This window comes from Mesocricetus auratus, unplaced genomic scaffold (genome assembly GCF_017639785.1).
Source record: "Mesocricetus auratus isolate SY011 unplaced genomic scaffold, BCM_Maur_2.0 Super-Scaffold_4256, whole genome shotgun sequence".
Taxonomy (NCBI): domain Eukaryota; kingdom Metazoa; phylum Chordata; class Mammalia; order Rodentia; family Cricetidae; genus Mesocricetus; species Mesocricetus auratus.
This window is the reverse complement of record NW_024429182.1, coordinates 15,191,052-15,470,623: the sequence shown is the minus strand read 5'-3', so window position 1 is coordinate 15,470,623 and position 279,572 is coordinate 15,191,052. Positions and strand designations below refer to the sequence as shown.

The following is a 279,572-nucleotide window of genomic DNA, read 5'->3' as shown; positions in this document are numbered from 1 at the left end:
AGGCTGTCTTGGAACTCACTGTGTAAACCAGGCTGGTCTAGAACTCATAGAGTTCCGCCTGCCTCTGAGTGTTGGGATTAAAGGCGTGCACCACCGCCACCTGACCCATTCAGCCCCCCCCCAGGATTTCTCTGTACTGTTTTGGAGGCTGTCCTGGAATTTGCTCTGTAGACCAGGCTGGCCTTGAACTCACAGAGATCCGACTGCCTTTGCTTCCTGAGTGCTGGGATTAAAGGCGTGCACACTGCCACCAGCACCTGGCCCCATTCAGCTTTTTTTTTTTTTTTTTGTTTTTTTGAGACAGGGTTTCTCTGTGGCTTTGGAGGTTGTCCTGGAACTCGCTTGGTAGTCCAGGCTGGCCTCGAACTCACAGAGATCCGCCTGCCTCTGCCTCCCGAGTGCTGGGATTAAAGGCGTGCGCCACCAACGCCCGGCTCCCATTCAGCTTTAAAAATTTTTTTTTATTATGTATACAGTGTTCTGTTGGCATGTATGCCTGCAGGCCAGAAGAGGGCACCAGATCTCCTTACAGACGTCTCTGAGCCACCTTGTGGTTGCTGGGAATTGAACTCAGTACCTCTGGAAGAGCAGTAAGTGCTCTTGACCACTGAGTTGTCTCTACAGCCCCCATTCAGCTTTTTATTAAGCTAATTAGAATGCCACTTCTTCACAGTGTGCAACAATATTACTCTACAACTCAGCTTGGCCAGTGAGCCCCATGAATCCTGTCTCCACCACCTTACCTGGCCGTTTGCATTTTCATGATGTTCTCAGGATTCACACTCACCTTGTTTTAGATACCGAAGCACACATATCCTTTATTATTTGTAGTGCTCAGGTTGAGTCCAGGACGTTTTTCATGGGGAAGCAAGAGCTGGAATTGGTTTTGTAAGCCTTTGATCCCAGCACTCAGGAGTCAGAGGCAGGTGGATCTCTGTGAGTTCGGGGCCAGTCTGGTCTACAGAGTGAGTTCCAGGACAGCCAGAGTGTTTCAGAGAAACCCTATCTCAGAAAAAAGAAAATTGTGTGTGTGTGTGTGTGTATGTACATGTACATATATATGTTAATGTGTGGAGGTGTGAACATGTTTATGGAGGCCAGAGATTGATGTCAATTATCTTGCTTTCCACCTGCTTTGTTTTAATATTTTATTTGAGACAGCTTCTTGCTATGTAGCTTTTCTGATTCTCGATATGTAGACCAGGCTGGCCTTGAGCTCACAGAAATCTGCTTATTCCTGCTGAGATTAAATATGAGTGTCACCAAACTCATTTTAAGATTCTCTTTAGGGGGTGGTGGTAAAACACACCTTTAATCAGGAGGCAGAGCCAGGCAATTTCTGGTCTAGAGTGAGTTTCAGGACAGCCAGAGAAACCTTGTCTCTTGAACCCCCCCCAAAAAAATTTTGCTTTGAAACTGTCTCATCCTGTGTTTTGAATATGTACATGTACCTGTTAGTACTACAGAGGCCAGAAGAAGGTGTGGGGTCCCCTAGAACTGTGGGATCCCCTAGAACTGTGGGGTCCCCTAGAACTGGACTCCCAGGTGGTTGTGAGCTGCCTGATCCAAATGCAGCCTCTGAAAAAGCAGTAAATCCTTCTAACAATTGAGCAATCTCTCCAGCCCGATCACCAGTTTTTTGTTTTGTTTTTTGAGACAGGGTTTCTCTGTGGCTTTTGGAGCCTATCCTGGAACTCGCTCTGTAGACCAGGCTGTTAGGAACTCACAGAGATCTGCCTGCATCTGCCTCCCGAGTGCTGGGATTAAAGGTGTGCACCACCAACACCCGACTCCTAACCATATTTTTGAGACAAGATCTCTTACTTAATGTAGTGTAGTCAGTTGGCTCTAGACTCATCTGTATACCAGCCCTGGGGCTGATATACCAGTGCCAAGCATCAAGCAACTCAGGTTCAAGCTTTCTCTGTTCACTTACACACTGAGCCATCTATCTAGTCCCTTTCTAAGTTTTGTAGAGTTGCTCAGGCTGGACTGAAACCTCCAGTTCCCCAGCCTACTCTCTTGTGTAGCCATTACAGTTGAGAACTACTTGTCCTGTGCTTAGAGATCTTTTTATAACATAGACTCTGACTTCTGGAATGGAGATTTAGCATTTCAAATCTGGGGAGAAGTGGTCTCTAAGACAGGGTTTCTCTGTGTTAAACCAATCTGGCCTCAAATGCTTTCCCAGCCCTGGGTGTAAAGGCATTTGTAATATATGAGCAACTCTTGAAAACAAAGGTTTTCTAAACTGGGGCTTGTGTCAGTTGAGTTCCACTGAAGACCAGTTTAGCTTTGTCCCAGTGCATGTGCTTGAAAGATTTGGTTTGGAACTCTCTCTTTAGACCAGGCTGGCCTTGAACTCCCAGAGATCCACCTGCCTCTGCCTCTTGAGTGCTGGGATTAAAGGTGGGTGTGACCTTGCCTGGTGGATTTTTTAAAATGCTTATATATGGATAGAACCATGTCTGGGAAAGAGGGAGATAACAGTTCTCTTTAAGAGAAAGGCATGCCTGTTTTGAGGGAAGTAAAGGAAGGGTGTCCACAGGAAGTGGATCTGTATTACTTCCTGAGGGATGACTAATATAACAACAACAACAAAAGAAACGCCTGACACTAGAGCTGTGACAATTCAGTGTGACTCTGATTTAGGGAGAGTTATTTTTAGCACTAATAGTGTATTGCTGTTTGATTCAAGTTTTATACATGATCCCTTTCTCCTAGGGGAGGTGTAATTGTCTTGTAACCTAAGTATGATTGAAAGGCAGTTTGGGGAACTAACACCATTATCAACCACAATAAGCAACTTTTAAGGATTCTCTTATGATTTGAGCCTGGGGCTGGGTGGTATCACTGGGAGCGAAGGTGGAAGAATGGGAGAGAAGCCATAGTCAGTGGAAATGTGAGCAGTAGGCGACATCTAGTGAAAGAGACTGGAGTGCTGCAGTACATTCATTGTTGTGGGGTCTGACTATCAGCCGGGGACGGGAAAACTACGGTTAAAAAAAAAATCCCGTAAAGATAACGCGCGGGAAATCGCAACTTTTCCCGCCAAAGACAGGCGCGTGATCTCTGACGCAAAAGCTCCGCCTTGGCAATGGGTGGCCCTTGGGCTCCGCCCTTAGCAGGATGGCAAAGCACGTGAGACCGGAAGGAGTTTATGGACGTCACCTGCATCCTGCCTCCGAGGCGGAGCCCCACGCTTCCGCTACGCGCCGCGCGACGTGATGACGACACTGAACCCGCCCCCTGCCCTGATCCGTGCTTCGGAGTTCATAAGTCGTGCAGCGTGCGCGACGGTAGGGACGCGTTTTACCGGGAGTATGGCGGATACCGGCTTGCGCCGCGTGGTTCCAAGCGACCTTTATCCCCTCGTGCTCGGTTTTCTGCGTGATAACCAACTCTCGGAGGTGGCCAGTAAATTTGCAAAAGCGACAGGCGCTGTGAGTCGTGGGTTTGGTCCGCGGACCGGGGTGGGTCGGCTCTCCAAGAGCCTAGGCCTTGACGTACTTAGAAGTCAAGGAGGAAAGGTCTGGGGTCTGTCAACTCAGTGTCCGCGAGGCCTTTCTGGCTACCTGTGCAAGCTTGAGGCCCGATCATGTCTGACTAGTGAGTCTTAGTGCTTTTACTTGCTGACTTTTGCAGCGGCGGCAGGCGTGGGTCCCGCGTGGCCCGGGTCATGTGGCTGACAACGTAAGATGAGCTAGATCCCACAGGTAGTTTTGGATTGGCGGTGCCTGATTAATCTGGTGTACTTTTTTGTAAGCCTTACCCTTGGTCGCAATTTAGCCTGAGACTCTGAAGATAAATTGTTCAGCAATGAAGGCTAGGGTTTTATTTATTTTTACCAAAGAAAAAAATGAATGAGTGTAGAGGAAGGTTGCTTTCGGTATACTGTAGGAGGAGCGAGCATCCAGCCCTGCCAATTTTCACTGAGCCTGGGGCTCTAGGTACTGAAATAAAACAAGCATAGGCTTTGACCAGGCTCTGCGAGTTTCTACATGTGTGACCCCGGCAGCCGTCTTTTGTTTGAGACAGGGTCTTTATGTATCCCTTGTGTAGTAGCGGATGGCTTTGAACTTCTGTTCCTCTTGCTCATCTTCCTAATGCAGAGATACAGGTATGCATTAATATCCCTGACCATACCAGGATATCATTTAATTTACATAAATTTGTCTTTTCTTGTTTTTCGAGACTGGGTTTCTCTGTGTAGTTTTGGAGGCTGTCCTGGCACTCTCTCTGTAGACCATGCTGGCCTCGAACTCACAGAGATCCACCTGCCTCTGCCTCCGGATTGCTGGGATCAAAGGCGTGGGCCACCACCGCCCTTCGTCTTTTTTTTATTATTATTATTTTTTTGTTGTTGTTGTTTTGTTTTTTGTTTTTTCGAGACAGGGTTTCCCTGTGGCTTTGGAGGCTGTCCTGGAACCCGCTCTGTAGACCAGGCTGGCCTCGAACTCACAGAGATCCGCCTGCCTCTGCCTCCCGAGTGCTGGGATTAAAGGCGTGTGCCACCAACGCCCGGCTTATTTTTTTATTTTTTAAAGACAGTGGTTTCTCTGTAACCTGGCTACTCTGGAACTCTGTAGACCAGGCTGTTCTCGAACTCATACCATCTGTTTGTGCTTCCCAAGTACTTTCAATTTAGGGACATCAGACTCCTCTGCCTCCTGAGTGCTGGGATTAAAGGCATGTGCCACTACACCTAGTACCTTTTAAAAAGTCAATTTATTAAGCCTGCAATAGTAGACATTAGTGCAGGTGCCTGCAGAGGCCAGAGTTGTCAGAAACCCTGTATCTGGAGTTGACATGTGATTGTGAGTCTCCTGGTGGGTGCTGGGAAATTAGCTTAGGTCCTCTGGAAGAGTAATATGTTCTCTTAATCACTTAGCCATCTCTCTAGCCCCTCAATTAATATTCTTTGTCGATATTTTAATTGCTGAAGTCTTTCTAAGGCTTTGAAAAATATGGAAAGGCTTAGGAATAGCCAAACAGTATCAGAGGTAGCCCATTTTTTTTATACTCAAAGCTAGGCAATATGTAAGTAGAATATTTTTCTCCTAATTTATGTAAGTAGAAAAACTCTTATGAAGATCTAACATCCATTTCAAATTGAGTAGGTAAGTAACAGATAACTCTTTTCTCTTTTGAGACAGGGCCTTCTACGTAGCCCTGACTGTTGTATAACTCCATGTTTAGACAGATCTCCCTACCTCTGCCTTGTAGGTTCTGGGACAGTTGTTTGCGGACAGATTATATTTGATGAAAGAGTAACAGAATCTGACCTAGAGAATCGTAACATTTCTTTAACTCAGCCTCTTTTCTTGCAGACACAGCAGGATGCCAATGCCTCTTCCCTCTTGGACATCTATAGCTTCTGGCTCAAGTAAGCTTTCCTTGTTATACGTGGGCTATTTTCTCCCCCTAGGTGGGCTGGGCTGTCTTCCTTGGTTTGAGAAGGTTCCCATCCCTCAGAAGTCAGCCTAACCTACATCAGCAGGTCCACCAAAGCCCCAAAGCGGAAATTACAGTCAAATGGACCAGTGACCAAGAAGGCAAAGAAGGAGACTTCCTCCAGTGACAGCAGCGAGGACAGCAGTGAGGAAGAGGAAAAAGCCCAAGGACTTCCAGCGAAGAAGGCTGGTAAGGCAGAGCCAGGGGTGGGGTCAGTGGGGGGGGTGCAGTGCTTCGGGAAGAGCGTCTGACTCCTGCCTGGACAGTATGGTGATCCTTGTGGGTCTCTATCCTTCTATTAAGCTGTGCCTGTCAAGCGAACCAGTTTGCCTCAGCATGCTGGGAAGGCAGTAGCCAAAGCGTCAGAGAGCAGCAGCAGCGAAGAATCCAGTGATGAGGAGGAGGAGGAAGAGGACAACAAAAAGAAAAAGCCTGTCCAGGTTTGCAGCTTTGGTTGTAAAGAGGGCTGCTAAAGAACTTGGAAATGAAACCTAAACTGGACATCTGGCTTATGGTTGGTGATGGAAACTGTTCGGTGTGGGATAAATTCTGGGATTTTTGAAGGAGATGATAAAGCTGAGGTCCAGAATTATGGGATCCAAATAGACAGAAATCACCTCCTTGGGGCCATGTGTTCTTCAGGGGTATGTGTAGGCCCTGAAAATACAGGGTTTTTTTTTTTTTTTGTGGGGGATCCCAAGGGAGGGTTTCTCTGTGGCTTTGGAGGCTGGCCTTGTAGCTCTTGTAGACCAGGCTGGTCTCGAACTCATAGATCCCCTTCCGAGTGCTGGGATTAAAGGCGTGCCCACCACCGCCTGCATGGCTTACTTTTTTTCTTGCCGTTTCAGTAGGCATCTTGGGTGCCCTTTGCATGCCTAGGAGCCATTGCTGATTGTCCTCATGTCTGATTTGTTTTGTGGGTTTTTGTTTGCGATGGGGTCTCTGTGTATCCCTGGCGATCCTGGAACTTTCTGTGTTGCTCAGGTTGTCCTTGAACTCAGAGACCCACCTGTCTTGGCCTCCTGCATGTTGAAATTAAGGCAATTTACCCCCGTCTGTTTTAGCAAAAGGCAGTTAAGCCCCAAGCCAAGGCAGTCAAAGCTCCTCCTAAGAAAGCCAAGAGCTCTGAATCCGAGTCTGACTCAAGCTCAGAAGATGAAGCACCACAGACCCCGAAGCTAAAGACAGCCACGGCAGCCAAAGCTCAACCTAAAGCCGCAGCTAAGCCAGGTACTTCTGTCGGGGGTGGGAGGTCGGTGTGGGGTTGGCTGGGACCAGTATAAAATGTATGGTTGCTGAATTACAGGTGTCCATCACTTCTCTTTACCCAGCCATGGCTGTCAAGGTCTATAATCTCACCTACCCAGAAAAGTGAAGCAGGGGGATTGGAAGCGTAAGACATGCTCCAAAGTTTACCTAGACCGCCGGGCAGTGGTGGTGCACGCCTTTAATACCAGCACTCAGGAGGCAGAGGCAGGCGGATCTCTGTGAATTCGAGGCTAGGCTGGACCAACAGCCTCCGAAACAATACAGAGAAACCCTGTCTCGTTTAAAAAAAAAAAGTTTACTGAGACCTTGTCTCAGAATTTTAGGGGGAGATAGAAGGCTGGAGATTAGCAAGACTGAGGTAGAGTACTTGCCTCCAGTATGTGATGCCCTGAGTATAGTCCTCAGCCATGTACACCTGTAATCCATGCAGGCAAGGTAGGGTTGCTGTAACTTCAAGGCCAGTTAACTTACCAAGTTCTGGGCCATCCATAGAATGAGAAAGAAACCAAAAACATTATACAGTAAATTTTTATAGCCGGGTGGTGGTTGCACGCCTTTAATCCCAGCAGGTAGAGGCAGGTGGATCTCTGAGTTCCAGACCAGCCTGGTCTATAAGAGCTAGTTCCAGGACAGGTTCCAAAGCCACAGAGAAACCCTGTCTCGAAACCCCCCATCCCCACCCCCCCCAAAAAATAGCAAGGGAAACTTTTGTAGTTCGTTGTTTTGGACAGGATTTCTCTGTAACAGTCCTGGTTGTCCTGAACTTTGTAGCCCAGGCTGGCCTGTACCTCCCAGGCTCTGGGATTAAAGGCATGCGTCACTACCACTAGGCAAGAAAAACTTTTTGCCAGGCGTTGGTGGCACACGCCTTTAATCCCAGCACTTGGGAGGCAAAGGCAGGCGGATCTCTGTGAGTTCGAGGCCAGCCTGGTCTACAAGAGCAAGTTCCAGGACAGCCTCCAAAGCCACAGAGAAACCCTGTCTCGAAAAAAAAAAAACTTTTTAAAAATTTTCTGTTAAGCAATTCAAGCAGTGGTTGAATTGATTGGTCTAGCCTCTCTTGATGGCTAGAATTACATATATAGTCATCATGCCTAGGGGCAAAGATTCACTAAAAAATCTTTTAGCCTGGTGTAGTAGAGCACGACTTTAATTTCTGTACTTGGGAGGTAGAGGCAGAACTTTTAAGTTATTTTTTTTTTTAGATTTTATTTATTTATTATGTATATAGTGTTTGTATGCCTGAATGCCAGAAGAAGACACAAGATCTCATTGTAGATGGTCGTGAGTCACCATGTGGTTGCTGGGAATTGAACTCAGGACCTCTGAAAGAGCAGTCAGTACTCTTAACTTCTGAGCCATCTCTCCAGCTCCAGAACTTTTAAGTTCTAAGACAGCCAGAGCTATGTAATGAAACGCCGTCTTAAAAAAGAAAAGAAAATAGTTTTTTAAAAAAGTGTTTGTGTGTGTGTGAGACCAGGCTTTGTTGGCGCACGCCTTTAATTCCAGTGCTTGGGAGGCAAAGGCAGGTGGATCTCTGTGAGTTTGAGGCCAGCCTGGTCTACAGAGTGTTCTAGGACAGCCACGGGGTTACACAAAGAAGCCCTGTCTTGCAAAACAAAGAGAAAAAAGTATGTATATACTCAAGCATGTTCGTGCCCATATGCATGCAGGTGACTCCACAGGCCAAAAGAGGGCATCAAATGTAGAGGGAGAGTTATAGTGTAGGCTGTTGACCTGCTTGATGTGGGCACTAGAAGAGCAGTAAATGTTCTTCTGAGACATTTTTCTAGTCCCTTAATTGTTATTTTTGATTGAAAGGAAGTCTAAAGACCCAGGCTGGCCTTGAACTCAATCCTCCTGCCTCTGCTTCCAAGTGCTAAGGGCGGGAGGGAGGGAGGAAGGGAGAGAAAGAGAGATTGAGAGATTATTAGGCATTATATGGGATTATTAGGCATTCCTTAGCTCAGCATAGTGCTTGGTGCACACCTAATCTCAGCCTGGAGTTCGGCCCTCAAGCACAGGAGAACCCTAGGCTTTGTGTGTGATAAGTCCTTCATTATCTCTGAGCAACAGCGCAGCCTGTGTGCTCTTTGCTTTTTTTTTTTTTTTTTTTTTATACGAGACAGGGTTTCTCTGTATTGTTTTGGAGGCTGTCGGTCCAGCCCGGCCTCAAACTCTTTGCTGTTTTTACTCCACAACAAACGAGTCATTTCTTCCTTATGAGAGCTGGCTTGTGATTTGCAAGACCTGTTAGCAGAGGTTGAAGAGAAAGACTTGAAAGTGATGTGTAATTGGTTTATTGTATATGTCGGTGCATCTGTGTACATATCACAGCATTCACTTGGAGCATAAGAGGAAGGAGAACTTGCAAGAGTTGGTTTTCTGCTTTTACCATGTAACTGCAAGTTCGGGTCATGAAGCTTGGTGAGAAGCACCTTTATCCAATGAGCCATTTCACTAGCCTTAAGTCCTGTGTTAACAGAACATTTGTTCAAGTCTGCTTATTTTGTCTTTTTTTGCTTGTTTATTTTTTTTGTTTTTCGAGACAGAGTTTCTCTGTACAGCCTTGGCTGTACTGGAACTCTATTTACTAGGCTAGCCTTGAACTCACAGAGATCCGCCTGCCTCTGCTTTCCAAGTGCTGGGATTAAAGACGTGCGCCACCACTGCCTGGCTCACCAATTTGTCTTAATATCACTTTGTTTCTCAGGTACACCGGCTAAAGCACAACCTAAAGTAACCAATGGCAAAGCAGGCAGCAGCAGCAGCAGCAGCAGCAGCAGCAGCGATGACTCTGAAGAGGAGGAGAAGCCAACTGCACCCCCCAAGAAGGTTAGGGTTGTAACTATCCAGGATGAGGTAAAGGGACTGAGAATGTCTCTCCTAGTAGATTGGTGGTTTGTTTTCCTGAGTCAGGCTTTCTGTGTGTCAGCCTTGGCTGTCCTGGAACCAGCTACGCAGACCTGGCTGGCCTCAAACTCACAAGGGTCTGTCTCTGCCTCCTGAGTGCTGGGGTCAGAGTCCTAAACCACCACTACTGCCAGCCTGATAGAATTGTCTTGGAAGGTATTTTCCTCTAATGTAAATTTTTCTCTCAGATGCAGACTGTACCTAAAAAACAAGTTGTGGCCAAGGCACCAGTGAAGGTGGCTGCCACCCCTACTCAAAAGAGTTCTAGCAGTGAGGAGTCTTCTAGTGATGAGGAAGAGCAGAAAAAACCCATGAAGAAAAAACCAGGTGATTAGACATGAGCCATCAAGCTGTATGACCTATCTGTGAAAAGTCCTCATGGCACAGCAACTAACTTCTTCCAGAAGAGATCAAAAAGGGAGGGGGGCAAGGGATTCCACAATGCCTTAGAAGTGACACAGTTTGAAATGACTTATGAATCCCAACCCACATTCTGCAGTAGAGGGTAAGCCCGTTTCTGGATAGAGGGAATACAAGAATTTAAGTACTTAATTTTGTGGCGCTAGAGATTAAACCCAGGGCAGGTTTATGCGTGCTAGGCAGGTTCTGTACTTAGAAGATACATCCTCACTGGGTGTTGGTGGCACACGTGTTTAGTCCCAGTACTCTGGAGGCAGAGACTGGTGGATCTCTGTGACTTTAAGGCCAGCCTGGTCTACAGAGTAGTTTCAGGACAGGCTCCAAAGCTACAGAGAAACCCTGTCTTGAAAAGAAGATACATCCTTAGTCCTGTGTACATACTTTATTTTTTCTGTTATCTATTTACTTATTTGCTTGCTCCGAGACAGGGTCTTACTATGTAGATCAGACTGTCCTATCCTGGAACTCACTATGTAGACTAGGCTGGCCTGGAACTTATAAAAATAGAGAGATGGCTTAGTGGTTAACAGCACTGACTACTCTTCCAGAGGACCTGGGTTCAGTTCCCAGCACCCACATGGCACTCAACTGTCTGTAATTTGGACAAGCATGCACTGTCCAAATAATGAAAACCGCTTTAAAAAAGAAAGAAATCTGTCTCCTGAGTGCTGGGATTAAAAGTGTGCAACACCCCCAGACCTGTTTTATTTTGTTGTTTGAGTTTTTCCTCTGTAGCCCAGACTTAGCCTTATAAATGTCAGGATTGCAGGCATGAGCCACCGTGCCTGGCAAATGCGTATTTCAAAACTATTCTACCTTTTAAATAGGTCCCTACAGTTCAGTCCCACCGCCTTCTGTTCCTTTGCCAAAGAAGTCCTTGGGAACCCAGTCTCCAAAGAAAGCTGCCGTGCAGAAAAAGCCTGCAGATAGCAGTGAGGACAGCAGTGATGAGTCTGGTGAGTCGTGGGTGTAGTGAGACTCTACAAGGAAGAGGATTACTCTCTACCTGCTAAGGGATGGTGTACATTGTTACATTTCTACTGCACTCCTGGTTGACCTGCAATTCTGGACCCATGTTAATGTCGCAAATCCTCCCCAGATTCGAGCTCTGAGGAAGAAGAGAAGAAAGCCCCTGCTAAAGCGGTCCTCTCCAAGACACCCACCACACCAGCTCCTGCCAAACCAGCTCCTGCCAAACCAGCTCCTGCCAAACCAGCTCCAGCAAAGAAGAAAGAGAGCTCTTCAGACAGCTCAGGTAATGCTGCTCAGGCCCTCGGGTGGGCCACTGGGATGCTCATTGATTTGGGTCGATGTTACAGGGTTCTCCTGAGTTTGATACATTCTGTCCCCTCTTAATCTAGATTCTGACAGTTCTGAGGACGAAGCTCCTGCCAAGCCAGTCAGCACCCCCAAGAATCCTGTGAGCAAGGCAGCTGTCACTCCCAAGCCATCTGTGGCTAAGACAGCTGTCACTCCTAAGCAACCAGCAGGCAGTGGCCAGAAACCTCAGACCAGAAAGGCTGACAGCAGCTCCAGTGAGGAGGAGAGCAGCTCCAGTGAGGAGGAGACAGCAAAGAAAACTGTGACAACCCCCAAGCCCAAGGTGTCTGCTAAAGCAGCACCATCCCTGCCTGCCAAAAAGGCGCCTCAGGCTGCGGCAGACAGCAGCTCCGACTCAGACAGTTCCAGCAGTGACGAAGAGGAGAAGACACCTAAGCCCCCAGCTAAGACAAAGGCAGTGGGAGGCAAAGCCCCTTCCAAAGCAGCCTCTGGGAAGAAGGCAGCAGCTGAGAGCAGCAGCTCCTCTGAAAGTTCCAGTGCCGAGGAGGAGAAGCCCAAGGGCAAGGGCAGTGCTGGACCCCAGGCCAGCAAGGCCAACGGCACTCCCGCGCCTCAGAACGGACAAGCAGGCAAGCAAAGTGAGGGAGAGGAGGAGGAGGAGGAGGAAGAGACGAAAAGGGCAGTTTCCAAGCCAGGTCTGTATGTGTAGAGCCACCCCTGGGTCTGTCCTCCATCCCTGGAATGTACTCAGAGAGGGAGCCAGGCAGGGGAGACGCCTGCTCCTGACTGCATGGCAGATTTCCATCACACGTGACTTCTGAGTCTGCCTTTTTGTTTTGTAGGTTCAGGAAAGAAACAAAAGCAGAATGACACAGCAGAGGAAGCAGAGACACCTCAAGCTAAGAAAGTTAAGCTCCAGACTCCCAACACTTTTCCCAAAAGGAAGAAAGTACGTTGTTCCATAGTATTCTCAGAACCCAGCCTTTAAACCAGAATGCCCTGGGGCCACCTTGACAATCTGGCTGATACCACAGCCTGTGAGGAGAGCTGTTAAATCACCAGCTGGGCGTTGGTGGCGCATGCCTTTAATCCCAGCATTCGGGAGGCAAAGGCAGGCGGATCTCTGTGATTTCGGGCCAGCCTGGTCTACAGAGTAGTTCCAGGGCAGCCTCTAAAACAATACAGAGAAACCCTGTCTCGAAAAGCCAAAATAAATAAATAAATAAATGAATGAATAAATAAATATAAAAGATATAAAATAAATAAATCTCATTTCCTGCTTCATTCTCTAGGCAGATAAAAGGGCATCTTCCCCATTCCGAAGGGTCAGGGAGGAGGAGATTGAGGTGGATTCACGAGTAGCAGACAATTCCTTTGATGCCAAGGTGAGGCTTTAGTATTGTCTTCTTTTTACTTTTTTTGTTGTTGTTTTTTGAGCCAGGGTTTCCCTGTGTAGCTTTGGAGCCTGTCCTAGAACTCACTGAGATCCCTCTGCCCCCCAAGTGCTGGAATTAAAGGCGTGGGGCACCACTGCCCGGCTTGTTAATGTCTTCTGTGCACTAACTTTATTATTTACCAGCGAGGTGCAGCTGGAGACTGGGGTGAGCGAGCCAATCAGGTTCTGAAGTTCACCAAAGGCAAGTCCTTCCGCCATGAAAAAACGAAGAAGAAGAGGGGCAGCTACCGGGGCGGCTCCATCTCTGTGCAGGTCAATTCCGTCAAGTTTGACAGCGAGTGACCTGTGGTCATCTTAGCAGAGGACGGTGGTGATGGAGGGCTGGCCCGTCACCACCAATGGACCCAGAGACTCAGTGCCGTCAGGAGAGGGTCCTGAGACTCATCAGTCTCCAGTCCTTCCATGTTCCTCCTTTTGTACGGGTTTGCTTGTCGTCATTGCCTTCCTGTTCTGTGGGTCTGCATATGGAGAAGTTTGTATGTTTTATATTAAATGATTTCGTATAGATTGTTATGATTTTCAGAGATGAGTTCCACAGAATGTCAGAATGTCACGTGGTCAGAGTTGGAGAACTCTTGTCGTGTGAGTGCACATCCACATTCTACCCCACTTGCACCCGACCATGGTGGGGTTATTGGTTGTGGAATTTGTCTTGTAAGTGTGCTCTGTGTTCATCCAAAGCTTTCAGAAACCAGCATGATCTACCAACTTTTGGGGATAAAAGTGCTGCTCTTGGAATATAACAGCCTATAAAATTGACAGGCATTAGCTGGGCGGTGATGGCTCACGCCTTTAATCCCAGCACAGCAGAGGCAGGCGGATCTCTGGGTTCCTGGACAGCCAGGGCTACACAGACAGAAACCCTATGTTGGGGGTAAAATGACAGGCAGAATTCTCTGTGGTGTGAATGTAACTGTCTTGAGTATTTTGTTTCTAGTAATTGTTACTATTACATGTTTACAATACACCTTAGTTTTAATTTCTAAGCAGGCTTTTCTGACATTGAAAAGCATTTTCAACAACTTGACCCTTACTACTGTGTATACTAAATTCATATGTATACTAAATTCATGCCTGTATTTGTTTTTAACGTCATCAACAACTGAACAATGCTTAATTACTTCTGTCTTGGTAACAGTGGCGACACAAAATTGGTGTGATTAATTCCTGCATGGTTGAAAATCACCTGACAAGGAAATGATGAATTAAAACCTCAGCCCTCAATGTGAAGTAGGTTACAGTGGGTACATGACAGGAAACCTGTGGGGAGGAACGGAAAGAATGTTACGTTGTAGAGACAGACAGGCTTGCGAACAGCAAGGTTGGAGGATCTGAACACAGGATCGTTTTGTCTTGATTGGTACATGGGGGTGATTGTGTCTTGTTTAAGACGGTCCTCTGTACTAATTGTTAGTGATTTCAGCACGCTGGGAAAGCGCATCTAGGGAACAGTGCTTGCCTAGCATTCATGTCCCTAGTTTGATCCCTAGCACTTCAATAAATAGGTAAATAAATAAACGAGCAGAGCTTCGTGGGCCAGCGGAGTCGTTGGGATGTGACAGAGCTCAGCCAGAGGGAGGGGAGAGGAGAGCACTGGGCTGACCTGCTGAGAACAGACACCAGGCTCCACGGATGAAATACCTGATGACTTGTTAGAAGCTGGCGCTCTGTGGCAGCTCCTCAAGGAAGAAAATGTGCGGATCTCTACATGGTCAGAGCTCTGCGTCTTACCAGAGCAATAAACTGGATGGTGTATAATGTGTTGAGAGTTTTATTTGTGAGTGTAAGGTCTCATAGCTCTGTATGCAGCAGAACAAGTAGGGACTGGGTGTAGCAGTGTGGATCTTGAGTCCCAGCTGAGGCAGACAGCTCTGAGTCCAAGGCTCAGCCTGGTTTACCTAGAAAGTTCCAGGCCAGACAGTACTGTCCCATCCCTTTAATCCCAACACTCAGGGGACAGAAGGAGTTCAAGGCCAACCTGGTCTACAGAGTGACCATGACAGCCAGTTATACAGTGAAGCCTTGTCTTGGAATAAAAAGGCTGGGTGGTGGTGGGGCCCGCCTCAGCCCAGCACTACAGAGCCAATTCCAGGATGTGCTCCAAAACTACAGAGAAACCTTGTCTTGATAAACAATGAAAAGGAACAACTTCAAATCTTTTAAATGTAATTTTTATTTTTCCATTTGTATACATTAGTATTTTGCCTGCTTCTATTTCAGATCCACTGGAAAGAGTTACAACTAATTTTGTAAGCTACCATGTGGGTGCTGGGAGTTGGACCCAGGTCCTCTGGAAGAACAGCCAGTGCTCTGGACTACTGAGCCATCTCTCCAGCCCCTATAAAACCAGAGGGCTGGCTTTCAATTCCTAGCACCTACATTACATTGTGGGTGGTTCATAATCATAACTCCAGTTCCAGAGGCTCCAGATCTTCTGACCTTAGGCACCAGGCATGAATGTGACACATACATGCAATCAAACAGTCACAAAATGAACAAGGTTGATTTCTGTTAGGGTTTTTCAAGACAGGGTTTCTCTGTCTTCTGTCCTGGAACTCGATTTGTAGCCTTGAACTCTGAGATCCACCTGCCTCTGCCTCCTGAGTACTGGGATTAAAGGAGGTGTGCGCCACCACCGCCTAGTACAAACTTAATTTTAAAAAAGTATTTGTGTGGGGGGGGGGCACCACCATAGTGCACATGTGGTCAGACAAACTATTGGAGTCAGTTTTCTCCACCATATGAGTCCTGGTAATTACACTCAGGTCCTCAAGCTCAGTGACTGTCTTTAACCACATTTTTTTACCCATGAGACAGGGTTTCTCTGTATTGTTTTGGAGGCTGTCCTGGAACTTGTTCTGAAGACCAGACTGGCCTCGAACTCACAGAGATCCATCTGCCTCTGCCTCCCGAGTGTTGGGATTAAAGGTGTGTGCCACTACCACTCGGTTTAACCACACATACTGGATGTTGTGGTGCACACCTTTAAATTTCAGCACTCACGACCTATCTTGTTTTGTGGTGCTGGAAATCAAAGCTGAGGCCTCAAGAGTAGTAGGTTAGCACTCCACCAACTGAGTCATCTTCTCAGTCCCACTGTAATACTCTCAACCCAAACACAGCTGCCAGTTTTCCCAATTCCAACTTTAAAGAATTTGCTTTAGGTTCTGCAGTTACTGAAGAGGCCAGTAGGCGGGGCTCTTGCTCTCTGCATAGGAAGCCTGTTTCTGCTGTGAGTTTCTAAATACAGAGATGAATAAGACTGTTGTGGCTCACCGGTTGTGGAGAGTATTAAAAGGCAACCTCTTTGACCTACGTGGTCATCTGTTACCTGAAAGTCATACAAGCAACATGGCTTGTAGAAGTCAAGACTCTTGTGGAATCCTGCAACCTACCCGAGTGAAGCAATAAAGAGGGGAAACCCTTACAAAGAGTATAAAGATAGTTATAGCCAAGTGCTGGTGGTGCACGCCTTTAATCCCAGCACTCAGAAGGCAGAGGCAGGCAGATCTCTGAGTTGGGGCCAGCCTGGTCTACAAAGAGTTCCATGACAGTCACAGAAACTGTCTCCAAATTTAAAAAGTATAAGATAGGTCTAGAGGGAATGTTGGTTGCCTTTAGTGGATGGGTAAGAGTTGCCTTTAGGAAGTGAGAAAAGCAGCTTTCAGGATATGAGCAATGTACTCTATCCTGAATGGAGCCGTGATTTCAAATATACAATGTTTTTTGGAACTGGTATTTTTCATCCAATTTTTCAAAGATTTATGTATATGAGTGCTCTATCTGCATATACACCTTTATGCCAGAAGAGGGCATCAGATCCCACTACCGATGGTTGTGAGCCACTAAGTAGTTGCTGGTTGTTGAACTCACGACCTTTGGAGGAACAGCCAGTGCTGCAGCCCTCACCCCTTCATCTTACCTTTGGTGACGTGCTTGCAGAAGAACATAAGTTAATTCAGTGACTGCCTGCCATTCAGCGCTCAGCGTCGGAAGCTGCAGCTGGCTGGCTGTTTTCAGAAGGGACTGGATTCCATAGGCACAGATGTGGCCCACATGCCTCTGAATCCCCTCCTACCTCAGACTAAGCAGCAGTGAACTCAGGAGCCGGCTTGGTTCATTCACCTTGAAATTCCTCCTGGGTATAGCTCTGCCACTGTTGCTGTTTCTCCTGGCGGACTCTAATAATCAGTGTCCTCACCCTTCCTAATGCTGTGACCCTGTAATACAGTCCCTCATGTGGTGGTGACCCCCAGCCATAAAGTTGTTATTATTATTTTATTTTTTGTTTTTTGAGACAGGGTTTCTCTGTATTGTTTTGGAGACTGTCCTGGAACTCACTCTGTAGACCAGGCTGGCCTCGAACTCACAGAGATCCGACTGCCTCTGCCTCCTGAGTGCTGGGATTAAAAGTATGTGCCACCAATGCCTGGTCATAAAGTTATTTTGTTGCTAGATCATAACTATAATTTCGCTACTATCATGAATCATATTGTAAATATCTGAGATGTGGTTCTTGTTAGGGACCTGACCCACAGGTTGAGAACCACTGCTGTACAGGAACCACGCATGACCTATGGATATTCATTCACACGGATGGCTTTGTGTATGCATAGAACTTTGGGGGCCAGCTTCCACCACATCAGACCCAAGATGGCATTGTCCACGCACCCATGGTGGCCGTCAGCACATGGATGTGAGACGATTCTGTGAGACGCTGGAAGCCAGCACCAGAAGATGCAGCTTCTTGGGTCTGGTGTATGAAGGTCCCATGAGTCAGACTGGCCCCAGGGACTGGTATTCCTGGAGGAGAAGACAGTGACACCAGCAGGGGTCTCAGTGGCAACAATGGCGAAGCTGTGGACAGAAGCTTCCCGGGTCCTCTTCAGGGTTTTGATGGAGGTGCCATCATTTTATCTTTTGTAGATATGCTCCTCTACCAGGAAATGAAGATGCTGCCAGCTGGGGGATTCCTACAGGCATACATGCAGACAACACTGTATAATTAATATATAAATAAACCTTAAAAAGAGAGATGTCTGGACAGGTCTTTGAGGACTTTTCTAGAAAGGATTTACTGGGAGAAATACAGCCTTCTGCAGAGTAGGGGCGAGAGATCCTCAGAGTGGATAGCATCTTAAAGCCCAGACAGCCGGGCGTTGGTGGCGCACGCCTTTAATCCCAGCACTCGGGAGGCAGAGGCAGGCGGATCTCTGTGAGTTCGAGGCCAGCCTGGTCTACAAAGTGAGTTCCAGGACAGCCTCCAAAGCCACAGAGAGACCCTGTCTCGAAAAACCAAAAAAAAAAAAAAAAAAAAAGCCCAGACAGCTTTCCAAGGAGTCTGACTCCCTGACTCCCTGACTCCCTGCCTTCCTCCCTGCCCCCCTGCCTCCCTGCCTCCCTCCCTGCCTCCCTGCCTCCCTCCCTGCCTCCCTGCCTCCCTCCCTGCCCCCCCTGCCTGCCTGCCCACCAGCCTTGGTTTCACTGCTGAGTGTGTGTGTCTCTGCTGGTACTGCTATTGTGGCTGCCATTCTTTGTGACATGAGACTCCAGATGCTTGGTCTTCCAACAAGGACTGAACCGTGTAAGCTTGAAGCACCAGATGGGACCCCCTGAGGTATTTAGTTTATGAATTGAGGAGTGACAGGGCTCTTGGCCTCTCCAGCATCATGCACAGCCTTTATTGGACTACCCAGATCTTATCTGGTAAGCCATTCTAGTCAGTTCCTTTAGAGATTTGTTATTTATCGCCTGTGTCTGTGTCTATGGCACGGACAAAAGAGGCTGTTACATCTCTTGAACTGGAGGAGCTGTGGGCTTCCGAAACCCAAGTCTGGTCCTCTGTAGAAAGAGCAAGCCCACTGGACTGCCAAGACATCTCTTGAGCCCCCGAGTTTATAATATACATGTAATCTATCAGTTCTGCTCCGCCATAGAACCTGTCCTAACGCAGGAAGAGTGTGGAGGAAGTGAAGTTCATGGCGAAATGTGTGACGGTCAGAGGACGCTTTTGTCACTTTTACTTGCGTTCCAAGGATCACATTCATGTCTGAAGCCTTGCATCATCTGACAGCAAATTCGTTCACTCACTGAGCCATCTTTCCAGCTCTCCATTTTCTCTTCCTAATACCTTGGGGGTGTTCTTAACGAATTGAAAAAAAAAAGTTGAAAAGCTAACAAAAAGCCAGGCAGTGGTGGTGCACACCTTTAATCCCTGCACTCAGGAAGCAGAGGCAGGAGGATCTCTGTGAGCTTAAGGCCAGCCAGGTTTACAGGACAGCCAGAGATGTTAGACTGAGAAACCCTGTCTCAAAATCTAAAACACAAAACAAAACAAACAAAAACACCAAAAGCAGCCAAACAAGAAAAGGACATTCTGGAGCTAAGAATAACACACAGTTGTCAGGAGGAGCAAAGGTAGATAGTAGACTAAGCAGAGTCAGCGAAACTGGGATAATGGGAATCAAGGAGTCTGAGGGACAGAAACTGGGATAATGGGAATCAAGGAGTCTGAGGGACAGAAACTGGGATAATGGGAATCAAGGAGTCTGAGGGACAGAAAGAAGAAAGATTGAAAAGGACGAAGGAAGGAGGGACTGGGAAGATATTTGGGGAACTGATAATTAAACCATAAGGTTCAGTGAACTCCAGGCACAGTGGCTTCAGACACCCACACTGAGTCAAACAAACTCCTTGAATGAACAAATAGAAGACAAAGGGGAGCCAGGTTTTTTCACAGTATAATTATATTTTTCATAAAAGTATAAGAAAGCTGTGCTTGTGTTTATAGATGCACATTAGAGTCTGGAAGGATAATAGGAAATTGCTGCTGACTATCTTCTTTTATACAGTTTTTATAGATTTATTTATTTTACTCTCTGAGTATGCATCTTTTGCCTGCATGCAGGTATGTGCACTACACGAGTGTCTGTTGAATTCCATGGAACTTGGGTTATGGATGCTTGTGAGCCACCATGTGGGTGCTGGGAATTTAACCTGGGTCTTCTGCTAGAGCAAGTGCTTTCAATGGCTGAGCCATCTCTCTAGCGCTGGCTGTCTTTGAATGGGAATTGAAGGCAAGAAAAACAATATGCCTTCACATATCCTACATTGTAGTTTTTAAATGTTTTTATTTTTCCTTTAACGTGTGTGTGTGTGTGTGTGTGTGTGTGTGTGTGTGTGTGTGTGTGTGTATAAATTAGTACTGGCATCCTCAGAAGCATCATATCCTTCTAGAATTGGAGTGAATTATAGACAGTTGTGGGCCACTTCATGGCTCTTTTTGTTTTTTTTAAATATTTTTTTAATATTTTATTTATTTGTTATGTATTCAGTATTCTGCCTACATGTATCCCTGCAGGCCAGAAGAGGGCAGCAGATCTCATTACAGATGGTTGTGAGCCACCATGTAGTTGCTGGGAATTGAACTCAAGACCTCTGGAAGAGCAGTCAGTGCTCTTAACCTCTGAGCCATCTCTCCAGCCCCCACAACAAGCACTCGTAACCACTGAGCCATTTCACTAATCTCTTATTTTGTTTTTGTTCCAAAGAAGACTTTGGAAAAGTTAGAAGGCTTTGGAAAAGGTTTAGAAAAGATGTTTGTAAAACAACTGTGAAGCTGGTTGTTGGTGGTGCACGCCTTTAATCCCAGCACTCAGGAGGCACAGGCAAGTGGATCTCTGTGAGTTCGAGGCCAGTCTCGTCTACAAAAAGCTACACAGAGAAACCCTGTCTCAAAAGAACACCCCCCCAAAAAAGCCCCAAAACTTTGGAGCTCAGTTGGTAGAGTACTTGCTTAGCACGCTCTTGAAGCTTGGCTTTAGTCCCCAGCGTCACATACATTGGAATTTGGTGGCACATGGCTATAGGCTCAGTGCTTGAGTGAAATCAGAAAGATCAAGAGTTCAAAGTCACAGCCTCCAAAACAATACGGAGAAACCCTGTCTTGAAAAACAAAACAAAACAAAAAAAGAGTTCAAAGTCACACTTGACTACAAAATAAGTTTGAAACCAGCCTAGGATACACAAGACCCAAAAATGAACAAATAGAAAAGCCTAAGCTCTGGGAGTTGGCTTAGTCAGGGTTAGGAGGATTGGAGTTTGATGTAAATGCCCAGGTATTCATTCTGTGTATGTCTATAATGCTAGGTCTGCTGAGGCAGGGACATGAGGGCTGCTTGGGATTGCTGACCATCCAATCTAGCTGAATCCTTGAGCCCTAGATTCAGTGAGAGTCCCTGTCTCCAAAAATTGAAGTAGAGAGCAATTGAGGAAGATTCCTTAATGACAGCCTCTAGTTTCCATACACACATGCACATATATGTGATTGTACATCTATACACAAGACCACACACACACACACACACACACACACACACACACTCACACACAGATAGACACACCAAACAGGCAAAAAACTGTGAAGTTGGGCATGGTGACATTCACCTTTAATTCTAGCACGTGCAAAGTAGGGGCAGGTGGATTTCTGTGAGTTTGAAACCCGGTCTGTATAACAAGCTTTGGGACAGCCTAGTCTACAGAGAGTTCCAGGACAGCCAGAACTGCACAAAGAAAAAGAAAAAAGAAAAACAAACAGAATAATGGTAATTACAGAAAGGCCAGGAAACAGTTGATATCCCAGAATTTGAGATCATAAAAATAAAAAAGGGCTGGGCAGTGGTAGTACATGCCTTTAATACCAGCATTTAGGAGGCAGAGACAGGCAGATCTCTGTAAGTTTGAGGCCAGCCTGGTCTACTGAAGGAGTTCCAGGACAGGCTCCAAAGCAATACAGAGAAACCCTGTCTCAAAAAACCCAAAATAAATAAATAAATAAAAGGGTAATCTACAGCTATTACATTGTGAAATCAACACACAATTACTAAAGTAGGATATGGGAAATCTCCAGGTATAGAGAACATATCAATCCTACATTAAGTTTAACTTAGTTTGATTATAACATAATTGAAAATTTTGAGGGATACAGAATAAATGAATACAGGTTAAAGTTTTTTTTGTAGTATCCTTATAGTGGATTCATTGTATAACACACCAAAAACCTTTAATTTATTTACAATGCCGGGCGTTGGTGGTGGTAATCCCAGCACTCGGGAGGCAGAGGCAGAGGCAGGCGGATCTCTGTGAGTTCGAGGCCAGCCTGGTCTACAGAGCGAGTTCCAGGACAGCCTCCAAAGCAAAACAGAGAAACCCTATCTCAAAAAAAACAAAACAAAACAAAAAAACTTCAAACTCTCAATCATTATAGATGGGGAAAACAAGATATTCTATGACAAAACCAGAGTTACACAATATGTATCCACAAATCCAGCCCTACAGAAAGTTCTAGAAGGAAAACTCCAACCCAAGGAAGTTAACTACACTCACAATAACATGGACAATAGATAATCTTACTTTACCAGAAGTCAGAAATAGGGGAAAAACTCACATAGAATAGCACCACCAAAAACGGATCCAAAGCAAACAAGAATCAACAATCAATGGTCATTAATATCCCAATATCAATGGTCTTAACTCACCTATAAAAAGACACAGGCTAGCAGAATGGATACAAAGACAGAACCCATCCTTCTGCTGCATACAAGAAACACACCTCAATTTCAAAGACAGGCGTTACCTCAAGGTTCAGGGTTGGGAAAAGATTTTCCAATCAAATGGACGTAAGAAGCAAGCGGGTGTAGCTATCCTAATATCTAACAAAATAGACTTCAAACTGAAATTAATCAAAAGAGATGAAGAATGTCATTTCATATTCATCATAGGAGAAATCCATCAGGATGAGGTCTCAATTCGGAACATCTATGCCCCAAATACAAAGGCACCCACATCCATAAAAGAAACATTACTAGAACTCAAACCACACATTAAACCCCACACACTTATTTATAGTGGGAGACTTCAACACCACATTCTCACCACAGGACAGGTCCATGGACCATGCCAGCAGGGGACAATCAACACTGATTGGGGACATCTAGGAGAAAATGAAGGACAGGGGGTGCAGAAATGGACGGCAAGAAGAGATTCTGATGAAGCCGACAACCTTTATTCAGCCCAAAGGGATTTATGTAAGACTGTAGGAGGGAAGTGAGGAGGGGAGGGAATGGGGTGTTCACTGCAGCTGCCATGAGCCTGGCAGAGCAGAGGTCACTGCAAGAGTTAGGTCATCCTGTGTCACCTGGTGACCTCACTGCAGGTTCTAACTTTATCTTTCACAGTCTACCCTCTATTGCTCAAGCCTATGCCCGAGTGGCTTGATAATTTTCACTAGGCTGATAAGCCACAGGTCTGTTTTCTCGGAACTTGCTTCCTATCTTAAGAGGTGGTATTTCTGCAGTGTGGCCTGGAGTCACGTCTTCTCTATGAAGGAGGGTGTGACAGTGCCACGGCTGGATTATGGTGTAGGTCCCTGGCATCTCCCCCTTTTTGGTTAAGCAAAGAGACGCAGCCAGAATGTAAGTTACCGGGAAAACCACAAGGATTGATGGAGCCTGTCTCTGGATCTCTTTGCCAGCCTTCAAAGCTCCTGTCTTAGGGGGTGAAGCATCAGAAAGATGCCCGTCATCAGCGAGCCATCAATAATGGTGGTCATTTGTTTCGTGGGTAGAGGGGCCTGTTAAGGTCCCTGCCTGGGGCTGTGTAGGCCATGAGCAGATTATGTGCCCCGGGGGTGTTTGTCTCCTTTTTGCTATGTGGAGATTGGGAATGTTAGGCGAAGTTTGCCTTCCTCCTGGCTATCACTTTCATCAGCCTTCTGATAAGGGCCACTCTCCTTTATGGCCAGCCTCTGATAATGGACCTGAATAGGCCTTGCGGCAAGATTATCTATTTGCTGTTTAATAAAGTCTGTCAGACGCCTAAGGGCCCATGGGCCAAAAGAACCAAGCAATATAAAGCCCAAAAAGGGGCCTAAAATGCTAAGCAATAAGGTGGATAGACAGGGGGAGGTAGAGAACCAATTTTTATACCAACTCTCCTGTTGTTCTCACTCTCTTTTCTCTTTCTTTCTTTTTTTTTGGGTTTTTGAGACAGGGTTTCTCTGTATTGTTTTGGAAGTTGTCCTGGAACTCCTTCTGTAGACCAGGCTGGCCTTTAACTCACAGAAATCTGCCTGCCTCTGCCTCCCGAGTGCTGGGATCAAAGGCATGCGCCACCAATGCCCGGCCTCTCTTTTTCTTTTTTAAGTGGAGTTAATATCAGGGAAGAGAATGAGGTTGCAGAGGTGAGAATGGGTTGAGGGAATTTGGAAACTGGGCAGGGGAGGGGACTATGCAGAGTTAGGAACACTGGTTTAGCATTCTTCACTGGAACTGGTTTGGGCAGCTTTCTATGGTTTTAGGTCTGGATTTTCTCTGCTCCATACATCATACCAAATGTTCTGGCAGCCACTGAGCTTTGTTCTTTTCCTGTAAGAAAACACAAACATTCCCTCCATCCCAAATTGGGGCTTTTGCACTGCCTAGTATATGGATGTTTTTATCTGACCAGAGCAAAAGCCACTCGAGCTCCATCATGCCAGAATCTGTCTGTAGCAGATTGTTTACTGGCATCCATATTTAAGAATTTTAAAATGAAGAATTCATGATTTAATGCATCATGTGGTGACAAAGGCTACTCCCATGCTTGCTGAGCCAGTGACTAAGGTCCCCGATACTCCAAGTCTCTCTAACAGGGGGATGAATTAGATGGCTCTCTTATGTCTAGGAATAAGGTAATCTATGCTAGGTATTGAATGGGCTCACTTCCTGGAATAAACTAAATCGGGGGAGGGGTGCCTAATACACATAACCTCGTCCAATTTGTAGACAGCATAGAGTAAGCCATTCCATTTTCACATATATAGAAGTTTAGAAGTTGTATTTTTAAGGAGCTATGAGCACGTTCCACAATTCCTTGAGGATTATAAGGAATACCTGTTGTGATTGTTTATTCAGTACAAAATAGCTGAATGTCTTATTAGAATATCCAGACCTATTGTCTGTTCTTTATCACTTTTGGAACTCCCATGTAAGCAAAACATTTTAAACAGTGACTTATCACATGCTTGGTGACTTTTTCAGTTTGTGTGGTGGCCATCAAAAAGCCTGAATACCTATCAACTGCCATGCTTGTTAAATTCTGTAACGTGAGTAACATCCATTTGCCATAGATGATTAGGAAGTAGGCCTCTAGGGTTCACTCTTCAATTAGAGATAAATATTGTGGGCACACCTCATTCTTTGACAATTTTGACAAGCAGTCTCTCTAGTTAAACCAAATTGCTCTCCTAGACTTCTTCTATTTTGATGATGAAAATTATGAGACTGCAGAGCTCTCTCTACCAGAGACAAAGCGACCACTTTTGTTAATCTATCTATTGACTCATTTTCTCTAGGCAATGGGCTGGGAAGGTTTGAATGAGCTCTTATGTTAACCACAAAACATGACAATTGCATTTTGAATTTGTTTAAATAATATTTTAACCTGATCATTCTTAGTTTCAATGCACTGAACTGTCTTTATTATTTGAAGAGCTTTAAAAACATGATTGTCAGTATATGATTAAATGAATCATTTACTAGAAGTTGAAAAATCATTGTGAAAGCTCATAACTCGACTATCTAAGCTGAAGCCAGAGTTATTTGCTTTACATATTTCTTACTATCTATAACATAAGCTGCTTTTCCATTAGAATAACCATTAGTAAAAAGTAGCACAACATTTTTTTTTTTGGTTTTTCGAGACAGGGTTTCTCTGTATTGTTTTTTTGGAGACTAGCACAACTTTTTTTTTTTTTTTCTACGAGACAGGGTTTCTCTGTATTGTTTTGGAGGCTGTCAGTCCAGCCTGGCCTCGAACTCACAGAGATCCACCTGCCTCTGCCTCCCGAGTGCTGGGATTAAAGGCGTGCGCCACCACTGCCTTGCTAATGTTTTGTTCTGTTCATGCTGCTACAGGAGTTTTTTGGCAAGAGAGTCCCATTCTTTGGGTTCTTTCTCGAGCCTCCCTGACTAAATCAGTGGTGTTCTATCCCTAAGCTATAGTTGCACTCCTATTTAAAGCACAAAAGGTTGCCTTACAAACCTTTGGCAAGGAGCCAGATGAGGTTGTTACACCTTTGTCCCGTCAACAAATAGAGTGGCCACAAAATAATAACTGTGATTGGGCCATTTTTCTCTCTGCTACCCAGAGTTATTTTGATAATCATTGTCCATCCAATAATTTGGCTTCCTTTTTTAAAATGCATCATTTGATTTTCCCAAAAATTGTAGTCTCTCAGCCTATTTCTAAGGGGAGAATGGTTTGCTCAGATGGTTCCTTTAAAGGTACAGCTGTAGTATCTTACCCCTTCATTAAGACAGCCAGAATTCCTACAACTTCTGCCCAAATGGCCGAACTTTCAGCCCTGGCCTTGGCACTACAACTCTTCCCCATGGAAGCATTAAACATTTATACTGATAGTCAATATGTTGCTCACATTATCCAACCCTTGGAGACTTCTGCCTATGTCGCTCCCATCTCTAGGATACAAGAGAGTTTATTACAGGTACAAGGTCTTCTACGGCAACGGAGCAAACCTATATTTGTGGGACATCTTAGGGCCCACACCCCTATGCCAGGGCCCCTCAGTGAAGGAAATCGCCTGGCTGACAGGTATGCTCAAATCGGTGTGGCTTTACAAGGGCTCACTAAAGCACAAACCCTACATAAGCACTTTCATCTCAGTGCAGGGATGAATAAAGGTTGTCCGCTTGATCAGAATCTCATCTTGCCGTCTGTTTCTGTACCCCCGTCCTTCATTTTCTCCTAGGTGTCCCCAGTCCATGTTGACTGTCCCACGCCAGCACGGCCAAGTGGCGCCCCAACATGGCCAGAAGCCTATGGAGAAAACTCTGCTCTCAGAATGAAGGGCCCTTCGAGAGTGTCCCCCGTGGACGACACGACCCACGCAAGCGAGAAAGTCCAATCAGTTGGTGACGAGACGGCGAGATCATACTGTGAGGTAAATGAGGGGACAGGAAGTCTCTTTCCCAGCTTAGGGAAGCCCTTCGGGTACAAGGTACATGAGTTAAAAAGAAAGATTTAAAAAGGTTTCTAGATTATATTAGAGATGTTTGTCCCTGGAGGGGACAATAGATACAAAGAAATAAAATAAAATAAAATGAAAAAGGGGTGGCAACTGCCTTCAAGATTATTATGGAAATGTGTATGACTGGAGAGATGAGATAAAATTATTGGTCAGATGATTGTATGTTTATTTGTGTATATTTTAATAGCTAGGAGAGCTGAAATAAATCAAAACTAAGTTCAGAAAATGTTAGAGTTTAAAGGTTTTAAAAGGATCTTTCCCTCTAGCAAAAGCCACCAATACAGCTGTATCAGAGCTCTTGGGAAAATAAAGATTCAACCACGCATATGCAAGGGACAGCAAAAAAATATCCACCCCTAAACCAGTGAGCAGTGTGATAGAGACACCTCCTGAGGAGTGGCTAGATGAGAAACAACATACAGGACAGAGAGAGATTGGAAACGAGAAATACAGAGAGGCAGAAACCTAGTGGTAAAATTCAGCATAAGCTAAGAGACTCGAAAGATTTAGTGGAATCACTCTCATAGGAGATAAGAACTTTTCAAGTTTCTTCAGATCAGAGAGGTTTTCCTTTGTCTAAGGCAGCAGCAAGCATAGATCAGCCTAGGGTACAAGAGCCCCTCAAGTCATGGCTGGCAGCCGCAGCAGATCAGATGTCTCCAGTGCACGTTAGTGCTAGAGAAGAAGCAGAAAAAAAAGAGCCCAAATCCTTCTCTGTAGGCTCCAAAGGACGCTGTAACGATAAGCGACACACAATTACTGAAAGTAAAACTAAGTATTTATTGTAGAAATTACTCACAAGATACCAAACAAGTAACCCAGATGAGCCAAGCAGTTTTCCACTGCCGAACCGGAAGCCGAACTCCAGGAAAAGAGACCGAGACTTCCTGTGTGCTGTCTTTTATGCCTTCCCCCGTAACGCCCCCTAGCCATGCCCAAAAGTGGGCCTGGCTAGTGACGTAGTTCCGCCTACGTACGTATACGTCTTTAGTCCTGCCTAAAGTGGGTGTGGTTAGCGGTGTGGTAAACCGCCCTTTTATTACCTCATCTGTATGCGCCTCTAATAAGTCACATGTTTAATGGCGGCATACAGACTTCCTCCTACAATTCCCCTTTTAGTCTAAAAAAGGACAACTAACTTGTGTCCATGAACAAAATGTATCAAACATCTATTCTATCTAAACCTAAACTTATCTGAAAGAAACACCCAAATATGAACACCTCCTTCCAATCCCAACTCAAATAATTGAAAACTAACACTAACAGGTGTAAACTATCTTATAATATCAATAGTAGGGAGAGGGGGCGTGGAATTCTCAAAACTACTTCCTGCTGAGATGGGACGATGATAATCTCATGGGGACCTGTGAGAAGAAAAATGTTAGTATAACAAAATCTCCGTAGATCAGACAGTCTCTGTATGGCAGGAGATGCTTGATTGAAGTTCCTGACTGGGGTTCTAGTGTTGATTGAAGCTCTCATCTGAAGCTCTGGCTAGATTGTAGAAGATGTGCTGTTTCAGTTTCTTGGTCCGGAGTTGTGTAGAGTGATGTAGTTTCAAGCCAGTTTCAGGATAGTGCTTGTCAGGTGGAGTCAATGATGTGGGGCAGTTCAGATGCCTCCAGTCGAATCAGGTGAAGTCAAGGAAGTGGATCCTCATTCTCTTTCTGAAGCAGTTGAAGATTGCTGTCAGGAAATCCCTTGTTCTCTGGAAAACTCAAACGTTAATGTTAACAAAGAAATATTTTAACTTTTATATGTATGCATACAGAAGAGGTGACAATAGGGAAGATGGAAAACCTGGAGGAAATTAGACTGTTCAGAAAAAGAAATCCACAGATAACAGTCCCTCATTTTATTTCTTCTGTCTTATATCAATGGCTCTTTGATATAATACAGAAATTCTGAATCGTATTTAAATAATATGCTTGAGTTTAGAGTAGGAGAGCCAATCCAACTCCAAAGCCAGCTTTAGTTAAATGAATGGGGACTGAGGTATGTGAAGAAATAAAGATAAAAGGGTACTATGAAAAAACAATATAGAGAGATTTAGACTTTGATACCACACAGTGAGTTACTGTTTGTTTGATGGTCCTCAGGGTAGCTATTCATTCTTCTACAGGAATCCATATGTCCAGAATTCTTTGCTGAGTTTACCTGTGAAGATAAAAAACAAAACACTTCTCTTTCCTTTTAGGAGGTCACTTTACCCATGGTGGAATATGAATTTGTAGATGGGCTGTTATCTTCCTCCTCCTGAGATGTTTTCTGTTCTGATCGAATTTTAATTAATTTTGATGGAACCCAAACCTTTTCTTCTCCTGTGGAAACAAAAGCATAACCCCTTCCCCAATGTAACACATATCCTGGTTTCCAGACTGAGGTCATAACATCCTTAAAATACACCGGTTGGTTCAGTTCAGAAGTCTTCTCTTTAGTCCAGTGTCTTTCTGCTGCAGTTTGTCCTTTTTCATCAGTATTAAGAAAATTCAACGTTAGTAAAGCATTGTGTAACCTATGTTTAGGTGTCTTTGTTTTCCCTGGCTGTTTATGAAGCATCTCTTTTAAGGTTCGGTTAGATCTTTCAATTATTGCTTGTCCTGTGGGATTGTAAGGTATACCAGTTACATGCTTTATATTATAGTATTTGAAGAATTGTTCCAATTTACTGGAGACATATGCTGGAGCATTGTCAGTTTTTATTGTTTTAGGTATACCCATAACAGCCATCACCTCTAAGAGGTGTGTAATAACAGAATCAGCTTTTTCAGAGCTGAGGGCAGTAGCCCATTGGAAGCCTGAGAACGTGTCTATGGTATGGTGTACATATTTCAAACTGCCAAATTCTGGGAAGTAAAATACATCCATTTGCAAAAGTTCATTTCTGTGAATACCCTTAGGATTACAACCTGCTGGTAATGGAGTCTGATTGTAGAATGAGCAACTGGGACAATTTCTTACTATTTCTTTGGCTTGTTGCCAGGTGATAGAAAAATCCTTCTTTAAACCTTTGCTGTTAACATGGTGTTTCTTATGAAATTCTGAAGCTTCCAACACATTACCTACTAATAAACGATCAATTTCATCATTGCCTTGTGCCAGAGGACCTGGCAGACCTGTATGGGATCTGATGTGTGTTATATATATAGGATGAGTCCTGTTTCTGATGATTTCCTGCAATTGTAAAAACAATGAGGTTAATTCTGTATTATCAGGAACAAATTCTGCAGTCTCAATGTTCTTATGAGGTGTGTAGCAAGCTGTTGTTCACAGTTCCGGTGTTTCGGGGCTACAACACTTCACAACGATCCAAGTGAGGCCTAAGGATGTAAATGAAGACAAAAACAGTGGCTCATTCTTGCAGGTAGAATGGCATTTATTTTTACAAGAGAGAGTCTTATATACCAATAGCAAGCATGGGGGAAAACCACCAAGGTCAGAAGCCTGAATTCCCAGGGCCTTTTGGCAAAGGAGATACCCAAAACAGGAATTAGCATTTAGACAATGAGGATGGGCAGACAACAGGAACTTGCATGCAGGCCTTACTGGGAGGAGGGGACAAGAAGTGTTTTGCTAGAAGCTCCTAGTCACAAGCTGGTCAGCAGACCCCCATGGGGGAAGGGTGCAACAGACTCTCAGTAAAATTCCTGACAATCCCGACCTCAGCAGATCAATCGAGGGCTGGAGCCTAAGTCTGTACCCCTAACTTGGTACCCCTATCCAAATACACCCTCCTACCTTATTTGTTGACCAGCATACGAGTGTAACCCTTCAGCAATTTCCCTTCTTTCCCCACCTCCATAGGACCTCCATTTGTAGAGAATGGTACGGGCTACAACACTTCTCAAGGATTTGGGCGAGGGCCTGAGGATTTAAACGAAGACAGTGGCTCATTCTTGCAAGGAGAATAGTATTTATTGTAACAAGAGCGGAGCACTATATACCAGTAAGTAGGCATGGTAGAAAACTACTGAGGTCAGGAGCTCACATTCCCAGGGCCCTCCGGCAAAGGATGGGCGGACAACAAGAACTTGAATTTAGACAATAAGGATGGACAGAATACAGGAACTTGCCTACAGGTCTAATTGGAAGGAGGGGAAACTGGTCAGCAGTCCCTTTGGTGGAAGGGTGCAACAAGAACGATGAGAGATACCACAATAGAGGGAGCCATTATAGGTTGGAGGAGAGATCTGGCACTAGTAAGATTTTCAGAGATCTACAGGAATGACACCACCTGGCTACCTTAAATGCCCTCCCCTGATAATGAGATTGATGACTACCTTATATGCCATCCTAGAACTCTTATCCAGAGGCTGATGGAAGCAGAGGCAGACACCCACAGCTAAAAATCAAACTGAACGCCTGGAACCCACTTGCAAAGAGGAGTGATCAGCAAAGGAATCAAGACCCGGCTGGTGAAAGCCACAGAGGCAGCTAACCTAAACAAGGGGGAATGCACAGACTCCAGAATGATGACTAAGAGGCCAGCATGGGACTGATCCAGACCCCTCCTGAGCCTGGGCGTCAGAGAAGAGGCCTTGGCAATCTACAGGACCTTGGATAGTAGATCAGTATTAATTCTTGGCATACAAATGAACTTTGAGAGCCTATTCCACATGGAGGGATGCTCTCTCAGCCTGGACACATGGGGGAGGGTCTAGACCCTGCCAGAGATGATATGACAGACTCTGAAAATCCCTCATGGAAGGCCTTACCCTCCCTGAGTTGTGAAGAGGGGATGGAGTCGGGGGTTGGGGAGATTGGGGGTTGGGGGAGGAGGGGAGGGAGAGGGAACTGGGAATAATATGTGTAAAAAGTTAAATAAAAAATTATTATAAAAAATAAAATAAAATAGACATACTCCCCCAAAAAAACTTTGCCCTCAAAATGTCATCACCAAGGATAGTAACACATGAATAGTATACATACACACTTGCACATGAAAAATACACATAAAATAAAGTGAGATAAATGAGGAGAGAGATATATGTTTAAGAATTACTAATTTTGATCTCTGTGAGTTTGAGGCTAGCCTGGTCTGCAAGAGCTAGTTCCAGGACAGCCTCCAAAGTCATAGGAGGGGCTGGAGAGATGGCTCAGCCGTTAAAGGCTAGGCTCACAACCAAAAATATAAGAGTTCGGTTCCCAGCACCCACGGGGGGAATAAAAAAAAACAAAGTCATAGAGAAACCCTGTCTCAACTCCCAAAAAAGAATTACTAATGTTGGGGGTCAATAAGATAGCTCAGTGGGAAAAGACACTTGCTAGTAAGTCTGACAACCTGAGTTTGATCCTAGGGACACACAGGAAACGTTGTCTGAAAGGTGTCAAGGTGTCCCCTGACCTCCACACAAGTTGTGCCCTATGTGCACTAAAACTGTCTCTATCTCTCTCTGGATTTTCGAGACAGGGCTTCTCTGTGCAGCTTTGGAGCCTGTCCTGGAACTCACAGAGATCGCCTGCCTCTGCCTCCCAAGTGCTGTGCTTAAAGGCATGCGCCACTACCACCCAGCTCGCTCCTTTCTCTTAATAAACATGTAATAGTTAAAAACTTTTTATGTGTGGGTGTGCTGGATTGTAAGTTATGTGCTCTATGTGCCTGCACATGTGTGCAGAAGCCAGGAGAGGACAGTGGACCACCTGAGCTAGAGTTACTGGCACTGAGGTACCATATATAGGTTCAGGGAATTGAACGATGATCCTCTGAGGACACCATTGACCACACCTATTCATTTATTTTGAGATGGGGTCTTGTAGGCAGATTTTTCCGTACTGCCAGCCACTCTCCAAATAAGCACACAGAGAATTTTTATTAATTACGAAAGCTCAGCCAATAGCTTATGCTTGTTACAAGTTAGCTCTTACAACTTAAATAACTAGCGCATATTTCCTATCTACCCTCTGCCATGTGGTGGTACCTTCTTTCAGCATGGCGTGTTCATCTGCTTCATCTGTGTCTCGCCTGGACTCTCTTGACGCTCTGACTCTCCCTTTCTTCTTCCCAACATCCTCATAGTCTGGTTCTCCCACCTAACCTTATCCTGCTTACTTATAGGACAGTCAGCTTCTTTACCACCCCAGTCGCACTGGTATACATCCATGTGGTGGGAGGGACTACTCCACAGGATCTTGCCAGCCACTCATGGACTGCAAGTGTGAGTGCTGCTGGACCACTTTGTTTTTTTTTGAGTATGAGGTTTTCTTGTTGAGTATGTTGCCCTGAGCAGATCTTTTAACTCACGGGCTCAAGTGATCCTCCTGCCTCAACCTCACTAATAATTGTGACCATTGGAATGTATCTCATTTTAGAAGTAGTCAATGGTGCCGGGCGGTGGTGGCGCACGCCTTTAATCCCAGCACTCAGGAGGCAGAGGCAGGCGGATCTCTGTGAGTTCGAGGCCAGGCTGGATCGACAGCCTCCAAAACAGAGAAACCCTGTCTCGTAAAAACCAAAAAAAAAAAAAAAAAAAAAAAAAAAAGAAGTAGTCAATGTTGAGAATTTATCAAATCTACATTTTGCTTCTGTTTTGATTATAAATTCTCTCTTCAATTCATTGGTTTTGTACTTTTTTTTCATAAACAATCAAGAGAAGTTGCCTGCCATCCTTAACACTTTGGGAGATTTCTTCCTCAATATTATGTTAATGAATTACAAGTTCTGCCTTCCAGAAACTACCAGGACACTGAGCTGGCATGGTGGTTCAAAAGTGAAGGCACTTGTTAGCAAGTGAGGAGAGACGTTTGATCACTAGAGCTCACATGGTGGAACGGGAGAACTAACTAGTGAAGGCACTTGTTAGCAAGTGAGGAGAGACGTTTGATCACTAGAACTCACATGGTGGAACGGGAGAACTAACTCCTACCGGTTGGTTTCTGACCTCCTCTTCCACGATGGTGCATGAGCCTGCCACAGTGCACACACCTCCTCCCACCCCAGTAAATAAGTGTATAAAATGAAGAAAAATACAAATATACAGATACCATGCCACTCTACAATAAGGTCAATCCTTCATCCACTCTAATGCATCCTTCCATTGTAAGACTCTCCAGAATGCACTTTGTTGTCCATATTTCAGCCACTAATCTGATGGTGACACTTAATTTATCTCAGAACACTGAAACTCACCCTTGGCCAGGGGAGTGCCTGTCTACAGTGCTGGGGAGTTAGTGCAGAGACTCATAACCGGTCACCATCTATTTATTACTCATCTCTGAATGGCACACCTCTACCAACGTCTGCTCACAAGGTTCAAAGAATATCATGGAAGAGGGACAGAGAAAAGGGACCTGGGGGATAGGGAGCAGTGCTGTGGAATGCTGTGTTTAGGATATGGCATAGCCATCGTGCCTACGAGCTCACTATGGCTATGGTTACCTGTACAGCATCAAGTCAACCAAATCAGTCAACACTCGAACAGGAGGCACTCATTGGGCTCAGTAGGCTGTTACTAATAATGAAAAGTGGAGGATGCAGCCAAGTGGTATAGTATATATTTTTAATCCCAGCACTTGAGAGGCAGAGGAGGCTGGTCTCCGGGAGTTCAAGGCCAGACTGGAATACAAAGTGAGTTCCAGCATAGCCAAGGATGTTACATAAATAAACCCTGTCTTGGGGAGCAGGAAAGAATGGAAGAAAGAAAAGGGGAGGATTATGAAACAGGGTGGTGGAATGTTGGAAGTATCTGTGGAGAGTGAGAGGGAGTTGGGGTGTATTTGATTAAAATGACCCATTTACATGTATGGAATTATCAAAGAATAAATAAAAGATATTCTATTTTTATAAAAGAAGAAAATTGTTGAGGTTATTATATAGCTGTTCTCTTGTGAGACCTTACCACTCCTTTTTGTCTGTTTTAAGAAAGGGTTTCTCTGTGTAGACCTGTTTGTCCTAGAACTTGTTCTGTAGATCAGACTGGCCTCAAACTCACAGTGATCTACCTGCCTCTGCCTCATGAGTGTTATGGAATAGTCTTTTTGCACACTGTGAAGATGTGTTGCTCTCACTGGTTTAATAAAGAGCTAATGACCAATAGCGAGGCAGGAAGAGGTTAGGCAGGACTTGCAGACAGGGAAAAAAGAGCACAGGGATGAAGAAGGGTGGAGTTGCCAGTGGATGCAGAGAAGGAAAACAAACATGCCCTGTTAAGGAAAGGCACCAAGCTCCCTGGTAGAATGTACATAAGAAATATGTGGGTTAATTTAAGTTATAAGAGCTAGTTATTAACATGCCTAAGCTATTGACTGAGCATTTATAAATAGGTTTCTGTATCATTTACTGGAGAGCCAGTGGTCATGACAAAAATCTCCATCTACACCTGCATGCTGAGATTAAAGGTGTGCTTCCCCAACACTTAGCTTACTGGACCACTGCTGTGCCCGCTGCGCAGCCTGCGTCCGAGAATGTGTGGAGGGTGTCGGGATTGATGACACAGAGACCAGTTGGTGGTGAGAGAAGGCTTCAAGAAAGCTTCCAGAAAACTTCAAGAAGCCCCTCAAGAAAGCCCCCTTTTATTCTTATCCTGGCTGCTTATATGCCTTGACACCAGAGGCGGCGGTGGGGGGTCAGGAAGAGGCGGTTAGTCATTGGAAAAGATCAAGATGAGGGTGTTCCCGTGGGCGAGCCCTTATCAGGAACTTATTGCTCCGGTAAACATTTCTTACAGGCACCATATTGTTTTTAGTAAACATGTCTTCTCTGTGGTCAGTTACAGCTGTCTGCTCCCAGGCTGAAGGGGAAGTGGACCTCCAGCCAAGGTCTGTTGTTCCCACAATTCCCCCTTTTTTATTTTCTAATGAGGCAGTCCTGTCTTAGGTCAAGTAGGGTCACCCTCCCTTATCCGTCTTTTGGGGACCTGGCAACCCCTGTCTTAGGCGGGAGGTCTCTTCCCCACAGGTTTCCCGTCATCAGAGAACTTCATCCTTGAATCATCTGTAACCAGACTTCATGGCTACCAGAATTGCCATAGGCTAAGCTGAGCAATACTTGGTGATGGATCTGTTGCCTATGGAACAAGGAACGTTTGAACTCTGCATAAAGCCAAAATGCCTATCGCCACTGCCACCACTCCCAGGACCCCTATTGACATAGTGCCTCTCCACTGCCATACCCATCCCCCGATGGGCCATAGCATTCTACCAGCCTTCCTCTGTTACAAGGGTAACCCGCATGTGAGTTACACTTACAATTTGATAGTCAAAACAGTGATAAAGTTTACAATCATTCCAAGATCCACCCAGGAAAGCATTTAGAAAGTGCACTTGCACAGATACATTAGGTATACTCATTGATGTTACACATGTAGCATGATAAAAAATATGAACGAGAGGCTTGTTGCACTATGCACAGAGCACCAATTTGTTCCTGTAGTGATGCAGTTCATTGATTTAGTGTCACCAGCCTCAGATGAATATGTGAATTGAGCGCATTCTGGGTGGACAGAGCTTCACTAACTCTACCAGCAAGGCTGTTAACAGTCTCTGCTTTGGTGGAAGATTGGGCAACTGCAATTCTTTTCTTTGTTTTGTTTTGATTTTTGAGACAGGGTTTCTCTGTATTGTTTTGGAGGCTGTCCTGGAACTCCCTCTGTAGACCAGGCTGGCCTTTAACTCACAGAGATCTGCCTGCCTCTGCCTCCCGAGTGCTGGGATTAAAGGCGTGCACCACCAACACTCGGCAACTTTACTACTCTTATAGTTCATTAATAGCAATATACACCTTTTCTAGAATATTCTTCTGAGTTCTGATAGCTTTTAACCATAGTCCGATTCCAAAGCTTCTGTATTTTAGGCAGCTGTTATAAACAAACTCCTCCCCCACCTTTTTAAAGACAGGGTCTCATTATGTAACCCCTGGCCTCTAAACCAAGATGTGTCTGCTTCTGCCTTCTGAGTGCTAGGGCTAAAGGCATGCACCTCCATATCCAGCAGTACCCTTTTCTTGGTATTTTTGTATCAGTCCATTCAGGCTGCTATAAACAAAAGAGTTTTTTTCATTGTGTAGTTTATAATAAGAGAAATTCATTTGTCACAGTTCTGAATCTTAAATCCAAGTTCAAAACACCAGCATACTTAAGGTCATAAACCATTTTACTGCACTTTCCATTGGTGGAAGGGGCTAAAGGGACAAAAAAAGACATCCTGACACCTTTTAATAAATGCACCTGTCCCTTAATGAAGGTGGAGTCTTGAAATCTATTCACTTCCAAGGTTGAATGTCTCAATACTATTACATAGCAGATTGTTATTCTCTAGATGTAAAGTCTTGGAGTTGTGGAATAGTCTTTTTGTACACTGTGAAGACGTGTCACTCTGATTGGTTCAATAAAAACTGGAACCGCAATAGCTAGGCAGGATTTCCAGGTATAGAGGGCAGTAGGCAGACTTTTCTTTCCCGCCTGCCAGTTTCCAAATAACTGACACAGAGGCTTAATATTAATTATAAATGCTCTGCTGATAGCTCAGGCTTATTACTAATTAGCTCTTACAATTTCAATTAACCTATTAATATTAATCTACATTCTGCCACATGGCTTTTACTTCTATCCCAGTTAGTATGCCTAACTCATTCTTGTCTGGCTGGTGACTCCTCTGACTCTGCCTTTCTCCATTCCAGCATCCTTAGTTTGGTTGTCCCACATATACTTCCTGCCTGGCTACCAGCCAATCAGCTTTTTAGTAAACCAATCCAAGTGGCAAATCTTCACATTGTACAAAAGTGTCATTCCACAGCATTTCTCCCTTTTTGTCTAACTGAAAAGGAAGGTTTTATCTTTAACATAGTAAGATTATATACCACAAAAGCAATTATTAAGTAATAATACAGTTACAATATCCAGTCCAATTGTATCTGGCAAATTTAGAGAAAATATTCTATTGTCTATTTTATCTTTGTGACTCTAATGTGTTATAGCTAATTTATCTTTTATCATAACTAAGAAAAACTTTAACTATGACTATTTAGTTTCAGCTCCGTAAAAGACCCCAGAAAGGTGAAATGTTAGGTAATGAGAGTGACATCTGGTTGCCTGGACAGTCACCCTAAGTTCTTCTGTAATGTTGGGGTATCTATCTTTGGCCTACAGGCCTAGAATATCTGACAGACTTTTCTGAGAAGCAGGTAATTTTGAAGGACTGTCTTACCTTGTCTTGACAAAGCTTGGCAGCTGTTTCTTTTGTATTGGGTTGGTCCGGTTTAGACAGTATGTGTGGGGACACCAGACCTTGAGCAGAAACCCACTTCCCCTTCGGCCTGGGAGCAGGCATCTATGTAATGTTTACTGAAAACAATTCAGTGCTTTAAAGCTTGATAGGGCTCAGATAAGGGCTGGCTCACTGAAATACCATGCCTTCCACACCTCCTATGGCTAGATGCCTCTTCCTGCCCCCTGTGGTGTCTCCCCCGATTCTGGGGCCGGAGATTAAACCACCAGCCAGGAGGGTGAGAAGTAGTGGAACATAATGTTGAAACATTTAACCAAAAAAAACTGTTCCATGTTTGATGATTTCACTAGCAAACTACAAAGACTGGAACATAAGATTGAAATGCTAACAGAAAAGAATTGTTCCATGTCTGAGAGCAATGACAAACTAACTGATAGAATATTATTTGTGGAAGGCAGTTTACATGCCATTGAGGTACTTTCTAAGGATGAGAATATTAAGTATTTGGAATCACGTGTAAATGATGAATGCAAAAAAATGAAAGATTCTATGACGTCCTTAGAAAATTATTTGTCCCAAGAACTTCAAGAGCTCAGAGAAACAATGATGAATAGACTGCAGGTTTTAGAAGACGTTCAATCTGATACTTCAGAATCAGACATACAGGCAACAGGCCAGGACAGGAGTTTCCCAACACCTCTCAAATGCCGGAAAGATCTCCCTAAGGTTGTTATGTGTTCACCTATGGTTTTCCCAGTACCTGTAACAGAAAAACCAGCAACAACAACAAAAAAAAACAATCAAATGGTCCCATTGCTTATCAATGGGAACCTATACAGATGAAAGATCTAAAGGGAATAAAGGAGGCCATTGTTTCATATGGTCTTCATTCTCCTTTTGTCAGAGAGCTCCTAACCTCATGGGCCACTGTAAATAAAGTAACCCCAAAAAACTGGGCCCAATTAGCCTCCGCAGTGCTCGAAAATTCTTGTCAAATTCAATGGAGAGCTTTATGGAGGCAAGAAGTGAAAGCCTTAGAGATTCAGGAATTAACGAACGGTCATGAAGTACCCCAAGACAAGATTATTGGGGAGGGTCCTTACGCTGACACGCAGATTCAATCTGCATATGACGAGCACATGTTGTCTTTATGCCGTACAGATGCTTTAAATGCCTTGGATAAGGTTTGTAAAACAGGAGAGATAATGCAACCCCATACCAAGGTATTACAGGGCCCAAGGGAAAGGTTCACTGAATTTTTAGAGAGATTATCCAGAGCAGTAGAAGTACAGGTAGCGAATCCAGAATCCAGGTGACTCCTTATAGAATCTTTGGCATATGAAACGCGAATTCTCAATGCAGGAAGGTAATTTGCCCATTAAAAATAAGATCAGCACCATTGGAGGAATGGGTCCTACATACAGCGAACCTGGACTGTAAAAGTCAGGATACGGGAGCTTGGGTAGGTGAAGCTATTTCTACAGGCTTGAGGAGGCACCAGGATGCCAAATACCCTAACTGTGATGATATAGAGGCCTGGGTAGGGAAGGCAATCTCCAAGAATTTTAACAGGCATAAAGATGCAACATGCTTTAACTGTGGTAGAATAGGACATCTTAGAAGGAACTGTAGACAACGCATTCCTAGAAATAATACTTTTACCAGGAATGCATCAAACAGAAGGCCTCAGCCTCCTGGTCTCTGCAGGAGGTGTGGAAAGGGCCGACATTGGACTGACGAATGCTGGTCCACAAGAGATAGACAAGGTAGATCTTTAAAGCTGGGAAACGGGGATCAGGGGCTCAAGCGAGCCCCCAGAAAGAAAGATTATCCGGTCATTCCCAGTGACAGTGGAGGACAGCCTCTCCCAGGACAATTAGAAGATCCACTGCCCATTGTAAATAATACGGCACTGGATAATACATTAGCTCCAGAGGATGACTCAATTATATCAGTAGGAGATATAAAACACATATTTTGGCAAACTTCTATACAATATCATAGACCCAAGTTATCAATTAAGGTAAATAATATGGTGATTAATGGCATTTTAGACACCGGACATGACATCACTATCATTAATCAGAAGTCCTGGCCCCCCAATTGGACTTTAAAAGAGGTTAATGTTCAATTCTTAGGGATTGGAACCCTATCTGAAGTTAAACAGAGCGTTAGATGGATTGACTTTATTGGGCCAGAAGGACAGAGAGGAAGGTTAAAGCCATATGTTGCAGATATTGCTATAAACCTCTGGGGTCGTGATCTACTCCAGCAATGGAATACGCAGATTAACATTCCTCCTGTATCAGCTAGGAATTATAGACAAGCTCTTAGTGGTAGAAAGAATATAGTAAGACAGTACAGAAAACAGATGCCAAATGTACAGGCTGTACAGAAGCAAGATGCTAGTGCCTAACCTACAGAGCAACCAAAAGCTCTACCCTTAAAATGGCTGACAGATGAACCCGTCTGGGTGGGTCAATGGCCTATGACATCTGAGAAGTTAGAGGCTTTGGAGAAGTTAGTTCAGGAACAGCTAGATGCTGGACATATTGAGGAATCAACTAGTGCATGGAATTCACCTGTTTTTGTTGTCAAGAAGAAGTCTGGTAAGTGGAGAATGGTCACTGATCTTAGAGCCATCAACAAGGTAATTCAGCCTATGGGGTCTCTACAACCTGGGATGCCGTTACCTTCTCTAATTGCTAAGGATTGGCCAATTATAGTTATAGACTTAAAAGATTGCTTCTTCACCATACCATTACGAGAAAACAACAGGGAAAAGTTCGCCTTCACGGTACCTACCTATAATAATTCCCGTCTGGTACAGAGATTCCAGTGGAAGGTACTACCTCAAGGTATGTTAAACAGCCCAACTTTGTGTCAATATTTTGTGAATAAACCTCTAGAAATAATTCGTAAAAAAAATTTCCACATTCGTTAATATATCATTATATGGATGACATATTACTGTCTGATTCAAATAATGATACTTTGGAAAAAATGTTTGAAGCAGTAAAGGAAACTTTGCCTCGCTGGGGATTACAAATTGTCCCAGAAAAAAAAATACAAAGAGGAGATTATATTAACTATTTAGATTATAAAATAGATGCTCAGAAAATTAGACCGCATCAAGTACAGATCAGAAGAGATCGTTACCGGACTCTTAATGATCTTCAAAAATTATTAGGAGAAATCTCTCAATTACAGACAATTATCGGTGTAGAAGGGCATGATTTAAAACACCTGAAAATGGCTTTTAAAGGCGATAAAGACCTAAACAGCCCACGAGTACTATCAGCTGAGGCTGAAAAAGAATTAGAATGGGTAGAAAAGAGAATATTAGAAGCACATGTGGACCGTGTGGATCCAAATCTGGACTGTATTCTGGTTATTTTACCATCTAGAGAATACCCCTCAGGAATATTAATGCTGAGGGAAGACATCATTCTAGAATGGGTATTTCTGCCACATAAACAGAATACAAAATTGAAAACATATATAGAAAAAATCTCCGATTTGATATTAAAAGGTAAGTTAAGGCTTCGTCAACTCACTGGGAAAGACCCAGCTGAAATTATTGTACCTTTAACAAATAAGGAAATTTCCTCCTTATGGAAGGATAATGAGTATTGGCAATAGCTTGCAGTGACTTTTTGGGAAGTATTAGTAATAACTATCCCAAAACAGAGAGAATCAAATTCATAAAGAAAACAATTTGGATTCTTCCGCGTATCATGAGGCAAACACCTATTTCTGGAGTTCTTACCTTCTACACGGATGCAAACAAATTAATTGTTCAACATTTATTTGTGTGTGTGCATGCACATCAATGTGCACACGTGTGCATGTGTGGCACAGCAAGCACGCAGAGGTCAGAGGGCAACTTTAGGGAGTCAGCTCTCTCCCTCCACCCATGGGTCCCCAGGGTACAATTCAGGGTGTCAGGCTTGACAGCAGGTGCCTTTCCCAACTGAGACATTTCGGTGCATAAAAAGAAAGTTTGTGGTAGCATATGCCTGTAATCCCAGGAGGTAGCGGCAGGCAGGCAGATCTCTACAAGTTCAAGGGTAGGCTGGTCTGCTTATGGTGAGTTTCAGGCTAGCCAAGGCTATACAGTGGGACTCTGTCTCAAAACAAAAGGAGGAAGGCAGGAGGGGGAAGAAAGCAGGCATATGTACCAGCACGGGTCTCTTGGAGCTCATTTTTCTTTGAGTTCATTGAGACTCTTGAATGTTTATATTCAAGTTTTTCATCAAGTTTGGGAAGGTTTTTTTTAAAGATTTATTTATTACACATGCAGTGTTCTGCCAAAAGAGAGCACCAGATTGAATTGTAGATGGTTGTGAGCCACCAAGTGGTTGCTGGGAACCTCTGGAAGAGTAGTCAGTGCTCTTAACCTCTGAGCCTTCTCTCCAGCTCCCAAGTTTGGGAAGTTTTTCAGCATCTTCTCTTCAAATACATTCTTGGGTCCTCTCTGTCTCTCTCCTTAAATCCTTCTTCTTACCGGGCAGTGGTGGTGCAGGCCTTTAATCCCAGCACTTGGGATTCAGAGGCAGGCAGGTCTCTGTGAGTTCCAGGACAGTCAGGTTTGTTACACAGTGAAATCCTGTCTTGAAAAACCAAAACCAAAAGCAAAAACTTTCTTCTTTTCTATTCCACAGATTCAATAATTTCCATTGTCCTACTTTTTAAAAGATTTATTTCAGCCTCCAAAACAATACAGAGAAACCCTGTCTCGAAAAACCAAAAACAAACAAAAAAGATTTATTTATGCATTTTATGTATATGGGTAGTTTGTCTGAAGATGGCACCAGACAGTTGTGAGCTGCCATGGGGGTGCTGGGATCTGAACTCAGGACCTTTGGAAGAGAAGTAAGTGCTCATAATCCCTGAACCATCTCTTCAGCCCCAATCATTTCCTGCTACAAGACCAGTGCCTCTTCTGTTCACCTAACCTGCTTTTTTATTCCTCTAGTGGTTTTTTTATTTCAGTTATTGCTCTTTTCTGCTCTAGAACTTGTGTGTGTGTGTGTGTGTGTGTGTCTGCGACTGTATGAGTGTGCATGTGTGTGTATGTGTGAGAGAGAGAGAGAGAGAGACAGACAGACAGACAGACAGACTTGCTTTGAACTCACAAACCTCCTGTAATTCTGGAGTTAAGGTTTGAGCCTCCATGCCCTGCTATGAATAGTCCTTTCCTTATCTGGGTGGCCGGTCAGTAGTACTTGGGCGGATGAGGATGCAAGATTTTCACCTTGTTTGTACCTACACTCTTGTTTTCCTTTAAATCTGCTGTTCTCAACTTGTGGATCACAACCTCTTTGGGATTCCCATAAAAGATATCCTCCTGTATATCACATAGTTATGTTCTGATTCGTATCAGTGGCAAAATTATAGTTATGAAAGATCAACAAAATAGTTTTATGGCTGGGGACCACCACATGTGAGGAACTGTATTAAAGGGACACAGCATTAGGAAGGTTGAGAACCACTGCTCTAAATAATGCTAGGTTTTTTTTTCTTTCTCTTCTTGGTGTACAGTTAGGTTATTTGGAATTACATAGATCCTCTTGGCTTATATTTAAGCTTTGTTTTGGTATCTAGCAAAGCCTTTAATCTAGCAATAATTGATCTCTGTGACTAGACGCCAATTGGGGATTCTATGTACTCAGCGCCTAGTATATTGCAGGGCCTGTCCATCCCAGCAGTAGGAACATGGACCACTTCCACACTGCTTATGCTGCATTGTTATCTAAAATGCCATACACGTTCACATACATCTAACTTGAGAAACATTGCTTTGTCCTAACTTCTTCAGGACAGATTAGTTGCAAAAGGTGTACGTGGGTAATACAATGAGCCGTTCCCATGTGTAACTGTTTGTTTGTTTGTTTTGTGGGACAGTGTCTTGTAGCCCAGGGTGGCCTCAGAGTCAAAGCCATGTCCCTGCCTCAGACCCCTCCCTCGAGTGATGGGATTACAGGGAGGAGCTGCCACTCCTAAATGAAAGCCTCCAGGCTTTCCCTCAGAGGGGTGAACAAAGGTCTTTGGGGAGGTCACCGGCATTGGTGCTGCTTAGCTTAGTAGGTAATGAGGAGCCTGTGAAAGTCTTGGACAGGAAGGGACCTGAGCTGTGAGCTACAGCAGGAAACACGAAGTTTCAGAAGCGCTGCAGGCAGGAGGGGCTGCAGGCGCAAAGCCGTGTGGTGGTTTTGGTGGTGCGCCCCGCCCGCCCGCTGCTGTTGAACAGCTGGGCAGACAGCACACAGCCTGGTGGAAAGGGAGAGCAGCTGGAGGAGGGAAGCGCCAGGTGTCTTAGGGTCGCGTTTCCTCCCCATCGCTCGGGGTAAACCAGGGCCTTGAGTATCGCCAGGCTTTCCTCTGTTCGTGTTTTAAAATGTATCTTCTGTGTATGGTGGGTGCTTTGTCTGCATGTATGTCTGTGCACCATCTGCATGCCTGGGGCCCCTGGAGGCCAGAAGAGGGCGTCAGATGCCCTGAACTGGAGTTAAGTTGTGAATTGCTGTGTGGGTGCTAGGAACTGAGACACGTTCCTCTGGAAGAACGGTCAGTGCACTTAACTGCCAAGCAAGCGTTCTAGCCCCCAGATGCTTTTTTTTCTTTCCTTTATGGTTTTTGAGTCATGGTTTGTAGACAGACTTTCTTTTCTGGCACCAGTCCCAACTAATGATACAGAGACTTCTTATTAATTATGAAAGCTTGGCCTTTAGGCTTATCTCAACTAGCTCTTATAATTTAAATTAACCTATTTATAGAAATCTATGTCCTATTACGTGGCATCACCTCTCTTTAGTCTGACACCTCCTGTTTCCTCTCAGTGTTTCCTAGCAGCTCCCTTCATGCCTCAATTCCTCCTCCTTTCTCTCCCAGGAAATCCCACCTATACCTCCTGCCGAGCTCCTAACTCTTCACCAATCACAGCAACACATTTCCACACAGTGTCCAAATATCCCACAACAAACACTTCTCTGTGTATCCCTGGCTGTTCTGGAACTCACCCTGTAGACCAGGCTGGCCTCGAACTCACAGAGATTAGCCTGCCTCTGTCTCCCGAGTGCTGGGATTAAAGGTGTGTGCCACAACTGCCTGGCCCCAGATGCATTCTTAACTTATTTGAAAGTCTGAGTTACTATGTAGCATGGGAATAGAGCCCAGGGCTTCATTGCATGCTGGGCAAGCACTCTACCAACTGAGCTGTGTTTGCTTTGTTTTTGAGACAGGAACTCATGTAGGCTGGCCTCACTGTGGTATGAGGTTAGCCTTGAACCCCTAATCTCCCACCTTTTCAGTGGAATTATAAGCAGATACCACCCCAGCCAGATGCCTTTAGTATTTTTTTTATTGTGTTTTATTTGTACTGCTGACTGACAAGAATTCTTTATTTTCGCAGTTCGGTGGTGGCGCATTCCTTTAATCCCAGCACTCGGGAGGCAGAGGCAGTCGGATCTCTGTGAGTTAGAACCCAGCTTGCTCTACAGAGCTAGTTCCAGGACAGGCTCCACGGGCCACAGAGAAACCCTGCCTCGAAAAAACAAAACAACAACAACAACAAAAAACCCAAATAAACAAACAAAAAAAGAATTCTTTAATTTCTTTGGTGAGGGGAAATTATGGTTTTAAGACAGGATCTCTCCCTGTAGTTCAGACTAGCCTCAAACTCACAGCAATCCACAGATTGCTAAAGAGGAGACAGGAGTAGCTAGAAGTCCAGGCCAGCTTTGGCCATACATCTTAGCTTAGTAATGCAAGTCCTCCACAGACATGCATACCTACAAAACACTCACACACATAAATAAATAAACTTCTTTTAAAAAAAGAAAAATATAGCTGGGTGTTGTGGCACATGCCTTTAATCCCAAAACTCAGGAGGCAAGGCAGGTGGATCTCTGAGTTCAAAGCCAGCCTGGCCTACAGAGTGAGTTCCAGGACAGCCAGGACTGCTATACAGAGAAACCCTGTCTCCAACAACAATGAGAGAGAGAGAGAGAGAGAGAGAGAGAGAGAGAGAGAGAGAGAGAGAGAGAGAGATGATGATGATGATGATGATGATTGTACTTCCAATAAAAATCTAAAATAGGAAAATTTTTAGGGCCACAAATGCAGTAGTGCATGCCTGAATTCTCAGGACTTCAGCAGCTGGAGCAAAAGGATTGGTGTGAAGGCAAGTCTAGCCTGAGCTACATGATGAGTTCCAGACTACATACTAAGACGCTTTCCCACAAAACAACCAAACCAAACCAAACCAAACCAAAATCCCAACAAAGTCTCTCTTCTCGTGAAATAAGCAGAGAGGCAGAGAGGAAATGGGTGAGAAGTTGTGGGGAGCTGCAGGGAAGGGATCAGGCGCTTTGTTGCTTAATGAGTGCAGAGGTTTTGTGGCAGAGAGGAAAGATTTGCAAAGAGCCAGCATGTTTGCAAAATACTGGGAATGTGGGCTGTGATGGAGCATTTACATATAGCTCTGCTCTCTACAAAGGGTCAGTCGGAGCTTGAGCTCCAGCACTACCAAACAAAAAAGCCATTGTGAATATAATTACTACCACTGAATTGAGTTCTTAAAAAAGATTCAGATGAGCCTGGTGGTGGTGGTGGTGGCGGCGGTGGCGGCGGCGGCGGCGGCGGCGGCTCTGTACTCAGGCAGAGGCACGCAGATCTCTGAGATGGAGGCCAGCTTAATCTATACTGTGAGTTCCATGACAGCCAGGGCTACATAGAGAAACCCTGTCTCATAAAACAAAAGAAACAAAAAAGGTTTAAGGGACTCAGGGGTTAAGAGCACCCACATGGCAGCCCACCCCCTCTGCTGGCTCCTGAGGCAGCAGACATGCATTTAATGCATACACATTTGTGGGGTCAAATACAAACACATCATATAAAAATTATATTCTATATTCTTTTCAAAAAAGATTAAAATGGAGCCAGTGACTCGGCAGGTAAAGGTGCTGGCTGCCAGATCTGACAACCTGAGTTCAATCCCTGGGACCCAACGGTAGAAGGAGAGAACTGATTCCTGCAAGACATTCTCTGACCTCCACACTCGCCCATGCGCTCCCCCAATATATTATTGTAAAAAACGCTTTTAAGTGATTAAGATAAGGCTAGAGATATAGTTCAGCTGGTAGTGATTTCCTGCAATGTATGAAGCCCTGGTTTGGATCCTAAGCAAAACATTAACTCCGTGCAGCGGCCCGAGCGCTGGAGCAGAGTCACAGTTCAAGGTTATTTTTGCTACACAGCAAATTCAAGGCCAGCCTGGACTGCAAAAGTTAGGACTCTTTAAAAAAGAAAAAAGGAGCTGGGGGTGAGAGAAAGCTGGGTGTGGTGTTACACATCTGAAATCCCAAGGGAGACTGAAGCAGGAGGATTGCCTCAAGTTGGAGCCTTGGGCTACATAGGGAGTTCTACAGCATGGATTACAGTGTGAGGTTGGTGTGTGGGGAGGGTGGTGTTGACAGAGGGTAGCAGGTAATACAACGTAGGCGAAGATTTGCAGGATGGGCAAGACAGGCACTGTTGTGACACAACCCTATCATTCCCGTACTCCAGAGGCTGAGGCAGGAGGATCAAGAGTTTTAGGTCAGGTTGCGCTACACGGTAAGCCTCTAACTCAGAAAACAAGAGGCTTCGGTCTGCCTTCGAGGTGCAATTCATGCTCTGTCCTGCGCTCTGCTCCTGCTGACGTCTGCTGAGTAGCTTTTGGTCTAATTTAGCCAGTGTGGCAAACAATGAGTGACACAGAAGAGGGAAGTAGGATGTCCTGGCTTCCAGGCTTCAGGTTGTGTATGTGCAATGCGTGTGTCCCTAGTGGCCCCAGAGGTCGTTGGATCTCCTGGCACTCAAGTTCCAGATGGTTGTGAGCTGCCAGGTGGGTACTGGACACTGAACCCAGGTTCTCTGCAAGGGCAACAAGTGCTCTTAACCACTGAGCCATCTCTCCAGCCTATTCCCCCCATAACATATGGTTATTTTAATTTGTTTTGGGGACATTGAACTGCACACCTCACTTTGGTAAACTGCTGAGCAGGGGGATGGTAAGATTGACAAAGAGAAGCCGGAGATGTTGGAATTGCACCAGCTAGTCACTTAAAGGGGGAACCTCTCCTTACATTTCTCAGAGGGGGCTCTAGCTAGTCCACCACCCCCTATAAAAAACTCTGTGCCCTCCCAGTTCCACAACCAGGAGACTCTTTAAACCAGCGGTTCTCAACTTTCCTCATGTTGTGGTGACTTCAACCATAAAGTTATTTTCATTTACTACTACATAACTATACTTTTGTTACTGTTCTGCTCTGAAATGGAAGTATTGCTGGAGATAGAGGTTTGCCAAAGGGCCATGACCCACATGTTGAGAACCTCTGTTCTAAGCACAAGACCCAGAAGCTCAAACGTGGAGATCACAGCTAAGAACTTGGGGAGGGGGCAGACATCAGGTTGGAAACAAAGGATTTACAGCAAGTGGTGCTTTACATCCCACTGAAGAAAAGGGTGGCTTGCGTGCGACCCAGCCGCTGAAGGAAAACTCTCCAGGTTGTGGGGGTAAGGTGGGGTACCTGCCACTCTGGCTTCCCTGAAGACAGGCAGGGTGGGAAACAAGCTGTTACTTATTTTTTTTTTGAGACAGTGTCTCATATAAATGAGCTCATTGACCTTGAACTCAAATTTGTTATAGATTATATGACCTTCAATTCCTGACTACCTTGGCTTCAGCTCCAGGCCCTGGGATTATAGACATGCATTACTATTCTCAGCCAGGGTGTTGTGCGTCTTGCCACAATCTTAGCTCTGGTGAGGCAACCCTCTCTGCCAGACTCATTTTGTCTCTGTCTTTTGATAATAGCTGCCTTCTTCTACTTCTTGGCAAGCAAACTCCTTGAAAAATAAGTTTACTTTTCACTGTCCTAGGCTATAACAGCTAAGATTTTGCTTGAATGGCCTCATTTGGGTAGTCTCTAAATTGTGCCTTAAACAATGGTATGATTAGTGGAGAAGGAAATGGTATTTCTTTGGAGGTAAATTCCTGAGGGTTTGATAGATTGGTGGTGTGGCAGACAAGACTTTGACTCTCAGAAAAGTTCTTACAAACTGGGTGACAAGACACATGGCCTGGAAAAAACCCACAAGATTCAGATACAATTTAGAGAACTAATGATTTGGATTCACAGTAACTAATCGAACTCAAGTCCAGCTACAGATTCAAGCCTAGAAATAATGGGAAGCAGGTATAAACTGGTATACTTCTCCATCCTGGGGATTGTATGGACTCTTGTTCGAGCTCTTAGATATGCAGGAGGGAAGTTTAAGGAAAGTGATAGAAATTGAAAGGGTAAACTAACCTCAACGGCTTCACTTCTAATAATTTAGAAATGAAAGGACCAGACCCTCACTCAGCCCCTGCTTTAGCAGCCATGACAGGCTACAGAAAAGACACATAGGCCTCTGACACAAGGAAACTCCAGATCCTCTGGCCTTCCAGAGCCTAGGACCAAAACTGGTGTCTATGTACAACAGGCCACCTGCAAGTAACAAGACAATGCCATAGAAACCACAGAATGTTCCCTCTCAGCACTGACCAATGAGAGTAATTGGTACACAGGTATTTCATATGAAAATATGACTTTGAGAAATTCTCCTAATTGTTCTCAAATATCAACCAGGCAGAAAACAACCGGTACCTACTGATGTAATCCTGTAACTTTGTCTTTAAAACCTAGCAGTAGACAGGGAACTTCACTCCCTCTGGAGGCTGCTGCGACAACTGGTCAGACGGGTTCCTGTCATGGTTGGATGAACAATCAATACAATTACAACCTTGCTCTTACAATTTGGTGGGTCTGTCTTTCTTGTGGTCTCTGGGGATCTTTTCAACTTGGGCACAACATTTGGGGGCTCATCCGTGATCCCCAGGATCCTAGACCCCTAAAGGTTTAAGTCTCCAACCAGACAGTTAAATGTTCTATATTTGTGAGTTCTGTGGCAGGTTTGTGATTTTACATTTTTGTGATTTTTATGTTCCTGATTTTGGTTTGCTGGCAGACAATCTGAAACTGTAAGAAACAGATCAAGATGACCTTGGCAAACATGCTATATGGTCAGATCTAGAGGAGCTGAGAGACGTCTTAGCTTCTTGGTTTCTTGTCTGGGCAGGGATCCCGTCATCTGGATCTAAATTTGGGTAAAAATCTGGCTAATCAATGCACCATCTGAATCTGAATAACTACTGGGGAGTTTGCCTCCCAACTGTAAATTTGAAACTTGCAAGTTTTGAGATGGGCCCCCTTCTTTTGTCTAAGTGCTGTGTTTGTTTGTCTGTCTTGTCTTGACGGTACTGACAGTACAGACCTGACTAGGAGGCAACCTAGCCTGGGACAGACACCGTCCTCCTCTCTAGATCTGACCCGTTAAAGTGACATAAAGCAGAAAATCTGGGATTGTGACTAAAAGTATTGGGAAAAAATTTTCTTTCAGCCTGGCAGCCAAGGACACTCTGTGTTCACCCGCACTGCTCTTTGTCCCTCCTTCCCAATTGAGCAGTCTATGCACTTGGGGAAGCTTTGACTTTAAAATAAAAGACAAAGATACATTATGTTTAGAAAAAATTGCTTTTACTTCCACAGGAAAAAATATATATGGGTTAATAGTCATCTATGGTGGCTGCACACAGTGGCTGCCATAAAAGATGGACCCCCCAGCTGTTGGCCGAAGGCCGGTACTCCCCTGATGCCTGGCCACAGTCTTTCTGCGCTGCACCTCGCCTCGGGCAGCTAGCAGCCGACTCAAGCAGAATGGCCAAGGTACAGGTTTTAATGGGTTAATGTGATGTTGCCATCCATACGTCTTGGTAATAAAATGTCTGTTCATGGATTTTGCCCATTTTCTACTTGGATCATTTGCTTATATCACTGTTGAGTTTTATATAGGTTCTCTATCAGATGTGTGGTTGCTTAAACTTTTTCACATAACTTGTACCAGAAAAAAGTAAGTACGTTTTACCAGCCCTTCATGCGTGGCCAATCACTGACAAAGAGATGTGGGGCTGGGAGTGTACGTCAGTTGGTAGAGCAAGAGACTCCTATTTCTGACTTGTGCCTTCCCCCTTTTAAGGAGCAATAAAATCTACTCTGTTCATGATGGTTTTCTGTTCTAAAAAATTATGTAAACTTTGTAATTTAACAGTCACCCAGGTGATAATGGTTTTAAGGATGTAAGGGTATTTTATTTTTGCTACGAGCTACCCCCTTCCCTCAGCCTAGACAGAGGGACAATCTAGTCAGCTTCTGCTAACAAACTTTGCTGCCGGACATAATTCATTTACCTTTTTACCTTTTATTTTGGTCACTGACGGTTTTCTTCTTTCACTGGTTCTGTTATATATGGCTTGTTTGCAGAATGTTGTGCCTTTCCAGGGCCCAGTAGGATATACACGCAAAAATTCTGCCTGTTCCATCTGCAGCAGATCTACATTCTTTTTTTTTTGTCCTTTTTTTATTACTTTAATTTTAAATAGCTTGCTTCACATGTCAAGCCCAGTTCCCTCTCCCTCTCCTCCTCCTGCATCCCCCCACCTTCCCCAATCTCCCACCCTATCGCCACTTCCTTCCACATAGGGGATATCTAGAGTCTGTCATTTCGCTCAGGGCAGGGTCCAGGCACTCCCCTAAGAGTCCAGGCTGAGAGAGCATCCCTCTTTGTGTTATGGACACAGGAAGTCCGTTTGTGTGCCAGGGATAAACACTGATCCACTGCCCAGGGCCCCATAGGTTGCCCAGGCCTCCTCACTGACTTTCACACTCAGGGGGTCTGGATCAGTCCCATGCTGGCCTCCCAGCTGTTGGTCTGGGGTCTAAGAGCTCCCCCTTGTTCAGATCAGCTGTTTCTGCTGGTTTTGCCAGCCCATTCTTTGCCAATTTGCTCATCGCTCCTCTCTCTCTGTCACTGGGTTTCATGGGTTCAGTTCAGTGTTTAACTGTGGGTGTTTGCCTCTGCTTCCATCAGTCACTGGATGAAGGTTCTAGGATGGTTATAGACATCAAGTTCATTATCAGGAATGGGCATTCAATGTGGTCTCTCCACTATTGCTTAGCTTGCCAGTTGGTGTCATCCCTTTAGATCACTAGAGGTCTCACTGGTGCCAGATCTGTCTTCTAACCTATGACTCCCTCTTCCCCCTATTCTACCCCCTACTCAACCTTCCTGTTCCCCCATGACCTACTCTCTCTTCCTCTTCTCCCCCTCTCTTCTTCCCAGCCCCCCCCCACCATGTTCCCAATCTGTTCAGAAGATCTTGCCTCATTTCTCTTCTCTGGGGTACCATGCATATCTCTTAGTTTCTTTCCTGTTTCCCAGACTCTCTATCAGTGGAAGTGCAGACTGGCAATATCCTGATCCATGTCTAAAACCCATATATGAGTGAGTACATATCATGTTTGTCTTTTTGTGACTGGGTTACCTCACTGAGGATGATTTCTTCTAGTGCCATCCATTTACCTGTGAATTTCAAGATTCCATTTTTTTTCCTGCTGAGTACTACTCCATTGTGCAAATGTACAACATTTTCTCTATCCACTCTTCAGTTGAGGGGCATCTAGGTTGCTTCCAGGTTCTGGCTATTCCAAATAATGCTGCTATGAACATAGTAGAGCAGATGTCCTTGTTGTATGAATTTGCATCTTTTGGATATATGCCTAAGAGTGGAATTGCTGGGTCTGGTGGTAGATTGATTCCCATTTTCCTGAGGAATCTCCATACTGATTTCCAAAGTGGGTCTACAAGCTGGCACTCCCACCAGCAGTGGAGGAGTGTTCCCCTCTCTCCACTCCTCTCCAGCATAAATTGTCTTCGGTGTTTTAGATTTTAGCCATTCTGAAAGGTGTACGATGGTATCTCAAAGTTGTTTTGATTTGCATTTCCCTGACGGCTAAGGATGTTGAGAATTTTCTTAAGTGTCTCTTGGCCATTTTAGCCTCCTCTGTTGAGAATTCTCTATTTAGTTCTGTACCCCACCTTTTAATTGGATCCTTTGGTGTTTTGGAGACTTGCTTCTTGAGTTCTTTGTAAATTTTGGAGATCAGCCCTCTGTCAGATGTGGGGTTAGTGAATATCTTTTCCCATTCTGTGGACTGCCTTTTTGTCTTGTTGACTGTGTCCTTTGCCTTACAGAAGCTTCTTAGTTTCAGGAGGTCCCATTTGTTAATTGTCGATCTCAGTGTCTGTGCTGCTGGTGTTATGTTCAGGAAGCAGTCTCCTGTACCAACTCGTTGAAGAGTATCTCCCACTTACTCTTCTAAGAGTTTCAGTGTGGTTGGATTTATGTTGAGGCCTTTGATCTATTTGGACTTAAGTTTTGTGTAAGGCGATAGACATGGATCTATCTGCAGTCTTCTGTATGCCAATACCCAGTTATGCCAGCACCATTTGTTGAAGATGCTTTCTTTTTTCCATTGTATAGTTATAGCTTCTTTTTCAAATATCAAGTGTTCACAGGTATGTGGGTTAAAATCAGGGTTTTCAATTCGGTTCCATTGGTCTACCTGTCTATTTTTTGTGGCAATACCAAGCTGTTTTCAGGACTATAGCTCTATAATAGAGCTTGAAGTCAGGTATGGTGATGCCTCCTGAAGTTTCTTTATTGTATAGGGTTGTTTTGGCTATCCTGGGCCTTTTGTTTTCCCATATAAAGTTGATTATTGTTCTTTCAAGGTCTGTGAAGAATTGTGCTGGAATTTTGATAGGGATTGCATTGAATCTATAGACTGCTTTTGGCAAGATTGCCATTTTTATTATGTTGATCCTATCAATCCAAGAGCATGGGAGATCTTTCCATTTTCTGGTATCCTCTTTGATTTCTTTCTTTAAAGACTCAAAGTTCTTGATATACAGGTCTTTCACTTCTTTGGTTAACATTATCCCCAGATATTTGATGCTGTTTATGGCTATTGTAAAGGGTGATGTTTCTCTGATTTCTTTCTCAGTCACTTTATCATCTGTATATAATAGGGCCACTGATTTTTTTGAATTAACCTTGTATCCTGTCACTTTGCTGAAGGTGTTTATCAGCTCTAGGAGTTCCCTTGCAGAGTTTTTTGGGTCACTTGTCTATTTTGTTAATTTTCTCAAAGAACCAACTCTTTGTTTCATTGATTCTTTACAATGTTTTCCTGCTTTCTACTTGATTGATTTCAGCCCTCAATTTGATTATTTCCTGGCGTCTGCTCCTCCTGGGTAAGTTTTCTTCTTTTTGTTCTAGAGCATTCAGCTGTGCTATTAATTCTCTAGTGTGACTGTTCTCCAGTTTCTTCATGTGGGTGGTTAGTGCTATGAACTTTCCTCTTAGCACTGCTTTCAGAGTGTCCCATAAGTTTGGGTATGTTGTGTCTTCATTCTCATTGAATTCCAGGATGTCTTTAATTTCTTTTTTTATTTCTTCCTTTACCTAGGGATGGTGCAATTGTGCATTGTTCAATTTCCATGAGTTTGTGGGGTTTCTGTGATTTGTGCTATTGTTGAATTCTAATTTTAATGCATGGTAGTTTGATAAGTTACAGAGGGTTATTCCAATTTTTTTTTTGTATCTGTGGAGGTTTGCTATGTTTCCTATTATGTGGTCAATTTTAGAGTGAAAGACCTCGGCATCAAAGCGCCAGGCACTGAACCGAACCCTCTGCCCAAGAACTGGGGCCAGACCACTGGATGCAAATGCAAGAGGTGATTTATTGAGTACACAGGCGCCTGCGGATGCTACTGCAACTCGGGTGCAGAGCATACCGGGCTTGCAGGGAGCACAATATTTATAGAGTTTTAATGGTTACATAAGTATCAGCATAGCAATAGGCATTTTATTGGCTCATCTTGGGGGCAGGGGTAGTTCCCACAGACTAAGTTTCCTGGTATTACCTCCTGAAAGACCCAGGCACACTTTAGCAATTATTATCCGGGTCCCATGACTGCTCTGGTGACCACAGATCCTGTTTGACATCCTGCCAGCTGGGCGAGGCACCTGGTCTGAGTTTTTTCATTAGGCAACGGCCTGGCCTTGTTTTTCTTTTCCTAGGGGGTCCTGGGTAGGGGTCTTTCAAGAGAAGGTTCCATGTGGTGCCGAGAAGAAGGCATATCCCTTTGTGTTTGGGTAGAATGTTCTATAGATGTCTGTTAAAACCAGTTGGGTCATAACTTCTATTAGTTCTTTTGTTTCTTTGTTAAGTTTCTGTCTGGAGGTCCTGTCTAGCGGTGAGAGTGGAGTGTTGAAGTCTCCTACTACTAGTATTTGAGATTTTATGTGTGATTTGAACTTTAGTAATGTTTCTCTCACGAATGTGGGTGCCTTTGTATTTGGGGCATAGATGTTCAAAATTGAGACTTCATCTTGATGGACTTTTCCTTTGATGAATATGAAATGTCCTTCTTCATCTCTTTTGATTGATTTTAATTTGAAGTCTAGTTTGTTAGATATTAGGATTGCTATACCCGTTTGTTTCTTGGGTCTGTTTGATTGGAAAATCTTTTCCCAGCCCTTTACTCTTAGGTAACGTCTGTCTTTAAGGTTGAGATGTGTTTCTTGTATACAGCAGAAGGATGGGTTCTGTCTTCATATCCATTCTGCTAGTCTGTGTCTTTTTATAGGCAAGTTGAGACCTTTGACATTGAGGGTTATTAATGACCATTGATTGATGATTCTTGTTTGTGCTTGATTTATTGGTAGTGGAGTTATTGTGTGTAGGTTCTCCTCCCTTTTTCTTTTGGTATTTGGTAAAGTGGGATTATCTATTGCGTGTGTCTTTGTGAGTGTAGTTATCTTCGTTGGGTCTAAGTTTCCTTCCAGCACTTTCTGTAGAGCTGGATTCATAGATACGTATTGTTTAAATATGGCTTTGTTACGGAATATTTTGTTTTCTCCATCTATGGTAATTGAAAGCTTTGCTGGATATAGTAGTCTGGGCTGACATCCTTGTTCCCTTAGCATTTGTAGCACATCTGTCCAGGATCTTCTGGCTTTCATAGTTTCCATTGAGAAGTCAGGTGTAATTCGGATAGGTCTGCCTTTTTATGTTACTTGGTCTGTTTCTTTAGCTGCTCTTAATATTTTCTCTTTATTCTGTAGGTTTGATGTTTTGATTATTACATGGCGAGGTGACTTCTTTTTCTGGTCCAGCCTATTTGGTGTTCTGTAAGATTCTTGTATTTTCATAGGCATAGCCTTCGTTAGGTTAGGGAAGTTTTCTTCTATGATTTTGTTGAATATGTTTTCTGTGCCTTTGAGGTGTATTTGTTTGCCTTCTTCTATACCTATTTTTCTCAGGTTTGGCTTCTTCACGGTGTCCCATATTTCCTGGATATTTTGTGTTAGGGATTTTTTTTGAGATTTTCTTTGGTTGACAACTGTATATCCTCTAATGAGTCTTCAACACCTGAGATTCTCTCTTCTATCTCTTGTATTCTATTGGTGATACTTGCATCTGTAGTTCCTGATCATTTACCCAGCTTTTCTATTTCCAGCATCCCCTCGTTCTGTGTTTTCTTTCTTGTTTCTATTTCAGCTTTCAATCCTTCAACTGTTTGAGTTGTTTCCTTCATTTATTTTTTTAAAGATTTATTTATTATGTATACAGTATTTTGCCTGCATACATGCCTGCAGGCCAGAAGAGGGTGTCAGATCTCATTACATATGGTTGTGAGCCGCCATGTGGTTGCTGGGAATGGAACTTGGGTCCTTTGGAAGAGTAGTCAGTGCTTTTAACCTCTGGGCCATCTCTCCAGCCCTGTTTCCTTCATTTGTTTGTTTGGTTGTTTTATCTTGGTACTCTTTAGATTCTTTGAGAGATTTGTTTATTTCTTGAATTTCTTGGTTTGCCTTTTCCCCCATTTCATGGATTTTTTGTTTGTTTTTTCTTCTATTTCTTTAAGGGATTTCCTCGTTTCCTCCTTGAGGGTCTCTATCATCTTCATAAAATAATTTTAAGGTCTGTCTCTTCTGCTTTGTCTATGTAGTGCTTTTCAGGTCTTGCTGGCATTGGGTCTCTAGATTCTGGTTGGTCTTTCTATTGCTGAGTGAGCTCTTATTCTGCCTTCTTCCCACTCTTCTTCCAGTGGGTGCAGGTGGGGTCTTTCTGTCTCCACTGGTCTCCTTCTTTCCTGAAGCTGGTGTTGCTGGAGGTTGGGGCCTGGAAGGGTTGATGCCTTTCCTGTGTGGGCGGGTCCTCTGGATCACGGATCTACATTCTCATCACTGAGAGTTTTAAGTTACTCTGTCTCTTGTCTGTTTGTTAAGGTAAAACCAGTTACAATCAGAGTGGAGGGCTCTGAATAAAACATCCCTCTACAGCCTCTCAGCTTAAATTCAGTTCTCCAGACAGATCCTACACTGTCATTGTAGTCATCTTAAGCACAAAAAAATTTTATAGCAGGGGTAAACCTTACTTAGTCCCCTGTGTATGTTTTCAAAGGTTAAGCTTAAAACAAATAACTGAAAACAAAGTTGTCTATCCATCCAGATTTACCTAGACAACACTCTTAATGCTTCCGGAGATTTGCAGAATATGGCGTTTAAAATGTTAACTAAAAAACTTATAATATCAGAGACCCAAAATCTCCAAAGAAGATTATAGGACACCTCGATGTCTAAACAATGCTGACCAAGGGGCAGGATGCCTTGATACTTACCTGCATGCGGACTTGGCCCAGACTGTGGACAAGCAACAGGACATTGGAGAACCGATTGTACCCCTTTTGCCTAGACAAAATAAGGTCAGTCTTTTCCATGTCCCTCTTCCACAGAGAGAAAAAAAAAACCTCTCACCTTGTAGGCCTGGTGAAGATTGATGCTGTTCTTTAATATTTCTACCTGCTAATGGAAACTTGGGTATGATTGTCTGTATATGGACTGGACCCTGTCATTTTTTATTTTTACTTATTTTTTATATCCAAGACCCTGTCATTTTTTAATAGATTCAGAAACTGTATAAAATTTTTTCCTTCTCAGATCTCTGATAGTATTAATGATTAAATTATAGCCAGTTTAATAGCTCATTTAATAAATTTCTGCTAGATATAAACTAAAAGGGCTTTTCATCAGGTCAAAGGCACCTCTGTTTAATCTATACCTGGCTCACTGGACAGAAGAAAATTGTACAAGCTTCTCACTCAAACCTATAGTTTTTGCTAGGACTCAAAGGTATAAGTCTGTTCCTGCTGTTTTACAGTACCTGATCTCTGCTTTTTCTACAATGTGGATTTCAGTACAGATTAGTAATGCTAATATGTCTAAAACTTTTATGTCCTTTTACATAATAAAGTTCATATAGGCTTCAGAGGATCAAAAGTCATACAGCTTGGATCCACTTCTCACAGGTCAAAAGGACTCCAGATAAGTACAGCTTTTGTTATCCCACCTGTCTGTTCCTAAGAACGGGATTTTCTCCCCATTGTCTTGGGAATCCTGCCTTTCCTGATCACCAAAACTAAGTATATAAATTTTAACTTCTGTTCCCAATTTAAACATGTCGCTAACAGGTTTCTGCTTCTGGTTTTCACTTTTGGCAGATGCATCCAAGCATTGACTACAGCCTGCCCCTAAAGACTGCAAGCTCTAGATTTGCTATGGATGGGAATCAGTCCAGCCAATGTTTTTTCAAAGGAGTCTGCCAACCAGATGCTTCTGACAAATTCTCCATTGCCTAAATTCCCTCTTTGCTTTTGACTAGCATTTCAGCCTGCTTGGGCCCCTAAGTATGGCACCCCAAAGTCGGCAGGAAGTAGCAGAAAAGAATATGCTGCCCCTTTTCCCTGGTTGAGCTGCTAAGTCAAAAAGAAAACCCCCTTACATAAGGGACAAGATGACAATAAAAATTGTCCACTAGTAACCCAGGATTGGGTTACCTAAAAGAAGAGGAGGGAATGAAAGGGGTAAACAAACTCAAAGGCTTCACTTCTAATAATTTAGAAATAAAGGGACAAGACCCTCGCTCAGCCCCCTGCTTTAGTAGCCATGACAGGCTATAAAAAAGACATGTAGGCCTCTGACACAAGGAAACTCCAGATCCTCTGGCCTCCTGGAGCCTAGGGCCAAAACTGAACACAAATAAACTCCAGAACTCCCCCCTCCCAGCCTCCTAGGTGCTTGGTTTCTTGGAACTGTTTGGCCACAAAAGAAACTCCAGGGGGGACAAACACCTACCCTGTAGTATCCAGGATATAGTTCTGAAAGCTAGTGGTGTCTATGTACAACGGGTCACCTACAAGTAACAAGACAATGCCACAGAAACCACAGAATGTTCCCTCTCAGCACTGACCAATGAGAATAATTGGTACACAGGTATTTCATATGAAAATATGACTTTGAGAAATTCTCCTAATTGTTCCCAAATGTCAACCAGGCAGAAAACAACCGGTACCTACTGATGTAATCCTGTAACTTTTGTCTTTAAAACCTAGCATTAGACAGGGAACTTCACTCCCTCTGGAGGCTGCTACGACAACTGGTCAGACGGGTCCCTGTCATGGTTGGATGAACAATCAATACAATTAAAACCTTGCTCTTACAATTTGGTGGGTCTGTCTTTCTTGTGGTCTCTGAGGATATTTGCAACTTGGGCACAACAGAAATAATCTCAGACAACAGTTGCAAACAAGTCAGGTGAAGTATTAAGATTACCCTAATTTACAGAGGATCAGTCTCCCAATCAGACCATCTGATCTGGAGATAAATGAAAAGAGCAAGTGATGGAGACAGTCACACCTTGGGTTTGTGAAGTAAGAGGGTCCTAGTCTGTCAGTAGCTGTCCTGCACCTATCCCCTTCCACAAGCATTCACAGAACAAAAACGGAGACTTCTCCAGCATAGACCTCACTTCACCCATATCACGGCAACATTTTCCCGTTTGTGCCTTTTCCCTCAAGGCCGTCTCCCAGCTGCAGGGAGCTTCTCTTTGACGTTACCTCTTTGAGGCGGCACGTCAGAAGTAGAAGTGTTAGCACATGATCAAGGTTTCCTGGGTTACACTGAACTCCTGACAGCCTACTTGGCTTATTCCCTTTTGATTGAACCCCAAAGTCTCTTTCGAGGGTGTAACCTGCACAGCAGTTTTCCCCAAGGTTCTTCGCATGACTGGTAGCATGGTCCATGCTCTTCCAGGGGCACTCATTTGCTTCAAGTTCTTTTCTTCAGGGTTACAAGGCTCCGGGCACCCTGAGAAAGGTCATATTTATAGCTTTTGGCCAGCCGTGTGATCTAGGCCTGGTAGCTTATTTTATATTCTTCAACTTGTTATTAAGGTCTTAGCCAATGCCTGGCAAACAGCCAAACAGCAAATCTTAGCTATTATTATCATGGCTACTAGATTTTTTTGTTTGTTTTTCAGACAGGGTCTCACTATGTTGTCTTGGCTAGCCTGGAACAAGATATATAAGACAGGCTGGCCTGGAATTCATAGAGATCTTCCTGCTTTGGCCTCTATGTCCAACTCATTGTTTCTGGATTTTGTGTGTATGTGTCTACACAATGTGTTCACATATGGTTCTGGAGATCAACCCCAGGACGTCATACGTGCCATCTAAGTGTTCCGCCACCAAGCTAGTTATCCTCCGAACTCCACACATGCACTGTGGCATGTGCCCTGTCCCCATCTGTATTGATACATAACACAATTTTTACAAAGAAATTCAAAGTCATCACTTTTTGGCTTTTGACTAATATTGAATATCCAAGCTCAAAGTCATTCTTGGCCTTAGTTAGCTTATGGTGGGTTTGAGGCCAGCCCTAATCCGACTTTTCCCTCTAGTGGGTCCTGAGTTTGATCTGACAGGAATGTCTTTGATCCATTTTGGGATAGATTCTTGTTCTAACCAAGAGATAGGATCTAGCTTCGTTTGTTTACCTATGGCTATACAACTTCTCCAACACCATTTGTTAAAGATACCGTCTTTTCTCCAATGTATATTTTTTTGTCATCTTTGTAAAAAATTAGGTGACTGTTTCTATGTGGATATATATATATATCTGGGTCTTCCCCTGCCTTTTTTTTTTTTTAAGACAGGGTTTCTCTATGTAGTCTTAGCTGTCCTGGAACTCTGTAGACCAGGCTGTCCTGGAACTCACAGAGATCCTTCTGCCTCTGCCTCCCGAGTGTTGGATTAAAGGTGTGCACCACTACACTTGGCTTTATCTGGGTCTTCCATTCAATGTCATTGATCTGTGTGTCTGTTTTTTTGTACCAGTACCATATTGTTTTTGTTACCTTGATTCTGGTGTAACTTGAAGCCAAGCAAGGGTGGTGCTGACATCATTATTCTTTTAGCTCAAGATTATTTTGGCTGTCAGGGTCTTTTTCCATTGTGTGTGAATTTTAAGACCAATTTTCTATTTTTCTTATTAAAATTTTATTTTTATGTATATGAGTGTCTACATGTATGTCTGTGCAACATTAGCATGCCTAATATCCACAGTGGCCAGAAGAGGGTATCCCAGTCTTTGGAACTGGAGTTACAGATGGTTTCGGGGTGGGAATTGAACCTGGGTCCTTTGCAGGAGGCACAAAGATGACCGATTTCAGGAGTCAACTTTCTCTTTCCTCCTTGTTTCCAGCAGGGATTTTCTTGCTCTTTGTACCACTGCACTGCATCTGTGAACTTCTGGCTGATTGAATATTCTATAGAGGTTTCTTAGGTCCATTTAACTGTGATAGCATTGATCTCGTCAGATGTTTTTGCTTATTTATTTATTTATTTATTTTTGGTTTTACGAGACAGGGTTTCTCTGTATTGTTTTGGAGGCTGTCGGTCCAGCCTGGCCTCGAACTCACAGAGATCTGCCTGTCTCTGCCTCCTGAGTGCTGGGATTAAAGGTGTGCGCCACCACTGCCCGGCTTTGCTTATTTTTTGGGGGGTGACCCATATATAGGGGAGAGTGAGATATTGAAGTCATCTACTGTTATTGTATTGTGGGTTTGGGTTTTTAATATTAATTTATTTATTTATTATGTATACAGTGTTCTAGAGGCACCAATTCTCATTACAGATGGTTGTGAGCCACCATATGGTTGCTGGGAATTGAACTCAGGACCTTTGGAAGAGCAGTCAGTGCTCTTAACCTCTGAGCCACCTCTCCAGCCCAAAGATTTATTTATTATGTATACAGTGTTCTGGCATGCCCACGTGCCAGAAGAGGGCACCAGATCTCATTCTAGATGGTTGTGAACCACCATGTGATTTCTGGGAATTGAACTCAGAACCTCTGGAAGAGCAACCAGTGCTATTAACCACTGAGCCATCTCTCCAGCCTCAGGTTTGGGGCTTTTGTTCTGTTGAGCTGGGGTCTCATTATGTAGTCCTGCTGTCCTGGAACTTTCTATGTAAAGTAAACTGGCCTAGAACTCACAGAGAGTCACCTGCCTCTGTCTTCCAAATTCTGGCATGATGTGCTGTATTCAATGTATAACTTTACACAGCCAACTATTTGTTTTGTGAAATTGAGTACAAATTGCAGCATCCCCTTGATGAATTTTTCCCTTTATCAACGGAAGGGACTATTATTAAAATCTCTTCTGGGAGGCTGGAGAGATGGCTCAGCAGTTAAGAGCACTGGCTGCTCTCCCAGAGGATTCTGGTTCAATTCCTAGCACCACATGGCAGCTTACAACTGTCTGTAACTCCAGTTCCAGGGTATCTGACACTCTCACATAGACATACATGTAGGCAAAACACCAATGGACATGAAATAAGAATAAATAAATCATCTAAAAATGTTAATAAAACTCTCTCCTGTCAGTTTTGTGTTTACAGTCTGTTTTGTCAGGTATCAGGACAGCTACGCCTGCTTACTTCCTACTGCTATTTATGTTACTCTTTTACCCCTCAGCAGCTGTCTGTGTTGGTGAGGTGTAATTCTTTTTTTCCCCCTTTTGGATTTACCAGACAGGGTTTCTATGTGTAACAATCCTGGCTGTCCAGGAACTCGCTTTGTAGACCAGGATGGCCTCGAACTCACTGAGCTCCTTCAGCCACTACCTCCCAAATGCTGGCATTAAAGGCATGTGCCACCACCACCAGACATACTCTCCATTTTTTTCTTTTTGGGTTTTGAGACAGGGTTTGTCTGTGGCTTTGAAGGCTGTCCTGGAACTAGGCTGCCTCTGTCTCCGGAGTGCTGGGATTAAAGGTGTGAGTCACCAATGCCCGGCTTTGTCTCTTTTTTTTTAATGGTTTACTATTTGTATTTCATGTACATTGGTATTTTACCTGCATGTACTTGTATAAGGGGATCAGATTCTCTGAAACTGGAGCCAGAGATGGTTATGAGACACCATGCGGTTGCTGGAAATTGAACCTGGGTCCTCTGGAGGAACAGACAGTGCTCTCTCTTAACCACTGAGACACCTCTCCAGCCCTAAGAGAGACTCTGTCTTAAACAAACAAACAAACAAACCCATCACCACCAACAACAAAAATTAGTTGGCTCTTGTTGCAAATTGCCTGTTCTTGTTTTTAGATGGGCTATGAAATTGACCCGGTGAGGAGCTGCGGGACTGGGACACAGGAGGGAAGGGACCAGGGCTGTGCTCACTGAGGCTGCTCAGAAGGACACCATCTGCTCCTGCTGGCCTGCCCATGACTGCGGAGGAGGCAGAGGCTCAGGTCATCTCCTGCGGCCAGACGATTGCATCTTTCATTCTTGCTCCTTGAAAAGTTCTCTTTTCCATGTTCAAGTCTGACACTGCTCAGTCAGTCCTGCTCACCTGTGAGTTAAAAGCCCTGGATGGAGAAGAGAGGGGAGACAATAGCAGAGAATCAAGGGTCTGTTATTCAGGGACATGGATGTCAAATTCCCAACAGAGGGATGGCGATGTCTAGACTGTGCTCAGAGGACATTGTACATGGCTGTGATGTTAGAGAGTCACAACAGTCTAGTTAGTCTTTGTGGTACTGGCGCAGCATGATTTGAATCCTAGCTCTTTGGATGCTGACACAAGAGTATATGCTTGTTTATGTGATGGATTACACTGATGGAATTTCATATGTCGAGCCATCCCTGCATCTCTGGAATGAAGCCTACTTGGTCATGGTGGATGATTTTTCTGATGTGTTCTTGGATTCAGTTTGCCAGTACTTTATTGAGTATTTTTGTATCAATGTTCATGAGGGAGATAGGTTTGTAATTCTCTATTATAGTTGTGTCTTTGAGTGGTTTGGGTATCAGGGTAACTGTAGTCTTGTAAAAAGAGTTCAGCAATGTTCATTCTGTTTCTATTGTGTGGAATAACTTGAGGAGTATTAGTATTAGCTTGTTTTTGAAATCCCAAAATAATGCTGAATATGTTAACTTTTAGTAAGCAAATCTTCACTCACTATTTTTCCCTCTGAGATGTTTGTTTTCTGGGATATAATTACAGCATTGAAAAAATGTGTTCATAACTGGGCATTGGTGGTACATACCTTTAATCCCAGCATTAGGGAGGCAGAGGCTGGTGGATCTCTGTGAGTTTGAGGCCAGCATGGTCTACAGAGAGAGTTCCAGGACAGCCTCCAAAACAATACAGAGAAACCCTGTCTCGAAAAAAAAACCAAAAAACCAAACCAAACCAAAACAAAACAAAAGAAAGAAAAAGAAAAAAAGAAAAAGAAAAATGTGTTCGTATGGGAAAGTCTTAATTTTATACCATAGATTGTTGATAAGCACCATATATTTTCAGTGAAAGTATATCAGACAACACTATATTTGCAGCTAGAAAACACTCCACAGAGTGGGACAATATTGGGAAGCATTTCTAAAATAATTTTGATCACTGAGATGTATTAAATTGGCTCTTTGTCTGTTGTATCCATTGTCCAACAAAACACACTTCCCTTAGATGTATGGCACAATTGTCTTGGTGCTGTTTGCTTTTAGCTTTGTTTCGTTGAATAAATATTTCAGTTTGTTGTCAAAAAAGAAAAGAAAAGAAAAAATAAAATTGACCTGAGTATCAGTCAGGTGTGAATAGCTCTGTTTCCTAATGCTCTGGCCAGCGTCAGATATTTTTGCTTGGTTTAATAGCCGCTAATCAGAACGATATTATACATAACCTTTAATTTTCACTTCCTCAATTACTAAGGAAGTTGAGTCTTAAAAATTTGTGTTTATTGTTTATGTTTTCTTAGTTGCATACTCAATTCAAGGCCACAGACATTTTGTACATCCACCATGTAACTAGGTGTTCTCAAGAGCAAGTGACCTAATGAAGATAACCATTTGGGAGAGCTAGGATAGTACAGAAAATTCATGACTAACTATATGCTATAGGTGGAGGCATAGTATTCCTATGCAGTTTGGACAAAGGCCTCTGGGTAAAAACAAGGATGAGGTTGATCCTATCTGAAAACTAGTTTTGTTGTTGTTGTTATTGTAAGACAGGGTCTTTCTTCTGGCCCAGGCTGGTCTCAGGCTAGTTCTGAAGCTGCAGATGTTTTTGAACTTTTGATCCCCCAGCCTCCAAGATTTAGGATTAATGGCATGTGGCACCGTATTTGGCTTTGACTAGTCTCTCAAAAACCAGGTGACTTTGGGGCCAAACAGTAGATAAAAATGTGTTCAGGATGGAAAATAACGTACTCAAAAAGGTGGAGAGAAAGGGGATGTGTATGGAGTTGTAAGACTTGTATTATGGCTAAAATATGACCAAACTATGGCTGAGGGATGCTGAGACATTGGCCGGAAGTCATTGATCCAGGTTAAACTAAGGAATCTGATATTTGTCCTGAGGACTTTATTGTCATCCCTAAAGAGGACTGACTTGGGAGCTGGGCAATGGCTCAGTTCAGATCCCATCGCCCATGTGAAAAGCTAGGCACATGTCTACAGTCCCAGCATTGGGAGAAGTAGGCATGAGAAGATAAGCAACCCAGAGCTCACCGGTCAGCCAGTCTAGCCAAACCAACGCTTCAAGTTTAGTAAAAGACAATGACTCAAAAAAGTCACATGGGGATAATGGAGACTGACACTCCTGTAAACTTCTGGTCTCTATGCGCATGTGCACACACATGCAAAAATGTTGCACTTGCTCCTGTAGACACACATGCGAGCATCTACATGAGCGCCTCCATGTGTTCACCCACATGAACACTACACGTGTCACACACACCTACACAGACACATACAAAAAGGAATAACAATGAGCTAATTGACATGTGCTTTCTTGTTTCTGAAATCCATTCTTGCTATGAAGTCCAGGCTGTTCCTCTGACCTCTGCCTCTCAAGTGCGCAGGATTACAGGCATGTCTGAGGTGTTTTAGAAAGACCTTTCTGGATAGGCAAGACTGATGGTGCATGCCTGTGGTCCCAGCATTCAGGAGGCTGAGGCAGGAGGAGCATGGCCAAGAATAACATGAACCATATAGTAAGATCTTGTCTAACAACACATCCAAAGAGGAAGAGGGGGACTTGGAAGGGCCAGAACATGTGAAATGGTGTTCATAGCCATACACCAGAAGTTGTTGATAGAGCTATGAATATGGTGTTTGTTTTGTTTTGTTGTTTTTTGAGACAGGGCTTCTCTGTAGCTTTGGAACCAGTCCTGGAGCTCACTATGTAGATGACTGACCTCAGACTCACAGAGATCTGCTCGCTCTGCCTCCTGAGTGCTGGGATTAAAGGTGTGTGTCACCACTGCCTGGCATGAATATGTTCTTTATGTGTTATGCATAGTCATTGTTCATTTGCTGTACTTAAAACTCTATGTCCATTTCATGACTCTCCCTTAAAGTTTTTAAATTGTGATAACATTTGCTGTCTTCATCATTTTTAAGTATATAATTCAGTGTTGCTAAACCTATCAGAAGATTCTAAACACATTCTCCAATCACAACTTTCCTTTTAGAAAAACACCTCAGGCTGGAGAGGTAGCTCAGTGACTAAGAACACTAGCTGCTTTTCCAGAGGACTTGGGTTCAAATCCCAGCACCCACACTGTCTGTAACTCCATTTCCCTGGGATCTGACACCTTCATACCAGTGCACATAAAATAAAGTTAAATAAATTATTTTTAAAAGCATAAGCTGCTACCCCCAGCTGTGTAATGCTCTTTAACACAGGGTTTCACATGATCTTCTGAAGAGGATATTATTTCCATTTTACAGATGTGACAGAACTTTCTTCTGGATGACTGGACAGGTTATCTAAGGAAATGTCTAGGGTTGGGGCTCATGAGCCTGGTGAACAGCCAGGTTTCGGAACGGCTTTTCTGATTTCAGTGCAACAAAGAAAGAGATATACTGTGCTAAAGAAGGCTGTAGTAACCAGTTAATGTGTCCTCAGCAGTGGGCAGCAGCACTAACCAGGCGAGAGGTCATGTAGATGGAAGCGGTGAATCTCCCCACTTCCTCCTCTCGTAAGAGAGCCCCATATAGTTTATTTATTATTGTTATATTTGTTTTTTGAGACAGGGTTTCTCTGTGTAATAGCCTGGGCTGTCCTGGAACTCTCTGTAGACCAGTCTGGCCTCAAACTCAGAGATCTGTCTGCCTCTGCCTCTGCCTCTGGAGTGCTGGGATTTAAGGTGTGCACTGCCACCACCCCGCTGGATATTTTGTTTTTAAAGACTGCTTTGCCAGAGAGAGTACCAGGACAGGCTCCAAAGCAATACAGAGAATCCCTGTCTCGAAAAACCAAAAACCAAACCAAACCAAATCAACCAACAAAACAAACAAAAACCCAAACTGCTTTGGGGGCTGGAGGGATGGTTCAGTGGCTAAGAGCACTGCCTGCTCTTCCAGAGGACTGGCGTTCAATTCCCAGCATCCGTGATGGGCAGTTCATTGTAGCCAGGAAGTGTAGCTGGCCTGGAAGGGCACCTGTGCATACATTTAACACAGAAATATACACATAAATGCAAATAAACGTCTTTAATTAACATTTTATTCATTTTTATGTGGTGTTTTACCTGCATGTATGTTTGTGTAAGGGTGTCAGATCTCTTGGAACTGCCAGTTGAGAGCTGCCATGTGGATGCTGGGAATTGAACCCATGTCTTTCTGGAAGAGCAAACAGTAAGTACTGTTAACCATTGAGCCATCTCTCTAGACCAGTAAAAAAAATACATACATACATACATACATACGTACATATTCGGTTTTTCCAGACAGGGTTTTTCTGTGTAGCCCTGGCTGTCCATCAGACTGGTCCCGAACTCACAGAGATCGCCTGCCTCTGCCTCCCAAGTGCTGGGATTAAAAGTGTGCACTACCACTACCTGGCTTGAATATTTTTTAAAAATGAAATTTCTGTGTGTGTGTGTGAGTGAACGTGGTGTATAAAAGTGTAGGAGTTATTCCTTTGAGGCCCACTTTTGTGATACTTTGCTAGGCTGGCAGCCAGCAAGTCCAGCAATCCTTTTTATCTCTGTCCCCACAACCTGGGGTTACAGGTGGGCAGGACAGGACACTGACTTGTTATGTGGTATTAGGATCTGAACTCAGGTTCTCATGGTTGCACAAATGCTCTTAATGGAATCATCTCTCCAGACCCTTAAATATTTCTCTTTCCCTGTTTCTTTCTTCCTTCCTTCCTTTCTTTCTCCCTTTCTTTCCTTCTTTCTTTTTTTCTTTCCTCCCTCCCTCCCTCCTCCTCCTCCTTCCCTTCCTTTCCCTCTCTCTCTCCTTCTTCCATTCTTTTCAAGACAGGGTTTCTCTTGTGTGACAGCCTGGATTGTCCTGGAACTAGCTCTATGGACCAGGTTGGCCTCGAACTCACAGAGATCCACCTGCCTCTGCCTCCCCAGATTAAAAGCGTGTGCCACCACCGCCCGGCTTCATATTTCTTTTTCTTTGCACTTTGGGAGATTGCTGTCTCCTTACAAAGTATTCTCAAGTCTTCTAGTTTTTCCCTCCCTTTCATAAAGCCAGGAGTGAAACAAGATACAGCCACTGTCTTACAAGTTTCAAAGCATTTTGCTCACAGGGACGTATACATCGGTGTAGGAGTAGATTCCATTAGACAAGTTCAGACTTAAGATGTTCATTGGGTCACCCTTGGGAGCGTCTCCTGTACCTGAAGACAGAGCCCAGAGGGTGACCTCATTTTTCTCTCCAAAGTTTTTACTGGGCGTCAGAGTAGACAGTTCAGGAAACTATAAAGAAACCCTAACAGCTTGAGTGCCGCCTCCTCAAATATTAGCATTAACAACTCCACAGTAAAATTCATTAAATTCATCTCCTTCCTCCTGCAAGCATAGATTCAAAGCTGGGAGACAGAAGTGACCTGAGACATTCTTCATGACCTAGCTTGCTTGTCCTTATCTCAGGCTGGGTTTCACAAGGAAATTGACCCCCAGTCTCTGGAAGTGGGCACCAGTGACCGAGAGTACCCTGCTTTATCTTCACTGCCAAGTAGGTGAATATAAAAACAAAATGAGGCAATGTCCACGGCTGCTTGTGCCAGAGGACTGGTCTGCCTGGGTGTTCAGTGAAATCAAGGATTGGAGCAGGGGGTGTTTATGAGTCAACCTGGAGCAGCTGATGGAACTAAAAAAAAAGAAAAAGAAAAAGAAAAGAGAAAGGAGGGAGGAATTGGGAGGAGTGAGGGACTACTGCTGGATTTGGGGCATGCTTGGTTCATGGGGGGAGGTGCCCTTGAGGAGGCTCAGTCAGAGAGGAGGATGCGGATGAGACCCAGAGGGCGGGACAGAGACGATTCTTGGCTATGATTGGATAGCTGCTGAGGGCGGGAGTTGGTCTTGCACAGCCTTGGTCCCCCAGTTAGTAATTGGCTATATATTCAGCCAGCCGCCGCAACCCCAGCGCGAGCGGGCTGGTCAGCAGCGCACGTGCCAGGCTCTGGGGTCCTTCTTCCTGCGCACAAGTCCTTTCTTCGTCCGGTCCTGAAACCCACTCCATCTTCGGCTCTCTTGGCTGGAACTCAGCCCCCACCCCAAGCTCTGAACCTCGTCCTCTGCAAAACCGAAATGGCCACATCCATGAATTTCTCGCATGGTTTGAAAGCGGAGCTGGTCCAACCTTATAACTTCGAGATGTCTCAGAACTTACGGCCCTTTTTGGAGGAGTACTGGTGAGACCCGGTGAGGGGGAAGGACCGGCTCGCTGCTTTGAGGGGAGTGGAAACAGGGAGTGAAAGCTACGGTACTGGCTCCTACCCTCCACTCCCACCCCTTGACCCCCGCTCTGTCCTTCAAGGTACATTTCAAAGAGATTAGAGCTGGAAGAAAGGATCCAGAAGTGAGAAGATGGGGAGAGGGATGTGGGCGGAGACGAAAGGGAAAAATGACAACTACAGCTGTGGAATGAGGTTAACCTGAATGAGCGCATTTAGATGCTCTCAGAGAGAAAGGACCTGCCTGTGCAGGTGCCTGGGGTCAGCCTGTCCTACACAATTATCAGGTTCCCCAAATGTCCCATCTTTACTGCTGTGAAGATTGCTACAAAGTTGGGAACCCTTTCCAAGATTTCCCAAGGTTCTCTGTATTACCCCCAAACCTCCCCAGGCACGTTCTGTGGGCTGTTTTTTGTTGTTCAATCAATTTGCCATTAGCCAAACGGGCAGAAGGTGTTGCTACACTCCCTTACATCACAGCCTGGACGGAGTAGTTATTGGCTGGGGGCAGACAGCTGTCATCTGCCCCCATCTCCACTGAGAAACCCTGCATATAGCTCCTACCTACCCTGTGCTAGGTACTTCATACCTGTGAATACTGCTAATGTATCTCCCAACCCCGTGTCCTCACACAAACAAGGAAGCCAAAACGCCGCACTGATGGGACTCTGGTCTGGAGGAGTCCCTTGAGGGAGGTGAGTGGCCTTTCCACTAAGCAGGGCCCACTAGTGAGTCGCTCCTCTCTGCCCTCCAGGGTCAGCTCTTTCCTCATAGTTGTCGTCTATCTGTTGCTCATCATTGTGGGCCAGAGCTACATGAGAACACGGAAGGGCTTCAGCTTGCAGGGGCCTCTCGTGCTCTGGTCCTTCTGTCTAGCCATGTTCAGGTAAGGCACTGCCCCGCCCCACGCCCTGCCCGCTCTCCAGCGCCTGCACCTGTTTCTTTCATCCCTGATCTAAAACCCTCAGCTGCACTGACTTCTGTTCCACACTGCTTTGCGTTCCTCCTTTCTTGGGCTCAAGGTGGCAGCCTCTGTTCTGTACCTGTTTATTTATTTAGGTTTTTCCAGACAGGGTTTCACTATATAACAAAAACTTTTGGCTATCCTGGAGCTAGCTCTGTAGACCAGGCTGGCCTGGAACTCACAGAGATCCGCCTGCCTCTGCCTCCTGAGTGCTGGGATTAAAGTCGTGTGCCACCACCGCCCGCCCGGCTAACAATGCTTGCTTTTACAGACAGCCTCTCCAGCTGCATCCAAAACTGCTCTAATTGCCACTCTGGAACCCAGGCTGGCCTCAAACTCACTGCAACTGTCCTTCCACGGCCTGGGAATACAGATGCTAGGCTCTACTCCATTCCTCTCTTATTCATGAAATCGATACATCCAACGAGTTTCTCTAGCCTTAAATGTCTTAGTTCCTGAATTCCTCTTCAAAGACCAGCAGTAATCCCCCAGCCCCTGCTTCCCATGTCCTTCCTGTCCTGCCTCTCTTTTCTTCTGGCTCTCACCCCAACTCAAGAACCCCGTTCTTGACTTGGTCTCACCTCTCCCCCCTGTTGATTGGCTTTTTCTCAACTCTTATCTCCCTGAGAATAGTTGTTAGAGCTATCAGATTGGCCCCAGGATCTCAAAAGCTGGAACCACCCACTTTGGAAGGGTAAGGAGGTGACGGAGCTTAGAGAGCTGGTCCAGATGAGACTGAGTTGGGGGTGGGCTCACTCTGGGGATGGGCCTTATACCCTTGTGTTCTATCTCACTCCAGTATCCTGGGTACAGTGAGGATTTGGAAGTATATGGGAACACTGCTATTTACACGGGGCCTCAAGCAAACTGTGTGCTTTTCCGCCTACACTGATGATACCATAGTCAAATTCTGGTCCTGTCTCTTTGTTCTCAGCAAGATTGTTGAACTCGGTGAGTATGGAGGCTTTGTCTCTGGTGCCCAGTGACTTGCGTTCCTCCTCAGAGCCCTCCTTTTACCCATCACGTGGAGAGTCTCCTCCCTACCCCTAGGTCCCAACAATATATTCCCTCCCCCACCCCGAGAATTCCTGATGTGTTCCCACACCCAGGGTACGGGAGGGTCCCAGCACTGCGAGGTATGCCAGCTGACTCCCCGTCTCCTAGGAGACACGGCCTTCATCATCCTGCGAAAGCGCCCACTCATCTTAGTGCACTGGTACCACCACAGCACAGTGCTGCTATTCACAAGCTTTGGATTCAAGAACAGAGTGCCTTCGGGCGGCTGGTTCATGACCATGAACCTGGGTGTACATTCCATCATGTACACCTACTACACTCTGAAAGCTGCCAAAGTGAAACACCCCAGCATGCTCCCCATGGTCATCACCAGCTTGCAGATCCTGCAGATGGTCATGGGAACCATCTTTGGCATCCTGAATTACATCTGGAGGCAGGAAAAAGGGTGCCACATGACAATGGAACACTTTTTCTGGTCCTTCGTGTTGTACGGGACCTATTTCATCCTGTTTGCTCACTTCTTCCAGCAAGCCTACCTCAGGCCCAAGGGCAAAGCCAGGCCCAAGAGCCAATAGGGCTGGAAAGAAAGATGCAGCCTCAGACTCTCCTCCATGGCACTAAGGGTTAGGTGTGGGAGAATGACTAGGGTGCCCTCCCTGTATGACTTTCCCCATGGGACATGTACCCCCAAAGTGGCAGGGAGCTATGACCACCAAGAGATGTCACCCTTGGAATAGGGTGTGCTTTGAACTTTCCACCTTTAGTGTCAAGGCCAACCAAACCCTAGGAAGGGATAGGACTGAGGCCCTTCAAACTGAGTTATTTATATTTATATTTAGGACTCTTTCTTTTCTTGCTCTGTTTTTTTAAATTAAAGAGGTCAACATCATTTTGAGGGTTTGTGGTTCCAGAGGGGATAAGTGGACTCTGTGGTGGGGGAAGGCTGCTGATGGTGACCTGCCTGTGGGAAACCTGAGGGCGTGTGGATGGAGAGGCACACAGACACTCAATAAGAATCCTAGGCCTGGTCGGCGCTCAGTAAATGTCTGTCACAGACTAGAATTTTATTGCCGTTAGAGGTCCAAGCCTCTGAAAGGAACAGTGAGAAACAAGTGCTAAAATCATAGACTTCTAAATTTTTGAAAAATAGATCCCTGAAAGAAAGCATCGGGAGACCAGACCTACCAGCTGTCCTCCCTGAGACCACGAGGTGGCGTCGCAGCACCAGCATAGGACGATTTCCGTCAACTAGCTGGTCACCCAAGCTTCACTATCCCTCTACTCCAGGAATCCCTGCTTCCCCATCCTGGACGAAAGGAGTGAGAGCGGAGCCTGAGAAGCCTGGAGGCTCGCTCCGGTCCTTTTGGACAATGGGAAGGATGAAGGGAAGGAGGGCTCAACCGCAAGTCTGAATCATCAGGCCGTTGACAGTCCGCGCACGTTTATTTCATTGATCTTTGAAAACGGGATAGGGGAAGTCTCGAGAAGGCGGGATGGGCCAAGGATGAATTGGCCCTGGGGGAGCTAGCTGGTCCCTGTTCCTGGCCTTAGTCCCGGGGGCGCGGTCTCCGTTTAGGGGCCAGACCAGCCCTCGGGGCTGTGAGGGGAAAGGCCCTCTTCAGAGCCTGCCGCCCCTCCCCGGGTGCCCACGCACCCCTCTCAGACCCTGGGACGAGGGCAAGCCAGTTTAGGCGACCCCTGTCCGGGGAGGCTGTGAATTACCGCCCCGCCCTCGGGGATGATCACAGACCTGCGGCTCACACCGGCCGTTCCACCGCGTACTGGCAGGGGCTGAGGTTGGCGGCCGGAGGCGGCCCGGGCACGGCGGGGTAGCTGAAAGAGGCGTGCTGTTTGGCTTTGAGCCGCAGGCTAGCCAGGCTCGAGTTACACGGGTCCCGGTACACGTAGGGGGAGGAGGCGGCCGCAGCGGCGGCCGCGGCTGCCGAGGCGTAAGGGCAGGACACTGCCCCGGAGGACACGGCGGCTGGAGCCAGGCCCGGGGGTGCCCCGCCCAGGCCCTGCAAGGCTCCGGGGCCCGGTACGGTGCCCGGAGCAGCGGCGGCCGAGGGCACCATGGAGGCGGCGATGGAGCTGGGTGGTGAGAATACAGGCTGCGAAGCCAGAGGCCCCACGTTGACCGAGTTGAAAGCGAACGGGAAGGTCTTGGCGGCGAGCGGCGGGGCGAGCGCCTTGGGCGGCCAGTTGCCGTACGAGTAGCCCGGGTACACCTCCTCGTAGGGTGGAACCAGGCCCCCGAGCGGGGCTGCGAAGCCACCCTTGCACAGCTCCGCCTGCTGGCTGCGCTCCCGCTTCCGCCACTTGGCGCGTCGGTTCTTGAACCACACCTGCGGGCGTCGGAGAAATCGGCTGTCAGGGCACGCGGCCGGCTGCGGAGTGGGCCACCCAGAGTGGGATCGAGTCCGGGCGGGGAAGATCAGAGGGGGATGCAGGCTAGCAGGGAGGGGCGCACAGAGCCAGGGGCCCCGAGAAGAGAAGCCGGAGGCCGCAGGGCCTGGCGGGGGAGAGGGGGGCGCAGCTCCGGATCAAAGAGACCCAAGGAGAAGGTGAGCCCTGGTCCCGGCGAGGAATCGCTTGATAGGGAGTGGCAGGCAAGGCACCTGGAAGGTAGGGATCCCCGGGCAGGAACTGGACCCGACGTGGGGCCCGCACCCCAGAGCTGCCAGCTACTTGGGGGCCCCGGCGAGAGCGAGGTGCTTGCAAGTGAGGGCTGCGGGTCAGGCGGAGGCATACCCGCACGCGGGCCTCGGTGAGGTTGGTCCACACGGCGATCTCTTCGCGAGTGCTCATGTCGGGGTAGCGATTCCTCTGGAAGGTGGCCTCCAGCTCCTGCAGCTGCTGGCTGGTGAAGTGCGTGCGCTGTCGCCGCTGCTTCTTCTTCAGCGAGCCGTCCTCGGGGGAGCCCCCCGGCAGTGAGGCCGAGGCCTTCTCCGAGTCTGGGGCGCAGAATGAGACAGGTCACAGGGAGCTAGGGTCTGTGCGGATCCTCTGGCTCTGGGACCTCAAGGAATTCCTCCAACTCTGGCTGGCTCCCACCCAGATGGGCCACTCTGGATCCCACACACCCATCCAGGCTAAACTGTTTTCTCCTCCACCCCCAGAAGGGGGCGCGCTCACCACTGTGCTCCTGGCCCTTGCAGCCATGTTCCGGGAGAGGAGGGTGTGGAGTGCCTGCATCTGACAGAGACAGTGCAGGGCTCCGAGCCTCTGCCTCACTGAGCAGCCCGAACTCCATGGAGGGAGGACTCTAGAGGAATGAAAAGACACAGATCAAGTTAATAGAGGCAAACACCAGGGACTCATGGCCACCCTGACGTGGTGGGATCCTAGTAGTCAAGAGGCAGAAGCAGGAAGATCGCCCTCAAGTTCGAGCCTAGCGTACCCTACATTGTGAGCACCAGGCCAGCCAAGAATACACAGCAAGACCCTGTCTCAAACAAAACAAATAACAACAAAACCATGGGGTTATCAGACTCCTGATGGGGTTTCCCCACAACGTTCTTGCCTCTTCTCTCATCCACTGACAGAGCCATCTCGAACGGTGCGCTCTAGCATAGTGTGGAGAGATGGCTCCGCGCCCACAAGACTGGCAGCTCACGACCTTCTGCCCTCCCCAGGGGCTAGGCACTCGGGTGCAGACATACACGCAGGAAAGTCACCCGTACACTGAAAATAAATCTAAAAGCAACGAAGAGTCGAGAAAGTGAAGCCAAATGAGAAGGTGCACGTGAGGTTTTATGCGCACATAGAGACAACAGACGCATTACTGTTGGGCCCATGTTTAGTGCCACAGCTATTCCATTTTGTAGCTCAGGCTAGCCCTAGTCTGTGATCTTCCTGCCTTTACCTTTGAATGCTGAAATTACAGGCCTGTGTTACCATGCCCAGCTAAGTTTCAGTTTTACTTATTTTCCAGTTTGTTTTCGGACAGAGTTTCTCTGTGTAGCCCTAGGCTGTCCTGGAATGTCTGCTCACGACCAGGCTGGCCTCAGACTCATAGAGATCAGCCTTCCTGGGCCTCCCAAGTGCTGGGATTAAAGGCATGCAACACCACCACTGCCCGACTTTAAAGGTTTTTTTCTTTTTTCAATTTTATTTTTAAAAATGTATTTGTTTAGAGCCTGGTGTGTAATGTTAGATCTACAGTGCCAGAAGGTAGAGAGAGGGTCTGGACTCTAAGGCCAGTCGTGGTTACTTGAGACCCTGTCTCAAAACACAAGGGGTGACTCACTTGGTACAGTACCTGTGACACAAGCATGAGGAACTGAACTTGATTTCTTAGCACCCACGTAGCACCACCCTGTAGCCCCAGCCCTGGGGAGACAGAAACAGGAGGGCCCAGAATTTTGCTTGCCAGCCAGTCAAGCTGACTTGGCCAGCTCAGAGTTCAAGGAGAAACTCAAGAAGATGCCGTGGAATGATGAGGAAGAGACAATGCTGATCTCATATGCTTTCACATGTATGTGCGTGCTCACCTTCATACACACAAACATGTGTGCGCCTTCATATACACAAACACGTACACATGTCCACAAAAAATTTCTAGTAGAGCATCTCCAATCCAAAAGCTCTGAAACTGCAGGCTGGGGAAATGGCTCGCTAATTCAGAGCATTGCTTGCCCTTCCAGAGGTCCTGAGTTCAATTCCCAGCACCCACATGGTGGCCCACCATCAGCTAGAATTGTAGTTCCATGGGATCCGATGCCCTCTTCTGGTGTGTACGCATACATGCAGATAAAATACCCATACACATAAACAAAATAAAATTAAAAAAATAAGCTTGTAACTGGAAATGTACCTCCAAACTTGGGATTCAGAGAAATCCAGGGTTCAGACACCGACACCGAGATTAAGGATGATCCACCTGGCTCAGTCGTTTCATAGGTGGAACCTAAGAACCAAAGTAACTCAACTAAGTCACTGAGCCTATGACTTGTACATTTAGGACCTGAACTAGATCTGTGGACTCTGGAAGAGGCTTTTTCAAATTGTGTTCCTTGGAGCCCTCTGCAGAAGCGCCGTGGGACTTTCACTAGAACTCCATCTTGAATCCCCTTAGGTCTGCTTTAGCAGTAGGGCAATTCTGCATGTTTGGGTTATTTATGTTTTATGAAAGGATTTTGTTTGAATAAAATGTTTCATGTCAAAACAAAGTTTGAAAACCACGTTTGTGTTGGGACTGGAGAGATGGCTCAGTGACCAAAAGCACTTGCTCTTGACAAGGATCTGGTTCGATTCCCAGCATCTACGTGACAGCTCATAACCATCTGTAGCTCTGGTTCCAGGGGATCCAGTACCCTTGCCTTGTCTCCATGCAGGTAAAACAGTCACACAAAGTAAACACAAATAGATAATATCTAAAACTTGTTTAAAAAAGGAAAAATAGAAAACCACTTAGGCCCCTTCTGCTCCTTTGCTTGTCTAAGACATCCATCTCCCACTGGTCATTCCTGTGCCTCATGCCCAGCCTCTCTCCTCTCACCATTCCAGGCAGTATATATGGATTCCTTCACACACACACACACACACACACACACACACACACACACACACACACACACGCTTATACTTCCTGCTAGTATTCCTATCCAAAACCTAGCCTGACCTTGTCAAGGAGGCTGCCTGGGTCCCTGTGGAGGGTTCCCCTGCAGTCCTCCTCCTGGTGATCTCTCCCAAGACGTTTCCTGAGAGAAGGAAAGGAAAGGAAAGGGATAGTACTGGTGCTCTTGATTCCAGGAGCCTCTAGGGCAGAAAACAGAAACCAGGATAGGATAGGAGGAGAGAGCTAGGTATGTGTGTGGGATCTCTGTCTCCAACACCTTCTCCCCATCATCAGGCACATAGTGCAGGCTACACGGGGAGGCATTAATGTGATGGATTATCCCAGATCGAGATGAGCATCACTTGGCTGATCTGAATTTATTAAGAGCCTTTCTCAAGGGTGTACAGATGGACAATGGCCAGTGTTTGTACATGGTAATGCCCCCTTCAGCCAGCTCTGAGAGCACAGCTGTGCCCCACCCCAAGCCAGGGTGACAGTAGGACAGAGGTCAAGCAGAAGCTGAAAACAATCCTGGCTCTTCTGCTGGCATAAGAGTCGTGATCTTGGACTTTCTGCTGGGGTAAGAGAGGTGAGCAAGACTAGAGGGAACCCAGGAAGGAGGGAAGAAGTCGGGCCAGCGGTGTAAGTGTTCTTAGTTTACCTTCCTTCCCAGGTCTCAGAGCAGGGGCCAGAGGCCTGGAAATGGAGAGTTTAGACCCGACAGCTCTCCACTGGAATGGAGATGGCCTTGCAGGGACCTGTGACAGTCTGACTAGCACCTCTTCACAACTTTCTGGAAAGACTTGGGAGGAGCTTAGAGCTGGAAACCGAGGTGCCCTGCAGCCTGCCCTTCCTTCAGATTCATTTGACCTTGAAATTCAAACCACGCTGTTTCCTTTTCCAGAAGCCACAGAAGCAGCACAGAACTGGGAGAAAGGGACAGTGAGGTCTGCCTGCAGGGAGAGCTACATCCCTCTGCTGCCATTCATCCTTCCAGTCTGTTTGGGCAGCAGACTCCTAGTTTTCCAAGCCCCCCCTTCCCCTGGCATTCCATACCCGGGTCTTGATTTCATCCTCTATTTCAGTAGAAGGAGGCCAGGGGAAGAGGACAGCAGCCAGAGCAACAGACAGGGCTGGGTTCAAGCTGTGTGTTCTCAGAGACAGGCAGACACAAGTGCAGACACACACAGGCCTGGCTTAGACACAATGAGCACTTGGACTTGAAGCTAGAGGCCCAGAAACACGCGCTCTCCCACACATGCTCTCCCACATCCAGGCAGACAGACACACACCGTCACACAGTCTCCTCTCTCTCTCTGACAGGGACAGCTGCCTGGGCTGTTTTGGAGTTAGCCATCCCCCTCCCCCCTCCCTTCCCCTCCCTGGCCCCTCTGAACCTCAGCTCTCTCAGTCCCAGGAGTTCAGAACTCTGTGTGGGGGAGGAGGAGGCCAAGGGACCAGGGAATGATGTTCTTCACTTAGTGGCTATTAGAGAGAAGCAGCTTGGCTGAGTAAGAAGGCATGAGAATGCTGGGGGATCAGGTAGGGAGGTAATCTGTTATGGGCCTAAGGAATTAGGTTTGGAGTCAGAAGATCTAGGTTCATGTCCTGCTAACCCCTAACTTACTATGTATCCTTGGCAAGTAATTCATCATCTCTAAGAGGGAGATCATGATCCCCTCTCTGCTTGCCTTCATTTTTTTTTCTTTCACCTCCAGATGGGGTATTGCTATGTAGCACAGGTTGGCCTCAAACTTGTGATCTTCCTACCAGGTGCTAGGATTTACAGGTGTGTGCCCATGATGCTGCCTTCATTATTAGATTATGTATGTATGTATGTATGTATGTATCTATCTATCTATCTATCTGTCTATCTATCTGTTTTTTGAGATAGAGTCTCATGTGGCCCAGGATGGCCTTTGGCTCACTTACAGGCTAGAATGACCTTGAACTTCTGGTCCTGCTGTTTCTACCTCCTAAGTGCTGGGATTAAAGGTATATGCCACCACCATACCCAGTTTATGTGGTGCAGGGAATCAAACCCAGGACTTCATTCATTTCAGGCAAGCACTCTGCCAATTGACCTACATCCCTAGCTCCAAAGTATAGCTTGGGCTTCCTCCTGTCTCATGATCCTCCTGTCTTACCTCTCCAGCGTTTGCCCACTGACAGGCACCACACCGATTGACCACCACCAGAAGCAATTGTTATAAGTTTCAAATAACATATAATGTACATTAAAATACCATTCACAATATTTTTCTAGTTCCTTCAGAAGCTGAGCACTGAATTAGTCTCCCTTGCTTGGGTGGCTCACCTCCACAGACTCTGTCTCAATGACAAAGTCATCCTGTGAATACTAGGGAGACACTGCACGTCAGTGAGGGACACAGGGCTCAGTCCTAAAGAAACACCAAAACGGCTAAGGAATGCAAGGGGGAGCCTCAGTCGTCAGGGACTGGTAAAGGAAGGATGAAGCTGTCTGGGACTTGACTGAGTCCACAGCTACGGTGAGAGGGACTGGGAGGCACTCTGCGACACTGCAGAGAGAAGGCGTGCGCACAAACGCCAGGGTAGGAAGGGCTGAAAACGGGAGCACAGAACTCAGGCAGGCAGCCTCATGTCCGGGTGGGCCGGTCAGGCAAAGGCTGGGGGCGCCAAGTTGTTATCTGAGTTGGAGACAGGCTGACTAAGGATTAAGCTCCCCCAAACTGCTAGAGGTCAGGAAGCTGGGGAGCTGGGCCAGGGGCCAGGGACTTGGTCTCCCTCGGTGGGAAGGGAGAGGCATGCAGTGGTGTGGAAGCTTCATGACTGGTTGATGCTGGCAGGGACAAACATAGATAGCCGTGGAGAGGAATCTAGCTCCAAGAGGGCTTGGCCGTCTACTCCCACTCTTTTGGAGCACACTTTGCTGGAGATGCAAGGCCTGGACTTCACTGGCATCATGGTGACTAGCCCAGGCCTAGAGAAAATAGAAGTGCTGGTGTCTTTTGATTCCAAAGTACTGTAAGTCTGTAATGGACGAGCAACAACAGAATATCCAGGAGATATTAAGGCAAAGGCCAGATCATAGGTCCCTGTGGTTACCAATGGACACAGCCCATAGTAAGAAGGAAACTATCATGGAACCTTCTTATAGCCCAAAAGCCAGGAGTAAAGCAAGGCCACTGGGAAAACCCAAGATAAGTTGAAATAGCAATCACTGAAGTAGGAGTACAGCATGGAAGGCGTGGTAGAAAATCCTCATCTTACAGGGCGTGGATGAGGGAGGAGAGAAACAGAGATGGGTTGTGGTCTATGACTCTACTCAGCAAATAGTAACCTGGGAACAGGTGAAAACCAAGGTCCTAAACTAGTACCGTGCTGTGCCGTAACTAGAGCTGAAGCGGAACCCTGGAATGGAGATAGCCTTCTAGTCTCCTGGGGTACACAGCACCCAGACTCTGGTCTGCTAAATCCCAGCATGCAAAGGGGAGCAGACGCCTCTTGATCTGCTCACAGCTTCGAGGTGAAGCCCAGCGGCTCAGGGGAGGCAGGGATAACTTGATGGACTAAAGTCATCAACGCAGAGAATCAGAGGTCAGAGAAACAACCACGCACGCATCTCAGTGTCCATCCCTCGCTCCTTCTTTTATCAAGCACCACATGTGTGCAAAGAGGGCCAAGCACTGCGGTCCTCAAACTTTAACTTGCTTACAGTGGGGGGGGGTGGGCAAACAGAACATATGATGGGAGAATGGAGTCTGTGGGTCTAACCCTTAGGTGGTGGAGATCAGATATGGGAGTCCATATAAAGAGGTATCAAGGGTTAGAGTGATGTGGAGGAAGAGAAGGGATAGGGGCCTTCTAAAATAACTGTTGGGAGTGTTTAAAGGGTGATATAGAACCTCATTTGATCAAAGGCTTAATGTGGGACATGAGGAACCAGTAGGAAAAAGGGCTTAGACTGAGGAGGCCCCTGATGGGAGGCAAGTGCTGGTTCAGACTTGACACAGTCAAAGCTGGAGTGTTCTTGGCCTCTCTGTGGGAAAAAGATCCTAAATTCAGGGTGTGGTCACACATGCCTGCAATCCCAGCACTGGGAAGGCTGAGGCAGGAAGATCAAGGGCTCAAATCCTCCCCAGTGTGGGCTATATAGGGAGACCATACAGAGGCAGGGTGTGAAATGGTAGCAACTTATATGAAATTTCTTGAGATCTCCGTCTTTATCTTACTTACTTTTCCTATGTTCAGGCCTGAACCAGGCCCCTTGTACGTGCTAGGCAAACACTCTGCCTCCACTAAGCTACTTGTCCCTAGCCCCTCTGGCTTCATTTTGAGACTTCAAGTTGATTTCGTACCCGTTTTCACAAGGCATATGCACATTTACAACCCCAGTCTTAAAGTAGCATCGCCACATAGGGAAGGTGGGCCACAAGCAACCTGTCACTCTTCTGTTCCTGCACAGCATTCACAGCCTCGGCTCCAAGCATCACTGCAAACTACGAGCCACTGGTAAGTTTAAGGCTTGCCAGTAGCAAGTGACATACAGAAGTAGCATCTTTGTGACTTTGATTTGCAGTGGTAACTAGAATGGGTCGGGCTGGGGAGAGACAGGAAAGGGGAAACAGATTTATAAGGAAGGGGCTGAGGCAGGAAGTTTCCAGATCAAGGCCAACCTGGGCTACATAAGGAGACTCTGTTACAGACAAACACAAAATTAAAGGTGGTCTTGAAGAAGGAAAATGGGAAAGGAGATGTGGGGAGAGGCTTGCAAATCATTTATGTCTCTCTTTCCAGAGCTCTCTTAACTTCTGCCCTCTTTTCTTTTTCCTCCCTGTCACTCTTACAGGCCATTGTCAATAACTGCACACACTGTAGGTCCTCTGAAGCTCAGGACCTAGTAGGTCCTTTTGGCTGGCTGTCTTCTCCCTCTCCCATACTGTAGCAAGCATCAGTTAAAATGATTGGGGAAGAAAAGCTCTGATGGCTCCCATCCCTCACTCACTGCAGTTCAGCTTTAGTCATTTCGCCTTGAGGACGTGGGTCCTCAGCTCTCACCGACATTCTTAAGTAGCAGACAGGCAGAGTTCAGATCAGGCTAGAGAGGTTAAGACATATGGGGAATCCTCATGTTCCCAGAGAGGGACGGGGGTGATGGCTGACACAGGAACTCCAGAGAAGGTGTTCCATCTACCCTTACGAACCTGGCTGTGGCTGAATCAAGGACATGATCAGGCTACTCCAAGGCAGAAGACCCTGCCTCCTGAAGAAAGATGTTATGGTCATGGGGATTGCAGTTTGGGCAGAATAATAGCAAGTCTTCTTCTGGTGTTTCTCCATTTACAAGAAGCTTTCTTCTGTCATGATTGATAAGTTTCATTTAACTCTCACAGGTCCCTGAGTGGCAGGAATGTCCATCCCTGCTTATCTCCAAGAAGGCAGGAAATTGTCCTAGGTTGTACAGAACCAAGAGGTTTGAACCGCGTTCTGCTCTTTTTCTTGTCTGTCCTCCATACTGCAACCATTAGTGACTGACATGAGCTGATCCTCTGGAGCCCTGAAAGATTCTGTTTCTGCCTCTGCTGCTTCTCTGAAAATGAACCCTGGAAGTTAGCTGTCCACTGTACCAGAGCACATTTTCCTACTTACCCCAAGCTTGTAATTCTCCAGTTCTAAAGCCCCCACCCCCATCATCTCCGGTTTCAGAATCTCAGCAAGTTCTCTGCTCGTTTAGGTCTTTCATTGTGCTATAGGTTTTCTTCCTAGTTCACCCGAACTGTCGATTACTCTTTCCTAGCAGCTCTCCCGGTTCGGTTCCCTCTCTCCCTGTCCCTCTCTTTGGAGCCCAGGACCTTGGGTATGCTATGCAAGTACTCTCCCAATAAGCCATACTCCCAGATCTGTTCTCTGACTTCTCTAGGCCCATAGCATCCTCCCTAAGAGCTACTTACTGATCAGCCTTGCACTCAGCTACATGGTTTCATGCCAGGGTAGAAAAAAGTTCTGTTTTTGCTCCCCCCCAATCACCTTTATTATGATGCTTTTTTTTTGTCTTTTTGATGAAAGCTGAAGCTTGGATTTTCAAATAACCATAATGCCCTCTTTATTTCTTCCCTGACATGGAGTCCGTCATTTTCTGCATAGTCTCAGTGATTTTTTTCAAAAGCAATGGGAACACAAGCCCCTAAAATGTATATGAGAACATGACGGAAGTAGCTGCAGCATGAGGCTATATTTATCAAGGAGAGCAAGAGACAAATAAAAGAAGAGAAACACGGTCTTAGCCAGTACCTAAGTAAACTTGAGCTCTGAGGAGCGGAGGCAGGAGCCTGAGAAGTAAGAACTATACTTCACTGACGGGTAGAGGATGAGAAGAGTGGACTTTCTAAGGCTACTCACTGCTAACAGTGCTTTGCACTTATCCTCCCGAATTCTCACTCCCCAGCTGAGTTGTCTTGTTCACAGGCATGGATTCGGGGTTCCCTTCTGCTCAACTGGACTCTAGTTAGAGTTGGAGGCTCTGGAGGGTGATCATTGTACTGACCCAGAGGAGTCAGGACTCTCCCTCAGTCAGAAAGAAGCAGACGGGACATTGAGATAGGACAGGAGAAGGATCCTGACGAGACTGAGAGGATGCTGCTGGTATCATGTGGGGCCACAGAGCGGATTCATCTTCCTCCTTTTCCCTTTCCCTTCTCTCGGGAAGGCAGGGTTTGCTTTATGAAATGACTACAATTTTCTTATTTGGTAGGTTTTTGTCGGTCAAGGAGTCTTGAGTGGGTTAACAACCAGACCAGGAGTATGAGGGCATCTGGTCGGCTGTACTGGAATTTGGGTTAGAAGGGGGTTGGGGCAGGGGAGAAGATGTAACGGTTGACTCGGAGAGTCTGTGGGGGAACTGAGACTCTCAGGGGCTCGTGGGTGAAGAATGGTCACCGATCCGCTGCTGAGGCACCTATGGCTTTTTCTTTCCTTTGTTGGTCTCGATTCTTTCCTCAAATTTGGATTGTGGAAGTCTATTGATTCCCTGGTCTGTGTGAACTAGAGCCGGGTTGTCTCGCAGAGGCGCCCTGCCCCAAGGCCAGGCTGCATCTTTTACTCCCCCTGCTCCCTTCAGGTCCAATAGGCAGGGAGGACAGAAGTTTGCAAACTGGGAACTGGGATTTCAGGAGACCCCCCTGAGCCGACCCCATTGCACAAACTGCAGCTGGGCAAGCACCGCCGGATAGGTGAACATGCCAGTCGGCCAGGGACATTCTGTCCACCACTACTGGACACATTGTCTGTTCTGGAGAGACCCATTTTGCCACCCCAGACATTCTGTCCGCTCCAGACCCCACGTGCCGCTGACATTCTGTCGGATTCTGGGGCGGCTCCAGATCTGGACCCGTTCAGATCCCGACACCCCACGACAGGCCCGTCAGTTTTGTCGCGTTGATCTGGCAGTCTCGGCCCTATGTAGCTCTCAGCGGCCATCTGACCCAGTAGCTACTCTTGCAATACAGCTCCTATTCCAACTGCGGAGCAGCTGGGAAGAGAAGCATGAGCTACTATGAGCACCCCTACTTCCAGCCTCTAGAGTATGTCTGAGCCCGGGCGGTGGGGCGCTGGGCGCCGCCTGTTGCCATTACGCTGGACGACCGTCACGCTGCCCTCGCCTAAGCTGGCCACGGCCTCTGCTACCCCTATCACCTTTTGGCCGCTTGCCTCCTTCCCCTAGATACCAGGGTGCTTTCTGGTAAAGGTTTCTAGACTCTGCTCTGCGATCCGTGCAGTTCTTCGGCTTCTCTCCGGGTCCCTTAATCTTCCCGGTCCCCCAGGTCCTTACCCGGAGTTTCCCTTCTCCCATGTCCCAGCCCGGGGGCTGCAGTACACCTTTCCAGTCTTGACCGGTTCCCCAAACACCAGAGTTTAACCGCCCCAGATTCCCTTTTCGGAGTCCCGGGACCAGTCTTGGCTCTCCGGTCCCCAGAGCTCCTGTCCCCCGCATGGTCAAGCACTCACAGTGCGTCCCGCAGCAGGCAGACTCTCGGTGGTGGCGGCGGCGGCGGCGACTGCGTTCTGGAGCGCAGGCAGGGGCCAGGGGCCAGGCACCCTGCCGGGTGGGGGCCGCCCCCCTGCTCCCGGGCGGCCGCTCCGCTAGGCGCTCCCAGGCTAGCGGAGCAGGGAGTGAGCCTCACGGTGCAGTGCCACCCCCCGCCGGCGCCCATTCACTTTATGGCAGCCCAGGGCGCCCCCAGCCCGCCGCGGCTCCAGGCGCGCCCTAGGCCCCGCCCCTTTCCAGCTGCGCCGTCCTGGCTCCTCCCTTTCCAGCTGTGAACCCTCAGGTCCCGCCTTAGTGGGGAGGGGTCCTGCCGGCGGGCAGCCAAGAACCCCGCCCTCTGACCAATCACAAGCGTCTGCCAGCAACAGAACAACGCCCCCTCCCCACGTGGCCGGGATCGCGCTGCAGCTGGGACGCTCCAGTTCAAAGTTACAGTGGTCGGCGTAGCGGCCGGAGTCCACCCCGGTTGGTGGCGAATTGAGGGCTTGGGCTCTACTCGGAGCGACGTGAAGCAGTGCCTGGGGAGAGGGCTGCGGGAGCGCCATGTGGGACGGCGAACCCGGCCGCCGAGCCTCAGCGCTCACATTTTGTTGCCGCTTGTTTGGCCGATTTTCTCCACTTGTCGCTGTCCGTCTTTCCACTCTTTGTCTCCGTTCCAGACCTCGTCCGCCTCTCCACTTTCTTTCTGACCATCGCTTTGCTCCCTACTCTGCCACTTTGGAAGGGTAATTTCTCTTTTCAATATGCCCCCGCCCCCATCACATCTTTTTCTTTTTCCCCTAACGAAGATAACTTGGAGAAAACAGGGTTTGGAACGAGAAAAATCAAAATAGTATACAGCACCTTCTTTTCCTCAGTGACCTTGGACAAGTAACAACGATGCCAATTCCCACCCTTGCCAAAATAAAAGGGATCTTCCAGTGGCTCTCTGGCCTTAGGCTGGGTGCTCTTCAAAGATGTGGGCGCTCGGATTCACACTCTGCACTATCAGTTTTCCGGGGCTGTGCTCTCCCAGCTTCAGCAATTCTGTTTTCCCCCAACACCAGATTCAGTTCCGTGGGTAAGGAGTAGCCTTCGCGCTTTGGAGTTAGGTATTTGCAAGGGACGGACAGATGTTCAAGGAATATGATAGGCTTGGGTTACTTGGTGCCCCTGAGAATCCTAAGCCCTGTGCGCAATATACTCCTAATATGAATCTGAGCATACATATCAACGCTTAAAACACATGAGTTGTCTTTATAGCCCTCAGGAGAAAGGACAAGCTTCCTAGGGTGGCACACTAGACCTTCAGGATTTGAACTCGCCCATCTCTCTTCTGATAGGGTCTTGCCTCTGTAGCTCTGTGGGTTTGGCTAAACTTTTAACTATTATCCTACCTCTGCCTGTACTGAATACAGTGTTTACAGGTGTGGGACACGACACTGAACACTGCCTTCTCATGTTGTCGTCAGTTTCGTTTGTCCTGAACACCTCTAGTCTTTCCTGACAGTAACCAATCATATCGCTGATACTGACTCCTGAGTTCCACTTAGGTCCTGTTTTATCTGAGAAGCCTTCCCTGAACAGCCAGATAAGTTGATGTGTATGTAGCCTCTTGCTCCCATGACCCGTCATTCCATCGTCCATATTGAAGGGATCAGCTGATGTGTTTTCTTCTATAAAATAAAACTTAGGAGCACAAGAACCATTTCTTCTTTACTCTTCCATGTGCAGGCATACAGAAACTCAGTAAGTGCTGTACTGAAATCTACAAAGAAGGCATTTTACCTGTTAAATGATATGTAATGCTTGTGAAGGATGGTTGTATCTCTATTTTTATATCTATCTGCCTGTCTATGTGTATGTCTGTCCATCTATCTTATCTATCTTTATATCTACCTGCCTGTCTATGTATCTATCTATCCATCTATCTTTATATCTATCTGCCTGTCTATCTGTATGTCTGTCTATCTGTCTGTCTGTCTATCTCTTCATCTTTAATTCACCACCACATGCTTTTAAGATGTCTATCGTCTGGGGCATGTGTAGATAGGAATGGGAGAGTAGGGAGTTTCAGTTCACTTACAGGGCTTTCCAGTCGCCTCTCCAACATGAGACAGGCCCACAAGTCCACGCCCTAATTTTCAAACGAAGAGAAACAAGGGCCAGAAGTACCATAGAGTGAGGTGCTTTGGTGATGTGTCATCTTCACCTGATTTCCTTTAGGTTCTTAGCTGGATCAAGACCACAGTGACACTGGGGTGATTCTTCATGTCGGACTTCAGTTCTGATGGGTTCTGTAAGTTAGAGGACCAATCCATGGATGCCTTTGGATGCCTGTTTCAAGACCACAGTGCTATGACCTTAGATATGGAACTTCCCTGGACTGGAGTTGTCCATAAACGGGAGGAAGTGGAGAGAGTTGCTTTTTCAGTGCTTTTCAGCAATGTTGGGTTCTATCAGCAGATCGACTGGGAATTTCAACCATTTTTCTGCAAGCAGAAAACCCCTTCTTGCCCTCTTTTCACAATTCCCACTTCTAGATACTTTTTTAATCTTAGCAATCTCTATAATCTGAAAGGAGAGGCTTGTCAGCATTTCTTTTAAAAAATGATCTGTTTTGTGGGGTGTGCACATCTTAAACTCCAACACTCGGGAGGCAGAGACAGGCAGATAGATCTCTCTGAGTTTGAAGCCAGCCTAGTGTACAGGGTGACTTCAAGGACAGAGAAACCTTGTCTCAACAGCAACAACAAATTACATGTGTGAGTATGTGCCCAAAGTGTTGGATCCCTCTAGAGCTGGAGTAACAGTAGGTAATGAGATGTGTAGATGCTGGGAACTGAACCCAGGTCTTCTGGGAGAGCAGTAAGCGCTCTTAACTGCTAAGCTGTTTCTCTAGTCTTACCTGCCAGCATTGCTAGGGGAAGCAGGAAATTTTCACTTTCCTCTCAATGATGTGGACTAATGAATAGTGTGAGATTAGGTCCTCAAGCACCATCCACCCAATCGTTTGTTAAGGCTTGTTCAGGCTTAATAGAAAGGGCTTAATAAATGAGAGTTATAGACCTGTGGGATAGCTATAAGAACTGTCAAGGGGGGCTGGAGAGATGGTTCAGTGGTTAAGAGCATTGCCTGTGCCTTCAGAACACCAGGGTTTAATTCCCAGCACTCCCATGGCAGCTCACAGTAGTTTCAGGAGCTCCAAATAGGCACTGCACATGTAGGCAAAACATCCATACACATAAAATAAGCAAATTATTATTTTTTTTAAAAAGACGTATTAGAGATTTTTTTCTCCCCTGAACTGGTTGGGTAGGTGGATTAGCACACTTGGATCTGTTGTTCTCTGTTATGCACTGAGCCAGCTTTCCTCCGTAGAACTTTCGCCAGTTCTGAAAAATGAGGATACTTCAATTAGATATCCAAGATTTCTGTTCCTTTTTTTTTTTTTTCTATTTCTGGGTGGTAGGAATGGAGTAGAAAGCGCAAAAGCAGAGTTGGAATGAGGCAGGCACACCCACCTATGATAAGCCAAAATGGGGGAGCCAGGAGGACCTGGGAAAGATTACCTGGGGTCGGGCTTAGGAAGGAGCAGCCTCAGACCTGCCTGGAAAGGGAGTGATCCCTAAAGTAGCAGCGTCCGGATAACTTTAATAGGATGTAGTTAGAGGAGTAGGGTCGCCCGCTCAAGCTCTCAAAACGGACCCCGCCCCTTTTCCAGCAAATCATAGCCTTCCTGCCCAGGATGCCCAGCGGCCACTGCTAAACAGTGCGCTGCAACCGAACACTGTCTAACCCCACCTCCCTAACCGCCCAGCACAATTTCTCATTTTTTATTGGCTTCTATAACTGTCAGTCAAGAGAATCCTCGTATCCGTTGGCTGTCCCCTACCTACTCTCCGTTCCCTTGTAATGCGGTCTGGGCTCTTAGGGCACTACACGCCTCCCGGAGCGGATTTCCTTTTTTGGATTGGGTAGCTCGAATGCCACTCTTCGGGGTGCCCCACTCTGATTGGCCGAGCGCGGCCGGACTCTCTCAGTTACCAGGCAGCGGGCTAGACTGAGGCTAGTTACCACGTCAGTGAGCTGACAGGGAAGGGAGCCGGCTCCACCGAGCGTCCCGGCCCAGTTATCTCGGCCTGGAGTGAGGTCTCACCCTGAAGTTAGGATCGACTTCCAGAAAACAAGCCCCCTCCCTCCTCTCGCTCGCCTCCAGCGCCGGGAACGCGGCCGGGAGACGCCTCCGGGGCCAGGCTGGACATGAGCGGCGGCTGCCGGTACTGGGACTAGGCCCCGCCATTTTGGATCCGCTGACAGGTCAGCGAAGTCTCTTCCTAGAGTTCCAGCGTCGCGGAGACCGCCTGGCGATGGCCCAGGGAATAAGGAGGAAGGGTCCTTCAGCCGGGCGAAGCGGGCTGGGTGAAGGGCTTAGGGGGAAGAAATAAACGCAAAGGATTGAGAGCTGGGAGGTGTGCAGGGGCCAAAGGTCAGGCTCTTGCTCCCAAAGGGGTGTTTTCAGCCCCACCTGTGGCGCTGTGGGTGCCGGAATAATCTCTGGCTTTCCAGGCTCCATCTAGCCCCCAACTCTTCCTTTTCAGAGCTTTCTGCACTCGGAAGAATGCCGCTCTAAAAACTGAGTGCAAAGCTAAGGATGGGTTTTCAGGCTTTTAGATGGTGAATCTTTCCGAATTCTGTAAACTGTCACTTCTGGGTAATTAGTCCTAAAGAAGTGCTCCATGAATTCTGAAAGACAAGCCAGTGCAGTCTGGATTAGGTAGTTTGAATGCGTAGAAGAGTTGAGGCCAGCAGCCTGGGGAACTGCCTGTTAAGATTTTTCTTAAACGGGACAGCCCAGCTGTTACCGTGGGTCTGTATGTAAGCACCATTTTTTGTTTGTTTGTTGTTTGTTTTGAGACAGGGTCTCTGACTGCCCTGGAACTCTCTGTGTAGACCAGGCTGGCCTTGAACTCACAAAGATCTGCCTGTTTCTGCCTCCCGCGTGCTGGAGGTAAATGCATGTGCCACTACCACCCGGCTGTAAACACTTTTCTTTTGGTGTGTGTTTTGGGGAGGCATTTACACGCTGTGACTAAGGTTTAACCACGAGGAAGCCACTCTGTTGTGATACGTTTGGTTGAGAGCTGAGAGGATTTGAATACTGAAGAAGTTTGGCGCTGGTGGTCTGTTTATTTTTAATAGGTTAAAACATGAAAAGAGCTGAAGCTGTAGCTCAGCTGGTTGAGAGCTAGCCTAGCCTGCGTGAAGTCTTGAGTTCATTTCTCAGCCCTTCACAAACTGGGCCTGTTGGCACACACACCTGCCGTTTCAGGAGGTAAAACAAGAGCGTCAGATGTTCAAGGTCATCTTCTGCTACTTCTCGAGCTGGAGGCCAGCCTGGGCTAAACGAGACACTCTCAAACAGACAAGTCCTGAGAGATGGTCACTCCGTGTGGTAGAGTCAGGAAAGCAGAGTGAGTGACGGGGCACAACCCCAGAGAGGGTAGCTCATGGCCCAGTGATGACCTTTGGTGCTGCTGTTATAGAGTGGTGGCACCCCATCCAAGGTAGAGTTCCTTAGAGATGAGAGACAGGGCAGTGCTCTTAGTGCAGGGACTCAGACGCCTCTCTTTCAGGAGTGCTAGGCACTAGTGTAGGCCTTGTGGGAGATACAAATGCAAGAATCTGCTTTGTGACTTCTCAGCGTACACATGGCTTTGCAATAATGGGGATGGGACCCTCAGGTCTTACATATTATGGTAGGTAGCCTAGCAGTCAACCACTGAGTCATAGCGATATCTTGCTGTAGTTGTTTATTTTGAGACATGGTCTTTCTTAAGTTGTCCTGGCTAGCCTGGAAACTTGCACTGTAGCCCTTGAACTCCTGCTGTTTCCCTGGTTGCTTTGTTTACAGGCTTGCACCACTAGGTCTGCTATATACTTCTGGAAAGTAGTGACAGACACTTATAATCTCAATGCTTTTGGGATTAAGGAAGAACATTTTGAGTTTAGGATCAGTCTGATCTACACAATGAGATCCTGTCTCCAAAAAAAAAAAAAAAAGTAGCAAAGTTAGTTAGAAGTAGAATCTGCCTAATCCCTTTCAGCAGATGCCAGGCCCCACAAAATATCATGCATCCCTGGAATTAGCTTAATATGTGGTTAGGCTTTGTGGCTTGGCCAGGCCCTGGCAGTCAGTCGTACAGTAGAAACAAGGTGGAGTGCTGTCTCTGGGTATTGGAAGGCAAATTATCTAGGATGATACAATCCTTGAACCAAGTTTCTCTTACTACTTCTCTCTGCCCTTCTGAAAGTGGGTGTGTTAGAGTAGGTATGCATGTGTGTTAGGAAGAGAAGGAATGGTGCTTATGATATGTATGGATGTAAAGCAAATGGTATGGGAATGGTACAGGATACTGCTTTTTATGAGATGCAGACTTTTCCAAAATGGATGTATCTCAGTGATAAAGCATTTACCTAGCATGTGAGGGAGGCTTTGGATTTGATCTGGAGCAGAATGTACTTTTCTATGTAGGAATAATTCCATGAACATAAATTTTCTTTACAGTTATTCTCAAATTTTAAACTTCTTTTTTTTGTTTTTTTGTGACAGGGTTTCTCTGTATTGTTTTGGAGGCTGCTCTATAGACCAGGCTGGCCTCGAAATCACAGAGATCCTCCTGCCTCTGCCTCTGAAGTGCTGGGATTAAAGGCTTGCACTACCACTGCTTAGTTGAGGACAAATCTTATAAACAAGGGTTATAAATTTGAATGTATGTCAGGCAGATAATGTTAGTGTCTGAAGTAAGTCAGGTGGAAAGTTCATAGAAAGTAACAGAACCTGTAATATGCATGCCCATCCCTAATTTTATTTTTCCAAGACAGGGTTTCTCTGTGTAGTTGGAGCCTATCCTGGAACTCGTTCTGTAGACCAGGCTGGCCTCGAACTCACAGAGATCCAACTGCCTCCCAAGTGCTGGGATTAAAGGCATGTGCTACTACTGTGCCTAGCTTGATTGTTTTCATGACTTTCATTTCCTGCAGATCCAATCTCTATAGAACATGCAAATTTAGCTACTAATTTGAAGAAGGCAGTTGCTTCTTATTCATCAGGTGGCTACTGTTTGGAGACTTGAGCATAGTGTGACTAGCCTTTCTACTTTTTAGTACATAATGATTGTTCAAAGAGAAGACAGGCAGGCTGCATGGGACTATCACTGCTGCTCCCGATGCACCATCACTCAAGCTGATTTTCTTTGTTCCACTCCACCACCGGTCACCCTTATACCTTGTATGTTCTGTGTGGTTGAAGATGAGGGATAGAGAGGAGCTTTGTTTAATTTTCATATCTAAGATGGGCTGTTCTGGACAGGTCAGTGGCTTCCACTTCTTATGGTTCTGGAGATAGTCTCAGAATCTCCACAGAAGGAGGAGATGGCTTGCAGAGAGAGCGAAGGTACACTGGACACCTGACTAGCAGGTTTGAGAGGATTTTCCGGCTGTGCCTGGTCACATCAGAGTGCCAGTTTTTTCCTGGTTCGACTTTCTGTTACTCCTACTAATTTTCTTGTTCAGTAAATTTTTTGTGTGTGCCCCTCTCTTCCATGCTCAGTAGTGTGTTTTGCTTGCATGTGCCATGTGTGTGCCTGAAACAGGAGTTAGAAACGTTGGTGAACCACAGTGTGGGTGCTGGGAATTAAACCCAGGTCCTCTTAGGAGCAACAAGTGCTCTTAATCACTGCCATCTCCAACCACCCCACCCCCACCCCTGGTTTGTTTTGGGGGAGAAGAAGGTCTCACTTCGCAGCCCAGACTGGCCTTGAGCTTGTGATCTTCCTTCCTTAGTCTCCCATTGCTGGGATTACAGGTGGTCATCAATGTTGAGGTTTGTTTAAAAAGAGCTGTGTGCACAGCGTTGTGGACTGACAAAACAGATGTGCTTATATGTCTAGGAGGATCAGTTAGTTGAGGAAGACTTCATGAGCAAACACAGAGTGTTTAGTGGTTGTTGACAACATTCAGTGCCATGCTTGGTGCCTCACAACAAACCCAAGGCAAAATGGCTTCACTTTGCAATGGAGAATTGTAGTTCTTTTTGTTTTTGTGTTTAGCCCAGGCTAGCCCTGAACACTTAATCCTTCTGTTGATTACTACATATAGTAGCTACTGTGGAAAACTGTAGACAAAGGCTTGGGTAAGGGTTATAGTTTTCATCTAGCCTGCATGTAGCCCTCGGTTCAGTCTCCAACACTGGTTGTGAGAGGGGAAAAAAGAAACAAAAAAGAAAAAGAAAAAAGTCTTGCCTTTAGGTCTAAGCAGTCAGGACTGGAACCCAGGTTTTTCTTGACTCTGAAGACTCTTCTTAAAACTGAAATCATATTGTAACTTGACTATTGACTTGTTTTGTCATTTGTTTTTTGAGAAAGGGTTTCTCTGTGCAATAGTCTTGGCTGTCCTGGAACTCTTTGTAGACCAGGCTAGCCTTGAGCTCACAGAGATCAGCCTGCTTCTGCTCCCAAGTGCTGGGATTAAAGGCTTGAATCACCACGCCCAGCTTGATTATTGAATTTTTTAAAAAAAGATTTATTTATTATGTATACAGTGTTCTGTCTGCATGTCTGCCTGCAAAACAGAAGAGAGCACCAGATCTTATTACAGTTGGTTGTGAGCCATCATGTGGTTGCTGGGAATTGAACTCAGAACCTCTGGAAGACCAGCTTGTATTCTTGACCACTGAGCCATCTCTCCAGCCCCCTGACTTTTGAATTTTAATGTGAATTGAGGAAGAGTTTATAAAAAGGACAAAAGGAGAAAACATTCTGAAAAGAAGGGAGTAGCTTTTGCAAAGGCAAAGAGGGAGGAAACCCTGCCTCAAAAAAGAAGACTGGGCTTGGTGTGTTGGCATGCCTATGAGTCCTGTCACATAAGAGACTTGAGCTCCAGGTCACCTGGGTTATATAGCAAGGTCCTCATCAAAAACAAGCAAAACAACCAGCCAGCCAATCAATCAACCAACCAAAACAACCCAGACCATAACCAAAAGAGAATTTGCATTTACCCATGCTCTGCCCTGCTAGTCTCTCCACACCTACTCCTTGACAGAATTTTTTTTATTTCTCTGAGATCTAGACCTAAAAGTGGAATTGTTGAAATAAAGGATATAAGGTTCTTTAACTTGCTTGATGATCCTGAATCGTTATTCAAACAGATTGTATCAGTTTAGATATTCTCTAACCATTTGGTGTTTACTAAGGTATTGTCAGATTTATTGTGTTTTTGAGATAGTATTGTATTCTTTAGTTAGTCTAGTGTGGTTTATAACTCAGTATGTGGCCCAAGCTGACCTTGAACCCCTGATGTCCCTCTTGCCTCTGCCTCCTGAGTTTTGGGACAAAAAGTGTGCCCACCATTGCCTGGCTTAATAATTTTTTTGTATTAATTTGTTATTTGTATTTTCTACTTTGTAAAATGCTTGTCCTACTCTTATTTCTTGCCAACTTTTTACATTTTCATGTGTATATGGTGTGTGTGTACATTTTTGCATGTTTATGTATGTGCACATGTGTGTATTTGGAATCCCAAGGTTGATGTCCATAATTATCCCCAATCTTCCATCTTGTCACTAAGGCAGGGTCGCTTGTTCACTTCTAGAGTTTGCCTATAGTCTTGCTAGCCAGCTTGCTCCAAGGATTCTGTTTCTGTCTTCTGAAGCTGGAATTACAACAGATAGGCTACTATGCCCACTTGGCATTTATATGAATTCAGGGGATCTGAACTCTGCTCCTCACACTTGCTTGGCAAGTCTTTAAGTACTTAGACATCTCCCTAGAGTCCTCTCTAATGAGAACAAATTACATTTATTTATTTTGGTTAGTGGGTCTTGGGGATCATACTTTTCAGGCTTGGTAGCAAGTGCTTTACCCATTGAGCCATCTCTGGGACGAATCCTTTGAAAATTTTTATGTGTTTGCCTGCATTCATGCCTGCGTACCACATGTGTGCAGTGCCCACAGATGCCAGAAGAGGGTGCTAGCTCTCATGGATGGTTGTCAGTCACCATGTGAATGCTGGGAATTGAAGCCAGGTCCCCTGGAAGAGCAGCCATTCTCTCTCCTGTGCCCTTCCTTTTGTTTTTGTGAGACAGGGTTTCACCATGTAGCCTAGACTGACTTAAGGATTCTCCTGCTTCTGCTTTATGTCTTGATTGGTGGAATTACAGATGTGCACTACCATACCTGGCTTTAGTAGTATCATTTAAAAAATATTTAAAAAGATGTACTTGTGTATTGTTTATTGAACATATCTGCCCACATATCCACTTGCTGTCCCCTTTCTTGTTGCTTTTTTCTTCCCATTGGTCCCTGTTGTCCCCCAGACAGTATTGCTGCTACTTTAATGTGCACATACATGGTTTTATGTCTTCCTGAGATTGGCTTAATTTAGTTAGTGTGATGATCTCCAGTAGGATATAAAATCCTGCGGATAATACTACTCTGTTCTTTATGACTGAGAAAATCCCAGTGTGTATGTTTATAGACCACGTTTTCCTCCTCCTTTCCTCTGTTGTCAGTCACCTAGGTTGGCTCCATATTGCATCTATTGAGAGGAGGACTGTAGTAAACATTGATATTCCAGTATCTCTGTGTTATGTTGTCTTGAAGTACTCCTTAGGGTTAGATACTCAGGAGTGATACAGCAGGTCATATGAATGACCACTTTTTAGTGTTTTCAGAGCCTCCATATTGACTTCCAAGTGGCTGGACTAGTTTACATTCCACCAGCAATATGTAAGGAATATAAGGAATAATTTTTTTCCCCTGACCGTCTTGGAACTCACTCTGTAGATCTGGCTGGCCTCTAACTCAGAGATCTTCTGCCTCTGCGCCCAGCAGAGAACTGTGTTCATTTTACTAGCCTGTTTATTGATAGGATTGTTTGAAACCTTTTTTTCCTCCTCTTTGGTGAACATGTGTGTTGTACATGTCTGTATGTATATGTGAATATGTGTTCTTTGGAGGCTGAAGGTCAATATCAGGTGCCTTTTTCCATCTCCCTCCACCTTAATTTTTGAGATGAGGGTCTTTCATTGGACGTGCTCACCTATTTGGTTAGACTGGCTTGGCCAGCAAATTCCAGGGACCCTCTTGTTCCTACCCCACCCCCACCCTGGGGTACAGATGTCTGCTACCACGCTCTTTGTTTGGGCTCTGTGACTCTGAACTCAGGTTCCTGCTTTTCTGACTGTGACATCTCCCTGGCTCTGGGTTGTTTATTCCTCATATATTTTAGATGTTAGTCCTCTATCAGATGTATAGCTAGTTAAGATTTTCTTCTATTATGTAGCTTGTATCTTTTACTCAGCTGTTTCTTTTGCTGTTCAGAAGTTTTTCAGTTTCATGAGGTCTCATTTATCAATTGTTGGCCTTGTTTCTTGAGTGACTAGAGTCTCATTGGAAGTTCCTGCTTATCCTAAAGTGTTTTTTCTCTAACAGTTTCAGAGTTTGAGGCTTTGATCTGTTTGAAGTTTTTTTTTTTTTTTTTTTGGAAGATGAGAGACAGGGTTCTAGTTTCATTCTTCATTATATGGATATCTGGTTCTCTCTCTCTCTCTCTCTCTCTCTCTCTCTCTCTCTCTCTCTCTAATCTAAAAAAATCTGGGAGTTGGTGTGGCATAACTTTAATCGCAGCACTGGGGAGGCAGAGGTAGGTAGATCTCAGTGAGTTCGAGGCCAACCTGGTCTACAGAGTGAGTGTCAGGACAGGCTCCAAAGCAATACAGAGAGACCCTGTCTCAGAAAAAAAAAAGTTAATAAATGTCAGTTTTACAATAGTAGGAGTTGCCAGGCGTTGGTGGCGCACGCCTTTATTCCCAGCACTGGGGAGGCAGAGGCAGGCGGATCTCTGTGAGTTCGAGGCCAGCCTGGTCTATAGAGGAGTTGCAGGACAGCCTCCAAAGCCACAGAGAAACCCTGTCTTGAAAAACCAAAAAAAAAAAACAAAAAACAAAACAAAACAAAAAAACAATAGTAGGAGTCATGGGCAGAAGCAAGGAAGACAGGATTAGGAAGTACTCAGTCTTCCCGTACATCACTAGTCTGGACGCTGGTTGTTATAGAATCATACCTTTTTGTGTATTAAATATCACATTAAAAAAATAAAAATGTAGTGTGTTTTGCATTTTTTACATAAACAGTGGTAGAAAGTCATATACCACAATACTTTTTTTTAATTTGCAATTGTTTTGAACTCTTTCCTGTTTTTTTTTTTTTGTTTTGTTTTGTTTTTGTTTTTGAGACAGGGACTCACATCACAGATAAAGCTGGTTTCAAACTCACTCATGAATACCAGTGTTATTTGAACTCGCATCATACCAGACTCTGAGGACTTTTTATAGTGGGAAGTGGCAAATTTGTTATTACATATTCCTAGGATGTACTTTATGCCAAGAAAAAAAGTATTTTTTGGGAAAGAGTCTTATGAACCCAGGTTGGTTTTCAGTTTGCTATGTTATGAAAAATGACTTCTGTTTCCTGGGCTTTCTGCTTCTACCATGTGCTTAGATTTTAGATTACAGGTGTTCACAAAGTGCCTGGTTTATGTAAGTGGTGGTGGGTTGGACCTGGAGCTTTGTACATGCCAGGCAAGTGCATGCTCAACCAGCTAAACTGCATCCCTAGTCTTCCAAGAAGAAATTCTATTTTTCAGTATTTCCTGGGGGAAAGAAATAAATATCTTTTCTAAGTAGTATTCAGGGCAGCAGAGGCAATCCTATAGTAGTTCCTTTGGGAGCAGTTACAATACTCAATTAGCTTTCAGCTTTGTTTCAGAGATTCATAGAACATTAGCTCGGCAAAACATCTATTGTAGCCTTCTTGTGGACGTTTCCTGCAATAAGTAAGTGGATGTGAGGGTTTAGAACTTCTCGGAGATCATGCCAGTTTCCTGGAGCTGACTTGGCAGAATGGATGTAGTATTTAAGTTGATATTTAACTGATTCCAAAGCTAAGCCTTTTTTTTTTCTCTCTGAGACAAGGACTCACTATTTAGCCTTGGCTGGCCTGAAGTTTGCTGTGTAGCTTAACACTGGCCTTGAACTCACAGAGATCTGCCTGACTTAGTCTCTCATATGCTGGGATTAAAGGCATACACCACCACAGTGGAATAAAACTGTTTTTTATCAATCTTCATTCTTTTATTTCTTTAACTTATTTTAAGGAAATTTTTGTTCTTTTGTGGCATTCACCTTTAATCCCTGCACTCAGGAGACTGAGGCAATCAAATTTCTGTGACTTTAAGCCTGGTCTACATAGTGAGACTGTCTTAAAACAAGCAAACAAGTGAGCAAACAAGCAAGCAAACAAACAAACAAAACACAAAACAAGAAAGAGTTGTAGTATTTTGATTTTTTGAAACAATGTCACATGTACCCCAGAGTGGCCTGGAATTAATTCACTATAAGGACTGGGCTGGCTTTGAACATGCAGAGACCCACCTTCTTCTGTTTCCAGAGTGTTGGGATTAAAGATGCGCACCATCACACTCAGCTGCATTGTTGATTTGGAGTTGTATCTTGAGCTACTTGGGACTTTCAGAGACTTAGGGCAGTAGGTAGTTAGATCCATAACTTAAGATAGATTTAATCTTAGTATTATAGGTGGAAAGTCAAATGACATTTCTCACATTATTAGACTAATCTTGAGTATGCTTTAGGTGACCTAATTAATTAGTTAATTGGTAATACTGGGTTTCGAACCAAGTTCTTCATGAGCGATAGGCAAGTGTTCTATCACTAAGCTACATTCCCACTCCTTTTTACTATTTTTATTTTGAGATAAGGTCTTGATAAGTTGCCTAGCCAGGCCTTGCAATTTCAATGCCTCTGCCTCAGTCTTTCTAGTAGATGGGTTACAGGTTACAGGTATGTACCACCATACATGGCTAGCTATTTAAATAATCCCCTATCTTGGGGCTGAAAAGATTGCTCAGTGGTTAAGAGAACTGTTACACTTGTAGAGGACCCAGGTTCAATTCCCAGCACCTGCATGGTAGCTCATAACCATTTGCAACTGCAGTCCTAGGGAATTTGACACCTCTTTTGGTCTATGCTGGTACTGGGTATGCACACGGTGCACAGAAGTACAAGAAGGCCAAACATTCACATGCAGAAAAGGAAAGGGGAAAGTCAGCTGTTGTGGCTCGTGCCTTTAATTCCAGCACTTGGGAGGCAAAGGCAGGCAAATCTGTAAGTTCAAGCCAGCCTGGTCTCCAGATTGAGATCTAGGACAGCCAGGATTACACCGAGAAACCCTGTCTCAAAACAAAACCAAAAATTAAAAAAACAACTACCCCTAAAATCCCAATTAAACAAATAAAAAACCCTAAAGAGAAAAAATGCTAACCAGTCTTTTCTCTTCAACTGTTCTTGTAGGTTTGTCAGGATGGTGGATAAGAATATTTACATCATTCAAGGAGAAATTAACATTGTTGTTGGCGCCATCAAACGAAATGCTCGATGGAGCACCCATATACCACTGGTAAGTGGGGAATGGGTAGACAGTCTGGTCACTGAGTTACTGTAGGGATCTCATCTTTGATTAAAGCAACAGTCAACTAAGTGTGTCTGTGTGTGAGTGTGTGTGTGTGTGTGTCTGTGTGTGAGTGTGTATGTGTGTGTATGTGTGTCTGTGTGTGTGAGTGTGTATGTGTGTGTGTATGTGTGTCTGTGTGTGAGTGTATATGTGTGTGTGTCTGTGTGTGTGAGTGTGTATGTGTGTCTGTGTGTATGTGTGTATGTGTGTGTGTGTGTGTGTCTATGTGTGTGTGTGTGTGTCTGTGTGATGAAAGAAGGGGATGTAAAAGGGAAGGAATGGGTTCTCATGGAAGGAAGAAGAAGAAAAGAACAATAGACTGCATGAGACATGAAAGCAGAACAGGAGCTGGTAGGGTGTGGTGGCGTATTCCTATAATCCTAGCACTTGCGGGGGCAGATGAAAAAGGATCATAAGTTCAAGGCTACCTTTAGTTACATACCGAGTTCAAAAATAACCTGGGCTACCTGAGACCCTGTCTCAAAAAAAAAAAAAATGGGGGTAGGGCAGGACTGGGGGCTGGAGAAATGGTTCAGCAGCTAAGAATACTTGCTAATCTTCCAGTGGACCAAGTTTGGTTCACAGCACTCATGTAACCAACTCACAACTTTATCTCCAGTTCTAGTATCCTCTTCTCGCCTCCGTGGGTACCTGCATACATATACTATATACTCATGTAGACATACACACCTACACATGAATAAAAATAAATCTTAAAAGGGCAGGGGCTAAGGAGATGGTTCAGCAGAGCAAGAGGCCTAGAGTTTGGATCCCAAAACCCATATAAAGGATTAGTGGCTATCCAGAGCTGGTGAAGTGGCTGAGTGAGTAAGGCCTGTAATTCAAGCCTTGGAAGGCAGAGACAGGGATACTTGGAGCAAGCCAGCTAGTGAGAGTGGCTATATCAGTGAGTTCTGGGGTTGATTGAGAGCTCTGCCTCTGAGGATAAGGTGGAAAAGTGATGGAGGTAGATGCCCAGTATTAACCTCAGGCCTCCACATGTCTGTGAACACACATCCAAATGAAAATGAAGAAGGAAAAAAAATAACCATAAAACCAATGGCTGGTAAGATAGCTTAGTGGGTTACGTGTTTACTTCATTTAAAAATTTTTGTAATGATTTATCGTTTTTACTTAATATGCATTCGTGTTTTGTCTGCATGTATTTCTCTGAGAGAGTGCCAGGTCCCCAAGAACTGTGGTGATGTATTGTTTATGATCTAATAAAGCCACTAAAGATCAGTTTGCAAAGCCAGTCACTCTGTTAGCTATAGAAATTAGGCAGTGGTGGCACACACCTTTAATCCCAGGACTCAGGAGACCAGAAAAAGAATCTCTCTGGATTCAAGGCCAGAGTGAAAAGTAACAGAGTTCATGCCTTTGATCCCAGCACTTTGGATCACACACCTTCAATCCCAGCACTAGGGGATACAGGAGTGATATGACTGGGTGGAGAAAGAAATAAAAGGAGGAGACAGAAATTCAGAGCCCTTTGTCTCTGAGGATTCATGGGTACAGGATTGCCATTTCAGCTGGGTAGAGGTAAGATCTCCTGGCTTGGCTGCTTCTCTGATCTTCAGCTTAAAGCTTGAACCCCAGTATCTGTTACTTGGTCTTTTATTTATTGTGTTACATATTGGCGCCTAGTGTGGGGCATGAACCCACAACCCTGGGATTAAGATCATTGTGAGCTGTCATGTGGATACTGGAAATTGAACCTGGGTCCTCTGGAAGAGCAGCGAGTGCTCTTAACTGCTGAGCCATCTTTTCAATATTGCCACATATTTATTAATCTGTTTTTTATTTATGTATATGTGTGTGCGCACGTGTGTGTGTGTGTGTGTGTGTGTGTGTGAGAGAGAGAGAGAGAGAGAGAGAGAGAGAGAGGGAGAGGGAGAGGGAGGGGGAGAGGGAGAGGGAGAGCACATGCCTGCACAATCCCAGAAGGTGTCTATTCTTCGAGAGGGAGGGAGGGAGGGAGAGAGAGAGAGAGAGAGAGAGAGAGGGAGGGAGGGAGGGAGGAGGAGGGAGGGAGGGAGGGAGGGAGGGAGGGAGGAGGAGGGAGGGAGAGGGAGAGAGGGAGAGCACATGCCTGCACAATCCCAGAAGGTGTCAACTCTTCTAGAGCTGGAGTTACAGGTGGTTATAAGTGGCTAGGCGTGTGGGTTCTGGGAATTAAACTCAGCTGCTGTACTGTCTCTCTAGTCCCTTTTATAAAGTAAGTTGATATTTGCCTAGAAACATCAGAAAGACTTCTAATTTCCTAGGGTTATAATTAGTTATCAAATTCATTCAAATTAGTTATTGATGATACATAGAGTATGGCTGGGTGATAATTTGGGCAGTGTAGTCTGCAAGCTTCCACATACAGAGCAGGTCATCTCTTGCCAATCAGATGAATAAGAAAGTTCGTTTTTTACTGTTAGGTCTCAGGAAGTCCTTATATCCATAAATGGGCTTAAACTGACCTGTAGAAGGATTTCTGACTCGTAGATAAAAGCCAGTATTCTTCACTTGTGAAATGGTTTTGTCGTTGTTCCAAAAGGAACCCTCCTGCCAACTGCTGTTCCTCCCTATAGTCCACATGATGTGTCCGCTCCCTGCTCTCGAGCTCTGTTGTTCTCTCTTGCTGTCTCCACTGTTCTGTCCCATTCTCCAGCTACCCTAGCCCTGGCCATGTCTAGGCTGTTTCTCTTTTCTGACTGCTCTGGACTCTTCTCTCTCTTATCCATAATAAAAACCTCATGGAATGGTCATATTGACAGTTTCCTTACTGTGCCTCCTCACATATAGTTTTAAAGTTAGCTGCTTGTTGTTAATGTTGTGTGCATATGTATATGTATATAAATGTATGTATGTGTATTTGTAGAATTGTGTGAGCAAAATTTGGCACAATTACAAAAACAAGTTTAGTGCTTTCTAACTAGTATTTTACTTGCTAAGTTGTCTCTTTAGCCCCCCAATCAGTATTTTTGAATAAACATGAGAACATTCCAAACATACTAAGTATTTCTCTTACTGGAGAAAAGGGTCCAGACCTCTTACTCCTCTGGTGGCTACATGGTGTCTCCCTCTGCTTCTCTTTCTCAGAATCCTCCTCGACTCCTAGTCCCACCTATCTTGCTTCCCTGTTGGCCAACAGTGCTTTATTCAAACCAATCAGTGCTTTATTCAAACCAATCAGACACATTTTTACAAAATGACATCTCCCAACAAATTTATTCTTGCCAAGTAAGAAAGTTTTAATATATACCTGTATCATGTGTATATATGAAATAAAAGTAGAGACATGTGGGTTCCTATACATACACACTTACATAAATGATGTCAGCCCCTTTTTTCACTTTTGTTTCCTTTTTGTTTGAGAAATTTAAAAACACCCTGGGGTGTCTAGATATGTAAACTAGGCTTACAAATAAAACATTTACTGATAATAAATCATAAAGAAATTTATTTAACCAGGCAGTGGTGGCTCATACCTTTAATCCCAGCACATGACTGGCAGAGGCAGGTGGATCTCTGTGAGTTTGAGGCCAGCCTGGTCTACAGGGCTAGTTTCACGACAGTTAGGGCTGTTACACAGAGAATCCCTGTCTCAAAAAACCAAACCAAACAAACAAACAAAAAGGTCTTTAAAAATCACTCTGTGAATCACTGAGATGACTTAGAGGGTAGAGATGCTCGCCGCCAAGCCTGACGCGCTACGCTGGATCCCCAGAACATAGAGGAAGGAGAAAAACCACTCCTACACGCTGTCCTTGAACTTTCACTCTTAAGTCAGGCGTGTGTGTGCCTGTACATATGCACACACAATAAATGTTTTAAAAATTCTTCGATATACATACAGTCTTGCCATTTATTAAAGATGAAAGCAATTTACATACTAATGAGGTTCTTGTACTTCTACTTCCATAAAGTCATGACTGAGTACTGCAGTGTGTAGAACATTGTCCTTGTTTTCAGAGTTGATAGCTATTTGATTTGATTTTATAATTTTTGTCTTTTTGTTTTTCATGATAGGGTTTCTCTGTGAAGCCTTGACTGTCCTATAGCTCTCTCTCTAGACCAGACTGACCTCGAAGTCACAGAGATCTACCTGCCTCTGTCTCCTGAGTGCTGGGATTAAAGGCGTGCGCCACCACTGCCCAGCTGAATTTATATTTTTTAATGCCGACAAAGCTGTTTTACATAATATGTAGTACAAAATGGCAGGAGTATATTTAGGAACATTTCAGAAATTGTTAGAAATTCTTTTGTGGTCTTTTTTCAAAGAATCATTTCATGATTTTATTTTTATTTTTTTAAATTTGTTTATCACATATACAGTGTTCTGCCTACATGCCAGAATAGGGCACCAGATTGAATTGTAGATGGTTGTGAGCCACCATGTGGTTGCTGGGAATTGAACTCAGGACCCCTGAAAGAGCAATCAGTGCTCTTAACCTCTGAGCCATCTCTCCAGCCCCGATTTTTTTAATGACCCTTGTCAGTGCACAAACAGTAATTTTTAAAACCAAACGTTCTAACATAACACAGTACAAAGATGTACTAATTTGATACTTACATGCTGAGGAATGACAGTTGAAAAGTTTTGAAATCTTTTTTCTAAACTTGCATTATTTCTAGAGGAGCAGAAAACAGCAGAAGTACTGCCACTCATACCACACCAGTTTGAAATCTGAGCTGATGTGTTTCAGGCATGCTCAGTGTGATGCCAGGTGTGGCAAAGTGCATGTTGTGTGATTAGCACAATGACTGCCAGCAGAGAAGTAAGGAAATGCATCATGGGGCATACTGCCCGAAACACCTTGGATTCACTTTGGTTTGAATTAAATTTTGGTCAATCTGTATTCAGGAATATTTTGCTGTTGCCAAACTTTCAGGACACTTCCCCGCCTCCTTGATATGTGACTCCCGAATGGGCTGAGTGGGCAGTGAGATGGCTCAGTGGGCAGGCGCCTGCCAGCAGGCCTGATGACTAGAGTTTGATCCCCAGGACCACACGGTGGAAGGAGAGAACCAAATCCACAAGTGTCCTCTCACCATCACATGTGGAGCACGGCATGCACATGCACACAAAATAAATAAAATGTGGTGAAAATGTCAAAAAGAATAAAAGGAACTGGGCTATAGGTTAGCATTGAAGAACGTAGGTAAGATCGCAGTGTCTCTGAATAGGAGAGTGAGGATCCATGGCTAAGTTTCTTTTCCTCAGAAGGAAAACATACTGACTTTTCTGGTTGGATTCAGAGAAAAAGTTTTGATCTTGCATTTTCTTTGTCCTATTTTGGACTAGTCATTTTTTCTTGACCTGTGATTCTCTAGGATGAAGAACGGGATCCTCTGCTGCACAGTTTCAGTCATCTAAAGGAGGTCTTAAACAGCGCAACAGGTAAGGTCCACATGTAGACAGACTTGTTTGGCCTAGTAAGAAATACATGTATTTGGTTTACTGCAGGGATAGACAAAATTTTCATATAAAGGATCGTATAAGGCAAGTAAATGAAAATAAAAGACCGTCTGTGAGTACTTCAGGCTTTGTAGGCTGTATGCAGCTGTGTGGCTCTCAGCTCTGCCCATGGAGCTCACTAGTCATAGTAAGATGTCCATGAGGAGTATGCATTTTCCTTTTTAAGAAGTGTGCAGGTCAGATTTGCCTCATGGATAAAGCTTGCCAATTTCTATTTCACTGCTTTCAGTCTTCCTATGTTCTCAGAATCCTTTGTCCTTTTATTTTCCTAATCAAATTAACTTTTTACAGTATTCATATTTGGAATTTTCTAAGTCACTTCCATATTTATTTTCCTTGTTAACTTTTACAGAAATGTGTGAAAGAGGCATGCATAACATCCCCTTTTTATGAAAGAAATTGATGCCTCGAGGTTTAAAGTGACTTACTTACCTGAAGGCCTGGTGATGTAGGTCAGTTTGTAGGGTGGTTATCTCCCATGAATAAGGCCTAGATTCAATCCCTAACACCCATAGAACTGGGTGTGCTGGCATTTGCCTTGTCTGTGATCTCAGGTCTTGGGAGGAGGCTCTGAGGCTCAGAAATTCAGTGTCATCCATTGCTATCCACCAGTTCTAGGCCAGCCTGAGGCACATGAGACCCTATCTCAAATGAAAACCGAAAGCCAAGCATTGCACTTAAGGTGGTTAGCTAATTCTTACAAGTGGAATGGAGTAAACTTTAGACTTTTGATACCTGCTTTTGTACTCTTTCCCATGTTGAACATTGTTTGGGTACATTTAATTAGAGGGGACTATATATACAAAGTACCTTTTATTGTGTGTGGGAGAAGAGAGTAATGGAAGAAAAAAGTCAATACCTGTGTGGTTTCTGTTATTGTTATTTATTTTTATTTATCCTTTTGTTTTCTTAAGGCAGTATAGACTAAAAGGGAATGCCTCAGAACTGTGTTCCTATGTTGTTTCTAAAGGGCTCTTGGAGTGTAACCTTGGAATGCTGTTTGGTAGTGGGATATCTCAGACCATAACTGAACAGTATTTAGACTTCAGCAAATTAAATAAACAGTAAATGAAAAAGTTCATCATTTTATGAGAAACACACGAGAAAGTTTGGAGAACATTCCTTAATTTCCCAAACATGCACTGAAGTTATCTATAAAGGAACAAAGTTCATTTAATTAAAACGTTTTTAAAATTTTAGTTTATGAGCCAAGTATGTTGGCTTACACCTGTAATCCAAGCACTCAGGATGAGACAGAAGGAGTGCCATGAATTTGAGGCAGATGTGGGCCACATAGTAAATAACACCACATAGGTATGAGACTTTCTTCCTTTATGGTCCTCACATTCACTGGACAAGGTACTTTCTGTGTACATTGACTTCCAGGAGAGTGGGCTACACAAGAGATATCCTGTCTTAAACAAACAAGCAAGCAAACATACAACCTAGATAGAGTAGTACAGACTTGTAATCTTAATAGAGGAGCCTCAGGCAGGAAGATTGAAAGTTTGAGACTTGTCTAGGCTATGGGCAACTTACTGAGACCCTGTCTCAAAACAAAAAAATACACATGGATCAGTAATACAGCTCAATGGTAGTTTACTTGGGTTCCATCCCTAGTGGCAAACAAACAAACCAAAAAGAACTAGTTAGAAAAATCAATGTAAGCTCAGTGATTAACATGAGTTCTTCCAGTACTCACATTGGTCCAAGAACACATGTAACTCTTTCAGTGCTGACATTACAGGCATGTGCTACTAATCCTAACCCAAAAATTTCCTCCTTTTTTCTTTTTGTAAGCAGAGGAACTTTTACAAACATAAGTGCATACATACATTTCCTGTACAAGGAATTAAGAACCTTGTCTCCAGTGAGGCTGGCTAAGCTCATACCAGTTATTCTCACAGATATATATCTTTGAAAATATTTGTAGTCAGTATTTACACAAACTATGATGACTTCATTTCCTATAATCAAGAGTACAGAATTTGTATATTGTTACTTTGTCGAGAAAAGTATCAGTGAGGGGGACTTGATTGTTCTCCTCAGTCATCAGTGGCTCTTAGATCATTTCAGGGGTTCTTCTGGAGTTAAAACAGATGTATGGTTACTCTGAGGAGTTTCGTTGGGAGTGAAGAAAATGTTTTATGGTTGTTCAACTTGGAAAGTATATTAGAAACCCTGAGATATATGCTTTACAAGGATATATTTTATGGTATGTGAATTGTAGCTCAGAATGTGTTTTTCTTTAATGTAATTGGAGCTTTATTGTGCTGCCCGGGCTTGCCTTGAGTTTCTGGACTTGAGTGATGCGTTTGTTAACCTCCTGTGTAGCTGGCATGAGGGGTGTGCACCACTGCAGCTAGCTTTATAGTTCATTAAAAAAACCAAACGTAAGCTACAAAATCAGTGAATTCACATTTCTTAGGCCTCAGAGCTCTGGAGGGAAGACTTTGGGTGTAGTCATGGTGGAGCTTTGGACCCATTGCCCAGCAAAGGCAGCATAAGGTTCTGTTCAGCCTCTTAGCCACTTTGTCCTTCTGCGTCTCTCTCATTAACTCAGGGAAGCACATGGCTTTTATATTTAAATTTATTCAAGCTGTAATCTTTGACATTTGAGTTAGCTTTTAGTACAGTTTTGCATTTATAGTAATATATATTATGTATTTTCTCTATCCCCAAAGAATCCCTTTTAATCTTTTCCGGATGCAAATTTCAGGCTGTCTTGTCCCATCTCCCCTCTCTTGCTCTCTTTCCCCTCCCCCCACAGAGTGTGTTTGATCAGGTGTGGCAGGAATATCCACTGTCAAGCTGCGCCCTTTATATTAGTCAATATTATCCTTCTCCCCCCTCCCTGTCTGTCTGCTCCTTTGGGCTTTCCCAGTTGATTTATAATTTTGGAATTCTCATCGGAGTCTGTAATACAGTTTGTTCATTATTTAACCAAAACCTGTTTAATGAGCAGAGAGAGGCAATGTAAATGTTAGACATGTTGCAGTGATGTACCTTTGTGCTTCTCAGAACGGGTGGGTAGTTAACTCTGTGTTGCCTGCAGGGCTAGGGGTATCCTGGGCTTAGGGGCAAAAGGGCCACTGTGGGAGTAGGTAGTGGCCCTTTTGTCCCTAAGTGGCCTTTGTGTCTGCCCAAACCCTGCCATAGCTTTAGATTCCAATAATACATTTCCTTTCACCCTTGTAGTAATCTTATGGGACTCTGGCAAAACACTAGAGTTATGTTCAGCCTCATGGCTAGACCCTGTACAACATCTGTGGCATGGAATGAGGCATGAAAAGGAAGGTCAAATATCAGGGTCCTGATAAGTGCTCTTGGTTTTGGATTCAACGAGAGATGACAGTTGAGAAGAATGAGTCTAACTGACATGATCTGTGATCTTTGGTTAATTTTTTGCCAGACTAGGTAAGTCTTTGCAAGTCTTAGTACCCTTATCTAGTATAGTTTTATGGAATGAGCTTTATTCAGTTGTGATTTGTGGTATTTGTGTTTATTTTTATCAGATTTAGACTGCCCTTTTCCTTAGTCTTTAAGCACATCTCCCATATATGTGTATGTGTTCATGTATGTGCACGTATTTGTACAAAGGGATTCTTTGCTAGAAAAATCTTGGATTTACAGCAGAAAGAATTATTTTAAAAATGTCACAACAAAAGTTTCTTATAGGTTTTATCTGGGGGGAGTACTGGGGATTGTACCCATGCCCTTGTACATGGTAAGCAAGTACTCTACCACTGAGTGAGCTACATCCCAGCCTTGTTTTTATTTATTTGTTTGTTTATTTATTTAGACAAAGTCTTACTATATAACTCAGACTGACTTCAAACTCAGAATTCTCTTACCTCCACCTCCCAAGAGATGGGATTATAGGTGTTTGCTACCATGCCCATCTGGGACCATCTCTTAATGGCATTAAAGCCTTCAGGGCAAGGCTTGAGGAAGACTTCTTTTTTTCAGTTTTGTGTGGGCATTCTCACCCCCTCCCCGTGTGTGTGTGTGTGTGTGTGTGTGTGTGTGTGTGTGTTTGGAGTTAGTTCCAGACTTTTTTAGACTTATGTACTGTTTTGATTATCAGACAAGGGAGTCCAGTATACACACAATGGGACTATTCTTGTCTTCTGAACCTTTTCTTTTTCATTCTCTGAGATTTGGATTCTTTCTTTTCCTGAGTTATTGGATTGCTTCTTGCCATATTTCCTGAATACCTGCTATGAGCCTGGTGTTTTCCTTAGGCACTTAGGCATTGAGTCTATAGTAACTGAGAGAGCATGCAAGAGAGTGAGAACCACAGTGTGTGAGGAGAACCGAATATGTTACAAGACCAATGGCTCTGACCACTGTGAAGCTACTTGCGGTCTCTGTTCTATTGCGTGTGATCCTCACCAGGTATGGAGAGGATGACAGCGAATGAGAACAGTTTGCTGTCACCTTTCTCTATTCCCCCTCTCTCTTGATTTGCTATTACTGTTCAGCACGGGGTGGTCTTCCCAGTGCTGGGATTACAGGTTTGTGTTGCCATGTTCAGCTTGCTGCCATCTTTTCTTGTTTCTTTGAGTAACAAACAAGTCAAAGAGAATGAGCAAAAATTGTGTTTTTCAATTTGGCTTTTCATGTAAAGCTATTATGATTAAAACTTAGATGTTTCCAAAGGCATCAGTGGATTGCACAGAATACTTCTTAGGGATGGGATATTTCTTTACTGAGCTAACTGGGATAGCAGGAACTAACATACTTGAATATAAGAGGCAGAAGCAGGTGCCTGGAGAAAGTGAATGTGTTGGGCGTTTATTTAAATATAGTTTATCTTGGACAAACACACCTGTAGGGTACAGTCTGTCTCAAGCTTTTTGAATTCAGAATCTGAGCTAGGAGGTTTGGTACATCTACCCTCTAGAGGTTTCAGAGAACATTTAAACAGAGTCTGGAAGCCAACCAGGGAGGAACTATGACTTAACACCTGTCTGGCCTAGGCATCTTAGACATAGCTGCCTAGGTAGGAAAAAAAAACTATTTAAGAATGCTCATACCTCAGATTTTATTTGGAAGAGGAGAGAAAAGAGATTTTAGGAGTTATTGTCAGGAAAAAGATTTAATACATTATATGAAAAATTGCTAGATTTATTTTCTATATTGATGGAATGTGTACATTCATTTTTTTCTACAGGTATTTAATTGTTTGAGGAATAGCAGAATAAGTAATATATCATTAGCCAGCATATGAGGAGTGATAAATGAGTTGATGACTTTGTTTCACTTGGAATTGACATGAACTTTTTATTTTCATGTAGTATCTGGCTATGTAACCCTGGGTGATGGAATTCACTGTGTAGACCAGGCTAGCTTGGCACTCATAGATGTCTACCTACTTTTGTCTTCTGAGTGCTGAGATTAAAGGCATGTACTACTATGCCTGGCTAGAATTGAACTTTTGAATTGTCCAAGGTATAACAGAAAACTGCTTTTTTCTTTACAAGAAATTAAGGAGCCAAGTTTGGCAGATAAATTTATATAAAAGACTGAATATTCGAAGGGTCAAAGTTGGGCAAATGTATGTACTTTCTATACCCCCTTTTTACTTTGTTGGTTTGTAATAGAACATAAGACCATTTGTAATAGAACATCAGACCATATGTTTATGTACACACACACACTCACACTCACACTCACACACACACACACACACACACACACACACGCGCGCGCGCGCACGCACCCATAAGATTGATGAATATTTTGGAATATGGCTTGATAGCTTGGCAAAATGCCTATAGTTCCAGCTGTTTGGGAGGTAGAGGCAGGATTGCTGAAGCCCAGCAGTTCAAAGCATGATTGAATAACAAAATGAGACCTTGTTTAAAAAAAGGATATGAGACCCTGCTTAAAAATAAGGTGGAGGGGCTGGAGAGATGACTCAGAGGTTAAAAGCACTGACTGCAGTTCATGTAGGCAGAACAATGTATACATAATAGATAAACAAATCTTATAAAACAAATTGAAGATAGCCTGGCAGTAATGGAGCACACCTTTAATCTCAGCACTTGGGAGGCAGAAGCAGGCAAATCTCTGTTGAGTTTGAGGCCAGACTGCACATGTGACAGCCCTTCATAACTTGGCCTACATGGGCAGCAGTGTTAACAGGGTTTCACTGTGTTTTGTAGCCCTGGCTGTCTTGGATCTCACTCTGTAGACCAGCCATAATACCTGGATATACATAGCAGTCAGGATCAAGTCTGGTTGGTAGGAATTTATGTTGTTCTCTATGATACAGAGGTTTGTAACTAGTAGTAGTAGTAGTAGTAGTAGTAGTAATAATAATAATAATAATAATAATAACAGCAACACATTGTTAATATCTTAGTTCTCAAAAACAGAGGCAAAGGTACCTGAGTACTTTGTAGCATAGTTTGTAGACGTTGTAGCAGGATGGTCTGTGTTAGGTGTCACGGTCATGGGGGTTGCTTTCATTGCCTTTGTCCTCTTTAGCACATCTATCTCTTGAGGCCTGATATATCTCCCCCATATATGTACAACTTGCTGTGTCAGCAATCAGTTGAGTCAAAGCAGGGAAAGCCAGCTGTTCTTTTGTTTTTAACAAGGAGGCAGGCAGATTCCCTTTCTTCCACACCCACTCAAACTCAGGGCAAATGCCAGGAGGATTTCTGAGAAAGCCACATGTTTGAAGTCCAGTCAATATGTAGCTTTTAAGGAGGAAAGGTAGTGAAGAGTTTGTTTTAGCCTCCCCTGATTTTTGAAATAGTGTAGGGTATGTTTATGGAAAGAACGAATACTTTTTTTCTTCTCCTGATAGCCATTAGAATAGAGTTAGATATATAGCAAAATACAAATTAGAACCTTCAGCTCAGATCTCTGTGGAAGCTTGTAGTAGGTAGGGAGCTCTGACTACTTTATGTTCTCAGATTTGCCTCAGGAAGTCAACAGACAGCTATTACCCATTTTTGTTTGTTGTATAACCTTTTGGACTTAGATGGACAAGCTCCTGGATGCCTCTCCCTGCACATCTCTTCTGGAACACCAGGCTTCTGTTAACACTGCTGCCCCTGTAGGCCAAGTTATGAAGGGCTGTCACATGTGCAGAATACAATTCTTTGTTCCACGCTTATTGAGCAATTACTTGTCAGTTTGTGGAATTCACATTATTTCCTCAAGTTTCTGGCCTTGTGTACACTGTGGATATTTTGGAAGTAGCCTGATAGACTGTACATCAGAAGGCAATAAATCGGCATTGGATTGTGTGGAAAGGCAGGGCCAGATGTAGTGTAGGAGGAGGAGCCTTCTGTAGTCACCCATGCAGCTGCTTCCTCATATCCCATATTTCAGAAGGCAGCTTAAGAACTGGAGGATAAGGGTGGATGGCGACATTAAGTAAAGAGGTAAAGGATAAAAGGGCTTCAGTGTTGTTTAGGATTGGCTTTGATTAGGAAAAGTACTTAAAAGTAGGAGCAAATAAGATTTCCCTGATACTGGTAAGGATTTTTCTATTAGTTATTTTTGTTTTTAAGTAAAACAATTAATCAACAGAAAAAAAAACCTGGAAAAAAACTCATTCCACATGAAGGTTCATTTCTTTGTGTAAACAACAGATTTAAGGAAACTGGCCCCTGTAATGAGTCTTTCTCTGTCCTGCCAGCCCGCCCCCAAATACAGACATGGAAACTTCTTATAGTTATGAAAGCTCAGCCTATAGCTTAGGCTTGTTCCTAACTAGCTCCTATAACTTAAATAAATTAACTAAATGTTTATAACTACATTATAGGTAAAACAAATTAACTCACTTATATTAATCTATGGTCTATCATATGGTATAACCTCTCCTATCTTGTATCTCCTGTTTTCTCTCTGTGTCTCCTGGCTTTTCCTGTCCCTCTATTCTTCCTCTTCTTCCTTTCTCTCGCTGGAAATAGTTATTGGTCGTTCAGCTCTTTATTAAACCAATCACAGCAATATATCTTTACACAGTGTACAGATATCACACAACAGGCACCTGGGGCTGGAGAGGTATCTCAGTGGTTAGGAGTACTGGCTGTTCCTCTAGAATTTAATTCCCAATACCCACATGGCAGGTCACAATTTTCTGTAACTCTAGTTCCAGGGAATCCATGGCACTAGGCATGTACGTGGTGCTCATATATGCATGCAGACAAAATATACATACACATAAAAAATAAAAATAAGATGGGCAAAGGAGTTAAGAGTGGGCTGGTTTAACCCACAGAAACAGTTGACCTGAACAAGGGGGAGCTCTTGGACTCCAGATTGATGGCTGTGTGGAAAGCATGGGACTGACCCAGACCCCTTGAATAGGTAATCTATGGGGCCTTGGGTAGTATTTATCCCTGGTGTACAAATAAACTTTGAGTGCCCATGCCACAATATGGGAGGCTCTCTCAGCTGGGACTCTTGGGGGAGGGCCTAGGCCCTGCCTTGGATCAAATGACAGTTACTGGAGATCCACTATGGAGTGCCTCACCCTCCTTAGGGATTGGAGTGGAGATTGGGGACCTGGTTGGAAGGGGAGGGAGAGGGAGCTGGGATTGACATGTGAAACAAGATTGTTTCTAACCTAAATAAAAAATAATTAAAAAATAAAAATAAATCTTTTTTTTTCTCTTCTTCAAGACAGGGTTTCTCTGTGTAGCCCTGCTTTATAGACTTGCTTCCAGACTGGCCTGGAACTCACAGAGATCCACCTGCTTCTGCCTCCCAAGTTCTGGGGTTAAAGGCTTGTGCTACCACACCTAGCACAAATAAAAAGGAAGAAAAAAAAAAAGAAAAAAAAACTGGCACCAGATTGACTTAACAGAACAGGAACTGAGATGGTGTCATTACTGTCTTTCTAGAGCTAGAGTGATATTTTCAAAGTACTTCTCATTAATGAATTATGAGGTTGTATTAGTGGGGTGTGTAACATCTTATCTCTTCTCCAATTTTAATTAATTGATTATTTTTGTTATTATTTTGTGTGACTGTGGGTGTCAGAAGACAGCCTTGGTGGAGTCAATTTTCTTTTCACCTGTACCTGGGTCCCAGGGGCCAGACTCAGGTCACTAGTCTTTGCAGCAAGTACTTTGTACCTATGGATTCATCTTGCCAGCTCACCTTCTAATTATTATTATTATATTTCTTTTTATTATTTTAAATTTATTTATTTAATTTAGAAACATTCTTATTTTATATATCAATTTCAGTTCCCTCTCCCTCCCATTCTCTTATTCCCCCCACCAACACCCCCATCCCACTCCCCATTCACTCCCCAGGGAGGGTGAGGCCTTCCATGGGGGATCATCAAAGTCTGTCACATCATTTGTGGGAGGGCCTAGGCTGAGAGAGTAGCCCTCCATGGGGAATGGGCTCCCAAAGTCCATTTGTGTACTAGGGATAAATACTGGCTCCACTGTTAGAGGTCCCATAGACTGCCCAGGCCTTCTAACTGGCACCCACATTCAGAGAGCTTAGTTTGGTCCAATGCTGGTTCCCAAGCTTTACAACTGGGGTCTGTGTGCTGTCACTTGCTCAGGTCTGCTGCTTCTGTGGGTGTCTCCAGCAAGATCTTGACCCCTTTGCTCATCCCTCCTCCCTCTCTACAACTGGATTCCAGGAGTATGGCTCAGTGTTTAGCTGTGGGTGTCTGCTTCTGCTTCCACCAGCTATTGGATGAAGGCACTAGGATGGCATTTAAGGTATCTCATTATAGGGAAAGGACATTTAAGATAGCCTCTCCACTGTTGGGTAGATTCTTAGTTGGGGTCATCCTTGTGGATCTCTGGGCAGTTCCCTAGTGCCAGATTTCTCTTTAAACCTATAGTGGCTCCCTCTATTAAGGTATGTCTTTTCTTGCTGTCCTCTATTCTTCCCACAGATCCCTCATGTTCTCCTCCCTGCTCCTCTTCTCCCCTTCTGTTTTTTCTACCACCCTCTCCCCAGCTCCCAATTTGCTCAGGAGCTCTTGTCCCTTTCCCTTTCTTTGGGGGACCATGTGTGTCTCTCTTAGGGTCCTCCTTGTTTCCTAGCTTCTCTGCTGGTGTGGATTGTAGGCTAGTAATCCTTTGCTCTATGTGTAATATCCATATGTGAGTGAGTACATACCATGTTTGTCTTTCCATGACTGAGTTACCTCACTCAGGGTGGCTTCTTCCAGTTATTATTTTTTTATTTCATTAAATTAAAAAATTACTTTCATTTAGTGTGATTGCATGTACTTGTACAGGTGTGGGTATTATGGTGTGTGTGTCCTCTCAGTTTTTGTTTTTTCAAAATTAAAAAAATGATTCATGTATATGGTGATATTACCCTGGGACTGGACATTTAGTATGTGTTTCTTGCTTAATGTTGCTCTTGCTGGTCGTAGGTCTAAATTCGTGTATGTTTTTACCTTTCCTTTTCCTGCACTATGGTTGATATTTGTTATCATTGTATATAATTTTGTATTAGGCTTAAAACACTCTTATTTAGACAATAAGGGGAAATGTAGTGACATCTTGCTTTGCCAGTGAACTTGTGGTGGTGGCCATACCTTATGGGCATGGCTTCAGATGTGCAGACGAGACCCCTTATAAGGTAGAAGAGAGGCGGGCTCATGTTCTTGGGATATGGTGAGAGCATCTGAAGACCTTGGTGGTTATTTACTATTATTTGTGTAAGTGCTTCCCTAATAAATACCTATTTGTCATTTATCTTGGTACTGGTGGACTCTTTTAAATCCCATCTTCAGACATCTGTGTATCATGTGTGTGTGTGATGCCCACAGAGGCCAGATGAGGGCATTGGACCCCCCCCCAGAATTGGAGTTACAGATGGTTGTGAGCCGCCATGTGGGTTCTAGGACCTGAACCCAGGTCCTTTGTGAGAGCAGCAAGTGCTTTTAATCACTGGGCCATCTCTCCAGCTCCTGACTGTGACTTTTTGTAGAGAGCAAGCCATTTATCTGTAACTTGTTCTCTTACACATTTAAACTTTTTTGGCAAGAGATTTTCTTTGAGTCTTTTTGAGTCAGGGCCTCACTGTAGCTTAGGCAGGTTAGGATTTCACTGAAATCCTGCTTCAGCCCCTTGAGTGCCAGATTATCTGCTTGGCAAAAGTATTTTCATAGGTTACTTATATATTTCATATTGTATTACCACGGGAGACACACCGTGTAAGGTTGTCTGTTTTGCTGTTGGTTTTGTTTGTTTGAAACAGGGATTCATGTAGCTCAGGCTAGCTTTCACCTTGCTCTGTAATTGAGAATGACCTTGGATTTCTAATCCTGCCTCGTCCTCCTAAATGATGGGCTATAGGCATGTACCAGTGTATGGAATTGTTCTGCTATTACCGTTAAGCTTTATTGTTTGCTTCTGGTGCTCCTGCTATATCTCTTCATTGTAAGATGTTATTATTTCTCTTTGCAATTAGTAAGTAGCCATTAAGTGACAGTGTAACATCCCTTTCTCTAACATTCTTTTACCTAATGGTCATCCACTGAAGTCTCTCTCTGAATCATTCATCTCACTGTCATAGAGAGTTATAACTTTCTAATTCTATCACTCTTACGCTTTTACTAGTTGACATTCTCTGTGAACAACTGCACTCCTCTTTACTGAAGAATAAGCCAGCTTCCCCTAGAAAACCATGGTAAACACTTCATTCTTTGACTTTACGAATATTCAGAGTAGGAAGTGCATATTAATAATGACCAACCATTATTGATGTCAAATTTGGTTTTCTCCTATTTGGCTTATAAATATTTAACTAGTCAAAGTTTATAATTAATTAGTCATTACTAGTGTTTAAATTATTTGATATTCAAATGGTTACTTTTTCCTTTGACATGACTCCTTTGAGCATTTCTTGCTTTCTGATAAAGCAGGTAACATTGATGGGGAGATGGGTTATTAAAAGGGCAAATATTACTTTGTTTCATTGAGAGCATGTGGTATGGGGCTAAGGAAACACTCATTTGGTGAAGAGCTTGCGGTGGAAGTCTGAGGGCCTGAGCATGGATCCTCAGGACCCAGGTAAAAAACTAGGCAGAGTGGCATGACTGTAATCCCAGCTCTGGGGAGGGGAAAACAAGATTCTTGGGGTGTGATGTCCAGACAGTTTAGCCAGTTGGTGGACTTCAGGTTTAGCGTTTTAGAGACCTTGTCTCAAACAATAAAGAGGAGACCAAGGAAGATACCCAGTGTCAACTTTTGACTTCCACACATGTGCATCCTCCTACATGTACACATACACAAACATGCGCACAAAAAAGAAAGAGGGGTTATAGTATAAACTGTGTTTCTGTTGATAATAATCTAAAAAGTTTGGAAGCCTGGTAGAGAGGGTGATGTGATGCACCCTGTTCCAGCACCGTTTTAGATTTGCAGTGTTATTTCTTGGGCAAGATATCCAAGACAGTGCTGTCAGGATGCCCCTCCCACTGTTTGTTTATTTCTTTTCTTCTTGCTGGAAATAAAACCCAAAGCCTTGGACATGCTAGACAAGTGCTTACCACTGAAATGCACTTCCAGACTCTCATTTTCTTCCTATTTCTGTGAAGTGCCAGAGCCCCTTCAAGTTTGGGAACCAGGAGAATATTAAATCTGAATTTTTTCTCTATCAATTTACTTTCAGCAAAATAGTTCTATTTAGATGGTAGTTTCTGGATTGCTCAGTTTTTGCCAGGCAGGGATTAATTTGAACCCATTTAAATCATTGCAGTTTTAGAGAACGTGGAAATGAATGTTCTTCCTTGAGGAAATAAGGGTTGTAGATATAATTGATGAGTCACTTTATTCCTCTTTTATATGGTAAACTGGAAGTTAAACATACTGTATTTGACACGCCATCTTTTTCAGTCTTTAGTGGGTCAAGGAAAGAATCATTTGCGTTACAAGCTGCCGAATGTCATCTCTAGGAACTCTCAGCAGAAGTTTGTGTTTGTGTGTCTTGTCTTTCTGGTCAAGAAATATTTCTTGAGTTTCTGTGAGTCAGAAACTGAACTGACTAGTAGGGGCCTACTTTTCAAGAGGACTGGCAAGGTTTATGTTCTCATAAAGCTTACGGTCTGGTGAGCTGGTGACTTGAGAAGCTCTGGGTCTGTGGATAACTGGGCACTGGTTTGAAGTCTGTAAACTCTGATTTGCAGAAAGAAGTTCTTGTATGGTCAGAACAGTGGCATTTTCTGAACAGCAGTGGTCGTGGGATGCCATGGTGCCTGCCATTCCATCCCAGCCTTCCTCCCTTCTCAGCCCTTACTGTCCAGCAGTGACCACAGGCATGAATGGCGGTATGGAAGTTTCATTAACTGCTGTAGGACAGTGGCTGTTTTAGGTCCGAGTAGTCCATTTATGCTGTCCTTTGATTGGTCAGGCTGAGCTGACTATCATTGCATTAGAGGCTAACATTCATAGCAGATAACTTTCCCAATACAGCTTAGCTTTGCATTTGAGTCATCGAAGGCTTGGACTTCAAATTTAGGGCATGAAGCAAAGATTTAAGAGCTATTTAGTGGGGTTGCTAAAAGAATGAGGAAAGTCCTTTTGTCTAGTTTAGGCCTAATAGTTCTAGCTGAAAACTAACATGTGGTTCCAGGGCTACACAGAGAAACCCTGTTTTGAAAAACCAAAACCAAAACCAATAAAATGAAACTGACATGTGGTATTTTGTGTTTCTTTAGCCATGGATCTCATGTAGAATAGAAGCACCAAAACCCTTGTCATGTTGGGTGGGATTACTGATTACCATAATCAGTAATTCATCTCATCGTACATTTTTCTTTTGCATCCCAGAGAGAAAACACCTAGAAGTAGCCTTGTAAGTAGAACTTTCAAGATGTAGTGAAGCAGAAAAGCAGTTAAATTGTGATTAATATGTTTTCACAAAAAGACCTGTGGCATTGTAAGTGCCCTTATGAGAGAGGAGATGTTGTGGGCTGGGGATATAGCTCAGTTGTAGAGTGTTCTCCTAACATATGTGATGTTCTGGGTTCAGTACCTAACGTGGGGGTTTCTGGTAGAGAGTAAGGGATGGGGAGAGGGAGGAAAAGAGAGAGGAATGAGGGGGTTGAATATGTCCCTTTCTGTTTTCTTTCTTCTTCTTCTTTTTTTTTTTTTTTTTGGTTTTCGAGACAGGGTTTCTCTGTGGCTTTGGAGGCTGTCCTGGAACTAGCTCTTATAGACCAGGCTGGTCCCGAACTCACAGAGATCCACCTGCCTCTGCCTCCAGAGTGCTGGGATTAAAGGCATGTACCACCACCACCTGGCTAATATGTCCCTTTCTTAAGACTGCTAAAATGGACCCAAATGATCAAAATTAAACAATGGACTCAGAATTAAAATATCCCAAGAGTTCCATGCTAGGGGAAAGTAAAGGCTGAAAGTAATGGCAGCCTGAGGAGGAACTTACCTCCCAGGAAGAAATTGTACATAGTTCTCAAAGTTTATCAGGTAGTCACCTTGTAGAACAGACCAGAGCTAAGACAATGAAGGGCCAGTGTTGGGTGGGATCATACCATGACCAGGACTGCTTAACTATGTGTAACCGTTGCCCTCTGTATTGCTTTTATTTTGCTGAGATAAGATACCATGACCAGTGTAGCTTATAGGAAGGCTTATTTTTGCTTATAGATCCAAAGGTGTAGTAGCAAGTAGCAGGCGTGACAGCAGGAGCAGAAAGCTAAAGGTCACACCACCAGCTGCAAGCATGAAGCAGAGAGTGAACTAGGATTGGAATGAGTCCTTGAACTCTCAAAACTGCCTCCAGTTCCTGACTTCCTCCAGCATGGCTCAGCTCCTGAACATCCCAGACAGCACCACGTAATGAGAACCAAATCCAGTTGTTGGATCCTGTGGGGGACAGTTCTCATTTAAACCTCTATACCCTCTGTTTAAATCTAAACCTCCTGTCTGTACCCCCCAAAGACTGACTTAGGAGTCACTGGATTATTTTATTTGTTCCTTTCCCAAATGTGGCCATTTTCAATAAATCTCTTTTGTCTTCATTTTGACTTGTTTACTTAGGTGATATATTAGGTGGTGTATTAGGGTAGTTTGTTGGAGCTACCAGAGCCCAGTCCAGGGTTTTACCCTAAAAACTTTGGTAATAACCTGACATTTGCTTGGTAGTTTATTGTATTCTGAATTTAAATGGTAGTTCTTTCTCCCCTTTTCCCCTGTGATGTGATTCTATATCCAGATTCATTGTTAATACTCACTATAGATAAATACATTGTTTGTCGAGACAGGGTTTCTCTGTGTAGCCCTGGAACTCATAGAGCTAACCTCAAACTCACAGAGCTCTACCTACCTCTGCCTCCCAAGTACTGGGATTGAAGGTGTGCACCACTACTGCCTGGCATTGATAAACACGTTTTATGAGCAGGCCTGATGACTTTGGAGGATCCTAGTTCCTCTCTGCCCAGGAAGAGAAATCCTTGGTTCAGCTCACCTGGACAGAAGATAGTAGGGAAAAATTTGCTAAGCTGTGAGTGGGGAAATGGATTTATGTTGTGAGAACCCAAATAAGGCTCATTAATTCTCCCAGTTGAGCACAAGATTAGCGTCTTCATCAGTCTTATTTTAGAGTTTCTGTTTTCTAAGTTCCAGGAAAAAGAAGGTGAATAATGCCTGCTTTAGTGGAATTGTTATGTTTGTAGGGAATGGGAGATGCCAGGCTCCAGTAATAACATAAAACAAGGTTGTGTGTGTGGACTGAAGGAAAATAAAAGAATATCTGTTAGTATAATTTTTCTTCAATACCCAAAAGGTAAAGTTGGCTTGTTTCCACACCAGCTGTTATTTCACCCTCTTTTACCTAATTGTTAGGACATTTTTACCAGAACAATTGATAGTTTTTCGAAAGTCTGGTTTTGAAATATCTTTTGTTTTGTTTATTGAGGCAGGGTTTTGCTTTGTAGCCAGTGTTAGCCTGAAACTTACTCTGTAGTTCAGGTTGGCCTCAAACTCATAGCAGTTCTCCTGCCTTATTCTTCCCAGTGTTGAGATGACAGGCTTGTGCTACCATGTCTAGTCAATCATTTCAAATGTACAAATGTATGTCCTTTTGCTAGTTGATTCTATTGTTTTCTTTTCACTACACATGTGTGTATATAGTTATTTTTCTAAATTGAAAAATAAGTCATATACATCTTAATGCTGTGTTTCCTAAGAACAAAGGTATTTTTAGTTAATCTAAGTACAGTTATCAAGGTAAAGAAATTTAACTTTGATTCAATAATTTACCATTATCATTTGTCCTAGTTAAGGTTTCTATAACTGTGGTGAAACACCATGGCCAAAAGCAAAGAAAGGGTTTATTCCATCTTTCAGCTCTCGTGTTACACGCCATCATCGGTAGAGTCAGGGCAGGAACCTGGAGGCGAGCTGAAGCAGAGGCCATGAGGGAGTGATTCCTTACTGTCTTGTTCCTGGTGGCTTGTTCGTGACCACATGACCAGGGCTAGCATTGCCCGCAGTGGACTGGGCCCTCTCATACAACATTAATCAGAAAAAGGCCCTAGAGAATTGCCTCTAAGAAATCTTTTTTTCCCCCTCGAGACAGGGTTTCTCTGTGTAGCCCAGGCTGCCCTCAAACTCAGAGAGATCCACCTGCCTCTGCCTCCTGAGTGCTGGGATTAAAAGTGTGTGCCACCGGTACCACCACCAGGCTACCTCTGGGAAGTCTTATGGAGATATTTTCTCAATTAAGGCTTCCTCTTCCCAGATATGGCTAGGTTTGTGTCAAGTTGACAGAAACCAACCAGGACAACTGACCACTTAACACTATACCACATACCACTGTTAGCTATAACTTTTCTCATCTGTCTCTAAGATGTCTTACTTTTATTAAACAAGCACTTAATGTGTAAAGCATTTCAATTCTTAAAAGTTCCACAGTCTTTAAAAATTCACTATAGAATATTAGTCTCTTTAAAATATCTGAAATTTCTAGGCAGTGATGGTACTCGCCTTTAATCCCAACACTCAGGAGGCAGACCAGGTGGATCCCTTAGTTTGGGACCAGTCTGCTCTACACAGAGAGCTCTGCCAATGCTACGTAGAGAAACCCTGTCTCAAAAAAAATAGAATAAATAATAAATAAAAATAAGATATCCAAAGTCTCTCTAAAAGTTCCAAATCTCTCAAATGTGGGCTCCTGTAAAATCAGAAATAAGGTACATACTTTCTTACTTCAAGAATCAAAGTAAAATCCCAAATTCAGTAGTGTGGAAAATTCAGTGTTTGATGTTTGGTACCCACTCAAGATCTTTTGGGTTCTGTAGAGCCTTGGCAATTCTATTTCACTGACTCTGCCAACCACAGCACATGCAGCTTGACTCCTAGGCTCAGGGTGACTCTACTCCACAGTTGCTGCTGTCCCGAGCATTCATTCCATGGCACTGCATCTCCACATGCTGTCATCTCTGCTGCAACTATGCCATACCTCCTCCAAAAGCTGCTTCTGGGCTCTCTGCAGAGACTTAGACCCTGCCAGATGGTGCAAAGCCTGAGCTTCTCTCTATGACCACTTCATACCTGGGGCTTCTACTTCAACTGAGCCTGCACATTCAAAGTGCCAACTCTTACCTACTCTCCATGATTCATTCTTTTGTGCCTTCAAAACCGGTACCACCTGGGAAACTCTTACATATCACCAAGTTCAGCTGCCAGCATGAAGTACAGTCTTGGTCCCCTCTGGAACACACCTTCTGTACACTGATCCTGAAGAAACATTTCCTAAAGGTTTTACTTCAAAAATATGCTACTCTAATTGTCCCAGCAAAGCAAAGATTTCACTTTAGTTATTTTGTCTGGTCTCTTGTTAGTCACAGATAAACAAAATAGATTCTTAATTAAAAATATCAATTTCCCAAATGGAGTCTTAGTGTCTCAAACTTTCCATTGAAATTTCACAAGTCAGGCAGGCCTCCATTGTCTGCAGTCTTTAAAGTCTGGAATTATCTTTTTTTTTTTTAATTATAGACTGGGCTTGTACACCTATTGGCCATCTCGGTGTTACCTTAGTTTCCCATTAAACTCTGAGCATTCAGTGGCTTTTCTAGCCCAAAGTTCTAAACTCCTCCATAAACACCCCCAAAACAACATGCTCAGTTCTATCATATTGTGCCCTACTCCTGATACCAATTATGTATGTTAGTTTTCTGTTACTATGATAAAACACTGTGCCCAAAAGCAGCTTGAGAAGAAAAGGGTTTATTTCATCTTGCAGCTGTCACTGAGGGATGTCAGGGCAGAGTCCTGAAACAGGAGCTGTGGAGGAATGGATGCTTCTTATTGTCTGCTCAGCCAGGATGTTTCTTATGCCAGCCAGGACCACCTGCCTGCAGGGGCACCCTAAACAGTAGGTAGGCTGGCTTCAAATTCGTAGAGATCCACATTCCTTTGCATTCCAAGTATTGGGATTAAAGATGTGTGCCACAATGCCTAGCTATGGCGTTGACGTTTCTTATAATGATCATGTTCTCGCAGTTATTGCCCATCCACCTTAGTAGTTCCTCTCACTCTTTCCTTTTGATATTTCTCTTTTTTAATGTTTCTTCAAAAAATATTCAGGTTATGAGTATATGACATGAATCTACATGTCACTGCTAATACAGTGACCCTTTTAGGTTGTCATTCTCAAAGTTACCATTTATAAGTGATACTAGTTTTAATCATTTCATTGTTATTTGGATTCTTTATTATATAGATACTACTTGCTATTTGGAACTAATAATAAGCCATTTACAGAGTGAATTTTAGGTAGTCTTTTCTTCTTTTGGTGGGGGGTAGGGGATAGGTTCTCATATAGTACAGACTACCCTCAAATTCACTGTATCACTGAGGATTACCTTGAATCTCCTCTGTCTGCCTTCTGAGTGCTGGGATTACTGGAATGTACCACAATGTCTGATTTATATATTTCAGGATTGAACCTAGAACTTTGTGCAAACACTTTATCAACTGAGCTATGTCCTTTAGCTCTTTTCTTTTTTGTTTTTTCTTTTGGGAGATAGAGACTTACTGGTTTTGAACTCATGATCCTCCTACTTTGGTCTTTCAAGTGCTGGGATTATAGTAGTATGTCAACGTGCCCAGCTGTGATGTTCTTTTGTTAGAAAAAAAATTTAGTGACTGAGGGGCATGGAGAATCATACATGGGTCAACCCACCAATGGTTTTGTTTGTTTGTTTTTGTTTTTTTACCCACCAAGGTTTTACAGCTCTTTAAAACACTGATTTTACGACTGATAAGACAGTGTTATAAGCAGCCAACATAAACATAAATGAAGAATTCAAATCATAAAAGTGAGACTTCACTAGAGAAAATAGAACTGATGAAAAAGGCCCCAGTGTTAAACTATTACTCAGAATGTCTGTTAAACAAGTATTCACACTGCCCACTGTGCACTGAAGCTGGTCCCTGAGAAAGAGCTTCTTGTAGAATGTGCTGTACTGAGATGTGTCAGCTAAGAAGCAGTGTTGCTTTCTAGGTGAAGCCTGTCTTTGCACTTTCTGACTTTTACTGTGTAACATGGCAAGAGTTAGAAATGCAGATGCTTCTCTATGAACTAACATGTTGAAAATGAATGACAGGCCAAGAGCTGCATGACACCATACAGTGTTATGCTGTCCGTTTTCACTGATGACTCTTAAACAATGACTGCATGATTGGGAAGGTGGTACATTCTCCTCTCTTTTCCTTTGGTATGTGTTTTGGTCTTACAAAAGCTATTTTCCAATGAAGCACTTTACCAAATTGGTAACTTTTTATTCTACAGGAAATATAACTGCTAAATATAAAAATGCTACATTAAATTGATGTTTAGTTCCCAAAACATTAACCTGGTAAGAAACTTTAAGAAATTTAGTGACTACAAGATGTTTTGAAGCTGGACATAATGGCACATGTCTGTAATTCCAGCACTTGGGAATTGAATCATATCAAGGCTGCCCCAGCTACATAGCAAGTTTGAGGCTAGCCTGGCTATATGAGACTTTGTCTCAGAAAATAAAGCACTTGTAGTTTTGAGATTTCAACAAAGATTTGACTTGGGGCTTGGAAGATGACTTCCGTTACAAGCACTGTCTGCTCTTCCAGAAGATCCAGGATTGATTCCCTCACAAGCACTCTAACTTCAGTCATAGGGGGTCAAACACCTTCTGACCTCCACAGGCATGTTATACACATGTGCATAGATATGCAGGACATACATGCAAGTAAAACACCCACACATGAAAAACTAAGTGAAATAAAAATAAAGATTTGCTCAATGAGGCTTGACAGGGAATTTGATCATTTCCTAGGACTATGCTAGCTGGCATCCATCATCAATGCGTTTTTTCTCTACTCAGCCAAAAGTGCAAATGCTTATTTTTGAAGTCAGAATGACAACAGCCATATGATTCCCGTCTTTTTCTATTTGTTTACTTATTTTTGGTGGTAGTTGGATTAAACCTGGCAGTCTTGCCAAGTTGAAAGCATTCAAGTGTCCACCACTGAGATATATGTCCTCAGGTCTCCTTTTTTAATATGTGGAATTGGCTATAATTCATCCTCCTATTCCTATTTTTAATCTCAGAACTTTAAATGGTGTAGTTGAGTTCATTGAGATACTCTATGTAAGCTTTTAAAAATCTATAAGGTTTGGAAGTACCCTATCCCTTGAATGTGAAGAGAAATGATTTAAAAAGATCAGAAAATAATTTCCTATTCTTCTCCTGTCACCTTTACTTCCTTTTTTACATTTTCCCTTTACTTTCATATATTGCTTTTAAGGGTCTCTTTAATATACTGACCTGTGCCTCCTTAAAAAAGAGAGAGAGAAAGTATTGCTTTGGGTATTTTTGCTCCCAAAAGTAGGTTAAAGATATGACCATTACTTTTATAAACCTTATCAAGTATTGGTCATGTTTTGTTAAATGGTCTATTTAAAAGCAAAGAGAAGTAACTAAGGAAAGAAAAGCAGCTAGAAGGGCAGACAGTGAGGAAGAACAGGTAGAAAGAGGCAGAAGAACCTGGGCTAGGGAGCCTGAAGTGGGAGAGAAGCACAAGAATACAGAGCCACTAAAATAGGAAACAGTCTATTTGGGCTTCCCCTCTCAGAGCGCATTATAAAGAAGGATGAAGAGGGGTGAATGAAACACTCCCATGCTTTATTCATCCGGTCTGTCTAGTCAGAACTGAAGAGTTCCCCCTATTATTAGGTGACTTACAGATTGATCCTAGTGGGTTAAGGTGGAAGAAAATATTAAGTGATGTGTCTTGGCTGGGTAGCATCAACAAAGTTATTTTTAACTTCCTTTTTCAATTTTTTCATTGTTCATGCTCCCTCAGTAGCTACTATGAGAGCAGTCAAAATTAGCAACTATATAAAATGAAGTTCTTCTTGTCTCCCCAGTCACTTCCAAAATAAACAGGGAGTAAAACTGTCTGTCTTTTGTCTCACTTTACTCTGAAGGCTAGCAATAGAGGAAGCATGGATTAGTGTGTAGTGATTTCTAGGCTCTGCCTCTGGACAGATTCCCCTTTGAGAGCTCCAGCTGAGTGACAGGACCATGTGGCAGGAGTGCAGCTGGAAGTCTATCATGGGCAGATTTGGGCTGGGTAAATATAGCAGGAGCAGGATGTCAGTGTGGGAGATGGATTGTTCTGGGAAAGGAAGTGTTGTCTTTCCTCTGAGAAACAATTTCCTGGACTTCTGGGACTTTTGCTTTCTTCTTCTTTACCCCTGAGTACAGAAGAGGAGTTGGCATGGGTTGGGTACACTTGCTAAATTCTATCTCTGGATGTCTGTCTCTTTCTACATTTGAAGTTGGGTGTAAAAATCAGATCTATTTCAACAAGTTAGGAAATAGACCTAATAAATAACTCTACCCATGACTTAAATTTTATGTTTTACAGTCTTAAGTACCATACCTGCTTAAAGTCTCTTTAAAAAAGTAACCAGTATTTCATCAAACCAGACAGGTTGGGAGGCAAAACTAATCATACAAAGAAAATCATCTCTATTGAAAGTCAGACATGAAGCACCAGCTGGCAGGAAACAGCTGGGATGTTTCTGGGAGCTGGGCTCTATCACACCAGTTAACTCTTCAAGTTCTTTGTTATCTGGGCTAAGATGGCTGCCTACCCACTAACACTTTGCATAAAACTAAGTCTACTAGAGGTTATATTTTATAATTGAATAGAATATGAATCATAAATCTATCTTGCATTTAAAAATTCCTTGGCAGAATTTCTATCCCTAGCATCACACTGTAAAACTGTTAGCAATAGCACATCCTAGAATCCTAACACTTGGGAGATAAAGGTAGGAGGATCAGGAGTTCAAAGTTGTCCTTTGCTATAATAGCAAGTTCAAGACCAGCCTTGCCTCAAAAACAAAATTCTTCTAGGTAAACTTACTTTAGACTGGATTTAGATGTGTAGAAATGTTGTAAAGAAGATTCCAGAGGGGCTAGACAGATGGCTCAGCAGTTAAGACACTTGCTGTTGTTCCTCCAGAGACTTAGGTTCAATTCCCTACACCCATGTGGCACTCACAGCCATCTAAACTCCAGTTTCAGGGGATCCCTGCCCTCTTCTGGCCTCTGTGGATAATACACACATGCATAGTGTACAGACATATGTGTAGGTAAAACAGTCATAAACATAAAATTCTAACAAGAAGTTCTCATATGCTTCACACCTAGTTTCTACTGTATATCTTACATTACTGTAATGCTTCACTACAGTAATTCACATTTCACTGGTTTTACTCTGAGCGCCTTAATTCACTTCTAGACCCAGAGTACAATGTATTGAGCTGTCGCCTCTCCTTAGACTCTTCATGGCTATGACAGTGTTTCTCTTTTCTATTTGGATATCATAATATCCACAAAATAAACTGTACCTTTTAAAGTATTTCCTTTTTACAGTTAAAACTCAGGATCTAGCTGGGCATTGGTGGCATACACTTGGGTGGCAGAGACAGGCGGATCTCTGTGAGTTCAAGGCCAGCCTGGTCTACAAAGTGAGTTCCAGGACAATCAGAGCTACACAGAGAAACCCTATCTCAAAAAAACCCAACCAAACAACTAACCAACCAACCGCCACAACAAAAGCCCCGCAGAATCCAGAAAGGTTAAGGATGTGATCACTATTTTTTTTTTTTACTATTATGAATAATGGTGCTGAGAACATGAGTGTGCATGTGTTTTAATACTAGCCTTTCAGTTCTTTGGGTGTATACTTAGGAATGGAATTGCTGGGTCATATGGCATTTCTGTGTTTAACTTTGTGAGGAACTGCCAAATAGCTTTCCTTGGCTTTAGAGCCATCATTTTACATTCTCATAAGTGCAGAAGGGTTCAGTTGCTCCACATTCTCACCAATACTAGGCAAGTACTCTACCATTCAACTTCAGTCTTGGCCCCAGAGTAACATAAAGAGGGAGTTTTTTTCCTGATGAGTGATTGATTCTTTTTAAGGCCCTGTATTTCAGCTGTTACAACTACTGGTGTGTGTGTGTGTGTGTGTGTGTGTGTGTGTGTGTGTGTGTTGCCAGGGGTCAAACCCAGGACCTAACACATGTAGTTAATGCATTCTTACCACTCTACTACGAGGTTATATTGTCAGTCCTCCAGTACTAGTGATACTAAAACTCCAGCCAGTCCAGCCAGATACGGTGTTGCATGCTTGAAGGCCAGCCAGATTTACATAGTGAGTTCTAGGCTAGTCAGGGCTCCATAATGAGACCTTGTCTCCAAAAAGAGAGAAAGAGAAGAGGGAAAAAAGAAGGAAGACAGGAGAGAGGGCACACTGGAACTGCTGGTTCCTTGCTTTTCTCTACAAATACGTTTTCCCCTCTTTTTTTTTTTAGCAGTTTTTCAGTTTACTTGTTGAGTGATAGACCTTTAGAAATGTTGTCTTTTTAAACACTTAAGTGTTTTCTATGTAGTTCCTTACAATTCTGTAAATCAGAATATATTTTAGTATTTAATGCTAAAAAGCAACTATTGGTTGCTTTTTTGTCAGTAAATTTGAACCAGTTCCCAAGTAAGCATATGGTAGTCACTGTAATATTCCTTCAACCATCAGTGCATACTGCTGTTGGGTTACGAATGCATCCTAACCATTTGATCAAAGTCAGGCTTTGAGTAAGTCAGGTGAGGTGAATGACAGGTCTGTCTGGGTTTCGTCTTGGGAGATTTGGGGATGTGGAAAGCATAAAAACCACCCCCCCTTTCCGTAAGGTACTGTGGTCTGTAATAGGTTGAGTTGTAACATTCATTAAACCACTCCTCACATTCCCTGTTTTCAAAGCTTATCAGGATGAGTTTGATTTAGTTATTTGGAACCAAAAAGGCAGTTTGTGGAGCTAGGTCTGGAGCTACGTAGTTGTAATATATCAGAGATCAGACTTGGGTCCCAGTGGGATTATTCCTTGGGCTTTATTTGCCTGGAAGTATACACAGGAGCCAAGTGGTATGTATGGAAAGCTTTGCTGGAATGCAAATTGGACACATTTTGTTGGGACCTGTAGGGGATTTTCACTGCTTCATAATTTTTCAAAGGTTTGTTATCCAGCAGACAGCTACTGCCTCTTCTTTAAATCTGTAAATCCCCCTCTTTTTCCTGTTCTAAAGGTCAGATTTTTTTGACAACTGTGTGCAGGAACAAGATTTGCTAAATCCCTTCATTTTTATTCATACAAATATCAGAATTCAGTGAACATCAGTTATCCAGTATTTAGAGGTAAGGAAAACTCAGGGAGAATCTTGTGAATCTCAACTTAGTGTCAGACCTATGTCTCTGGGAATAAATTTGCTGCCTCAAGTTTACCCCATAACTGATCTGATAAGAGACAGCCCTCTCACTGTGGCTTCCTTGTATTCGAAACCTATCTTTAATTAACCCCATGTCTGTAGAGCTAGAAGATAGATAATATAATTAGCAAGAGGATATTATTTTTCTCATGGAGTCTTTTTGACTATGACTTGAATTAGTGTTGGAAAAGATAAATAATTCCTTCCAATGAAGCTGTTTATCCTTACTTAACTTTTAGTAATACCTTAGGCATTACCCATTTTTAGTTTGAAGATGATTCTTTCTTATTACATTTGTGTGTGTGTGTGCTCATATACACATGCTTGCACATATGTGATATGTGGCAGTCAAAGGATGACTTGTGGGATATTGTTCTCTCTTTCCACTATTTGGGCCTCAAGAATTGAACTTGGTCTGTCAGGATTGGAGGCAAGCACTTTCCTGCTGAGGCATCTCACCAGCCCAGGTGATCCTTCTGTATTTAATAGTTCATCAAATAGTCATATCATACAATACAGTTTTCTATCAAATTTGTTTAGTTTGATATTCTGCTATTACTGTGTAGCAGTTACCCAAGAATATGGCAGCTTTGTTTTTTTTTAATATTTCAAAAAGTTCTAGGAGTCAAGAATTTGGGGGCTGCCTAGCTAGTAGGTAGGTTCTTTCAAGATACAAGCCAGGGAGACAGCCATTTGAAGGCAGAACTGAACTGGAGGGTTTGTTTCCAAGCTCACCATCTCACCATCACCTTGATTGCTGTATATCACGTGTGTGTGTGTGTGTGTGTGTGTGTGTGTGTGTGTGTGTGTAATATAGACCCATGTGTGTGTGGATGTGAGCACCTATGTACAATATAGATGCCAGAAGAGGATGTTGGGTGTCCTGCTTTATCGTTTTCTACCTTAAGGTAAGGTTTCTGATTGAACATAGAGCTAGGCGAGCAGGTAGCAAGCCCTTGCAGTCTTCTGGTCTCCACCCTGATAATGCTGGGTTACAGGTGCACACATAACCTCACTTGGCTCAGGTCCTCATGCTTGTTTAGCAGGCAGTTTCCCCATTGAGCCATCTCCCCAGCCCCATATTAAAGAAATGGAGGAGTAGGGTGTTGTCTCATAACCAAGCTTGCTCTTATGTAGTCAAAAAAGACACATCTTCCTTCCTCTACCTCCAGAGTGATGAGATTATAGGTGCCTCCCACCCCCATTTTGTTTATGCTGTGCTGAGTATTATACCCAGGGCTTTGTACAAGCTTCCAATTGAGGTGTATGCCCAGCCCAACATGAATTCTTTTTGGATATTATCAAGGAGCTCCATAGTAGAGATTAAAGTCCTTTCTTTCTTTCTTTCTTCCCTCTTCCTAGGCCTTCTTTTTTCTTCTTCTTGAGAGTTGATCTTACTACATAGCCCAGGCTGGCCTCTACCACAGAATAATTAGAAGTGCTGAATGCTGCCATGTTTTTTTAAAAAATCATTTTTTACTATTTCTGTTCTAGAACGGTGTGTTGCTCCAGGAATTGAACCCAGGGCTATATGAGTTGTGTTTTGCTCTCAGCCTGCTGCGAGGGTGTTGTTTCTTACAGAGATGTGCTCATGCATTATCTAGTTTATTGAAGTTTAGAAATAACGGTCCTGGATGAGTTTTTGGCTTAGGGTGTTCATGGAGCAGTGAATGTGGGGAATAGGCGATCCAAGGTGTAAGGAGGGTAGATGAGGACAAGGCTGACACTAGACCTATAAATACCTTAAGGTCTCATTTAGTGCTTTGAATAGTAATTAGGTCACTTTTATTGTCTTCTCCAAGTTATTTATTGGTTGGCTATGGAGACAAGGCATTAGAACTTTTGGAGAGAAGTCTATTCTCTTTGATTCATAGAGACTTGGTAGTGGGCTAAGAGTAAAGTGCTTGCCTGGCCTCACAAGGCCAAGGGTTCAATCTCTAGCGCCTCAGAGACCAGGTGCATGTTTTAATCCCAGCACTTAGAAGATGGGGGTAGTGGAGGCAGGAGGACTGGAGTTCAAAGTAATTTTCTGCTCTATAGCAAGTTCAAAGTCAGCTGGGATACATTAGACCCCTATCTAAAAACTGCTGACTCTGGTCAGCCCTGTCTCTATTTTTGTTTGCTTTAATTTTGTTTATTGAAACAATGTGTTATTGTATAGTCCAGACTAGCCTGTAACGCAGCTGGCCACAGCTCCCCAAGTGCTAGGATTACAGGTTTTCTCTACCATGCACAGCTCAATTCTGCCTGTTATAGACATGAAATAACTCTATTGTAGTGAGGTGAGTAGGTATAGTCTGAGTATTGACACTTAACTAGAGATAATATCCAGCTTTCTAAGCAAGCAGTGAAATGATCTGACTTTCCCATGGCACCTTACTGATAGACCAACCATGAACTAGGATAGCTAGTGACCAAGCAATTTGTGTTCTCCTCACCACACAGCATCATTAGGCTGTCTTTGTGTGTGGATATGTGCATTTGAATGCTGGAGCCCTCAGAAGCCACAGGGGTCATCAGATTACCCTGGAGTTAGAGTTGCGGGTGGTTGTGAGCCACTGGACATGGGTACTTGGGACTGAATTTGGATCCTCTGCAAAAGCAGTATGTCCTCTAAACTGCTAATCCAAATCTCCAGCCTCTCTTAGATTTTTTTTATGAGGTTCTAATTTCTAGTATTTTCCTTTTGTTGGGGGGGGAGGTAGGGAATCTTCTTGTTTTCTACTGTAAAATAGGAAAGTTGACAGATAATCTCTAAACTCCCTAAAGCTGTAAGATTCTTAGACCCTGCTGTCCTTTCTTATATACCTTTTGAAATATTTTCAGGAGGATTCTATTCCTTATGAATGTTATAACAGTATACTTGTAATGAAAGTTTTGATGTCGAAATATTACAGAACATAATTTAAAGGAGAGAATATGTATAGTCTGTGTGTCTGTGCATTTAAAGGTAGCCTGAAGACCACAGTTTCCTTTTGTGTTTCTATTGTGCATGTTGAGCATCCTGAATCAGAAAATCCAAAATCAAAAAATGCTATGAAATCCAAAAATATTTAAGCAATGACATACCATAAATAGCTGACTTTATGTGATAGGTTGCAGTAAAGATACACAAAGTATTATAAATATTGTATAAAATTATCTGGAGCATATATATTATATATAACATATATATTAGAATACAACTGAATTTTGTGTTTAGACTTGTGTCCCATCCCCAAGATATCTTATTAATATAAATGTTCTAAAATCTGAAAAAAATTGAACATTTTTAGTCTCAAATATTTTGAATAAAAGATACTCAATCTGTAATAACATTGTTTCAAAATATGGTTTCAGTTATTCTTAATAAACTAATGTAAACTAATATATTGCTATTAAAAAGGAATAAAACATAGCATATACCAAATAGGATGCGTCTGTAGTTCAGCCCAGTTTTTTAGCTGATTTTTAGTCTGTGTTCTTTAGTTTGTTGTAGTTAGTTTGACCTTCAGAAGGAGAATAAGGCCGTATAGGCATGGTTTAAGCAAGATCACATAGTTCATTAGCTGAGAAAGCTAGAATTTGGGTCTGCTGATTCTTTGTCCATTGTTGATGCTTCTGAGAAAATTACCCATCTGACTGAAATGAGAAAATGAGGGTTTGGATACTGGAGAGATAATTCAGAGTTCAATCCACTTGCTGTTCTTACAGAGGACCTGGGTACCATTCCCAGCATCCATATTGGTGGCTAGCTACCATTGGTAATTCCACTTCTAGGGAATCTGACATCCTCTTCTGGCCTCCATGGGCCCCAGGCATGCATCTGGTATACCTAGATACATATAAACAAAACAGCCATACACATAAAATAAAAACAGAGGTTTGTTTTGTTTTTTGAAAGAAAATAAGGGTCTCGTTTTACTTGGCAGTTTTGTTTACTTAATTAGGTATTTTAGATTTGGTATCAAACCCAGGGTTTTGCGCATGTTACATTCATGCTGAACCACTGAGCTACACCCCTAACCCATCCAACCTTAGCTATTTGTTTTTAGAACACTTGCTAGAAATTCGGCTTTTCTCCTTTTTTGTAAGGTGATGGGATAAGACATTCAGTTTTAAAGCCCAGTAGAAATCCCTGCCTAGGGATGGTTTTACATTTTCAGAAGACAAAGAATTGTAGAGTGCAGGTAAGTTATAAGCATAAAAGTTAGACTAAGAAAGGATTGGTGTGTGTGTGTGTGTGTGTGTGTGTGTGCACTTATAGGTGAAGGGGGCAGTCAGAGCATACAAACGTGTGCATGTGTGATTTCTAGCACCTACATGGTAGGTAAAATCCATCTGTAATTCTAATTCCAGAAGATCAGACATCCTCTTTTGGCCTCTGTGTGCACTGTACATGTGTGGTGCACAAATAGACATGCAATAAAACATCCATACACATAAAATAAAAATAAATAAAAGCTAAAATTTTAAATATTTCTAGGCTCAGCATGATCATGTATGCCTGTAATCCCTCTGACTTGCAAGGCCATGAATTCAAGCCCAGCTTGGACTGTATTGAAAGACTCTGTCTCAAAATAGAAAGTTCAAACTAGTATCTAAAATTAACCCTGAGTTTATCTCTATATATTATTTACAGATCCAGCTACACAGGTTGGCATCATGTTGTATAATAGCATCAAATCTCTTTTTAATAGAAGGTCTTTTATACTCTTGGCAGGAACCAGGTCATCTAATAATTTAATAAGCACCAAGTTATATTTTTAGTAGGCATTTCATTTGGTAAGATTTTATTGGTCTTATGCAATATAGATAGTAATACTATATGTTAGACACTTTGCATATATTATTTCATCTAATCTTTTCAAGAATATTTCAAAGACCAGCAAGATGGCTTAGCAGGTAAAAATACTTGCTGTGTAAGCCTGATAACCTGAGTTGTCACCTGGATCCCATGGTAGAAGGATATGATTGATTCCCAAAAGTTGTCTTCTAACCTCTATCCTCATGGTGCAGCATACTTTGCCTCCAGACACCCTCCACCAATAATAAATTTTTAACAGAGAAAGTCAAGATAATACTATGAACATTTTGTAATAGGAGAAGTAGGGTCCAAATTGTGAAGACCTTTTAGGTCATATACTTGGTAAGTGGCAGGATAGGGATTCTAAGTCTGCACCATTTCACTGATTGTAGTTCCTGCACTGGCCTCCATATGTGCTCTTGAGAGCCTGGAATTCCTGACAGAAGACAAACCAGTCTCAGCCTTAGTTTTGTGGAATAGCAAACTCCTATTCTATGGTTCAATCAAGATCATAGGCTGCCGTCTCTCTTCTAAGAGCCTAGGAGAGTAAGTGCAAAATGGCAGAGCAAGTAAGAGAATAGGTTCTAGACAGGGATAAGCAGCCCTGGTTTAAATGGTGGTCTCAGCTGGATGGCCTGAGGCAGACTACTTAACCTTTCCAAGCCTCAGGGCCCTATCTGTAAAATAGGGACCTTGTGGAATACAGTGTAGCAATAAGAAGGAATGAACTGTTGGTATATGTTTAAGCTTGGCTAGAACTCAGATCCATGCTGATGAGTGACTGACTGGTCATACAGCACTCTGAAAAGGCAAAATTACAGAGACAGGTATCAGTATTCAGTGCAGAAAGGTGCTTCCTGGGAAGCCTGACTTGGATCCCTCAGTGGAAGGATCCCTCTGACCTCCACATACATGCCACCCACACAAATAAACTGAATTCAAAATTTAAAAAAAATCTAAACAAGTTAGTAAAAAATAGTGGGTTAACTTCTATTTGATCAGCAACATTGTAATGTTGTTGGCATTTGGCCTAGCAAGAAATTTCACTGTCTGCTCACACCTGTCCACCAGAGCTTCCTAGCTTCTGCCTCCAGACACAGAAGTGAGACCTATGTGATGATATTTTGTTTGTGATCTAACAAATAAAGCTTGCCTGAAGATCAAAGTGTGGAGCTAGCCACACTAGTTAGCCATAGACGCCAGGTAGTGGTGGCACACACCTTTAATCCCAGTACTTGGGAAGCAAAGGTAGGCAGATCTCAGTGAGTTCAAGGCCACCCTGGGCTACATGAGATCGATCCAGCCTAAAAGAGAAACAGAGCCAGGTGGTGGTGGCTCATACCTTTAACCCCAGTATTTGGGTGTCACAAGTCTTTAATCCCAGTCCTAGGGAGGTGGAGACAGGAGTGATATGGCTGGGCAGAGAGAGGAATATGAGGTGGGAAGAGACAGGAGCTCAAGTGCCTCTGAAGTTTAGGGCCTGTGGAGTTTGTTGCAGAAAGGTTGCCACCCCCCCCAATAATATCAAAAATCTTAAATCCCTTAGAGGTTTAGGGGAAAAAAAGAGAAGCACCTATGTAGTTGGGTGGTGACTCTGGCAGGAGCAAAGTCACAGGCAAGTGGCTTTTGTTTGTTTGTTTGTTTGTTTGGTTTCTGGTTTTCAAGACAGGATTTCTATGTGGAGCTTTGGTACCTGTCCTGGAACTAGCTCTGTAGACCAGGCTGGCCTTGAACTCACAGAGATCCACTTGTCTCTGCCTCCCGAGTGCTGAGACTAAAGGCATGCATCACCAACGCCCAGTGCAAGCGGCTTTTTCATAAATTCATGCCTTAAAGTTGGGCTCCAAAATGTGACCTAATGTGATTCTTCCTTATGATGGGACTCTCCATAAACCCGATATTCACATGCTAACTCAAACTCTAACCTCCCAGGCTGTGTTTTGATAGCTAGAGGATAGAGGTAAAAGATGTGACTCTCATGGGACTATGAAGGGATTTTTGAGGTAATGAAGATGTTCTGTATCCTCATTTTGGTGGTGGTTATATGAATCTGTATGTGTTAAGACTAATAGAAAATCTGTCCCACCCTCCAAATCTGTTTACTGTGTGTTAATATATAAAGCAGAATTAAGCAAGATGTGGTAGTGTGTGCCTGTATTCCCAGCTAACCAAGAGGCTAAGATGGGAAGATCTCTTGAGCCCAGGAATTTAAACTAGTCTAGGAAACAATGAGATTTCATCTTACTTAAGAATGTAGCTGAATATGGTAATTGCAACTCGCAGGTGGTGGAGGTAGGAAGATGGGTTCAGAGTTATCCTTGGTTACATAGTGAGTTCAAAGCCAGCCTAAGGTTTTGAGACCAGGTCACAAAAAATAAAAATAATAAAAGGGCTGGGGATGTAGCTTAATTGGTAATTTGCCTAGTATGCTTGAAGTTCTGGGTTCAAGTGTCAGCAAGGCATAAACTAGATATGGTGGTGTTAGCCTGTAATTTCAGCTCTGGGAAGGAAGACAGGTACATCAGAAGTTCAAAGTCATCCTTGGCTTTACAGAAAAGAAGCCTGAACTAAAGACCCTACTTCTAAAAGTTTTTGATATAAAATAATCAGCCTATCAATTAAAATGGATTTATATATAAAGGTAGACAGTAATAAAAATTTTATTTTATTTATTTATTTATACTGTTTTAGATTTTTTTTCCCTGAGACAGGGTTTTTCTGTGTAACAGCTCTGGTTGTCCTGGAACTTGCTTTGTAGACCAGGCTAGCCTCAATCACAGAGATCCACCTGTCTCAACCACCACCCGGCTAGATATAATTTTTAAATGTATGTGAATGTTTTGACATTATGTATATGTCTGTATAGCATATGCATGCCTGATGCCTGAGAAGGTCAGAAGAAGGTATCAGATCCCCTGAAACTAACTGGAGTTACAGACAGTTGTGAGCCACCATAGGTGCTGGGAATTGAACCTGGGCCCTTTGCAAGAATAACAAGTGCTCTAAACTGCTGAGTCATCTCATCTCTCCAGCCTCGTTTCCTTTTTTTTTTTTTTTTTTTTTTTACTTTTTAGATCTATTTTATAGAAAAAAAACTGCCATAAGGTTATTATAAAAATTAAATATAAGGACTGGATAGATGGATCTGAGATTAAGAGCACTGACTGCTCTTCCAAAGGTCCTGAGTTCAACTCTCAGCAACCACATGGTGGCCCACAACCATCAATAATGAGATCTGGTGCCCTCTCCTGTCATGCAGGCAGACATGGAGGCAGGAGACTGTATACATAAATAAACCTTTAAAAAATGTTAGTAGAATAGTATCACAGTGTCTACCTAGTAGATAACATGTTAAGTATTTTTGATATTATTATTAAAAGTATACTAATGTAGTGATTGATATTCATTGAAAGGAAGGGGGAGTAATATTTCATATCATCTGCATGGATATAGTCTGTAAACAGAAAAGCGAGGAAACGTGAGTCAGATGGAGTATGTTTTCAATGACTGGCAAGTGCCTTGAAGTCTGGGAGGTAAAGGACAATTAGGGTTAGAATTCTGGAGTGCCTTGACAATTGGCTTCTTTGCTGACTGCATATTATTCTGCAACAAAACAGTTTTGGCCTCAGAAGCATCAGCTCCTTTCACTTGCTTCAGAGTAGTCTGCGTTTGGATTGACCAAGTTGATCAAAGAAAGAGCTGGCAGTGTTTCTCATACTTGGAAGATGGTAACTGGTCTATGTAACAGCTGTGGCTCTAGAAGCCATTTTTCCTGCTAGCCACAGCCTTTGAATTAGTTGGTGACAACAGTAGGGCAAGTATTATTCTAAAGCTTTAAAAAAATGTGGTCATAGTGGCATTATAGTTACATGAGCAATGGAAAAGAGGCTGTAAGGTATAATTGTATTATGTGTGTACACGTGTCTGTGTGAGTATCCTCGGGGATCAGAGATGTAAGTCCCCTGGAGTTGGTGTTACAGACATTTGTGAGCCACCCGATGTGGGTGCTGGGAACTGAACTTGGGTCCTCTTCAAGACCAGTACTTGCTCTTAATGACTGAGCCATCTCTTCAACCCCATGAAGGGAAATCTTGACTTTTCCATCAAGTAAGGCAGTTGTCTTGTATAGAAACTCAGATTCTGAATCAAAACAAGTTGAATTAATGGAGAAAGGATCCAAGCCTTACAGTGTCTGCTAGATGGCATTACCAGTCTTTGAATTACTTTTGTTTTAACTAATGACATTAGAATTTAGAATTTAGGAATCAGGAGACAAAAAGAGTGAGTATTAGAATTTCTGGCACAAAGCCTTCCTTAGTATAGGAATGATTTGATTTTTCCTAATTTTTTTTTGTACTGATGACTAAATTTCAACAAACCTTGGTTATTTTACTTACTTCAAAACTTGTCTGTGATCTTGACTATTTTGAAGAATATTGCCCTTTGCTATGAGAAGACAATGCCAAAGTGACTGTCCTTTTGACTTTGGTTTTGGGTTTTTTTAGTTCCATTATGTTATATAAGGCTAATTAGGATAATGGTATAAAGTGAGGAGATCAGTATTGTAAAAAATTATCATACTTAGTTGTACCTTTCCTTTTTCCCTCCCTCCCTTTGTCCCTCCCTCCTTTCTTCTTTCCTTTCCTCTTTTTCTTCTTCCTCCTCCTCTTTTTTTTTTTTTTTTTAATTTGTTTTGAGACAGTGTTTCTCTGTGTAGCTCTGACTGTCCTAGAACTCACTCTGTAGACTAGGCTGGCCTGGAACTAACAGAGATCCACCTGCTTCTGCTTCCTGAATGCCTGAATTAAGTGTGCCTGCCATCACCAGGCTGTGGTACACCTTTCTAAATACAGTAAAAATATTGAATTAAACATTTCAAAGTGCTGAATTATATTGCATATGCGTTATATAATCAAATAAGTAAACAAGAAATGCCATACCACATTTTGGGGAATTCCTTATCTCATAATGATTTGTCTGTGCAGTGTTTTTGTTTTTAATTTGATTTTTCCTTACAGGCCTTGTATATATATTATTTTCCAGTGTTGTGTTTTTATGGAGTTTCTGTGTGTGTGAATGTGTATCCTTCTGTGTCTATGTGTGTTTCTTGTGCTTTTTCTTTGCCTCTTTTTGTTTGCTTTGTCTTATTCCAGTTTTTAAATTGTATCTTCTTTTGCTATTATTTTTAGATGCCTGTTTGTATTCTAATGAGAAAAAGAAAGGGTGTAGATTTGGGTGGGTGGGGAATTTGGAAGGTGTTGGGGGAGGGAAACCATAATCAGAATATATTGTATGGAAAAAAAAGAAATGCCATACCAAATGTAAGTAATTATACTAATATATATGGCCTATTAATGGAAGGAGTTGGATTAAAATCTTTTCATAATGGTTTTATCGGCTATTTTCTATTGGTTTGTGGTGGTACACACCAGTGGGATATGCTGTAGAGGCAGAAGCAGGAAGATCACAAGTTTGAGACTAGCCTGGGCTACACATTTTAAAAGGTGGGCCTGCAGGGTGGCTCAGCAGTTAAAGGCACTTGCCGTGAAGGCTGACGACCTGAGTTTCATTTCTATACCCTCAAGGTAGAAGGAGAGAACCAACTACAGAAAGTTACTTTCTCACCTCTGTATATGCACTCCTGCCCCCCCCACAACATAACCACACACACACACACACACACACAAATTTGAATGGTTTTGTTGGCCTATAGGCAAGGTCTAAGGTCATCTCCAAATGATGGAATATTTAGTGGTTCTGAAAAACCAGCCTATATACTCTGCTAAGAAAAAAAAATTATCGGAATTTTGCATGGGAGAAGGCTTTGGGCAGGACATCACTTAGGTTAAACACAATCACAAGTTAGGCATACATTCTAGAGGCAGAGGCAGGCAGGTCTTGGTGAGTTTGAGGCCAGCCTGGGCTACAAGTGAGCCACCTACCTCAAAAAACAAAAACAAAACAACCTATCTCAACTGGATGATTTTTGCTCCCATCCACCCAACCTGATACGCAGAACTTACTGACTACATATTTGATTGCTTTAAAATTATTTTCAAGAACTTGAGTTGATTTTTTGATACCTTAGCCAGGCATTGGTGGTGCACGTCTTTAATCCCAGCACTTGAGAGGCAGAGGCAATCGGATCTCTGTGAATTCGGGGCCAGCCTGGTCTACAAAGCGAGCTACAGGACAGCCTCCAAAACAATACAGAGGAAACCCTGTCTCACAAAAACAAAAAAACAAACAAAAACAAAAAAACCCAAAAAGTTTATTTCCTATGATCACGTTAGAACTAAGAATTGAATCTGGATTTTTCTGACTTGAAAGTCACTTCCTTTAGAGAGTACATAGTGAGATCTCCACCTGTATGTATGAGTGAATTCTAAGAGAAGCAAACGATGGGGGCTGGAGGGATGGTTTTGGGATTAAGAGCACTGGCTTCTCTTCCAGAGGACCTGAGTTCAATTCCCAGCATCCACATAGTAGATTGTAACTGTCTCTAACTCCAGTCCTAGGGAATTCTAATGCCCATTCTGCTCCACAGACACCGTCAAAACACCTATACACATAAAATAAAAAACAATTTTTGAAAACGAAATAAACTAAAGCTGAGCATAATGGCACATGTCCTTAAACAAGGTACAAGAGGTAGAAGCAGCAGGTGGATTTGAGTTCAAGGCCAGCCTGGTCCATAGAGCAAGTTCCAGGACAGCCAAGGCTACACAGAGAAACCTTGCCTCTAAAACAAATAAATAAATAGATAAATAGAAATAAATAGAATAAACAAATTGCATATGTATACAAATAGAATAGCAAGGTTTAAGTTTAAGCCAATATATACCTGAGGTCAGATTTTTTTCTAATATATATTCTAGCCTAGAAAAGGAGGTATATACTGTTTTCTGAATACTTGCTTACAACTAATAGCCTCATAATCATAGTCATCATCATATGGGAACTTTTGAAGACAAAATCATAGCATTGTAAAGAATTAAAATTACTGCTTTGCATGGTAGCACACACCTGCAATCCCAGCACTAGGGAGGCCGGCCGAAGCAGGAGGATTGCCTCAAGTTTGATGTCAGACTGCACTGTATAATGAATTACAAGCCAGCCTGGGCTACTGTATGAGACCCTATCTCAAAACAAGAAATAAAACAAGAAAATTAAAGTCCAGAAAGAACAAAAGTTATAGCATATTAAGACCTTGACTGCTGCTGGTGTTTGCCACATGCCTTTAATCCCGCACTTAAAGACAGAGGTAGGCAGATCTGAGTTTAAGGCCAGCCTGGTCTACAGAGTGAGTTAAAGACAGAGGCAGGCAGATCTGAGTTTAAGGTCAGCCTGGTCTACAGAGTGAGTTCCAGGACAGTTGGGGCAACACAGAGAAATCCTGTCTCAGAAAAACAAAACAAAATGAAAAGAAAAAATAAATAATTTTTTAAGGATATGGTAATCCATTTCCTAGGACAAAAACACCTAAAGCATAATGTCTGATAAATGGATATTCTATATAGCCTCCAAGGAAATCTGTTTCCACCTTTCAAATAATTTATAGCTTAATGTCAGCTAAACTTAGTAACATCTCCCGTTTGTCCATGGCAAGGAGATTCTTGGCTAGCTTTACATGGTCATTATAGGCCATCTAGTAGACTCTTGAAATGTGATGTGGCCATCGAAATGTCAGCACTTACCTGCTCTCCACACTTCAGACATGGGGTTCATTTTGTAGGTCAGTGACTTAGTAAGTGAAGAAACAAGATTAGCTTTACATCTAATTCAGGAACAGATACCTGGGGGCTAGAGAGATGGCTAAGGGTTAAGAGTATTAGCTGCTCTTTCAGAGGACCTGGGTTCAATCCCCAGCATCCACATGGCAGATTAAAACCATGTATAACTCCAGTTTCATGGGACTGAAAACCCTTTTCTGATTTCCAAGGACATCATGTACATATGTGGTGCATACATAAAGCAAAACACTCATACACATGAAAATAAATACATCTAAAAATAAAAATCAAACAAAAACCTGGGCTGCTGAGATGGCTCATCAAATAAAGGTGCTTGCTACTAAGCTTAATGACCTGAGTTTGATCCCTGGGACCCACATGATGGGAGGAGAGAGTTCTGACCACCACACTCATGCCATGGTATCTAATCCATCCCCCCTCACCACATAAATAATTTAAAAAATGAAATATGTGGCAAATATGATATTGAATTGTAATATTCTAAAACTTAGGAGTCCTTTACTTTATGATTCTCTGAAAACTTTTCATGTTTTAAAATTTAATGATGCAGGCAAGTAAGAGCCTTCCATATGCTAGGTAAATCTTCTACCACTGAGCGAGCTACACTTACAGTTCAAATATTTTTAAGGTAAACAAAATGTTTCTAGCTAGAACTAGAACCATACATAGAAGTCAAGGGTTTTGTTTTGCTTTGTTTATTTGTTTTTACTTTTTTGAGATGGGGGGGGTCCCTAGTGCTGGGATTAAAGGCATGGGATGAGCCACCACCACCATCATCATCACCACTTGGCACCATTACTTCTTTTCGTACATTTTTTTCCTACTGTACTGGGAAGAAGACTTTTAGCTCTATTGGGACATGTACATTAGTACTTCCTGTTGGTCTTAGGTACCAAAGACCTCACTTACCCAAAGTAATACATGTACTTCTGACAAAGCCCAGGTCTGTAGCTCAGTTCCTGAGATGTCTTGTTAAATGTCTTTTTAGCATACCCAATGACACCCCTTGGTGTCAGTGGTTGAGAACCTTCACATTACTTATTTATTCCTTTCTTCCACCGAATTCCTTGTTCTTTCCCCAGTGCTATCTTTGGGCAGATACTTTCCTGTAAGGTTTACCCATCCTGAGCTGTTTGGCACTCATTAGATGTGAATGTGTTTGTGTTCCATAAAACATCCCCCAAATGTCTCACATATAAAAGATGCAAGTGTTAAAATGCTGTTTGTGGTGGACAGTGGTGGCGATACCTTTAATCTCAGCACTCAGGAAGCAGAAACAGGTGGACCTCTGATTGTTTGAGGCCAGCCTGGGCTACAGAATGAGTTCTAGGACAGCCAGAGCAACACAGAGAAATCCTGTCTCAAAAAGCCAACCAGCCAAACATAAATGCTGCTTATAAATCAGAATTCAAGCTTCGTTTGAGTTTGTATCTGGAGGACGCTGGAGATGTGTATGAAACAGCAGAGGGACCAGGAAGCTGAGGGTTAAATGTTAAAGCACTTGGTTAGCATATTGAGGCCCTGGATTTGATCCCTAAAACTTCAAAATTGTTAGGAGGGATGTGGAAATACAGCTCAGTGGTTGATACTTGATTCCTTGAGCTGTAGTTCAGTATTCACAGCAAAGAAGAGGAGGAGATGGAAGGACAGAGACAGACAGACAGAGCAGGAGATTGAAGCAGGAGGATTGCCAGTTCCTAGGTAGCCTGGGCCGTACAGAATTGAAGGAGTTTAAGGCTGCCCTGGGTTGTATGTGAGAATTTGTCTTAGGAAGGGAGGGAGGGAGGGAGGGAGGGAGGGAGGGAGGGAGGGAGGGAGGGAGGAAAAAAGGAAGAAAGGAAGGAAAAAAAGAGGGGGTTCTAATGACAGTCACAAATTTGGTTTTTTGTGACGAAACTTTCCCTGGGGTAACAACATACACATCTCATTGCAGATAGGGATACACATAGCAAGTAAAAAGGTCCCTATAGGGCTGGAGAGATGTCTCAGAGGTTAAGAGCACTGACTGCTCTTCCAGGGGTTCTGAGTTCAATTCCCAGCAACCACATGGTGGCTCACAACCATCTACAATTCAATCTGGTGCCCTCTTCTGGCATGTAGGCAGAACACTGTATATGTGATAAATAAATAAATCTTTTTTTTTTAAAAAAAGGTCCCTATAGAACTTGTATAAATCAATTTTTAAAAAACAGCAAATTTCCTAATAGAAGAATAGGCAAAAAAAAAAAAAAGGCTTGACTACTTTATTATAGATGTCTGAGTGATCAGTAAATGGGAGGGAAGGGATTGGGGTTTCTGGAGACATGACTCAGCAGTGTAGTATGTGTGTTACTCTTGAAGAGGACCTGAGTTCAGTTCCCAGAAAGCAGATCAGAGGCTCACAACCACTGCAGCTCCTCTTCTCTCCTCCTTCTGCACCTGCAGCCACATGCACATACCATTCTATTAGAGCTGAATTTCTGTGAACCAGCAAATTCTGTGTCTAAGGATAAGCCCAATAGTATTTTTTTTTTTTTTTGGTTTTTTGAGACAGGGTTTCTCTGTATTGTTTTGGAGGCTGTCCTGGAACTAGCTCTTGTAGACCAGGCTGGATTTGAACTCTCAGAGATCCACCTGCCTCTGCCTCCTGAGTGCTGGGATTAAAGGCGTGCGCCACCACCACCCAGTGTACCACACAAACTAAAGAGCTGTTTGTATAAAGTGTAGTCAAAACTGTCATGTGATGTTAGAAGTCACAATCATGGTTTCTTTTAGAGGCTTTGCAACTAGAAGATGTTGTGATTGGATTTTTTTGATCCAGTAGTTTAAATTAGAAAAGTAAAAGTGAAAATTCATCGAGTTATATACTCAGGATATTATGTGCTTCAACTTAAACATATCCTTACAGGAGCTGGAGAGATGGTTGAGAGCACTTACTGGATGTTGGAGAGATGGCCCAGCAGTTAAGATCCTGGTTCAGGTTCCAGGTTCAGCTCCAACACCCATATGGCAGCTCATAGCGGTCTGTGACTACAGTTCTAGAGGATCCAATCCTCTGTAGGTGCCTAAACAAATGGTACACATACATACACTCAGGCTCATACTCATAAGATTAATTTTTTTAAGTATTTACTGATCTGCCAGAGGATCTGAGTTCAATTTCTAGCACTGACATCTGATGGTTCACAACTGTCTGTAACACTAGTTTCAGGGGAACCATCTATCACTCTCTTCTGGCCTCCATGGACAACTGTATTAAGTGTGGTACACACACACACACACACACACACACACACACACACACACACATACACACGAAGGAATACACAAATATGCATACACATATACAGAGTCATACATATATACACATACACACAGGCACCCCCACATATTCATACACACATACACGGGGAGGGAAAATTTTTCCTTAAAAAGAATATTCATTCCTTGATGTTTTTCTTAGGAGTTCTTAATTTTCCTTAATTTGTGTTTTCTCTGTTCCAAATAAAACAAAGCAAAAGCAAACCCTCTTTTTCTTAAAAAGATAGGGAAGGGCTTAAATTTGGAGATTCTGAGCTAGGCTCACTGACTAACTAAAGGATTGCTCAGGGTTGGGCCATCTGTGTTTGACAGTGAATCCAAGACAACTTGGGCTATAGAATAAGACCTATTACCAGCTAAGAAATTATTTTCAATTTAGTTTAGTTTATTTGATGTTTCTAGATTATGGGAAATTTTCCTACTTTTAGTTCTTGGTTTGCATTTGTTCAATTTAGGAGAAATATGACCAACTGTATTTTACATACAACATGCAGGCCTCATCTTTTTTTTTTTTTTTTTTTTTGAGCTTGAAGAATTATACTGGATACTGTGGAACAAAAAGGATACCAGGTGGATAGTTAGAGGATTTAGGGGAATTTGTAGTTGATAGAAGTGGTGAACTGGAAATGTAATAGTATATCTGTAGTCTTCATTCATATGAAATATTTTCTTATTGTTTGATGTCAGAATAAAAAGTGTCAATAGCTGAAAAGAATCTTGACAAAGTGGAAAAAGTTAGTTGTGTTTCATGCTTTCCATTCCCAAGAGATTGCATTTAGCTAGCTTCCTAAAATGAAACTGAATCAGTATCTGCCTGCTTGTTCTTCTTAACCCTCATTTTGGTTGTTCAGATCTTCCTATTATGATACGCTGCATTAGTATTGCCTGTCTGCCATGCCTGTATTAGCTGAGATTCCTATTAATCTGCATTAGGTTTCTGTTAGTTCATTTCTATTACTGGCATCCCCTAAATGAGATGCGTGCAGATTTGTGTTCCAGTGGCTATAGTAGATTTACCTAGAACTAGTAAACCTTATAGCAGCATTAGCCTAGAGGATGTTAGAGATTTGCATATAACTATAGGGAGTTACTGTTCAGCTTGTGGTCTTTAACCCAAGACTTTACTAACCACAAGCCACATTTGCAGTGAGATTGAGGAAGGAGTTGGTTTTCTATTTATTAGAGGTGACATGGGCAGTGGGGCAGTGGCAGAGAGGCCATGTTGCTCTTGCTAAATATACATCCCTGACAGTTGGATAATAGGTTCCAGGAAGTTCAGTGGAAAATTAAAACAAAGCAACATTTATAGCTGATTGAACTTGAAAAGCCATTTTGGTGTTGAATGGCAAATATGTGGACTTCAGCATTCCTAGAGCCTGATGCATCCTGCTGGATGACCCTGTCTCATGTACATGATGGCCTGGGGACTCAGCAGTGTTGAGGGTGCTCTCCTTTGGAGGGTACTTTGAAGAAAGAAAGCTTGCTGCCAGAAGTCTTCTTTGCATAGAGTTATGTAATACAAACTGTCCCTATTGGGGAGTGTCTTTCCTCCGATGGGTAGAAGACCTTCTTGTTAGAAGGATCGGAATGCCTGGCAAGAGACAGGGGAGCTCGTATGTGCTATAAATACTCCTAGTCACCTAATGAGGCTGGAGCTTCAAGCAGATTTTTGTGTATTCACATGATCTTAGTGTAACACTTCTGATTAATGCACCAACTTGTCCTAAGGGTCCTGGCATAAAATTAAAGTTAAGTCAACTCTGTGATGATGAGAAAGCTTTGGGTTCCCATGTGAGATGATTGATTTCCTTAGAACCAGGAGAAAAGCTGTAGGGAATGGAAAGTGAAGGAAGAGTTACAGGAACTGTAGGTGGAGGGAGACTTGAGTCTGTTTTTAGCTATCAAGAAAACTATTTCCCTTGGCAGTTGCATCCATTACAAGGGAACCTTGGTGGCTGACTTGTGGTCTATGCAAGTTTAAGGGTCTTGTTTGGAATAAACCCACACTTAATGGTATTTCTAAATTAGGAAGCTGCTGCTTTTTCTCAGTTTGGCTTCCCTAGCAGATTCGGCCCTGTCCATTCAACTCTGCACCTGGTATTGTCCTCAGAGTCATGGAGAAAGGCAGGCTTTCCTTCCGGTGATTTGACTTGGTTGTGTCCTAATGTTTTCTCAATCTGCATAATATCCTGGCACCATGAATTTGTTTCTGAGCCTGTTTAATCCTATGCTGTGTCTTGTCCTGTGGTACTCCCACATGTGCCTGCATGGCTTTGTCTTGATTGTCTCTAAATGGTGAAACCAGGGAAGGCTATGAGGGAAGACTGGTTGGCTCTATGGCGTCTTAGAGATATAGTTCTTCCTAGTGTGTGCTCACTTTGACAGACCAGGAAAGTAGCTCTGAATGTGAGTCAAGAGTGAACCAGCTGGCCTAGCATTTTGTATATACTAGCAAAGAATTGATCAGTGAACAAAGGAAAGATGACTTGAAAGCACATTCCATGTATGATAGAAGTTGAAGCGACACTCTAGTGAGAAGTTTCATGTTCTGAGTACACGCAAGTAAATCCATATTGCAGTTAGTACTCTTCTTTGCCTGAAATAGGAAAGTGATTTATGAGGTGTGGCCTCTTACATGAAAGAAAACAAAACCGACTGCTGTGTAGGCCCATAAAATTCCTGTGCCATCTTGGTGGTGTGGGTTACAAGAAGATGAGCAAGCTGGCTGTCCCCCTCCCCGCCCCCAGCGTCTCAGCTGCCCCAAATACTTGTGGTATTGAAGGTTATTTATGAGCTCTTCTGGACTGGGATTCACTGCTCTCCATCCTGGTAGGAGAAGATTTGCAGGCAGAATGTAGAAGCCCTCATTAATCTTCCTGGTCTTGTTGAGGATTTCTTGCAGACTAGAGCTACTATTGAAGAATGGATTGGCCTTTTCCACTGGACTGCAACTGCTCAGATTAATATTAATCCCTTTAATGCTGCAGTTCATGATATAGTCATTAGGTGACTTGGAACTAATCCTATCCACCTAACTAGTGTGATTTATTAAATACACATAGAGATTGAGTCTGAATACAGCTAGTCAGAACCAGTAGCAAATAAATACCTTTGTGCATCTGTATTAATGCTGGTTGATTGGGGCACAATTGAAGACTGAACTTTCAGACTGAACTCTCAGATCAGTAGCGTTTGCCCACCCCACCCCTTAATTTACATAGCAAAACTGGTATCAACTCATGCAAGAGAGTTGATGTCAGTAACAAGGATTCTAAGTTATCTAATTCTGTGCATGTGAGATCAAACAAGGGGAAAATCCTACATAAATACTTGAAAAACTGAAAGACAGTCTCCAATTAAGAAAAAATTCCTTAAACTTTGAATGACTTTACTCCTATACTGCTATACTACTCCCCCATCCCCCCACCCCGTGTGTGTGTGTGTGTGTGTGTGTGTGTGTGTGTGTGTGTGTGTGTGTTTGGAGTTAGTTCCATGGGCATGTGTGTCCCAGGTTGGATTTGAATTCATGTACAGTCTTCCTAACTATAGGTATGTTCCACAATACCCAGTTATTCTTTCCATTTTTTTTAAAAATAATGTCTCCGTAGCCCAGGCTGGCTTCAAATTCATAATTGTCCTGCTTTAGCCTCTCAAGTTCTAGGATTAGGCATGAACCATCATTCTTGGCTTTCTTTAAAGTCTTAAAATTAACTATTCAAGTTAGAACTCTGTACTGGTAACATAGGCCTGTACTTCCAACACAGGAGGCAGAGTCAAGAAGGATCCTGAGTTGGAGGTCAGCCTGAGCAACATAGGGAAACCAGGTAGATGGCACAGTAGTTAAGAGCATTTGTTGTTCTTACAAAGGCTCCAAGTTCAATTCCCAACATCATATGATGTCCCACAGCTGTCTATATCTCTGGTTCTAGGAGATCTGATGCCATCTTTTGATCTTATCAAACACCAGGCACACACAGACATGCAGGCAAAACATTCATATACATAAAATAAATCTGAAAAAGTCACTTTTTTTGTTTGTTTGGGTTTTGATTTGGTTTTGGTTTTGACAAGGGTCTCACTGCAGCAGTCCTAACTGGTCTGGAACTCACTAAGCAGACCAGGCAAGCCTCAAACTCAGAAATCCACCTGTTTCTACCTCCTGAGTGCTGGAATCAAAGGTGTGTGCCTCCACCATAAAAGTAACTGTTTGGATGGGTTTTCTAGTAGTGGTAGGCCCAGGCAAGGGTCACACTGGGCTTATCTAGTCTTTCACCTTGGTTTTTTCTTCTTGAAAGGAGCAAGAAAGAAGAACAGCCAGGTCTACCTTATGATAGCAATTCTCTGATATCCTTGCCCAAGCTAGCAGAATCGTAATTTCTTTAGTAAATAATTGAGGTTTATCATTTTCCTTTCTCAAACCTCCTTTTCTTCCCCCTCTTTGCTCTTTCAGCAGAGATGGCATTAATATGGAAAACATCTACCTAGCTGGCTCCGTTTAATCAGGCAAGTCTGACATTTGTGAAACCTCTCATTAACATTTTCCCCAAAGAGCACAAAATGGTCTCCCATCCATATACAGCCACCTCAAAGTTTAGGATGCTTTCCATAGCCATTGGCAGGCTCTTCTCAGATGTTTCTTCTCTAAACTCTCATGTCTGGACAACAGCCACTGGTCATATGTGTGGGGACCTTCTATTCAGGTGTGGCCCCATCCCTTGTTAATCTGGAAATGACAAGGTTTTTTATTCAATAGGAAATTGGGGTGGATATTTATTTCTTCAGTACTTCCACATGTCCTTTTCCAACTAATGCAAGAGCACTAGTTGAATGCTACCGTGTAGGTAATATTCTGTACAATATTTTGTAACTAACAAAAGCAGAGATGCCTTGTCCCTTGGTGCCCTCCAGGAGCTTATAAACATCAGTTAGCTATAAATAGAACATGCTGTAGTATTCTGTACTAAAGTGATAGCATTCTGTGGAAATACTGTATGTCACTTCTGAAAGTAAAAGTCAAGGCTAGCTCTTCCGTTGAAACAGAGAACATGAACTGTAGGAGAGCCAGGCTTAGACTCTGAGGAGGGGCTCACTTTTATTATCATCAAAACAAGACCTCAGGTATTAGTTACTTTGCATAGCTTGCCAAGATACCTAAGAGAAGATCATAAAGGGAAAACATTGGTTTTAAAGATTTTTTAGCCACTGTCTTTGACTTCATTGGTTTTAGGCCCATGGTTAGGTAGAACTTCACAATAGTGAGAGGGAGGAGGAGGAAATTTTCACCTAGTAGCAAACAGGAAGCAGAGAGGGAATAAGAAACTAGGAACCCGATAAATTCAAAGGCCTGCCTCACCGCCTCCTCCAGCTCTACCCCACCTCCTAATGTTTTCTGAACTTTCCAAAGAAGTACCAAGCTGGGGACCCAGCATTGAACAGATGAGACTGTGAAGGATGGTTCCCATGTACGTCATTACAGCTGTATACCATGAACCACTGATTAGGGCTTAACTTAGCATAGGGGTGATGGCGTGTCATAGTAACAATAGTATGTCCTATTTTACTCCCAGATAGTGCTGCCCCTTTCTTCATTCCTTTTCTCTGCTTTATTCAAAGGCAAGGTTCCTTGTTGTTTCTGTGTTTTGTTTGTTTTTCTTGAGGCACAATCTCATATAGTTCGTGTTGGTGGTGAAGTTGACATGCAGCCTAGACTGGTTTAAATGCCCCACCTTGGTGCCTTCTCCCAAGTGTGCACCGTAGCCAGCTTGTGTGCTTACATTATATTCTTAAGATTAGTCCAAGTCCCCTTTTCCTCCTTTCTGGATTTTTGTTTGTTTTTTAGTTCTCTAGCTTTTTGAGTAAAGCTTGGTAATTTCATTTCTCCCCTTTCTCTTACTTTTTCATCACATTATTAGTGAGTATTCAAAAAGTATTAGGAACAAAACCATAGAATCGAACCTAGGAAAGAGCTAGGTCCTGTGTGAGCCAGTTTTAAAACTGTGGAGCTGGGGATGTAGCTCAGGGTTCGTAACGATAGTGCACATACGCACTGAAGCAGTGCAAAACTTCTTCAGAGCCCGAATGTTTTAGTTCAGGGCCAGCCTGGGCAACCGTTTTTATTATTTTTTTTCTGGTTTTTCGAGATAAGGTTTCTCTGTGTAGCTTTGTAGACCAGGCTGGCCTTGAATTCACAGAGATACGCCTGCCTCTGCATCCTGAGTGTTGTGATTAAAGGCGTGCGCCACCACCATCAAGCTTGGGCAACAGTTTTAAAACAAAACAAGATGAAAGAAATCTATATCCAAGTTAACAAGTAGTAGCACTTGGTATGCCTAATGATGAGAAATCTTAGTCACTGAATTTCAGAGATGTAAGGTCATTTCTAGGAGACAGGGAAGTGACTTGGTCCGTCTAGTACAGGAAGACCTGAGGTCAGTCCCCGACAGCCACATAAAACGCTGGGCATGGTGGTGTGCACTTGTAGTCCTGGTGCAGACCAGCTAGCTTAGCCTCATCAATGAGCTGGGTCCCAGTAAGAGACTTTGTCTCAAAAAAACAAGGACTAGTACCAGAGATTGACTTCTGACCTCCTTTGCATATACACACCTGTGCCTCCTTACCTCAACCCAACAAATTAAAATTCAAAGAATTTTTTGTTGTTATTTTGTTTTGTTTTGTTTTTTTTTCAAGACAGGATTTCTTTGTGTAGCTCTGGCTATCCTGGGCTAGCTCTGTAGACCAGGCTGGCCTTGGACTCAAAGAGATTCGCTTGACTATGCCTCCGAAGTACTGGGTTTAAAGGCTTGCACCATCACTGCCCAGCATAAAAGAATGTTTTAAAAAGCTTATGGAAAGGGCTTTGAGAGGTAGTTCAGAGGTTAAGAGCACTGGCTGCTCTTCTAGAGGTCCTGAGTTCAATAACCAGCTACGGCATGGTGGCTCACAACCATCTATAATGAGATCTGGTGCCCTCTTCTGGCATGTGGGCATACATGCTGGCAGAACACTGTACACATTAATAAATAAACCTTTAAAAAAAGCTTAAGTAAGCTAGGTGTTGGTGGCGCATGCCTTTAATTCCAGCACTCGGGAGGCGCAGGTGGATCTCTGTGAGTTCAAGGCCTGGTCTACAGAGAGAGTTCCAGGACAGCCTCCAAAACAATACAAAGAAACCCTGTCTCGAAAAACCAAACAACCAAAAAAAAAAAAAAAAAAAAAAAAGCTTAAGTAATTATAGGGAGAGTTGATGCCTTTATATTTGACCCCTTTTCTGTGTCATCTTTATATAAAGACTTCTTTTATGATTTCAATAAAATTTTAAGTTCGTCTCCATTTATATCTATTTCTAACTAAGTTTATTCATATATATGCAGATATAATTTTTTAAAAATTATGTGCTTTTGTGTGTGAGTGTGTGTGTGTGTTTCTTGTGAGCTTGTGCACATGAATGCAGTGACCTCAGAGTCTGGCAGAAGGTAAAGGGGTGACCTGAAGTGACGAACTGTTGTGAGTCACCTGATGTGGGTGCTGAAAACCAAACTCGGATCCTCTGGAAGAACAGGAAGCACCTGTAACTGCAGAGCCAGCTGTCTGTCTATCTATCTATCTATGTCAATGTATATATGGTAGTTAATACATAAAATTTTCTCCATTGTCATTTTATTTTATTTTTATATTTTGAGATGAAGTTTTGCTTGTTTGTCCAGGCTTAGAACTCTTAGGCTTAAACAGCTTCTGCCTCTGCCTCTGCCTCCTGCTTAGTTGGGACTTAAACACATGCCAGTGTTCCCAGCCAAATGTCTTCTCACTTAACTGATAATACTGACTAGTTCCTCCTGTATTCCTGTAATGTACTTTATTATAGGCCCAGAACAAAAAAAAAAAAATAGCTTGCTTGCTTTCTTTCTTTCCTTTTCTGTTTTTTTGTTTGTTTGTTTGTTTGTTTGTTTTTTTGAGACAGGGTTTCTCTGTGTATCCCTGGCTATCCTGGAACTTGTTCTGTAGACCAGACTGGTCTTAAACTCACAGAGATCCACTGCCTGGTTGTCAAACAGAATCTTTTTTCCCCCCTTTTCTTTTTTTAAGATTTATTTATTTATATTTATATACGGTGTTCTGCCTGTATGTATTCCTGCACACCAGAAGAGGGCACCAGATCTCATTACAGATGTTTGTGAGCAACCATGTGGTTGCTGGGAATTGAACTCAGCACCTCTGGAAGAGCTGCCAGTGCTCTTAACCATTGAGACGGCTCTCCAGCCCACCTAGCTTTGTTTTTAATAAAGTGCTTCAACTGTCTATTGCTATGTTATATATGACTCTAAACCTTTGTGACTTAAAACCACAGCGATTTGATTATATCGCACAGTTCTTTAGGCTGTCTAGAACTCAGTTTGCCAGTTCTTCTGATTTCTTCTTGGGTTCTCTTACAGTCAGATATTATTTGTTGCTTGTAGTTTATTCCATGTGGCTTCTTTTGATATGATGCCTCAGTCTTTAGGGCTTTTCCTCATGACTGCTTTCACCTTCAGGGTCAGCTTTGACCATGACAGTTCATATCTCCACAATGGGAGAACAAAAGCTTGAGAACCTTTTTAGTACATTTGCTTGAAAATTCTAAATTTTTGTTTCCATGTTCGAGGTCTGCTTCTTGTGGAGATGTCATTATATAGACGAGGCTTTGGAAAGCCCCTAATAGCATTTGTTAATTTGTGCTTCCCTTTTTCCTGTTATTCTTTTCTTCCAGGTATTCACCATAGGTCATACTATAGTCTAAGTTCCTGTAAGCATCTTTCATCTGGTCAGCTTCCAGTACCAAATAGCGATAAGTATTGTTATAAGCAGAAGTCTGTTTGAAATGGGTAGCACAGGAAAACTGTTTTAGAGTATCCATCTTCCCATTTGCTATCCTGGGTGAAGCATAACTCCCATGGACAGAAACACAGAGTTCATTTGAGCATAAAATAGCAGGCGAGGAAACAGGTGTAATGTGCTTTGTTGTGAATCCTGCCTACTCTCCAGGAAGACAGCCTCCCCCTCTCCTCCCCAGCAGAAGTCCATCTCCTCCTTCATTACAGCTCGCCATAAGATTTCCATCCTATGCTGGTCCATGTGGAAATGAGAGTATATACTTTTTTTTTCCACATAGTACTTTTTCCTACTCTGAGCTTGCTAACCTCTAGCTTAAGTATGCACCAAATAAAGATGTATAGTCTTCCTCCCTTCCTGTCCCTTACTTAGTCTGAAGGAAGGCAGCAGGTGATGGAATGCATAAAGGGTGGGGGTGGGAGGCAGAGAGGGGAGGAGTTTTTTCTCTTACACTGTGGATGGTGTGAAATTGAATCAGAGCCACAGCATGTGTTTCAATTTTCCAGGGAATTTCCTCTTCCTAACTGTAGGTTTAACCCTTTCTTTTGTTTAATGCCAAGAGCTACCTAAAAACATAAAATGAGTTACATATAAGAAGGGAAAAATGTTAAAATTCCACAAGGCCTCTCTTTGGGCTCTGGATCTCCAGCTTATTTTCTGCCAAATGGCTATAGAGAAAGGCATAGACTTTGAAGTCAGGTAGACATAGGTTCAAATCCAATCCCTAGCAAACATGCCTCATAGAGTTCTTTTGAGGATGAAATGAGATAGTGTATAAAATGCCTACACAGTGTGCACATTCCACATCGTACATGCTTGATGCATGTTTGTTTTCATCTGTGGTCTACCTTCTGGAATTGTTTGGTCAGCTAATCCTGCTATGTGTAATCTTGAACTTTGAGTCTCCCTGTACCTTAGCCTTCCAAGTGCTGAGGTTACAGTTGTGTGTGCTCTCTGGCTGTTGTAGAGATCTGTGTTTTCATCCTGTGCCACATTGGGTTTGCCATGTTAGCAGCTCTTCACGTCTTAGAGTTGTTACATTTTCTCCTGGAATCTAACTCTGTATGAAAGACAAGTAGGCCTTTGCACAGATAGTGAGGAGGATCCCATCTTATCCTGGAGGCTATTTGGACTTGTAAGAGGTCTGAACTTCACATTGTTAAGAGCTAAATCGAAGTACATAGATCATAAACTTTTACTAATTTTTTCAGTTAGAGTATAGCTGTGTATCTCAGACTGGCCTCAAACCTGAGATCCTTCTGCCCCAACCTCTCAAATGTTGGGAATATAAGTGTGCACCTCACTCAGCTACTTGTTACATTTGCAGGGGAGGAGTGTGGCTCCGAGGTCACCTCAGTGCAGAGCATCAGAGCAGAGCAGTACCAGCTCTGGGGCCAGAGCTCTGACTTATCAATGCTATGGCCCTAAGTTAGGGTTGGGTTTTTTCCTTTACTTTTAAAGATGTTTTAATTACATTTATTTATTGTGTGCACATGTATTGAGGAAAGCTTGCTGGAATTGATTCTCCTTCCACCATGCGGGTCCTGGGGATAATGCTTAGGTTAGTCAGTCTTGGTGGCAAGTGAGCTTACCCATGAAGCCTAAAATCAAGTGGTGCACATAGGCCTGTAATCCAGAGCACTCCAGAGCCAAAAACTCAAGGGTCACAGCTTAGGCTCATGCTAGGTCTCAGCCAGCTGGAGGCCCTCCTAGTACATTAGACTCTGTCTCAAAGCAATAAATGATAAGTTAGAGTCGAAGCAATTCAATACCTTCTTGTAGCTTCCATGGGCACTTGTGCTCACAGTATGTGCAATTAAAAATAAAATTTAAAGCCAGGCAAGGATGGTGCGTGCCTTCCATCTCTTGAGTTAGAGGCCAGCCTGGTCTACAGAGCAAGTTCCAGGATGGCCAGGGCCACTATCTCGAAAAACCAGATTGAATGAATGAATGAATTTAGAGAAAGAAAGAAAATCATTTATTTTCTCAAAAGTTGCCCAAGGGGCACTAAGGTAGCACTGCTGTTGAGCCTGTGCTATCAGGATGAGGGATTGGGAAACTGTCTTCATTATTATTCCAAGTAGGGAGACTCACCCCAATGCTCCTGACACTCTCCCTCCCTCCCTCCCTTCCTTCCTTCCTTTTTTCTTTTGTGATACATTGGGGGTGGGGTCAAACCAAGATCTGTACTCATGTTAGGTAAGTTTACTACCATATGCGTGTGTGCGTGGACAATGAAACATACAGAATTTTAGTAAAAAAGACACAGCTGGACATGGTGATGCAGGCCTGTAACTCCAGCACTTGGGAAGCTGAAGCAGCACTTCAGACCAAGTTTGAGACCAGCTTAGGCCAATAGTGGGTTCCTGACAGGTTTTGGTGACATGAAAAGACTTTGACTCAAAAATTGCATCAGAAAAAAGATAGAGAACACTTTCATCACTCTCCAAAGTTTCCCTCACATCTCCTTTGATTCACACTCCATACCCTGAATAAAAAGTTGGTGATGCATGCCTTTAATCCTAGCACTTGGGAGGCAGAGGCAGGTGGATCTCTGTGAGTTTGAGGTCAGCCTGGTCTACAGAGTGAGTTCCAGGACAGCCTCCAAAGCCACAGAGAAACCCTGTCTCGAAAAACCAAAAAAAAAAAAAAAATCTAAATCCTGTCACAACAGATTAATTTTGTTTTGAGATTTCATGCAGATGGGTTGACTTATATTTCATTTCTTTAAGTTTAGTATGGTTTTGAACTTAGGACATATTATTAGATTAGTATTTCTTTTTTTTTTCCTGAACAGTACTTAATAATGGATATACCAAAAGAAAATGTTTCTAATCTCTTACTGAAAGATATTTCCATTGTTTCCAGTTTAGGTTATTACCACTATAAATATTTCTATGTCTGTCTGTCTATCTATCTATATTTTATGATAGTTTCTTTTAGATAAATACTTGAGTAAAATTACTGGGTCATAAGTTTGCATGTTTAATTTTAAAAGAAACAGTTCTTCGTGGCTCCCCGTCATATCCCCTATCCTATCTTTTTTTCCCCCTGAGGAAGCGGGCTCTTTAATTTGAGGATTTGGCAGGAGAGAAGTCACATCATCAGGGTCCCTGTTGCCAGAGCACAGTGGCCTGAATTGGACACTTAAAAAACTGAAACAGGTGTTTGAAACCCTACTCCAGCCTCTGTATTTGATCACACACACACACACACACACACACACACACACACACACACACACACACACACACCACACATACACACACACACACACACACACCCCACACACCCCACACACACACACACATTGAGGCTTTGCCAGAAGAACTCAGGGTGAATCAAATGGATGCTGGATTAGAGGCTTTTATGAGACAAGGACTCTTAAGTGTGTATTTAGTAGCCTGTTTGTTTAAAGAACATATTTATGTAGAAATACTACTTAGTGAGGGGCTGTTGGCTATGTACAAGTAAAAAGTCTTCATTTACGCTTGTTTCCTCCTCTACCTTTTATTCTCTGATCTGTGTGCAATTGAGTCAGCACCTCCTTTAGTAAAGATTGCCAAAGGCCCCTAAGATTTGGTATCCTGTGTGTCAAACATGGAGATAAATTATGCCTTAGTAAATTTGTTTTGTTATTTTGAGACTATGTCATTCTAGCTGTCCTGGAACTTGCTATATAGACCAGGCTAGCCTTGAACCCACAGATCCCCCTGCTCTGCTTATTGAGTGCTGATATTAAAGACATGTACCACCACACCTAGCTCAATTATTTTTAAATGTTTTTGTTTTAGCTAGACCATGGGATATTAATCCTCATATGCCAATAGTTAAAATAGTAAACTGAAGGTAGGTTTTGAAGGTACTATGTTGGATCAAATTGAAACCAATAGGAGTGTGATATTTCTCTCTCTCTCTCTCTCTCTCTCTCTCTCTCTCTCTCTCTCTCTCTCTCTCTCTCTCTGTCTCTCCTTCCCTCCCTTTCTCTCCTACCCCTTTTTCTTTTTAACACAGAATCTCACAGTGTAGTTCTAGCTGTCCTGGAACTGACTGTGTAGACCAGGCTAGCCAGAAACTCACAGAGACCCACCTTCCCAGCCTTTCAAGTGCTGGCTTGTGATGTGCTTGCTTGCTTTTTGTTGTTGTTCTTTCTTTCTTTTTGTTTTTGTTTTTTTCCAAACAGGGTCTCTCACTACATAGCTCTGGTTGTCCAGAACTAAATGTGTAGACCAAGCTGGTCTCAAATTCACAGGCCTCCATCTCCTGAGTGCTGGGATCAAAGGGCAGCTTCAACTGAAGATTTGAAAAGAAAGTTCCCAACTCTAACCCTTTTCTTACACTGATTAGAAGAGTCCAAGAAGGGAAGAAATAGACTTTCCATGCATGCCAATCTGGCCTCCACAAACCCTCAAGAGGAAAAGCATTTCCAAATTGAGTTCCACTTTCACAGGCACCCATCCCCTTGAGTCGAAGCAGAATGTCTTCAGACCTTAGACTTAGAGCTTGCTACTGGGCCACATCATGTGGATGCTGGCCTTGGACACTAAGCAGGGATCCAAAGGCTAATGGTTCCTCAATCTTATTCTTTTTTCATTGAACTATTATAGTAAGCACCGATTTTTTGATACATAGTTGTATGAATTTTAACAGTGGATGTGTGTAACTGTTACTACAGACAGGATATAAAATAGTTTAACTGCTCCAGAGAACTCCCTCTGTCTTCCCTTTATAGTCATGCTCTTTAGCTATGATATGTTTCTCCTTCACATGGTTTTATCAAGAAGTTCATATGAAGGGAATCATTATACAATGGTAATTTTCTGAAACTGGCTTCATTACTTATCATGATGCCTTTGGGAGTCGTGCAAGCTGTTGTGTGTATCAGAAGTTCATCCCTTTTTACTGCTGAGTAGTAGTCCCTTGTGTGTATGGAACATAGTTTATCTACCCACTGGCTCAAGGACACTTGGGTTCTCCAGTTTACTACTAGATTGCTATGAACGTTTGATATGGGTTTGTGTTTGAAACAAGGTCTTGCCATGTAGCCCGGCCCAGCTTGGATGGAACCTGAGATCCTCCTGCCTTAGCACTCTTGAGTGCTGAGATCACAAGCTTGCTTTGCAATGCCTGGCTTGATTTTTTGTTGTTGTTGTTGTTTTAAGACAGGGTCTCTTGTGACTCAGGCTGGCTTCAAACTCACTGTTTAGGCAGAGATTAAATTGAACTTCGTATTTTAAATTTTACATGTACGGTTGTTTTGCCTGCATGTATGTCTGTGCACCATGTTCATGCAGTGCCCTTGGAGTACAGAACAGGGCATTGGATCCCCTGGGGCTGGAGTCACAGATGGTTGTGAGCTACCATGTGGAGTGCTGGAAATGCAACTTAGGCTTCTGGAAGAGCAGCTGGTGAGTGCTCTTAACCACTGAGCCATCCTTCCAGCTCCAATTACCTTGAACTTCTAATCCTCCTGCCTCTACCTCTTGAGTGAGTTGTTAGGACTGAAAATATGCGGGTTGGAAAGATGACTCAGTGGTTAAGAACAGGTTCTCTCTTCCAGAGTACCTGGGTTCAATTCCCAGAATCCACATAGCAGTTCACAACTGTCTGTAACTCCAGTTCCAGAGGATCCGACACCCTCACAGAGACATACATGCAGGCAAAAATGCATATAAAATAAAATTAAACAATTTAAAAAGAAAAGGATTATAAGTATGCAACACCACACCTGGTTTGTGTGGTCTTGAAGGTCAAACCCAGGGCTTCATGTATTGTCAGCAAGTATTCTATCAAATGAGCTACATCCACTACAAATATTTATTTGTTTACGTGTATATTTTATATGTGTATCTGTGTGATATATTTGTATATGTATGCATGTTCGTGTGTGAGCACATGTATGTGGAGGTCAGAGGCTGACTCAGGTGAAGACACCTTCTGCAGTTGTCCTCCACCTCATGTATTAGTGCAGGTCTCACTGGACCCAGAGTTGCCGATTTGTGTAGCCAGCTGTCATTTGCTCTGGAGGTCGCCTATCATTAACTTGCCTGAGATCTGAACTCATGTCCACACCTTTACATAGGAAGTGTTTTGTTTTAAACAATCTTATTTTACATATCAGTCCCAGTTCCCTCTTCCTCCTGACTTCTCACTCCACCACCCATTTCCTCACCCACCCTCCATCCACTCCTCAGAGAGGGTGAGGCTTCCCATGGGGAATCATCAAAGTCTGTGCATCCTTTGGGGCAGGAACCAGGCTCTTCCCCCAGTATCTAGGTTGAGCAAGGCGTTCCTTCCATAGGGAATTAGCTCTACAAAGCCAGTTCATGCACTAGAGGTAATACCGATTCCACTGCTAGCGGCCCCACAAACTGCCCAAGCCCCTCAACTGTCACCCTCATTCAGGGGGTTTAGTTCAGTCTTATGCAGGTTCCCATCTGTCAGTCTGGATTCCGTGAGCTCCCTTTTACTGGAGCCATGTATCCCTTGTATTTGCCTGGGTTTTGTTTTTGTTTTCTGTCTGTTTTGAGATAGGGTCTTATAACGTAGTTCTAGCAGGCCTGGAATTCTATATGTAGACTAGGCTGATCCTAAACTCATAGACATTTGCCTGCTTCTGCCTCCCAAGTGCTGGAATTAAAAATGAGTATCACTACATCAAGCTGTTTTTATTTTTGACCAAGTTCAGTTTATGAATATTTATTTACCTTACAGATTATGGGGTTTTGTTTGTTTGTTTGTAGACAGTGTCTTACTATGTAGCTCTGGCTGTCCAGTATATAGACCAGCTGACCTTGAATTTTGAGATTAGAGGTGTGCCCCACCATGCCTGGCACAGATTATGCTTTGATTTACTATCTGAGTTCACTGGCCTTTTCCTCTATGTTTTTTTCTTTTTCTGAAAGATTTATAGATTTTTTTTAACCCCATATGATCGTTCAGTTGTTTTGAGACAGTCTTGTTATGTAGTCTAGGCTGGCCTCAACCTCGTCATGTAGCCCATGCTTGTCTTGATCCTGCTACTTCTGCCTCCTAAGTGCTGAGATCATAGCCATCTACCATCATGCTCCATTCTTTTTTGTTTGTTTTTCCGAGACAGGGTTTCTCTGTATTGTTTTGGAGGCTGTCCTGGAACTCTGTAGACCAGGCTTGTCTCGAACTCATGGAGATCCGCCTGCTTCTGGCTCCCGAGTGCTGGGATTAAAGGCATGCGCCACCAACTCCTTGCTCATCATGCTCCATTCTTACCAAGATCTCTGCTGAACTGATGTTTGTTAAAATGAGAGGCTTAAACATTTTTGTATTTGGATGTCCTGTTCCAACATTTCCCATTGAGTTGTCTTTTTATTAAGTCTTAAAGTCAGTAGTATATTTCCCAACTTTTAAAAATATTGTTCAGTGTTCCAGTTCTGTTGTCTTTCTAGTCTATTGTAACATAACCTTGTCTATATTTACAAATAATCTTTTTGGGAATTTCAAAAGAAATGCACTGAATCCATAGGTCAGTTTGGGGAGAAATGGTGTCTTTCAGTGCTGTGTCTTCCTGTCTGTGAACATGGGATGGCAGTCCATTTCTTTATCTCTTTTTATTTCTTTTATCAGTATATTATGGTTTCAGCATTAAGGTTTTGTAAATGTTGATTTAGACTTATACTTAAATATTTAGTTTTTCTTTTAATTATTCATTTACCTATTTATTTTACATTCCAGCTACCATTTCCCCTCCCTCATCTCCTCCCAGTCCCTCCTCCTACCATCCCTCTGCTCCCACCCCCCAGTCTATTCCTCCTTATTTCTCACCATATAACCTTGGCTGTCCTCCAGATACTGAGATAAAAGTTGTGCATTACACACCTTAAGTCTCAGCACTTTAGAGACTGAGGTAGGGAATGTCTGTGAGTTGTAGGTCAGCCTGGTCTACAAAGCAAGTTCCATGACAGCCAGGGCTGTTACAGAGAGAAACCCTGTCTCGAAGAACCATTGAAAACAAAAAGAAAGGTGTGCCCTTCAACACCTGGCTCTGTGCTTACTTTAGAGTATTCATTGTTAGATGTAGAAACAAGATCCATTCTTGTGTATTGATCTTCTATCCTGTCACCATGATAAATTTGCTTATTCTAGAGATTTGTTTGTAAACTCTTTGGGGATATATATATGTATATATAACTGTGCTGAAAAGGGTTTTTTTTTTTTCCTTCCTTTTTAGGAAATTTTTTTCCTAGACGGGTTTCTCTCTATAGCCCTGGCTGTCCTGGAACTCGCTCTGTAGACCAGGCTGGCTTCAAACTCACAGAGATCCACCAGCCTCTGCCTCCTGAGTGCTGAGATTAAAAGTATGTGCCACCATGCCCAGCTTTTTATTTTATTATTATTACTTTTGTTTTGTTTTTTTCAAGACAGGGTTTCTCTGTATTGTTTTGGAGGCTGCCCTGGAACTCGCTCTGTAGACCAGGCTGGCCTCAAACTCACAGAGACCCACCAGCCTCTGCCTCCTGAGTGCTGAGATTAAAGGTGTGTGCCACCACCATGCCTAGCTTTGTATTTTAGTTTAGTTTAGTTTTTTCGTTTTCTTGAGACAGGGTTTCTCTGTATTGTTTTGGAGGCTGTCCTGGAACTTGCTCTGTAGACCAGGCTGGCCTGAACTCACAGAGATCCGCCTGCCTCTGCCTCCCGAGTGCTGGGATTAAAGGCATGCGCCACCACCGCCCAGCCCATGCCCAGCTTTTAATTTATATTTTATTTCTTTTTGTTGTTGTACAGACCAGTACTTCTAGGTCTAAGACAGTGGACATTTTGCTCTTTTCTCACTTCACAGTGAATGCATTCAGTGTTTTACCTAAAGTATAGTATTAGCTATCAGTGTTTTGTGGGTGTGAGTAGATATTATATTTTGTCAGATATCTTCATCAGTTGACGGGGTCATGTATTTTTATTCGTTAGGATATTGATACGTTAAAATGTTTTCCACATGTTATAATTAATATAAACCTCTGTGTGTTTATTTGGGACTAAACAGTTGGCAGGACAGAAACTCCCTGCTACAGTGTTGGAACTAAGACTAGAAGTTAAGGATCCAGGTAATATCAGAGTAGCACTTTGACCTTAGTTCTGCAACTTAGTAGCCATGTCACTAGGTATTTAACTTCTCAAATGTCCAGTTTTATCAAATGGATGAACTAAAATAACTAGATGTGGTATACAGTTTTGATTTAGCATTCAGGAGGCAGAAGCAGTTAGATCTCTCTGAACCAGTTATGTTCCAAGCCAGCCAGTGATACATAGTGAGACTCCGTCTGAAGAAAACATTTCAAATTCACTCTTCATGGGGCTGGAAAGATGGCTCCATGGTTAAGAGCACTTGCTGCTTTTTCAGAGGACTCAAGTTTGGTTCCTAGCACCCAGATCAGGCAGTTTAGAACCATCAGGAACTCTAGCTTCATGGAATCTGATGCCTTCTTCTGTCCTCTGTGAACAAATAAATAAAAATAAAATAGGTGTTTTTTAAATATACAGACAGATTTAGGAAAAGTAGATAACTCTTCAATTTTGTTTATATTTGCTTAAAACTTAAAAATAAGCTATTTAGCAGTATAGAGAGGACATTGGACTAGGGCTGAAAAACTAAATAATGGTTTATTGTACTTATTGTATACTTTATTTCAGGTATTATGCCTTGTATATGCATGACACGGGAAAATGAGTACAAGTTGCCTATCACAGGGCCCAGTACATAGTAGTACTTATGATAAATGTTAGCTGGTATTTTAATTTCTTGGTTTTCAAATCAGGGTTTCTCTGTGTAATAGCCCTGGCTGTCCTGGAACTCAAATTGTAGACCAGACTGGCCTTGAATTTACAGATATATGCTTGCCTTTCCCTCCCAAGTGCTGGAATTAAAGCTATATACCACCACACCCAGCCAGACTCCTAGATCTTAAAAGGAATATAAATTAAAGATAAATGCCAAGCTGCCAGGTAACTGATGGCTGATATTAATGATGTACTTTCATTCCTATCCATTGCAAGGTATACATATATCAAAGAAAGAAGCTGGCTTTTTTGTTTCTTTCTAGATCATTACTTGTGGAAGAATACTGATTTCTACCCATTGGTAAGATTGTATTTAGTGTGAGGGCTGTATCCAAAGCTCCCAGAGCTTTTTGTAGCATCTTGATTGGACTGCTCATGGCCTTTTTAGAGGAAAAAAGATAATAAGAGCAGCCACTATTTGGTACCTTGTACCATACCACACACTCAATACCTATTTACCTTTTCTCTTCATAATCTCCATTTTTGTGGATAAAAATGTAACTTCAAAAGGATAAGGAAATTTACTTAGAGTTAAGATCATAGAACTAGTGAGTATTGGAAACCAGAGTCAAGCCCAGGTCCACCTGACACCAAAACCGTGCCTCTTAGTCTTTCAGCTTTATTGCCTCCTATGAAGCTCCATCACAAAGGGGTTTCTGGTATTCTTCCTAGATTGGCCTTCCTGAGGATTGGATCTACTTGGATATTCTTTAGCGTCTTTCAGAAGAAAAGTATCATGACGCTGCTCATAGTAGGCATAGTGAATAATTTCACAACCAAGGAGACATGTGACAGCATAGAGGAGCAGCCAGAATTCCCGCCCTGGAGAGCTGTCAGTCTTAAGGCACAAACAGTCCAGTAAACAAAGAGTGCAGTTTAGGTAGAGGGTTCTCTGAAGGTGACTGACTCATGTTCTAGGATTGAAGAAAACAGTTTTAAGGATGGGAAATCTAACCCCTAGGGGTAAAAGGAGTTTTGGGGCCCTCCTAAAATCAATACAAGTTTCATTTCTGATTAGCCAGGCCACAAATTGGAGAGGCTCAAAAGGCCTCTTTCACCCAAGGCAGAAGACAGACTTGTGGAGATGACTTAGCGGTGATGTCCTTATATCTTGCTCAACACTGGTGGACAGAAAGCTTGACATCCTGTATAAGAACATTAAAACAGAGACGTCCCAAATTGCCCCAGTGTCGATCTGAGAATATGCCAACGTCCTCCAAATGTCTCCTATCTTCTCAAATGATGGATGACTCGACCAAAGGGGAGATGAACCCTGGCACTGTTTTCCCATGTCAGAGCTGCTCCTCTCCTCAGCAGTCTGTGTCAGAGCCTCCATGTGGCCTCAAGCACTGTCCTTAGACAAAAGAGGACTCTCCCAGCCTACACTCCTAGTGGTGACTGTCCTCCCAGGGAGGGGGGTGCCCTCAGCTGTAGTAGCCTTTTCTCATTTGGCCAGCATTGGGCTGACACATTCCTGAGCCAAAATGCACACATAAGCTGCTTTCCCTGGTAGTGAAGCTCTTCACTCCTGAGTGACTCTTATCAGGGGCAGTTGGGCATTCTCAATTGGATTATGCTGACAAGGAAAAAGGCCTGGGGTATATTATTTCAACACCATTTAGCTTCCGAAATGCCTGTCTCTACCCATTTGCCCTCAGAGTCTACTTCTCTCTTCTTTCTGTGGGGCCATGAGCTTCCCCCCCCCCATCATAGCTCTTCATCCTGCAAATATTGACCTAGGTTTCTAGACGCAGAATCATTCACAAGATAGATCCCATCCAACAAAACTGTAAATTACCCCATGATCAAAACAGAAGTCATTCATCTTACCCTCTTGACATTTATAGATCCAAAGGCACAGGACAAAAATATTTGAGCACAACTGCTTTTTAGTTTCTGTCTGTGCTGTTACGTTCTATCTTAGGAGCTGATAGGTTGCCATATTCTACTTTTCTGACTGTGGCGTGTCTACTCAATATCCCATTTCTTACAAAAGTCTGAGCTTGAGAACAGTCTACTAGTGGAATTTCTGAGGTGCTGCAAGCTTAGTAGGTGCTCTGAGGGTTTTTTTGCTCACCAAGGAACATAAAGAGTCCAAACCTGGCTGGGCGGTGGTGATGTACGCCTTTAATCCCACCACTCGGGAGGCAGAGGCAGGTGGATCTCTGTGAGTTCGAGGCCAGGCTGGACCGACAGCCTCCAAAACAATACAGAGAAATCCTGTCTCGTAAAACCAAAAAAAGAGTCCAAACCTGGTGTGGTGGCTCACGTCTTTAAACTCAGTGATTGGGAAGCAGAAGCAGGAGGATCTCTGTGAGTCCCAGGCTACCCAGGACTACATAGTAAAACCCTATTTTTGGGGGAGTGGGGGTGGGGAGGGAGGAAAGAGGAGAGAAAGTGTGCTTCAAAGCTGGGCATGATGACACATTCCTGTAGTCCCAGGAGGTTAAAACAGTGGATTGCCATGAGATTAAACCAGCAAGTACACCAAACAGGATGACATGTAACAGGAGTCTATCTTTAAAAAAGAAAAGGCAGTGATGGTGCACATCTTTAATCCCAGCATTTGGCAGTGGGAAGCATTTCTTTCAGAACAGCCAGGGCTACATAGAGAAACCCTCCCTCAAAAAACACATATAATGATTAAATTTTTTAAAATTAAAACTTTTTTTAAAGGAATGATTTCTGGGCTGGAGAGATGGCCCAGCAGTTGAGAGCACTGGCTGCTTTTGCAGAGGACTCGGTCGGATTGACAGAATCACATGGCAACTCACAACTGTCTATAATTTCACTTCCAGGGGATCCAGTGCCCTCTTCTGGCCTCCATGGGTATCACATACACATATGGTGCACAGACATACATTCAAGCAATAACTCATGCATGTAAAATTAAAAAATCTATATTTTAACAAAAAAAAATTAAAAGGAAGGCAAGTAGGGGCTGGGTATGTAGCTTGGTGGGTAGAGTGCTTGTCTCAAATGCATGAGGCCCTGGGTTTACTACCCCACACCACATGAAAGTGGATGTGATAATGCATGCACTCTTAAAATCCCAACACCTGGAAGATAGAGACAGGAGAATCAAGTTCAAGGCCATAGCAATTTCAAGGCCAGCCTGGGATATACAAGACCCTGTCTTTAAAAATAAATGAAAATTATTTATACTGGATTCATTAGAAACCTTTTGGAGGACCAGTGAGATAGTTCAGAGGGTAAAGGTGCTTACCACTAAGCCTGAGACCTGAGTTCGATCCCTGGAACCTATATGGTAGGAAAAAAGTGACTCCTACGAGTTGCCCTCAGAACTGCACACACTCAAGCACAAAATAAACAAATTAATTTTTCAAATCAAAAGTCTAAATATTTCTGTGTCTGTGTCTGTGTGTAAATGGCATGTGTGTGCAGGTGTCATCCTCCCACCCCACCCTGCCCCGCCCTGCCCTGCCCCGAGGATAGAAGAAGATCCCCTGGAACAGGAGGGGCTTGTTTGTTTGTTTGGTTGGTTGGTTGGTTGGGTTTTTGTTTGGTTTGGTTTGGGTTTTTGTTTGTTTGTTTTTCGAGGCAGGGTTTCTCTGTATTGTTTTGGAGGCTGTTCTGGAACTCGCTCTGTAGACCAGGCTGGCCTCAAATTCACAGAGATCCACCTACCTCTGCCTCCCGAGTGTTGGGATTAGAGGCGTGCTCTACCAACGCCCGGCCAAGCTGGAGTTTTATAAAGTAAAAATAAACCAAGGGCTTTACCACTGAGTTGCATCACCAGCATTTACTTACTCTTTATTGAGACAGGGTCTTGCTAAACTCCCCTGCCTGATCTTCAACTCCATATGTAGCTCAAGTAGGCTTTGAACTGGTAACTCTGTTGCCTCAGCCTTTTAAGTAACTAAGATTACAGACCTGAGCCACCACACCCACTTCCAACTTGGTGCATATGAATGAAGAAAAAAATTTTAACATACTCTGATTAAACACGAGTGACTCCTCAACTTACACACTTTGGGGTTAACATCCAAAATTCTGAGAATTAGAAGTCATAAATTTATATGTCTTTCCTATTCGTATCCTATCATTGGTAGTTTACAAACTGTAAACTACCTAATTCAGAAACGACAAAAACGCCTCCTCCCTAGAGATGTGCTACAAAAAGTTTCAAGATAACCAGTAAAAAAGGGGGCTCTTGTATGTGCTGTCAGGTGAGGACCGCCTTGTCCTCACCGCAGCACAGCTTTCCCTGGGGAGATACTAGAGGGTGTGCTATCCAGAACAGCCTCTGACAGCACTAGAAGCAGGAACTCTTTGTAAGTCTCTGCACCAAGTGCTTACTTGTACTGTCTCTTGCAGTTGAACAGGGCTACCCTGTACTGCTTAATCACATTTAGCCTCTACTTTACAAAGATGAAACAAGGGGCTGAGGAGTACTTGTTTCTCTTTCAGAAGACCCAGGGTCAATTTCTAGAACCCACATAGTGGCTCACAGCCATCTGAAACTCCAGTAATGGAATCTGATACCTTCTTCGGACCTCACAGGGCACCAGGCTCACACAGACATACATGTAGGCAAAACACAAAATGAAAAAAAAAAAAACTAAAAAAAATTAAAAAGGTAAGACAAGTATTTAAAGGTAGGGCACACAGGGGAAATATTATACTGACAATACAATGCATGAGTCCTGGCTGGGACATCAGTGAAAGGCTGACCCACTGTGGGTGTCTCTACTAAATGACAAGGCTAACTGGCTGCTAGAGCTGCTATCACTTTATGCAAGTCCTGTCCCATTGTCTGGGCAAACAACTTAACTTTGCCTCTGACATCAGCAATAACTACATAGGTTAGTAAACAATTTTCAAGATAGTTGCTGTGCTGTCTGTCTGTGATCCCAGCTTCAGCAGACTGAACAGTAGGATCCATTGAGCCCAGGAGTTTGAGACCAGCATGAGTAATATAGTGAGATTATTTTGTTCTCTCAATAGCTCTAAGAAACAGTACCACCATCTCCATTTTTACTACTAAGGAAATGCGAGCTCTCAGAGGTTGTAATACCCAAGGTCATACAATAAGTGGAAAACATTGAATTTGAACCCAGGTCTTGTTAACTCCAAAGCATTAAATTCTTAAAAAGTGTACCAAGCTGGACTGGAACGATGGTCAGAGGTTAAACTCACTGGCTACTCCTCCAGAGGACCTGGGTTCAATTCCCAGCACCCACATGGCTGCTCACAACTTTCTGAAACTCCAGTTCCAGGGGATCTGACATCCTCACACAGACATAAGTGCAGGAGGTTGTGAGCTGTCATATGGATGCTGGGAATTGAACCCTGATCCTCTGCAAGAGCAGCCAGTACATCTCTCCAGCCCCAATATCAATGTATTTCTATAGGTTTATTTTCCATTGGATAAAATGGAAAATAAAGTTTTGTGACTTGACTGTTCTAGGATTTCAGTTTCCTCTGTTCCTCTCCTACCCAGTAGCTATACACTGTTAGTTATTGATTGGAGTACTGCCCTATGAATTAAGCCTTAGGTTTGTCCAGGTTCACTCCTAATCCAAGAGGGAGAACAAGGCCCCTTTAACAAGGCCAGCAGGCTAAATGAGGCCCATAGGGACAGTCCTCACACATTGACTCGAGGACAGTCTGAGCCATCTGCCTCCCTGGAGCACAAGTTTGCTGAGTGAGCTTTAAACACTCGTTCTTTTCCTTCTAGAGGAACGTGGAAGGCAAGCCAACGCTGCTGCAGCCCTCCCTCTGCATGCACTATTACCACCAAGCCCAGAATCAAGCAAGCAGTTTCAAAGCCCAGGAGAAATTAAAAACGTGTGTTGCTGTACTTTACAGCATGCTGTGTACCCCAGCTTATGCAGCCATTGTACTTGGAGCCGCTTTTTCAATCATTCCCTCTTATCTAGTAAAAAGTTTCATTTTTCTATAGTAGCAAGAAGACACTTTATAAGTTATTATGAGTTACTACCTGTCAGGTATCTATAGAGGACTTAAAGGAAAAGGAGGAAATAAAACAAAATTCCAAATTGACATTAGCAAAATCAGTAGTCAGTGAGCATGAAAGGTAAATAGCCAAAGTGGAGGAGGAAGAAAATAATAATAATAATTAATAATGAAAATAATAGAGTATCAGGGCTGCTGACAACCTCTCCACATCCCTAAGCAATGTAAAATCCCACTACTCCCTTTTCTTCAACAGCCAAAAATGGTTACTACAGCAGCATGTCATGAGGTCTTAGTTATACTGAGGCGTCTTGACTGCTTCTGCTGTCCTCATGCTAATGGGCTCAGGAACTTTAATATAAGGGGCATGTCCCATTTTACATATGGGGAAAACAAAGGCATCAAAGCTAACACATGAGCTTCCATGTCTGTTGAGGAAATAGGAAACATGATTATGGGAACAGTCGTCTCTTGAATAGTCACAGCTTACTTTGAAAAGTACCCAGAGAAGCTTCCAAGACAGCTGAACCTGAATATACAATCCTGAAAGATTTGGGGAACAATGCCACAAAACAAGGAGCAGAAGCTAAACCTGGACAGCACGTGTCCCATCAACAGTGTCCATTGTCTATGTGTAACACAAAAGCTGTGTCTTTCTGGTCATGTTGCATTCTAGCCCAAAGTGCACTGTTAATATTTTTGATGGCTTCATGGGATGGATAATGACTTTTAAAGAAAATTCTTTATGTTTGGGAATAGAGAGGTGGCTCAGAGGAAAGAAGACTTGTCTCTCTTGAAGAGGACCCAGTTCATTGTCCAGCACCCACATGGTGGCTCACAACCATCCCTGACTCCTAAGAGACCTCATACCCACTGCTCACCTCTACAAGGCACAAACATCGTGCACATATGTATACAGGCAAAACACTCATTCAATAAACCCAAAAAACATTTAAAAGTATTTCTAGTTCCAGGTCAGTCAAGACTTCTTAGTGAGACCTTTCGCAAATAAATAGGATGAACAGACAAGAGAGAGCCAGATGTGGTTTCATGTGCCTGTCATTCCAGCACTTGGGAGTTGGAAACAAGAAGATAAGGAGTTCAAGGCTAATCTTGGCTATATAAGATCTTGTTTCAAGGTGGGGGAAAAGCTCTAAAAGGGCCTAAGATTTGATAAAGTGACTTTAAGTATCACACTAAAACACAATCCATAAAATAGATTGATAAATTAAATTTCATTGGTTGGTGCACACCTTTAGTCCCAGCACTTGGGAAGCAGAGGCAAATGAATGTCTGAGTCCAAGGTCAGCTAAATGAGGCCCATAGGGACAGTCCTCACACATTGACTCGAGGACACATAGTCTACACACATAGTTCCAGGACAGCCAGGGCTATGTAAAGAGACTTTGTCTCAAAAAAAAATGAGAGAAGCATAATAAAAATTATGTCTGCTGTATAGATATGTAAAAGACTGGAAAGGACCAACCCTTAGATTGGAAGGACAATTGCAAATAATTGTATTGTCACTAAAGGACTTGAATGCGGGATAAGAAGTCTCTACATCAGTGAGTCTTCACCTTCCTAATGCTGTGGTGACCCCAACCATAAAATTATTTTTGTTTGTGACTTCACAACTATAATTTTGCTACTGTTATGGATCATAATGTAAATATCTGTGTTTTCAGATGGTCTTAGACCTGTGAAAGGGCTGTTGGATCCAAGAGGTTGTGACCCATGGGTTGAGAACCACTGCTCTAACTAGGCAGGTGGTAGTAAACTGGAGAACCTGATGTCCTTCAGCCAGTGAATGAATAAAGAAACTATGAGCTGGTACCTTTAATCCCAGCACTTGGGAGGCAGAGGCAGGCAGATCTCTGTGAGTTCGAGGCCAGCCTGGTCTACAGAGCGAGTTCCAGAACAGCCTCCAAAACAATACAGAGAAACCCTGTCTTGAAAAACAAATAAACAAAAAGCAACTATGATACATACTTGAGAATAGAATATTATTCAACAATAAATAGGGACAAAGCACTCCATGCAAACAGCTTGTATAAATGTCTCATGCATTTTTTTTTTAGATGACAGACCAAGGTAAACATAAAGCATTTGTGTTCCTGAAGTAGTAAGAGAAGACAATTTTAAGTTTGGTTTTTTTGTGTGTGTGTGTGTGGAGGCCAGACCTCAGCTGTTTTCCTCTGTTGCTGTCTGTCTACCTTAGTTTTTGAGACAGAGTGTCATTAAATCTTTTCAGCTCAACTGGCTGGCAGCAAGGCCACAGGATCCTCCTGTCTCTGCCCCTAGCACTGAAGTTAGAGACTTACACAGATGCTGGAGGCCTGAACGCAGGTCCTCATCCTTATGCAGTGAGCACTTTATATTCACTTAGCCATTTCCCTAGCCTAACTCTCCATCCTTTAACATGCTCTTTTTTTTTAAAGATTTATTTATTTATTACATATTCACCAGATTGAATTGTAGATGGTTGTCAGCCACCATGTGGTTGCTGGGAATTGAACTCAGGACCTCTGGAAGAGCAGTCAGTGCTCTTAACCTCTGAGCCATCTCTCCAGCCCCCTAACATGCTCTTAAAAAGTGTTATATATTCCACTTTGCCTGGATATAGTCTATCTACTGTAATGCTTACTATTGCACACATGTATTCGTGCACACACATTTCTCTTTAGGTTTTTATGTAAGTTGTCATCTCTAGGTGGACCCAGTGGGAATGAAAAGCAGGTTTTGTACAGCTGATGTGATCACTGTACAGACAAGCTTGGAAAATGTTACCCAATCTGCCAATTAATTAAAACATTAATCTGGGAAGCAACCGGCCCAGAAAATGTTTGCTCAGAGAGACAAAAGGTAGGAACTGAGTAGGGAGTGACCTGTATTTGCATGAAAATAAAGGTTCATAAGAATGAACACACACACACACATACACACACACACACACACACACACACACACACACACACCTTCCCTTTGTCTCTAAAAATGGGATAGCCTTGAACATATCCTGTTTAGGAAAACTAAAAGGGAACCAACTCTGAAAGCTGAAACCACAGTAGAATATAAAAAAGCAAATTCAATCCTCAGTACTAAGTCAGGTAGGCAGGAAGTCCAGGGCAGTGCGTTCTCTTGACCTGGAATGAAATCTGCTACAGTAGAAGTATGTGCTGGCAGTTAGGTAGGATAGTCATGTGGCTTGGGGAGCTTTAGAATCCTGTAGATCCCAACTCTGCTTATTTTGATTTGAGGCCAGTCATTAACAACCTTATTTTTCTCAAAGACTGTGCTGCTTCTTCATCTCAGGGCAGCTAGAGGAATGTGTTCTTTGGGAAGAGAGCGGGCAGGCAAGCAAGCAAGGGACTATGAGCCAGGTTTTCTCTCACCCAGAATTTCTCTAGTCATCGTCTCTGTACCCAAGGTCACCCTTACCAGTGTATCACTAAAGAAGATGATTAAATGAAATAAGCAAGGAAAATTGTATCACTGGTTTCTGTTTTCTTTTTGTTTGTGTTGTAAAACCTGCTACTCTGGCTGTCCTTTACTTGCTGTGTAGACCAGACTTGCTTCGAATGTGTAGTGATTTTCCTACTTTTGCCTCCTGAAAACTGGTATTATAGGTATGAACTGTCATGCCTCATGCCCAGCTATTAATTTCTTGATTGTGATCAATGCCTGGGAATGTAGTTCAGTGGAAGAGCAGTTGCGTAGCATATGCAGTGTCCTGGGCTTGATCTCCAGCATAACAGCACAACAGTAATGAAATGGAGAGATGGCTCAGCAGCTATGAGCACTGGCTGCTCTTTCAGCAGTCCTGAGTTTGAGTCCCAGCAATCACATGGTAGCTTACAGCCATCTCTATTGGGATCTGATGTCCTCTTCTGGCATAAAGTTTCACATTCAGATAAGGCACTCATATACATAAAATAAGTATTGTAACTCTTTAAAAAAAAACCCTCTGATAGTCTATATGTGACAAAAACTACCCTTTTTAAGAATTTTACTGTTAATTTTTAAAATATGCTTTAAAAATTATTAATCTTGTAGAGCCACATACTAAAACTTTTACAGATAAAATGGTAGTGTTAGGAACTTAATTCAAAGTATTGGGGGGCAGGGGTTGACCCAGCCATGAAGACCTCTAGCTTCATCCAACAGACAAAAGTGACCTTTGCCAGCGTTAACTTTTGTTAGTATCTTTTCATTTTTGATTTGTGTTTGTTTGCTTTACTTGCAGAACTCTCAGAGATTGAGCCAAATGTATTCCTTCGTCCATTTCTGGAAGTTATTCGCTCTGAAGATACCACTGGTCCTATCACCGGCCTGGCGCTCACCTCTGTCAACAAGTTCCTGTCCTACGCACTCATAGGTAAGCCTTAGGCTCTGTCCGACATCTCCGACAGTGTTTCCTGCTTCTCTTCAGTTACTCAGGCCTTTGACCAGCTAGCCATACCAGCTGTCCCTTTCCTAGTAGAGAAATAGGCTTCATTATTATTCATCATGCTAACTGACTGAGTTGTACTTGGAGGGAGACATTTATGAGTAGTCAGGTCTAGATGCTGGAAACTGAACCTGAGCTTTCTGGAAGAGCACAGTATTCTTAACTGATGGGCCATCTCTCCAGCCTGTTATCCTTTTTTAAAAGGGGTGGGGAGAAAGGGAATTTGTGCTATGTATTTTCTGTGTGTCACTTAATAGTGTTAATTTTGATATATACAATATAATTACATAGCTGATTTATTATTTTCATTATAGTAAAACATATACATATAGTTTTCCCTTTTAACCCTTTTTTTTTTTTTGAAGACAGAGTCTCATGTAGCCCAAGCTGACCTTAGATTCACTATGTAGGAAGAATGAATATGAACTTCAGGACTTCATGGCTTCACTTTCCCATACTGGCATGATAATAAGCCTTATGCCACCACATCCTGCTATGAAGTATTAGGATTAAACCAGTGGCTTCATGCATGCTAGACATGTATCCCCAGCCCTCTTTAATCAGATTTAAATATACAATAGTTTTAGTTATATCCACAGCATTGTACAATTATTTCAACCATCTACTTCTCAAACTTTTTCATTGCCCAAACAGAAACTTTAACTATGAAATAATAACTCCCTATTTCTTCTTCCCATCCACCCCTTTTATGTAATATTAACATTATTCCCTGTTTGAAACCATTGTAAATAATGCTAGAATAAACATACTGGTTTCTATGGCCTTATTTACTAGTATTATTTCTGTGTGAAATATTTCTGAACTTGGAATTTTGATGTAAAGTTTGTGTATATCACCTTTTTGTAAGTGCTACATTTTACAGATTACTTCCCCAATAGGTTGCAGCATTTATATTCCCACCAGCAATGTTTGAGGGTTTCCATTGCTCTTTATCTTCAACTCTGAATATTACCAGTTTTCATTTTTATGTGTCAGTCACTTTGGTGGGCAAAAATATGTATGTTGCTTTTATTTGAGGTTGAACCTTTGAATTTCTTTTGTGTCTCTTTTGGATTTAAACAGTTGGTATAAGCTCTTTGTATAGTAGGAATAACAACCTATTATCTATCATTGTATTATAAAGTTTTGCTCTCGGTCTGGACCTATTATTTCATCCAATCTACAATGGATCTCTGATTTTTTTCAATAGTAGGACTTGAACCCAGGGCCGCATACTTGCTAGGCAAGCACCCCACTGCTGAGTTGTGTCCCCTTCAGTCAGTTTATGTAAGATGTGCATTTGCTTTTTTTTTTTTTCAGTTGGTCTTGTCACTTGGAATCTTAATTCTTTCCCCCCTATTAAAAACCATGTGAAAGAGTGAGAAGTGAAGCCTGTGGTGACGCAGCCTTTAATCCCAGCACTCGGGAGGCAGAGGCAGAGGTGGGCGGATGTCTGTGAGTTCGAGGCCAGTCTGGCCTGTAAATTGAGTTCCAGGACAGACAGGGCTTACACAGAGAAACCCTGTCTCGAAAAGAAAGAAAAGAGTGAGGAGCAAAGAAAACAGGTGGGCAGCTGTTTTGTTCCAAAGTGGAGAGATGAGGAAAGAGGAGGCCCGGGTTCTAGCTAGCCAGAAGCAAATGGATGACCTTTAAGTTCAAGGAGAGAAAACTCTTTTCTAGAAAATTTGATTTGCTTAGCTAAAGCATCCAGGATTCTGAGCATGAGTCTTTGGTGTCAGCCAGGTTCTGCGCTGGTAAGGTCTCCAGGCCCACTAGACTCAGCTTCATACTTTCCCTACAGGAAATGAGGCCCAGTTGCTGCCAGCCTTGACCTGAGCACCACCTGCAGGTCATGTCTCTTCACAGCCCGCAGCAGCTGCCCTTCTGAGTCTTTCCCTTTGATCTTTTCTCCTCCCTCTGTCCCCTTCCTGGACTTGGCAAACAGGCTGGTCATTGGAGACCTGGGGCCAGATGGTCAATGGAGCTTCCTGTGGTGGGAAAGGAAAATGCTGGGAGGTGGTGATTGCTGTAGGCATGAGGAAAGGAGCAGGAAGGAGTGTACTAAATCCAGAGAGCAAAAGCAACGCTGTCTCTGAAGCCGACTTCCAACTGACTAGAAAAGGAAGATGTTCTGGAGTCCAAAGAATACAAGGTCTACTAATTGAACTCTAGTTACCCTTTGTGTTGGTCACCTCCTAGCAGAAACCCACCCACTGCCCCTGAATCCTGCAGCCCAAGGCTTCTGAGATTATTTTCTGTCCTACTCCAAGGCCTGGCCCTTAATTTGATCCCTCACATCTGCTAAACTATGATTTGTACCACTGGTTGTCTAGCTTGCTGGCAGGCTCTACCTGTGATTCTAAGAACCTGTCACTGTTAACTCCCTTCTTGGAAAATAGATTTTGCTACTTTGTTCTAGCTGAAGGAGTGAGAATATAAAAAGATCAAAACAATTTAAATCACTTATCAAGAGATTACTAGAAGAGAGGAAGAAACAGACACCCAGGAAGGAGCCTTGAGATGTGAGCAAGACTGCTGTTCACTAACTCTGACGATTCATTCAAGAAACACCCGGCCGGGCAGCGGTGGCACACACCTTTAATTCCAGCACTCAGGAGTTCGAGGCCAGCCTGGTCTTTAAAGCAAGTTCCAGGACAGCCAGCACTGTAATGTAGAAACCCCTATTTGAAAAAACAAAATGGGATTTTCTGTGCTGATTGAGACACACAAGAGGAGAAGGTGGGCACTGCATGTGCTCTGAGTTCTGAACCTGGCTCCCTCTGCATGTCTCTAAAGAAGCCGCTCGCACTTAGAAGAGGAATGCTGTAAGCCGGACAGAGTCTTGAACATGTCAGAGACTACTCCAACAAAGATAGGAGAGAAAAGAAAACCAAAAGTACTCACTTAAAGAAAGATTTCTGGCTCATTGTTACAAGAGAAATGCTCAGGTTTCTTGGCACCCTCCACCCCCCACCCCAGGCTTTAGGCTCAGGAACTCCATTAATTTCAGGTATCAAAACAGGGAAAACTGCCATGTGTGGCACACATGGTTAAGCAGAGTACTTTGGAAGCAGAGTCAGAGAATCTGTGAGTTCAAGGCCAGCCTGGTCTACAAAGTGAGTTTCAGGCAAGCCAGGGCTACATAACGAGACCTTTTCTCAAAAAAATGGAGAAAAAGGAGAGAAGGAGTAGCAAGATTTGTCTCCTGACTCTTCCACTTCGGTCAGGAGGGGCTCTTACTCTCCATGCTGCCTCGGCTTCAACACCGCCTGAGCTTTACCTCGGCCTGCCTGCCTGCCTTCCCTGCTTATCTCTGTAAGCTCACTTTCCCGAACTAAACAGCAAAGTGGACTCTCCAGAAGCAGGCTAGCACTGTAGCTAGCAGTCCAGGCAGTTCTGCAGGACTCTGGAGGCATTGCTGGAGGCAGCTCTTAGCCTGTGCCCTGTGACTCTGACACAAGAGTAGAAGCAGAGTCTATCCCTTGACTGCCAGCCTTTCACCGCAGTCATAGCTGAAATCCCACCTGCCTCCAACTCCCCAACCTTAGGTCCTATTCAGTTTTTCTTTTTCTCAAAGAGCTGGGTGTGGTTGGTACATTTCAGCACCTGAGAGTTAGCAGAAGGAGAGTAAGGAACTCAAGGCCACACTTACCTCTGTTAGGCTAAACAATACCCTATCTCAAAAAACAAAACTAACTAAATAAATGAAAACAGGTTATTTGGAGTAGGTGGCAGGATCTCTATATAATTCTGGTTGGTTCCAAACTCATCACTCTACTGCCTCAGCCTGTCAAATGTGACACCATACCTGGCCTTGGTATCAAGATTCTTTTTTTTTTTTTTTTTTTTTTTTTTTTTTTGGTTTTTTCGAGACAGGGTTTCTCTGTGTAGTTTTGGAGGCTGTCCTGGCACTCGCTCTGTAGACCAGGCTGGCCTCGACCTCACAGAGATCGGCCTGCCTCTGCCTCCCGAGTGCTGGGATTAAAGGCGTGCGCCACCAACGCCCGGCGGTATCAAGATTCTTGCTCAATATAATTTTCAATAAGAATGAGGAGCTGGAGAGATGGTTCAGCAGTTAAGAGCATTGGCTGCTCTTTCAGAGGTCCTAAGTTCGATTCCCAACAACCACATGGTAGCTCACAACCATCTATAATAGAATCTGATGCCCTCTTCTGGCAAACAGAGCACTCGTACATAAAATATAAATAAATAAAAATTTAAAATAAAAATTAACTCAAAGGGTCTTTGATCTGGTGTAATATGGTGCCCAGATAGACGTGCTAGTGGCACTAACCATCTATTTTTCTGCCTCATTCCCTTAATCCCATTGTATCCGAACATACAACTCAAAAAACAACCAAAGAGAAGTTATGTTAAAAGATGAAAAGAGAACTGGGTGGTGATGGCACACATCTTTGTTCCCATAGATAGGGAGGCAGAGGCAAGTGGATCTCCGTGAGTTCGAGGCCAGCCTAGTCTACAAAGTGAGTTACAGGACAGACAGGGCTACACAGAGAAACCCTGCTCAGAAAACTGGAAGAGGGTAAAAAGACAAAAGAGAAAAACTACAACTTTGTCATTCAAAACTCTGACTCCACTTGCTTTTTCTTCCTATTTCTAGGTCCTTCCGCTATAAAATGAGTAGTTTACCACCAGTGATTAACTTTACTTGAGATCTTAGAAATTTAGGTTTCTTAGATCCCACTGTATATTTACAAAAATCAAAGCTTCCATGGGCTCACTTAGTAAAGTATTTGCCACACAAGCATGAGGATCTGATTTTGGAGCCCTAGCACCACTGTGATTCCAACTCTGGAGAGGTGGACACAGGAAGATCCCTGAGACATGCTCGATTGCCTCCGTCTAGCTGAACCGCTGAGCTCTAGGCACAGAGGAGACTGCCCCCAGAATTAAATAAAGTGGAGTGTAATTGAGGAAAACACCTGACATTGACCTCTGGCCTACACAGGTACATATACCTATTCACATATCACACACACACAAACCCTACAAAAAAAAGCTAGAAATGAGCTGGAGGCTGTGTGTATGTTTAACAAAGGCTACGGGTAATTTTGATACACAAGACATACTTTTTGACTCAGTAAAGGTGTGCAGAGGGGCTTGTTAAAGCCAGTTAGGGGTAAAATTCTTATGTAGCTCGAAAAGTCAGTATGTTAGGGAACTGGTGAGAAAGCCAGTCTGTCTCCAAACAACTTATAGATAGGTCATCTTCCTTTTCCCCTGTCTTCCTGACACGATTTAATCTGTTCCTTTTTGCTGGAACAGATCCAACTCATGAGGGCACAGCAGAGGGCATGGAGAACATGGCAGATGCTGTCACTCACGCCCGTTTTGTGGGTACAGATCCTGCCAGCGATGAAGTTGTCCTGATGAAAATCCTCCAGGTAGGTGGGAGGAAGAACAATTAGGCTAATGGCCAAAGGCTGGTGCTGCCAGCTCCCCTTACCCGGGGTTGCCAGCTCCCCTTACCCGGGGCTGCAGGCCGAATGGAGCTGTGTTTTGACTCTGCTGAGGCTTAGAGACTCACTGTTTCCAAACAAGGAGCTCAGGTACCCAAAGTAAAAGCTTTTCTAAGGAAAATAATTAAGAGCTTTAAATGAATTGGTATCAAATACCAGAAGCCCTTAATACATTTGTGCCTCTGTTAGACTGTATCTTTGTCATCCATCTGTTAGGTGTGTGGGCTAGAGCTAGCTAGAGTGAGTTATGAACTTGTGTTATGACCGTGCTGAATTAAGAAAGGACTCCCAAGTCAAACTCGTGGAAGTCTATCAGGTTGAATGAAATAAGGTCAGCACTTAATTTTTTTGTTTTTAGTTTAGTTTTGATTTTTAAGGCAGGGTTTCTCTGTGTAGCCCTGGCTGTCTTAGAACTTATTCTATAGACCTGGCTGACTTGGAACTCAGAGATCTATCTATTCTTCCCTTTTCCTGAGTGCTGGGATTATCGGTAGCTCAGTTAGTAAACAGTGTGCCTTGTAAACATGAAGACCTGTGTTAGATTCCCCAACACTCATGTAAAAAGCCAGGCATGGCAGTGAGTACACTTGTAATCCCAGAGAAGCAAAGACAGAAGGACCCTGGGTCCTTGCTGGTCAGCCAGTCTAGCCTAATGGGTGAGCTCCAGGTCGGTGAGAAGTTGGGGAGGCAGGCGTGGTGGCACACACCTTTAACCTCAGCACTCAGGAAACAGAGGTACACAGATCTCTGAGCTCCAAGTTAGCCTGATCTATAGAACAAGTTCCAGGACAGTCAGGGCTACACAGAGAACCCTGTCTCAAATACCAAAAAAAAAAAAGAAAAGAAAAGAAAAAAGTTGGACCACATTTTTAAGGTTGATACCCATGTTATGCCATGCCCATAAACAACACAAGCACTAATAAGAATATTAGTAAATTTACCCAATAGGTGACTTTTTGACCTTCAGGCAAGCTTTATTCAGCAGCCTACTTTGTTCATCACAATGTCTTCTCTTTCTTCTTTGTAGGTTCTTCGAACTCTGTTGCTAACCCCAGTGGGTACCCACTTAACAAATGAATCTGTATGTGAGATTATGCAGTCTTGCTTCCGGATTTGCTTTGAAATGAGGCTTAGTGGTAGGTGCCTGAATACTAGCTCTTTCACCCTCCTGGGGCTGGTTTCTGGTGTCTGAGAATGTATCCAGGATGCTATCTCTGAACCCCAAACAAACAGGATTTCTCTATTGTCTGCCTTGGGTAACCTTAGGGGTTTTGTTATGAAGCTAAAATAGAGATCTCAACCCATTGTTCCCAGGCAGAAGTAGGGATGAATCTTAGGCTGACTTGGTTCCAGAACCAAATCTTCTCCCGTAGGGTTTCTGGGATTGACACCATTTGATAACCCAAGAAAACCCATCTAGTTGTCTCCCTTTTCCTGACTCAGTAGTACCACCTAGTGGTCTGGCAAAGTTACAGCTACTGAGCTGAGCTGGAGCTGGTTTTAATAAGTTTGGCATAATCCTTGGTAAACACAGTTTGGAGGGGAGTCTGCGCTGAGAAGTCTCCTGATAATAGCACAGCAAGTAATGACACCTGTGTTATTTGTTTTTGCCTGTGCAGAGTTATTGAGAAAATCCGCAGAGCACACTCTCGTAGACATGGTGCAGCTGCTCTTCACAAGGTAAACCTGCTGCTGTTTGCTTCTGCCCGGCTGCCCAGGCCTCTTGAGTCTGCCTGCTTCCACACAGCCACTTTAGGGACCTGGCCAACCCCACAACCACATCAGAGGCCACTGGGATTATAGATAGCAGTAGTTCTCCAGGCCCAGGGTTACTGAGCAAGGGAGAAGGCTGTGGCCTCGGGGAGACAGAGGGTTATTTAATCTCTGCTTCCCAAACTTGTGTCTGTTTCTGTGCAGGTAACATCTGGGAAAGGGAGCCTAGAGAAGATGCCAAATTTAAGCAGCCTGGAACAGGTTGCTGAGCTTCCAGAGCTCAGCCTGATTTCTGCAAAAGAAGGCCAAGGCTAGGGCAACCAGCAGTTGTACAAGCTGATTTATTGGCCCTTATCTTGGCTTGCCTGGGACTTCCCGATTTCAGCACTTGAAGTTCTATATCCTGGCAGACACCTTAATCCCAGGGAAACCATGATCTTTGATTTCCCTAGGAAGGACTCCTTCATTCTAGAGCCCAAGAAGCCTTTTGTCCTAAATCTAATTGCCTATTCTATATCTCCTCTCCAAGACTCACTAGAGAAGAATTGAAGCAATGACTTTTAAACCTCCCAGTGGGGTTTCTTTTTGCTTTCAGGCTTAATCCCTACTATCTGCATGTTAGGTTGCCCTTGGACTCTGCTGCCAAGTGTCTTACCCCATGGATTTACTGCCTTTAAAACACCAGCCTGCTTTTACTACTTTCTTTGTTCCTAACTCCCTATCTTGGCTTTCAGCATCCTCTCCAAAGGATGCAAAGAACCCCTGAACTCCCGAGGGTGCTGAGTCAGCCACTCCCAGTCTACTTCAGCTTTGTCTTACATACCCCAATTTCTATGGCTCTGAACCTCTAAAAGGGATGAGATTAGCTTTAACTAGATTTTCATGAGACTAAACTAAGAGACAAGGATACTGTGGGCCAATGCACCTTTGCTATGACTGGTATACAGGAGGACATTGTCATTACCCTCAAAGACAGTCATGCCATTCTCTCTTATAGGTTACCTCAGTTTAAAGAAGAACCCAAGAGCTATGTGGGAACCAACATGAAGAAGGTGGGGTCTGATCTGAAAGTTCATCTGCTGTCTCCTGTCCAAACCTCCTTAACTTCCAGACTTCAGTGCTATGGAATACTATTGCTCAGTAGCAAAGACATGCTTTTGTCTAGATGCGCCTACTAGAAATCTGCAAATAGCTGTCACTCCTATAGTCAGAAACATACCCCCATGTACCTCTCCTTCCTCAGGCGTTCCTTTCTGACCTGTGTTTGTTGACCTATGTATGCTGATGAGCCAGTTCTTAAGGAAACTGGACGAGGCTTACCAAGCTGAGCTAAAGATGCGTGTTAACAAAGATGAAAGTCTGGTCATCCCCTTGTGTCTCATTCTTGTCAGCAAGTAAGAGTCCTGGAGAGACTGTGCCCCTGCTCCTTCCTAATGCTGAATAAGATGGGCCTTGCTTGCTCTAGTCTCTCAAATCAAACTGTACTCCAAATCAAGGGTTCTCAAACTGCTAGGAAAAAATGGTGATCAGGATGGCCTTTTTGTGTGTTGAACTGAAGCTCTGGGTTTCTCAGGCCTCAGATGAGTTTCTGCATATGGAAATGACCCTTGGCTACTTGGTGCATGCACCTGACCTGCCCCTGACCCCTCCCATTCATCCCCATTCCTGCCCTGTGCCCTGTCTGAATTTATTTCACTCTGTTTAAAATCGTGCGTTTGCCTGTCTTTCACAGATTTCTCCATGTCTCCTCAACAAACTGGAGCTAAGTAGTGGGGAGCAGACCAAAGCCCTGAACCAGTTAGAGAGGGTACTACTCTTTAAGAACCTCAAGGTCTCTCTCCCACTCCCTCTCCTCCCCCCCTTTATTTATTTGTTTGTTTATTTATTTGTTTGTTTTTTTTATATGTAACACTGGGTCCTGGGTCCCATTTCTGTTGTTCAGAGCACAACTTACCCACTGTAGTAACACAGCTTGGCTTTTGAAGAGTTGCATGTGTTTGTAGCTTTGCAGTACTGGGAATTATCCTGGTATTTCTAGTTGCCTGGAAGCACAATTAAGTCTTGAACATCACATAGTGAGCCTAGAGAGCCTGGTTCCTGCTTTCATCTTGTGGGGAAGCTTAAGGGACCAAGACCATCTAGGGAAACTACAGGGACCAAGATCCTTCCTTCTCCCCTCCTGTGTCTCAGAGCTGATGTAGAGAGTTTAAGCATAGTCCTTGAGTATATCTGGATACCTGGCTGTGTTGGAGGAGAAAGGTGGTACATCCTGTGAGGGTCTTTTATTTCTTGGTTACATAAAAGGAGGAATCATTGCAAGACTTAGGTCTCTAAGTTGATAGACAGGAACTAGGGACCATGGTACTGGGAATTTTCTAATATCTGCAAAGATACCCTCTGTCCTTTAAAATTCAGGATGTAGGTGAGTTTGGTAGGGAAGTGTAAGCTAAAGATTACCTGAGCCCTTGAAATATCCTTGCCTTTGAAAGAAGATGAGAAAAGGATAGGGACATCTAGGTTGTCCATCCAGGAGTGTACGTGCCAGAGGTGTGATTGTAAGCATTCCTGTCATTGAAGATAAAATAACAGTGTGTGTGAATGTTCTCGAGCTACGGGTGTGTCTCTATCCTATTTGGATGTGTTGTCTCATTTTGTGTTTGCATATTTAAAATTTTCAGCTCTCTTCAGTAGCTAGTCTGCATGTTGCCAAGATTATTTGCCTAGTGCCTGTACTATTTTTACAAAGCTACTGCTGACCTTTGGAATATAGAATTGTACAGATAAGGTGGCATAGGGTTCCTGCTGCCTGCCATGTGCCTTAGAGCCTGAGGACAGGGAACAGCAACAGTGAGGTCTTTGAAAACCACCAGCCTTCAGGCTCCTGTACCAGTCAGGAAGCCAAGGACACTCACTGAAATAACCTGCTTGGAGCTAGCTTTGCATAATACAGAGTGGAAGTTAGGAAATACCGATTGTTGTGTGTAAAAGATGTCCATCACTAACTGTCATTCTCGGTAGAAGTGGAACTGATACAGAGGAGCCTCCTGGAAAGGAAGGAGCGTTATCTCATAAACCTTCCGTTGTTTGGACTTTTTGGAGCTCAGTGATGATGACCAGTAAGGCCAGATGATTCTTCTTTCATTGATCCTTTGGATTTGTTCTCTATTTTTGTCTTATTCTTGCCCCAGATCAGTTTTTACCAAGAGTGTGATCCATCTGAACTTCAAGGTTCCTGGGAGGAGCATCCTTCTGTTCTGGCTCCTGTGTAGTCACAGCAGCTGAGTTTTATGCATATGACTGCAGGTGTTTTGGAGGTGGAGGGGCAAGAATATGAATCCAATGAGAAGCTGGTACTGTGTTAGAACTTGGAGATAGGGTTCAGTTCAGGGATCTCTCTCCTTCATTGGGAGGAAATTTGGGGAAGGGAAGGGAAGGGAAGGGAAGGAAGGAAGGAAGGAAGGAAGGAAGGAAGGAAGGAAGGAAGGAAGGAAGAATTGTTTATCAGGTTTCTTAGTATGTGATCAGAGACTATCAAAGCTTTGAGAGTGAGGGACCTTGGAGAAAACATTTTATCTCCAAATATCTGAAGAAATGAACAGATCCTTTAAAATTGCATCTAGTGGCATTGGAGATGTAGTTCATTCAGAAGAGTCTTTGCTCACATTTACAAATCACTGGGTTTGGGCCCCAGCACCACGTAAGTGGAGTGTGGTAGCACACATCTAGCATTTGGGAGATAGAAACAGAACCCAAAGTTCAAGGTCACCCTTGGCTACATAGTGAATGTGAGATCTGCCCAGTAAATAACATAATAAAACAAACAAATGGTGTCTAGGAAGAACAACTAAAAGAAGGACAGGAGACTTGATTGCTATATCACAACTGGGAGCAGTAGCATGGCATGGTCCTCCATTCTTAACACCACAGATAAATGGGAGTATCACTCCCATCCCTAAAAAATTAACTTTTGACCATCCATTTTAATGCAAAAATTCCAGAATAAGAGTTGTCCTTATGGTGTAGGTCCCAGTCCATGCTCTAGTGAGAATACTTTGAATCTGGATGGGAAGGGATGGGTGCTCATAGTTGGACAAGAACTAGAACTAGGCGCTGCTCTGCAGAGTGACTATGGAATAAAGTCGGTCCACAGGCCTGTAGGCAAAGCTTGCCCTTACCTGTTCAGCAAGAGGCCCGTGCATCATATACAGCACCTGAGACCCAGGCAGCAGTGACGTGTGTGACAGCTGACTATGTTCATAACTAGTCCAAAAGCAGAATGTTACCTTCCATGTGGAGGCCACTGTGCCTCTAAAAAGCTGCAAATGTAGAGGCACAGGTGTGTAGTCTGCTGGTCTAGATCTCCTAACAGTGATATGTGATATAAGCTGTTTTCTAGAGACCAGAAGGACTAAGTGCTGAGATATTCTAGGAATAACATCTTTGTTTAAATTACTCTTTTAGTCTGGATACTAACGATGTATGATTTTCCAGCTGAAAATGAGAGCAGGAGGCATGAGTGACTCATCCAAGTGGAAGAAGCAAAAAAGATCCCCTCGGCCTCCACGTCATACAACCAAAGTCATACCAGGTTCAGAGTTGCCCACCCCAAATGGAGCCACCTTATCCTCTAACCTTACTAGTGAGTGTGCTGGGTTGCTTCCGATGAAAACAGATAGAAAAGATCCTTTCTGTCTCAGGGAGGGGATTTGAAGTGGAAAGCCAGTCAACTGAGAAGCTTTTGTCTTTCTGCAGAGAACAGAAAGGGCCTCTCCAAACCATTTAACAACCCTGCATGACTTCAGGCCATTCCCTTTGCAGAGAGATTCTCACTATTCCATAGACATTTATAGAGGAGCATTCAGTCTGAGAAGCAGACCCCGGTACTGTAGAGGATGCTTTACTCACAGAACCTTTCTTCACCTTCAAGTTCCACTTTTTCCTTGTCAGGTGGCATGCCTTTCATTGATGTGCCCACATCCATCTCCTCTGCAAGTTCAGAAGCTGCCTCAGCAGTGGTCAGCCCCTGTACAGACAGTGGCCTGGAATTATCCTCCCAGACCACCTCCAAGGAGGACCTCACTGACCTAGAGCAAGCTGTCTCCCCAAGGGAAAGCACAGCCACAGAGTCTGGGAGCAATGAGACAGGAGTTTCCGATCAGCTTGACCCTCAGGTATGACGACTGACCCCTAAGGCCCTCATCAGTTTCTTACTGTAGGAGCTGGCTTGTTCTTTGGGGTTTTGTACCCAAGCCTTGTCTTAAAAGGTTGGACCGAGCATGGTAATGCATGTCTTTAATCCCAGCACTGGGACGGAGTAGGCTTTTACAGGAAGGTAATCACCTAAATCCTGAGCATATGAGAACTTTTCCACCTGTGGAGTACTGTCACCCTACCATGGATGGCTTTGGGCCATCTTCCATTGATTCATAACTCAATGAGCTATGGTCCATTGAAGACAGCTTGGCAGACATATACTTCGGAGAAATAAATTCTAAGTTGTAATCTTGCCTCATCTCTGTTCCTATATCCGACTGCTGCTGGTCATAGCAGGAGGGGACCCATGTGGAAAAGGCCCAGTCAGCATCGGTGGAATCTATCCCTGAAGTGTTGGAAGAGTGCTCATCTCCTACTGACCACTCTGCCTCTGTCCACGACATGGATTATGTCAACCCCCGGGGTGTGCGCTTTACCCAGTCCTCCCAGAAGGAAGGTAGGTCCTCTCTGGACGGCTCTGCCCATTCAACTTTCTGAGCCTAGACCAGCTTAGATGAAGGTGACTACCACCTCTGAGTCCCATTTTCTAGAAGGAAATGGAATCAATCTATAAAACTATTGGTGTGTTTGGAACCTTTCCCTAAGTCATTTAGAGAAGGACTTTAGGAGATGAAAGAGAGAAGGAACAACATAAAGCTTGGGACTTTTGACAAAAATTCTGATGCTGATTTCATCCAATAAGAGATGTGTAGTGGATCCTTCTCTTTGAAGGAAATTAATTTCTGAAATTGCCACAGATAGGGGCTAGAAGATGTCTCAGTGGGGTAAGATTACTTTTCTGCAAGCATGAGAACTTGAGTTCAAATCCCTGGCATCCATGTAAAGAGCTAGGCATGGCTGCATATGCCTGTAACCCCAGCATTGGATATGCAGACATGTGGGTCCCAAGAGTTTGCTGAAGAGGGTGGAACGATGGCTCAGTGGTTAAGAGCACTGACTGTTCTTCCAGAGGACCTGGGTTCAATTCCTGGCACCCACATGGCAGCTGTCTGTAACAAGTCTGATACCCTCAGACATACATGCCTGAAAAAGACCAATGAAGATAAAATAAAAATAAAAATAAATAAAAGTTTTTTTTAAAAAAAGAGTTTGCTGAAACAGTGAATTTCCAGTTCAACAAGAGACCTTGTTTAAGGCAATGAAACAGAGCAATAAATTCCATATTCAGTCACATACTCTGCACACCACACATACATGTACCACACACACATACATAACACCCATTCACCCTCCCATGCACCCCACACACATATACACAGAGTTGTTCTCATGAATAACACAGATCCAAGTATTATCGAACAACTGGGTTATATCTTAGTGTTCCTATTCTCCCCAGGCACAGCTTTGGTTCCTTATGGTCTTCCTTGCATCCGTGAGCTCTTCCGCTTCCTTATCTCCCTCACAAACCCACATGACCGCCACAACTCAGAGGGTATGATCCACATGGGATTGCATTTGCTGACAGTGGCTCTTGAGTCAGCCCCTGTGGCCCAATGCCAGACCCTTTTGGGTCTCATCAAGGACGAGATGTGTCGCCACTTATTCCAGGTAAGACTTGATTCTCAGAGTTGGAGAGATGGCTCAAGGGTTAAGAACACTGGCTGTTCTTTCAGAGGACCTGGGTTTGATTCCCAGCACCCACATGGTGATTCAGAGTTGTCTGTAACTCCAGGTCCAGGGAATCCAACACCCTCACACACAGACATACATGCATGCAAAACACCAATGCACATAAAATAAAAATAAATAAATCATTTAAAAAGATGCTGGTGAAAAAAAAAAAGACTAGGTAGCTCAGAAACCTTAGTTACTTTTGAAATTGAGAAGCCAGAGAACCCTATGATTACTAATCCTAAGAAACCACCTCCCTTTCTGTTGGCCAGAAGTCACAATAAAAGAGTTCCAGTAGCTCTCCAAGAAGTATAGGAAGTAACAACTAAATTAAGAGCTCTGTCAGAAACCCAAGTGTGGTGGTAGGTATCTAAAATCCAGCACTTAAGAGGGAGGGGCAGGAGACTAAGGAATTCAAGATCATTCTCAGCTACATAGTAAGTTCAAGACCAGCCTGAGCCACATGAAAGAGACCCTGTCTAAGAAAACAAACAGGCCAGCGTGATGGCTCAGGGTAAAAGCATGTACAATCAAGCCTGACATGATTCCTGGGACCTAGAAGGTAGACAGAGAGGACCATGGGTACACACAAATAAATCAATGTGGAACACCATTTTTAAAGCAAACAATAACAAAAGAGTTTCCTTAGAACTCTGTGGCAGCTTCACTAGTCTGCTCTGCTATATCTTTTTTGGTTCAGTTATACTCAACCTCAGAAACCTCATGGCTTCTCACTCTGATCTCCAGCTACTCAGTGCAGAGCGACTGAACCTGTATGCTGCTTCCCTACGGGTATGCTTCTTACTCTTTGAGAGCATGCGGGAGCACCTCAAGTTCCAATTAGAGGTAAGTTTTACTTACTTGAAAGTAAAGCAAAAACAGGGAACTGTATGACATTATCAGTGGGGCCTGCTTAATCAGTCATGTTGTAGAGATAGATTTAAAGTATTTTTTTATTCTTCCCTCATACAATACATCCAGATTACAACTTCCCCTCCCTCCACCCTTCCCAGTTTTTCCCATATCTCATCTCTCCCTCAGGTCCACCCTCCCTCTGTCTCCCCAAAGAAAACAGTAGGTCTCCCAGAGACATCAGCTGAACACAGCATAACAAGATACAGTAAGGCCAGGCACAGACCTCACAGCAAGACTGGGGGAGGCAACCCAGGAGGAGGAAAAGGGTCCCAAGAGCAGAAGAAAGAGTCAGAGACATCCCCACTCCTAATTGTCAGGAGTTTCCTCAAAACACCAAGCCAACAGCCATAATGAATGTGCAGAGCGCCTAATACAGACCCAAGTTTGCTTCTTCAGTCTCTGTCAGCCTCCCACAATTCCTACTCCCTTTCTTCCTTGGGGTTCTCCAAGCTCCAAGGGGAGGCACTGGATAGAGACCTTCAACCTGGGCTCTCTCTCTGCCTAATGTTTGGCTGTGGGTCTCTGCATCCACATCCATCAGATGCTAGTGGCAGCCTCTATGACAACTGGACTAGACTCTGATCTATGAATATAGCAGAACCCTATGTCATAAATAATAAAAACCCAGGGACAGATATTGGGGTTCAAGCTGAAGATCAGAAAAACAAAGCAGCCCTTACCTCTACCAAGGCTGAAATGGAGATCCTGTCTTCCCTGTGACTGGAAACTGAATCTCCCATGAAACCCTTTGCTTCTTCCTTATAGACCTCTCTAGTGCTGGGATTAAAGGCATGAGCTCTGTTACTCTTTTAGACTGATTTACTCTTGTGTAGCCCAGGGTAGTCTTGGACTCACAGGGATCCATCTGCCTCTGTCTCCTAAATCTTGGGATTAAAGGTGTGCACCACCACTGCCTGGCATCTGTGGCTAGCTAGTGTGGCTAGCTTTGCATTCTGATCCCCAGGCAAGCTTTATTAAATCATAAACAGTATGTCACCACAGAACCTCATTAGGAATCATTTCATTGATTTTTTTTTTCCAGTCCTGTTTAGTTCTGTCCGGGCTATCCAGCTTCCAGTTCCTGATCATCCAGGCAGTGTCCAGCATGGACTCTTTCTCATGGCTTGGACCTCAAATTAAACCAGTCATTGGTTGGCCCCTCCCACAAGTTCTGCTCCACCATTGCCCCAGCACATTTTGTAAGCAGGACAGATTGTAGGTCAAAGGTTTTGTGGCTGGATTGGTGTCCCATTCCCAGCACTGGAAGCCTTGCCTGGTCAGAAGATGGCCGGTTCAGCTTCCATAGCCTCCTTTTCTAGGAATCCTCACTAGGGTCACCCTCGTAGATTCCAGGGAGTTTCTACTACACTAAGTTTCCACTTGCTCCCCAAATGGCCCTCCAATTCTAGACAACTCCCCTTATACTCGCTCCCTCCACCCCCACCACCCGATCCCTCCTGTTCTCATTGCTACCCACCCCCAGTCCATCCACAAAATCTAGTTTTTGTTATGCAAGTCTTTCATTTGCTTGGCTAGAGTTAACCCAAGATATTTTACATTATATGTGGCTATTGTAAATGGTGATGTTTCTCTGATTTCTTTCTCAGTCCATTTGTCATTTGCATATAGGAGGGCTACTGATTTTTTTTTCAGTTAATCATATATCCAACCACTTCGATGAAGGTATTTATCAGCTATAGGAGTTCTCTGGTAGAATTTTGGGGTCACTTATGTATGCTCTTATATTATCTGCAAATAATAATCTGACTTTTTCCTTTCCAATTTATATCCCCTTGATCTCCTTCAGTTGTCTTATTACTCTAGCTAGAACTTCAAGTACTATATTTAATAGATATAGAGAGAGGGAACAGCCTTGTCTTGTTTCTGATTTTAGTGGAATTGATTTGTTTCTCTCCATTTAATTTGATATTGGCTTTAGGTTTGCTGTAAATTGCCTTTGTTGTTTAGGTATGTCCCTGGTATCCCTGAAGGGGTATTGGATTTTATTAAAGTCTTTTCCAACATCTGATGAGATGATCATGTGCTTTTTTGTCTTTCAATTTGTTTATATGATGAATTACATTGATTTTCATATGCTGAACCATCCCTGCATCACTGGGATGAAGCCTACTTAGTCATGGTGGATGATCTTTTTAATGCGTTCTTGGATTCCATTTGCAAGTATTTTATTGAGTATTTTTAATCAATATTCATGAGGGAAATTGGTCTGTAATTCTCTTTGTTGAATCTTTTGTGTGGTTTGAGTATCAGGGTGACTGCCTCGTAAAATAAATTTGGCAATGTTCCTTCTATTTCTATTTTGTGAAACAATTTGAGGAGTATTGGTAATAGCTCTTCTTTGAAAGTCTGGTAGAATTCTTCACTGAAACTGTCTGGCCCTGGGAAGACTTTTTTTGGTGGGGAGACTTTTAATGACTGCTTCTATTTCCTTGGGGATTAGAGGTCTGTTGAAATTGTTATCTGATCTTGATTTAACTTTGGTTAAGTGGTATGTATCTATTGTGAAAGTTATCCATTTCTTTTAGATTTCCCAGGCTTGTGGAGTACAGGTTTTTAAAGCATGACCTAATTATTCTTTGGATTTCTTCAGTGTCTGTTGTTATGTGCCCATTTTCATGACTGATTTTGTCAATATTCTCTCTTTGTCTTTTAGTTAGTTTGAATACGGTTTTGTCTATCTTGTTGACTTTTCTCAAGGAACCAACTCTTTGTTTCATTTATTCTTTGTATTGTTTTCTGTTTCTATTTCATTGATTTCAGTCCTTGGTTTGATTTTTTTTCCTGGCATCTCTTCCTCTTTCTGTGTACTTACTTCTTTTTGTTCTAGAACCTTTCAGGTGTGTTGTTAAGTTGCTAGTATGAGATCACTCCAATTTTTTTTTAATGTAGGCACTTAGTGCTATTAACTTTCCTCTTAACATTGCTTTCATCATGTCCCATAAGTTTGGGTATGTTGTATGTTCATTTTCTTTGAATTATAGAAAGTCTTTCATTTCTTTTTTATTTCTGTCTTGACCTAGTATTCATTCAGTAGAGAGTTGCTCAGTTTCCATGAGTTTGTAGGCTTTCTGTTGTTTCTGTTGAAATCCAGCCTTAATCCATGGCTGTAGGGGGTTATTCCAATTTTCTTGCATCTGTTGTGACTTGCTTTGTGACTGAGTATATGGTCAATTGTAGACAAAGTTCATTGAGGTGCTGAGAAGATGGTATATCCTTTAATGTTTGGGTAAAATGGTTTATAGATATCTGTTAGGTTCATTTGATTTATAATGTCTGTTAGCTCCAGTATTTGTTTAGTTTTTGGCTGCATGACCTTCCATTGGTGACAATGAGGAATTGAAGTCTCTCACTATCTATATGTGAGGGTCAATGTGTGATTTAAGCTTTAGTAATGTTTCCTTTATATTCGTGGGCTGGGACATGATGACAAGAAGGTAGAGGGGACTGGGGATAGAGTAGGGGGTACCAAGAAAGTGGGAAAGGTTCACTGACAGGGGTCTACCTGGATTTCTGCCCCTGGCATGGCCCCTGGCAGAGCAGGGTCTCTGTCCAAGTTCATGGCTGGGATATGTCTATGGGAGGTTGGGGAGAGTGTGTCAGGGACACCAAGACGGTAGAGGAAGTCCGAAGACAGGAGGCCTGTCTCTAGAGATAGATTTTTATGAACTTACTATAGAGAATATTTTGGCCTCCATACTTTGTGGTAGAACTGAGAGGATCCCAGAAAATACTGGTTGACGATAATGTAGGAAAACTCTCAGCTGGATATGGTGGCTCTTGCCGGTAATCCAAGCACTTAGGAGGATTGCTGTGCGTTGAAGACCAGTTTGGGCTACAGAGAAAAACTGTCCTTAAAAAAAAAAGTGCAAGAATCCAAATATGAGGACTGACAGGTAACAGATTTTCTACCTGGGAGTTCTTTTAAGTCAAACCAGCATTGCTGCTAAATTGCCAAAATAAGACTAGGGTAAGCTCATAAAGATAGCACATAAAAAAGGACAAAAGACAACTTCTTTGGGACAGGGAATAGGAGGAATAAGAGCCTTATCCCCATCATGGAGACAAAGAAGGGATAGAGGACCTTTTGGTGTCTCTGAATGCGTGAGTGGGCTTCTACCTCCTGTTTAATGTTGTTCCTGTCCAATTTTCTCTTCCTATCTTTGCCCCACCCAAATGGTTGGCACTGGGTTGTTGACAGATGTACATCAAAAAACTCATGGAGATCATCACTGTTGAAAACCCCAAGATGCCTTATGAGATGAAGGAGATGGCGCTGGAGGCCATTGTGCAGCTCTGGCGCATCCCCAGCTTCGTCACTGAGCTCTACATCAACTACGATTGTGACTACTACTGCGCCAACCTCTTTGAAGACCTCACTAAGCTGCTGTCCAAGGTGCTGAGCACTATTATTGGCCTCTAGAAACTACTGAGGAAATTTCCCTGATGGTACAGAGAGGGGCACTTCAGAGATAGGGAATAGGAAGAAGGGAATTTTGTAAGGGCAATGGAGAAGTCATAGTTTTTGGATTTTTGGAAAAATAATCAGGTAAAGAATATTCTAACCTCAAGTTTGATGGATCTGTTTATTTTCCAGAATGCCTTTCCTGTGTCTGGTCAGCTTTATACAACACACCTACTGTCCCTTGATGCCCTCTTGACGGTTATTGACAGCACTGAGGCTCACTGTCAGGCCAAAGTCCTCAATACACTCACCCAGCAGGAGAAGAAGGAGACATCCAGACCTGGCTACGAGGCAGTAGATGGCACCCAAGAAGTGAACAACAGTTAGAAGCATCTCTTATTGTCCCCCCTTTTTTTCCCTTTCCTTTCTCCCCTCTCCTCCCTTGCCCTCCTTACTTTGTCTTGAGTTTGCCCTGTCAGGGATGGTGCCCAATATAAGAATACACAGCTCATTTTCCTCTTCTTCAATACTGCTTGACTTTCTACCCATAAGTCTTCATATCTTTTCCTGTTACCAGCTGAAAGAGCCGCCAGTGATGGGAAAACCACAGGCGTGGCCTCAGATACCCTAGGCCTTCATCTTCCAAGTGGAGGATGGTTGTCATCAGAGCATGGGAAGCCAGGATGCAACGATGTGGAGGAAGCTGGTGCCTCTGGGGGTGGGTGCTCTCGTCCATGGCTCTACGCGCATCAACTAGAGACTTAGAGACAGGAGTGGGAGGTATGGGGAAACCGAGTACCCTAAGGTCACACCTGAAAGAGCCCTAGCAGTTGACCTTGCTTTAAACCCTAGAGAAAGGAAAAAAGCGGAGCCCCAGAAGGTAGGAGACTGGGGAGAATAAAATTTCTGAGACTGCTGTTTTTCCTGGGGAGAGTATTAGTAAGTTTGCAAAAGAACTTATGGATTTGCCTTCTCCTTCCATTCCTAGCTGACAAAAAGTTTACCAGGAAGCCACCTCGATTTTCCTGTCTTCTGCCAGATCCAAGGGAACTAATTGAAATTAAGAACAAAAAGAAGGTACATACATACATTTGCATCACATTGTGTTCAGCTTGTGCGCACCCTTGTATGGGGTCCTCTAGAGAATTGGTTTCTGTCTCGGAGGACAAGGATGGCAATGAGCTTAGCCACTCACTAAATGCCTTCCAAGACTAGTCCCTAGTTTTTCTGGGACTGCAGCAACTTTTCCTGCTCCTTTCCTTACACCTAAGTTGTGCTGTTGTTGGCCCCTGAGCAAAGCTTCTCCAGCCAACAGCCAGATAATCCTAGTGGTGGTGACAAACTCTGGAAACTACTGTCATTTGGGTCAGCAAAGGTTATTGAGCATCTCTAGGTCCAGCATGGTGATTGGTAATAATAGGGAATTGATATTTATTCTGGTACTTTAGTAATATACAAATAATTGTTTGTGTTTTTTTCTTCCTTTGAAAAGGAAATTCTAATCATTTATTGCCCTGATTACTTTTCTTTTCTTTTGTTTATTTTCCCTTTCCCAGCAACAGCAGCAGCTATCAATTGTAAATAGCTTCTTGATTAGGGTTGGATGTTTTTGGTTTTCTTAACATAAAAACTTCTAGCTAATCCTTTCTTTCTCATATTGTCAGATAAATGCATTTGATTGCAGGTCTGTAACTAAACATACAGGGAGCAAAGAGATCACAGTCTGCCTCGTCTTTCAAACCCAGGCAGTCAGAAAAGGAAGGGGACTCTACCCCGACTCTAACATGATGCTGGCTGTCCATAGATGCCAGAGATGGCCACAGCACTGAGGAGAAGCCCTCACTAATCTGCCTCCTCTCCATCTCCCTGACCACCTGGGGCACTCAGAGAGGGGTGGGAAGGAGCTCTCCAGACAAATGCAACCCAGTCTCAGCTGTGGGATCGTTTAGAACCATGTTGAAGAATTCATTAGGCGTACAGCTGTAGGCTCTAATAGAATCTGGCCTCCTGTCTGACTTGAGGGCACAGCAACTTCTGATGCCTCTACTCTTTGTCTTCTAGCTGCTGATCACTGGCACAGAGCAGTTCAATCAGAAACCAAAGAAGGGCATCCAGTTTCTACAGGAAAAAGGTCTCCTCACCATCCCAATGGATAACGCAGAGGTGGCCCAGTGGCTCCGAGAGAACCCTCGGTTAGACAAGAAAATGATTGGGGAGTTTGTCAGTGACCGCAAAAACATGGACCTGTTGGAGAGTTTTGTGAGGTGAGGAAGAAATAAGCCCTGTGGGATTGGGACGTCTCGCTCAGTGATGGTGTGCTCCTTTAGCAGTCCTGCATTTCACACAAAGAAGAGGGAGATATGGGGAAAGTGCAGAGGAAAGAAGAAGAGCCAGGCGGTGGTGGCGCACGCCTTTAATCCCAGCTTTCGGGAGGCAGAGGCAGGCGGATCTCTGTGAGTTCGAGGCTGGGCTGGACCGACAGCCTCCAAAATAATACAGAGAAACCCTGTCTCGTTAAAAAAAAAAAAAAAAAAAAAAAAAAAGGAAGAAAGGAAGGAGCTGTCTGAGGGACAGGGCGTTCTTCTCTCAGAGGAAGTCTGCCAGTACCTGCTGGTGACCAGCTCACATAACACCCTTACCTCTTCCTATGATGCACATCTGTTGAACCTGGAAGGGATACGGGCTCTTGGAGCCCCTCCCCAGTGTTCTAATGGAAAATTGCATAGTGGCATAGAGAGATGAGTGTCTGGACAAGAGTTTTGCTAAGGTATAAGTGCTAGGTTAGGGATTTTGTTAGGAATGGCCAGGCTGTACCACGCCTTTGCTAGAGCCATCAGCCTCTCTGTTCCAGTAAGAGAAGGTTATGAAAACTAACAGCTTGACCTGTGTAGCTCCCATGCCTCCAGCCTCTTCATTCTGTTTCTTCTTTCTGTAGCACCTTCAGCTTTCAGGGCCTAAGGCTTGATGAAGCTCTCCGACTCTACCTGGAAGCCTTCCGTTTGCCTGGAGAAGCACCAGTTATTCACAGGTTGCTAGAGGCCTTCACAGAGCACTGGAGGGTAGGTCTAGCTAGAAGATTGGTCGTAGTGAGGATTTAATTGGCCAGAAAAGGACACTGTCACAGATGGAGTCTTTGCTTTTTCAGAGTTGTAATGGCTCCCCATTTGCCAATAGCGATGCCTGCTTTGCCCTGGCCTATGCTGTCATCATGCTTAACACTGACCAGCATAACCACAACGTCCGAAAACAGAATGTACCCATGACTCTGGAGGTAAGCTTGGACTCCAGCCAAGACAGAGGAGATCAGTACAGCTTCAAAATAGCAAGAAAGATAAAGGGGGTTTCCAGTTTGTATGGGGGACAGAGTTCTGTCAAGGAACTCAGGGAGGGCTGACCAATTCAGAAGAGGGACTTGGAAGGAAAATGGGTTCTTTCACTTAATTGTTTCCGGAAGTCCTATTTATCACAGACTTAAGGAGTTCCTTGGGTGCTATACAGCATTGACACAAGGGAAAACATACTGGCCTATCTCTAGGAGTTTCGAAAAAACCTAAAAGGTGTGAATGGAGGCAAAGACTTCGAGCAAGACATCCTGGAGGACATGTACCATGCCATCAAGTGAGTATACATGGAGAGAGGAGTAGCATCTCTGTTACTGAGAGACATTGCTTCCTTTTCCTATTTTTAGAGTCACATCAGACCCTAGTGACTCACATACCCTCGATTTAGCTTTGAGTCTTACCTGGGCAGCCTCCTCTGTGACAACTCAATTCTTATTTAAAGAAGCTTGAATGATAATGAGGACTCCAATATTCCAAACTTAGGGTCCATACAAATTGTCTCTCTTGTGTGTATGTGTGTTTACAGATGTGCCCGGTACCAGGGATTGAACCCAGGACCTTACATAGGCACTAAAAATTTGTTTCTTTGCAGAACTACATCTCCAGTTCAAATTATTCCTCCTAAGTGAGGTATCATGACCCTTTTTCCTGATCCCAAATTACCTGGTTTTCCTGGAGAGCTCACAAAATGCATTTTCTGGTTTGTAGAGACATTAAGACCAGCACTAGGGGCTGGAGAGATGGCTCAGAGGTTAAGAACACAGACTGCTCTTCCAGTGGGTCCTGAGTTCAATTCCCAGCAACCACAAGGTGGCTCACAGCCATCTGTAATGAGATCTGGCACCCCCTTCTGGCCTGCAAGCATATATGCAGACAGAATGTTGTATGCATAATAAATAAATCTTAGAGAAAAAAAAGAAGTAAAAGACCAGCACTAGAGGGTAAGGCTTGAGTCAGAGACGGGATACTTAGTTGTCTTTCTATTGTTTTGAGACAGAGTCTCATATAGCTCAAGATTGCCTCAAACTTGCTAGGTAGCTGAGTCTGGTCTTTGAACTGATTTTTTGTCTGATCCTACCAAGTGCTAGAATTATAGATATGTGCCACCATATCTATATGGTTAGTTCCTTATAATAAATCAGAAAAGTGGAAGTTTTTGCCCCTCACTCAGAAAGAATGTGAATTCTGAAGACTTAGAGACAGGACAGTGAGATTATGAATGCATTCACTCTCCCTCCCTCGCCCAAGTGGTGGGTAGCAGCAGATCCCTTATCTGCGGTTGTGATCCCCTCATAAAATGGAAGACACGAGTACAGGTGAAACCCTTTCCTTAGTTTGGCGGCAGCATGCTCACAAGAGTGCATATAGTTCTTCCTTCCTTTTCCTTCTGACAGGAATGAGGAAATCGTGATGCCCGAGGAACAGACAGGCCTGGTTCGTGAGAACTATGTGTGGAGTGTGCTGCTTCATCGGGGTGCTACCCCTGAGGGCATATTCCTCCGTGTACCTCCTGGCAGCTATGATCTTGACCTCTTCACTATGACCTGGGGTCCCACTATTGCTGCTCTTTCTTATGTCTTTGATAAAAGCCTTGAGGAGACCATCATCCAGAAAGCCATCTCAGGCTTCAGGTAGCTCAACTTTGGCCTTGATCTTCATATCCTTCCATCTTACTAAGTTAAGACGGGTTGCCCCCATGCCTCTTTGACTCCTGGTATTACTTCCTCAGAATGGGATTTCTCCTGATTTTCTGGAGGGAGGCTGGAGCCTTGGAAATCTCAGTCTTAAACAGACTGGAGTTTAATGTTTCTTTCTGTGACCCATTGAGGAAGAACCAATGGAAAGCAGCTTAGGAACTTGGGAGGGCTGAGTGGCCTTCCAGTGACTGTTTCTGTCATGGGGGTGACATTACAGGAAGTGTGCCATGATCTCCGCCCACTATGGCCTCAGCGATGTGTTTGACAATCTCATCATCTCTTTGTGCAAGTTCACAGCTCTGAGTAGCGAGGTGAGTTGGAGCAGGAACTATGATTAGAGTTCCAGAGGAGAGCAAGCCTCAGCCATGGAGGCTGCACCCATCATATGTACCCTCCTGAACAAGCCTAGGCCATGTCCAGCTTGCAAGTTCTGGAATGAGAATAGTGTCACCTCATGTAATGGGATTGGGGAGGAGATGCCATAGGAAAGATCTTCGTCAGGTTGGCCTTTCCCACTAATATTATAGGGATGTGAAACAAATTTAGCAGAAAGACTGTCAGGGAACCATTGGCAGTGAGACCTGAAAGAACCTCCTTTCCAGACATGAACCAACCCTAAGCCTCATTACATCGCCTTTTCAGTCTATTGAGAACCTTCCCACTGTATTTGGAAGCAACCCTAAAGCTCACATTGCAGCCAAGACAGTGTTCCATTTGGCCCATCGTCATGGTGACATCCTTCGGGAGGGCTGGAAGAATATCATGGAGGCTATGCTGCAACTCTTCCGTGCTCAACTTTTACCCAAGGCTATGGTGGAGGTACTTATTTATGTATTTGCTTTTTCTTTATTTATTCTGTGTGTCTTTTATATTATCTTGATCCCTTTGTATCTACCCTCCACCCCTGCACACACACCCCAAAATAAAACAAAATTTTTTAAGAGAAAAAAGGGGAAAAACTTTTTTTTGATTTTTCGAGACAGGGTTTCTCTGTATTGTTTTCGAGGCTGTCCTGGAACTCGCTCTGTAGACCAGCCTGGCCTCAAACTCACAGAGATCCGCCTGCCTCTGCCTCCCAAGTGCTGGGATTAAAGGCGTGGGCCACCAACGCCCGGCCTGGGAAAAAAAATTTTAAAGGAAAAAAATTTTAAATCTAGTTATGGAAGTTGCAGTGTAACACAGTGAGTCACACCATAAGCCCTTTTGTCCATACATCTTTCCTTACACATGTTCATTGCAAAGAGTCATTGGTTTGGTTTGAGGCCTCTGGTTTCTACTACACCGTCGATGCTGGGCCCTCACTGGGACTCTTCCTGGGTATCCTGTTGCTGCCGTGTGTGGTGGAGATGCTGCAGCTTCGAGTCTGTGGTCCAGCTTCCTTCATGTGGCCCAGCAGATTCCATCAGGGTGGATGTTGGGGAGGGCCAAGTCATAGCCCTGGTTCTGGGCCTGGACAGATGAGAAATGGAGACAGCTCCGTAGGGGTAATTCTTGATAGAATGTTCAGCATTAACTAGGCATCACCTAGCCTTCTGTGCTCTGAATAGAATAGCACTAGACCTGATGCTTGCCAAAACTCACTAGGAATGAAGAGAAGCTGTAAAGGAAGGCTGGTAGAAGTCATTTTCAGTCACCTCTTAGAAGGAACACAATAGTACATGGACTGTCCACAGGAAGAAATCCAAAGAACTTTGCTTGGGCCAGGGAGCACAATGAATGTGAATGATGTACAGAAAGAATTTTTTTTGAGACAAGGTTTCACTAGGTTGACTAGGTTAATCTTGAACTTCTGTGTAGCTTCTGCCTCAGCCTCCTCAGGACTGAGGTTACAGGCCTGTCCCACTATACCCAAATCATTTTTTAAATTATTTTTTAGATTTATTGTATAGGCATTTTGCCTGAATATATTATATGCACCATGTGCATACCTAATGCCAATGAAGGCCAGAGGAGGGCATCAGATTCCCTGGAACTGGAGTTACATGATTATAATCCACCATGTGGGTGCTGGGAATTTGCCCATGTCCTCTGTAATAGCACCCAGTGCTCTTAACCTCTGAGCCATCTCTCCAGAACCCTAGAAATAAATTACTCGTGATCCATTTTTCAGGTAGAAGATTTTGTGGATCCCAATGGCAAGATCTCTCTACAACGGGAGGAGATGCCATCAAACCGGTAAGGACAGACCCATCGGTTGTGGTCCTTGGGAAAGGAGGGGGGTCAGAATGTTGGCACTCACCAGTATCCTTTTCCTACAGAGGAGAGTCATCAGTACTTAGCTTTGTGAGCTGGCTGACATTGAGTGGTCCTGAGCAGTCTAGTGTACGGGGCCCCTCCACAGAGAACCAGGAGGCCAAGAGAGTGGCCTTGGACTGTATCAAGGTAATGGCCTATCTGTCCCTCATGAGAAGTCTAGACTCATTCCTTCTAGAAAGATGTGATACTGTGAACCAAAAAGTAGGATCATCTAGGGCTTGTAACAACGACAGCTCTGCCTTCTTCCCCTGGCTTTTGGAGATTCTCTTCCTATAGTCTTTGTTATAAATCCCCTTTCTTGTGTCCCCTCTAGCAATGTGACCCAGAAAAAATGATCACAGAAAGCAAGTTCCTCCAGCTGGAATCACTGCAGGAGCTCATGAAGGTAAAGATGAAGAAGTCTGAGAGGCAACAGGGTAGTGGTGTGTGCCTCGACTTCTGTTGGAACAGAGCCAGTGGCTGGCTTGTAGTCCATCCCTACTTTGCCTGCTCCTGCCCTCTAGGCTCTGGTCTCAGTGACAGCAGATGAAGAGACATACGATGAAGAGGATGCTGCTTTCTGTCTGGAGATGCTGCTGAGGATCGTGTTGGAGAACAGGTAGGAGGGGCCATCTCTAGGCGAACCCTGCACTGAGCATGTGCTGAAAGGCTGGAAGCTGTCTTGCTGAGTAGCCCCTGGGTGCAAGAAACACACGAAACTCTGAGCAGAAGGGGCGATCTTAAGCTTGACAGCTTAGGGCACAATGCCAGTGAACTATGAAAGGCCTACGAGTTTATTACCCAGTGATCTGTCCAGTTGAGACTGTCCTTACCCTTTATGATTTTTAGGGACCGTGTGGGCTGTGTATGGCAGACTGTTCGAGATCATCTGTACCACTTGTGTGTTCAGGCACAAGATTTCTGCTTCCTTGTGGAGCGGGCAGTGGTAGGGCTGCTACGCCTAGCTATTCGGCTGCTCCGGAGAGAAGAGATCAGTGGCCAGGTAAGCAAGTGCATGTAGGAGGGTGGGCAAGTATGCAAGGGACTAAGGCCACAGTATCAGCTATGGGAATGGCCTAAGGTAGAAAGTACATTTAGTGTCCTGTAACTCTAACCCAGTGACTAACAGGGCTGGTGCAGTTTAACAGTGGCATTGAGGGTGATCCTGGAATGGTCTTAGACATTAAGTCTGCTTTAGGGTTGGGCTGCTGCTGTTTTCTAGTTTCTGTATCTGGTTTCTTGTTCTGGGGGCAGAGGTATTGAAGTTTCTTATTCTTACATTTAGAACTCTAAGGGTAAGATCCCATGGTTCAAATATAAAAAATTAGTACTGAACAACAATTAGGTTTAACAGTCACAAGCAAAGCCATACTTCCACATGATAATATGAACATATGGAAGTTGAAGTTAAGAAATGTAATTGCAGGGCTGAAGAGGTGACTCAGCCATTAAGAGCATTTGCTGCTCTTGCAAAGAACCTGGATTCAGTTCCCAGCACCCACATGATGGCTCCACACTCTTATTCCAAAGGATCCAATGCCCTCTTCTGACTTCTGCAGATTCAAGGCACACATGTGCATATACATACATGTAGGCAAAACACTTAGAAGAGGAGGAGAAGAAGAATACAGTTTCAGATATATAAAGAGAAGCTTTTTCTTTGAGAGAAGCCTTCCTGCCAGCCTGGTTCTAGTGCCGCATCAGTCCCAAATAAACACACAGGAGGCTATATTAATTATGAAGCTGTTGGCCTTGCTTGTTTCTTACTGGCTAGCTCTGACTTAAGTAATTACCCCATAATTGTTAATCTAAGTATTTCTCTTACCAGAGAATAGTTCCGGGCTTCCTACCCCATGGCGTTACATCTTGACTCTCTGTGTTTCTCCTTCCCAGAGTTCTCCTGAACTCCTAGTCCCACCTATCTAGATTCCTATTGGCCAGCAGTGCTTTATTGAAAAATGCACAGGACTTCCTCCCAACACAGATAGACATGGTGGTTACCTGCCCTTAATCCCAGTGGGCAGAAACAGCCACAGCCAGATGTCTGTGAATTTGAAGGCAGCTAGAGTCACAAAGATCCTGTCTTTTAAAACAGCAATTCCAGCCTGTCATGGTGGTATATGACTTTAATCCTAGCACTTGGGAGGCAGAGGCAGGCAGATCTTTTTGAGTTTGAAGCCAATATAGTAAGAGACTCTGCCTCAGATATATGGCATGGTCACTCACCTGTATGATACCAGCATCCAGGAGATAGAGACAGACAGATCACCAAGAAATCATGGCCAACCTGGACTACATCATGAGTTTCAGAGTGGGACCCTATCTCAAAATAGGGGGCAGGGCTTTGGCAGCACAGATTTTTGTTGTTTGTTTATTTACAAGATAGGATTTCACTATCTAGCTCTAGCTGTCTTGGAACTCAGTATGTAGACCAAGCTAGACTTGAACGCAAACTCACAGGAATCACAGCAGGACAGGATTTTAATCCTTGCACTTGGGAAGTGAAGGCAGAGGCAAATAGGAGTTCCTCAGTGGTTAAGAGCACTGGCTGCTCTTCCAGAGGATCCAGGTTTAATTCCCAGCACCTACATGGGAGTTCACAGCTGTCTGTAACTCCTGTTCCAGGGGAATCTGATGCCCACATACAGACATGCCTGCAGGCAAAACACCTGTGTACATAACAAATAAGTGAATTATTTTTAAAAATTGAAGAAAAAAAAAGATCCTGTCTCAAAAGAACAAACATAAAAGCAATACCACTTACAAGTGAATTACAACATTTATATGCTAAAAACTAGAAAATGCAGCTGGGTGCCTTTAATCTCAGCACTCAGGAAGCAGAGGCAGGCAGATCTCTGTAAATTCAAGGCCAGCCTGTCTACATAGCAAGTTCCGGGCCAACTAGAGCTATGTAGTGAGGCCCTGTCTTAAAAAAAAATTACAAAAATGCTAAGCAGAGACCCCTGAATACATCAAGAGGCCATACCATGGGTTAGAGAACTCAACAGCTAAGATGCCAGCCCTTCCTACACCAATGTGTACATATGATATGTAAAGCAGCTGGCTGGCTGTATTACATTGGGGGATTTTTTGTTTTTCGAGACAGGGTTTCTCTGTATTGCTTTAGAGGCTGTCCTTGAACTCACAGAGATACACCTGCCTCTGCCTCCCGAGTGCTGGGATTAAAGGCGTGAGCCACCGCTGCCTGACTAATGCAGCTTTCTATAATATCCCATCAAAGATTTTTGTGGATCTAGAGAAGCTTATTCTCTAGGTCCCTGCAATAGCCAAACATTTTGACAAAGAATGAAATGGGAGGAATATTATACCTAGTTTGTTGTTGTTGTGTTATATTTTAATTTATTTGCATGGATAAGTAGGTGTGTGCACATGTGTGTGACACAGGTGTACATGTGGAAGGCAGAAGACATCTTGTATTCCTCGGATATAACTCAATTATCAGTCTTGGCATGGTAGCAAGTGCCTTTACCCACTTACCCAGCTCAACGGCCTGGGTTTTTGTTTTTGGTTAGGTTTGTTATTGTTTTTGAAACAGTCTTACTGTGTAGGCCTGATTGGTTATTTTGACTTAGGGTCTAATGTGTATCTCTGTAAGACTTCACAGTCTTCCTGCCTCTGCCTCCCAAAACTGGGATTTCAGTTGTGTACCCCATACTCTGCCACTCTAGCCAACATTAAACTTTATTATAGCAACAATTATGTAGGCTGGAGTACTTCCAAGGTTAAGAACACTGGCTCCTCTACCAATGGACCCCAGTTGAATCTCCAGCACCCACACAGTAGCCAACAACCCTATGGAGCTCCAATCCAGGCATCTGATGCCCTCTTCTGGCCTCTGTAAATACTGCATTGGTGCAGTCACATACAGTCAATACATACAAGCAAATCATCCATACACATAAACAATAAATAAACTTTAAATCATGTAGATGAAGAAATAGACAGATAAAGCTATTAAACAAATAGATGACCCAGAAATATGTTCAACTAAATGGTTTTGGACTGTTTTGCTTTGGGGGTTTTTGTTTGTTTGTTTGGTTGGTTGGTTTTGATTTTGAGACAAGGTCTTTTTATGTAGCCTAAGTTGGCCATATTCTTGTCTTGATCTCCCAAGTGAGCTTTGGCTTAAACCTTTATTTTGCAGAAAAATTAAACAGATGATAATTTGAAAGCCATAATGGAGGGGCTGGAGAGATGGCTCATTAGTGAAGAGCACTGGCTGCTCTTGCAAAATGCCTTGGGATGGGTTCCCAGCACCACACAGTGACTCACAACCATCTGTAACTCCAGTTCCAGAAGATACAGTGCCCTTTTGTGACCTCCTTGGGCAGCAGACATGTACATGGTACACATAGCATACGTGTAGGCAAAACACTCATACACATAAAATAATAGATCTAAAAAATCAAATGTATATATTGTAAACCTTTAGTCACATAGGAGAAAACTTTATGATCTAAACTAAGTATTTCTAATGTGGTTTATTAGTTTATTACATACCTTTTTTTTTTAGTCAAAAGCCTGAACACAAACATCACTACATCAGGGAGGGACTCACGCTCACATCTCTCCTTGTAGACCTGGTCACAGTCTAAAACAAGCTTATTTTGCCTCTGTGCATAACCCTAAATTCTTCCTTCCCCTCAAGTGTCTACACTCTGACTACAAAGTGGAGCTGGGAAAGGTATAGAAAAATAAAGAGACCCTTCCTGCTCTTGTTCCTGTCCAAGCATCTGAAGTGACAAAAGCCTCCATAGTAACAGGAAGCAAAGAACTCCGACTGAAGGGCTGGGTACCTACCCAGCAAGAGGCTGTTCCTGCTTGTTGTAACTTGTGTGTCCCTACAGATAGGACTGTAACTAACCAAATGGTTAGTTAGTTAGATAGTTTTTAATTTTTAATTTATTTGAAATAGAGTATCACTGTATAGCCCTGGCTTGCCTGGAACTCACTGTATAGACCAGGCTGGCATTAAAGAAGTGTGCCACCATCCACCATGCCCAGCCCAGTAAGGATATTAAAAGCACAATCCATAAGATGGAGAATTGATAAATTAGACTTTACTCATGCTCAAAATTTTCAATCTATGACAACTTAGTTGAGAAAAATGAAAAATTATAAAGCGATATAAAATGTTTATAAATCATGTACTTGAGAAAAGCCTAGTATCAAAATGCAAACATGGAAAAAAAGAAATATTTCACAGATGATATACAAATGGCCAATAAGCCTGTGAAATAACATTTGCCATTAGAAAAATGCAAAAAATAACACACACCACTATGTACTTACCAGAACAGCTAAAATTAAAAGTGATAATACCAAATGCTGGCAAGGACACAGAGAAACTAGATTATTCATACATTTCTTATGGGAATAAAAAATAATGTAGCTACTCTAATGGCAGTTTATTATGAAACTGAATATTCACTTACCATACAACCCAGAAAATACACTTTTGGGCATTTATCCCAGAAAAAAATGAAGGCTTATTTTAACTTAAATATATGTATAAATGTTCACTGAAGCTGTAGTAGTTAAAGCCAAAAGCTGGAGTCAGCCTGACGACTTGCCGTAAGGGAATAAACTGTGGTACGAACATACGGTGAAATGCTATTCAGCTACTTAGAGCAGCAAACCTGATGTGTAAAGATGTAGGTGGATCTCCAGGTCGGGGAGACCAGGGGTAAGCGATAATTCTATCTAGATAACATTTGGAATTCACAGAATTTTAGAAGTTGAGGACAGATTGCTGAGGATTAGGGATGGGACAGGAGACAAGGATTAGAAATGTAGCTCTCCAGCAGCAGCGTGGGTCCCTTCATGTAGGACTAAGCACATCATAGTACACATGGGAAAGCCAGTGGAAACCAGTAGATTATTCCTAATTCTGTCCTTATTGACATGTTATGGTTAGTTCTACATCATTGTTTTTGGGATAGACTAGACAACGTAATGCAAGGAAGCTCTTTTTCTTTTTTTCTTTTTTCTTCTTTTTTGATTTTTTTTTTTTAAGACAGGGTTTCTCTGTATTGCTTTGGAGCCTGCACTGGAACTCGCTCTTTAGACCAGGCTGACCTCAAATTCAGATATCCACTTGCCTCTCTCTGCCTGCCAAGTGCTGGGATTAAAAGTGTACATCACCACCACCCAACCATAAGGAAACTCTTTATGTGTTGTTATAACTATATGTGAACATATAATTAATAAGAATACCAATATAAAAAAATGATGCATGGTCAAGGGTGTAAGGCCCAGGGTTCAATCCCAGTACTCCAAAAGAAAAGAAGACAAGGCTAGCTCAGCCAACTCTCCTTACTACCTAAGTGACTAATGGGGAAGACTGTATCTGTGTTTGTCCCATCCCAGGTCCTGCTGTCCCTGCGCATCTTGTTACTGATGAAGCCCAGCGTGCTGTCCAGGGTCAGCCACCAGGTTGCCTACGGGCTCCATGAACTCCTCAAGACCAATGCAGCCAACATCCACTCTGGTGACGACTGGGCCACCCTCTTCACGTTGCTGGAGTGCATTGGCTCAGGGGTGAAGCCTCCAGATGCTCTACAGGCCACAGCCAGGGCTGATGCTCCTGATGCTGGTATGCCCCTCCCCAGGAAGATGCTCACTGGCAGATAAGCAGTTAGGACCCCGGAGCTGCAGTGGGAAACCAAAACACAGGTTACACAGGCTATTATGTTCAGATTGAAAACACCTGATTCCTGCCATCTGCTTCCAGATACTCTTGTGCGCTTGGCTACCCACAGGCTATATAGCATAAAGGCAGGTAGGCAGTGCAGAAGGCTATCAAGCCAAGTTTCTACTGCCCTGAAGACCATTTTACAGAAACCTATGTCCTATGCCAGCCCTTTCCTTAACAGCTGCTATTAGCTACAATCAGAAGCCTATATTAGCTTGCTGCCCTGCTTGGTCAAGAGAGACATTGTTCAGGCCTCAGCCCTTTAGTAGCTGGACCAAAAGTAAGCCAGGCATGAGAGAAGATGCCAGGCCTAGCACTTTTCTTCAGGATCTGTTATCCTGTTCCATGTCCCATCTCTGCTCTTACTCTGCCTTTTCCCTGCCTGGCTTAGGAGCACAGTCAGACAGTGAGCTCCCATCCTACCATCAAAATGATGTCAGCCTAGACCGAGGGTACACTTCCGACTCAGAAGTCTACACTGACCATGGCAGGCCTGGCAAGATACACCGATCTGCCACAGATGCTGATATGGTCAACAGTGGTTGGTTAGTGGTGAGTATACTACCATCCTGAGATATAAGAAAGATTCTGGGTCCTCAGAGAGACACCTGAAGTCCCTTATAGGGAACAGGGGCTCCAGCTTGCGCCCCGTATATTTTACAGGTGGGGAAGGATGACATCGATAACTCCAAAGCAGGAGCAGGGCTCAGCAGGCCCAGCCCTTCACCCCTGGTTAATCAATACAGCCTCACAGTGGGCCTAGACCTGGGGCCCCATGACACTAAGTCCCTGCTCAAGTGTGTGGAATCACTGTCCTTCATTGTTCGTGATGCTGCTCACATCACCCCTGACAACTTTGAACTCTGCGTCAAAACTCTCCGCATCTTTGTGGAGGCCAGTCTGAATGGTGGTAAGTCACCTGTTGAAGGGACAGTTGGGCAGTGGGTCAGGTGGAGAAGGGGAAGGGTGGGGCATCTTCGACCTGAGGCTATGGGAATGTGACACAAGTCTGGCTCTGCTCAGGGTGCAAGTCCCAGGACAAACGTGCCAAGAGTCACAAATATGACAGCAAAGGGAACCGCTTCAAGAAAAAAACGAAGGAGGGCTCAGTGCTTCGGCGGCCCCGAACCTCCAACCAGCATGCTACTCGGGGTGGGCATAGTGATGAGGAAGAGGATGAAGGAGTGCCTGCCAGCTACCATACGGTGTCTTTACAGGTCAGTCAGGACGTAAGTATGGCACCCTTTACTTCTTCTCCTTCACTGAGACTCAGGACTTGGGTGGGACCAGGGAAAGTCAGAACTCAGAAGAAATATCATTGTGTACTGCCCCCCCCCTCTCTGTCACAGTGTTTCTCTTATCCAAAGCCACCTGTAAGGCTTTGCTTACAGTGCATGCTGTGTAGACCAGGCTGGCCTCAAACTCACAGATCTACTTGCCTCTGCTTCCTGTGTACTGGGGTCAAGTGTACACATCGCACTAAATTAAATTCATATTTTTTGAGCTGGGAATTTATCTCAGCCTAGCATGTGTAAGATCCTTAGTTCAGTTTATATATTTAAAGACTTCCCTTATTTAATACGTAACATATGCACATGATAGAAGGTTCAGAAGATATAAAAGCATAGACTGATAAGATTGAGTTTCCATTCATTCCTGTATCAGCCAGAGTTCCCCTAGAGGCACTATATCTCTAGCATTTTGTCTGTCCTCCCATAGTTATTAAGTGTCTGACTAAATAGAGAAACAGTTGCCTTCAGAATAGCCTTAGAAAGATGATGAAAAGCCGGGCATGGTGGCGCATGCCTTTAATCCCAGCACTCAGGAGGCAGAGGCAGGCAAATCTCTGCAAGTTCCAGGCCAGCCTGGTCTATAAAGGTATTTCCAGGATAGCCAGGGCTACACAGTGGGTAGGAGGCAGGAGAGATAGCTCAGCAGAGGACAGATAACCCAGCTTCAGATCCTAGTACCTATATCAGGTGACTAACTCCAGTGTCAGGGAATCTAACACTCTGGCCTCTGCAGGTACCTGTGCACACATGGTGTACTGAAGTCACATGGACACATGCGCGCGCGTGCACACACACACACACACACACACACACTTCTAAGAATAACTTAATTTGGAGGTTGGAAAGGTATCTCTGCAGTTAAGGGCACTAATTGCTCCTCCAAAGAACCCAGGTTCAGTTCTCAATACCTACCTGGCAACTCACAACATCTGTAACTACAGGTTGAGGGGACTCTGATGCCTTCTTCTGCCTCTGTAGGCACTGCACATACATGGTATACAGACATACTACAGGCAGAATACCCATACAGTATAAAATAAAAATGATTAAATCCTTTTTTAAAACAGAATAAATAGCCGGGCGTTGGTGGTGCATGCCTTTAATCCCAGCACTCGGGAGGCAGAGGCAGGCGGATCTCTGTGAGTTCGAGGTCAGCCTGGTCTACAAAGCGAGTTCCAGGACAGCCTCCAAGACAATACAGAGAAACCCTGTCTCGAAAAACCAAAAAAAAAAAAACAGAATAAATACATTTGGGAGGCAGAAGCAGGCAGTCTCTGAGTTCAGGGCCGTCTTTGTCTACAGAGTGAGTTCCAGGACAGCCGGGACTACACAGAGAAACCCTGTGGGGGTGGGGGAGGTTGATTTTTTTTTTTTAAAGAAAACTGGTGAAAACAAATCCGTGTTAAGTCTGGCCTTTGAGCCTGAGGTTACTGTCTCCATTCGTTTACCATTGAGTGTAAGCACATGCGCATAGCGTGAGAGTGAGGTTGGAGGGCACCTTTGTGAGCTGCTTCTCCTTCTCCCTATGCTCAGGTCAGGGCTCAGCTCAGGCTGCCAGGCTTGATGCCAAGCACCTCTACCTGCTGACCATCTCACCAGCCCAACAAGGGCAACTGACCTGACTCGAGAGATGACTCAAGTGCATAAAGGTGCTTGCTGCCAGGCCTGGTGACCTGAGACAGCCCCAGAACCCACATGATGGGAGACAGGACCAGTTCCTACAAATTGTCCTCCACACGTTGTCACACACACACACACACACACACACACACAAGTACTTTTTTATTATAATAAGATTAATAAAACCACTCTATCAGTAGGTATGGAATACGATTGACAGTGTCTTTCTTGGAGCCAGAGAGATGGCTCAGCAGTTAGGAAGAGGATCTGGGTTTCATTCCCCCACCCACATGGCAGCACACAGCAATTTAACTCCAGTCCCAGACGATCGATGTACATAGGGTCCCCTCTTCTCTCCTCCATGGACACAGCACGCACATGACAAACAAACAAAACATGTGTACAAGCAAAACACCCATAAAATAAATTTTAAATTAAGACAGGAAGATTTTTCATTCTCCCTGAAATCTTGTGGCATAGATTCAGTGTGCATGTCTTCTAAAGTCTCTCTCCTGTGATAGCTCTTGACTTCCTTACTCGGAGGAACACTGCCAGGACTAGAGCAGTGAGCCCAGGCTGAAGCAAAGAGCTGTAAGAGGAGTGGGGTGCCGCATAGCTTGTGCTGCGGGTCCCTTGAAGACTCAGTCAGGGATAGTGGGGAGGGTGGGGAGGACCCAGCAGAACAACTCTGGTCGCATCCTACACTCTCCTCATCCCAGCTGCTGGACCTGATGCACACCCTGCACACCCGGGCAGCCTCTATCTACAGCTCATGGGCAGAGGAGCAGCGCCACCTGGAGTCAGGTGGCCGGAGGATTGATGCTGACTCACGCACCCTCTGGGCCCACTGCTGGTGCCCTTTGTTACAAGGTAAACCTGGGGAAGGGTACAAGGTAGACAGGCGACTCGAAGCTTGTGGAGCAGCAGGTCAGTGCCTGGAAGACCCTGATCCTGCTCTCACTCTCAGGTATCGCCTGCCTGTGCTGTGACGCCCGGCGCCAGGTGCGGATGCAGGCTCTGACGTACCTGCAGCGAGCACTTCTGGTGCATGACCTACAAAAGCTGGACGCCCTGGAATGGGAGTCCTGCTTTAACAAGGTAGGACTCTTGCTGGTCTTAAGAGGAAGCTCAAATCATAAGACAGGAAGAGCCATCCAACCTAAAGAGCTCCTGCCATCCACCGCCATCAGAGGGTCTCTGCTGGTCTATGTCAGTCCACCAGGCTCAGCCTTCCAGGGAAGGTGTCCAGTCGACTGTGCTAAGGTGACATTGGGTGTTTACCTACCAGGTGCTGTTTCCTCTGCTGACCAAGCTGTTAGAAAATATCAGCCCTGCAGATGTGGGTGGGATGGAGGAGACCCGGATGAGGGCTTCCACGCTGCTATCAAAGGTACTGCTCACCACCCTGCTGTCCCTGTCCCTGCTTTTCCCACAGAGAAGCCAGGTCTTCTCATAGGGCTCAGAGATGACGTGTAAGTGCTCAGGGCTGCCCAGGGACTCAGGGAGGTCTGGATTTCAGAGAAACCTCTGACTGAATACTTATTAGCTGGGGCCAGCTTCCCTCAGCTTTGGAGAGGGCCACAGGAGGCACCTCCACTGCTGTTGGCTAAAAGAGGCTGGCTGTGGGCTCTAGGTTTTCCTGCAGCACCTGTCTCCACTGCTGTCGCTGTCCACCTTCGCTGCCCTGTGGCTCACCATCCTGGACTTCATGGACAAGTACATGCATGCGGGCTCCAGTGATTTGCTGGTATGTTCGGCCTCGACCACTTCCTCTTCCCATGCTGAGACAACCTGCTGTTTGCCCTTCGTGGCTGCCTCCCGCTTACCTCTCACTGCTGTTCATACTCTCACTGCCGCCTCAGTCAGAAGCAATCCCTGAGTCCCTGAAAAACATGCTCCTGGTGATGGACACGGCTGAGATCTTCCACAGTGCAGATGTGAGGGGCGGCGGCCCCTCCGCCCTCTGGGAGATTACCTGGGAGCGCATCGATTGCTTTTTGCCACACTTACGTGACGAGCTCTTCAAGCAGACTGTCATCCAGGGTAGGGTCTTACAAGGGATCCTCGAATTCTCTGCTCACCGGAGGGTGGACAGATTAATGGCTTCCCACTGGTCATGGTAGTACATGCCTATAGTGCCTAGTACTTAGGAACTGAAGGCAGGCCATCTTTGGGTACATATGAAGCCAGCCTTGGTTACCTGAGACCCTGTCCCGGTGGGTGTTGCCGGGGGGGGGGGGGCTGGTGGGGGACTAGCCAGGATCCTGCAGGAAAGAAAGCTCTGAAAGTTGCCATCTGGATTCTTTATTCCAGACCCCATGCCCATGGAGCCTCATAGCCAAAAGCCTCTGGCCTCCACCCACCTGACCCCTGCTGCCGGTGACCCCAGGACACCCGGCCATCCACCTTCCCCAGAGATACCCTCAGAAGGGGGGTTCTGTGGTGAGTTCGGCCGAAATGGTCAGTTGGAGAAAACCTACAAAGATGCCCAGGGTAGTTTAGGATCACTGCTGTGATGGGGCTAGGGGGCTGGGGAGAAGTCAGGGAGAGAAGGCTGTTTGCCTGCTCGTCCTATGCGAAACAGCAGGACCAGCTACCCCATGATGAGGTGCCCGCTTAAGCTTTCTAGGCTGGGAGGAGAGGGCTACGTCAATATCCAAAGGCCTGTCAGGGATGCAGGTAACATCCAGACCACAACTGACCTGATAGAGGAGTACACTGAAGGAGTTAAATATGGAGACGGGTAACTGTGTCCCGAAATGAGTTGTGGGGTTTTTTTATATTGACAGATGAATGCATTTTGTTACACCTTCTATCATTTAGTAACCAATCCTATAAACTCAAAACTGAAACTCGAGTTTTATTTTTATGTTTTAGTATATTTTGTGTTGTATGCTATGAGTTTTAGAAGGAGGTTTCTAACAACTTCACCTGAGAGAGGGGTTGGGAGGGGCAGAGGTTTGAGAAGACCACTAGGAGCTTGAGAGTTGTCTCGTGCCTACCAGAAGGTCTGACGGAAGCACCTTTGCTTTCCTTGCAGACTCAGAGAAGCCTGAGGGGACCCGAGCCACCAGCAGCAGCTCTCCCGGATCACCCGTGGCCTCCAGCCCCAGCAGACTGAGCCCCTCCCCGGAGGGACCTCCCCCTCTGGCCCAGCCCCCACTAATCCTACAGCCCTTGACTTCCCCACTGCAGGTGGGTGTGCCACCCATGACCCTGCCCATTATCCTCAACCCTGCACTCATCGAGGCCACCTCTCCGGTGCCTCTCCTGTCCACTCCCCGTCCTACAGACCCTATCCCCACCTCTGAAGTCAACTAAGGCCGGTCCCTCGGAGATCCAGACCGTTTCTTCCCACCAGGCCTTCCAGGCCCAAAGCGAGCTGCTGTTGCTACTACTTGATGGGGGAATGAGAACTTACGAGTCCCTGCTGGGATCCACGTCAGGCTGGGAGACTCTTCCACTGCTGCCCATTCCTAGCTTCCAAGCCGAGAGTGGACACAGGCATAACCTGTAGCCTCTGCCTTCAGCCTGGGCCCTGGGGAGGCATGGAGCCAACCCTGCTGTGCCAACCCTGTGGTGCCTGCCATGTGCCCCCTCCAGGTTAGGCACGAAGAGCCCAGCCCAAACACTCTGCACTTTGTTCCTCTCTCCATCCAGTCCCACCAGCCCTGGGCCACCTCCTCCAATTCCTCTTCCTTCATTAGATAGTTGGTCAGTTTGGAGTTGCTTGGCACCATGGAGGGTGGGCTGGTAGGACTTGATGGGGGCCTGCCCATAGGAGCATGTATATATGGAAAATAACACCAATGGACTTTTTATGATGTAATAAATGTTAGTACCAACACATTTCCTATTGCTCTGGTTTTCTTTTGTGTTTGTGTCAGGGCACTGTGTTATTGGGATGTCCTGTCCAAGACTTGCTTGGGCCTTGGATAAACAGGTAAAAGGAAGCTGAACTTACCACCAATGAGGCCTGATCCACCTGACCCCCAGCTACCAGCCAGAGGCTCCACCAAGAAGTTGCTATGTCAAGGGCTTATGCAGTTTCACAACCTTAAGAAAGCCTGGCAGGACCGTGGGGCAGGTAACTCAGAGCAGTTGTAGCCGTCCAGAACTCTTGCATGTGCCTCATGACCTGAGAGTACAAGGAGGCCATGAGTCTGGACAGGTAGTCGGCCATCTTGCCCACTGTGACAGGCATGTGTTTCCAGCCACAGGCTATCAGGCTGACTCCAAACTGCAGTATGTCCTGTTCCCTGCCCCACAGCTCCATCTACCCTAGTCACTGAAATGTGATTGAAGGACCTCTCTCCTTGACCTTTGCATCATGGTAAGGCAGACAAGACTGCATGGGGCAGGCACACCAGGACCAAGACACAGCCGGGACTCTGGGGATGGCAGAGCCCGGGCTGACCTGGCTGCTGGGTGCCACCCCAGCGCTGCTGCCAAGCCAAAACAAAGGCAGTTCTGGGTTTCACTTTCCCAGGTGCTTCCCTTGTAGCACTGGGGACCCCCTCACACTGATGCCTGGCAGTCTAGACAGCTTTTCTAACCTACGCTTCCCTTTGCACTGGCCAGAAGTTGAGGCCTCTATAAGTGTCTACTCAGGTGTAGGTAAGAGCACCCAAGAAACGCAAAGCACCTGATATGAGGAAATGGTCTCAGAACATGAGCTAGTTTCTCCTTTTTCCTTCCCACCCAGGTCCAGACCAGGACGAGTTTCCACGAGAGTCAGAAGCCTTGCCCAGCCCTGTGCCTGGGGAAATCAGGTACACGGTAGCGCGTGGGTGATGTAGAGAAGCCAGTCTACCGCCAGCTGGGCACCAGGGCCCTGCCACAGCCGTCTCTTCTCCCATACGAGCCGCACAGGTTCTGCTCTGAAAGCACCGCACATCTCTGGGGGTGGAGGGGATGCGGGGACAGGGACACGGTGGAACCCAGAGGCCATCTGCTGTGTTTTCCTAGATCAGTATACAGGAGCATCTATTCACTGATCCACCAAAGAAATTATTCCACCCAGTGTAGCCTGGTAAACAAATGAGTTTGTTGGGGTGACTCGGGTATAACAAGCTTTTCTTTTAGATCACCAATGAACTCCCAACTCATGACACAGGGACTTAATATTAGTTACATGATGGGAGAAGTCCTTCTGTGTATATGTTGTCCTATTGGTTGTAAATAAAGCACTGTTGACCAATAGGGAAGCAAGATAGGTGGGACTAGGAGTCAAGGAGGATTCTGGGAAATGTAGTCAAGAGTAGAGAGCCACCATGTGATCCCGGAAAGAGAGGACGCATGAGGCTGCGTCCTCGGTAAGATAAGACCTTATAAAAATATATATTAGTAATTATGGGTTAATAATTAAGTCAGAGGTAGCCGATAAGAAACCATAACAAACGGCCAACCGCTTCATAATTAATATAGTGTCTCGCGTTATTTGGGGGCTGAGACAGTGGCGGGACCCAGGCAGCTGGCGGGAAAGAATACAAGGTAGAGTCATGAATGCTTGACCGTATCTTAGGCTCGTTTCTCGATATCTCTTATACTTACTTTAACCTGTTTCTCGTCATCTACATTTTGTCTGGGGTCTTTTTTCATTCTGTACGTCCTACTGCGTCTCTGGTTGGCTGGCATCTCTCTCTCTCTCTCTCTCTCTCTCTCTCTCTCTCTCTCTCTCTCTCTCTCTCTCTCTCTCGTCTCTCTCTCTCTCTCTCTGTCTCTCATTGTCTCTTCCTTTCGAGTCCAAATTCTTCCTCTTACTTATTCTCTCTGTCTGCCAGCCCCACCTACCCCTCCACTGCCTAGCTATTGGCTGTTCGGCTTTTGTATTAGACCAACCAGGTGCCGTAGGCAGGCAAGGGGAAACAAATGTCAGTCTTTACATAGTTAGACAAATGCAGCATAAACAAATGTAACACATCTCTATAGTCAAACAAATGTAAAGTAATATTCCACAGCACTGAGGCACCTGCATCACCTGAGAAGCCCACCCCAGCATGGGTGATGGGTCATGAAAGCTTCATCACTGGGGTCCCAACCCCGTCAACCTTCTACCCCATTCCTAGACCATGAGTAGCTGGGGCAGGGTAGATGGGAAGTGGTAGTTGAGCCCACAGGTGAGGCTTTCTATCCCTCACTCCCCTCTGTGAGGGAGGCACACAGGCCTGAGTGTTCCCTATCAAGCTACTCTGACTCCAAGATAGCACTGGTCATCTCCAGCTTGGGGACAGACCTGCACTAGGCCATCCTGTGAAGAAAGGGGAAGGACAACTGTGTGTCTCTCAGTTAGTCTCGCCAAGTAGAGAAGACACTGGAGGATTACAGGCTAACCCCTGCTGGGAAGCAGAGAGATCTGAGTCTGGGCCCCAGCACCCATGTTGAGCGGCTCCTAACCGCCGGTAACTCCAGCTCCCTCTTACAGCCTTTACATTCCCTCGCACATACCCACAGACAGACAGACACAACTAAAAATAAATGCATTTCTTAAAAAGAAAAAGCAGGGCAGTGGTGGCTCACACCTTTAATCCCAGCACTTGGGAGGCAGAGGCAGGCGGATCTCTGTAAGTTCAAGGCCAGCCTAGTCTACAGAGCGAATTCCAGGACAGCCAGGGCTACACAGAGAATCCCTGTCTCAAAAATTCAAAAGAAGAAGAAAAGGAAAATCACTCACCAGAATTCCTTCTATTACAAAGAAGAACAGCTGAATCATGACAACAATATCTCTTCTTAGAAAGCAAAGATGGCCATGAGAGAAGGCTTCAGGTCTGACCAACAGGGGCCACACGTTGGTGATGTGGAAGTGATCGAATCCTTGGGGAGGCCACAGCCTGCTCTGGAGGAAAACGCCTGTCTCCCTTTGAGCTCTGATCAGACACCCCTGCAGTCTCACCAGCATGGCTGCCCGACCTGAACAACACCAGTGGACACACTAACATGGAAGGGGAATTCCAAAAATCCTCAACCCTAGGCGAAGGGCTAGGGGCAACTGAGCAACGCGCCAGCAAGAAAGCAGGCTGCTCCTCAGGGAAGAGCCTCCCAGCTGGTCCTCCTCTACAACAAAGAAAAAGAGACCACGAATGTGAGAGGGAGCAAGAGGGCACATGGGAGGGATTGGATAGAGAAGAGGAAAGAGGGAAAGATGTAATTGTGATTTCAAACTTCAGGGTTTCTCTGTGTATCCTTGGCTGTCCCCACCCACAGTCTCTGAATATTTGAGCATCCACAGCTCTCTGTTTTCTCGGGGTGATTGTTGCAGAATAGTATTTAAGGTGAGCTACTTTTGTTTATGCTCTGGAACGTTTGTTTAATGATGCAGAGATGTGTTGGATTACATAAAATTCGCCTGCGGTCAGGAGGCTGGGTCAGCAACAGGCTGACAGGAAGTTATAGGGAGGAGCCAGGTGGAGAAGGGTTTGTAAGGGGGGCAAGAAAAAGCACGAGGACTTCTGGGAGACATAAGGGGGTGAGCTGCTTGCTGTTCAGCCTCTCTGGGAAGCAGGACTCTACCTCAACCTTTGACTCTTGAGTTCTTTAACAGGACAGAGATTTGAATAAGTTTTCTTAGTAGCTTTGGAAGAGTTGGTACCTGAGGGACCAGAATTCTCTCAGGCAGCGCTCTTGAGGTCTAGGGCAGTTGCTGAATAGGATAGCCTAGTTTAAGAGGCAGCTGCAATTAAAAAAAAGAAACACAGCAGGTGATGTCATCCTCTGGCAAACCATTGAACACCATCCATCGCATTGACTCCGTGCCCTGCTCCAGCTTTCCAGTGCTGACTCCTAACTTGGAATCACCCTCCTACCCTTCAACACTTCACTTGAGGAACTGACTCAGTCTTTCTTTCTTTATTATTGTTTAATTTAAATTAGAAACAAGCTTGCTTCACATGTCAATCCCAGCTCCCTCTCCCACCCCTCCTTCCCATCCCCCCCAACCCCCTCCCCAATCCCCACTCCACTCTCCAGGGAGGGTGAGGCCCTTCATGGGGGATCTCCAAAGTCTGTCATATCATCCCTGGGGCAGGACCTAGGTCCTCCCCCATGTGTTCAGGCTGAGAGAGCATCCCTCCGCGTGGTATGGACTCCCAAAGTCCATGTGGATGCCAGGGATAAACACTGATCTATTGCCCCAAAGAATGCCGAGGTCTCCTCCTCACTGACACCCACATTCACGGGGTCTGGGTCCCATGCTGGCCTCTGAGCTATCAGTTTGGGGTCCATGAGCTTCCCCTTGTTCAGGTCAGATGTTTTTGTGGGTTTCACCAGCCTGGTCTTGACCCCTTTGCTCATCACTCCTCCTCCTCCTCCTCCTCCTCCTCCTCTATAACTTGTTTCCAGGAGTTCAGTTCAGTGTTTAACTGTGGGTGTCTGGACTCACAGGCTTTCTAAATTACCAACATTAAGGCAGAAGTTCCTTTTTCACAAGATATGTTTAATTTTATGTGTATACGCTCCATTTATGGGACCCTGGCCTCCCTCCTTTGTTTTTGCTTGGTATACCATGCACTCTTTTAGAACCTATGGCACTTTTATTCCACTGTCTATCCTATTCAAACAAAATGCACCCAAATTCCCTGCCCCTTTTGGAGACAGAGTCCTGGAAATTGAACTCAGAGCCTTGTTCATGCTAGATAAATGCTCTATTTCTAATCTATAGCCCCACCCCAAAGTTCTTTCTTCAATTTACACTGGCTTACTCTCCCTCAGATATGACAGACACACTCATGTGGGACCTTTGCAGTGATCAGCCCTCCACACAAATGGTCTCTCTCTGGATATGACACAATTCACACTCCCTAGTTTATTCCAAGTCACGGTCTTTCTGTTTGTTTGGGGTTTTTTGTTTTTTGAGAAAGAATCTATAAAATCCTAGCTTGCCTCGAACTCACAGAGATCCACATGCCTTCTGAGTGCTGGGATTAAAACACTGTGTAAACATTACCTCTTCAAAGCAGCTCTCCCTGACTGCTATCTGAAATCCCTACTCATGCTCATTTTCCTGCCTACTTAACATTCCTCAGCAGAACTTAGAAATGACATACGTCTACTTGATTTCCATCTGCAAGCTAGGACATTGTTTTTCCATAGATGTCCTCATTGTTTATTGGCAAATGAATGGGGCAGATTTCTGATGCATCTTCTCTGTGCAGAAGCAGAAATCCTTACGATGGGGATGTCCTTTGGCATGTCATGACTATGTGTATTGTTTTCATTGGTTGATGAATAAAGTTGTTTTGGCAAATGGACAGGCAGAATTTGGCTAGGTGGAAGTTTTGAACCAAGAGGCAGGGAGAAGGAAGACAGAGTGACTAGACACCATGTAGCCACTAGGGAAACAAGATACCAGGGCATCATCTAGGTAAGCCAAGGTCACATGGGGATTCACAGATTAATAGAAATGGGTTGATAATTAAGAGAGAGCTACGTAATTAGAAGCATGAGCCATCAGCCAAACAATTGTAATAATAAGCCTTGGAGTGGTTATTTCATTGTGGCTGGGGGCGGGGGTCCGGTAAGTGGGACGGAGACAGATGGAGAAAGTCTCCCCTTACATCTTTATGTTGAAAGTGGAGCAACAGCCAGACAGTGGTGCACACACCTTTAATCCCAGCACTCAGCAGGCAGGGGCAGGCGGGTCTCTGTGAGTTTCCCTGGTCTACACAGGACATCCAAGGCTATACAGATAAACCTGTCTAGAGGATACAGGGAGGTTGAAGGGGTAAAGGCACTTCTTAAGTCCAGAGAGATGACAGCAATGGGCAACTATTTAGAGTTAGCTGACATCTCTGGGCCATGTGCCCTGGGAAGTGCTGAAGGCTTTGTTACAGATGTGTGCGTATGCATTCTTGTTACACTTAGTCTCTGAAAATTTCTATACTAGAAGGTTTAGGGGCTCAAGAGATGGCCCAATAGCTAAGGGTGCTCACTGCTCTTTAAAAAGGACCTGAATTTTGCTTCCAACACCCACAACCTTCTGTAACTCCAACCCCAAGGGACCCAGCAGAGGCCGTCTCCTGGCCTCTGCTGATGAATGCGCGTACGTGCGCGCGCACGCGCACACACACACACACACACACACACACACACACACGAGTGCATCAATAGAAATAACAAAAATAGGTCTGTAAAGGATTTATTTTCAGTTTAGAACCTATCAGAATTTTGAAACTAAAGGAGTTCGGTTCCTAGAGGTGCGGTTTGGAATGCCGTGGAGGCTGCAGGACACTGGTGAGCTACAGCAGCTAGCACGGGTGCACCTCTGTCCACTTAGAGTTCAGAATCTGCCGAGTGGCACGCGCCTCCAGTCTCAGCACGTGGGAAAGACGTGAGAACCAGAGGACTGCCCTGAGTTTGAGGCCAATGTGATCCACACAGCAAGTGCCAGGCTAGCCAGGGCTACATAGTGGGACCCTGTCTCCAACTCCTCCCAAAACAGAACTCTGATTTAAGGTTCGAGAGCCTGCTTGATGGCTAAGAGCACTATGTTCTTGTAGATGCCCCTGCATTGAAAGTAAGTAGAACGCCAATCAGCAGTGGTGGAGCACACCTTAATCCCAGCACTTGGGAGGCAGAGGCAGGCGGGATCTCTTGAGTTCAAGACCAGTCTACAGGGTGAGTTCCAGGACAGTCAAAGCTACAGAGAGAAACCCTGTCCTGGGGGGGGCAGTCTATTCTCTCTCTTTCCTCCATATGCCTTAGTTTCATCAACAGCGTAAATAGATACAGTTGGCACCTGTAGTCTGAAAGTTTCATCTCTTAAGATTAGTGAAGCCCAACCTGTAGCCTATGCAAACACCCTAAGAATAAAAAAAAAAAAACTGAAATGCTTCTTGTCTCAAGCATTTACTCTAAGGGTGGGGCAGATAAGAATTAATACCGCTCCCTTCCTGGTACTAGTTCAAGTCTATAATCATGTCCTGCAGATCAGGGCAGCCTCGGAAGAGCCCTGAAAGAGCTGTGCTCCGGAGTGGAGATGGACTGCACACATAGCTCTTACAGGGAAAGCTGACAGTCAGACACCAGTCCATGCTAGGAATCCTTGTCTTGACCTTGTCAGTAGACATGTTCAGCAGAGGTCACAGAGTGCGAAAGGCCATTCATTTCTAGTCCATGCTATGAATCCTTGTCTTGACCTTGTCAGTATACGTGTTCAGCAGAGTTCATAGAGTGTGAAAGGTCATTCATTTCCAGGGTGCCTTTTTATTTATTTGGGGTTCTTTTTTTTTTTTAACAGGGTTTCTCTGTATAACAGCTCTGACTGTCCTGGAACTTGCTCTGTACACCAGGCTGGGCTTGAACTCACAAGATCCGCCTGCCTCTACCTCCCAAGTGCTGGAATTAAAGGTGTGCAACACCACTGCCCAGCTCAGGGTGGCTTTTAAAATCGTTTTTTAAAAGATATTTTATGTATGAGTGTTCTATCTGGATGTACATATTTATGCCAGAAGATGGCATCAGACCTCCCTAGAGATGGTTGTGAGCCACCATGTGGTTGCTGGGACTTGAACTCAGGGCCTCTGGAAGAGCAGCCAGTGCTCTTAAATGCTGAGCCCTAAAATAGATGAATTTTTGGGAGTGGGTGGGAACAGAGGAAAGTGTGCATGAATTCAGCACTCTCAGAGGCTGGGGGGAGACAGTGGCATCCTCTGCTGTTGCAGTTTCACACACCCGTGAGCTGTCTGCTGGAAAAACAGTACTGGAGGGCTTACCCACTGAGCTGCCTCCCCAGCCTCAGACGGTAGCTGCACCTCAGACATGCAAGGCACACCGCTGAGCAACAGCCATTTTCTACACTGGAGGAAGTTTGAAACACTATACTTTGTGTGCATGTGTGTTGAGATAGGGTGACGTCCAACTGGGGATCCTCAGTCTCACGAAAGCTAGGACTGCAGGTCTGTATGTATTAGCACATCTGGCTGGTCGCCCGTCAATTCTAATAGTCCAGACATCTGTGGTGGATGAACAAGGCCTGATACTCCCAGTCAAGCATTTCTTTTTTTTTTTTTTTCTCCCAGCGCACTGCTCCTCCAACAGGTCATCCTGAAAGCCTGGACCCCTGTGAACCCGCCACTTACAGAATAAAATTCTCAGTCTCCTCCAGAAGCCATCAAAGCTGAGACAGTTGATGACCCCAGCGTTTCCTTGCGGATCCAGAAAGGCCACTAGGTGGCGATCTGGAGCTGACCGCAAGATCAGCCTCCTTCCTCTTCCCTTAATTTCCCAGCATCGAGGTCCCTGTCCCGGAGGGACCCGAGTGTCGGGGCTGGCCCGTTTCCCCTGGGTTTCCCCCGTTTCAGAGACAGCCAAGTGCTAAGCGCAGCAAGAGCAGGGGGGGCCCTGCGCTCCCTAGCCCTCCGGGGCAAGCCTGGGAGGGTGCAGAGATCCGAGCCCCGCACTGCGCTGGCTTGGCCGTCCCTCCTCGCCCGTCCGCAGCAGAACCGGCGCGGGGTGACACCCGGTGACCAGCCCCCGGGCAAGCCTTCCCCGCAAGGGGCGCGCCGGCGTCGCTCCGGGTTGGCTACAAGAGTCCGGGAGTTAAACTTTCAGCCAATAAGAAAAGGGCATGAGGAGTGACGCACGGGAACGTCACGGGAATTCCCCCCCTCGGGGGGCCGAAAGGGGCTTTCCCGGCTGGAGCCCGGTGGCCGGAGAGCAGCAGCGACCCGTCCAGGGCAGGGCTCGGGAAGAAGCGGAACCAGAGCCGCCGCCGCGGTGAGTGGCCGGGGAGTGGAGAGGGAGGGGCAGGGCCTCCGGGTGACAGTCCGGGGCTGGACACCACCTCCAGAGCGCACGCCGGCGAGCACGACACCCTGGCCCGCGCCGACAGGTCCGCCGGCCCCGCGGGTGTCAGCCGGTGCGCGCGCGCGACGCCTGCCCGCCCCGAGCGGCTCCAGGACTCACCTGTGCGGACCGACGCTCACTCGCACGTGCAAGCGGCCAGCGCTCGCACTCCCCACGCACTCTAGACTCTAGGGCCGAAACGCACACTCCTGTCGCGGGCACGCGTGTTAGGGATGGTTGTGGCATTGGGGTCTCCAGGGCCGGTCGCCCGGAGCAGGTGCAGCGGGGGACTCCGGGAAACTGAGATGCTCCGGGGTCGCTAGAGCCCGGGGAGGGGGGCACTCCTTTCCCCACCCCAGGCTCTGTCGCAGTCTCTGGGCAGCACCCCGGGGGCCCCACTGGAAGAGCCCCCGCCTACGGGCCGTTCGGAAAGAGGCCTCCGACGGCAGGAATGTCCCCACAAAAGCCCCCGGGTGAATCAGCCGTGTCCGCCACGCCGGCCGAAAATCCCAAGGTTGCTCCAGGCCGCGGAGTGGGGGCAGGCGGCCTAGGCCCCGACCGAGCCCCGGGGGGCTGCAGCCGCTGCGGGGGAACCAGGAACAGCCCAGGCCTCGCGCCCCTCCCGCCGCGGGGGCGGGGCCCCAGCGTCATTTCCAGGCCCGCCCCCTCCGGCTCCGCCTCCCCCTGGTATTTTCGGGACTTTCCTAAGCTGCGCTAACTTTCTGCCCCTTCCCCTGTCCGGCCCCGCTCCGGATCTCGACCTCCACCCGATCTCACCCGCCACGCCCGGACGGGCGGCCGGGGGAGACCAGACCCTCCCCCCGAACCCGGGCCCCCTCTCCCGCCCACCCCTCTCCCCGCCTCCCCTCCCCCATCCCGCGCCTCTCTTCACTTTAGGCGGGCGTCTGAGAATCTCTGGGAAGCCGGACGAGGGCCCGAAGCCGCCAGACACAGTCGGGCCTAGCCCAGAGACATGGACAGATGCTACGACCCAGTGAGTCACGCTGCCTGGCCCTGAAGCCGGCTTGTGCCCCCGTGTCTGTCTGCTCGCTCGTCTAGCGAAGGCTCTCCACTCCCCTGCTTCTGCATGTCTTCCGATGGTCTCAGTCTGTCCGTCTGTCCCGTCTGCAAACTTTGCCCAGACAGAGCCTCCTCGTGGCTTGAGGAGGAGCCCAGTGACTGCTGAGGGTTTGGTCCCGGGAGGAGGAGGGCTCAGATTCAGCTGCCACCTTCTGTCTGAAAACCAGGGTCTGGATGGCATCCCCGATTATGATGATTTTGAGTTCAGCCCCTCCATTGTGGAGCCCAAGGTTCCAGCCCCAGAGACAGGTCAGTGAGCCCACAGCCTCAGGTGTCCCCGCGTGGAGGGGCGTGAGCGTGTGCCCGCTGCCCGAGGGATGGGCTTGCAGATCCTGGCTAAGCAAGGGCCTCTGTTTGCAGCCGACGGCCCCTATCTGGTGATTGTGGAGCAGCCCAAGCAGGTGAGTGAGACGCGGAGGTGTTCCTAGCGTCCACCTTGGGGACAAGTGGGGTAACTATGAACGACGGGAAGCCGCTGCGATTGGATAGGGCTGTTGGTCTGTTGCGGGGAGGTGTTCAGGAGACACACTGTTGGTCATTGTGGTCAGTGGGGGTGGGGGCGCTTGTCTCTCCTGACCGCAATGTCTCTGTCATGGAACCCTCAGCGAGGCTTCAGATTTCGATATGGCTGTGAGGGCCCCTCCCACGGGGGCCTTCCAGGTGCCTCCAGTGAGAAGGGCCGGAAGACCTACCCTACTGTCAAGGTGAGCTTGTGACGCTGGGGGCAGGGGGGGGGGGGCAGTGTGTCCAGAGTGCCACTACTGACAGCCCTTTGCCCTTCTCAGATCTGTAACTATGAGGGACCAGCCAAGATCGAGGTGGACCTGGTAACTCACAGCGACCCACCTCGTGCGCACGCTCACAGTCTGGTGGGCAAGCAGTGCTCAGAGCTGGGGGTCTGTGCCGTGTCCGTAGGACCCAAGGACATGACAGCTCAGTAGGTGCCCCCGTTCCTGGCCCCCAAAGGGATGCGCATGGCCTGCCAGTCTTGGGTCCCGGCACACAAAGGGGAGAGACTTTTACTTTGGCCCAGAACCCCAGGGCTCAAGTATAAAGCACAGCTTCCTTGGAGGACAAAGCCAGGCTGAGCAGTGGGGAGGCTGTTTGGGGGGGGGGGGGGGGAAGAGCTCCGTGGACAAAGCGCTCAGACTCCTCCTCCTCCTCCCCAGGTTTAATAATCTGGGTGTTCTGCATGTAACCAAGAAGAACATGATGGAGATTATGATTCAAAAGCTTCAAAGGCAGCGGCTGCGTTCCAGTCCCCAGGGCCTTACAGGTATGGCCGCTAAGGGTTGCCGGGTGTCGAGGGGCAGGGTAGTGTGGCCCAGCGCTCACCCCAGCCTGGCTGTCCGTCAGAGGCTGAGCGGAGGGAGCTAGAGCAGGAGGCCAAGGAGCTGAAGAAAGTAATGGACCTGAGCATTGTTCGCCTGCGCTTCTCCGCTTTCCTTCGAGCGAGCGACGGCTCCTTCTCGTTGCCCCTGAAGCCGGTTATCTCGCAGCCCATCCACGACAGCAGTGAGTACCCTGGGGTGGGAGCACCCACACGAGCATTGGGGTGCCTTCAGTCCGTGGGGGCGTGAGCTGCCGACACGTGTGCCGTGAGTGGGCTTAAGCTGGTCCGAGTGCTGCTTCTGTCTTTTCCTGACGTGAGAAAATGACCACAAAGCCAATGTAGCCCTAACCCATCTCCCTCCTAGAGTCTCCAGGAGCCTCAAACCTGAAGATTTCCCGAATGGACAAAACAGCAGGCTCTGTGCGTGGTGGAGACGAAGTCTATTTGCTTTGTGATAAGGTGCAGAAAGGTGAGGGCCCTCTGGGAATTAAAAACACTGGTTGTTGGGGGGCGGGGCGGGGGCGGGGCAACCTCAGAATGACCGCCCTGGACGTGCAGATTCTCCCTGTGGCTAAGCTTCGCTTTTCTCGGTAGATGACATTGAGGTTCGGTTCTATGAGGATGACGAGAACGGATGGCAAGCCTTTGGGGACTTCTCTCCCACAGACGTTCATAAACAGGTACTGAGGGGCTAGGGCCTGACCTGGAGGCAGAACTGGGCAAAGATCTCACTGACACCAAAGGTCTTTCTCCCACCCTCCACCCCAGTATGCCATTGTGTTCCGGACACCGCCTTATCACAAGATGAAGATAGAGAGGCCTGTAACGGTGTTCCTGCAGCTGAAGCGCAAGCGTGGGGGGGGATGTCTCCGACTCCAAACAGTTCACCTATTACCCTCTGGTGGAAGGTGGGGCCAGGCTTCAGGATTCCCAGGGGCAGGAGGGGGCAAGGTGGCCTCGATGGCACCCTAGAGGTGGCTGCTGGTGCCGGGCTTGGAGACTCCCGTGTGTTGGAATTTAACACCCTGTTTCTTGTTCCCCTAGACAAGGAGGAAGTGCAGCGGAAGCGGAGGAAGGCCTTGCCCACCTTCTCCCAACCCTTCGGGGGCGGATCCCACATGGGTGGGGGCTCTGGGGGCTCTGCTGGGGGTTATGGAGGCGCTGGAGGAGGTGAGCGGGCCCAGTGGCCGGGAGAGGGGTGGAGGAGATGAGGGAAAGTTAGAAGAGAAGTCTGGGAGAGTCCTGGCTGGCACCTCACAGCCTTGCCCATGCCCACAGGTGGCAGCCTCGGCTTTTTCCCCTCCTTGACCTACAGCCCCTACCAGTCCGGCGCCGCCCCAATGGGCTGCTACCAGGGTGGAGGGGGCGGAGCGCAGATGGCCGGCTCTGGGCGGGGCGTGGATGCTGGGGAGGAGGCGAAAGATCCGAGCGCGCCCCCGGAGGTCCCCCAGGGCGAACCGCCGGCCCACGACGCGCTGCAGCGAGGTATGTCTCAGGAGTGCTGGCAGGCGGGCGCGCTCCGGACTGGGGACCTGGCCCGCACCCACGCGCCCTGTCGCCTCCAGCTCGCGAGTACAACGCGCGCCTGTTCGGTCTGGCGCAGCGCAGCGCCCGAGCGTTGCTGGACTACGGCATCACCGCGGACGCGCGCGCTCTGCTGGCGGGACAGCGCCACCTGCTGACGGCCCAGGATGAGAACGGAGACACGTAAGCCGCCCGAGGGCCAGCAGCCTGGGGACATCCAGGGGGTCTCCTGGTACCACCAGGTCTAGAGGTTGGCAGTAGAAGAAACTGGAAAGAGCCGAATCCTAGAGTCTAACATGTCTGGTCTCGGATCCTCGTTATTTTCTAGTTGTGTTCAAGAAATTTATTCTTCCCCAACCTTCAATTTTGTTAGCTGTGAAAGGGGCACAGTAGCAAGGTGTGACAGAGGATAAAGATGTTGACGTTCAGGGTTCACCAGTGAAGGTGACCATGAAGGTGTTGAGTTTTGAGGGCAGCTGATGCTCTGGGTGGCTGAGTCTCACTCTCCAACCCCCAGACCGTTGCACCTGGCCATTATCCATGGGCAGACTGGTGTCATTGAGCAGATAGTCCATGTCATCTATCATGCCCAGTACCTTGGGGTCATCAACATCACTAACCACCTGCACCAGGTAAGGGTGAGGGTGAGGGGCAGGGTTTGAAGGCAGGGAGTCCTAAGCTGCATTGAGCCTGGCTGTCTCTGCCTTCCCCTCCAGACACCTCTGCACCTGGCAGTAATCACTGGCCAGACAAGGGTAGTGAGCTTCCTGCTGCAGGTGGGTGCGGACCCCACACTGCTGGATCGCCATGGAGACTCCGCTGTGCACCTGGCTCTGCGGGCGGGTGCTGAAGCCCCAGGCCTGCTGCGGGCACTGTTGCATAGCGGGACCCATGCCGTGCCCCAAATATTGCACATGCCTGATTTTGCAGGTAAGTTTCCCACCTCCTCCAGGCCTGAGACAAGGGTGGAGACCAAGAAGGATAGAGGGTTAGTAGACATGGGTTGCCGGGTCAGGGTTTGTTCGGAGGCCACCTTGGGGTCACCGCTGCAGGTCGGGTGTGCTGTCTCTCTAGGACTATACCCAGTACACCTGGCAGTTCATGCCCGGAGCCCCGAGTGCCTGGATCTGCTCGTTGACAGAGGAGCTGAGGTGGAGGCGGCCGAGAGACAAGGGGGCCGAACACCCCTGCATCTAGCCACGGAGATGGAGGAGCTGGGGCTGGTCACCCATCTGATTACCAAGGTGGGAGTGGAGACTGGAAGGGGCGGGGAGGGTTGTGGCAGGAACGGGAGTGGTGAAGAGGTGTATGGAAAGGCTCCGCTACTTGGGCCATGCTGGTCACGACTTGCCGCCCGCAGCTCCATGCTAACGTGAATGCACGGACGTTTGCTGGAAACACGCCCCTCCACCTGGCAGCTGGGCTGGGATCCCCAACCCTCACTCGCCTCCTCCTAAAGGCTGGTGAGTTTCACCCTTACGTATGAAGGGGGCAGGAAAGAGAAAGGGGCCTCCCAGCCACTGTGCAGTCCTCAGTGTGGAACCCTCCACTGGTCTCTTCTGACGGCCTGGCTCCCTCCTGCAGGTGCTGACATCCACGCAGAGAACGAGGAGCCTCTGTGCCCTCTGCCCTCACCCCCCACCTCTGGGAGCGACTCTGACTCTGAGGAACCTGAGAGGGATACCCAGAGAAGTTTCCGGGGACACACACCTCTTGACCTCACGCGCAGCACCAAGGTGAGGCCGTCCTAGCAATAGAAATACGGAGGTGGCCACTGGACTAACCCTAACCCTAACCCTAACCCTAACCTCCTGGGCTGGGGGATGTGGGCCTGATCACAGACTTGAGGAGAGCTGGCTTAAGGTCTGGGATGAAAGGCAACACTGTCCCCCAGGTGAAGACTCTGCTGCTAAATGCTGCTCAGAGCACCATGGAGCCGCCCCTGGCACCTCCCAGCCCTGCAGGTGAGATAGGCAGGCGTCTGCAGTCTCAGGCGCCTCGTCCCAGAGGTGATCTCCTTAGGACTCCCTTTCTCTACCCTCTGCATCCCATCAACGTCTGCCTTGTCTGTCATGTCACCAGGGACAAAAGCTGTGTCCAGGTATGTCTCCCTGCCCAGCCCTGCAGCTACCTCACAGATGATCTGTTTGTCTCCTCAGGGCCAGGGCTGTCCCTGGGGGATGCAGCCCTGCAGGACCTGGAGCAGCTGCTCGATGGGCCAGAAGCCCAGGGCAGCTGGGCAGAGCTGGCAGAGCGGCTGGGGCTGAGGAGTCTGGTGGACACATACAGGAAGACCCCCTCACCCAGTGGCAGCCTCCTGCGCAGTTACAAGGTGGGCACTCGGAACCCCGCTTAGCTTCCAGAGACCCATCTCAGAGTCTTCCCACAGGACTTCCTACCCACACCCTAGACATCACTGGGGCCTCCTCTCCTTTCTCATCAGCTGGCTGGTGGGGACTTGGTGGGTCTGCTGGAGGCCTTGAAGGACATGGGTCTACACGAGGGAGTGAAGTTGCTGAAAGGTCCTGAGACCCGGGACAAGCTGCCCAGCACAGGTAAGGGCTGGCTTGGAAGGGGCATCTGGGCTGAGGGTGGGAGGCCGAGGCTCAACTCCCTCCTGTTTCCCCAGCAGAGGCCAAAGAAGACAGTGCCTACGGGAGCCAGTCTGTGGAGCAGGAGGCAGAGAAGCTGTGTCCACCCCCTGAGCCGCCAGGAGGGCTCTGCCATGGGCACCCCCAGCCTCAGGTGCACTGAATGGTGCCATCCTCTCCCACCTGGACCCCTCTGTACAGCACCCTGCCTCGCCTATATCTTATTTAACACCTCGAGCCCACACCTCAGTGGGCCAAATAAAGGATTCCTTTGGGAAGGGGAAGGCCCATTCCCAGCTTACGGTACGGCAACCCCAATGTGATGCCCATCCCTGCCCCTGAGTGCGAGGAGAGGATACCCAGCCAGCAATTCAGAGCAGTTTTAATGAGGGTGGAGGCTATACAAAGGGCGGGGCCCACCAAAGGAGGGGAGCCCCACCTGTGGATGGGACCTCAATGTGGACGCCCTTCCTGTCTCTGAAGAGAGAGGTGAGCCCTTGGGGAGAAAGACGGGGACCAGCTCAGCCCCAACTCCTGGCCTCTGTCTGAGCCAGGCCCCAGGATGAAGGGTACTGCTGGTGTCAGGGTGGGCGGTCTCAGCAGAGAGCGGAAACTTTATCAGGCCTCCCCCCATGAAAGGAAAACAAAAGAAAACCCCAATCAAAAATGAGGGGCATGGGCCCCTCCCACCCTACCCACCCTTCCTGTACGAAAAAGTGCAAAACATTATCACAAAAAAGGGGGTCTCTGAGAGGCCCTTAGCCTGGGCTCTGAGGCCCGGCTCAGCCCTGCCCTGCCCCGGACACCGCGTCCGGCGCGGTCGGGCCCTGGGCCAGGAGGCCCTCGTGGGTGGCCCGAGGCTAGCTGAGCTCGGGCAGGGCTGTGTCATCATGCAGGTGCCCAGCGGGCACCGCCCCCATTGCTCCTGTTCCCTGCTCAGGGCTTTGGCCTTGAACTGCCTGCCCCAGCCCGGGCTTCCGAGCCAGAACGCTGAGCCCGGGTCTGGCTGGTGGGGTTGGGGTTGGGCTGCAGGGAAGGACTGGAGTGAGGTGGAGGGCATCCGTCCTCCGTGCTCCCGGCCTGGGCCAGTGCTGCCTCTACGGCATCCAGCTCCTCGCTGGCTGCCTTCATCTTGACTCGAAGCAGCGCCGCATAGGTGCCATAGCGGGATTTCTGAGGCAGAAGACCAGAAGTGATCAAAGCCTGCCCCCTCTTCTGACCCACCCCACCCACCTACCATCCAAGAGATGCTGGGTCCTACAAGACATCTTTGAGAGGTCTTGATGACCCTCCCCAGACTCTTAGAACCACCTGTAATGACAGCCTTTCTGTAGCCTTTACAGGGCTGGCAGCATGGAATATGTAACAGACATGTCACTTGACCCTAGTGGGTATGGGACTTAGACTTGATCCCCAGAAGAGAAAATTACTTGCAGACTAGGCAATCTGCCAGTTACCTGGCTGGGTCTCATGCTTTGATGCCATGCTCTTAGCCCATGCCTGGTGTCCTACGTGGGGGTCACCAAGACATGAGGCAGGGAGGCTCACCTCGAACTCCAGGTAAGCCTCCTTCTGCCGCTGCTCATCAGCCTCCTTGCCTCGGGCCTTCTTTCCCAGGTGTGCAGCCCGGTGCTCGCGGAGTTCGCTTGCCATGGCCTTCATCTTGGCCTCATGGGTCCTCACCTGCTCCTCCTAACAGCCAGCGATGCCCGGTCAGAGTCACCAGTCTACAGGCCCTTGGTGCAAACTAACAAGGGGCTACATGTCCATCACCACTATGCCCCCCCTCCTATGACCCATGTAGGGCTGTGCTACACAGCTAATCACATGCAGCCTGGAGTACAGCTTAACACCCTGACCTGTTCCATCCCACCGTCAACAGGCGGCCGAGGGATTTGGGACTACCTGGGATAGGCGGGTGGCGGCACTGGGAAGCAGAGGACGGCTGAATTTCTTCTGGGAACTAACGGCAGCTGGGAAGGGGGGTGCAGAGAACATGGCAGCCACCACATTGATGCGAGTGATCCAGGACTGCATCTGCTCCAGGCTCCTAGGGAGACAGCACAGGGACCCCAGGTTCCTGTCCAGGAGTGCCAGTCCCAACCCGGAGTGTGGTCTTATTTATTAGTTTATTCATTCATCGAGACAGTCTCAAGTATCCCAGGCTAGGCTCAAACTGGCTGTGTTGTCAAGGATGACCTTGAACTTCTGACCTTTTTGCCTCCACCTCCTCAGTGCTGGGATTATAAGCATGCATTACCAGGTCTGGCATCCACAGGGCTGGGATCTGAACCCAGGACCTTCTGCATACTGCACAACTAACCGAGCTGTGGAGTGTGGTCTCAGAAGGAAAAGGGAACCAAGGGACAGGGTCTAGAGTGGGTAAGAGGAGGACACTCACGGGGCCTGGAAGAGGAAGACCCGCCAGTCAGCAGTGCGCAGGTAGAAGACGTGTGGCCTCTTGCTGTAATCACTGGCTCGTGTGGCCAGGGCATGGTGGATGCTGATGGCATTCTTCAGCTCTGCCTCGGAAAGAGCCTTCCCAGGCTGGTACTCCTCCTACGGGGGTGCCCATCTTGTCCTGCCCCGGCCAGGCCTGGCCATCTCAGCCACCTACTCCCCTTGGCCAAGCCAGCCCCGCCACCCCACTCCTGGCCCCGCACCTTCTGCAGATAGAGGATCATGCCCTTGAGAACCCCGTGGAAGCTCTTCCAGCCACGCTTCCCTCGAGGTGCTAGGGAGGAAAGGCAGGTCAGCATGGCCTGAGGAAGGCCACCCCCCAGCCCCCAGTCCCCTGCACAGCCACGTACTCTTTCTGCAGTCAGGGTCCGCGTGCACCTTTCGAACCAGGGCTCCGTGCTTGTAGACAGCAGCCCCAGGCTCAGGAGTCAGGTCCAGGAAAGGGCTGGAGCTGCTGCCACTGCCCCCGCTGACCCTCTTGATGACCTTGGGGTTAGGGTCGGCCAACTCAGACAGCGACCGTCTCAGCTCCTCCTCGTCTCTGCAGGTGTGATTACTTCAAAGCACTGGCTTGCAGCCACACACCTTCAGCCCTACACACAGCCACACACCTTCAGCCCAAGCTTCTGGCCTAGAATGCTCCTCTTTAGTGATGAGAGGCTGCCAGGGACTCCCCTCAACTGAAGTCTCTACTGTCTCTCAGTAGGGCTTCCCCAGGCTGCAGGTCTGGCCCCTCCCTCGGATGTCCTCCTTCCGGAAGAACCACGCCTGGACCCTCCTCCCCCTCCCATCGTCTGGGTCCGCACACACTCAATTCTGACACTTTTCTTCTGGACAGACACGTGTGACTCAGCTCTGTCCCAACCACACCTAACAGCAGACTGCTCACAGTTTCTGGTTACTGCTGCCGGAAGGCAGAGATGGGCAGAGCCTGGTAGCCCATGCCTGTAATCCCACCACTGGGGAGGTTAAGACAGGGCTGTCAAGCCAGCCTGAGACGTGGTGTGAGGCCCTGTCTCAGAATCCAAAGGGAAAAGGTGACCTCTTAGTGCCCTCAACGTCTTTGCTCATAAGTCCCGTCAGAAAAATCGGACTCTCTTGTTGACTTGCTCAAGAATTTCCAAACGCCCCATTGCCTCCTGCATGTCATTAATTCGCTCCCCCACTCTCCTTTCCAACCATCCTGGCCAGGCCACCGGCCTTGACCCCCACTTCCACAATGACTTCAGTCACACCTCTGTCTTCCCAATACCAGCCCCCCTTCGTATCCTACAGGGCCCTGCGGACTTCAAGGCTCGCCTCCACAGAGGCTTCCTTGGCGTCCTCCTCCCTTCCTGCACACTGGTCCCAAGCCCTGCTCTTCAGAGCTGTCCCTACAACCAGAAGCTTCTGTGTAAGCTGAGCCATGACTGGACTCCCAGAGAGCAGCAAGTGTGGTGTCCACTGGCGTTAAAGCAAGGGCTCTCTCAGCCTGGGGCCCCAAAGACAGAACACTTCCAAGACAAGGACGAAAACAGTATCCTTGTTCTTGACATTCCAAGGTAACTCTAGCACTCCCAGAGCTGGCCCGCTTCCTCGTTGGCTGCCAGGGGCCTCCTCCATTTCAGCACACACACACACACCCCACTGTGCCAACCCAGCTTGTCATAACAACAGAGCTAGACACAAGACAGACCCCAAGTCTAGGCAAGCATTTCCAAAGAAGGAAGTGAGGTAGCCTTCCTGCTTCTTAGCTTCCACCCGCTCCCTGTACCCACACCCCAGTTCTCTGGTGCCCCTGGGCTCCCCCTTCCTCTAACCCCAACGCTAATCCTAACCCTTACCAAACAGCCCCACTACTCACATGGCCCACTGCAATTTTTCATTCTTGATGGAGCTGTACAAGGCCTGGAGAGAAACAAATCAAGGGGTGTTTTAATCCTGTGGGGAGGTACAACAAGTACCCCATGTCAGAGCTCAGAACCTTTCCTCCTAGCTTGGGAGAGAAGACAGAACTACGAGGAGGGACATGATGACCACACCCGGGCTGTGGGACACAGCACCGAGACCGGGGCTGTCTCCATGGTTTCCAGAGGGAGAGCACGCATAGCAACACGTGGGGGCAACTGGCTAGTCAGCACGGGAAACCCTGGCCCACTGCTGGTGCATAGTAACTGCTGGTGGCTATTATTATCTGTTATTAAGGGGTTCTCCTGCTCAGAGCCCGGTAGGGGACGCACAGCCCTAAATGGAATCAGAGACCAGCCAAAGAAATCCTCCTTCCTCCAACCATGTGCTCTGGTCCGATTCCACAGCGTAAACCCACACAAAGCAAATGGGGAAACTAAGGCTCTGTGATAGAGTGTTCCCCCTCTTTGGATCCCAACTGCCGAACAAAGTGTGAGCCTTCACCCAACTCCAATAGCACCATCGAACCAGATACCAAGGAGCTCAGTGCTCTCTCTACCCACAGCCATATTTCATACAATTGTAGAGTCTCAGCTTCCAGTCACTGTCTACCCCAAACTGTGGGTCCTGAGTCAGTAACTTCCCCTCTGTACAGTTGCCCTGGGAGCATCTGAGGGTTGTGCAGTGTCAAAAGACAGAATGGCCTTCAGAAGTCGTGTACAAGACCCCTGTCCTTGAGGACGGCTCAGAATATACCAGCGATTCCAACTGTGGGGGTGCTTCTGCCAGCCTTCTGTGAGTGGGTGTGTCCCCAGCATGTGCGTGTTTTGCTGTGGGGCTGTGATGCTGCCTGCGCGTGAGTTGGGTGCAGCGGTGACGTCGGTGCCTTCCTGGTGCTGGGACACAGCACCCCCTCATTCTCCCAAGACACCACAGGCTCCATTCCGAGATTCTCATAGCCATGCCCAGCCACAGGCTATCCAGGCACTCCATGCCTGCACATCCTGTCCGCAGGTAGGTGAACCCCAAAGCCTCCACCTCGCATGACACAACCGAGGCTAATCAACACACAGCTCTCAACACACCTGGGCCAAACCCAGCAGGGCTCAGACCTTGGACCCTTCACTCCTCAACTATGCAGCCAGGAGGCTGGAGTAACCACCAAGATGCAAGCCGCAACCTTGTCTCCAGCCTTCTAGGTCTTCATCTTGTCCCCCTCAAGACTACCTGGGCCCACAACCACACCTTCCTTCCTCTGAAGGTCCCGAACCCCGTCACAGAGTCCTATGTAGACTCCCATCTAGAAAACCCTGCTCACCCAGAATTCTGTGGCTGGTGAGGAAGGTCCACCTTGGCCCACCCCCACAACCCATGCCCAGGAATTCTATCCCTGTTGGGCTCCCTGAACTCCTTCGCCCCCACCCATGCTCGCTCTCCTGCCCTCAGCACCTCCCTCAAGCCGCCCCCTCACTCGCCGCCCGGCCTGGCGTGGGCCGCGGGCCCCACGCCCTCACCGCCTTTTTCTTCTTGCGGCTCTGCAGGCGGCTGACCACCAGGTCGGTGTAGAGCACGGGCTTGAGACTGCGCGAGCGCTGCGGCCAGCCGTAGCACAGGGTCTCCGCGCCGCGGTGGGTGCGCCCGTAGCGCACCGAGCAGAGCGAGCGCGAGCGCAGCCGCCCGGCGCTGCTGTGGATGCTGTTGACGCCGATCATGCTGGCCCGGCCGCCGCGCCGCGGCCCCCGGCCATGCCCCCGCCCGTCCTCGGCCCCGGCTCGCCCGGACGGCCGCGGACGGCTCCCCGATTGCCGGCGCGAGCGCCCGGCCCGAGCCCGCCGGCTCCCACCGACGCACCTAGTGCTCGGCGGCGGCGCTGTGGGCTCCGCAGCTCCGCAGAAGGAGGGGGCGCCGGCGGGAGGGGAGGGCGCGAGCTGGGGCGGGGACGTCGCGCTACGGAGCAGCACGGCGCGAGCCCGGCGCCGTGGGGAGGGCCGGCGGCGAGCGGGGGCGCATGCGTGGGGGCTCGCCAGGGGGCCGAGCCCGCGCGCACGAGAGGCGGCTGCGAGCGGCGTCCGGAGCACCCTTCAGCTTGTCAGGATTTGAGGACTGAGGGGACCGGTCGGCCCGTTCCCCTACCCTCTACCCTCCAATGAGACTTGCGGGGCGGCCTTCGAACAGCCGCGACCTCGTCCAACCCATAAGCCGATACCCCAATGTCCAAGCCAAGTCCATATGCCACGAAGTCAGACATAGCAACTTGCCAGATGCATTGATTCCCATTCACCCAAAGTTACAGATGTACACCTCAAAAGGAACCGTCTACAGCTATAAACACCCTCTACTGTCAAATCAGACAGCCAACTGGAAGATGCATGCCATGCTGCATCACACACAAATGCCCAAACTACACCCAAAGCACAAACACCCCAAGTCACACAGGTCCCTTGATTCAAGCACAGTTGTCAAACACACACAACTCTGGTAAACACCCCAATTCATCGGCATCTCAGCTCACAGCAGACGCGCACACTCAGATACATGCTCAAATTCAGGTGCCCAATATACCCAATCCCGGACCTGTCCCGTGTGGTCACATGTATAGAGTGGCCCAGAAACCCCCTTCTTCAAGTTAGCCCAGGCCTTCTCCCTCATGGGGAGGAGGGAGCTGCGAGACAGGGTGGGACGGCCCCTCCCCGTGGCACCTGTCTCACTCCTGGCACCTGGGTGTAGGACCTGCTTCCAAACAAGAGCAGTGTCTAGTCCCAGCGTTGTGCCCTGGATGCAAGAACCTGGGGAAACCTTTGCGCCCTTGCCTCTACCTTAGGCTCCCTCCTGGGCAGTGGTGCCAGGAGGGTCTTTGTGTCCCCTGCACACCCCACCCCCACACACTAGCAGAGACCTCCCCCCCCCCCGCCCTCCGTGAACACTGGAAAGGGACCGAAAAGAGTAAACGCAGAGTCCAGGACAGCCTGCTCACGTGTTTTCCAGAGCCGGCCCCCCTTTCCCCTGCCTCAGGATTGCATGCGCGTGCGCATGTGCGGTGAGAGCCTGCCTGTGGGGGCTGGGCGAGGGGGCGGGCCCCAAGCTGAGTCACTAGAGCCCAGGTTCCTGCCGCCAGAGCCACCCAAGTCCCAAGTCCCAGTCCTCCCTTCCTTGCAAGCCTGCTGCTGGGCAGGCGCCCTGTTCGTCCCTTCTAGCAATATCTACAGGCTAAGTTTCCCCTCCCCGCAACCTTGAGCAGCTCCCTGGGGAAGTCGCCGCCATCATTGAGGCCCTCCAGGTTTCCGATGAAGTCCCCACATGTCATGCGCTTCCCAATGTTCTAAGGGAGGAAAGCAGAGATCTGTGAGGTTGGGAGGTGCTTAGCTTCCCAACGCTTTTAAGTCTCTTTTGTTTTCTGGCGCCCACTTGCCGTGCCCCCACTCACGTGGCCGTGGAGATCTGTGTTGAGGAGCATGAGGGCACAGGTCAGCGTGTGAGCACCGTCTAGGAGGAAATTGCCAGCTTTAGCCACCTCCCGGGGTTTTCCCCACAGCACTCAGTCCATCACCCACCCCTTTTTGCGCCCTTCTGGCCTCCACTTTCTTGCTGTCTGAACTCTGAACCCATTCCATCTCTCCCGCAGCCCATTTCCTCAGCAAGGGCCCCGCCTCGGATCTCTGGTTTCCCCTCCCTCGTTCCCCAAGTGGCTGGGGTGGTTGCTCCCTGCCTGCCCCCAACACTCAACATGCTCAAAACAAAAGCAAACACACATATGTAGAGCCAGTCAGCACTGAGGCCAGATCTGGAACAGCTTCATGCGAACACACCTCCACCTGCCCCTCAACACACACTTGACCTGGCAGCACGCCTGCCACGTGGACAGCGCCATATGCATGCAGCTGTATTTATCCTGACGCATGTGCACACGCCTGCAAACATGTACATGCATTCCCTCTTGCACAAGCACTTGCTCCTGTGTATGTGTGGCCCCCGTGGCCAGCTGGGACAATCCTGCTCCCAGGCTGCTCACCCTCTGAGGACAGGGCTTCAGGATTGCACTGGAAGTACCGCTGGGAGAAGTGGGCCAGTACACGCTCCCGCTCCTGGGTCTCACCCATTAAGGCCAGCTCCTTTAGAAACACCCTAGGGGAAGAAGACGATGTCACCCCCCACTCAAGACTCCTTACCGGGAAGTCGTGGTCTCTGAAGAGTGATATCCAGACAACTTAGAAGCACACAGTCTGGTGGGGAGGACTATCCGCAGAGGTTAGACACCCACCTGAGAGCTTGATCCAGAGTCATGCCCGTGAAGACAAAGAACTTGAGATACTCGCCAGCCACCAATTTGCTGAAGTCGTTGCTGTGGGCAGGGCAGACAGGTAGGCGTCACAAGGGGAAGGATGAAGGGGCCAGCTGGGCATTGCCTAGAGGCCTTGGGCATTAACTGGAGAGGATGCATTCCTTGACCCCAGCCTCAGTCCCAGCCCGGGGGCATTACTTCTTGCCCAGATGCCGGGCCACATCGGCCTTCCTGAAGCCATCAAGTCGGTACAGCCTCTTGGCCAGGCGCTGTGCAGCCTCCAGGTCTGCTTTCTGCCCATTGGACAAGGTATCTGTGCTTCCCAGGGCCAGCCGCTCTGTGCTGTCCAGCTCTGAGTCTGAGTCGGACACCAGCTGGCTTAGGGGTGGTTCACTGCCAGAGTAGAGCAGCAACTGAGGGCTGGGGCAGAGCCTGGGGATCATCCAGAGCCCCCCTTTGCTCTAGACCCGGAAGTTGGGGAATGGCTGGAGGGACATGGAAAGGTCATTTTCTTTTTTCCAGGGGAGGAGATTGGTTATAGCTTCCTCTCAATCTGCCTACTTTGTCTTCTGTCAATGGAAGTTCTACCTCAAATCTAACCCATATCAGTGCTATGGGAGTCCTGGCTGCTCCCCAAAGCTCCCGGGGACCCAAGTTTGTTCTTTGATATAGAGTCCCCCATCTCCACACCTGCCCTTCCCCTCAAGGCAGCCTCTGTCTGCACACACACACTCCTGTGCACTGGTGCTCAGGTATGGATGGGAAGCGCAGTGAGGTCATGCAAAGACCTGGGAGCAGGAGGGATCCCTCCTGTTCCTTTCATTTCCGGCCTTTCAGAGGACTCTTCCCCGGTGCTCCCTTCTACCCACAGAGAAGCAGTTCCTGGGGTTACAGTTTTGGGGGTCAGAGTGCACCCCTCATCCTTTTCCTCTCCTTCCTTCCCCACCCAGCTGCTCTACTAGCAAAGCCACCTGTCACCCCAGAGACAGAGGCCGGAAACTCCTGGTTGCTAGGCAACTCAGTCTCCCTGGCCACCTCCTCCTGTTGCCATGGCGTCCATGACTGAGAGGGTAGCAGCAGAGGGGAGAGCACAAAGGTTAGGCTATGAAAGGACATTCCTAGAGCAGCCTCCTGGAGGAGCGGGTGGTGGGAGGGGAAGGGAGGGGCTTTTGCCTGTGGGTCTGGCTGGGTGGGGATGAGAGGCTCTATCTGGGGAGGAGAGAGCCCTCCAGGAGAGAAAGAGGATGTTCTCTGGGGATTCTTCCATCCTGAATCATGGCTTCTCCAGTCACTGGATCTGAGCCCAGGGAGGGAGCTGCAGGGGGCCAATGGCAGGAGGCCTCCAAACAGGAAGACAGACATCTGGTAACCACCCGCTCTTGGTCAGGAATATTAACTACTTCCTCATTCTGGGGCTCTGTCCCTTAATCAGCAATTCTTGGGAGCCTGGGATTAGGGCTGACCAATAAAAGAAAATACTCACCTGCCAAGGGGTGCTGCCCCCAGCCCAAGGCTATCCTCAGAGTGGGAGGGACTAGGAAGCTCCCTCCTTGGGGCCAGCTTGGTCCCAGCATCTGACTCTTCTGTCACCCCTCTTTGGGTCCGCAGACCTTCAGCAGCAGAGCTGGTACCAGAATCTGGTTCAAGAGGGGCAAGTGGGGCAGGTGCCGGTGGGTCAGGCCGGGGAGCTGGGGGCTGGGGAGGTATCTCAAAGGTGAAGAAGGGGCTCTTGGTTGGGCCAGGTGAGGCCAGGGCCTCCAGGGAGGCAAGGCTGCTATAGGAGGTGCCCTTGGCCCGGTGTGACTCCAAGATGGCTTCAAACACACAACTGAAAGAGTCAGGCCCATCCGCTGAAGGGCTGGTCCCAGGTAGGAAGGGCACTGGTGACTTGAGAGGCCCAGAGAATGGCATGTGGTCCCCTGGTCTGCAGAGGCAGGGAGAATGTCTCATCAGCTTCCCAGAACCCGGCCTTGGCAGGATTTCATAAACTCTTGCTGACTGACACAGGGACTATCATACCCTTGCCATAGGCCCAAGACCCCTAAGAGAAAGCCAGGAGGGGAGAGGGCCCATGAAATCCAGTGCCTGTGGTGTCCCGGTCCTGCCCATGCTTACCCCGTCCCTCCTTCCCTCTCCCTGCTAATCTCCCTTTCTCCTCCTTTCCCCTGATCCGCTTCCCTCCTGCCATCCCTGTTCTATTTCTGGCAGCATCTTAGGAGAAGATGTGGCTCCAAGCTGCAGTAGGGCGTGAGACAGAAAGGAAAAGCCCCACACTTTGACACTCCCTTGCCAGGACCCGGGATCTAACCCATGCTCCCATGTCCTCAGGCTGGCTCCCATGTCCTCAGGCTGGCTCCCATGTCCTCAGGCTGGCTCCCATGTCCTCAGGCTGGCTCCCATGTCCTCGGGCTGGCTGACTCTGGCTTCTGGCCACTGATAATCTAGAACCCTGCCTCATCCGTGTGGCTGCCCCGACTCCTGGGTTTGCCCAATGCCCACACATTCCTAATAATCTCCCAGACCTCAGACCTCTGCCTGGAATCTTCCCATACTGCCCATGCCCTGGTCCTCGCAGGCCTGCCTTCTCTACCCCAGGTTCTTGCTGGAGTAGACAGGACACAGAGCTGCTTTCCTCTCCCCGCTCCTCCCACTCACCGGGGCCCCTCTGAGGCCTCAAACACCTCATCCTCCACGTCCTCGTCACCTCCAGCCTCATCTTCATTGCCACTGCCCAAGCTGGAAGGAGGGCCAGGGCATGGGCTGGGTCGTGGGGCAGGGGGGCGGGCAGTGCCGGCAGGGCCTTCCGAGCTGGGCTGACTCTCGATGGCCGAGTCAGCCTCCTCCCGCTCCGCCAACACCTCGTCGATGTTGGTCTCCCGGTAGCACCTCAGGGGTACCGTGTCCAGGTCTGTTTCAGAGTACTTGGCTGCTCGCCCCACAGCCACCCCAGAGCCTTGCTTGGAGCCCGCCCCATGTGATGGGAGGACTTGCTCTGGGGGTTTAGCACCTGTATGCACAGACGTCCAGGTCAGGAGGTCATTTATGATGGGCAGCTTTCCCACAGCCTCACACAGGCTGGAGTCTTTCGTCATCTAACCGCCATGTGTTTGCCCCACCCTTCACTTCTTCCAAATGTCTGTGGGACTTCATCTCCAATGAAGGAGAGCAGACTAGGGACAACTAGGGACAACCCTTGCTGTCCAGCATCCCCTCCCTCTGCCACCCAGCTTCCTCCAGAGCCCAGCCCAAGCCTCATGGCACAGATGAAAGGCTGAAGCCCGCAGAGACTGTGCTGACTCGGAACCCAAGGAAGCCCTGAGGGAGGTTTGAAGGCTGCCTCGTTGCCAGTCCTAGGATGCTGTGGAGAAGACCCTACCTACCCTTTTCCCCTGGGCTAAATCCAAGACTTACCTGAGCTGGGGGCGTCCAGGGAGCCATAGAAGAACTCCCATTTGGCTCGAGCAATTCTCTGCGCATGAGAGGAGACTTCCCGGGGGGAGGACCAGGTGTCCCCCTGAGTCAAAGAGGAAGTGAAAGGCACAGGACCCCAAAATGAAAGGCAGACATACAAGGACACAAGAATATGGAGTGGCAGAAAGAAACCCACATGGGACATGAAGGTGCAGGGACAGAGACAGAGGGCAAGAAGGCTGATTTAGGCCATTGAAGGATTTGGGAGAATGTGAGACAAGCCTCAGTCCAACAGGGTCTGAGCTTTGTCCCTTAACTGGGGCACTAGGGCCCCAGGGAGCCCAAGGCAGATTGCGTACCTGGGTTAGGAATCCAGTATCTGCAGGTCCTCGGAAGTGCATGGTCAGGTGCTCAGGGGTCCCCCCCAGCCCATTGGGGAGAGAGGAGTAAAGACCATCCGCCCCAATCTGGGATGGGACCAATGGCCCACGTGAGGGGTCCTGGCTGCCAGGAAGAGCAGAGCCTCCTCCAGCTGGGAGTGGGTCTGATGTGGATGCCTCTAGCCGCAACTTCCGGTTGCAGCCAGGTCCAAGGACTGGGGAGGGCCTGGGAGGAGAAACCCCACCCAGGTCCCAGCTCCGACTCAGGCCTCCGGAAGCAGGTAGGCCATTCAGCGGCCTCACACTGGCCTTCTCCACAAAACGGAAGATGACCACGGAACTCTGTGCCCCCGGTGGGGGCTGCCCAGTGGGTGAAGAGGGTCCCCAGCGTGAGGGAGCCATACGGGGTGACGGGGGGCCTCGCAGAGGGGTGCAAGGTGCTGTCACACGTCCCAGATCCCGGCCTCGAGGACCTGCTCCTGCCACTCTTCGTATTAGGGATCCTGTGCTGCCATACATGCTGGCTGGGGGGCTTTGGGGCACTGGGCCTTCGGGGAGCCATCGGCGAGGGCATCGTGGTGGGGAGATGGCACAGTCGCCTTCTGAACAGAAGCGCATGGCACCTTGGGCCATGCTGGGGCCGGGGGTCAGGCTGGTGGGGCAGGGATGGCCAGGCCACGCAGGGAGTGAGGGGGCTGCATGCTCTTCAGACAGGCCTGCAAGAGAGGAAGGGGAGCACGGGGGAGGCGTATGGGAGTTGAACAGGCCAGGCGGCATAGACAGAGAGGGGTAGGTGGGTTGGGCTTTCTAAGGTCCAGGGACCTAGCCAGGCCTGGAAATATGGGATCACCCATCCTAACCCTGAGGGCTCCTTCCATGGAAACCTTGGGGAAAAAGACTGTCCACCCAGTGGGCCTCCAGTTCCTCTCCTCTCTGGCAGCCCCGAGCAACACTTTAGGAAGAGCAAGCTAATCCAGAAGTTCCTTGAGTCCAGTTCTGGCGCAGTTGGGAACTCTTTCTTGTGGGGGCATGGCACCTCATCTTCTGGATCATAGGGCTCTGGATCCCTATAGTCCCGCTTATGGGGGCTCACTTAAGAAAAGAAAAACCAGCCTTCTTGGAAGGAGAGGGAGGAAAAAGAGGGGTTACCTAGGGACGGGCAAGTGTTGAAGACAGCGGAGAGGTGAGAGGGAAAGCGGCCCCTAACTTCAGTACATGCGAACACACATGCACCTGCACACATATGAACTCATACACACATGCAGAAGGACATGAGTATACAGTTACCACATTCATAGACAACACCCTCCAGTACACACAGACACACGCAGTGCTGCTCATAGACACACCCTCATACACTCAGTCATAACAAATATGTGTATAATGGGAAGAAAAGCACATGATTGTTTTACACACAGATCACCAAACAGGAACACACAAAGGGGTACCAAATACATAGACAGGCTCTCATCTGATGCACACAGAGACAGGTGTATCAGACAGAGGCCGCCTCGTCACAATCATAAACACAGATGCACATAATCAGAGACATAAATCCTCTCCTCCCCCCCACCAGGAACCAGGTCTGGGTATGGGGGGGCTGCACCACATTCCTCTCCCCCAGCTCCAGGGGTATGATGACATTTCTTGTCCAGTCCAGGAGGGGCCATAAAGGAAAACAGGGCCTCTGGTGGCAGAGCAGGGTAGGGAAAGCTGTCAGAAGCAGCAGCCCTGCCAGACAGGTTCTTGAAGCTCAACAGGGGCCTGGACCTCCCCTGCGCACCCCTCCTCCAAGGCACCCCAATACTCACCGCTGCTCGTTCGGAGCTGGAACGGAAGAGAAGCAGAGAGGCTGGGCCCCGCTCAGCTGTGAAAGCAGCACGGCTCCCGCTTGCTCCAGGCCCGCCCGCCTCCCAGTCCCTCCTCCACCCCTCCCCACGCTCTGCTCAAGCAACGCTAATCCCCCCCACACACCTCCCTCCTTCCCCAGGGCCCTGAGTCCCAAAGAGTGCCAACCCCCTAGCCACCACCTAAGACTCACGCCGGAGGAAGGCGAGACTGTAAGAACCCCCGGTTCTGTTCCCTAAACCCTCAGATGCCCCACCCCACTCGTGTTGAGTTCTCTCTCGTCCATCATCTCCTGAACCACACGTAGGGTCCAGCTGCACACGCCTGTCCTGATCCAGACCCCACGCGTGTCCCTCGGAGGCTGCCACATGACCTGTTACATGCCACACGCGCTCCCGCCCCCACAAGCACGCGCCCACGCAAACCACACTGTACGGGAGTAGACCGGACCCGCCCCCTGAAGCCAGGAGACCAACTACGGAAGGGACATCAAGGGAACGCAATCTTAAGCACTTCGGTATCCCCAACCTCAGACCCCAGAGTCCTGTCCTGACCACCCACCCGGAGTGCAGAGGAAGGATAAGTCAGACTCCAGGAAGAACTTCCTTGCTGCCTAGGTTACCGTCCCGCCTTTTCAGGAGCGAGAGTTTAGAAGGGATGACCCGAAGACGGGGAAGAGAAGCACAAGCAAACCTTGTGCCCTTGGCCAGGGTGGAAGAGGGTCTGGCTATTTTAGGAAAACGCCACACGAGTTACTATGGCAACTATTCTCCTTTGGAAGGCCAGGGCTGGCAGGTTATGACCTCGGGAGGAAGAGAGGGTCGGTTCGGGTGGTCAGAGGGTGCGGGGACGTTCGAGGCGGGGGGGTTCGCGGGGCTCACCGCGGGGAGGGGTGGCGCGGGTTCCGCGAGGTGCTGAAGGGGACAGCGCCAGATTTGTCGTAATGCGCAAGCGCAGAGGCGCGAACAAAGGGGCGGGGGAGGAGGCGCGCGGCCGGAGGTGGTGCGCGCCCACACGTATCTTTGCAGAGATCCTTCCAGGCTACCCCTTCCCCAAGCAGGCTGAGAAGGAGAGGAAGCAACCCCCTCACCCATCTTCACTCTCTTCTGCTCTTCCCGGTGCTGGCTGGCTTCTCCCTTCATGCTACATTGAGTAATGAGGTAGTGTGGAAGGGATTCTGGGAAAACCAGGATATCTGGGACCTTTATCCTTGCTGGTTAAGGAGCTTCCTCCCTAGAGCCTCCGTGTGCCCATCTTTAAAATGGACAGACCTGCCTACCTTTGCAAAGGTGCCCAAAGCCCTGGTGTGATAACGGATGAGAAGAAGCTTTCTTTATGAAGAAGTGACGGAAATGTTTGCACGGGGCACGCAACCATGTAGCATGCAGCGGCCCTACCTACGGTCGGTCACATGCTCCCACACCAACCGTGAATACTGGAGGAAATTATTACGCCAGGGGTTCTCCAGAGTGGGGCTTGGGATTAGTATCTCGGGGCACAGTGAAAGGGAAGCCTAATGACTGAGCTGCGAGCTTTGGGGCGTCACTCTCCCTACAATTAGCCCAGGGCTACCCAAGAAGCAGTAGGGCTAGTAGGCTGCGCTGGACCGCGGCAAAGAGCCCCGGCTAATCCTATATAGCTCTTCCTCCTTAGGCAAAAAGCTGGCCCGCGCTGTCCTGAAGCGGAAAGAGATGGATGTCATGAGCGTGCACTTCACAATTCACAAGGAAGAGCAGGTGTGAACAAGTTGGCTTGATAAGAAAAGCCTTAGCGTCGCCATTTAATCCATTCTTTGGGCAGTTACTTACTGAGCACCTACTACATGCCAGTTACTTAGAGCCTGGGCAGTCTCTCCCCCCTTTTTCTTTTTTCAAAGTCGCTTGAACGCGACCAGAGGGCAGGGGGAGGCACTCGGTAACCTAGGAGTCCTGGCTCCGCCCCTTCTGCCTTTGGCCTGGTCTGCTCCTCCCATCACCACTCAGAGGCGGCTACTGGCCCGCATCGAAGACCGAAAGCTCAGTCTCGGGCTTCAAGCCCTGTAGCGGGGAAGACATCTAATGGTACATCACTGCTCTGTTCTGCCTCAGTCTCGGGGGCCATCCGGAAAGCTTTCCGATAAGGCTTCTCAGTGAGCCCGCACTCGATTAAATCGGTCTGTCTCTTCAGACCAAGGAGGCGGGCTCGCCGCAGCCGCTTCAAGGCCGAGGCTAGAGGAGCTTACTGCGCACGCGCAGTAGCCAGCGATGGAGCCACCAATGGAGCAGTCCGGAGGGGAGCAAGAACCGGGAGCTGTCAGGTACCGAGCACTGCAGGGGCCGAGGGAGGGAAAAGCGCGGCGGGAGGGCAGCTGAGTCCTGGCCGGACCTGGACCCCTCTTGCCAGCCGGGACTCCGGGGTACGACAGACGGACACGCACGTAACAGCGTCCCGGGGACGTCAACGCCGCTTTACTCCCAGGCTCCTGGACCTGCCCTGGGAAGACGTGCTGCTCCCGCACGTCCTGACCTGGGTCCCGCTGCGCCAGCTGCTCCGGCTGCAGCGCGTCAGCCGCGCCTTCCGGGCGCTCGTGCAGCTGCACCTGGCGGGGCTGCGCCGCTTCGACGCCGCACAGGTGAGCCGGTGAGCCGGGGACTGGAACCGCGCCCCGCCCCCGCCCCCGCGGGGGCCCCACCCTCGCCCCGCCTCCAGTCCAGCCCCGCCTGCGCGGGAGACCCTTTCTGACCCCGGGTGCGACGTGGAGGACTCCGGAGGGCGAGCACTGGGCAGCGGCCCGGAGGGAGCATGGTGTCTCTCCTGGGAGGGCAGGCGGCAAGCCCCGAGGGGAGGCGGCTGCCAGGCAGCGTCCCGCCCCAGGGACAGACGGTCTCGGTACCTCCTGCCCGCAGGTGGGGCCACAGATTCCCCGGGCCGCGTTAGCCCGGCTACTGCGGGATGCCGAGGGACTGCAGGAGCTGGCGCTGGCTCCGTGTCACGAATGGCTGTCGGACGAGGACCTGGTACCAGTACTGGCACGGAATCCGCAGCTACGGAGCGTAGCGCTGGCCGGCTGCGGCCAGCTGAGTCGCCGAGCGCTGGGGGCGCTGACGGAGGGCTGCCCGCGTCTGCAGCGCCTCTCGCTCGCTCACTGTGACTGGGTGGACGGGCTGGCACTACGCGGCCTCGCCGACCGCTGCCCGGCTCTGGAGGAGCTAGACCTAACCGCCTGTCGCCAACTCAAGGACGAGGCCATCGTGTACCTGGCGCAGAGACGAGGCGCAGGCCTCCGCAGCCTCTCGTTGGCTGTCAACGCCAATGTGGGGGACACCGCGGTCCAAGAGTTGGCTCGAAACTGCCCGCAACTCGAACACCTCGACCTCACAGGCTGCCTCCGGGTCGGAAGCGATGGTGTCAGGTGCCTGGGCATGGGGTCGGTATGGTGGGAGGTGAAGGAATCCCTCTAGGGATGGGGGGGGGCAGGTTGTCAAAGACCCATCAGAAAGACCTCTGGGATTTTTTAGGCTAGAAAGCCTATGATTTAAAAGCAAAAAACAACTTCGGAGTCAAAATTGACACACAAAAATGTGACATAAAGTTGATCTGCAACAAAGGGTATCCCGAAACGCTGGGGACACCCAGAGCCAGAAGCCCCCAATGAGCTGGGGACCTGGGGTCTGTAATTCCATTCCGGCCCCCCCGGGTACTGTAGGAAAAACTCAGATCCTGAGCTAGAGGGAAACCTAGAATTTGCTGGAGCCGGCTGCAGCTTTAGTGGGCTGGCCCTGCAGACAGGAGAAAGCCTCCTGCACTTAGCTTCACCCTGCTCCTCCCCCAGGACACTGGCGGAGTACTGCCCGGCGCTGCGCTCGCTGAGGGTGAGGCACTGCCACCATGTGGCCGAACCCAGCCTGAGCCGCTTGCGGAAGCGTGGTGTGGACATCGACGTGGAGCCACCTCTGCACCAGGCCCTGGTGCTACTCCAGGACATGGCAGGCTTCGTACCCTTCGTCAACCTGCAGGTCTGACTGCATTTCCGGTGGGTGGGAGCACAGCTGGACTGTGTAGCCGGGCCCGACACTGAGCTGTGGGGAAATCGAACTGTGGGGGCTCGTGTGGTTGAAAGGCCTGGGGCGTGTCCTGCCCCACCCTGGAATTTCAAATAAAGAGCTTTTTACCCCTTCTTGCCTGGCGCATAGGGGACATGAAGCTGGGATCGGAAGGACAGACAGACACTGGAACTCTTCTTGCCCCAGTGGCAGAAACGACCAGAATGAACATTCGCCTTCCCTGGACCGCCTTTACTGTGTTCACGAAGGCAGCTCCAAAAATAGATTAACTAGAGCAAGGACATAGACGGACAGAGGGGTGGACAGGGGTGGTTTGTGCACCCCTCTAGGATCTGGAAGGCTCAGCAGAGTCCAGCCCGGGGCCTCAGTGGAAGCGGTACTTTCTGGCTGGCTTGAGGTTGATGTATGTGGCCTTCATCTCCTCAGCCTCGGGGTTCCGGATGTCTTTGAATCGCTCCCCTTTGGTGCTCACAACTTGGTTATCGATGTATCGGATCAGCTTCTTAGGGGCCTGTCAGGCAATTAGGAAATGAATGACTGAAATCGGAGTCAGTACCCCTCACTCCACACCCTCAATGCTCGCAACCCTCTTACCTCCTTGGGAGCCATGGGTCGGTGAACCTTCTGGTCCTCCGCACTGTCCACCATCATGTACCTGCCAAGAGTGGCTGCATGGGGCGCCTGCCACCGGGGAAGCCCCGCAGGGTCCAGCCCAGCCCAGACTTACTTCTGAAGGATGAAGGACTTCAGTTCATCCTTTTGGGGGCCTCTGAGGCGCCTGGGCAAGTCCTGCAGACATGGGAACAGATGAGGACAGGGGGTGGGTCTTAACAAGAAGGTATAAGGGAGCCGAGGTTCCTGGGCGGGGCTGAAGAGGGCGAGGTTCCTGGGCAGGGCTGAAGAGGGCGGGTACCTGATGCGGGTCATCCCAGCCTGCAGGCCCCTCTTCCTTGCTTTCCACCAGCATCTGCACTGCTTCTTCCAAGTCCCCCCGAGCTTTGGCCAACGCCCCCTGGGCCTGCTCCACAGAGCAGGTGGGGAATACCTCCAAGAGCACATCGACTCCCTGCAGAAGCTGTTCCTCAGCACCAGCTGCCTGTGGGCACAGAGGTTCACCATGGGCTACACGCCTTCCTTTCCTGTCCCAAGGTCCTTCATGGGTACCCTTCTCCCAGTACCTCATCCTGGGTGTTCCCAGAGGCAGCCGGAGACCTGGTCTCTTCTTTGAGCTTTTGAGATTGCCTCAGGGTCTCTGGAAAAATGGGCACCTGACCTTGGACACAGGAACTCTGTGGGTGCAGGTTTTCTTCAAGAGGCAGAGAGGGCATCGGATTTGCCAGGGCTTGGGGTGGGTGCGAATCCTCCAAATGCCAGACCCCCAAACTCACCTTTGTTCCTAGCGTCACTCAGCTGCACTGACAGCTTCTGCATCATGTCCCCTATCATGCCCCTGAAAGGCAAGGGAGGTAGTGAGGGGACCACTCTACCCCAACCCCAGCCAGCCAGCTAACCCCCACTGCCTTTTCGCCCCAGCCAGGCCCTACCTGGGGATGTGGCCAAAGCCAGGCACGTAAGCCTCCATCATCTCTGTGAAGGCATCCATATCAAAGTTCTCCTCTGAAGGGCCTGAGGGGCCCAGGTCCTCTAGGACCCCAAGTACATAGGAGAAGATGACCTCATCCAAGCCGCTGTAGGAAGGAACAAGTGCATTCACTAGGACCCTGATTTCCAGCATCCCCGCCAGACTCCATCCAGTCCTCCATTTCATGGTGCCCGGGTCAGCTTGGTCCTTGAGACCAGAGTATCTCTCCCATCTCCTTGGCTTTGGTTTTCAATCAGTCCAGTACAGGTGATAGACACAGTATGAAAGAGAAGGCCATCTATACAAATAAAAACCAGCTCTCCCCAGGAGGGAGAAATGGCTCAGTAGTTAGAGCACTTGCTGCTCTTTACAGGACCCAAGTTCAATTCCCAGAACTCACATGAAATAGCTCACAGATGCCTGTACTTCCAGCTCCCTGGTATGTGACAGCCTCTTTTGGCCTCATGGGCAGCTGCATGTTCATGCACACACACACACACACACACACACACACACACACACACACACACACAATCTTGGAAGCAAAAGTTGGGGTTAGAGAGATGGCTTAGTAGCTAAGAGTACTTGCTATTCTTTTTGTTTTTCAAGACAGTGTGTCTTTGTGTATCCATGACTGTCCTGGAACTCACTCTGTAGACCAGGCTGGTCTTGAACTCAGAGATCCACCTGCCTTTGCCTCCCTAATGCTGGGATTAAAGGAGAGCGCTGCTACCACCCAGGGAGTGTTTACTATTCTAGCAGATGACGATTCTACTCTCACCTGGAAAAGGATTAAATACTTTGTAACCACCTTTTCGCGGGCCAGTGCCCGGAGTTGTAGTCGGCAACACCCCCTCTGAACTTGGCCTGCCCCTTCAGAAGGAACAGCCTTACCTGAGGTCCGCCTCTGGGAGGTGTGTCTGGACAAAGCCAAGGAGGGCTGAGCTGACGATCCTCTCCAGCTCCATGCTGGCTCTTCTAAAGGTACACGAGACAGGATTGTCAGGTCTCTGGCCTGCTTCCCCTCACTGGGCCAAGGGAAAGCAACCCCTCCTCTCTCTCCCTTCTGAGGTTGAATCAGCTGTTGATGCTGCCCTCCCAGCTCCTGGCAAGCAGGGTCACTCCCTTGGTCACCCACTCCTACCTCCTCCAGTCCCAGACAGGGTACAGCACTATCTCTAAAAGGCTTCCAAAGGGACTTGTGCCCCTTCCCCCATCCCCCGTGGCAAGAAGGGTCACATGCTTCCTGGCTGAGGAATCTCATCACTGAGGGGCTATTTGGCCCCCAGCTCCAATCACAAGGGGCCCAATTGTCTAGCCACATAAGGAAGGAGGTCTCAGGACCAAGTACAGCCCTTCCCCCACCCATGATAGGCCACCCACCCTTTATACAAAAGAACTTTTTTTTTCTGGTTCGGCAGTCTATACAGAGGGGAAGTCCTACATGGCTTCTGTCCTCCGGTCCAATCTCTGCCTTTCCAGCAGTCTGGACCACAGGAGACCTTTGTCATCCTTCAGCCTACAGAGCACCACAGTCTGGCCCTTGTCCACTTCTCTCTGTCCCTCCCTCCTCTCTAGCTCCACCCCACTGCCCTTGCTGTGCCTGGAACCTGCTGGCTGTCTTACTCTTTGGTGGGTCCCAGTGCCTAGGAAAATGTCTGCATTCAGTAAGTGCTAGGCAAATACTTTCTGGCTTAATTCATCTACATGCCTTTTAAAAAGATTATTTTTATTTCTGTGCATGAGTGTCTGCCTGCATGTATGTATGTATGAGCACAAAGGTGCATGTCTGGTTCTCATGGAGGTCAGAAGGGGGCGCCAGATCCACTAAAACTGGAGTTTCAAAGGTTATAAGCCACCATCTGGGTGCTGGGAACTGAACATGTGTCCTTTGCAAAGGCAGCAAGTGCTCTTTACTGTCAAGCCAGATCTTCAGCCCCCATCTTCATGCTTTTGACTCCCTCAAACTGTCTGGAGTCAGGAAGGCACAGATGGTAAGAATGGCTCAAGACTCGGAGAACCAAATGTCAGTCAACCCTCTCATTTGGAAGGCTCCAGAGAGATCTCAGAACCCAGCAACCCCGCTCACATCCCCCTGCAAACACATACCACTCCTTGAGCTACTAAATCTGAAACTTGATTTCGCCCTCTCTCAACCTTCCCTGGAATCAGTCAAACCAAGTCCTACTGAATAAGACATATTTTCCCTCCTGTTAACATCTCCCTCCAGTATAGCCTGTCCAATGTCTCTAATAGCTAAGTCTTCTCCAGCTAAGGTTAAGCTTAATTTTTCAGGCTAAGGTTACCAGTTGCTTTTTAGGTTTTGGTCTACTGAGGTTGGACCACATAACTCCCCAGTTCCGTTTAGAATACTTTATGTATAGTTTTGCGTCACCGCCTTTGTGTCCCGAGTTCACAGCCGCCGGTGCCCTCCCCTGGTGCCCTGTGCATGCAGGTATTTCTTCCCTGGCCGCACCACCATTTCCTTCTCTACTGCCCTCTGACTCCAGGCCACTGCTCTCCTTGCCTGTCACTTTCTCTCTGCAGTGACTCATCTGGCCCATCCTTGTGCCCCACAACTGGATGTCCCCCAGTTCTCAAATGCTCAGTTCTCTGGTTCAGCCTCTGAACAGCCAACTGGTCCCTCTACCTCACTGACACGCCATAGGAACGCTGGGATTAAAGGCGTGCACCACCACCGCCCGGCACCATAGGAACTCTTGCAGCCATCTCTCACCTCACATGGCCCAGAGCGATGCCCTTTCAAGTATTTCATCCTCCAGGACCATCCTCCCTAAATGAATATCCAGACACAGCTATTCCAGCTACCAGTCTAGGAATTAACCATGACCCCCCCATATACCCCTTGCTTTGCATCAGCCAAGTAGTTACTAAATCCTGATTATTCTTTAACACACCTACTTTTTGTGTGTGGTGTGGGTGCGTGGATATCTTGCTACTTCAGTGTGTGTATGGAGCCAGAGGCTGACATCAGGCTGTCTGCTCTGATCACTTCTTTACATTCTTTGTTTTACAGTGTCTCTATAGTCCTGTGTCCTGGAACACTCTATGCAGACCAGAATGGTCTTAAACTCACAGAGATCCTCCTGCCTCTGCCTCCCAAGTGCTGGGATTAAAGGTGTGTTCTTTGTTTTTTGGCCAGCCAACTTGACTGTTGATAGTGGCCTGGGAACCATTGTAGGGAGAAAGACAGACACTTGGCTGCTCTATGAAAGCCCAGGTTCCAGGGAGTTTTCTTGGGGGATATATGTGATGCCTCTGGGCTTCTAACCAAGGCATAGGGGCTACAAAGTTGTTTCTGGGAAATTCCTCGCTGTCTTCAAAGGGAAAGCCTTCCCTTCCTCCTTTGAGGTTCTGTGGCTAGCTGTTCTGCCAAGGGGACCATCATCTCTCCTCCTGTCTTTGGACTGAACAGACATGGTCCAGACGTCAGAGCTTGCCACCTCTCTTCCCACCCTTCTCTCTACGCCCAGCTTTCCCTGACACGTCCTTCCTGCTTGGGAGCACCTCCTAATATTCTCTCCCATAGTTCCTGAGCTGGGGACGACCTGACCTGAGCTACTAAACTGGCTCCCTAAGTCAACCTGAGTGTCATCCTATGATTTCCATAAGACGCTTCAAATTCCAGATACAGCCCACGGAACCCAACTAGATCAGAGATCGCTGTCTGGTGGTACCTATGAAATGTGACAATCATTTGCCATGAGTCCTGCTAAAACACCTCTGATGGGAGCTGGAGATGGATCAGCAGTTAAGAGCACCGGTGGTTTGATTCCCAGCACTCACATAGCTCACAACTGTCCACAACTCCAGCCTCTAGGGATACAACACCCTTTCCACCTCCAAGGGTACCAGGCATGCACATGGTACATAGGCATACATGCAAGCAAAATTGTAATATATGAAATTAAATAAATCTAAAAACATGAAAACACCCTTCTAATGATGGTTAAAAACAGTGTCTACTGACTGCAATATAAAGCATTAATTTCCTAACCCTCATAACAGCTGAAATGTGGATAATACTATGGTGCCCATCACCTGAAAGTAAATGAAAGCACTAGATGTGAGAAACTTTCCCAAGGTCACAGGGTAGATTAACAGCAGAGTCACACACAGGCGGCCTCGAAACGTCCCCTCTCATGATGCCGATGGTGTGGCCTGTTCTAGAGGCCTCTCCTGCCTCGCCACAGTCTTACCTACACCAGAATCTCTGCTTGCCCCTCCCCTGCTCAAGACATCTTCCTTTTCCTCTGCAAACACCGTTCTGCAGGGCTCACTTGCCCTGTACAGCTAGCGCCTCGCCGCCCTGAACGGCTTGAGAGACTCCCAAAGGCCTGCACCTCCAGACACTATCAGAGGCTGCAGGGCTAGCCGGATACTCTGGGGAAGTCGGATGAGGTAGGGAGTGTTTGCTACTCCCCTGGAGAGAACAGGCACTGAGTGGGCATCGAAGCAGGCCATGTGCACGCAGAATCCCTGGGAAGCCACGTCTCAGGAAAGGAGCCCTGGGGAGCTGAGGAGCAGCAGGGGGTCTAGCCCAAGGGTCCTCTCTACTTCTCCAGGCCCTCCTAAAGTCATGATGCAGCATACTGCAGGCCCGGCGCCAAGGGCACTGTGGGAACAAGGGATCTCACCATCTAAGGTCAGGCAGGTGCGCAGGTAAGCACGCAGCAAGAGGGATCTCAGATGGCCGACCCTTGAGGCAAGAGCTTTTTATAGCCGTTAGCAGAGCAACATAAGCGTCCAGAATAGGGGGCCTGAGGACACAGGGATGCAGTAGCCGCCTGGGGGGGGGGGGGGGGAGGTGAGTCACATGACGAGATAGGCCTCAACAAGCTAGATGTTCCTCGGTACAGGCCACACGAGACAATTAGAGAAAGGGGTCCGGCCGACCCCCCCTCCCGGGGGTTCCATAAGGGAACGCTAGGAGGGGTGCCCTGTGTCAATGCTCTCCGCGACTCTCTTAGCCCTAGACCCGGGGCTGGAGGGGAAATCACCTGCTCCGTCAGGCGCCGCCGCCGACTTGTCCCACGCGATGCGGTTCTTATCCCCTAGCCCCACCAACGAGATGAAAGGCGGGGCCCAGAGCTGTTCTCTTTGGAGGACGCCGCGGTGGCCATTTTTGAAACGGCAATTTGCCCATACCAGGGCGGGGCTTTATTTCCCCATTCTCAAATGTCTCAGCGTTTTGGACCCGCTTCCCCGGCGGCCATTTTTGTTTTGGGTAGAGAGGCGCGACTGACTTGTTCTCTTTTGTCCGCTAGAGGTCCCGAACCCCTCGGTATTTATTTCTGAAAGAATGCAGAATTTCCCTGTCTGCCTTATTTCCTGGCCCCCAAGGACCCTCCCCTGGGAATTCTATAGATCTCCCTTTCCTCTTCCTAGCCTCTCCTGCCCTCCTTCAATCTCTGCGGCTCCCCCACTGGGGATGTGGTGTCTTCCATTGCAAATTCCATATCTCCCCCTTCATGTTCCGTCTGGCTTCAAGCCCTGTCTCTCAGCCAGCTCTAGGGCCTGGATCCCAGGACCTTATGTGTCTCTCCCCTTTGTCCCTTATTGATGTCTTCCCAAGAGTAAGGTGGATTACAGGGTCTTCGGAAAGTGATGAACATTAAATGCGTGGAGTGAGGATAGACCCGAACCCAGATCCAAGATGGCTTGCAGACCTCCTCCACACCCAGAACCCTCTTGCCTGCATTGGCAGGGCTAATAATCTAGAAGAGACAGGACAGCTACACACCAGGACCTAGTAAGTAAGGCCTCAGCTTCCCCTTTCTGTTCGGGCTACCTCAGCTTCCCTACTGCCGAGGGAAGCCCTCAAGCATGCCTTCGTTTGAACTCAAAATGGGTGCCAAGAATTCCCTTCAGTGGTCGCCTTCCCATCCCAATCCGCAAGGAGGGGCCCCCCCTTCAGCCCCAGGAGGGTGCCAGGGACCCAGGAGCTGTCGCTAGCCTCTAGAAACTCCGTCCCAGAGAGAAAGCCCCAACCTATCCCCTAGAGACTGGAGCAGTGCCAAGATCTGAGAGATTTCTGCCCTCCCCTCCTTCCTTCCCCTGTGTCCCTCACCGCGGGCTCCCTGCCCCTCGGGTGGGTGGCTGCTGGGAAGGGGGAAGGAAAGAGAGAGAAACCAGCTTGGCTTCTCCTATAAAAGCACTACTGCTGCCAGGCTGGCGCCACCAGGGTTAATAAGAGGAGGGGTGACAGTCACTTTGAACGCTAGCCAAGCAGGCCTCCAGAAAGGGACCGGTGGTCTCCCCCACTAGCCCCAGGCCCTGCCAGCCCTCCCTTTTGGGGGCCCTTTCCACCTCCCCTTCACCCATTGCACAACACTGATGACTTCATCCCTCCCCGCCCCCATTCCCGGAATTTAGAGGTCTCCACAGCAGGCCTGCCTAGAGTCCTGACCCAAGACCCCTGCAGCCCCCGAGGTGGTGCCTGCTCCTCCCGACTCCCGTGCTTGATTGGCTATTGGGTGTAACCAGACACCGGAAAGACCATCCTGAATTCTCAGGGAGAGTGACGCCGAAGGTTTCTAGGGGGAGCCCCTCTATTCCTAACTCAGACTCTGGGGAGACTGCGTCAGGTTCTGGGGCCCCAGGACGGAAGGCTGGGGAGGAGAGAAGTGACTACCACAGACAGAAAGTCAGGTGGTGTTTCCATGAATCTCTACAACAGCGGCTCTCAGCCTTCCTATGCTGTGACCCTTTAATACAGTTCCTCATGCTGTGGTGACCCCCAGCCATAAAGTTATTTTCTCTGCTATTTCATAACTGTGATTTTGAAACTGTTATGAATTGCAATGTAAATATCTGTGTTTTCCAATGCTCTTAGGTGACCCCTGTCATTTGAAAGGAGGGTCATTTGACCCTCAAAGGGGTCATGACCCACAGGTTGAGAACTGCTGCTAGAGATTTGCTAGATTTGCTAGAGATTCCACAGCTAACCCGACCTTGCCCGTTGTTCCTGGTTTTATGTCCCCTAAGTTCTTTTTTTTGTTTTTGTTTTTGTTTTTCGAGACAGGGTTTCTCTGTGGCTTTGGAGGCTGTCCTGGAACTAGCTCTTGTAGACCAGGCTGGCCTCGAACTCACAGAGATCCGCCTGCCTCTGCCTCTCAAGTGCTGGGATTAAAGGCGTGCGCCACCAACGCTCGGTGTCCCCTAAGTTCTTACTTTTCCCTCCCGCAAGATGGGAGCCAACTCCCCTGCGTGCTGCTTGAAGCCCCTGGCACAGGGGTGGGGAGGCCAACTGTCGCTCCTTTCTGTTCCCTTGGGTGTTGTATATGGGCTGCAGGGTCTCCTCAGTTGACAGAAAAGACTAGGAGACTATGCTGTATGCTATGCTCGAAATTGCCCAGCCTATGCCTCAGAAGTGGGAATTAGGTTTGAGTTCAGCATCAGGGCCAGGGTTCCTGGCATCAAGAACAGCAAAAGAACCAAAGGGCTGGTCTCCTGGAGTGGGAGGAGCCCTCGGGCACTGAAATAAGGAAGAGGACACTGGGAAGAATGGGTTGGAGCAGGGTTGTCCCCGCTCTGGCTTGAGGTCAGAAAGGGCTCTGGGCAGCAAACAGCCTGGTCCTCCCACACAGCCCTCCTTTCTCAGAAGAGCATGCATGGGTGGGTGGGGATCTGGGCAGGGCGAGGGCCTATTTAAGGAGCGCCACACAGTTGGCTGTTGCAGATCCAGCCCCGTGGATACCAGAGAAGAGGCTCTGTGGGTAAGTGCTGCTGCTTTCCCAGGGTTCAGCAGGGCTGTGGGGAGGGTGAGTCCTGAGTCTGCTGGTTGGCTTTCCCTCTCCAGGGACGTGTGAGGCTAGCGCCCAGCTGTCATTTAACAATCCAGAAATTGGAAGTGCATTTCAGGGAAGCCTTCCTCCTCCACTCAGCTATCCTAAACACTCAAGACCTTCATTCAAGTGGCCGATTTTCTAGAGCTAATACTCCTGAATGGCTGTCTTGAAGATCCCCCTCAGGGGAGAAAACGCCTCCAACTACAGACACATGCCCCTGTCAGGCGCCAATTTTGGCTTTTCCCTGACTTTCACCCTCTAGCCCACCAAGAACACATCTGGACAGCAATAAAAGAACCCACAGCCAATACCCATCCCTGCCATACCCTGAGCCTCTCCCGTCCAGTTCTTGTCCACTTCTCTAGCTGTGGGATCCCATTTTCAGCTCCAAGCTTAGCGCCCCACTGAAAGGGTAGGAAGTATTCTGAGATCCCAAGCTACATCCTGAATCTCAATTTGTCTATGTTGGGATTGGGGGAAAACTTACAGAAGGGGACCAATGAAATGGCTCAAGGTACTTACCACAAAACCTGGTGTCCCTGAAACCCATAGGGTGGAATGCACACACACACACACGCACGCACGCACGCACGCACACGCACACACGCATGCGCAATAAATGTAAAAACATTTCACAGAAGAGAGCTGTGGACGGCGGCATCCCAGCTGAGAGAACATTGGCCACCTGGCTCTGAGAACTGAATTCCATAGGCTGTGAGCTCTGGCAAATGCCCTAGGGACTCAGTTCTGGTGCCCGGCTGTGCTAATCCGTCAGTACCAAAGCTATAGGGTACTCACTGACAGCTGCCTAGAAGATGCTCCTGAAGGCTCCTTGGCCAGACCCTTTCATAACACCGGCCTGGGGTACTCTTCTGCTCAAAGACTTCAGAGGCTTCCCAACCGAATCTACCCTCCCCTCCCCCTCCTCTCTGAGATAGGGTCCCCTATAGCTCAGGATACCCACATAGCCAAGGATAACCGTGAACTCCTAACCTTCCTGCCTCCACCTCCCAAGTGTTTACAGACATGCTCCACTCTATCTGGCCCGTGTCTGTGCGGTCAGTCCTCCAGGATGACGACGTCCACTTAGCTCTCGGCACCCATCTCCACGGCTGTCTCGTGGACCGGCCCTGCTGCTCCCTCCTGTTGCTCCCATGCTTTCTCTACGGCTGTCTCCCGCTCAGCTCTTGGGTCCCCACTTCCCTGTCACTGTCTATCAGAGTCTGTTTGTCCTCTGAGGCCTCTTTCATCCTCCCAGTGGGGGTAGATTCATAAACCCTACCCGTTAGTATCTAACCCAGTGTTTTGCACGTCGTAGTTCCCTCAATAAACATCCTTTCACTTTTTTGCATGTGTCTCATGTATGGAAAGGAAGCTTGACTTAGAGATTAAAGTCAATCAAATTACCTTCTCATTTTTTTTATTTTTTTTATTTTCGAGACACGGTTTCTCTGTGTATCTTTGCCTGCCCTGGAACTTACTCTGTAGACCAGGCTGGCTTCAAACTCACTGAGCTCCACCTACTTCTGCCTCTCAAGTGCCAGGATTAAAGGTATGCACCACCACTGCCTGGCTACAGTCTCATTTTGTAACCTATATAGAACTGAATCCGTTTCTTTGCATATAATTGGAAATAATAATGATATTCACATCAAAGATCTGTGAGCATAAACTTTAGTGAGTGGATAGATGTCTGCACAGGGCTTTAGCATAAACTTTAGTGAGTGGGTAGATGTCTGCACAGGGTTTTAGCATAAACTTTAGTGAGTGGATAGATGTCTGCACAGGGCTTTAGCATAAACTTTAGTGAGTGGGTAGATGTCTGCACAGGGTTAGCATGGCACCTGGCAGAGCAAGCCCTCAGAAGGGTGGGAGACTATGGTTCCTATTTTTTGGTTTTTACGAGACAGGGTTTCCCTGTATTGTTTTGGAGGCTGTTGGTCCAGCCCAGCCTCGAACTCACAGAGATCTGCCTGCCTCTGCCTCCCGAGTGCTGGGATTAAAGGCATGCGCCACTACCGCCTGGCTTTGGTTTTCTTTTGTTTTGAGGAGAAGGCCTTTATTTTTTCCCTCCAGCTACCTCCTCTCTCTTTCTGTGCTGTGACCCCCATGACAATACTGTTATTTTGTAGTCATGGCTGACAACATTGTATCAATAACTGAAACTACACCAATTGTGGGCCCCCTGACCAGGGAAACCCAAGAGCTATGTATGAGACTGTGCTCAGAGCTGTTTCAGAGGTGGAAGTCCATGACAAACAAAAGGATGTCATCCTTAATTGTAAAGTGCTTTGTAAAATTCACATTTACAGAATAATAAAGTCAATTCAAACCCAGAAAAAATTATTTATTATGGCCAGGTGTTGGTGGCGCACACCTTTAATCCCAGCACTCGGGAGGCAGAGACAGGCAGATCTCTGTGAGTTAAAGGACAGCCTGGTTTACAGAGTGAGTTCCAGCACAGCCTCCAAAACAATACAGAGAAACCCTGTCTCAAAAAACAAAAACAAAAAATTATGTATAGTGTTCTGTCTGCATGTCTGCCTGCGTGCCAGAAGAGGGCACCAGATCTCATTACAGATGGTTGTGAGCCACCATGTGGTTGCTGGGAATTGAACTCAGGACGTCTGGAAGAGCAGTTAGTGCTCTTGACCACTGAGCGATTTCTCCAGCCCCTCAATTTTTTTTTTTTAGGTAGAATGGGCATTATTCAACGGTAAGGGCAGTTGCCAAATGAAGTGGGGCTTGAAATTTACCCGTCATGCTTTGCTTCGAGATGGCTCCACACGTGATCCCTGGGTTGCGTGGTGCCAGGGCAAGGTCAGGAGAGCGCAGCTGCGAGGATCAGGGCTCGTTTGCTCAGGTCTTCCAGGAGCTGGGAGCTCTGTATTTCCCCCTACCATGTGACTTTGCATGAACATCCTCTTGTTATCCCCGGTCCTGACAGTATATAAACTGAGGCAGGGAGCCTTGAAGAGCAAGTGAGCCCTCAGGTCTCGGGCAGTCTGGGTGTTTTATGAGTCCTGTTCTTTAAAAACTCAGTTCAAAGAGATCATGCAAGGAAGCATTCAGCTCTGCAGGGCTGGGAGTGGAGCATGGTGGTGCTGGGCTCTGCGGAGGGTGGGGTACGGGGGTATGGGGACGACAACGTCTATCTCCAAAACCCTGTAGCAGGGCTTTTCTTCCTTCTGTATGCTGGGGAGAGGGTGGGGAAAACTGTGAAGGAGCAATTACAGGGTGGAAGCTACAGGGAGGCAGAGCATCGGCAAGGGGGCTTGGGGGCTCGGTTGGGAGGGGAGTGTTGTTTGAAAAACTTCGTGTTTGGACCCAAGAAGAGGGAAAAGGAGCAGAATACAGACAGCAAGTTGTGTTGCTGCGGGGCTCACTATGTATTGGTAAATTTCATTTGTTTCAAAGCATGGCTTGTGGTTTGAGCCAGCTGTGGTGACACAAGCCTCTAATCCAGTATTCAGAAGCTAGATCTCTGTGAGTTCGAGGCCAGCCTGGTCTACAAAGTGAGTTCCAGGACAGCTAGGGGCTGTTATACAAAGAAACCCTGTCTCGAAAAACAAAAACAAAAAGGAGAAAAGAATGACATTCCTCTGAACATCTAGGTAGGGCTAATTTTATGCGTTTTACAGATGTGACAGTTGGTTGAGGGGCTCAGAGAGGCGACACATGGCTAGGAAAATGTCAGAACCAGGTGACATTTCCCAGTTACTCCCACACTCCAAAACCACCCTAGGTCTTCAGACGGTCTGGATAGTGAGTCCTGGCAGACAAGTCTAGTAAGACTGCAGACTGCACACTGCGGGGGTGCTGCTGAAGTGCTCGCTCACTCACTTCCCTTTCCAAGCTGGGGACTGCTGTGGCTCCCTCCCCCCCGTTTCTCCGAGAGGGGTACTGTGGTGCAAGGGAGAGGAAGGCAAGTGGGGACCACAGCTGGCTAAGGAGGGACAGCAGAAGCAGCCAGGTGCTGCTTTCACCGCAAGACCCTCTGGACAGTAACCCCCTTCTCTCCTTTCCCGCACGCACCGTCTAGCAATAACTCTAGAGAAACCATGGTGCCGGGACGGAAGAGGGAAGGCCGGCAGAGACGCAGGCGCGGTGAGGAGCTCAGCGCAGACCTTGCTTTTTCTTAGGGCGACCTCGCTGCACCGCCTCCGGAGCCTCCCGGCTGTCCCCGCTGTTCCCGTCCTCACCGCGGGCCGGCGGGCGCACTACGCGCCGCGCCACCCGGTATTCGGGCTCGCCCACGCGCGGCGCGGCCCGCACCAGGAACTGGCCGCCGCGCTGGGTGACGCGCACGTCGGTGCGCGGGTAGGTGCCGTACACGCGCCGCAGCTCGCGGCGCACGGCGTCTGGCAGCGGCAGGGGCGGTCCCCGCGTTCGCTCCACGCGTCCCCAGCGCAGCTGCAGCTCCAGGCTGCTGTCCTCGGGCCACTGTGCCCAGCGTTCGGCGTCGGGCGCGGGCTGGGATGGTGCGGGCGCGCCGGCCGCGGCGAACGACGAGGAGCCAAGGGTCGCGGCACCCGGCGGCCGGAAGGACCACCAGGGCGGCGTGGAGGCCAGGGCCGCGCCCGCACCGTGGAAGAAGTGGAATTCACGCGGGGCCTCTCTCAGCTCGGCTGGCCGGCTGCAGAAGTTGTGGGTCTGGATGGGTGGCAGCAGCAGAGGGGCGGGCAGGTAGGTGTAGGTGAGGGTCTGCAGCCGAGGCCACATGCCCTCCCCTGGTGGCAGGCAGACGTAGGAGTACATGGCCTGAACCTCAGGCGGCGAGCATTTTTACTGGATCCAGACCTGTGGTGGATAGGTGGATAGATACTTAATTCTTAACCACCACACGTCGCTGCGCCCCTGGCTCTGGTTCATGGCCTGGGTCTTGCATGACTGTCTGATGGCTTTGAGAAAACTTTCCTGAGTCAGGCTCAGCTCCCCACCTCCTCATGTGTTATTCCAGGGCTGGGCATAGGTCTGTTAATAGAGCACTTTACGTGCACAAAGCTGTGGCGATATCTTGCTTGTACAAATAAAGCCTGTCTGGGGGTTAGAGAATGGATATCACCACACAAAGCCCAGGGTTGGATCCCACCACACACGTAAACCCGGTGTGGCGGATCCTGCCTGTAATCCCGGGACTCCTGGAATAGACTCAGGAATACCAGGAATTCAGGGTCATAGTGTTTGAGAGCAGCCTGGGCTACGGGAGACCCCCTGTCAAAACAAACAACCCCTCTGGTATCCAGGCTTGCCGAGTCCTCAGCCCCTGCTATGCTTTTCCCTTTAACTGTCCATTCACTTGCCTCTTTCAGCCTGGTGGGATGATTCTCCAGAACAGTTCAGAACGGGCTTCTTTCCGCCGCTTCTCGTTGTGTTTTCCTTTCCATGCCTGCCGCAGCCACACCTCCCTGTTACTAGGCAAAGAGAAACACCTTTAGCTGGCTAGGAGCCAGCCAGTCTGTAGGCCGAGTAGAAACCAGGGCCTAGTGACCCCAAGCTAGCAGCAAGGGCCTCAGCTCACAGACACACTCCTCAGCACCCCCTCCCTCTTCCTTTTATTTCATGTGCGCTGATGTGTGGCATCAGATCCCCTGGAACTGGAGTTACAGACGGCTGTGAGCTGCCATGTGGGTGCTGGGGATTGAATCCGGGTCCTCCGGGAGAGCAGTCAGTGCTCTTAACCACTGAGCCCTCTCTCCAGTCCCCACTTCCTGTAGGGGCTAAGAGACCTGCTCCAGCCCCTATCCAGGTTCCAAAGGTGAAATGCTTCTCAGGAGCGAAGGAGGCGGTAAAATTTTTCTATAGTAACTTCTCACACAATCTGAGGGTCATGCTCTTTATTTCCTATGCTCTTTACTGTTCTGTTTCTACCATAATAATCCTGTCCTACTTCTAGCTTCTCCATGCTTCTTCTAGCTTCTGTTCTAAAAACTCTTCTCCTTCAGGACCCTTGAAGTGATAAAGAAGTTTCTCTCATTGGTCAACAGCACATACCTAGAGGAAACAATAAGGAGCTGAGCTGTTTGCCATGACAACACAAGGGTCCAAGGCCACAGGAGCAAACCAGGACCAGACAGGGAGGGCGGCAGTGCACCGTGCTCCTGTCTCATATAACTTTCCAGTGCTGGGATTAAAGGCATGGGATCCCAAGTGCTGAGATCACCTTTGTGTGAGCTGTTTCTCTTTTTAGACTGATTCATTCTCATATAGGCCACGGTGACTTTTCTGTCTCCTGAGTACTGGAATTAAAGGCGTGTGCCACCACCACCGCCACCGCCACCGCCACCACCCCCCAGCTTCTATGGCTAACTAGTATGGCTGCTGGGATTAAAGGTATTAACCACTACTGCCTGGCCTCTATGGCTGTGATTAGCTTTGCGTTCTGATCTCCAGGCAAGCTTTATTCAACCTTAAACAGTATATCACCACAGCAGCACATTAGAAACAGATGAACCATTAGAACGGTGTGTTGAACTTTACAAACATACCTTGGTGCAAGCGTGTACTGGACTCTGACACTAGCTGAAGATAAAGTGTGTGGGGTGGGGGTGCTGCTGGAGAATTGGTTCAGTGGTTTAAAAAACATTTGTTCTTGTAGAGGACCCAAGTTCAACGTCTAGCACCAACAACATGGTGGCTCACAACTGTCTGTAAATGCAGTCCCAGATCTGACACCCATTTTGTCTTCTATGGGCATTAGGCATGAATATAGTACACAAACATACATGCAAGCAAAACATACATACAATAATAAATGGAAAAAATTATTTTTAAAGACAGAGCTGGGCATGGTGGCACACGCCTTTAACCCCAGCACTCTGGAGGCAGAGGCAGACAGGTCTCTTGAGTTCAAGACCAACCAAGTCTACAGAGGAAGTTCCAGGACAGCTAGGGCTACACAGAGAAACCCTGTCTCAAAGAAAAAAGGGGGGTGATATAAAGCAGGGACTGTTGTAGAATATTATTTTAAGGTGTGTTACATTTCTTTATGCTCTGGGATATTTGCTTAATGATGTAAAGATGTGTTGCTTTTGTTTATACTGTATTTAACTCTGTGAAGCTGTGATTCTTTGTCTAAAACCCCTGATGGTCTAACAAAGATCTTAACGGTCAATAGGAAGGCAGGAGAAAGGATAGGCAGGGTTGGCAGGCAGAGAGAATAAATTGAAGGAGAAAGGAGGAGGAGAACAAAGGAGCAGAGGAAGGAGAAAGACAACAAGGAGAGGAGGATGCTAGGGGCCAGCTGCCCAGACACCGAGACACCCAGATATCCAGCCACCCAGCTGCCCAGACACCTAGCCTCCCAGACACCCAGACACCCACTCAGACACCCAGATGCCCAGACACCCAGACACCCACTCAGACACCCAGATGCCCAGACACTCAGACACCCAGATACCCAGATGCCCAGCCACTCAGCCACCCAGATACCCAGCCACACAGCCACTCAGACACCCAGATACCCAGCTACTCAGCCACCCAGATACCCAGCCACACAGCCACACAGCCACTCAGACACCCAGACACCCACTCAGACACCCAGATACCCAGACACTCAGACACCCAGATACCCAGATGCCCAGCCACTCAGCCACCCAGATACCCAGCCACTCAGTCACCCAGATACCCAGCCACACAGCCACTCAGACACCCAGATACCCAGCCACCCAGCTGCCCAGACACCTAGCCTCCCAGACACCCAGATACCCAGATGCCCAGACACTCAGACACCCAGATACCCAGATGCCCAGACACTCAGCCACCCAGATACCCAGCCACACAGCCACTCAGACACCCAGATACCCAGCCACTCAGCCACCCAGATACCCAGCCACACAGCCACTCAGACACCCAGATACCCAGACACCCAGATACCCAGCCACTCAGCCACCCAGATACCCAGATACCCAGCCACTCAGCCACCCAGATACCCAGCCACCCAGCCACTCAGCCATCCAGATACCCAGATGCCCAGCCACTCAGCTACCCAGATACCCAGCCACTCAGCCACCCAGATACCTAGATACCCAGTTACCCAGATACCCAGATACCCAGCCACTCAGCCACCCAGATACCTAGACACCCAGATACCCAGCCACACAGCCACCCAGATACGCAGCCACACAGATACCCAGCCACACAGCTGCCCAGCCACCCAGATACCCAGATACTCAGCCATATAGACACCCAGACACCCATGGAGTGAGAGTGAAAGTGAGATGTACAGAAACAGGAAAAGGAAGAAGCCCAGAGGTAAAAGGTAGACAGGTTAATTAGTGTCTAAAAGCTGACCAAGAAACAAGCCAAGCTAAGGCCATGCATTCATAAATAAAAATAAAACACTGTGTGATTTATTTGGGATCTGGGTGGTGGGCCCCCAAAAGAGTAATAAAAAACAACAAGGGACATTCTGACTAAGATGAAGTGTCTTTTCTCCTAATATTCATACCTCCCTCTGACTCACATTGGAGGACCCAGCCGTTTTGGTGTCACCCCTGTGTCAGTAAGTCCTGGAATGAATTTCACCCTGAAATCTTGTGTCTGTGTGTCTTTCTTCCATCTGACAGCACCTTGGATCATGACCTTATATTCTTGGATGGCATTTTCTAGAATGGGGGCACAGGTTAGATAAGAGTCTGAGGGAGGAGAGAAAGGAAGAAAGGGTAATGGAATACAGGTTCTGGAATGATGTCTGGGATCCCTGAGGGCTCTCCAGGCCTGGGTTGACCAGGCTCCTGTAGGACCATTTGCTATGGGTGAGCCCTTTGCTGTTGTCACAAAAGCAAAGGGGGACATAAGACCTGAGAAAGTTTTCTGGTTTGGTTTGGTTTTGGTTTCTTGAGACAGGGTTTCCTCTTGTGTAGCTTTGGAGCCTGTCCTGTGAGGTTTGGACTCACTCTGTAGACTAGGCTGGCCTTGAATCACAGAAATCCACCTGCCTCTGCCTTCCAAGTGCTGGGACTAAAGGTATGCAGCCACTACCGCTGGGCAAGACCTGAGAAAAATTTTAAAAATGTCCCAAACACAAAAAAAGGAGCCAAACACAACTTCCTAGTCCCACAGTCTCATGCAGGCCGTGGTGCAGAGATGTGTCTCCCATCTACAGCCTTCAGGCTTGACCCACCAGCACGCCACTGCATGCAACTTAAGATTTTGCTCATTCGGACAGAAGAGGTTACAGATATGCAGTAAAGCAGGTTCAGATGGAAAAATAAAATATCTAAGTAGGCTACAGTGTGTTTAACAATGCGAGTATGCTTAAAAAAAACAGAATATGGACAGTCATAAAAGTAAAAAAAAAAAGATTGTTTAAAAATAATAGTCCTTTTGTTTGTTTTCCAAGAAAGGGTTTCTCTGTATAACAGTCCTGGCTGTCCTGGAACTCACTCTGTAGACCAGGCTGGCCTCGAATTTATGAGATCCACCTGCCTCTGTCTCCCAAGTTCTGGGATTAAAGGCGTGTGCCACTACTACCTGGCAAGTAAAGTCTTTAAAGAAAAAGTAAAGTAATAATAAAAAAGAATAAGTCACGTAGAGATGGAAAGTACAGGGAATCTGCATCCTGTGTGCTATTGTGCTGTCTTTAAATGTTCTGATTGCTGATGAATAAACAATAGCTCCTGAGAGACATTGGTTTATGGAAACTGCTAAGTTAAACCACCTATATGTTTTTAAAATGTCTTAACAAAATCGAAGTAAAAAATATGTTGTGTTGGAGAAGAGGTTATGCTTCTGTTTCCATGGAAAAGGGAAGGTTGTAGATTTGTTCAATGTTAAAAGGATCAGGTTTGGGCTGGGCGTTGGTGGTGCACGCCTTTAATCCCAGCACTCGGGAGGCAGAGGCAGGCGGATCACAGTGAGTTCGAGACCAGCCTGGTCTACCGAGTGAGTTCCAGGACAGCCTCCAAAGCCACAGAGAAACCCTGTCTCGAGGATCAGGTTTGATTGGGGGATCCCCCCTGAAAACCCTGGCTACAGACATAAAGAAACAAACCTAGAAAAACTACAAGATAGGTGGCATATATTTTAGCTGCTCAATCATAGCACAAAAAAATTCATCTTTGGTTGACTTGTGCACTTGTGTTAATGCAGATATGAATGTTACCTTTGAAAGTTTATGTGTTTTCAGAGCAAGGGGACCAAACACCAATGAAAACCGGTGTCCCAGGTGATCCAGCCTCTCAGAATGCCTGTTACAGTTTCCGCAGAGTTCTGCATCCACAACAGCTTCAAGGCTTCTGGCCGAGATAGTTCAGACTACGCCAGCCAGGACTTGATCATTATCCTAAGGTTTTTGGTCATTTGGTGAGTTATGGATATTTGTCATCATTTAAGGGGGTTGATAACAAATTGTTATTGGCCATGGTCAGAGAGAAAGCTGAACAAAGCAGGTAGGTTCAGGGATCTCTTTCTGAAGAGAAACGGGGAATATAGTATAAAAATGATAAGATAAAAGAGTGGGTTGCTGAGTATACTTTTGAACAACCACCAGTCTTAAATATCTTACACTGGTTTGCATTTTTGTCTATTGATACCAATTTAAGGTTATTTTTGTTAGAATATACTATACATCCATTCTACTTTTGTTTAAGGTACAATACGTACCTATACAGCTCATTTAATAATGTAATGCAAATTTCTTGTCTGATAGGGGAAGTCCTTCTATGTTTGTCTGATTGGTTGATTGAATAAAACACTGTTGGCCAATAGGAAAGCAAGATAGGTGGGACTAGGAGTTGAGGAGGATTCTGGGAAACAGAGGCACAGTCACTCAGGATGTAGGATGCAGGGGAAGTAAGAGGTCCGGACCCTTTCTCCGGTAAGAGAAGATCACATGGAAATACTTAGATTAGCAGTTATGGGTTAAAAATTAAGTCAGAGCTAGCTGATAAGAAATCAAAGCAAACGGCCAGCAGCTTCATAATTGATATGGTGTCTTGTGTGTTATTTGGGGGCTGAGACAGCAGCAGGACCTAGGTGGCTGGCAGGAAGACTACACGTTGCACTTGTCCTTGAAAGTCATTATTAAAAACTCTTTACTATAATAAAGAAATGCAGGTTAATAGTCATCTATAACAGTCAAACTTGTTTTCAGTGTCAAACAGATCTATTTTAGACAGATAGATGGTTTTCACACACTGTACATGGGTGCTTCCTGTCCTAACCACCTGGCCCCAAATAAGCAACGCAGAGGCTGACCATGAACTATGCTCAGCCAACAGCTCAGCTTGTTACTAGCTAACTCTTACACTTAAAGTAACTATATTTCTATGTATGCTTTGCCGCATGGCTCACAGCTTGTTACCTCATTTTTCACACATCCTGCTTGCTTGGCAACTGACTGACATCTCTCTTGATCCCCCCTTCTCCCATCATCCTCTCTGTGTTAGGCTGTCTTGCCCAATCTCTTCTTGCCCTGCCATTGGACAATCCATTTTTTATTAACAATGAGCATAATCCATAGCAAAAAACTTCAAAGACCTACAGAATACGGCACTTAAAATGTTTAGCTAACATAAGGCTTTTCATGACAGACAGCACCAATTTGCTTCAGAGAGTTTACTTTCAATGTGGCAAAGCCAGCCATTTGGGCAAGAAACTGTTCTTGGCTTGACTGCCCACAGTATGCTGTACAAGCAGGACATATAGGAAAAAGACTGCTGAACTTTACCAACTAAGACGGTCCTTCAAAATTCCTGCTTCATAAAAACATCCATCAGATATTCTAGGCCGGTAGGCTGAAAGTGGAAGCCCCATTGTTGTGGAGGAACCTTGGGTGACTGTCAAGGCAGCCAGATGTCTCTGTCATTTCTGCAGGTTTGGAAGTAGTGTGCACTGCACTTCCTGTTTACTCAGATAATACTGTCTTTCTGGAGTCTTTGATAGAGGTAAAGACTAGGTAGTTATAGTTACAGTTTTCCTTAGTTATGACAGAAGGTAAATTAGGTACAGAGTTTTGGATAGAATTAAATAATGGAGTATTTTCTTCAAATATGCAGAATACAAATGGACTGGACATTGTAAATGTAATTCTACAGCAAATACTACTGGCATGTACCACCACAACCGACATAAATGTAATTCTTAATTTGATAATTGTTCTTACTGTATATAATTTTTGTAAGGAAAAAGGGCCAGCCAAAGAAACACACCTGAGCAGAGCCAAAGAAACACACTTTGGCCCTGCAACCAGAACCAAAGAAATGCACTCTGATCCTGAAACCAGTGCCAAAGAAACACACTTTGTCTCTGGAATCAGAGCCAGTGAAAGAAATGCACCCTGGCCCTAACATTAGAGCCAAAAGGTTAAAAAGGACCAGTGAAAGAAACATACTTTGGCCCTGAAACCAGAGCCAAATCTGACCCTAAGCCTCTACAGAAACTAACCAATCCCTGAGTAGGAGATCTAGCCATCCTAAACTCAGGGATTGAAATCTGACCAATCCCCACCCTGGAAATCTCCCTGGAAAAACTCCACCCCCTAGGAAACCTTAAATAAACCCTGTGTCTGTTCTGCTTGTGGCTGCCCAGCAGTCCTCTGGCAGAGAACAGCCACTCTCCTGGATTCTTCCTTCCCAATAAATCTCTTGAAAGAGGTTTGGGCAAGACCTTCTTTTGCAGGAGCAGAGATGTCCCTGGGCGGAGCTGAGCGGAGCTGGGCTGTAACACTTTTTGCTGGGGAACCCTTCCCTGGTGAAGGAAAGTTGTTAAACTCCATCCGCAGGGGCCTGGGGCCAAACTGTAACAACTTTGCTGGGTAAACCCTCTCCTGCTGGAGCAGAGCAGATATACCGGGGAAGCCTTTCCCTAAAGTAGGGCTGTAAGCTGCTATGCTTACTGTGACCTGTGGTATTCCTTGGCTCCCGACTGTCAGGATGCCTTTCCATCAAGCTGTAACACTCAGTATTTTTTAGCTCCCAAGTACCATAAGCCATCCCATCTGATCCATGGAAATGCTTACATTTGGGGCTGGAGAGATGGCTCAGAGGTTAAGAGCACTGACTGCTCTTCCAGAGGTCCTGAGTTCAATTCCCAGCAACCACATGGTGGCTCACAACCATCTGTAATCAGATCTGGTGCCCTCTTCTGGCCTGTGGACATATATGCAGACAGAATACTGTATACATAATAAATAAATAAATCTTTAAAAAGAAAAAGTGACTTTCTAAAAAAAAAAAAGAAATGCTTACATTTGGTGTCGTGACTCGGATAGGCTCTCCTGGTGCCAGTGCTCACCATCGTGGTCTGAGCCTCACTGGGACCCTATCCCTCATCTCCAGTCCACTTGCAACAGGCTCGCCTTCCAGCTCACCAACCGCTCAGCCCTCCATCTACCACCAGCAATTGCGTGAGTTTCCCCTTCAGTCCCCGTAAACATGTCTGTGAGTCCGAGGAAGCGATCGTTGATTTTCTGGCACCCCTCTGGTACCATTAGAGGCCCAGGTCCCCCAAGTCACAGTCCTTAACGTTATGGCTGGCCCTCTTCACCTGACCCCATCACACCACCCTTGGGAATTGCAATCCTGAAGTTTCATTAGGCCCAACTGGGTCATTGCGCCCCCTCCTGACTCTCTTTCCTATCTCCCACAGCTCCTCTAGACCCCTGTGGCTATTGCAACTCCATTCCCGACCCTTTCCTGTGGATAAGATCCCTCTTAGAGCTCAGTTTCCATCTATGCCTTCTGGCTTCTATGAAAGCCCTGGTACCAGGTGCTGGGTCTCCTCTGGCTTAGCCGGACCCCAATTGAGTTGGGTGATGACTCTCTGAATGGCTTGGTCCTCTTTCGGTGGTCCTCCCTGAGTCCTGAGGACACCCTTGACTACAGGCTGCAGTGACCTTTTCCTTCTCATCCATGGGAATGGTGTCATCTATACCCTCTCATTCCCCCTTGGGATGCCTCTTAGAAAACCTCCAGCCTTTACACCTGACACCTAAACTGAAGGGCCCTAAACTTACTTGATTTTGCAACCCAATTTAGCCTAAATACCCCTTAGATAATCAGTCCAAATGACCACGTAATGGCACGCTAGATCCCAATATTATTCGGGACCTTTATAACTACTCAGGGCCATCAGCAAAATGGAAGGAGATTCCCCTTTCCCTACATTCAAACTTTCTCTTTTCTCCACTCCAAGCCCAGTTTTTTGTCTGGTCTTTCCACACACAAATACTGTGTAAATGTCCTGTCTTTTAAGTAACTATTGATGGATCTGTAAGCGTGTTGCTAAGTGGGAGCTGGAAGCTGGATCTGGTAGGGAGGAAAGCAAAGGAGTAGACCAGCTGCAGGATACACTCCTCCCTGGCTGGTGCCTCTCAGCTCTTCCTGCAGTGCCCTCCGTCTAGGGTTCAAAGTTCCTATCTTAAGCCATCTTTGGTAAGCTTACTGGATTCAGTTTTATTGGGTTTCAGGTTTCCTCTAGGTATGAGTGGCATTGGACCATTGTTTTATGCTGTCCCACCTCAATTAAAAGCTGGCTCGGGTTCCCCCTCCTCTAGATCCAAGCATACTTCTTTAAAAGATTTCCTCCAGGGCTAGAGAGACGGCTCAGAGGTTAAGAGCTGGCTGCTCTTCCAGAGGTCCTGAGTTCAATTCCCAGCAACCACATGGTGGTTCACAACCATCTGTAATGAGATCTGGTGCCCTCTTCTAATATGCAGGTAGAACACTGTATACATAATAAATAAATAAATCTTAAAAGATTTCCTCCAAAAATCTTTGTCCCATATCAGGCTAGTCACCTGCTATGTGACAAAAAGGAGACCAAAACAAAACGAAAGGACAGACTGTTCCCAACGGGGACTGTTGGCACTCACTCATCTCATTTTGGCTTTGTTCTGTAACCTTTCACTAAGGTATCTTAAAGGAACCATGTGGTATGATGTCATTTTTTCTAAAAAGGAAACAACTCCTAGCTATGAAGCCCAAACCAGACAATTCCTCCACTATTTTCTATCACACTAGTGAACCCCCCCCCCAATCAGCCTCAACCAGCAGTCCCTTCTCTTTCTCTCCAGCCTTTCTGGTTTCCCTTTCTCCCTCCTTAGCAACAGGCTGCCCACTCAGTCAGGGCTGAATCTATGGCATTAAAGCAGAGTACTCCACTATCACCTATAAGGCCTTGCTCTCTGAATATCAATTGGGTATCCAATAGATTACCCAATCACATAACTTCACCTTCCATGATTATATGATTCTTGCCAACAGTCTCTTCCTGGAGGAGTGCAGATGAATTTGGAACCAGGCTATGGTCCATGTAGATGAAATCCACCAAACTGACAACACCTATCCAGTTGGGGCTATGGCAGTCCCTAACCAGGACCCTGAATGGAAATACAATACCCCAGGGGTCACCCAGGATAAGTATGAAAACCCATCTCAGTTTCTAGACTGCCTTACAAAGGCCCTCTTACAATAACTCCTTATGACTTACTTTTTCCCCAAAGTTACCCTAATATTAGGGCCAAACTTAAACATCTAGAAAAGGAGCCCCTAACTCCACAGGCAGAAGTCTTAGCTGTGGCCTTCAAGGTATACCATGGGACTGATGAAAAATCCCCAAAACAAAAATACCTGATGATGGCTAAGGCCATCAACTGGCCAAGGCAAAAGCCTAGGCTCCCTGGTCTCCTAAAGCCCAGGAACTTCTGTGTCCCTGTTTCAAATGTGGTCGGGAGGGTCACTGGGTCCAGGCCTGTCAGAACCCTCATAAACCACCCAGACCATGTCCAAGGTGCCTTAAGAAGGGCACTGGAGTGCTGGTTACCCCTATGACCCTTGTGGCATGAGGACATCAACGCCAGATCACCTCTCATCTGACCTCCTTGGCCTGGCCATGAATGGCTGGGCTCCCTTGGCCTGACCCCCACCATCTCTGACAGGGAGCCTCAGGTAGTTATCACAGTATTGGGACAACTCATCTCTTTCCTTCTGGACACCAGAGCCACTTTCTCAGTCCTGATGAAGTTCTGGGGACCCATCACTCCTTGCTCCCCTATTGTCGGAATAGGGGGACAGCCTTATCAGGCTCGCTAAACCCCACTTAGTTCTATTTTTTATTTATTTATTTTTTTTGTTTTTCGAGACAGGGTTTCTCTGTATTGTTTTGGAGGCTGTCCTGGAACTCACTCTGTAGACCAGGCTGGCCTTGAACTCACAGAGACCCGCCTGCCTCTGCCTCCGGAGTGCTGGGATCAAAGGCCTGGCCACATAGCTCTGTCTTTAAGGGTATCCCCTTTGCCCTTTCCTTCCTAGAGATACCAACCTGTCCCATCCCACTGCTGGGAAGGGACCTTCCAGCCGAAATGGGAGCCCTTATTTCCTTTGCTCCCCCCATCCACTTGGCCCCAGGCTGGCCAGCCATTCCGCTTCTCCAAACCACACAATCTGACACACTTCTACCCTTGCTAACCTCTCAGGTAGATTCTCAGCTATGGGACACTGAAAACCCCTGCTCACCTGTTAAGAGAAGCTTTTTCTTTTGCTAGCCGCTTTGGTTTATCCCCCGCCAGTCGCCTGGGTTCTGCCGCGCCAGCCTGGTTCTAGATCCGCATGAGTCCCAAATAAACACACAGGAGGCTATATTAATTATGAAGCTGTTGGCCTTGTTTGTCTCTTACTGGCTAGCTCTGCCTTAAGTAATTACCCCATAATTGTTAATCTAAGTCTGTTTCTTACCGGAGAGTAGTTCCCGGCGTCCTACCCCCATGGCGTCACATGTTGACTCTCTTGTGTTTCCCCTTCCCAGAATCCTCCTCGACTCCTAGTCCCTCCTATCTAGGTTTTCTATTGGCCAGACAGTACTTTATTGACAAATGCACAGGCAAATAACAGGACTTCCCCAACATCTCCTCTTTTCTGTTTAAACAAAAGAAAGGTCTTAATTTTAACATAGTCAAATTGTATATGACAGAACAGTTATCAAGTAAGAACATAGTTACAATATTTTAGCAAGATTTAAAGAAAATATCATCTACCTCTTTCTTGTGAATCCAAAGTCCTACATGTAGCTTATCTCTTATCATAACTAAGGTAAACTATAATTATAGCTATCTGTCTTCAACTCTATCAAAGACCACAGAAGGATAATATATAAACACTAGGATTGATAGAGACATCTTACTGCCTGGACAGTCACCCGAAGTTCCTCTGTATTGTCCGGGCATCCATTTTCAGCCCATAGGCCACAATGTGTCTGGAACACTTCTCAGCAAAGCAGGAAATTTCAAACTGTCCATCTGCATCAGCAGTCTGTCAGTCATTTTTCTGTGTCCTGTAGAAAGTCTTGTAGACTCTTCCATGAAGCAGGAACCCTGTAAGACTGAGTTCAGCAGTCACTTTCCTGTGGGTCCTACATGTTCAGTTTATACAACAGTCACGCAGTACAGGCAAGAGCAGTTTCTTGCCCAAATGGCTAATCTTGCCATGTTGAAAGCAAACTCCATAACGAGTTTCTTCGATGCCCATCTTCCTCTCAGACGTAATTGGTGCTGCCAGGAGCAGACATTTCTCATTGTCAAGAAAAACCCTAAACCATTTTAAATGCCATGTTCTGAAGGTCTTTGAGAGGTTTGAAGACTGTCCATCTCAAATATATTTTTGTATATCTAGAAAACCTAACTTACCTAACTATAAATTCTGTTATAAGTAACTATAGTCTGTATTCAATTATGCATTACGTTTTAAAAGATCAGTATAAGCACAATACTTAATCAAGAGGAGAAATATACATATCACAAAATTGACCTTGAATTTGTATCAATAAATGAAAAACAATACCCATAACATAATTCCCTTTTTTACCATTAAAAAGAGATTGGTTGTGATCATTAACCAATTATAAACAATCCCATTTAAATGAAAACAAAGATTTATAAACAAGATGGGAATCAGGACGTCGCTCATTCCAAACTGCTTCCTGCTGGAAGGGGGTGCTGTTCATACCATGGGGATCATGACAAAACTCAGAAACCTGTATAAGTCCGTATTTTCGGGGTCTATAAAGCTCCATCATCTTAGCTGTCTCAATTGTTGGAACACCTGGTCCACTGCTTCCGGGGGTCTTGTTTCGTCAAACCACAGAAGCCTGGAAAAAATCCTCAGCTTTTTATGTTCTGTGGAAACATAAATTAAAACTCCTTTTCCGAGTAACATATCCTTATACTTAAATTTTGAGGTCAAGGCATTTTCAATCGATATAAGTTGGATTAATTCAGCAGCATTCATAAGTGTACTTCAGTAGCTGTTCCTTAGCAATGAAAAAACTGAAAAACATAATAGCATACAGTATCCAGACTCTCTGTGTATTTTCCATCTTTACGTGGTTTATTTATTAATCTACTATTATTATTACTCAATTTCTTTCACTTTTATTTATTTTTCTCTGAGACAGGGTTTCTCTTTGGAAATCCGCCTGCCTCTGCCTCTGGAGCAATTCCTACCAGCGTGCGCCACCACAGCCGGCTTTTTTATTTATTTACCACTTTGTCGTTTCATTTTCTCTCTCAATCTCACATATATTTTTAAACACACTGTAAACCTTTAGAGGTTTTTCTTTATCCAAGTCTGACTTTACAGTAAATCTTTATGTTTTTCTGGCCACGTGTCTTATCTGTAAAACCGCAGCTGTTTTAAACTGCCGTTTCAAGATGGCGGGCGTAAGCGTGACTCCAGCTTACCGCCTCAGTCCATGCTGACCTCCAGCAAAAGCTGCCACTTCCAGCTGTACGTACACCCCTTTCAATCGGTAGCAGAGTCTCTTAAAACAACCTTGCTGTTTTTTTTTTTTTTTTTTCTTTTTATGCTGAGTCAGGAAGACTCCGGTAAACGAGCCACGTGAATCTTGGCTTGTTGATAGCAAAACAGAGCACACCTGAGAAAAATGCTGCTACCAATAATCTGTGCTTCTCTCTGTTCTTCTGTTTCTAAAATTCCTTTAAAGCTTTTGTTATTTTGCGTGGAAATTCATGATCCCACTCCTGACACCTGTTGGCTTTACGGACGCTGTAACGATACGCAACACACAATTACTGAAAATAAGGCTAAGTATTTTATATAGAAAATTACTCACAAGATACCAAACCCCGAGAAGCCCAGCAGATCTCAGCTAGCGACTGGACCGGAAGCCGAACTCCAGGAAAAGAGAGCGAGACTTCCTGTGCGCTGTCTTTTATGCCTTCCCCAGTAACGCCCCTAGCCATGCCCAAAAGTGGGCTTGGCTAGTGACGTAGTTCTGCCTACATACGTATACGTCTTTATGTCCAGCCGTATACGTCTTTAGTCCTGCCTAAAGTGGGTGTGGTTAGCGGTGTGGTAAACCGCCCTTTTATTACCTCATCTGTATGCGCCTCTAGTAAGTCACATGTTTCATGGCGGCATAGACTTCCTCCTACAATTCCCCTTTTAGTCTAAAAAAGGACAACTAACTTGTGTCCATGAACAAAATGTATCAAACATCTATTCTATCTAAACCTAAACTTATCTTAAAGAAACACCCAAATATGAACACCTCCTTCCAATCCCAACTCTAAAATAATGGAAAACTAACACTAACAGGTGTAAACTTATAATATCAATAGTAGGGAGAGGGGGCGTGGAATTCTCAAAACTACTTCCTGCTGAGATGGGACGATGATAATCTCATGGGGACCTGTGAAAAGAAAATGTTAGTATAACAAAATCTGAGTAGATCAGACAGTCTCAGTATGGCAGGAGCTGCTTGATTGAAGTTCCTGACTGGGGTTCTAGTGTTGATTGAAGCTCTTATCTTGAAGCTCTGGTCAGATTGTAGAAGATGTGCTATTTCCGTTCCTTGGTCTGGAGTTGTGTCGAGTGATGTAGTTTCAAGCCAGTTTCAGGATAGTGCTTGTCAGGTGGAGTCAATGATGTGGGGCAATTCAGATGCCTCCAGTCGAATCAGGTGAAGTCAAGGAAGTGGATCCTCATTCTCTTTCGGAAGCAGTTGAAGATTGCTGTCAGGAAATCCCTTGTTCTCTGGAAAACTCAAACATTACTGTTAACAAAGAAATATTTTAACTTTCATATGTAAGCATACAGAAGAGGTGACAATAGGGAAGATGGAAAACCTGGAGGAAATTAGACTGTTCAGAAAAAGAAATCCATAGATAACAGTCCCTTATTTTATTTCTTCTGTCTTATATCAATGGCTCTTTGATATAATACAGAAATTCTGAATTGTATTTAAATAATATGCTTGGGTGTAGAGTAGGAGAGCCAATCCAACTCCAAAGCCAGCTTCAGTTTGATGAATGGGAACTGAGGTATGTGAAGAAATAAAGATAAAAGTGTACTATGAAAAAGCAATATAGAGAGATTTAGACTTTGATACCACACAGTGTGTGTTTGATGGTCCTCAGGGTAGCTATTCATTCTTCTACAGGAATCCATATGTCCAGTATTCTTTGCTGAGTTTACCTGTGAGGACAAAAACAAAACACTTCTCTTTCCTTTTAGGAGGTCACTTTACCCATGGTGGACTATGAATTCGTAGATGGGCTGTTATCTTCCTCCTCCTGAGGTAATTGATTCATCCTCTGGAGCTAATGTATTATCCAGTGCTGTATTATTTACAATGGGCAGTGGATCTTCTAATTGTCCTGGGAGAGGCTGTCCTCCACTGTCACTGGGAATGACCGGATAATCTTTCTCTTCGGGGCTCCATGGAGCCCCGGAAGCCCGTTTCCCTGCTGTAAAGATCTACCTTGTCTGTCTATTGTGGAAAAGCATTCATCAGTCCAATGGCGCCCCTTCCCACACCTCCTGCATAGACCAGGAGGCTTAGGCCTTCTGTTTGAT

General features: G+C 46.0%; 9 protein-coding genes and 2 long non-coding RNA genes across 30 annotated transcripts; 6 read left to right on the top strand and 5 right to left on the bottom strand.

Moving 5' to 3' along the window:
- Positions 1 to 3,246: 3,246 nt before the first annotated feature.
- Positions 3,247 to 14,551, top strand: Nolc1 (nucleolar and coiled-body phosphoprotein 1). Of its 3 annotated transcripts, none has more exons than XM_040743698.1 (13): positions 3,247 to 3,443; positions 5,331 to 5,386; positions 5,498 to 5,643; positions 5,758 to 5,894; positions 6,519 to 6,684; positions 9,437 to 9,558; positions 9,825 to 9,963; positions 10,884 to 11,012; positions 11,156 to 11,311; positions 11,418 to 11,966; positions 12,180 to 12,286; positions 12,630 to 12,722; positions 12,917 to 14,551. In XM_040743698.1, the coding sequence occupies exons 1-13, from the start codon at positions 3,324 to 3,326 to the stop codon at positions 13,073 to 13,075; spliced, it is 2,079 nt and encodes a 692-aa protein (XP_040599632.1). In that variant the 5' UTR covers positions 3,247 to 3,323; the 3' UTR covers positions 13,076 to 14,551. The 3 variants fall into 3 exon arrangements, with proteins under 3 accessions (XP_040599632.1, XP_040599625.1, XP_040599627.1); XM_040743691.1 differs by having other exon boundaries at positions 11,418 to 12,032; XM_040743693.1 differs by having other exon boundaries at positions 3,248 to 3,443; positions 5,501 to 5,643; positions 11,418 to 12,032.
- Positions 14,552 to 69,809: 55,258 nt separating this feature from the next.
- On the top strand, positions 69,810 to 72,999 carry Elovl3 (ELOVL fatty acid elongase 3). Its single transcript, XM_040743681.1, has 4 exons — positions 69,810 to 70,087; positions 70,884 to 71,015; positions 71,893 to 72,044; positions 72,258 to 72,999. Exons 1-4 carry the CDS (start codon positions 69,984 to 69,986, stop codon positions 72,683 to 72,685), a joined length of 816 nt encoding a protein of 271 aa, XP_040599615.1. The 5' UTR covers positions 69,810 to 69,983; the 3' UTR covers positions 72,686 to 72,999.
- Positions 73,000 to 73,534: 535 nt separating this feature from the next.
- Pitx3 (paired like homeodomain 3) lies at positions 73,535 to 85,831 on the bottom strand. The gene is made up of 5 exons (XM_013112553.3): positions 85,657 to 85,831; positions 76,927 to 77,019; positions 75,246 to 75,375; positions 74,862 to 75,064; positions 73,535 to 74,455 (listed from the first exon to the last, which is right to left on the bottom strand). Exons 3-5 carry the CDS (start codon positions 75,361 to 75,363, stop codon positions 73,868 to 73,870), a joined length of 909 nt encoding a protein of 302 aa, XP_012968007.1. The 5' UTR covers positions 75,364 to 75,375; positions 76,927 to 77,019; positions 85,657 to 85,831; the 3' UTR covers positions 73,535 to 73,867.
- A 3,910-nt stretch (positions 85,832 to 89,741) lies between these two features.
- Positions 89,742 to 215,599, top strand: Gbf1 (golgi brefeldin A resistant guanine nucleotide exchange factor 1). Of its 9 annotated transcripts, none has more exons than XM_040743544.1 (41): positions 89,742 to 89,995; positions 100,104 to 100,209; positions 105,589 to 105,655; positions 175,231 to 175,362; positions 180,721 to 180,839; positions 181,942 to 182,050; positions 182,534 to 182,594; positions 183,625 to 183,679; positions 184,360 to 184,434; positions 187,119 to 187,266; positions 187,575 to 187,798; positions 188,175 to 188,337; positions 189,238 to 189,449; positions 190,260 to 190,358; positions 194,647 to 194,841; positions 195,043 to 195,232; positions 195,428 to 195,568; positions 195,839 to 195,927; positions 196,912 to 197,114; positions 197,786 to 197,909; positions 197,996 to 198,121; positions 198,386 to 198,468; positions 199,586 to 199,822; positions 200,106 to 200,199; positions 200,531 to 200,707; positions 201,999 to 202,063; positions 202,147 to 202,270; positions 202,458 to 202,529; positions 202,648 to 202,742; positions 202,973 to 203,126; positions 208,514 to 208,739; positions 209,230 to 209,390; positions 209,502 to 209,748; positions 209,862 to 210,067; positions 212,470 to 212,620; positions 212,718 to 212,848; positions 213,039 to 213,140; positions 213,384 to 213,497; positions 213,613 to 213,793; positions 214,064 to 214,192; positions 214,791 to 215,599. In XM_040743544.1, the coding sequence occupies exons 2-41, from the start codon at positions 100,114 to 100,116 to the stop codon at positions 215,069 to 215,071; spliced, it is 5,658 nt and encodes a 1,885-aa protein (XP_040599478.1). In that variant the 5' UTR covers positions 89,742 to 89,995; positions 100,104 to 100,113; the 3' UTR covers positions 215,072 to 215,599. The 9 variants fall into 9 exon arrangements, with proteins under 9 accessions (XP_040599478.1, XP_040599467.1, XP_040599472.1 ...); XM_040743533.1 differs by having other exon boundaries at positions 184,360 to 184,458; positions 188,178 to 188,337; XM_040743538.1 differs by having other exon boundaries at positions 184,360 to 184,458; positions 209,862 to 210,055.
- Positions 207,273 to 225,208, bottom strand: LOC121139716. Its single transcript, XR_005876633.1, has 2 exons — positions 224,651 to 225,208; positions 207,273 to 208,795 (listed from the first exon to the last, which is right to left on the bottom strand). It is a non-coding gene; the product is annotated as an uncharacterized LOC121139716 (long non-coding RNA).
- Nfkb2 (nuclear factor kappa B subunit 2) lies at positions 224,346 to 231,336 on the top strand. The gene is given in 24 exon segments (XM_005063503.4): positions 224,346 to 224,461; positions 225,428 to 225,524; positions 225,778 to 225,859; positions 225,971 to 226,011; positions 226,216 to 226,314; positions 226,396 to 226,547; positions 226,780 to 226,886; positions 226,967 to 227,125; positions 227,308 to 227,412; positions 227,538 to 227,623; positions 227,712 to 227,798; positions 227,800 to 227,851; positions 227,988 to 228,113; positions 228,222 to 228,428; positions 228,509 to 228,650; positions 228,985 to 229,099; positions 229,184 to 229,397; positions 229,542 to 229,711; positions 229,828 to 229,930; positions 230,052 to 230,203; positions 230,362 to 230,431; positions 230,627 to 230,799; positions 230,911 to 231,022; positions 231,097 to 231,336. Coding segments are annotated over 23 exon segments (2,700 nt in total). The 5' UTR covers positions 224,346 to 224,461; positions 225,428 to 225,503; the 3' UTR covers positions 231,222 to 231,336.
- An 88-nt stretch (positions 231,337 to 231,424) lies between these two features.
- On the bottom strand, positions 231,425 to 246,305 carry Psd (pleckstrin and Sec7 domain containing). Of its 5 annotated transcripts, none has more exons than XM_005063505.4 (18): positions 246,205 to 246,305; positions 245,287 to 245,342; positions 243,455 to 244,191; positions 243,096 to 243,198; positions 242,340 to 242,691; positions 241,168 to 241,608; positions 239,883 to 240,077; positions 239,664 to 239,744; positions 239,415 to 239,527; positions 238,830 to 238,888; positions 238,635 to 238,724; positions 235,362 to 235,405; positions 233,869 to 234,059; positions 233,722 to 233,792; positions 233,460 to 233,617; positions 232,964 to 233,108; positions 232,607 to 232,750; positions 231,425 to 232,231 (listed from the first exon to the last, which is right to left on the bottom strand). In XM_005063505.4, exons 3-18 carry the CDS (start codon positions 244,106 to 244,108, stop codon positions 231,995 to 231,997), a joined length of 3,078 nt encoding a protein of 1,025 aa, XP_005063562.1. In that variant the 5' UTR covers positions 244,109 to 244,191; positions 245,287 to 245,342; positions 246,205 to 246,305; the 3' UTR covers positions 231,425 to 231,994. The 5 variants fall into 5 exon arrangements, with proteins under 5 accessions (XP_005063562.1, XP_012968530.1, XP_012968527.1 ...); XM_013113076.3 differs by lacking the exon at positions 246,205 to 246,305 and adding an exon at positions 245,885 to 246,181; XM_013113073.3 differs by lacking the exon at positions 246,205 to 246,305 and adding an exon at positions 245,517 to 245,816.
- Positions 246,306 to 246,355: 50 nt separating this feature from the next.
- Fbxl15 (F-box and leucine rich repeat protein 15) lies at positions 246,356 to 249,479 on the top strand. 4 transcript variants are annotated; one of them, XM_021232108.2, is made up of 6 exons: positions 246,356 to 246,483; positions 246,977 to 247,059; positions 247,490 to 247,619; positions 247,706 to 247,934; positions 248,209 to 248,714; positions 249,135 to 249,479. In XM_021232108.2, exons 3-6 carry the CDS (start codon positions 247,567 to 247,569, stop codon positions 249,322 to 249,324), a joined length of 978 nt encoding a protein of 325 aa, XP_021087767.1. In that variant the 5' UTR covers positions 246,356 to 246,483; positions 246,977 to 247,059; positions 247,490 to 247,566; the 3' UTR covers positions 249,325 to 249,479. The 4 variants fall into 4 exon arrangements, with proteins under 4 accessions (XP_021087767.1, XP_040599565.1, XP_021087788.1 ...); XM_040743631.1 differs by lacking the exon at positions 246,356 to 246,483 and adding an exon at positions 246,584 to 246,725; XM_021232129.2 differs by lacking the exons at positions 246,356 to 246,483; positions 246,977 to 247,059 and adding an exon at positions 247,142 to 247,383.
- A 103-nt stretch (positions 249,480 to 249,582) lies between these two features.
- Cuedc2 (CUE domain containing 2) lies at positions 249,583 to 256,116 on the bottom strand. 3 transcript variants are annotated; one of them, XM_013113105.3, is made up of 9 exons: positions 255,970 to 256,116; positions 251,843 to 251,926; positions 250,911 to 251,054; positions 250,755 to 250,816; positions 250,545 to 250,672; positions 250,280 to 250,462; positions 250,094 to 250,155; positions 249,961 to 250,021; positions 249,583 to 249,877 (listed from the first exon to the last, which is right to left on the bottom strand). In XM_013113105.3, the coding sequence occupies exons 2-9, from the start codon at positions 251,914 to 251,916 to the stop codon at positions 249,731 to 249,733; spliced, it is 861 nt and encodes a 286-aa protein (XP_012968559.1). In that variant the 5' UTR covers positions 251,917 to 251,926; positions 255,970 to 256,116; the 3' UTR covers positions 249,583 to 249,730. The 3 variants fall into 3 exon arrangements, with proteins under 3 accessions (XP_012968559.1, XP_012968569.1, XP_012968562.1); XM_013113115.3 differs by having other exon boundaries at positions 250,545 to 250,618; positions 255,970 to 256,115; XM_013113108.3 differs by lacking the exon at positions 255,970 to 256,116 and adding an exon at positions 255,607 to 255,731.
- A 2,513-nt stretch (positions 256,117 to 258,629) lies between these two features.
- On the top strand, positions 258,630 to 260,165 carry LOC121139690. Its single transcript, XR_005876596.1, has 2 exons — positions 258,630 to 258,687; positions 259,775 to 260,165. It is a non-coding gene; the product is annotated as an uncharacterized LOC121139690 (long non-coding RNA).
- Positions 260,166 to 262,368: 2,203 nt separating this feature from the next.
- Positions 262,369 to 275,475, bottom strand: CUNH10orf95 (chromosome unknown C10orf95 homolog). Its single transcript, XM_040743503.1, has 3 exons — positions 275,436 to 275,475; positions 264,063 to 264,173; positions 262,369 to 263,559 (listed from the first exon to the last, which is right to left on the bottom strand). Exon 3 carries the CDS (start codon positions 263,515 to 263,517, stop codon positions 262,876 to 262,878), a length of 642 nt encoding a protein of 213 aa, XP_040599437.1. The 5' UTR covers positions 263,518 to 263,559; positions 264,063 to 264,173; positions 275,436 to 275,475; the 3' UTR covers positions 262,369 to 262,875.
- Positions 275,476 to 279,572: the final 4,097 nt, after the last annotated feature.

What these genes read in the sequence shown, in the direction of transcription:
- Nolc1 (XM_040743691.1), top strand. Translation starts at nt 3,324, where the DNA reads ATGGCGGATACCGGCTTGCGCCGCGTGGTTCCAAGCGACCTTTATCCC. An exon ending in ATCTATAGCTTCTGGCTCAA is followed by an intron (nt 5,387 to 5,497) that starts GTAAGCTTTCCT and finishes AACCTACATCAG; the next exon opens with CAGGTCCACCAAAGCCCCAA. An exon ending in ACCCATGAAGAAAAAACCAG is followed by an intron (nt 9,964 to 10,883) that starts GTGATTAGACAT and finishes CCTTTTAAATAG; the next exon opens with GTCCCTACAGTTCAGTCCCA.
- Elovl3 (XM_040743681.1), top strand. Translation starts at nt 69,984, where the DNA reads ATGGCCACATCCATGAATTTCTCGCATGGTTTGAAAGCGGAGCTGGTC. An exon ending in TTCTGTCTAGCCATGTTCAG is followed by an intron (nt 71,016 to 71,892) that starts GTAAGGCACTGC and finishes ATCTCACTCCAG; the next exon opens with TATCCTGGGTACAGTGAGGA. An exon ending in CAGCAAGATTGTTGAACTCG is followed by an intron (nt 72,045 to 72,257) that starts GTGAGTATGGAG and finishes CCCGTCTCCTAG; the next exon opens with GAGACACGGCCTTCATCATC.
- Pitx3 (XM_013112553.3), bottom strand. Translation starts at nt 75,363, where the DNA reads ATGGAGTTCGGGCTGCTCAGTGAGGCAGAGGCTCGGAGCCCTGCACTG. An exon ending in CAAGGGCCAGGAGCACAGTG is followed by an intron (nt 75,065 to 75,245) that starts GTGAGCGCGCCC and finishes TCTGCGCCCCAG; the next exon opens with ACTCGGAGAAGGCCTCGGCC. An exon ending in TCACCGAGGCCCGCGTGCGG is followed by an intron (nt 74,456 to 74,861) that starts GTATGCCTCCGC and finishes CGACGCCCGCAG; the next exon opens with GTGTGGTTCAAGAACCGACG.
- Gbf1 (XM_040743523.1), top strand. Translation starts at nt 100,114, where the DNA reads ATGGTGGATAAGAATATTTACATCATTCAAGGAGAAATTAACATTGTT. An exon ending in CCAGTCCTCCCAGAAGGAAG is followed by an intron (nt 188,338 to 189,237) that starts GTAGGTCCTCTC and finishes TATTCTCCCCAG; the next exon opens with GCACAGCTTTGGTTCCTTAT. An exon ending in CTCAGAAGGGGGGTTCTGTG is followed by an intron (nt 214,193 to 214,790) that starts GTGAGTTCGGCC and finishes CTTTCCTTGCAG; the next exon opens with ACTCAGAGAAGCCTGAGGGG.
- Psd (XM_005063505.4), bottom strand. Translation starts at nt 244,108, where the DNA reads ATGGCCCAAGGTGCCATGCGCTTCTGTTCAGAAGGCGACTGTGCCATC. An exon ending in CCTGGACGCCCCCAGCTCAG is followed by an intron (nt 242,692 to 243,095) that starts GTAAGTCTTGGA and finishes CTGTGCATACAG; the next exon opens with GTGCTAAACCCCCAGAGCAA. An exon ending in GCCCGGCATCTGGGCAAGAA is followed by an intron (nt 239,745 to 239,882) that starts GTAATGCCCCCG and finishes CCCTGCCCACAG; the next exon opens with CAACGACTTCAGCAAATTGG.
- Fbxl15 (XM_021232108.2), top strand. Translation starts at nt 247,567, where the DNA reads ATGGAGCCACCAATGGAGCAGTCCGGAGGGGAGCAAGAACCGGGAGCT. An exon ending in CAAGAACCGGGAGCTGTCAG is followed by an intron (nt 247,620 to 247,705) that starts GTACCGAGCACT and finishes CCCTCTTGCCAG; the next exon opens with CCGGGACTCCGGGGTACGAC. An exon ending in GTCGGAAGCGATGGTGTCAG is followed by an intron (nt 248,715 to 249,134) that starts GTGCCTGGGCAT and finishes CTCCTCCCCCAG; the next exon opens with GACACTGGCGGAGTACTGCC.
- Cuedc2 (XM_013113105.3), bottom strand. Translation starts at nt 251,916, where the DNA reads ATGGAGCTGGAGAGGATCGTCAGCTCAGCCCTCCTTGGCTTTGTCCAG. An exon ending in GAGTGACGCTAGGAACAAAG is followed by an intron (nt 250,673 to 250,754) that starts GTGAGTTTGGGG and finishes TGCCTCTTGAAG; the next exon opens with AAAACCTGCACCCACAGAGT. An exon ending in GACCCATGGCTCCCAAGGAG is followed by an intron (nt 249,878 to 249,960) that starts GTAAGAGGGTTG and finishes ATTGCCTGACAG; the next exon opens with GCCCCTAAGAAGCTGATCCG.
- CUNH10orf95 (XM_040743503.1), bottom strand. Translation starts at nt 263,517, where the DNA reads ATGTACTCCTACGTCTGCCTGCCACCAGGGGAGGGCATGTGGCCTCGG.